This window comes from Lissotriton helveticus, chromosome 12, assembly GCF_964261635.1.
Source record: "Lissotriton helveticus chromosome 12, aLisHel1.1, whole genome shotgun sequence".
NCBI lineage: Eukaryota > Metazoa > Chordata > Amphibia > Caudata > Salamandridae > Lissotriton > Lissotriton helveticus.
In genome coordinates, this window is record NC_136073.1 from 103,581,727 (window position 1) to 103,870,084 (window position 288,358).

Consider the following 288,358-nt stretch of genomic DNA (forward strand, 5'->3'; position numbering starts at 1 on the left):
GAACTCCTGTATGGCCACCCTGTTAGAGGACCTCTCTCACTGGTGAAGGAGGGTTGGGAAAAGTCCCGTGGGAAAACCCCCCAGGATGTGTTCAGCTATGTGCTGGCCATCCGCAACCAGACACAACGCTTCAGGAAGCTCGCTCAGGCGAACCTGGAAGCAAGCCAGGAAGAAATGAAGAGATGGTATGACCAGAATACCACTCTGGTCGAATTTCAACCTGGGCAGGAAGTGTGGGTGATGGCACCAGTGGAGCCTTGTGCGCTCCAAGACAAGTGGACTGGGCCATATGAGGTGGTGGAAAGGAAGAGCGAGGTAACCTACCTGGTTGACATGAAGACTCCCAGGCAGCCCCTGAGAGTCTTGCACGTGAACCGCCTCAAACCCCACTTTAAGAGGTCTGAAGTAACCATGCTCCTGGCTACAGATGCAGGGATGGAAGAGGATAGTGATCCTCTCCCTGACCTCCTGGCAGTTAAGGAGCAAGATGGGTCAGTGGATGGTGTGGTCCTCTCGCCCACCCTGACCCCAGAACAGCAGAGTGACTGTCGCCAAGTGTTGGGTCAGTTCTCCTCCCTGTTCTCCCTGACCCCAGGAGTCACCAACTGGTGCGTCCATGATGTGGACACTGGAGATAGTCTGCCTGTGAAACAGAAATTTTACAGGGTAGCTGACAAGGTCAGGGCCAGCATCAAGGAAGAGGTTTCCAAGATGTTGGCGCTAGGGGTGATTGAGCCCTCCAGCAGCCCCTGGGCTAGCCCAGTGGTCTTGGTCCCCAAGAAAGCTGCTACCCCCGGTGGCCCCACAGAACTCCGGTTTTGCGTGGACTACCGTGGGCTCAATGCGGTCACGAAGACTGACGCACACCCCATCCCCAGAGCTGATGAGCTCGTGGATCGGTTAGGAGCTGCCCGCTACCTCAGTACATTTGATTTGACTTCGGGGTACTGGCAGATTGCCTTAACTGATGGGGCCAAAGAGAGGTCTGCATTTTCAACGCCAGAGGGGCACTTCCAGTTCCGTGTCATGCCCTTTGGGTTGAAGAATGCCCCTGCCACATTCCAGAGGCTGGTTAACCAGGTACTGACCGGGCTGGAGGAATTCAGCGCCGCATACCTGGATGACATTGCTGTGTTCAGCTCCACGTGGGAGGAACATCTGCAACACCTCTGCGAAGTGTTGAAGGCTCTGCAAAGGGCAGGCCTCACTATCAAGGCCAGCAAGTGCCAGATAGGGCAGGGATCTGTGGTGTATTTGGGACACCAGGTGGGGAGCGGCCAGGTGGCGCCCCTACAGGCCAAGATTGATACCATTCTGGCTTGGGAGCCCCCCAAGACCCAGACAGAGGTGAGAGCCTTTTTAGGACTCACCGGGTATTACAGGCGGTTTGTCAAGGGCTACGGCACCATTGTCGCCCCTTTGACATAACTCACTTCCAAGAAGTTGCCCAAAAGAGTTGACTGGACTGACGCCTGCCAAACTGCTTTTGAAACCCTGAAAACTGCTATGTGCACAGCGCCGGTGCTCAAGGCACCTGACTTTTCTCGTGAGTTCATAGTTCAGACAGACGCTTCAGAGCATGGTGTGGGAGCAGTACTCTCACAGATCACTGAGGAGGGAGGAGACCAGCCGGTAGCCTTCATTAGCAGGAGACTACTCCCCAGGGAACAGAGGTGGAGTGCGATTGAGAGAGAAGCATTTGCTGTGGTCTGGGCTCTGAAAAAGTTGAGGCCCTACCTGTTTGGGACTCACTTCCGTGTTCAGACCGACCACAGGCCCCTCAGATGGTTAATGCATATGAGGGGTGAGAACCCAAAGCTGTTGAGGTGGTCCATCTCCCTACAGGGAATGGACTTTACGGTGGAACACCGCCCTGGTACGGAACACGCCAACGCTGATGGTCTGTCCAGGTTTTTCCGCCTTAGTGAAGAGAACTCCCAAGAGGGTGGGTAGTTCTCCCCATTTTCAGCTGGAGGGGACACGTGTTAGACCTGGCATCTTTGGCGTGGTTTCCCCTATCTTTTTGCCTCTACCTCCTGTATTTTTGATGCTGTGCTGGATTTCGTTTTTGCTGGTTTAGATGCTTTGGACACTCTGCCACTGCTGACCAGTGCCAGAGTGTAAGTGCTCCCTGTGTAAGTTGTTATTCTGATTGAATATACATGTTTGGCATATTTGTATCACCATGAAGTCCCTAGTAAAGTGCACTGGGTGTGCCAGGGCTGGTGATGACAAATGCTACTAGTGGGCCTGCAGCACTGATTGTGCCACCTACATGAGTAGCTCTAAAATGGTGTCTCAGGCCTGCCACTGCAGTGCCTATGGGCAGTTTAGAACTGCCATGTCCTCCTGGTCAGTGTCCCCACTGACCAGGCCTAACCCTTCCCTTTTTGTGCACATCAGTCACCCCTATGGAAGGCCCAAGGTACCCCCCTGGGCAGGGTGCAGTGTATGTAAAAGGTAGAGCATGTACTGGTGCAGGTAACATGTTCTGGTAGTGAATTACAGCCATTTTCGTTTTTCACTATTGTAAGGCTATCTTGCTCCATAGATTAACATGGGGGATGCTGGCTACAGTGGTTAACAGCATTTCTTCCCATAGGAACAAGATAGGACATAAGTATCTAGTATCCCTGAACTCAGAATTTAATAACACATCTTTTAGGAAAGGTTGTTTTTAAATCCTGTGTTTGAGAACAGCACTTTTAGAAAGTTGCTGTTCTCTTGTCTGAACCTTCTGTGTGCCTGGGCCTGTTTGTGTATTGACTGTCTGGTTTGTGAGTGACAGGGGCTGGGGAACTCCCCGGCAGGATGGATGAGTCAGCACTAGGCTGAATGACTTGAGTGGTGGGAGGAGTTAGCACCTGGGCTGAATAGGGCTGTGCCTGCCTTCCACAATGCTGGCTCCACCCCCCTGCTGGGCGGCTGAGGACCCTGCCCCTCACTCTGAAAGGAAAGATGCAGCCACCAAAACAAAGTGCTCAGGATCCACCCAGAACTGGTTCAGACCGGGCACAGGGCCCACATGCACCAAGAGAACAAAGACTTTAGGGGTATAAGTACAGGACCCCTGACAACAGAAAATTAGATCATCCTGGAAATCAAGAAGGAACCTCTGCCAAGGAGAAAGCTGACTCTGAAGAAGGAAGATTGTCTTGCTGTTGCTCTGCTGGACTGACCTGCTGTTGCTTTGCTGCCAAGGAGAGGGGAAGGACTTTGCTGTGAGCTGTGTCCCCTGTCTTGAAAGGAATCTCCAAGGGCCTGAGAAGAGCTGGCTCCCTGTTTTGAAGTCCCAGGAACAAAAGGACTTCACCCCCAGCTTCCCTGAACTCTGCTGAGTGAGTTCTGTCCCTCCTAGAGTGCTTGATCCAGTTGTGGGGCCTCTGGAGGTTGGACCTGTGCTGGGAAGCTTGAGACTAAAGCTTGAGAGACTTTTGAAATTGAAAAGTGTCGCATCGCTCGCTTGCGGAGCGCATCCCCGACAGTGCGAGAAGTTTCCCGCCGCTACGGAGGTCGAGATCGTCGCAGCGCCTGACGCCGCTGCCAGAGACGTCGCATCCTCCGTTTGCGGGACGCACCAGACCGGTGCGGGAGAATCGAACATCGCTGCGAGTATCGTCGCAGAGCCTGTCGTCGCTGGGTGAGAACGCCGCACCGCTTGCTTGCGGACCGCATCACGTCGCTGCGAGTGTCGTCGCAGAATCATCGCATCGAGGAGCTGCGAGAGAAAGGATCGCCGCTGGACCGCGCATCGTCGCCCCGGAGATCGTCGCAGCACCTACGAGATCGTCGCATCGTGCCTTTGCGAGAACAGACTTCCTACGGAACCTACGCACCGGAATCCATACAAGTGGCCTTCCTCCCCATACAGACCGGATTCGTCGCAACACGCCCGCTGCTGCAGCGGGGCTGTCGCATCGCCTCCCCAGGGTCTCAGGAGCAACGCATCGCTTGTTTTCCACCGCACCAGCTTCTGCTTTTGGAACTTTGTTGCAACTAAAGGTACTGTGAGTAAACGTGACGCAACTGTGAACTTTTCACGCAACTGTGGTTTATTTTTACCGCAACTTGAAGAACTTTAACGCAACCTTAAGAACTCTTTGAAACCATATTCTTGAACCGTGTATGTTGGATTTTTATCGTTTTGGTCTTGTGTAGTTTTAGAATAAATACCTTTATTTTTCTAAACTGTTGTGGAATCAGTTTGTGGTGTTTTCACTGTGTTACTGTGAGTGTTGGTACAAATACTTTACGCATTGCCTCTGATTAGCCTAGACTGCTCAGGCCAAGCTACCTAGAGGGCGAGCAGGGGTTATCTCAGAGAGTTATCTCCTTGTCCTGACTAGAAGCAAGGGTCCCTATTTGGACAGTGGTACCTACCTCTGCCAACTAGAGACCCCCAGATCTAACAAAGAGTAACCCACAAGCATGCACAGGAGAAATGCAGCTATACCCAAATGTTATTACAAGCCCACTTAGAGGTGATTGTGGCTAACCTCAGACATTCACTGCATACAGGCTGCCATGATAGGTGAGATGAAATGTCCACTTGGAGTAGGTAAAGAGTAACGCACCTTCGACCAGGAATTCGTGACTACATTACATATGTGACTGCAAAAAACATTGTGGAAAATAATATCGAAGGTAAGTAACTTTTTTGTTTCTTAATAATATACATTTAAAAAATATATTTTACTGAAACGTGTTTTTTACAGTTATTGCATTCGTGTGATTTTTTTTGATTAATTTATATCTGTATTGAAATAATTGTTGCATTATGTGTTTTTGCTATTTTTTGGGGGTTTATTTTTCATAATTTTTAAGGGATGCAGGTTGTTTTGGGGCATGGTTGGTTAGTGCTTTATTTAAACATTTGAAAAGAAATATTTAAATTGTTGTAACATTTCGTTTTAATTTCAATTTAATTCAGGACATTTTGAAAAACAGGGCTTTACAGTGTAAGGAAAATTCAAAAATAATTTTAGTATTAAGGATTCTAGGGCTTATTGGGGCGTTGGCTGGATGGTGTTTTAGGGTCTTATTACCAGTTTGGCAGTCTTCCTGTAGGACCGCAACCACGGCGATCCCAGAAAGACTGCCAAGCCTGTGGTGAACCTGCTTGCCAGATTACGACTGGAATCCAAGGTGGGCAGGTGGTGCAGTGGCAGTCCCACGGCAGCAGCATGACTGCTGGCTGAGGATTACAGCCAGCAGTCATGCAGCTGCCGTGGGACCGCTGCCACGTCAGTTGCACTGTGTAGCATGCACCATATTGTGCATATCACACAGTGCATTCAGGAGTATGTACTTGTGGGAGGGCAAATTATGTGCCCCCAGCACCTACCACCATGGCAGGACTTCCCCAGGGGCCTTGTGGGGAGCCCCTTTCCCTACCTTTCCACCAAGCATTTCATGGCCGGTTCTCCACCATAAAATGCTTGGTGGAAATGCAGGCCGTAACTTGCTTAGCGCTTGCCAGCATCGGCACTGCCGCTAATCCAACCTGCTTTTCGCATTGCTGTTGGATACCTAATCCCAGCAGAGGTAGGGGTTTGTGGTGGTCCCACCACCACCATCATAATATGTATAATATGGCCGTCGGACCGCAAGGTGGTGGTGGTCAGACCGCTACTGCAAGTACAGGGGTCCCAGGACACCAGACTCGTAATACGCCCCTTAATGGTATTGTACTTGTTTAAGGTTCCATAGTAATTTTCCACCACCGTATTAAAAATTGACCGCCATGTATGCCGTGTAGCTGCAGTGGTCTTGTGGCAATAGTGACTAGATTTCCATTCATACCAATGCCTGTGTGAGCAATTCGACTGCATGTGTGTCGATTGCACACATATGAATGATACATGTGAAAAAATGCCACCTACCCATTACCCGAGTCTGACTCATATTTGGGCAGTTCGTACAATGGGTATATGGTAAAAAGAGCACATACCTGTGTATCACAGGGTCCTATTCTATGTGGTGAAGATGCTTCTGTGTAGGGGGATCTGGAGAAAGGGATCCCTGTCGAACTCTGATGGGAAGAACAGGGAAGGGATGAGTATGCACCCCAAATCCTTAATTTCTACTGACCTTTAGCCAGCAGTCCTACTGTTGTGGTCGGCTCATCGGAAAGCCAACTCGTAATCCGGACGGTGGTGGGACTCCTCTGTACCACCCTATGGCAGCTGAATTTCACTGGACGCAGTGGTCTTGGATTGCTGGCGGAGTTGGCGGATCAACTGCAGTCTAAGCAATCCGACAATCTCGTAATATGGCAGTTGGATCGCCAAGCTTGCGGCAGTCGGACTGCGGTCACAGTGATTCACAGCTGCCGAAATTGTAATAAGGCCCTAAATCTGTCCTTTTATTTTTGCACTTTACCAATGTTTCATGGATTGGAGTTTGAATAGTAAATGCCAAGTCCTTTGATTATACACTTTCCCCAAAGTTTGTGTGACTATATTTAGCATATTTAAAGTCATTACTCACCCCCCAAACTCCGTCCTTTCAGTTTATGCTTTTTCCACAATGTTTGTGAGACTGGGTTTAAATAGTAAATCTGAACAGCCCAAAATGTATGCATTTCTCCCAATGAGCAGAGGATTGGAATTAATATAGTAGTAAGTCAGCAGCCTTTAATTTATTTTTGTTTTCTCAAAGATGAGGTTGTGCTCTGTTTAATGTTTTAATTTTTTTTAAAATGGTTCTGAAATACAGCATATATCTTTGAATATATACATGTTTTTCAAACTATCGTAATCAACGTAAAATTATATGTTTTTACATTGCTTTTGTTTTTTTATTCTTAACAATTAAATTTAGTTTCATTTACGTGATTTTTTACTTAAATGTTCTAAATATCTATTGTTACAGTAAAACATTTAATGCAGGGTCCTATTCTATGTGGTGAAGATACTTCTGTGTAGGTGGATCTGGAGAAAGGGATCCCTGTCGAACTCTGATGGGAAGAACAGGGAAGGGATACGTATGCACCCCAAATCCTTAATTTCTACTGACCTTTAGCTGGCAGTCCTACTGTTGTGGTCGGCTCATCGGAAAGTCAACTCGTAATCCAGACGTGGTCGGACTCCTCTGTACCACCCTATGGAAGCTGAATTTCACTGGCCGCAGTGGTCTGCGGATTGCTGGCAGAGTTGGCGGTTCAACTGCAGTCTAAGCAATCCGACAATCTCATAATACGGCAGTTGGATTGCCAAGCTTGCGGCAGTTGGACTGCGGTCACAGTGATTCATGGCTGCCGAAATTGTAATAAGGCCCTAAATCTGTCCTTTTATTTTTGCACTTTACCACTGTTTCATGGATTGGAGTTTGAATAGTAAATGCCAAGTCCTTTGATTATACACTTTCCCCAAAGTTTGTGTGACTATAGTTAGCATATTTAAAGTCATTACTCACCCCCCCAAACTCTGTCCTTTCAGTTTATGCTTTTTCCACAATATTTGTGAGACTGGGGTTAAATAGTAAATCTGAACCCCCCAAAATGTATGCATTTCTCCCAATGAGCAGCGGATTGGAATTAGTATAGAAGTAATTCGGCAGCCTTTAATTTATTTTTGTTTTCTCAAAGATGAGGTTGTGCTCTGTTTAATGTTTTAATTATTTTAAAAATGGTTATGAAATACAGCATATATCTTTGAATATATACATGTTTTTCAAACTATCCTAATCACTGTGAAATTATATGTTTTTACATTGCTTTTGGTTTTATTCTTAACAATTAAATTTAGTTTCATGTATGTGATTTGTTACTTAAATGTTCTAAATATCTATAGTTACAGTAAAACATTTAATGCAAAGTATATAGTAATTACATATGGACATTATCTTGAAAAATTTCAACATTGTTTTAATTTAATATTGCATAAAAAATTGATCTACAACAAGATACCTAACTGAAAATTTTCATTGGATGTTTTGCACATTTAAATCCTAAAGATCATTTTGTTTTTTTTCATGAAAAAAAGGGCTATAATATTTTTTATTTAAAATAAAGTTCTTATATAGTTATATATTTTATATTTTGGAAAAGGCCCTATTGGCAGGGTCATCCCCAATTTTTTTGCCCTCCTTCTTCCCTTTTTTCTGAATTTGTTTTCGTTGGCTTTAACACTGTGCTCTTAGCCACTGCTAAAGAGTGCTTAAGTGCGTGTGCTCTTTCCTTAACGCATAGTAGAATTGGCTTATACCGAAATGGCATATTTAATTTATTTACACATCCCTAGTAAAGTGCACTACATGTGTCCTTACCTGTAAAGTAAATGCTATTAATGGGCCTGCAGCACTGATTGTGCCATCCACTAAAGTAGCCCTTTAAACATTTCTCAGGCCTGACATTGCAGAGCCTGCGTATGCAGTTTAAACTGCCATGCCGACCTTGCAGTGAGTTTGGCATTCACAATGAAACCGCGTGGTTTGGGCAGAGCATGTAATCAGGTGACTCTTACTTTTCGCAATGAAATAGCGTGGTTTGGGCTGAGCATGCACCAGGGGTTGCACGCATGACAGTGTTTACGAAAGAGCATAAAAATGGTTAAATTGTTAAAAAATACTTTTAGATTTTACCTGTCCTGGTAGTGGAAAATTCTTACATTTATTTTTCACTACTGCAAGGCCTATATCTCCCATTGGATAACATTGGGATTACCAGAGGAGCTACGCTAGCAATCAAGATGGCCGCGTAAGCTCCCGGCTCCCTCGACCTCCGCCAGCAGCTCGTATATCCTGCCATTAATCCTGAACTCGCACCAGATTCCCGTGTTCATGAAGTATTTCTACTTCTAAAGGTGCAATCCCGAGAATTGTATCTTATCGGATGAAGAAGATACGCTGTGTTTCCATTCTCGGCCTAACACCGTGTGGAAGCCGGGGCCTCGATTTCTAGCCTATCCGGGTTGGAGTTGATCAACATCGACCGCTGGACCTGGACTGAGCCCGGTCTCCCAAAGTGTGCCATAAACTGTTTGTTTTGGATGGCAACACTGTGAACGGTCTACACCAAGAAAACAGCAGCGTACCGCACCGGTTGCCGTGGTCGGGGGTCCGACGCCCAGAGACCCTGCTACCTGCTGCCGGGGCCCTCGCTAGCGGCGAAGGTGTCGATCTTGCAAGACGGAGAGCACCCACTGTTGTCATCGGATGCGCGTGGCCTGTTACCCCGGAGTAGCCGGCCTCCGGGGTTCGAGTCCTGCTCTATCGCTTCGTGAGAGGGGATGGGGCGGACGGAAGGCACGTCATCGCTGCAGGCCGTCATGGCCGCCATTGGGGCGCTCCATTCGCAACCCACCGCTGTAGTCCGGACACTGATTGTGAAAGTGGACGGTATCTTGGGACCGGATACCGACTCTTCGCTAAGTTCTCATCTAGCTGTGGTACCAGCGGTGCAATGTATGCCTGAGATCGAGGTCCCCGTGCGGAACCCGGATTTAATGTGCTTTGTCGGCTCCCAATTAACAGCCAGCGAGCCCGTGCTTATCGCCAGCGTTCCCTGCTCGATCCTGCTGCCGCCTAATACAGATATTGACAGTCTTATGTGCTGTAACAAGTTCCTCAGTGACTATTGGAGAGACTCGCTATTTTTTGACACTTTCTCTCGCTCGATTTGTGGACATCGTGAACTTTTATCCTGTTATCGATCCTGCAACGCTGACATGAACTTTAACAAACGTTCTGCTTTTTCCATTGAGATGGTGGTTCGAGTGCAAAAGACTCTCACGAAAGACCGTACTGGCCAGGGCTGAACTTGAATGCTTGGGTTTGATAAAATAGCTTGATTCAATGCCGGGATTGTAACCTATACTGTGATGGGAGTAGGGTGGTGCTTTGCTAAACTCCCCCGATTGGTCTGTATATTTTGCTGTATATTGGTTTGACTATATCTCGGGGTGGTCGCTTCTGGCGGGGGGTACGGGAGACCGGGGGTGTATTTGCTTTCTCCTCCTCCGCTTTATCTTCTTTCCTTCTTTTAGGGCAAGTTCTTGGGCGACAGGCACGCTGCTAGTGGGGTTGGGCCATAGCCATTGCATGGGTGCAGGGTGGGGGGTAAGGGTTTTTTATTTTTTTTATTTTGCCTTTGTTTTGTCTATGGCTCCTTTTTTCTTTCTTTTTTTCCTTTCACGAGAGGTGAGATGTTTATCCTTCACTGATTCTTTATTTGTCTGGGTGTCTACACTAGTTTTAATTATCCTGTACCTCTGAGGACTGGGTCCTGCGGATGGGATTGTTCTAGATCGTCTAATATACTGTTTGTTCCTCCTTTCAATATGCGTAATCGAGATGACGTCACATGTTCCTTTCGCATTTATTATTTGCATGAATATTTCCCCCGCCTATACCTGTTCTGTATTTTATAATCTGACACCTGATATTTGTATGGCCTCCTCTTGCTTCATTAATAAAATCTTTAAAAAAAAAAAAAACATTGGGATTACTCTATTACATTTTTAAGTGTAATTTCCAAATGGGACCATATAATTGGTTCATAATTGAAGTCTTAGGAATTTTAATAAAAAATCCTAACTTATGGTGAAAGCATATTTTAAATTACAATTCTGAACGTGGCACTTTTATAAAGTTGGCATTTGGTGCCTGCACTTTGTCTTTCGTCTTGAGATTGGGTGTAGTTGAAAGTTGGGCTTTGTGTATCCCACCTGGACAGCCACACATAATGGGAGCTTAGGTGTGAATGAATAGGCGATCACTGACAGGATGGGAGCGAGGAGCTAGAACAAGCCTCACTTTCACCTGAATAGGCTGAGTCCTATCCCCACACAAAGGGCTGAACACCCCTGTAGTCATTTGGAGCCAGGGCTGGCAGGGCATCTGTGCACTTCAAAAGGTTTGTCTCTAGAAGTTTCTCCTCACTTCAAAGACACCAGTCTGTATGAAAGAAGGACCTCAGACACCACCACTTCAATACAATTCTGGACCAAGGAGACTATGCCCAGAAGAAGGACTGCTGTGCTGCTGAAAAGGACTGCCTCTCTGATGAACTGCTCCTCCAATAGATTCCTGCTTTTATGTGCTGACCTGCTGCCTGCTGCTCTCTTTCCTGGGTGAGAAGGAGTGGACCTTCCCCTTTTGAACCCAGAACCCAAAGTGACTCCTAGGACTAGTTGGCTGGCCTCCTGATCTGAATCCTCAGGGACATTACAGGCTTCCAACAATCTTGCATCTGCACCTGGGCTCTGCCTTTTGTGAGTTTACCCTGCCAATTGGTGTCTCCCCAGTCCTGGGCCCTTGAAAGTGGACTAAGGTACTTACCAGCAGAACCGATACATCTTCTCTGTTGAGCAGTGCATTCCTGACCAGAACCTATGTATCTCCTTGGTTGAACAGTGCATCTTCAAGCAGAACCGATGCACCACCGCTGCTGCATGGATTGGACCCGGCGCAGAAGGCCTGCATCACCCCCTTACAGTCCTCAGAACCAATGCATCGCTGACAGCGCAGCACATCTCCTGCGCAGTTCCTCATATCTCTCATCAACAGCAACCTTTGCTGGCTGGAGGTGGCAAGATTTGGGCATCAACCTGGGGATCTGGGTTTGAGTCTTGGTAAACATCCTGTGATTCTGGGCAACGTAACGTAACTGGTGCTATGTAAGCAATCTGATACCTGATTCAGTTCGGGTCAAGTTTGCGCTATATAAAACTCTGCAAAAAAAAAAGAAAAGATCAGTTTGGCTACCCCTCACCCCCTTCCTGTCATCTGCTTTGCAGCTTGTACTTATGTGCCCACAGGAAACCCTTTCTCTCTCCAGCAGAACTTTTCACACCTGATTAGAGCAGACTGGCCAGCCTGGGCAGAGGTTGGCAAAACAGGAAAGAGCAGCTTGAATGCTGGATTTTGGCTCATATGAAAGAAAATGTAATACTTTTTTTCCGGTCATAGTTATTAAAAATCAGTAGCATGTTTTGGGATTTATCTAAACTTTTACTTTGATACCTTGAAGTATATTTTTCACATGGCTCCTATCAAGATTTATATTTAAATAAAATACTATAATGTTACACTATGGAGCCATTCACTACAATAGGAAAAAATAGAATTGACAGCTTTTCCCTCACCAAGCCTTGTAAAATATCTTTTTTTCCCCTGCTTATAGTTACAAATCACCCTATCCCTGGGGCCCATAGGGGAGACATTATATGTAAAAAATAAGGTAGATTAATACTTTGGAAGTGCCTTTAATCCCAAAGTCGTGTTTGCATATAATTACATTTAAAAGACAGTCTACAAATCAGGGCTGTCTTTAAAAGGACAGGAATCAACACAGCAGTGCACATGCGAAATCTACTGGGCTCTAAACCTCTCTGCACTATTTATACTAGAGACCTATAGATAGTTTGTTTCCTCCTTGCCTTATTACTAGGGACTTACAGGGGTCTGTCATTGCCAATTGTAATTAGACAATATTTTTTACAGCATAGCACTAGCCCTGGGTTTTGTAAGTAGAGCCCAGGGCACAGTCAGAGTCAGTTACCGCCAGTACCAAGCATAATATAGGGGTGATCAGGAGAAAAATGATGACTTTCTCACAATATACACCTGTTTTTGTGATTCATTCAACATCCTATTACCTCTAGAGTGTAACCAATTCAGTTATTATGTCACCCTAAGACATCCCAAAGTAATTTAAATACTTACATTTTTCTTTAGACGACAATAACATTGAAATTATACACCAGATGCTCTAAGTATGTTATGTTGAAACACTCCTATGATCTCTTCTAATGTTGCTAGACTTATCCAGTTATGTTATGTGTCTTGATAGCTGATTGTGGTGTTTTTCCAATGTATAGATCGTTTCTACTTTTCTCGCTGATGGTCTCTTGTTGAACTAAAAAACACTTCCTAGTGTTTTTCCCTTCTATAATGCTGTTCTTTGCAATCCTCTTGATGACTCCTTCCATTGTTGCCCATGTGGATGCCTTTGGCTGCACTCTGAGGAGCCAGGAAGAAAGTACCTACAGAAAAGAAGGAGACCTCCTGATTGGAGGGATATTTCCAGTCAACATTCAGTGGCAGGAACTCACTTCACCATTCCATGAGCAGGACCAGCCTATCACCTGCAGCACGTGAGTCCCCAACTATTTATAACCCAATTCATCTCAGTATAGACTGTGGGCGTTCCATTACCAGGTGACCAGCCGGACTTGCTCCGTAGCGGTCGCTCCCCCCACGCTCCTCTGCCTCACCTCCCTACCTCCTCTGCTGAATTGCATTGCCTGAGACATCGCCTGCAACCCGAGAGCGCTTCAACGATTACATAGCGCCTGGTATCGTTTTGTCGCTATTACATTAGAGCCCAATTGCGCTGCATTGCGGGGATTTAAATTAGCCTGTGTCGTTTTATTTTAATTATTTCAGAGCCCAGTTGCGCTGCATTGCTGTGATTTCAATTTAGCCTCATTATTACTGTTTTGCCGATATTGTGCCCCAGTTTCGCTTTATCTACTGCCATTTTGTTTATTGTCTTCACTCGTGGCCCGTGTCTCCTCCCCGCTCCCGCCTCCCGCCTCCCAGCTGCCCCTCCCACGCTCCGCCCCCCACTACCCACTTAAGTCAGACACACCTACGCGCAGCGTTCACGCGCAGCGATCACGCCCCATGCGCGCCGAAGGTGCGCCAAAGGTAAGCCTGTCTACGCCCGTCCGCGCCTGGACCGCGCCCAGCGCCAGACCCCCTGGTCCCCGCCTTACCCTGCCCACCCGCCTCACGTATGACGCCGCTACTCTCCTCGCCCTTAACCCCGGGCACTCACCACAATGCTACGTAGCTACCCCGGGACGCACCCACGGCCCCTTCGCCTGTCGATCCTGCACATTCACCAGTGACAAGACCCATACCACACCCACTAACCCAAAACACAGCTCCGACTTTAACCACCTGAAGTGCCTCCTGCTGAACACCCGCTCGGTCCACAGACACGCCACTGAACTCTAGGATCTACTCGACACCACATCACCGGACATCGCCTTTCTTACTGAAACATGGATGAACGCATCATCAACACCCGACATCGCCATTGCCATCCCGGAAAATTACAAGATCATCCGGAAAGACCGCTCCGTCCAAACAGGAGGAGGCATCGCCATCGTCCATAAGAACACCATCAAAATCACGACTAGCTTCGACGATAACCTTACAACCGCCGAACACCTCCACTTCCAGATCCACACCGACCCCAGAACCACACTTAGAGGCACCCTCATCTACAGACCACCAGGAACCCGTATACAATTCAGCGAAGACATCACTGACTTCATCAGTCCACATGCCCTCCCCTCCGAGAACTACATCCTACTAGGAGACCTCAACTTCCACCTGGAAAAGAAAAACGACAGCAACACCACCACCCTTCTTGACAACCTGGCCAATCTCGGCCTCAAACAACTTGTTAACACCCCCACCCATATAGCCGGACATACGCTCGACCCAATCTTCACCTCCAGCAAACACATCTCCTTCGATCAAACCACAGCTCTCCACTGGTCAGACCACTGTTGTGTTCACTTCAGCTACAAAACAACCTCGATCCACATCCCCCCACAACCTATCCCCCGGAGAAAATGGAACAAAATCACCTCCGACCAACTTCTCACATCGCTCAACCAAAACCCACCCGCCCTCCCTTCGGACCCAAACCAAGCTGCCATCAAATTCAAACAATGGATCACTCACAGCGCTGACGAATTAGCACCCTTGAAAAACCACCACACCAAACAAAACAACAAAAAGGCCCCCTGGTTCAACGATGACCTCAAGAAATCCAAGAAACTATGCCGTACTCTCGAGAAAACATGGAGAAAAAACCCAACCACCGACAACATGACCACCTTCAAGTCAGCCACCCGCAAACACCACCAGCTGATCCGATCCACCAAGAAATCAGCATTCAAGGATCGACTCGACAACAACACCCATAACAGCAAGGAACTCTTCAACATCGTCAAGGAATTCACCAACCCCACCGCAGCCTCAAATGACATCACTCCCTCCCAAGACCTCTGCGACTCGTTATCCTCCTTCTTCTACAACAAAATTGCCGACATACATAACAGCTTCGAAAACAATTCCTACGAACAATCCTCTCCTCCGCCCTCAGAGCCTAAACCGCCCTCCAACCACCTCAACGCCTGGAACGCAATCACCACTGAAGACACCATCCGCCTCATGAATTCCATCCACTCTGGCTCGCCAACCGACCCATGTCCCCACCACATCTACAACAAAGCAGACTCCATCATCGCACCCCATCTCCGTAACATCATCAATTGCTCCTTCAACTCTGCTACCTTCCCAGAAAGTTGGAAACATGCCGAAGTCAGCGCCCTCCTGAAGAAACCCACAGCAGACCCCTCCGAACTTAAAAACTACCGCCCCATATCCCTCCTCCCATTCCCGGCCAAAGTCATCGAAAAAGCCGTCAATAGCCAACTCGCCAACTTTCCTGGAATCCAACAACTCCCTCGACCCATCACAATCCGGTTTTCGAGCCAAACACAGCACCGAAACCGCCCTCATCGCAGCAACAGACGACATCCGAACACTTCTGGGCAACAAAGAAACAGTGGCCCTCATTCTACTCGACCTCTCCGCCGCCTTCGACACTGTCTGTCACAGCACCCTCACACAACGCCTCAGCAACATTGGCATAAAAGGCAAAGCCTTGGACTGGATCATCTCATTCCTCGCCGGAAGAACTCAGAGAGTACGCCTCCCCCCTTTCAAATCAGAGGCCACCGAGGTCATCTGCGGTGTACCACAAGGATCATCACTCAGTCCCACCCTCTTCAACGTCTACATGAGCCCACTCGCCTCCATCGCGCGCCAACACAACCTTAACATCATCTCCTACGCTGACGACACCCAGCTGATCCTTTCCCTCACCAGAGACCCCAACACCGCCAAAACCAATCTCCACGAGGGCATGAAAGAAGTAGCCATATGGATGAAAACAGCCGCCTGAAACTTAACTCAGACAAAACAGAAGTGCTCATCCTAGGATCTTCCCCCTCGGCCTCATGGTGGCCTACGGACCTAGGCTCCGCACCCATACCCACTGACCACGCACGCAACCTAGGCTTCATCCTGGACTCCTCCCTCTCGATGACCAGACAAGTCAACGCCGTCTCATCCTCCTGCTTCAACGTACTTCGTATGCTCAAAAAAATCTTCCATTGGATCCCCACCGAGACAAGAAAGACTGTCACCCACGCACTGGTTACGAGTCGTCTAGACTACGGAAACACCCTCTACGCCGGTATTACAGCCAAACTACAGAAAAAACTCCAACGCATCCAAAACGCATCGGCGAGACTCATTCTGGACATCCCTCGCCGTGATCACATTACCGGCCACCTGAAAGACCTCCACTGGCTTCCCGTCAACAAAAGAATAACTTTCCGTCTCCTCACCCACGTACACAAGGCCCTCTACAAACTAGGACCCGAATGCCTCAACACCCGACTTTCCTTCTACACACCCAACCGCCAACTAAGATCCTCCAATCAAGGCCTCGTCGCAGTCCCGCGTATCCAAAGACTCACCATGGGAGGTAGATCCTTCTCCTACCTAGCGGCCAAAACCTGGAACTCACTCCCCACTCATCTCCGCCTCACACAGAACCACATCTCCTCCAGAAAAGAACTTAAAACCTGGCTATTCGATAAATAATGAACCCCCTCCCCAAGCGCCTTGAGACCCTCTGGGTGAGTAGCGCGCTATACAAATTCTTGAACTTGAACTTGAACTATTATCTTTATGAGCTCTAGCTGCTTCCTAACGTCAGTCACAATCTAAGAAACCTTATTTAGAGATACTTTAATGAAAATTTGCCAATTTTGATAAAGTGAGGAAGGAAAGGAGAATTGACTGAAGAGGCCTTTGGTGCTAAGTGTTGCCTAAGGGAGCCTAGATGAGGCTTAATTTTTTTCTTCTTTTGGCATGAATTGTCTAATAGTGTTAACGAGGCCGGTGCTAATCTAGGTACGCTCTTGAGTGATTAAGATGACCATATACTTATTGTTATGTAGTAAAATTATGTACCTATGATTTGATATTATCTGAGCCTGTAAATGTTAATTAATGTTCCTCCTTTACAATATTAAGATTCATAGTCCTACTACTGACTTTAAACTGAGCCCAATATCATTACTTTGGAGTCACCAGGAACAACCAATGAAAGCCAACTCAGTAGGATCAACACTTTAAGGTTGAGGATATGTCTGCCAGGGACAATGAGTTGCACCTTTTCATGGAACTTCAAAGACATACTAACCTCAAACAAGATTCAACCATTCCTTAATCGTTGTCGTAAATGACCTGTTTGTCAATGTTTTTTTTTATATAAATATTTTATTGAACAAAAGCAGGTCAATGTAATTTTTGACTGGGATGTGTAACCTACACTCTAAGCATTACACTGGATTTCTAAAATCATGAGGTTGCCAATGCAAAAGAAAGTGTAGATGAAATATGTGTTTAATACCCTTCTGTTAGCTACAAACTATGCAGTTACTCATTAAACTACAATGTTCATAAAGCCTTTGCCAGAATGTCCTTACAACTTGAAACACGGCCTGATCAAAGTTTCATTTGTTCAGTTTTCTATTATCTTTTGTTCTGTATATGATCTGACACTAAACCAATTTCAAATAAAGAACTCTGCATTGCAACACACAGAGGAGAGGCAAGACATTAATCAACATGAAGTAGAACAATTCAATCAGTCCAAGAAATGCTCAAAAGGTTTTGAACTTGTTATAAAAGATGCATCTCTTTATTATTCATTACTTTCTTGTTATAACACAGTGATGAACAGCCAACTAGTTCCACTCCTAGACAAATAGGGCTTAATAAGGGTTTAATAAGGCTCTGTGGAAACACAAATGACATCCAAATACAAATGTTCTTATTAAGTACAGTCCTCACTTATCCTAAACTGTTGGCATGAAATTCATGTGCAGTGCACTTCAAAGTCATCCTGCAAGTCATCAGGCCCTAGTCTCAAAGTAGCTACATAGCAGGTGTGTGGAGGGGCAGTTCAGCCAACAAAGCAGCTCAGGAATGGCATTGCAGCATTGCAGTATCGCTGTATCATGCATCCTGCACCAAGTGCTATAACTGCATGATACCTGCATAGTAACCGGGCACCCTTGGCATTGTAATCATCCTGATGTGATATGGAGAAATAAGGGCTGCTGAGCCAGTAGAGAGCAGGAATAGAAAATCACAAGGAGTGGCTGAGCTGGTGCAAGTTGGTCAGCACACTTCCAGGATGTCCTGAAAACAGCATATGGGGATGCTGGCTCTGCCCGCGTATGATAACTGACTTTTTCAAGGAGTCCAATGACAACTGGGCAAACACTACAGTTGACACCGCCCTACCCCCTACAGGGGAAAACATGGATTGTAGCACAACTACAGGGGCATTAACATGGAGCATGATCCCCGCAACTAATAGATCCCCTGAAATTGCAATTAGCGGAAAGTACGACAATTTTAAGTCAGGTCACACTCAATCAGTTCCTTGTGCAAACTTCTGTGTTAATCCAATTCAGCATATTGCACCAGCCACCATTCTATTTTTTCCAGTTTAAACAAGATCTAATCACTCAGCTGCCTATAATGTGTAATGTTTCACTCTGTCATTAACATCTTCAGCAGCCCAATGTGCCCCATTCCCCATCCCAGGCAGCAGAAGTAGGCTCATTTGAGAGCCACGTTAATGAAAAAGCACATCTCAACCCTCCGGCAAGTGATGCCATTTCAAAAAGTAAAAATCCATGTCAAGGCCTCCTTGGTGAGTCTAGATATGAGTTCAATACTATGACTGAGAATTCAAGTAAAAACATAGGCTAAAAGTATTAAACCCCATAAGGATCAGTTGGGGCATCTTGGTACCACTACACCCTCTAATGCAGCATCTAACAATGTTTTCTTTTGACCCAGAGCAGAAAAACAACTCATTCAATAGTAAATAATCCCTACCAGGTGTTGCATCACTTTGCTGGACAGAGTACAAGCGACGGTCAAGGCCTTGACTTATCATTCCTCTAAACTAACCATACAAGTAGGCTTTAGTTTTTTTATCAATTGTTATAGGTTTAAACCTAAAACCAGATAGCCTAACCGTAGCCAAGACAGCCCAGGGACAACAACTATTCAAGGTACTTTCCTGCTCTGGAGCATAAATATGATGTTAAGTGGAGCCAACATAGTGAGTCAACTAGAAATAATTGTATTCCTCAAAAGAGTAAAATACGGTATGAGAAAAAGCGGAAGCTGAACGTTGGAGAGACATTATATTTAAGCAGTTTCACAGGAAAAATTGTTTAGGCATGAAGAACCTTATTACATTTTATACTATCCAAGTGCTAGAAATTGGGTTTCTGGTTGGCAAGGGTATGCTGCTAAGCCAGGCAGAACCCACCACTCTAGTCAGGGTAAGGGATTTGCACATCCAAGATGAACCCTGCCCACCCCCTTAGTAACTTGGCAGAGCAGTAAGGCTTATCCCAGAGGTAATGTGTAAAGTATTTTCACAATACACACACACCCCAGTGACACAATAAATTCACCACAAAAGAGACTCCACACCAGGTTATATAAAAATGTCTCTTAAATTGTATATAAATACATTGACCACAATAACATAAATCAGAATTCGCTTTGCCAACTTGGCATTTGTAATAATCATCAGTTAGAGCATTACAGTAAGTACTTATAGGTTGCACATCTCATAAAAATGCCATCACTGTACATGCAAATGCAACCCCTGACATGGTACTTGGTATCCTGTTATCACAAGGCATAAAGCGACATAGTCATTACATCAGGGCATGAAATGCAGCAACTAGGCCATACATAATTGATCAACTATCACCATGAACATATAGGGTGCAGCTTCCCTGCACTACTACAACACTTTATATGTTAATTCCACATGGACACCTAGGGCCCTGCAACTCCTGCTAGGGGGGATTACAGTAATTCCTTTCACTTAGGAAGCACTCATGTAAGTTTTAAATATGGCCCCTCAGGATCGGGCAGACAGTGAGAAATGCAGCCACTCACCCCCCCCCCCCAGGCATGTACCAACTAAGCATGGGCTGAAAATTCGTTCCGCTCGCGGAATTTGTGGATTTTCCGCGATTTCGCGATCCGCGAACTTGCGAAATCGCGGTAAAATCCACGAATCAGCGGGGACGAATTTTCAGCCAAGCACTTACAGGTTTACAGCAGCAGGTTCAAAAGTTGAAGCTAATTTTTTTTAACCTTTTACAAAAGGGTTACAAAGAAATTAACTTCAACTTGGGCACCTGCTGCTGTAAGCCTGCTTCCTGGCGCCTCGTTGCCTACTTGCAACTATTCTCTGACCCTGCTCTGACCCTTGAAGCAGGGTCAGAGAATAGTTACAAGTAGGCAATGAGGCGCCTGTCACGAAAATTAAACCTCAACAGAAGGCACTGACAGATATAAAAACAAGCATTTGCAATGCAATAGGTCTCGCATTAGGAAAGTTTGAGCTATTGGTCTTGTAAATGACAATTTTTGTATTTATGTGTTGGTTTTGAAAGTAGCTAAATTAATAGCTTTGTCATTTACAATGCCAATAGTTATAACTTTCGCAAATGTGACACCTATAGCATTTGTAATGCAACATGTTTTGTATTTACGCGACTTAGCTGTATTGATATTACAAATTACAATGGCTTTTAATTTTTATTCAATAATTAATACTTAAATAAAAGTGATTTTAATTTATAATGGCAATAGCTTAAACTTTTGTAAATAACTTTTGTGAAGATTATGTTCAGTGTATTTTATTGTGACGAAAATCCAAGAACAGAAGTGAAATATTAACATCTTTTTGTGACATTTGTAATAAAGTTTGAAACATTGAGAGAACATATTTGAACCAGTTGTTGTTGAATGGTTGCGCAGATTGATGCTGGGGTGGCGCTGAGTGGTGCTGTTGTGGTGCTGAGTGGTGATGTGGTGATGCTGAGTGGTGCTGTGTTGGTGCTGAGTGATACTGGGATGGTGCTGAGTGATACTGGGATGGTGCTGAGTGATGCTCGGGTGGTGCTGAGTGGTGCTGTGGTGGTGCTGAGTGACGCTGTGGTGGTGCTGAGTGATGCTGTGGTGGTGCTGAGTGGTGCTGTGGTGGTGCTGAGTGATAATGTGGTGGTGCTGAGTGATGCTGTGGTGGTGCTGACTGATGCTGTGGTGGTGCTGAGTGGTGCTGTGGTGGTGCTGATTGGTGCTGTGGTGGTGCTGAGTGATGCTGTGGTGGTGCTGAGTGATGCTGTGGTGGTGCTGAGGGGTTCTGTGGTGGTGCTGAGTGATAAAGTGGTGGCGCTGAGTGATGCTGTGGTGGCGCTGAGTGATGCTGTGGTGGTGCTGAGTAGTGCTGTGGTGATGCTGAGTGGTGCTGTGGTGGTGCTGAGTGATACTGGGATGGTGTTGAGTGATGCTGGGGTGGTGCTGAGTGGTGCTGTGGTGGTGCTGAGTGATAATGTGGTGGTGCTGAGTGATGCTGTGGTGGTGCTGAGTGATGCTGTGGTGGCGCTGAGTGGTGCTGTGGTGGTGCTGAGTGGTGCTGTGGTGGTGCTGAGTGATGCTGTGGTGGTGCTAAGTGATGCTGTGGTGGTGCTGTGGTGGTGCTGAGTGATAATGTGGTGGCGCTGAGTGATGCTGTGGTGGCGCTGAGTGGTGCTGTGGTGGTGCTGAGTGATAATGTGGTGGTGCTGAGTGATAATGTGGTGGTGCTGAGTGATGCTGGGGTAGCGCTGAGTGATGATGTGGTGATGCAGAGGGCAGAAAGGCAAAAAAGCAGTTTAACAAAGGGCAGAAGGGCAGAAAAACAAGGGAAAACGAGTCTAACAGAGGGCAGAAGGGCACAAAAAACCAGTCTAACAGAGGACAGAAGGTCAGAAAAACAAGGGAAAAACGAGTCTAACAGAGGGCAGAAGGGCACAAAAAACGAGTCTGACGGGCAGAAAGGCACAAAAACGAGTCTAACAGAGGGCAGAAGGGCACAAAAAACGAGTCTAACAGAGGGCAGAAGGGCACAAAAACAAGGGAATAACAGAGGGCAGAAGGGCACAAAAAACGAGTCTAACAGAGGGCAGAAGGGCAGAAAAACAAGGGAAAAATGAGTCTAACAGAGGGCAGAAGGGCACAAAAAACGAGTCTAACATGGGGCAGAAGGGCAGAAAAACAAGGGAAAAACGCGTCTAACAGAGGGCAGTAGGGCAGAGAAACAAGGGAAAAACGAGTCTAACAGAGGGCAGAAGGGCACAAAAAACGAGTCTAACAGGGGGCAGAATGAATCCCGCCCTGCGTGTTTGTCCACGAAGATGCCACCTTTTTGTGCAATACCTCTACTCAACTGGAGTACTTTCTACTGTCTAATCAGTAATTGCTTCCTCGTTGGCTAAATGTACTGGGGCAGATTTACAATAAATGGCGCATCCCCAGGGATGCGCCAGTTATTGTGCGCCGCAGCTCCGCCACCCATGGCGCACCATGTGTCAAAAACGGCACAGATGCGTCACGCATCTGTGCCGTAAAAGCAGCGCATTGCTGGAGCTGGGTCGCACTTGCAACGCAGCTCCAGCAATGCTCTGGGGGGCCCTATCTCCCCAATGCTGCATCAAGCCTTGCGCCTGCTTCAAGCAGGCACAAGGTTTTGACGCAGCATCGGCCTAAAAGTGACTGAGTGAACTCTTGTAGATTTCACTCAGCCACTTTTAGGAGGCGTTCCTGCGCAGGAACGCCCTCCCCTGTGCCAGAACGCCTCCTGATGGCGCAGGGCTTTGCAACATGACGCATCTCTCAGATGCGTCACGTTGTTAATACCCAGCACCATGGCGCATCTTTTGTTCTACCGCTGCGTCACAAAAGGTCTCGGTAGAGGGTGGCAGTGGTGAACCAGAGGGTGGCAGTGATGAACCAGAGGGTGACAGTGATGAACCAGAGGGTGGCAGGGGTGAACCAGAGGGTGACAGTGCTGAACCAGAGTGTGGCAGTGCTGAACCAGAGGGTGGCAGGGGTGAACCAGAGGGTGGCAGTGCTGAACCAGAGGGTGACAGTGGTTAACCAGAGGGTGGCAGTGGTGAACAAGAGGTGCTGAGATAAACCAGAGGGTGGCAGTCATGATCCAGAGGGTGGCAGTGGTGAACCAGAGGGTGACAGTGGTGAACCAGAGGGTGGCAGGGGTGAACCAGAGGGTAGCAGTGGTGAACCAGAGGGTGGCAGCGCTGAACCAGAGGGTGACAGTGGTTAACCAGAGGGTGGCAGCGGTGAACCAGAGGTGCTGTGATGAACCAGAGGGTGGCAGTCATGAACCGGAGGGTGGCAGTGGTGAACCAGAGGGTGACAGTGCTGTACCAGAGGGTGGCAGGGGTGAACCAGAGGGTGCTGTGATGAACCAAAGGGTGGCAGTGGTGAACCAAAGGGTGGCAGGGGTGAACCAGAGGGTGGCAGTGGTGAAATAGAGGGTGGCAGTGCTAAACCAGAAGGAAGGTGGCAGTGGTTAACCAGAGGATGGCAGTGGTGAACCAGAGGTGCTGTGATGAACCAGAGGGTGGCAGTCATGAACCGGAGGGTGGCAGTGGTGAACCAGAGGGTGACAGTGCTGTACCAGAGGGTGGCAGGGGTGAACCAGAGGTGCTGTGATGAACCAGAGGGTGGCAGCCGTGAACCAGAGGGTGGCAGTGGTGAACCAGAGGGTGACAGTGCTCTACCAGAGGGTGGCAGGGGTGAACCAGAGGGTGCTGTGATGAACCAGAGGGTGGCAGTGGTGAACCAGAGGGTCGCAGTGGTGAACCAGAGGGTGGCAGTGCTGAACCAGAGGGTGACAGTGGTGGTTAACCAGAGGGTGGCAGGGGTGAACCAGAGGTGCTGTGATGAACCAGAGGGTGGCAGTCATGAACCGGAGGGTCGCAGTAGTGAACCAGAGGGTGACAGTGCTGTTCCAGAGGGTGGCAGGGGTGAACCAGAGGTGCTGTGATGAACCAGAGGGTGGTAGTCGTGAACCAGAGGGTGGCAGTGGTGAACCAGAGGGTGACAGTGCGGTACCAGAGGGTGGCAGTGGTGAACCAGAGGTTGGCAGGGGTGAACCAGAGGGTGGCAGTGGTGAACTAGAGGGTGGCAGTGCTGAACCAGAGGGTGACAGTGGTTAACCAGAGGGTGGCAGTGGTGAACCAGAGGTGCTGTGATGCCAGATGGTGGCAGTCGTGAACCAGAGGGTGGCAGTCGTGAACCAGAGGGTGACAGTGCTGAACCAGAGGGTGGCAGGGGTGAACCAGAGAGTGGCAGTGCTGAACCAGAGGGTGGCAGTGGTGAATCAGAGGGTGGCAGGGGTGAACCAGAGGGTGGCAGGGGTGAACCAGAGGGTGGCAGTGATGAACCAGAGGGTGGCAGTGATGAACCAGAGTGTGGCAGTGGTGAACCAGAGGGTGCTGTGCCCATACATGACCGTATGGGTAACTTCGCCATGCAAGCGGCCCGCGAACACGCAAAAAGCCCCGCGAACACGCAAAAAACCCCGCAAACACGCAAAAAAACAAAAATTCTCACAAATTCGCGGATTTTGCGGAACGCGAATTCGCAAATTTCGCCCATACTTAGTACCAACATGGGGGGCACACATACACTAAAAACTAAGCGGATGGACCTCTTTTCCCTCCCGCCCTCCTGCAGTGGAATCCTCAAGGTCTGCTGCTCTTGATTGTGTAGTGCAGCTGCTGGAGAGGATATTCCCCGACCAGCGAGGAACGAAACATGCCCTGTTGAGACCACTCGGGTCAGGTTCAGTTCACAACAACAGGGTACTCAGGTCTGACCTCCAAACTCCTGAACTAATGGCATTAATCCGGACAATCAGGGAGAGATCTCGCTGGGTCCCCCATGCAGCTGACCGCGGTAGTGTGACTCACCCTACACCCGGGCGAGTCTGTAGTCCACTGGGTCACCTCGGACTCCCAGCTGGGTCAATAAGCATGGCCCCTTCAAAGCGCATATCTCCTCCTCTCCCTTCCTGGTGGGGGGCTGCACTGAGGGGGGCTCCAGAGGACCACTAAAATTACTGTCTACAAGAGGTGTCGTGGAATGGCCGCTCGCTCATGTGGACCCAGTCCGTCGCTTCCCCCTTGCTTGGGGGGAAAGTGCTGCACTCCCGGCAAGTTCAGCTGATGTTTGGAAGGGTGCCTCTTGATGCTCTTCCTGCCGGATCTCCTCACAGGAAGGCTGAGTTGTGGCATTCCTCTCTCTTGTGGCCAAGCCGCTGACGTCATGTGCATCACTTGGCAACCCCATGTTGTTGGAAGGGGGACACTGGTGAAGGATTTCCTCAGGGGCAACAGCAGAAACGACACAGGACCCTATGGAGCCTATAATCGGCAAGGGTTCCTCTCTGCGTTGCTTGTTGTACCTTCCTTGCAGACAGGTAATCACCACCAGCTGTAGTTGCAAACACCGGTGTATTCTTTTTTGGAAAGTTAAGTTGCACACACCCATGCTCCTTTTAAGTGCTTCCTCTTGAAAGCGGAAGCACTCTCCACACATTTGTGCTAAAATTGAAGCACTCAACACACACTTACTTGGTTAAAAGGGTGAAGAACAGTCCTGTCTTTGCCCTGGTTCAGGCAGGAGCAGTCCCTGCTGGCAGATCTACCCCCACACACATCAGGGTCAGCCCTCCTCACCCATCACTTCCAGTTCTTCTTCCAGGCAGGTCCCCTTTGATCCAGCAAGGATCTGTTGAAGTCTTTTATCTTCTTGAGACTTCCAACAGGAGGCAAGTACATACAAGCCCCTGGATATCTTTTCAAGCAGGATATCACAGCAGGGCTGTTCTTTTCCTCTGCCACAGATAGATGCAGAAACTTCAGGCCAATCCACCCCTCACACAGAAAAGGCAGTGCTCCTCCTGCAGCTATTCGGCTCTTCTTCTTAGCAAGGTCCTCTTGTTTCCAGAAGTTATCTAAAGTTCTGAGGTTTTAGTTCCAACACTTATACCCTGTTTTCTCATTGTAACGCTTGTTTCAGAGTACCTGAGCTCAGTGCAAACTAGTTCTGTCCTCCCTGGTCCAGCTTGACTGCAAGCGATGGAGATAGCATTGTGCAAAGGAGACACACCCTATTAAGGTGCTAGTGAAAACTCCTTCAACCACTCTAAATGTAAAAATGTCTATTCAGCCTGGCTATGAGTCAACCAGGACAATACATGCCTTGACCCCCCCCTTATGATTGTCTAGAGTGAATGGCCATCCCTAGATCCTTTCACTTCAAAACCAGACGGTGAATACACAAACATGCAGAGGCACACAGAATGGTAAAACAAGAAAATGACCATTTTCTAAAAGTGGCATTTTCAAACACAATTTAAAAATCACCTTTACCTAAAAGGTGTCTTATTAAATTCTGAGTTAAGAGAGCCTTAGCTCCATTTCTCTATCTTGTCCAAATGGAAAGTTACACTAGTAAGATGTTACACGGCAGCTCCCAAATTAACCTACGGAAGAGACATCCTCCCAACCGTGAAAAACAAAATGCACAGTTTTTCACTACCAGGACATAAAACACACATCAGTACATGACCTACCTATCACATGCACTGGACCCCACCAATGGGGGCACCTTGGCCCTACCTAAGAGGTGCCTTAGAAAAGGAAAGGTTAGGGCCTGGCAAGTGGGTGCACTTGCCAGGTTGACATGTTAGTTTAAAACTGCATGCACAGACACTGCATTGGCAGGTCTGAGATACATTTACAGGGCTAGTCATGTGGTTGGCACAACTAGTGCTTCAAGCCCACTAGTAGTGTTTGATTTACAGGTCCTAACACCCTCAGTGCACTTTACTTGGGGCTTACCAGTTAATCATCAAATATACCAATCATGGATAATCAGGCATAATCACAATTTACACAGGGAGCATATGCACTTTAGCACTTAATCAGCAGTGGTAAAATGCTTAGAGTGCTATAGCCAACAAAAACAGGTTCAGGAAAATAGGAGGCAAAAGGCAAAACGTTTGCGTATAAACCAGCAAAAAGGGCCAGGTCTAACACCCATAGAGAAGGTAATAACTAATACAAATTTGTGCAAACAGCAAGCTGTAAATAAACACCTCACCCAACAACTATACAGAGAATCACAAACAGAAAACATGCATTTTACAAGATAGATAATACTTTACTTCTTGAAGCTCTGTCTATGGAACCAAAACCATGAATTGTCTCATGCAAAGAAATGGATACATTACTGGCATCCAGTGCTTCATCTGATTCCTTAGCTTTCTTGAACATTTGCTTGTGGAACCTGGGAGGAATAAAGTCTAAACTAAATGACGATAACATCTCTATCTTTTAGTAACACTCTGAAGTGATCGCCCTCCAGGAAACCTGGACACTGACCTCGTTGTGTATGCCAGTGATTCTGGAACTTTAGAGCCCTGCGGACAGAGCTAACCCAAAAAGTTTGACGAGAGGAGGCTTAGCAAATTATGTAGGTGTGAAACTTGATATGACTATTGATCATTTGTTCAGTGAACATTACTGAAAAGCGGATAAAGGCAAGAAAATGAGTTGGATGGTCTCACTCACAAAACAGTCCAATAGTAATTGTGAATATTTGCATGCACCCAAGCAATCGAGAAAAGAGATCACAAGTTGCCAAACTGGAGTATATAATAACTAAATTAAAGATGGACCATCATGCTGTTCATCTGTTAATCCCAGCACATTTCATTTTAAATCTTCTACCAGAGGGAAATCATAATGAAAATATTGCGCTGCAAGACGCAGGGTGGAACATTCCCCCACAGGCATTTCTGAGGAGAAGGCACAGGGATGGTACAGGTGAAAACTGACTGTAACATGCATTTCACTTGGTTTAAGAGTGCTAAATGAATGCCTCAAGAACGACCAGCCTCCAGCATGGCCAAATCTTACTTTAACGTCAAACTCAGTCACTGGCTATACAATAGGAAGTATCTCCCTATTCAAATATATTGTCATCTACAGAATGGAACATCGAATGGAGAGTGACCGCTTACCCTAAGAAATTTGGGACAATCACAAAGGCTTGCAAAGCAGCTAACTTAATGATAGGAGATGCACAAACAGATGATCTAAAGAGGTTAACATGAATTGCCTGCATCTTCTTTGAGGTACTGGTAAAGAGTGGTTGTTGGAAAGTGGTTTATTATTAGTGATAAGTAGGTACTTACCACTAGTTATAAGGCCACAAACATAATAAAGAGTTCAGTCAAGGTCTCAATACATTATATGCTTGCTCTTATGAATTCAAGATGTACTCTCTTTGCAGTACTGAAATTATTCTAGTTACTAGTCATGTACCGAAGGAATGGCCTAGCCAGTAAAACTAGTACAGCTACAATATTCTCTGCACTATGCATGCAGACCTCAAGGTCTCAATAAATTATTCGCTCAACTATTGGTAGCTGGCTGTGAGGACACAGGCTTATCTTAGGAGAGCATTTAAAAACACCAATACATTAAAAAGGCAAGACACAACACACAATTAAAATCCAATGGCAAATTTAAAAAATGGATTATATTTTTATGAACGAATAGACACAAAAACAACATAAATCCAATGTCGGGAACCAGATATATGAATTTTTAAAGTTCCAAAGTTCAGGCCACCCACAATTTAACACTTTTACACTTAATCCCAGAAGTGGTTCTTGATGCAGGAAAGTGGCCCACAGCGCAAAATGCTCTGATTTGTGTCTTGGGGTCTAGAATTACATCTCACAGAATGCACCTGGTCAACTTATGAAGCTTTTTACGAAAGTTGCTCCAAACTTCTTCAAAATTTTGTAAGGTGTTCCAGAAGTTTCTCATGTGGGTTAAAAGTGTGCAAAGCACAAATCCAAGGGTATAGAAGCTCTGATATGGTCCTTAGGATGTTGATGTGACAATTCTCACAGTGCACCGGTCACATCCTTAAAAGTCCACTGAACACACTCCAGGATGAGGAATTCCTGGTGGAGATGAAGCAGGTGGGGTCTGTTAACCTGTAGCTTTCAGGGAATATGCTCCTTAATCCTTGTGAAGACAGAATAGTACCAAGGGCTATAGTACCAGGTTGTGCAGCAAATGTAGTCCTTCAGAGTGCAATCCTTTGTGTGCAGACCAGGGTTCCAGCAGGGCAGTCCTTCTTCTTCTTCTTCTTGTTTGAGGCAACACATATTAGTTGCTGGGGAACACTCCCATATTTATCCACAGTTCCTGGGTGTCAAGCAGGGGGGCACCCCTGACCGATGGGATGCACGGTGCCACTCAGCAGTATGATCACTTCTTCCAAAGTGTGGCATATGCTTGATCCAGAAACCACTATTCTTCCAAAATCCAAAATGCAGAAACTCTCTCTTGGAGGGTTAGCTCTGGCTAATCCAACCCACTGGTTTGGCTAAGTTTCCCTAATACTCACCTTCCAGCCCACCCACTAATTAAATACTGGGGCTCCTGTTTGTCAGGGGGTGCAGGATGTGCGCGGTGAGACTGTGTCCTGTCCAAACTGTCATCTCTCTCTCAAGATCAGTTTGACCTCTCCACCCCTTCCTAACTGTTGCTTTTGCAGCTGCACTCTCCACCCACAGGAAATTCTTTGTCTCTCTGGCAAGACATTTCACATCTCATTAAGAAAGGTTGGCTAAACTACGCTGAAATTGAGTCCTGCCTTTAAAATGACAGCAGACAACACCGAAATCTGCCGTTAGGTGCATTAAGTCTACTGGGCACCTAAACTTAGATGCTCTATTATATACTAGGGACTTACAGCTAGGCTGTCTGTACCAATTGTAATGAAACCTAATTACTATATACCTTATAATCAGAGCACTGGCCCTAGGTCTGGTAAGCTGAGACCAGGGCACAGTCAGAGTCAGTTACCACCAGTATCCATCAAATAAAAAGGGGTGATCGGGGCAAGAAGGAGTGGTAAACTGCTAGAGGAAATTAAACAGTCAGAGAATAACTGGATTATGTTTGACAACAATTTGTTAAAACATTACTGGCAACATACCCCAGTTCATTGAGATGCCAAAGATAGCTGGTCATGAATCCACCTGGATGAACAAACATCTTAAGGAAATGAAGAAGGCAATAAACAGGAAATTCCCCCTACTGAATAATATTGCCTTAATCAGTACATTTGTCCAAGGTATGCTGCTTTAGGAAAAACTAAGAAAAGGGGGCATGGCTGTCTAAGAGGTTATTCTAAGATCAGTATTGGTGTAATAGTCTGCATGGCAGCAAAAATAAATACTCATAAGTATTTTGGACGCTTCTACATGACATTGACTAAGGATCTGTCGAAGAGTTTAATTTCAACATAACTGAAGCTGCCTGGGCTAATTATTTGTGGGAACATTACTCGATGCCCCAAGGGTTATCCCAGGCTCAGTAACAGTAGAAAGCCCTGAGCTAGAAAAGATTGCCCAGGATGACTGTGTTCTGGTGTGTTCTGGGGCACACTGAAAACAACACATAGTGAAGGTGTTCAAGAAAGCCTGCACCAGAGGTGCTCCTGGCCTGAATGGCTTGTTGCAGGCTCTTTTCAAAGCCAACCCCCAGTTTTAGGCTCAATTTATACAACACAATTTTGCATGTTTCTGAAACCTGGACAGGCTCCATATAATTCATCCTATTTTTAAAGGGGGGCCAACAACAACCCAACAAATTACAGACGTATAGCTCTCTTAGGTACCAAGGATAAATATTATGTGAGCTTGCTCCTCCAGGACTTGGCCGACTGGGTAAAGTAGAAAATTGGGTTATTAGTTGTGCCTCCTACACAAGTAATAGGTCCGCAATGCTCCTTACTAGGAACCAAGCACTCCATTTTAGCAATTGCCTCTCTCAGAACAGCTAAGCAGGGCTCTCCTAGGCCTACTTTGGGAATGTAGTGTGGGAGTAATAGTCACTGTTCACTGGAACACAATAATGACACTCAACGAATAATTGCCCAGCAAGTACATTTTCTTTAGAAAAAAGAGAAGTATATTTGCTACGTACACACTAATACATACTTTGTATTACACGTACGAACATGTACATAGCCAGATGGAAAATGCCATAGATAACTTCGCATAATCACATCTGACCCCCTAAATGATCATGCAGACAAATAAGGTAAGTCTACTGGCTTGGTCAAAAGTTCAGGATCAACAAACCATATATTAAAGAGATCATTTTGTACATAACTGCCATCATCAATAACAATAATGCTGTGTAAATGAACTTATTACTATTAATAAAACATATACACTGCGAGCAATGGATATTTTATTAGCTGCTCTGCCACAGTGTTGTGGAGAGCCACTTAGCTGGTCCTTTGCTTTGTAGTAGTGTACGGCATCACCTTTCCTTTTTTGTTTGGGGTCCACCATCATTGGAGGAGTGTGATGGTGCTCCCCAAGTGCTCTCATTTCGGACACCGGGGTGATGGGGGCCCGGGGCAAAAGTTGAAACGGGGAGAAGGCTTTAAGCATGCCCCCTCCTGGGAGAAACTAATTAAATATATCCTGTGCCAATCCATGGGCCTGGTAAGCAATGGTGCTGAGCCCCATGCGCTTTATTAGAAAGAAGAGGTCATAGGTCGCCAAATTTTATAATGCCATAAATCGGGTCCTGTTGGGCCGATTCTGATGATCTAGGCCACATTTTACTCCTGGTGGCTCTAGCTACCTGGGATAGTTGTTGCAGACCTCCTCATCTTTAAAGTGGTGTAGTCGTTAGAGACCCTTTTCTCCTGACTGCTGTTACAGTCTTCCTCCTGGACTCTGTCTCTGGGCGCAAACGTCCAGAACTTTCCCCCAGCTGATCATCAGGTGGTGCAAGGCCTCACTGGCCCTTGGGGAGACCAACTGGTCCTGGGGTCAACTAAGCAGAGTCCCTATTCCTTTTTGGGTATCAGGGGGTTCTTTCTTCCAGTTGTCCGTGGCTGCCGCAGCGTCTAGGAGTAAAGAGCAGAGAAACACCAGGCAAGAGAGAATGTCCCCCTTGTGCAGGTTTTTAAAAAAAAGAAGTCAGGCACTGATGGCATCAGAGTCAAGGCCGTTCTCACTAGATTTCAAAGGAGAGCTTGTATAGTGGACTTGGGCAGGCCTATTACTGGCACGGTGTGACAGCTGATTGATTGTTGCTGATCCTTACACCGCACCCCTTTCCTCCTCAGGAGCTGAGTGAAGCATTGTTAATTGCTCACTTTGTGGGGGGCAACCTTTGTTCCTGCTGCTGCAGTGAAATGTAATTAACATCCAGCTAATATTAGGCTGGAAGCCAGCTTCACAAATTTCATTCAGATTGGTTAAGTGCCAACAGGGCAAAGTAAGCTCACTCTACCCAAAAAAAGAACATTTGCGACTCAGACTCTGATTGATCATATTTTATTGATATTGTTACATTATGTTTTTGTATTAGTTTTTAACATGTCTTTGTTCTTTTCATTTAAAATAACACAAGAGTGAACGTCTATAGGATTTTCAGTACTTTAGCATTGTTAACACTCAATGACCCAGCTATTGAAAGACTCTATGCAGAATCATGCTCCTGCACAAAGCACTTAAAAGAGCACAGACAGACTCTCTTCACAAACACACGTTAAAAACTCAAGCGAGAAAGTTTACAGTATCTTCTGTCACTTTAACATTTGAGATCCTTTGTTACTTACAGACTCTTAACCAAATATGTCCTAGATTTAAGTTCTTAAAGCGATAAAGAGAAAAGAATCATATGATTTTCCATATATAAACACTTTCAATATCAGCATTTTAATATAAGCATTTTAAAAAACACAATAGAGAAAGTCCACATGATCTTCCGTACTTGAGAAACTTTAGCATTCCATGACCTCTTGGCACTGACAGACCAGTGCTTAATTTTTTTTTTTTAAATATACTTTCAAGGGCCCTCGTCAGGAGGCCACTGCAGCTTGCACCATCCATTGCCCCTGACTGCGCTGCCAAAAATGGTCCCAACACAACAACTAACCCTCACACTCTTATAAGTGTGAACATTCTGACTATTTCAGGCCCCCAAAGCTGTAAGAATGGCTTGGACGGCATGTATTAGTCATTTTTATTGTATATTGAATTAATAAACTACTGTTCTACTGCTTACCTTTAAATTCGACAAACAGCATCACCATGTGTCACAAGTGGCAGTGTTTACAATTAATACCTAATGTTGATTACCGGGAACCACTGGCTCAACTTAAGCACTGTGACAGACTCTTGCAAAAATATGTCCCAGAACCAAGCACTTCTTTTTCAACAAATCAGTTATTCCTTTAATTATATATCAGTGACACTTTGTTTTGTTATCTTTTTCTTAATGCATGTAATCCCGACCAAAACAAGAAGAACGGTGACACGGGCCCTCGTCAGCAGCAGACTGGACTACGGCAACGCACTCTACGCAGGAATCCCAGCCAAACACCTACGATGACTACAACGCATCCAAAACGCCTCCGCCCGACGGATCGTCAACGTCCCCCGCCGCAGCCATTTCACCCATCACCTGAGAGACCTACACTGGCTCACCGTTGACAAGAGGGATACCTTCAAGCTCCTCACCCACGCACACAAGGCACTCCACAACGCCGGACCAGCCTACCTGAACAGTAGACTCAGCTTCCACACCCCCACCCGCCAGCTCCGCTCCACCAGCCTCACCCTCTCCGATGTCCCCCGCATCCAACGAACAACCTCGGGTGGCAGATCCTTCTCCTACCTCGCCACCAAGACCTGGAACACCCTCCCTACCCACAAACGGCAGACGCAAGACCTACTAGCCTTCAGAAGACTCCTCAAGACCTGGCTCTTCGAGCAGTAGCAGCACCCCCCCACCTCCCCTCAGCGCCTTGGGACCCTCACGGGTAAGTAGCATGCTTTGCAAGTACTCCGATTGATTGATTGATTGATTGATTGTAACAGTCTTTACTGACTCTGCATGGATAATTAATAAACTTGAACTTAAACTTGGGGAAAGATATTTGTTTTTCCAACAAGTTCAGAACCTATGGAGTATATCATCTTGCTTGATCTCAGTGCCGCTTTTGACACTGTTGATCATAACATCCTGCTTGACTGATTAAAAAACCTTGGAGTGACGCACATGGCTCTCACATGGCTCCAGTCCTTTCCAAAGGACCGATTCTTTCAGGTCACTGAGTGTACTGTCACCTCTAACCAATGGCCTCTTAGCTGTGGGGTCCCCCAGGGCTCTTCCATGAGCCCCACACTCTTTAATATCTATATGGCTCCATTGGCAGAGATAGTACTTCCTTTTGGCATAAAAATCATTACCTACGCCGATGATACCCAACTGGTGGTAGCACTGAACTACCCAGAGGGTTCATCCTGCACTCTGGGCACTTGCCTAGAGGTGGGAGCCGAATGGATGGAACTATCTCACCTCAAGCTAAACGGGGACAAGACCGAACTAATGTTTCTGGGCAAATCACAGTCACCATCCTCAGCACTATCCTGGCTGACCTGTCTAGGCACCATGCCTGCCCCAATAGCACCAGATTAAGAGATTTGGCATATGGCTTGACAGTTCCCTCTGTTTTAATAATCAAGCCACCAAGCTCTCAGCTACCTGTTTCGGCCCGCTGAGGATGCTAAGGAAAATTCTACCTCTAATCCCATTTCAGGCACATAGGATTATGGTGCAAGCCTTTATCTTGTCCCGCCTGGATTACGGGAATGCCCTGTATCTAGGCGCCCGTCAGGCCACTATAAAAAATTTTCAGGTGATCCAGAATTGCGCGGCCCGCTTACTCCTCCAGATTCCTCGGAGGCAGTCTGCAAGTCATGCACTGAGGAAACTTCACTGGCTTCCAATCCAGTCTAGAATACGATTTAAGGCCATGTGCCTGTCCCATCGAGCCATTTGGAAAATGGGACCTGCCATTACCCATCCTCCAGTGACCCCCTACCTACCTTCCAGGAGTCTTCGCTCCAGCAATGCCTTCCTTGCCACCACAAGGAAAGTACGAAGATCCAGATGTGGTTAACGTTCCTTCTCTCTGAATGCCTCTAACCTCTGGAATTCTCTTCCCCCATTCTTCGTAGGGAATCCAATTTACAGATTTTCCGTAAACTGCTTACAACTCATCTCTTTAGTGCCACTCACTAACTTGCTGTGCTTTCTGTCTGTCTGGCCATAAGCACTACGAGGCCTCTCAGGGTAGTTACGCGCTATAGTAATCCAACTTCATTCATTAATTCATCATGGGGTGAGTGAATTGGTCTATTTCATGTTGATTAATTTGTTGCCTCTCCCTTGGTTTTGCAATACCTCATTGAGTATTTGAGTCTTGGGCAGCCAACATATGGAGGTAGGCAACATGTATATGGATGAATGAGAGCGAGCAAGGTAGTGCGGCCCAAATGACCTTAGCTGTCTCCTCATTTCTGGATAAGAACTATACATGCATGTCACAGTTTCAGCTCAGATAGATTGAGTTTTACGGCTTCCTATAAAAAATGTTGCACAATCAAATAACAATATTCCATTTATTGAACAAAAGAAAAACACAGATGGCACAATACATCCCACTTGCCCTTCTTGCCTGTGAGAAATTGGGTTGTTGGATGACTGGGATGTAATCCCTGGTCCAGCAGCAACCACAATCCTTGTCAGGGTAAGGCAAAAGCAAACTCCAAATTAACCTGGAAATTGACCTACACTCCTGAGGCGGAAGCCGGGAGAGCAAGCAGCTCGTTTTTAAAAATTATCATTCACTGTAATCTGTGTTTTTAAAACTGAAACTCACCAGGGCACTTGAGCACCAGACTGTGCACAGGTAGCCGACCTTAACGCTACCAAACAGCCTTAGCCCTGACTGATCCTCCCGACGCCAGCAGCGCGAGGACTTAGGCCACGCCCCCTTTTTAGGCCACGCCCCCAGCGACGAGTACAGGACCCTGAATGCGAGCGCCCTGTACTGGAAATTGACCTACACTCCTGAGGCGGAAGCCGGGAGAGCAAGCAGCGCGTTTTTAAAAATTATCATTCACTGTAATCTGTGTTTTTAAAACTGAAACTCACCAGGGCACTTGAGCACCAGACTTTGCACAGGTAGCCGACCTTAACGCTACCAAACAGCCTTAGCCCTGACTGATCCTCCCGACGCCAGCAGCGCGAGGACTTAGGCCACGCCCCCGTTTTAGGCCACGCCCCCTGACCTCCTCCCCAGCAGCCATTTATCGTGTGCACTGGCCGGAAGCGCAGCGGACGAGCGCAGCGGGAGCGCCGTTTGCGTGCCGAAGGCGCGCCTAGGGCAAGCCCGTCTGCGCCCGTCCGCGCCAGACCGAGCCCAGAGCCCATAATCCCTGCCTCAACCACTCCATCGCCCCTCGGATACACCCAGAAAACACTGCTCGGGTTGAGGAACCTCAGAGCTGCCGCTGTATTATCGCTGTACCTGATCCTCCTGAGGCAAAGCAGCCGGGAGTTGTTTTTCTCTGTGTTTTTAAAATATTGTGTCACTAAATTCTCTTGTACCTTTTAAAGCACGCCGCCCTGGCACTAGCACCTTGCTGAGATTCATACTCACCGCACAGCCTATTGAAGCGCTGTCGGTCAAAACCATTTGCCCTCACTACTCGCGCCGCCATCAGCCGCGAGACGAGAGGCCACGCCCACTAGAGGCCACGCCCCCCCCCGTACTTAAGGCGCTGATCACGAGCGCTTCGAGGCAGTACCTGATCCTCCTGAGGCAAAGCAGCCGGGAGTTGTTTTTCTCTGTGTTTTTAAAATATTGTGTCACTAAATTCTCTTGTACCTTTTAAAGCACGCCGCCCTGGCACTAGCACCTTGCTGAGATTCATACTCACCGCACAGCCGATTGAAGCGCTGTCGGTCAAAACCATTTGCCCTCACTACTCGCGCCGCCATCAGCCGCGAGACGAGAGGCCACGCCCACTAGAGGCCACGCCCCCCCCGTACTTAAGGCGCTGATCACGAGCGCTTCGAGGCAGTACCTGATCCTCCTGAGGCAAAGCAGCCGGGAGTTGTTTTTCTCTGTGTTTTTAAAATATTGTGTCACTAAATTCTCTTGCACCTTTTAAAGCACGCCGCCCTGGCACTAGCACCTTGCTGAGATTCATACTCACCGCACAGCCGATTGAAGCGCTGTCGGTCAAAACCATTTGCCCTCACTAATCGCGCCGCCATCAGCCGCGAGACGAGAGGCCACGCCCACTAGAGGCCACGCCCCACCCCTGTACGTTCCCTTAATAAGATGTGCAACCACCGTACGCGCAGCGGACGGGCGCAGCGGGCGCGCCGTCAGCGCGCCGAAGGCGCGCCAAAGGCAAGCCCGTCTGGGCCCGTCCGGGCCCAGCCGGCCCTAGGCCCAGTTACTCTGTCCCTATCGGCCCGCAACGACCGGACCTACACCCGCGCGGATTTATTGTCCTTAAAACCGAACAAACAGCCCGCCTGCGCGCGCATCCTGAATGGAGAAACCTATTTTTCTGGCTGTGACACCTGCGACCCTGCCAACCAACACTCGGCACCTAAAGGTTTACACCTAGGCCTACTTAACTGCAGGTCGCTCGTTAAACACTCACACGAGGTGAACCTTTTAATCACAAATAACGCCATAGACATTCTGTTTCTAACAGAAACCTGGCTTACCTCCAGCAGCGGCCCAGATATCGTCCTAGCTCTACCCCCCGGGTACGTTATGTGCTCACAGAACAGACCGGAAGGGAGGGGAGGTGGACTGGCAATAATTCTTAAGGACACCCTCACCTGTAGAACATCTGATGGTAACATCAAGGGATACGAAAGCTGCCACTACACAATACAAATATCCCCAGTTACCTCGCTGTCAGGGACACTGATATACCGCCCACCAGGCAATCTAGGAGACTTCTCAAACAAAATTATTGATCAGACGTCCACCAAATGTACCTCCGCCACTAATTACCTACTATTAGGAGACCTGAATGTACATTTCTTGGACCCAGATGACAAGCAGGCCAGTGAACTACTCCAGGATTTCACCTCAATGGGCCTTGATCTCAAAAACCCACGGGCCACCCATGAAAGAGGACAACTGCTTGACCCTATCCTCTCTAATATCACCAATCTAAGAACGATCGACCATATCCCCCTTCCCTGGACGGACCACTTTTTGGTCTCCCTAGTATGGGATATCATCACTCCACCTCCCCCATCTTCCAAAACTAGAACGTATAGCAGACGTCGGCAGAAACTGAACCCAGACGTGTGGACAGCCAAACTCAGGGAGAACGCCCCGCCTCCCCCCCACGACACCCTAGCAGGGGACAAAGAACTGAGTACCTGGATTACTCAATCGCTCGACGCCATTCTGCCAAAAACCCACTCTCTGAAACACATCAAGAGAGTTAACCCCTCACCCTGGTACACCCCGGAACTCAACCTCCTTCGCAAGATCTGCAAAAAGAACGAGCGTATCTGGAGGAAGGAAAAAACTTTGGAACAAAAAAAATCATTCCGTATCTCTCTTAAAACTTACAAAAAAGAGCTCCGTAACACCAAAACTAGCTTCTACGAGAACAGAATCAAAAACGCTGCTTGCTCGCCCATGAAACCTATTCAGTTCTTAAAGAACTCCTCCACGCCCCTGACCCCCCTCTCAAACCCCTTGACCCCAAAGAAGCTGAAATTAAATGTAACAACTTAGCCACCTTCTTTGACGAGAAGATTCAAAAGATTCTTCTCACCATACCTCCCCCGATCAGGCCGACACGGAGCAGGATCCCACCTTCACCTCCACCCACCCCCCCCTGTTGCTAGATCACCCCCAACCCTCCCTGGATGCCTTCGGACCCGTAACTACGGAAGAAGTAGGAGTAACGCTTGCCTCAATTAAAAGTGGCTCACCCTTCGACCCCGCACCCCTCCGCCTCCTAAAAAAAGTGTCTAGCACCACCATCCCTCCCCTCACGGCTCTGATCAACTCCTCTTTCGCGGAGGGCATTGTCCCCCCCAGCTGGAAAGCGGCAGCTGTCAAAGGTCTACTAAAAAAACCCTCCCTAGACCCACAGGACCTCACCAACTACAGGCCCATATCCCTTCTTCCTGGAAACAGCAAGATCGCAGAGAAGTTGGTAAACAAACAACTATCGTCTTACCTAGAAAGCAACAACCTCTTAGCGGTCTCCCAGACAGGGTTCCGTCCAGGCCAGGGCACGGACATCGCCCTCCTGGCAGCAGTAGAGAAGGCCAGAAGCATTCTGGACACAGGAGGTTCAGTGGCAGTGATCCTCCTGGATCTCAGTGCGGCCTTCGATACTGTAGACCACCTAACCCTAATCCATCGTCTGGGAGAGATCGGACTAAAGGGTATGGCCCTGAAATGGCTAGAGTCCTTCTTATCAGGACGCACCTTTCAGGTACGGGAAAATGACAGTTGCTCTTCCACCTTCCCCCTCTGGTGTGGAGTGCCACAGGGCTCATCCCTGAGCCCCACGTTGTTTAACGTGTACATGGCCCCACTGGAGAAGAGGGTCAGCTCGTTCGGCGTGTCAATTATCAACTACGCCGACGACACTCAGCTGGTCGTAACCCTCTCACATCCTCACCACGCCCCATCGGATCTCCACGGCTGCCTCTCCGAAGTCCACCGATGGATGAACCTTTCCTCACTCAAACTGAATGGGTCCAAGACTGAGATCCTCCTGATGGGCCACAAGGGGCTCTCTTTACCATCTCACCTTTGGCCTAGTTGCCTAGGTGATCCTCCCACACCCAAGGAAGAGGTCAAGAGCCTGGGTGTGTGGATTGAGAGGGACATGAGCTTTAAAACCCAGGCTAAAAGAACGGCAGGGACATGTTTTGGGCTACTCAGAGCCTGCAGGAAGATCTTCCCCTTACTCCCTGAGACCGCAAGGAGGCTCCTCATTCAGGGTCTAATCTTGGCAAGATTAGATTACTGCAACGCCATATACCTAGGAGCCCCTGAAGCCACCCTGAACTCATTGCAAAAAGTTCAAAACGCCGCCGCCCGCCTACTCACGGGCACACCAGGAAGATCCTCCGCCAGGCCGGCTCTTAGATCTCTCCACTGGCTTCCAGTCAGAGAAAGGGTCGCCTTCAAGGCCCTGTGCCTGGCCCATAAAACCCTCAACAATAACGCCCCCCCCCTTCTCAAAGAACTCCTAGTCCCGTACAAAGCGAAAAGAGACCTCCGGTCCGATGCAGAAAATCTTATCGCAGTCCCGAGAGTCAGAAAAGCCAAGACCGGTGGCCGTCGCTTCTCGGTTCACACGGCTATACAGTGGAACCATCTGCCACGTAAACTCAGGTCAGAACCGAACTACCTCCAGTTTAGAAAAGCCCTAAAGACTCTCCTCTTCCCGCAAACATAATGTCATCAGACGGCTGAACCCCTTGGAGAACAGGTCAGCGCTGGGATGCTCCTCGAGTTACTACGCGCTTTACAAAACCTTTAAATAAATAAATAAATAATAAATAACCTGTGCTCTCCCCCTTGGCAGTGTGGCCCAGAGCAATCAGGGTTAACTTAGAGGCAATGTGTAAAGTATTTGTGAAACACTTCAAATTGTAAAACAGTGAACACAAACCACAAAAGGAGCCCACAACTGTTTTAGCAAACTAGAGTGATTTCAAATAAATAAAGCAAGATGAAAAGGATAAAAATCCAATCAGTAGAACTAGAGATTTTGAATTTGAGAGTTTTTAGTGAAAATAAAACCAAAAAGCACAAAGCGCCAATTGGGGGAGTCTAGTCGCACCATACCGGGACAATGTCACAAGTGCCGACTGACTGCGATGGAGCTGCAGGTATCCAGTTACCCCGCTGAACAGAGTACCTGAAATCCAGGTTCCGGAGCATTGCATGGTTACAGGTAAAAAATGCACCGTACAGATGAAGTGATGCTCGGGTCTGAGATGCGAGGTGGCTGCGTTGCGAGGTCCTGCTACATCATCGGCAAGGGTCCGGCTAACAGGGCTTGGAAAGCGAAGTCTGGTGTAGGGGATGTGGCGCGCCGCAGGCAAGGCGTCAGTTCCGACAAGCTAAAAAACTGTGAAGTAGAATCTGGCATAGTTATTGAGGCTTCCATCAATGAGAGATGCAAGGACCTGGGATAGGGATGCACCACTGGTGCGATGCACCGGTTCCAAGACTGCAGTGGGTAATGCTGGTCCTTGCGATGTTCCCAATTCACACAGCAGCGGCTACGTGTCGGTTCTGCTCCAGGTTGTGCCACTCAGCTGAGGAGATGCATTGGTTCTGTTTGGTGATGCGTCACCCAGCAGAGAAGATGCATCAGTTCAGCTGGCAGGCAACCTAGGCCCACTTCCAAAGGTCAATGACTGGTCAATGACTGGACTGACACGGCTAGTGGCAGTGTAGATTCAAAGATGGCAGAGTCCAGGTGCAGGTGCAAGTTTGTTGGAAGCCTGTTATGTCCCTGAGGCTTCAGATATGGAGGCCAGCTAATTATTCCTTGGAGTCACTCTAGGATCTGGGTTCAAGAGATGCAGTTCCAGTCCCTCTCCCTCAGGCAAAAGGCAGCAGGCAGTAGACCAGCACAGCAAAGCAGGAGTCAAGCAGAGGGAAGTGAAGAAGAATGACAGTCCATCAGCAGCATAGCAGTCTTTCTTCCTGTCAGAGTATCCACAGACCCAGACCTACATTGAAGTGGTGGTGGCTGAGGTCCTTCTTTTATTCACAGTTGTGCCTTGAAGTGTGGACACACTTCTTGAGGTAAGCATTTGAAGTGCACAGATGTCCTGTCCTGCCAGCCCTCGCTCCAGACTAACTAAAAGGTGTATGCCACCATTTGTGTGGGGACATTGCACAGCCTATTCAGGTGTAAGTGAGGCTGGGTTTAGCTCCTACCTCCCTCCTATCCTGTCAGTGATGGCCCATTTAGTCACACCTAAGCTCCCATTGTGGGTGGCTGTGCAGAGGGAATATAAAAAGCCCACCTGCCCACTAAACCCAGTCATATGACCAGAGACAGGCTGCAGGCTCCAAATTGCTAAAGCAAGCAAATGGCAACTATCTAAAAGTGGCATTTTCAGAACTGCAATTCAAAATCCAACTTCAACGTATAGGATTAAATGGTAATTCCAAAGACACCAAACTTGAAGGGGTCATCTCTTCCCATTTGGAAATTATACTTAAAAATTAAAGAAGACAATTCCAATGTTGTCTATGGGAGAGATGGGCCTTGCAGTAGTGAAAACTATTTTAAGCGTTTTCCACTATCAGGACACTTAAACGTTAAATGTACATGTACTGCTTTTTAGATATATTGCCCGCGGATCACTGACACAACATCGACAGATAAAATATTGAGAGGACAAAATATAAAAGTAAAAATATAGACTGCAAAAATATCGACTTCCTATCTTCAAACAGGTAAGTACAAAAATATCGACTCCAAAATATCGAGTGTAAAAAATATAGACTGTAAAAATATCGATTTTTTTAAATGTCTTAAAAGTAAATTAAAAGTAATATAATAATAAATAAAATTAATTTAAACATATTTAAAATACTTAAATAAATGTAAAATTGAGAAATAATTAATGTAACTAAAAAAAAGATATATATTTGAGATACATATTACCTACTGGCGGTCGCCAGTAGGTATATATAGTTAGGATTTTTTCTCTATGGGTTTTTTGAAAATTCTATGTCTAATAACTTTGGCGTTTGTGGACGGAATTGGCTGAAATTTTCAGGAAAATGGCACATTTTGTTTCTGAGCAGCCCCTGAAAATTGGGGGGGGTTTCGTCCAGGGGGGGTCGAGAAAAAAGGGGGGTCCCAAAACGTGTTTTTAACATTGAGTTTTCCATAGGGCGGTTGGCCTCACTTTTAGCCCGAACGGCTGAATGGATTTGCACGAAACTTGGCAAAATTGTAGGGACTGGTAGCCCGATGTGCCTTTTGTAGGTCTCAATATATGTGCTCCAGTGGATTTTGAGAAATTAACGTTTAAAAAAAGATATATATCTGTAACAGCGGACCGGGCAGCGTCCCAGGACGCGTACTTTTCGCGCAACGGAGCTTTGTGAAGCGAAGCTGATTGGTTCTCCGGCGTCTGTCAACATTCCAAACAGTCCGTAGCGGCCGCCATCTTGTCTCTCGGTAGGATCGAGAGACAAGAGGAGGCCAAAGCGAAGGGGCAAATGACCATAAGGGGGAATAGTAGATCCTCGCTGACCCCCTAGGTTTGATGTGGAGGTTTTAAAAGGGCCCCGCGGGGCAAAAAAAAAAAATAATAATAATAATCGAACGGCTGAATGGATTTGCACGAAACTTGGCAAAATTGTAGGGACTGGTAGCCCGATGTGCCTTTGCTAGGTCTCAATATATGTGCTTCAGTGGATTTTGAGAAATTAACGTTCAAAAAAAGATATATATCTGTAACAGCGCACCGCTTCGCGTACTTTTCGCGTTACGGAGCTTTGCGAAGCGAAGCTGATTGGCTCTCCGGTGTCTGTAAACATTCCAAACAGTACGTAGCGGCCGCCATCTTGTCTCTCGGTAGGATCGAGAGACAAGAGGAGGCCAAAGCGTAGGGGCAAATGACCATAAGGGGGCATAGTAGATCCTCGCTGACCCCCTAGGTTTGATGTGGAGGTTTTAAAAGGGCCCCGCGGGGCAAAAAAAAAGAAAATAATAATAATAATCGAACGGCTGAATGGATTTGCACGAAACTTGGTAAAATATTAGGGACTGGTAGCCCGATGTGCCTTTGCTAGGTCTCAATATATGTGCTTCAGTGCATTTTGAGAAATTAACGTTCAAAAACAAGATATATATCTGTAACAGCGCTCCGCTTCACGGAGATAAAATTATATCTGTATTACCTAGCCGTTGCTAACACCAGTTAGCGACGGCTAGTAGGAGATAGCGACCATCTTGGGCCCCACTTTGCATGTGAGTGATATTTATCACTAATGACATGCAAAGTGGGCATGCCAAGATGTTAGCGATTGGGAACAGTCGCTAACATCGCTATCTCCTATTATCAACTTTTGGAAATATTCGAGATAAGCGCGAATATCTCCAAAAGCTAGCACCTGCCCTGAGCAGTTCTTAGCCATGTTATCCAATGGGAGGTGGATAACATGGCTAAGAGCATTAGCTCGGTAATGCATGAATATCGCTGAGTTTTCAGCGATATTAATGCATTGCGGTCGTTTTTTATCGTATTTGCGATAAACCTTGATAATAGCAAGGTTTATGTGCGATAATTTCTGACGGTAAAAAAATCTTTGCAATGCATCGTTAGGGATAAATATCGCTTAACTTTGGTAATATGCCCCAACGTCTGTTAACGTTTGATTCGAAGGAAATCAGGAAGTGTTGAAAAACATTGTCTGCGCCATCTTGTCTTTTTTCAAATGCCACACTTTTGTCGTGCACGGCAGCCATTTTAGATGCCTTGACCAGACCCACTCTGTGCACGCTGTGGATCCTTAGCATGGCTCCCCACCCTCGCAAGCATCTCACCCAGGCAGTGGTCACCCCCGCTCTCTGTCTTATGCATGGGTAATAAACCTCCCCCCATCTGCGCTGCTCTTCCCTGAGAATCACACCCTGTGCCCGCCCGACACCTCCCTTTCGCCCTATTCACTACCGCACCCTCTGACACTCCTTTTCCTCTGTGTCCGATTGTCCAGGCCGGTCCTAGGCTATCAGCTAGCCCTGCAGATGTAGTTTATGGCCACAGCTGTAAAGAATCACCCCTCTTCAAAGGAGTTATAGTAGATCAAGGCCCCCACCCGATGAGATCCGTCACACCACACGCGTTCCTACTATCTGAAAACCATCCTGTATTGTGATTGGGGAGGGGACCGAGCCTGAAGCGGAAGATTCCAGGGATGACTCTTTGTACATCAAAGTTTTTACAATTATGTGTCACATTAAAAATGTATAGCACTCCGACAAAGTAGTGAGATTATAAAACTTTAATAATTTATAAATATATACAAGAAAACAAAAATAGTAATAACATATAAACATTTTTAGGGAAAAACAACGAAGTAGCGGTCGGCTGTGCGAATAGTCCCAACGCAGCACAACGTCCAGATTTCCGGCGGGGGGCGTCGCGGGGGGTGGGTCATCAGTAGCAAACTGTTGTGCGAATAGTTCCAAGGCAGCAGAACGCGCCGAAATCTAGATGACACGAAAGTGATGTCTAGTAAGTTGCCACCCAGCAAATAACGGCGTGGGGCGTCGCGGGGGGTGGGTCATCAGTAGCAAACTGTTGTGCGAATAGTTCCAAGGCAGCAGAACGATGGCACCAAGGTGATGTCCAGTAAGTTGCCGCACTGGTTTTGGTATCCTACAATGCTGCTCCGAATAACGGCGTGGGGCGCCCCGGGGGAGGCGGTGTGAACGGGCCTCTCCAGGTGGAGTGTCATCTGTTGTAGTGGGGCGCCCCTTTACCGTTTCAGTTGCCATTCCGTCCGTTTTTGGTCCACTGTGTCAAAAGCCGCAATTCAGCTGAGTTGCGCCCACTCTTGCAGTGCAGCGATAGGCGGCTGTCACAGGACTCTCAAAATGGCGGCAGGCTCTTTCCTTTTTGGGCCTGGTCCACTGAAATGGCCCTGGGACACCTTGGAAATCGGACGCTTGTCTGCTAGGTCTTGGACCCCATTCTCGAAAGCGTCCCCTCCGCATTGAGAATTCATCAAAAGTTTTGGGGGCCCCGACTCCTGCAGGCTTCTGGTGGGGAGCGGCTGCCATGATTGCTCGCGGAATGACCACGACGGAGCTACGAGATGGTGGTGCTCTCATGCTGACGCCAGCTTCAGTCTGAAACATCCAGAAACAAGGTGGGGCTTTCATCGTTTGGGAAAAAAAAAAGTTTTCATCCAATGAAAAGTGTTGTTTTTAGGTCATATGATCAAGCCTTCCATCATTAGGAAACCAAAAGTAAAATGAACCAATGAAAAGTTTTATAAACAAGTCACATGACCTGTTATGAGGCATAGGGTATAAAATGCGGAGAAAATACGTTGGCACGTGAGGCGGCGTCAGTAGCGGACCGATGTGCGAATAGGCCGAAGGCAACACAACGCGCCAAGATCCGGATGGCACCGAGGTGGTGTCCAGCAAGTTGCAGCACTGGTGTGGCCATCCTACAATGCTGAAAGTCGGCGTGGGGCGCCCCGTTGGCCTGTGAGTTTGCGTCAGTAGCGGACCGATGTGCGAATAGGCCGAAGGCAGCACAACGCGCCAAGATCCGGATGGCACCGAGGTGGTGTCTAGTAAGTTGCCGCACTGGTGTGGCCATCCTACAATGCTGAAAGTCGGCGTGGGGCGCCCCGTTGGCCTGTGAGATGGCGTCAGTAGCGGACCGATGTGCGAATGGGGCCAAAGGCAGCGCAACAATATATTCTGAATTGAAGACACCACAAGGCGCTGAGATGCCAAGTTCCAGATGGCACCGAGGTGGTGTCTAGCAAGTTGTGGCACTGGTGTGGCCATCCTACAATGCTGAAAGTCGGCGTGGGGCGCCCCGTTGGCCTGTGAGATGGCGTCAGTAGCGGACCGATGTGTGAATGGGGCCGAAGGCAGCGCAACAATATTTTCGGAATAGAAGACACCACTAGGCGCTGAGATGTCAAGATCCGGATGGCACCGAGGTGGTGTGTAGCAAGTTGCCGCACTGGTGTGGCCATCCTACAATGCTGAAAGTCGGCGTGGGGTGCCCCGTTGGCCTGTGAGTTTGCGTCAGTAGCGGACCGATGTGCGAATAGGCCGAAGGCAGCACAACGCGCCAAGATCCGGATGGCACCGAGGTGGTGTCTAGTAAGTTGTCGCACTTCTGTGGCCATCCTATAATGTTGAAAGTCGGCGTGGGGCGCCCCGTTGGCCTGTGAGATGGCGTCAGTAGCGGACCGATGTGCGAATGGGGCCAAAGGCAGCGCAAAAATATTTTCTGATTTGAAGACACCACAAGGCGCTGAGATGCCAAGATCCGGATGGCACCGAGGTGGTGTCTAGCAAGTTGTGGCACTGGTGTGGCCATCGTACAATGGTAAAAGTCGGCGTGGGGCGCCCTGTTGGCCTGTGAGATGGTCTCAGTAGCGGACTGATTTGCGAATGGGGCCAAAGGCAGCGCAACAATATTTTCTACAATATTTTCGGAGTAGAAGACACCACAAGGCGCTGAGATGCCAAGATCCGGATGGCACCGAGGTGATGTCTAAGTTGCGGACCGATGTGCGAATGGGGCCAAAGGCAGCGCAACAATATTTTCTGAAGAGAATACACCACATGGCGCTGAGATGCCAAGATCCGGATGGCACCGAGGTGATGTCTAAGTTGCGGACCGATGTGCGAATGGGGCCAAAGGCAGCGTAACAATATTTTCTGTATGGAAGATACCACTAGGCGTTGAGATGCCAAGATTCGGATGGCACCGAGGTGATGTCTAGCAAGTTGTGCCACTGGTGTGGCCATCGTACAATGGTAAAAGTCGGCGTGGGGCGCCCTGTTGGCCTGTGAGATGGTGTCAGTAGCGGACTGATGTGCGAATGGGGCCAAAGGCAGCGCAACAATATTTTCTGACTGACACCACAAGGCGCTGAGATGCCAAGATCCGGATGGCACCGAGGTGATGTCTAAGTTGCGGACTAATGTGCGAATGGGGCCAAAGGCAGCGTAACAAGATTTTCTGTATGGAAGATACCATTAGGCGTTGAGATGCCAAGATTCGGATGGCACCGAGGTGATGTCCAACAAGTTGCTGTACTGGTGTGGTCATCCTACAATGCTGAAACTCGGCGTGGGTCGCCCCATTAGCCTGTGAGATGGCGTCAGTAGCGGACCGATGTGCGAATAGGCCGAAGGCAGCACAACACGCCAAGATCCGGATGTCACCGTGGTGGTTTCATAGTTGAGAGGCACTTCATCTGCAGTGGGGCGCCGAGATCCGGATGGCACCGAGGTGATGTCTAGCAAGTTGCTGTACTGGTGTGGTCATCCTACAATGCTGAAATGTAGTGGGGCGCCCCTTTACCGTTTCAGTTGCCATTCAGCTGAGTTTTGGCTGCTCTTGATGCTACAGCGACAGGCGGCTGCAAGAGGACTCTCAAAATGGCGGCCTGTTCTTTGGATTTGGGCCTGGTCCACTAAAATGGCCCTGGGACACCTTAGAACTCGGACGCTCGATTTTTTTTTCCTTTCCTGTACATGCAAAAAAAGGTAAATGCCCGGTACGTTACACGCTTCATCTGCCACGATGAACTCTCCAGAGGAACCGAAAAAAAATATAGTTGTGGTAACTATACCATGCATCGTCATATGGCGAGGTGGCACCAATTAATTATAGTGCTGCATAAAAGAGAGATTTGGAGGAGAACCCCTGACCTGCTAGTACATTCATCAAAGAAGTGGCACTGAGAGCTTCAGAGGCAAGGGAAACGGTCCCAAATATTTAGAAGAACTTTGGAAAGATTAAAATGACATGTTTAGATTGTGGCAAATTAATTTCATGTGGACAGATGAGTGTTACTCTAATAAATACAGCATATGAACGTCATCATAGTCGATGGTTGGTAGAGACATTTTGACTATATCCTGGACCTGCCCGTCCTCGCCCAAAATGGCGCCGGAATAAATGGGACTCGTAACTCCTTGTTGTGTACTGGTTGCAGAACCTTGAAATCACGAGATACGTATGCAGTTTTGAAGCACATGGCGGGCGGGGACGAGAATTGATTGAATATTTCGACATCCCTATTGATATTAAGTTCTGATGTGTTATTGATTACTGTGCTGTTGAAAGTTCGAATTAACGTCACCCATGGTACTTGCCCGCAAATGTATATCTAGATAATTTTATTGTAACTGGCCCTGTCGTATTTTAATTATAAAATGTACGTCCACCGATTCCGTAACTGTTAGACACCTTAGTTCTTGCAACCTAATGGCCTGCCCGTTACGTTCCTCTACAGTGTAAATGTCTATTCATCATATACGATTACAGTTTGCTCTGTGGCAGGCCCACGTGGTTATAGGCTCGTATTTGTATAATGAAATTTTCACAATAAAGGTTTTTAAAAGAAAACATGGTAGTAGTATATACATTGGTAAAGTTTTTAATAATAGTCACTGTTTTAGAATCATTACAAGGCAAGTGAAATAAAGCAGACCAATTACATGAAGGGTAAAAGGTATAATACGAAGGAACGCAGTAAAGATAAATGGTCAAGGGCTGTTGTGTTTTCTATTCCTGCAACATAAAGTGATCGATAAGAATCTCATATTCAGGCGTATCGGCGACTAAGACAGCAGGTCGACCCTCTTTTGCTCAACGGCTCCGTCATGGGACGAAGAAATGCTCTTTTTCTCGAAAAAAGAATATATTTTACTTGCAGGACAGTTGTAAATTTTCCGGGAAAGTACATTAGCCTGGAACATTATAACATATATTTAAGAAAAAATAATGTTCGGAAGTAATAAAAAGCGTAATTTTTAGGTCATATGACCAAGCCTTTCATCATTAGAATAAGAAAAGTAAAATGAACCAATGAAAAGTTTTATTAACAAGTCACATGACTTGTTATGCTTACGTTACGCGCTGCGCGCCCCGGATGACTTCCGGATGCGCTAACGCGGCGCGTGATATGACGCATTACGCGACAACGCAGGTCCAGAATATAGTCAAAATGTGTCCACCAACCAGCGGTCGGAACACAACCCCTTTCAGCAGGCTAAATAGTTATGTTAAATGACAACAGAAGGGACAGGCAACAAGAACCATTAGTCAAAGAGGGGAGGGCTAGTTCTTCTCTACCGGGTTACATTGGGGCGCTACCAGAACTGATCGAATTGGTAGTCTACAGTGTTTCTGGATGTTTCAGACTGAAGCTGGGGTTAGCATGAGAGCAGCACCATTTCGTAGCTCCGTCGTGGCCATTCCGCAACCAATCATGGCAGCCGCTCTTTATCGTTATTTTGGGCGGGGTGGGTGGCGGAGCCGAGCTGTTTTGCAGCCATCATTGTGTGAAGTTCAGTTCATTTCACTAGTTTTGTATTTGTCATGAGGGGTTGTTCCTAATGTTTCTATTTTAGCGAGGTCAAAAAGAGATCCCATTAGTGGCCTACTGATTTTGCTCGATTCCTTTTCTTTTTTTTTTACACGATTTTTCGTTATCTGCAAAGACTAAACAGAGTATTGCGACTCTGTGTTTGTTTGTAAATAGAGAATGAACCAAAGAGAACCAATTCTAAAACAGTAAATACTTGGATAACAATCAATCAAATGGAGAGAGAAGCAGGCACGACGTATTACAACGGGGGCAAAGGCCTGCGTTAACTACCCTTCACTATGTGCAAAGAGAGAGTACTCCTAATAGAAATGAGGGGGGGGGCACCATTCAAAGCAGATCAGTGTGCATAAACACGAAAATGTTTTCACTTACCACGTACTTGACATTCGACAGCTTATGATATTTGCTATTAAAAAACCATTGAAATTCACTGAAAAAACCATAGGTTATAGACCATATATAGTTAGGAATTAGCATTTACAAAACCTTGAAAATTCACTGAAAAAACCATAGGTTATAGACCATATATAGTTAGGAATTAGCATTTAAAAAACCTTATTTTACTCACACAAAACCATTGAAATTCCATATATAGTTAGTTGCACTAACTATATATCGCGCACCCGCAATCCACTGCTGATGATGTCACATATTACATCATTCATGACATGGTCAGTGACATCACTGATGACATCACTGATGACATCTCAAATGACATCACTGATGACATCACTGATGACATCTCATTTGACATCAATGACCACATCACTGATGATATCATTCATGTGACAATACAATGCATCTCCTCACATTTTAATATAACCTCTGTTTCACCCAGTGTTAAAAACAGAGTATAATTTTTGAAACCATTGACACACCAATACTAGTTACTACATACGTACTCACTGATTCCTACGTCTACACACACATTCACTCATTCACCCATACAATCATTCATACATACAATCACTCATCTTTACAACACTATCATATGCACTCATACATCTATACAGACACTCACACTCTGCCACTCATCCATGGAGTTACTCACACACCTAGTCAGTCCTGTAAAGAATCAATCACACTTCCATTTTCTTGTCTATACAGTTAAACATAGAGCACCTTACATTTTCAAACATATACTAACACATACTTACTTTCTTATAGAATCATTGATACAAGTACACATTGATCTGCACAGAGTCACACACCTCCCAGCCAGCCACACACATACTCAGTCTCCCATACAAATACTTGGACAATCAATCAATAACCCATATAGTTAATCATATAGCTACTGATCAACACATGCAGCAGTTTACAGAACAACAGACATAATGATGCACAAATTAAGACAGTTTAGTCACTAACCCATGCACTCAGTGAGACACATTTAATCACTCACTCATACATTCAGTCATGCACCTACTAAATCCTTCATCCAGACAGTTATACATCTACTCATTCTTCAATATGTAAAACATATTTAAACTTTACAAAAACACACAGACACTAGATGATGTCATCAGTGATGTCATCAGTGATGTCATTTGAGATGTCATCAGTGATGTCATCAGTGATGTCACTGACCATGTCATGAATGATGTAATATGTGACATCATCAGCAGTGGATTGCGGGTGCGCGATATATAGTTAGTGTAACTAACTATATATGGAATTTCAATGGTTTTGTGTGAGTAAAATAAGGTTTTTTAAATGCTAATTCCTAACTATATATGGTCTATAACCTATGGTTTTTTCAGTGAATTTTCAAGGTTTTGTAAATGCTAATTCCTAACTATATATGGTCTATAACCTATGGTTTTTTCAGTGAATATATATATATATACATATTATTTACACAACGTATACAATATTTTTACCGTAGGATAGCGAAAGGGTTAAAATTACTATTCCAACTCCAGTGAGTGCAACAGTAGGGAAATCGTTGGATAGCGTTGGGGTAAAAATCACTATTCCAACTCCAGGGAATGCAACAGTAGGGAAAGTGTTGGATAGCGTAGGGGTAAAAATTACTATTCCTACTCCAGCGAGTGCAACAGAAGGGAAAACGTTGGATAGCGTAGGGGTTTAAATTACTATTCCAACTCCAGTGAGTGTAACAGTAGGGTAAGCGTTAGATAGCGTACGGATAAAAATTACTATTCCAACTCCAGAGAGTGCAACAGTAGGGAAAACATTGGATAGCGCAGGGGTAAAAATTACTATTACCACTCCAGAGAGTGCAACAGTAGGGAAAGCGTTGGATTGTGTAGGGGTAAAAATTACTTATCCCACTCCAGTGAGTGCAACAGTAGGGAAAGCGTTGGATAGCGTAGGGGTAAAAATTACTATTCCCACTCCAGCGAGTGCAACAGTAGGGAAAGCGTTGGATAGCGTAGGGGTAAACATTACTATTCCCACTCCAAAGAGTGCAACAGTAGGTAAAGCGTTGGATAGCATAGTGGTAAAGTAAAAATTACAATTCCCACTCCAGCGAGTGCAACAGTAGTGAAAGCATTGGATCCCATAGGGGTAAAAATTTATATTCCAAATCCAGCAAGTGCAACAGCAGGGAAAGTGTTGGATAGCGAAGGGGTAAAAATTACTATTCCCACTCCAGCGAGTGCAACAGTAGGGAAAGCGTTGGATAGCGTAGGGGTAAAAATCACTATTCCCACTCCAGAGAGTGCAACAGTAGGGAAAGCGTTGGATAGCGTAGGGCTAAAAATTACTATTCCCACTCCAGAGAGTGCAACAATAGGGAAAGCGTTGGAAAGCGTAGGGGTAAAAAATCACTATTCCCACTCCAGAGAGTGCAACAGTAGGGAAAGCGTTGGATAGCGTAAGTGTAAAAATTACTATTCCCACTCCAGAGAGTGCAACAATAGGGGAAGCGTTGGATAGCGTAGGGGTAAAAATTACTATTCCCACTCCAGCGAATGCAACAGTAGGGAAAGCGTTGGATAGCGTAAGTGTAAAAATTACTATTCCCACTCCAGTGAGTGCAACAGTAAGGAAAGCGTTGGATAGCGTAGGGGTAAAAATTACTATTCCCACTGCAGAGAGTGCAACAGTAGTGAAAGCGTTGGATAGCATAGGGGTAAATTTTAATATCCCCACTCTAGTGAAAATAAATTATTATAAATCACATAATTATAAATTAAACAATTAATACATTTTAATTACCACTTAATAATTAATTAATTACCAATTAAAAATTAATTAACTATTTATTCAAAATAAATACCAATTAATTAATTATCATGTTTAATTCATTATATTAAATTACTTCCCACCCTATTCCCCTATAAACCCACAACCCGCTAAAGAAAATAAAATATTATTCACATAAATGTGAATTAAACAATTAATTAAAATTAATTATCAATTAACAATTAATTAATTATCAATTAAAAATTAATTACCAATTAATTCAAAATAAATACCAAATAATTAATTAACATATTTAATTAATTATAATTAAATTACTTCCCACCCTATTCCCCTATAAACCCACAACCCGCTACAGAAAATAAATTACTAAAATTAAAATATTTAACAATTAATCAATTAAAATTAATTACTAATTACATTTTAATTAATTACCAATTAATAATTAATTAACAATTATTTCTAAATAAATAACAATAAATAAAATAACATATTTAATTAATTATAATTAAATTACTTCCCAGCCTATCACCCTATAAACCCACAACCCGCTACAGAATTATATTACAAAATAAAAATATAATATTAACTTACCCAAAATTCGATATTTTTGTTGTCTATATTATGTATAGTTGATATTAGGTCCATTCTATATTTTTGATTCGATATTATGTCCATTCTATTCGATATTTAAATTTTCTAGTCGATATTTTGGTAGTCTATATTATGTCTAGTCGATATTATGTCCATTCTATATTTTTTACTCGATATTATGTCTAGTTGAAATTAAAAACTCAATATTTTGACTCTACACCATTGCCCGCTGGCCCCTGGGCTTTCCTAAACTACGGTCTAACCTATGGTCTAACCTAAGGGTGACATATATCTATTAAAAAAGAAGGATTGGGCCTGGAAAAATATTTATCTTGCCAGGTCGTAATTGTAGTTCAAACTCCACACACAGGCTCTGCAGTGGCTGGCCTGAAACAAGTTTAACTGACTCATTTAAACAATTGGCACAATGCATGCTGCAGATCCACTCGTAGCATTCAATTTACAGGCCCTGGGCAGATGTAGTACACTTTACTAGGGACTTGAAAGTAAATCAAATATGCCAATTGGGAGTAAGCCAATTCTTCCGTGTTTTAAGGAGAGCACAAGCACCCTAGCACTGGTTAGCAGCAGTAAAGTGCATAGAGTCCTAAGGCCAACAAAAATAAATTCAGCAAAAAGTGGAGTTAAAGGCAAAGATATGGGCAATGACTTCCTGGATGTTTGATTTTCAACAAAGCTTTTGCTACAAGTTATACTATACCTATTAGGTTGTGGTTCTTTCTTGTATTTAACAGCACCATGTATTAATCATGATAAAAGTGTTTTCTGAAACATCTTATCTTTCTATTCCATTTAGATTAAGTATCCGAGCCTATGGTTGGGTCCTTGCCCTGATGTTCACTATCAACGAAATCAACCAAGAGCAATGGCTTCTCCCCAATATCACCCTGGGCTTCCTCATCTATGACACATGTCAGTCACTGATGAGAACTCTGCAGGGCACCATCCGGATGCTGACAGGCAAGGAGAAGCCAATCCTTAACTACCAGTGTGGGAAACAAACGCCCCTGACAGGCATCATTGGAGAATCACGTTCCACTGCATCTTTGTCGATAGCTAGACTCCTGGGGCTATACCGATATCCTCAGGTAATATATGGCTGAAAGTGGACTGTGTGGAAAGGCATCAAAGAACTGCAAACATTCTTTCAGCCAATTATGTTTTTAATATCTTTACCAATGTACTCATTATAAAAGATTGTATGTTACCAACATCTGACAAGATAGAATTACATTAAGCAATTAAACTAAGGTGGGAAATTGGAGTAAACAATGGCAATAAATCACCAGTACTGTTTCAATCTTCTTCAAAACTGTCCACACTCAACAGACAGTAGTGACCTGATTTAATCGGCTCTTCCTGTATTGTGTACCTAAAGTACAATCAGAAGGGTGCTTACTACCTAAGGCGGAATCATGTGACAATAGGGAAGTTCATGTGATCTCCCCACTTTGTTTGATATTATGAGCACTGCTGAGTTTCAAAGTAGTAGTTTGGAGTTAATTATTTCTACTGGGAAGTAGACATATGAATTTGATTAGAGCTGCATCCTCTTTTTGAAAATGCATGCATGGGCTCTACAAATAAAGACATCTACTTCTAGTAGGTAAAGGAGAGAAAGAAGAACATTCCCATCACATTTCTCTGTTAATTTCCCTGAAGCCACAAGAATGTGTGCAGATAGAGACCCCTTGTTACTATGTCTAGGGTAATCATTTACTTAGTGGCCTTTCTCTGGCAATGTATACATGCTTTTGGCAAAAAAAATATTTTGGGGTGTGCATGACTGATTTGCAAGTGATGTCATGCTTCTCTGAAGGTTTTCAAATATTAGCTCCAAACATTAGGTGGCATATTATAAAGTGTTTTGATATTGCCTTACATTTCCATGATGAGGTGAGGTAAACCATCTTTGGAGATGCCATGTGTTTTATAAGTATTCATATTTCACCAAAAGTACTCTTCTCTATTAGGTGAGTTACTTTTCATCGAGTCCTCTGCTAAGTGACAAGCTCCAGTTCCCATCCTTCTTCCGAACCATTCCCAGTGATATAGTCCAGGCCCTTGGACTTGCTCAGCTGGTAGCGCACTTTGGCTGGACCTGGGTAGGGATAGTGTCCAGTGAGGATGACTATGGAACACTGGGATCCCAACTGTTGAAAGAGGAGCTCCTTAAACTTGGAGTCTGCATTGCATTCCACAAAGCCTTCCCCATCATCCCTCTGACTATGAAAATGGGTTTCAGCCTAGATGTGGTCAAGAGTTCCTCTGCCAGCATCATTCTAGTCCTCTCCCCTGATCATTTTCTACTACCAGTAATGGAAGAACTCTCAAGACAGAATGTCACTGGTAAAGTGTGGATTGCTACTGAGGCATGGTCAACCTCCCCCAGTATTTCAAACAAAAAAGAACTTCAACAGATGTTGAGGGGCACCATTGGCTTGACTGTTAAGGAGGGAACTATGCCTGGGCTTAAAGAGTTTCTGCTTGGGCTTAATCCTTCTACAGCTACAGGTGACCATTTTGTAAAACTTTTTTGGGAGCAGGCCTTTGGTTGCCAATGGACCACCACTAAAGACAGCCTGACCCTGGGCCATGTGGAACTTAATGAATCTACAAACATCTGCACTGGATTAGAAAAACTTCAACAGTTCAAAAGTCAGAATTCTGATGAATATGACCCAAGAATAAGCTATAACATATACAATGCTGTTTATGCAGTGGCACATGCCTTACAAGACATGCGATCTTGCTTGCCTGGGAATGGACCATTCATCAGTAAGACATGTGGGGACATCACCAACATCAGACCTTGGCAGGTAATGTCTGAGGATTTAATTGAATTACATGCTGGTTTTAACTTTAATGGAATGATTACCAATTACTTCAGGTAATTGCAGGCATGATGCAGGAATTTGGAAGAAACTGGAAACTCTGAAGAAGGTGCTGTGCTGTGTGCTGTCTCTGTGGTGGTATAAAAGAAAAAGAATATTCATGGTGGGTGTACCCTAGGTGCAACATGTCTGCAAGTCTTTAGGCATTCACTGTTAGAGAGACCAAGAAGAAGTCTAAATAAGCTAACCGTGCAAGAGAAAGGATGAGTTAACCAGATATGCAGACGCCACATCCAAGGCATACATTATAGACTGCTCTACTGTGCTTCTGTTGCCTTATTTTAGATTTTCTGGTCTTCCAATTGAACTCTTGTCATTTTAACTATAGATTGTTTCATTTTAATTATGTGAATTACGGTTCTCTTTTCCCTATACCTTCTTTGTAACAAGCGGATGTTTTTTCTTTCCACAATTCCCAAAAAATATCCAAAGCGAGTATATTTCCCTACCTGAATGGGGTAGTTTGCTCTTTCAGGCAACCTTTCTGAAGGGGGTCGGAGTGTGAATTAATATGATGTAAGGCATGTAAAACATCTGGAGTCTAGATTTTGGGTACTGGAATATAAAATAATGTACTCACCCATAAAAAGGGGGATATGGGCAAGCCTGATCAATTTTGCTTGCTTGCAGCTTGCCAGCAGAAGGATTCTATTTGACTGTTCCGTTGTTGAATTATCTCCCTTAGTAAAGGACACTTGTGTTTTATAATTAGAAGTTAATCTAAATGTTGAAACGCATAAACCATCCAACATCATGCCAAACACACGTATGATCCACTGGGGCTTCTGCATGACCTAATAATTTACTGTATCTTCTCTAATATCTATTTACACACATGCCATGTGATTTGAGGAAAACAGTGTCTCTCCAAGTCTCAGTGTCTCAGATTAAACCTGGAAGTGCTTTTTTGCTTTCTTGAAGGTACTGTTAGACACCTTCAACGTATGTGCATTAACTGAGTGATCTATTAATACTCTTCTTTGTTTTCACAGCTTTTACATTACATGAAGAACGTGCATTTTAAAAACAAGGCTGGAGAGGAGATGTTCTTTGACAGTAATGGCAACCCCCCAGCTGTGTATGACATTGTCAACTGGCAACTGCAAACAAATGGAGAGATCATCTATGTCAAGGTTGGAAGCTTTGACTCCAGAGAATCCCCAGGGAAACAGCTGTCTATAAGTAGCAGTACCATGCAATGGAACCTACAGGAGAACAAGGTACGTACTGACTGAGAAATAGACTATAGAAACAACATACATGTTGAGTTTGGCTCTGGGCTAAGGAAAACTAGGGATCTGGGTGTTGATTCCTTTCCCATCTATTTGGGTTACATTGACCTCTGTGTAACTGTGACCCTAATTGATATTCTCTGGCGAGCTCATATATTTTCTTGTTTGGATTTCTACCTCTTTCAGTCAGGTGAATAATTCTGTTAAAAGACCACTGAGCCTGCTACAACGTCAACAGCCAACATCAGAGAAATCTAACAGAACTATAAACAGTATTGTTGGAGGAAAATGAAAACATGAGATCACTCTTAAGAATAATCTTAAGGTTAGGCATATTGGAATGAAATAGAAGGAAATGATATATCAACAGAAACAAAAAACATATAGTTTTTACTAGTTAGTATCAAATGGAGCACAAACAGTAGGAAATATATCATGCAGTCCATAATGAATGGGCAGAATTTAAAGACCAATGCAAGACAGGTATATGAGCTCCTTCAGTCAACAAACTATGCGGCACGTGCATCAATATCGCTTTTTGAGATTCCTTAATTGCGAAAAATAAGGAATCGCAATTAAGAAATTGCAACCTGCAATGCATCAACAAATCGCAAAAAAAATTGCGATTTTTTAAAATTGAGAATCGCAATTAAGGAATACCTCCCCATTCATTCCTATGGGCCTAGAGGCCCATTGGAATGAATGGGAAGACATTCTCAATTTGCGATTCTCCATTAGAGAATCGCAAATTGAGAATGCAATTTCAAGGGTGCAGGGGTGTCCAAAGGACACCCTGTTGCACCCCTGAAATCTGCCTATAAGTACATCTTGCACACACACATGCTCCAAGGGCATGTGTGTGTGTAAAATGGAACTTTGAAAAATGCACTTTAGTGCATTTTTCTAAGTTTTCTCAAATTACCATGAAGGTCAACTTCATGGTAATTTGCTCCCCTTATTAGCGAAATCGCTAATTTTTTAAGTTTGATGCATTGCATTTAAGGAATCTCAATTTGAGATTCCTTAAATGTATTCACAATTTAAGAAATCGCAATTTTGCTATTTCTTAAATTGCGAAAAGTACAAAAATGATGATGCATCCCAAAAGTTGAAATTGCATTCGCAAACGGCCGATTTTTGCGATTCGCACCATTTGCGAATGCAATTTACAATGATGCATGTGCCCCATGATGCCACTAAATAGAGGAAATATTTTCCCACATCAGGCACCATTGAAAGATGTTGAGAATCTCTCCTAGATATTCATTCTGTTTAGGGCAGTGCTGATTTATAGTGTGTGGTATATAAATAAATAATACCGGATCTAGGTTTGACTGGACATAGTAATAACAGATAGCTCAATAAATAAGAGTCAAGATTCGAGGTAGTAGGAGTTTGCAGGTTTTAATACAGCATAAAGGACAGGAACAGGACAACCTGCACAGGAATAGGATGGCAGCCCCTGGCAGCGCTGCCAGGGACAGGAATCAGGATCGGGAATCGGAATCGGCGTAACATTTAATAACAGTACACAAGCATATATACTAAAACAGTTGCATTACAATGAATACAGTAGGCGGAGCAGTGGGTGTGGTCAATAGCAGTCGCGAAAGATAAGGGTGAAAGTGGGTGTAACAAGAGGCGTGTACATAGACATGTGATGTAAACGTAACAGAATATGTCATAAATGGGGCGGAAACATGGAGGGGGCTACCTGAGGAGCCGGGACCTCTAACCTAATGGTGCGCGCAAACTGACAATGACGTGTTACTAGGAGAAGCTGGGGGCTATGAACTCTGTACTAGGAGCAGAGACTGAAGACTGGAGAGTCAGGGCAACATGTACCTACCACTATCTAGTATCTGATGTTTAGAGAACATGTTGATAGAATCCAAAAGTTATCGGGGTAAAGGCTAACAGACTCTAAGACTGGTGCATACATGATTCTACATGTAGTGCGTGATGAAGAATATTAAATGACCATAAATACAGTATTTCCCTTACATGGAGACGTAAAGGCTAGACGATGACGGAAACTATTGATGCGATTCAGTAGCTTAGGAATGCAGAGAAGGAGGGCTGGACTGATAACTAGAATCATAACATACTCTTGGCAGACTCGTAGGCAGAGCCAGGCTGAACCGGGCACTGTGAGGCAGGAAGTAAGTGAAGGGTCAGGGATACAGGTGGGGGCTGTATCGCTCCTCAGCGAGGGCTCAGGAGACAGGAGCTGAATCTGGTGTCCAGGCCCTTTTGAGGCCTAGAAACGGGGACTTTACAATGAAATAACGTGCACACTGAGAAACGTGGCAACGTAACTTTACTTAGGCCCAATATTCGTAGTATTCACGAGAACTGGAAACTGGCATACTAGAGATGGACACAACTGTAATTGCGTCTTTAATCGAACATGGGGAATACATATGCATATTAATCATGCACACATAACATAAGATGGGGAACACGTAGGGACACAGAACATGGCATAATTTACTTTTCCACATTCCCTCCTTGTCACTACGTTTCCATCAGGAAACATCAATATTCATGATACCATCTATCATTTCATACAGTATCATTTGCTCGTCTCGAATTTTCTTGGAACTGGATTTAGAAAGGGACTTGGGACTAGCAATACAAGAGGTAGCACATATGCCACAAATCGCAGGGCCACATTGTATACAGAGGCAGCAACTGAATATGATCGCTACTGCAATACCTAAAAAGGACAATACTTTCCATCCCCAGGCGGAAATTATATTCCAGAACCAACCGGACCATGTCCAGGTGCCTGGATCTTGGTGTAACATATGGGCAATTTTATGGAGTCTGGTTATAGCTGAATAAACAGACGGCGCGTTATTAGGAATGAAAATGCAGCAACTAGATCCGATGACTCTACAGGCCCCGCCCCTATCGGCCAGTATGACGTCAAGGACGAGACGATTTTGGAGCACGACAAATCTCATAGCAGATTGTTCTTCGGTTAAGTTACCTAGGGCAGAGGCAGTCTCATTCACTACTGCTTCGAGAGTTCTTGTTAATCTACGTAATAACTTACTATTCTGGACAGGTCCTATAAAGAAGAAGAAACCTTTATTGAAATCTGTATACTGTTCTAGAGCAGTTTCAGTATAATCGACAATCGGGGACTCGATCTCCCTTCTATGTCTAATGTGTACTAGATGTGTGTTTCTATGATAATCAGATGGGGCTAGGAAAACTGGTGGCAGTAGGAAGGCAATGTAACAGGTTCCCTCCCAATCGAGGGGCAGACGAACATATGCGGTCTGACCACAAACAAAATAGGAATGACGTGAAGCTTTGAAAATAGATTTCCTACTGTCACTATACTTGACAATAGTAGTACAATCACTATGTCCTACGTGTATGGAACCATTATTTCGGACACATAATTCGCCTTTAACTGGTAATACTGAAATAGCAGGTAAATCTGGAGTAGTATCAGACTGAACATTCAGGACCATAAAATTCGAAGAATAATTACCTAAGTTATAAACTTCATTTTCTAGATCTAACCCTGTTCTGTGGGGAAGACCTTGCTTGTCTGGAAAACATGTACTGTTAAGAAAAGACATATCTGTTGAGGATGTCGTTAACGTGGACCAGGCTCCACACGAACCATTATGTGAAAATGGATAAGGAAAGAGTGGCAGAACTCCCTTCGGTGTCTGGAAAGGGGGGAGTCGACCACACACCCAACAATTAGTGGCATTGCTGGTCTGGTGTGAATAATGTAACATGCGGATAAAGGAATTATTACGCATAGCAAGACGATAAGATAGTTCATGAGGAGGCAGATCACTAAACGTGTGCTCTACTGTAACAATAGAAGACTTATTTACATGAGAGACTGGAAAACACAAATAAAAAGCATAACTTGTGCAGGTAAACATAAGGCTGAAAAACAATATGAAACTTAGAAAAACGATACATCGGATTGAGTTTTGACTAACTCTCTCACTATGGGGGTCTATTTTATACATGTCAGAAACCGGTCTAACCGTTTCACCTAGGGGAGGACTTAGACAATCAAACTGGCTGACTTATTTTACTAGACCTTAGTTTTAGCTTATACTCCTGTTGCGGAGTTTTCTCTAACAGGGAGGAATCTGTATCATTGTCTTTTGCGGGACAGTCCTTAAGAATAGTACTTTGGCAGTCTTTTAAATCCTCGGAAATGTTCTTAGAAACAGGCTTTAATCCGTAAAACTTTTTCACATGAGACAAATGGACCCAGCCTTTCCTGCCTTCCAGCTTGACGGCAGTACGGGTGGCCAGGAGGACCTGTCTGGGTTCCTTCCAGCGAGGCTCCAGCGGACTTGAACGATCAAAGTTCCTCACAAGAACCATGCATCCGGGAACGATTTCATGCGGTGCCACCTCGGTATTGTCTGGAAATGCGGCAGCAACCTGTGAACGACAAGAGTTGAGGGCAGACATCAAGGAAGCTAGGTAATCTGTCAGCATATTACTTGAAAAATCGGTAATACTTCGGGGTCTAGGTGTACCCCACATATTAGGGGGGCGGCCGAATACGACCTCATACGGGGACAGACCTGATCTGGAATGCGCGACCATGCGCATATAAAATAAAGCGACTGGCAGAGCTACTATCCAGTCTACACCTTTCTCTTTGCATATTTTGGCGATGCGGATTTTCAGGGTCTGATTATGTCTCTCTACGAGACCAGCTGCTTCTGGATGGCGTACACAATGGAACTTCCACTGGTACCCTAACAAAAGGGAAACATGTTTCATCAACTCAGATGAGAATGGCTGGCCGTTATCAGAATATACGACTCTAGGGAGTCCATAACGGGGGAAGAACTCACGAACCAACTGCTTGGCAGTGGTCGCGGCTGTGTAATCTGGGACTGGATATGCCTCTGTCCACCTGGACAAAGCGCATACTACTACAAGGACGTACTTGAAACCTCGACATCGCTCCATCTGAATGTAATCCATCTGGAGGACTTCAAAAGGGTGGTCAGGGGGCTGGAATCCACCTTGTTCCACCGGGACACTTTTACCTGGATTAAACTGGCAACATATCATACAGGTACGGACTTTCTGCTTGGCTGCAGCTCGTAAATGCTTGTTGAACCAAATGTTCTGGATACTGTCTAACATAGCTTTTTCTCCTAAATGTGCTGGACTATGTGCAGTATTGATAATGACTTGAACCATAGAGTCGGGGAGAAACCATGTGGCTTTTCCCTTCGTTACCCATCCCTGATCTGTCTGGACCCCTCCTTGTTCGGACCATTTCTTGATTTCATCGGGAGTAGCATGTAACTGGATATCTATGACATCTTGAGTAGGGTCCTTAACTGTCATACATGTAGTCTGATCTGGAATACGTGTCTGTGTCGGATTAACTCGAGTGTCTGGAGTCTGTGCTGTAAGCTTGGCTGTGCGATCTGCTAGATCGTTACCTTGAGAAATAATGTCAGTAACTTTCGTATGTGCTTTGCACTTCATGATAGCAATAGATGTCGGTAAATGTATGGCATCTAACAGAGCTTGAATAAGGAGACCATGCTGAATCTTGGTTCCATGAGAAGTCATGAAACCTCTCTCCTGCCAGAGCACTCCGAAGTCGTGTACAACTCCGAATGCGTAACGTGAATCTGTGTAAACATTAACTTTCAGGTTCTTAGCGTGTATGCAGGCTTGTGTCAGAGCAACTAGCTCTGCTGCTTGAGCAGACAGGGTGTCAATACGGTGTGTTTCAATAACTTCAGTGTCAGTAGTCACTGCATACGCGGCTACTAGTTCTCCTGTACTCGTTCTCATACATGAACCATCCACATAAAGTGTCAGGTCAGGATCTGGTAATGGAATATCTGTCAGATCTTGTCTTGGCCTAGTCATAATGTTAACTACTTCCACACAGTCGTGTGTGGCAGGATTTGAATTAACTGATGGTAACAGGGTAGCAGGATTTAGAACGTTGCAGCGTCTGATTTCTATGTGTGGCTGGAACAGTGTCAATTCATAACCTGTTAAACGTGCAATTGTCAAGTGCTGAGTTTGTGTTCGGTTTAAAAGAACTTCCACGGAGTGTGGAACTTGTACTGTCAAGGAATGTCCTAATACTATGGAATCACTTTGTCTGATAGCTAGTGCTGTGGCTGCAACTGACTTGAGGCACGCAGGCAGAGCCTGGGCTACAGGATCTAATGTGCTCGAAAAATAAGCACAAGGCTTGTACTGTCCTGCTTGATCTTGTGTGAGAACAGATAATGCTGTACCTTCACGTTCAGTGACGAAAAGTGTAAAAGGCTTACTGTAGTTCGGTGTAGCTAGAACTGGAGCTTGGCATAAAGCTTTCTTTAACTCATTGAAACTAAGTGTATGTTCAGATGACCAAGGGAGGACAGTCGATACGGCTGCCTCCTGTGTCGTTAACTGTATCAGTGGTTTAGCTAGAAATGCATACTGAGGAATCCATTGTCTACAATAAGAAGTAAGGCCGATAAAAGCACGTACCTCCTTCTGTGTCTTGGGCTGAGGAAGACTCGCTATTAACTGGATACGGTCTGGTGTCAACTGCCTACCCCACTTGGACAGTAAGTGGCCTAAGTAGATCACTTGCTGTACACAGAATTGAAGCTTCGAAGGGGACACCTTGTGCCCCATCTCGGCAAGGAAATACAAGACTGTAAGTGATGCTCGCTCGCAAGCACGTTCAGAACGGGCTGTGATCAGTAGATCATCGACATACTGGAGCAGGGCAGTGTCAGTTGGCATGTGAATATTGTCTAGTTGTCTTTTAAGTGCTTGACTGTAAATACTAGGACTTTCTGTGAAACCTTGAGGAGCTCGTGTGAACATATAGCTTCTTCCATTTAAACAAAATCCGAAAAGAAACTGGCTGTCTGGATGAATGGGGACACTGAAAAACGCGTTCTTGAGATCTATGACTGTAAAAAATGAGGCTTCGGAATCAATGGCTGTCAATAGGGATGAAATATCTGGGACAACTGGGTACTGGGGAATAATACATTTATTGAGTTCTCGAAGGTCAATCACTAATCGATATACTGGAGGTGCATTTGGATCAGTACGTTTCATGACGGGAATGATCGGAGAATTACATACATTGGAGTCAGTTTCTACAACTACTCCTTGAGCCATGAGCTCGTCAATAATTTTGGATAAGGCTGCTACAGCCTCAGGTGGCAGTCTGTACTGTCTGATTCGTGGCAGGACTACACCTCGCTTGAGAGTCACACGATGGGGTGTGATTTGCATATAACCAACATCAGTTGGACCTTGTGCCCATAGATGCGGCGGGACATTAGACAATCTCGGATCAAAATCTCGTAATACATAGTGACCCTTGAAGTCACGTAGGAACAATCGTATTCCCTCTGGGGAGCAGCAAATAACTGCACCTAATTCTTTCAGTGTCTTAATGCCTAACAAATTTTCTGGACATGACTTTGTAAGTAACAGATCAGTGGTGCGGGACAATGGACCTACTTCTAGAGTAACTGGCTTTGAAATCTCATTTACAATAGGCTTTCCTGAAAATCCAAGGGAAACATTTCTAGAGCCTGAGAGCGGAGCCCCTGGAACTTCGGCGTGACTGATGGTGGTCCTACTTGCCCCTGTATCAATCAGAAACTTTCTGTCTTTCCCTCGTACTTGACTATGAACATAGGGACCTTCTTGATCTACAGGAATCTCGATGAGAGGCAAGCCTACCTCCCTCTCTAGGCTGTTTCATGAATACGGCTGATACTCTGGATACTCGGACTGTGCATACTGGTACATCTGCTGTGTAACATGCTGTGTTGCAGCAATAGGCTGCGGTGCTGTAACTGTCTGTTGTGCATTCTGTGGCTGAGAGGTCTGTGAAACCTGTTCTTGTCTAGGCGGACGTGGTCTTTCTTTAGTCTTACCAGTAGCTATATTATGTTTCAGAACTGCACACTCGTTTATAAAATGACCTGGCTGTTTACAATAATTGCATGTCCCTTTAACGGGAGCTGCAGGATGACTTGCTTGAATCGGACCCCTCTTCTGACTGTCTTGAGGAACAGATTGTGCAACTAGTACTTTCATTTTCGTGTCTTTCATACGTTTTCTCTCGTGTTCCTGCTCTTCTCTGATTCTATTCTGGTGGTACTGGAGCATCTGTAACATCTGGGACGGGGTACTAGCTTGCCACGTACTTTCGACTTTCAAAACTCGATTCTTAACTTGTGGACTTGAATTCTCGACTAGTTTAGTAACAAAAAGATGAGGGCATGACTCGCTACTCGTCTTCAAGCCACTGTTTATAATAAAGCATTTCTCAAATCTAGAATAAAAATCACTAGTGTCTTCATCTTGTTTCTGTTTACAGGCTGAGATTGCATCCCAGTCTTCCTTTTTAGTGGCTAATAATCTGGGCAAAACTTGTATTAACAGTTCTGGTAATTCTTTACATTTATCTCCAAGACCGGTACCTGGTACTCGTATCTTATCTTCAGCTTCTAGGACTGCCCAATCGATCTTTTTCTCTCCCACCTCCCAATCTTTTTCCTTGAGTTTCTCGTATACCCCTGCGGGCAACAGGACCTTTAACATTTTAATAATATCTGGATAAGTGTATTCTCCCATACGGAGCATGTCTTTTAATTCTCGGTGGAACCCTGCTGGATCTTTGTCGTGACAAGGAATTAATTTCTTCATTTCTAAGAGTTCCATCTTTGTAATCGGGGTGTAAACAAACACTCGTTGCATTTCACCATCTGTTGTCCTGACTGGGTGTACTTCTCGTAACGGGTTCTGTCTATCTATGTAAAACGGTTTACTTTCTGGGGGTGAGACATGAACAAAATGCGGGTTCAAGAACGTACTATATTTGTGACGCTGTTCTAAAATGACACTAATTAAATCGGTACCTAAACCTTTCCATCTATACTGGAGTAACTCGTTCAGGACATCGTGTAACGGACCTGGATCAGAATGTTGACCCTCATACAATGTAATGAGGTGCTGGATCATGTACATACCCACCAGTCGCTGCTCGGCTGGGGGCAATTTCAGGAACATTTGTGCCACTATTTCATCTGGAAAAGTGGTAGAATCAGTAATCCATCGGACTGCTGATCGGACTAGTTCTTGTTCATGCATAGTACTTAACTCACTATAACCGATTCGTGATTTCAGAATGTGATCGGTAGCTTGAAACACTTGTTCTAGAGAACCTTGTTCTGGTGCTGGATGATGAAAAACTGACTTGTGTTCTAGGCGTAAATGGCGGTCTGGAAATCTAGATTTTCCTACATACGCTATTCTGGCGGGATTCTCGTCCTCTACCTCTTCTGTAGGAGAGTCATTCTCTTTCTCGCTTACTTGTGCTGCTTTACGTTGTTCGTGTAACCTTATTATTTCCTTACGAATTTTCTTGTACATACTCTCTATACTACTGATAGTTCTGTGTTTACCCTCGGCTATATTATCACTCCACCTTGTCAGGATTCTCATTTCAGCCGGATCTTTGGTCGGATAATCTTGTTCCCTTATTAAACAATTAATCAGAAACTTTAATATCATGAGCTGGATTTCAGCTTTCCTTTGAGACATGGCTTCGCTAATACTTTCTGGATCATTCCCTGTACGGATGAAACGATATATTCTGTCTAGATCTTCTTTCATATCTGGTAGGGTGTCCAAATACCCGGTCACCCGTCTTACACGGATGGAATATATAACTGTACTATCATCACCTGCGACTGGATCATAGCGGCATTCAGTAAGAGCTCGTCGGATATCTGCAACGGACTTATATTTGGGCGTACGTTGTAACGCACATTCATGTAACTCGGCCAACGTTCTACGTTGGTGTGGTGGCGGGGTACCAGGAGGACCTCCTCCTGCGGCCCCTAAACTGGAATCGTCGACTGACACTCTTCGTATTGGCAGAGTGGCGGGAAATTGTAATGTAGGCTGGACCGGGGGTACCGTAACAGGTACTCCGGTGTCTGGAGGAGCAGGAATTACATGATTTACAGGGACTGGCGGAACAGGATTTGTATATTCCGGGACTGCGTCGTCCAAATAGGACGAGATGAAAATATCAGCTGCGGTCGGTTTGTGACGTAGCTTGGTCGGAACTAAGGGTGGCGGAAAATTACTGGATGCCTCCGGGGTTGCTTTTGGCAAGCCCTCGGCAAGAAGAGGATACATACCCTTAATAAGGGCATGCCTCTGTCTGTCTGACTGCTCGGTTTTGACTCGTTCACCTATCTCGATTAATTCCCTTTCTTGGGCTCGTTCTAAGGATTCTCTACTTAATTCTGACTTTCTGATTTCTTTTTCGGTTCTTTTATGAGATTCTTTGCGCCATAACTCGATGGCATCTTTCTGTGACTGTCTGGCTTTCTTTTTCCATAATGCTTCTTCTACTCGCATGATGCACTCGGCATCCCATGTACCCGATACGGGCCATCTATACTTTTCTTCTAACTGTTTGGTATACTCTACCCATAAATCTAGATATAATATGGCACTTATGCCATGCTTCTGATACATAAAGTGACCTGGACTGTCCCTAGGCGGGACAGGAACTGCTTCTTCTAACAGACCTTTTCTAGTTCTTAACTGACGTAGTCTGGAAAATAACGGCATGACTGAACTGTAATCTGGACACAATACAATACACAATGAACACGATAATTACTCCACATTCATACCACGACATTAAAATACATGAAGAACATTTAAAAATAACAGTTCAAACAGAATACTACCTGGAATACGGAAAACAGAATACATGAATTTTCTCTCGAGAACAGAACTGACTAGAACAGAAACTAGATGCACTGCTAAAACAGTACGAAACTTACCGGTCTCATAAAGAGACACGTCAGGACCCGCATCCACCGAAGTGGACACTTCGTTTTGGGATCTGTGTACCACCAAACCCCACGGACCAGAGACAATTAAATTGACCCTGTCTAGATACTCCCCAGCAACGGTACTCACCGGGCAGCAAGAACGGAAGGCCTCGGACTGGACTGGACTGCTTCGACGCCGGACGGACGAACTTCGGACTTCTGTTACGGGTGGGCCTCCGGATACCTCGGACCTTGGACTCTCGGCTTGGGCTCTGGTCGGGACTCGCCGCGTTCCTCCACCGCCTCGTCTGGATGCTGGACCGCAACCTCCGTCTCCTCCGTGGGCCTGAGGGATACTTGAAGCAGAAATATCTGCACGTGCACGGTATGGTTCCGTCACGGCTGCAGAGGATCAGGGGGCATACGTGGCTTCACCGGCGCGTGGGGAAAGGGCAAGTCCCTGTTCGGGCGCCATTATGTGGTATATAAATAAATAATACCGGATCTAGGTTTGACTGGACATAGTAATAACAGATAGCTCAATAAATAAGAGTCAAGATTCGAGGTAGTAGGAGTTTGCAGGTTTTAATACAGCATAAAGGACAGGAACAGGACAACCTGCACAGGAATAGGATGGCAGCCCCTGGCAGCGCTGCCAGGGACAGGAATCAGGATCGGGAATCGGAATCGGCGTAACATTTAATAACAGTACACAAGCATATATACTAAAACAGTTGCATTACAATGAATACAGTAGGCGGAGCAGTGGGTGTGGTCAATAGCAGTCGCGAAAGATAAGGGTGAAAGTGGGTGTAACAAGAGGCGTGTACATAGACATGTGATGTAAACGTAACAGAATATGTCATAAATGGGGCGGAAACATGGAGGGGGCTACCTGAGGAGCCGGGACCTCTAACCTAATGGTGCGCGCAAACTGACAATGACGTGTTACTAGGAGAAGCTGGGGGCTATGAACTCTGTACTAGGAGCAGAGACTGAAGTCTGGAGAGTCAGGGCAACATGTACCTACCACTATCTAGTATCTGATGTTTAGAGAACATGTTGATAGAATCCAAAAGTTATCGGGGTAAAGGCTAACAGACTCTAAGACTGGTGCTACATGATTCTACATGTAGTGCGTGATGAAGAATATTAAATGACCATAAATACAGTATTTCCCTTACATGGAGACGTAAAGGCTAGACGATGACGGAAACTATTGATGCGATTCAGTAGCTTAGGAATGCAGAGAAGGAGGGCTGGACTGATAACTAGAATCATAACATACTCTTGGCAGACTCGTAGGCAGAGCCAGGCTGAACCGGGCACTGTGAGGCAGGAAGTAAGTGAAGGGTCAGGGATACAGGTGGGGGCTGTATCGCTCCTCAGCGAGGGCTCAGGAGACAGGAGCTGAATCTGGTGTCCAGGCCCTTTTGAGGCCTAGAAACGGGGACTTTACAATGAAATAACGTGCACACTGAGAAACGTGGCAACGTAACTTTACTTAGGCCCAATATTCGTAGTATTCACGAGAACTGCAAACTGGCATACTAGAGATGGACACAACTGTAATTGCGTCTTTAATCGAACATGGGGAATACATATGCATATTAATCATGCACACATAACATAAGATGGGGAACACGTAGGGACACAGAACATGGCAAAATTTACTTTTCCACAAGTGCACTACCTTTTGAGCCAGACATAAATGTGAGACTACGAACACCAGGAGTGAACACCCTGTCCTAACATTCTGAATGTGGCTCATCCTCAGAATTGCCTGTATTTGACCTGAGTACCGCAAATGTCATCCAAAATAGTATTACACATTATTCAGAAAATCTAAACTCTGCGAATAGGCTACAGAATGTAAATGTAAGTAATCGGGGTCTTTTGAATGTATTATTTTAAAAATGTATGGCCTAATGGATGTTAACTTTGAAGGATACTTTAAAGTATCTATCCTAATGTTTAGATGTAATTTCAACTTGCTAGAAGTGAAACTGACAAGCTCAATAGTACTTACACTCAGATATTTGTGTGTTCTCAGTAGATCGAGCCCTAAGAAAATGAGATACAGTATAGTGACAGCCACAACAATAATGAACAGGTGTTTCATAAAGAAACTTCCCTTCTCTCTTCCAATCATAGATCGTCTACAGGACCATCTATCCAGCATTTCTATTTAGAGAGCTTAGAAGGTGTCAACATGATACAGACTTCTGTAGAAGTCTTAGAGAAGGAAATATGCGTTTGCCTAAAGCGCAACCTTTACAGGAAAAGTTAAGCAGAGAGGTCCATCCTTATCCAAGTCTAAAGGGAGTCTGGCTCTCTACCTATGGGAACACCAATTAAAATAACAGGCGATTCAGAAACATCCTTATCTCCTTTCACACGACAAGGTACCAACAATATTGGTACTCAAGAGCATCATCTGCAACCTCCCTTAAGTTTCCCAAAGCATTGAAACTTGTAATGTAAACTGCAATCTTGAACATTCCGCCATACATGGTGAATAGAAGGCATCTTCTAACCATTAGTTCTCCATTTTCACTGTCTTACTCCCTTCAGGCCTCATTATCAACAGTCTAATGCAAACAATTTGCCTTTCTCCAACTAAAGAGTAGCATGGTAATGCACCTTTCAAAAGAAGAACTGGCAAGGCTTAATGTATTTCAATTAAGGCCTGCAGTCAGGCTATATTAACTCAGCAGTCAATATAAACTTAGAATACATGCTTTCACATATGTAAGTATAAGTTTTGGAATACGTGCAAAACAAGACCAAACAAAAATTGATGAGTGAAAAGCCATGAATTAGTCTTAGCCAGAGTAATTTCTCTGGGTATCCTGCCTTGTATAATTGTGTGCTTGCCTGTACCTTTTCAGGAATGGACCAACCATATGCAAATAAATATTGATTATACTCTAAAAGAATGAGTCCAGACTAAACTGCTAGGTCACTGTGCCTTTAAGGGGGAAACAGAACTGACCTAATGTAGCCCCTTTCTCTGGTGCAACCTAATGTCTTAAGGCTCAGTAAACTAAATGTCCCCAACCCGGATTTGAAAATTTCTCACTTGCTTGGCCTTTTCAGGTACCCCATTCAGTGTGCAGTGAGAGCTGTGTCCCTGGGTACAGAAAAGCTCCTAGAAAAGGACAACCCTTCTGCTGCTTTGATTGTATTATTTGTTCTGAAGGAGAGATTTCCAATCAAACAGGTAAACATTTGAAACTTTAGCCATATGACCCCTGAACATTTACACAGGTACAACATATTTCTATTTGTGAATTGTTGCCAGAAACATAAACTTCTTTTTGCCAAATATTCACTCTCTACACTGCAAGTCTCATTCATATTTTGGGATTAAATTGCACTCCTTTCCATCCTCAAATATATCTGAGACTTTCATGGATTCTCATAAAAAGAGCCTTGTTTTGTCTTTCAAAAATATGATTTCATAGTGAAGAGACTTCAAATCTCACATGGCTATTGAGATCTTTTAAAACTTCCAGTTACACAAGGGAATTCTATAAAGAAAAGTTCAATCTGGATTCAGCCCTATACCAGGTATTGAACTCACTATGGCTAACACCGGGGAAGAGCTCTTACTGTCCTTGGAAGAGAAAAATATATCCCTTCACATTGGTCAATTTCTCAGCTAACTACAACACAGTCTACCATGACTGTTATTCCTGGCCCTTTTTGCTGGGTCATCCCAGATTTTTCCTTTGCTGAACCTGTTTCTGTTTACTTTTAGGATCTGCACACTTTACTCCTGCTAACCAGTGGTAACGGTTGTGTGCTCTCTCTCTTAAACACGATAACATTTGTATACACCTGGTTGGTGTACCTAATTTGAATATAAGTCCCTTGTAAATGACACTACATGACACTACATGTACCCAAAACCTGTATATTAAATGTAACTATTGGGCTGCAGAACTCATTGCGCCACAGACTAAAGTACAACATCTCTCAGCTCTACCAATGCAACCTGTAGTGCAGTTTTAAACTGTAATCAAGACCTTGGAAAATATTCTTTTTGCCAAGCCTACACCTTCGTTTTTAATTCTTATAAGTTACCCCTAAGGTTGGCCCTAAAGGGTCGTAGAACAGAGTGCGTGTTATTTAAAAAGTAGGACATGTGCACTAAAAGTTTACATGTCCAGGCAATGAAAAACTCCCAAAGTCATTTTTCATAGAACATGGCTAGCTCTCCCATGGACTAACACTGGGGTAACTTTTTAAAGGTAATACGTGAAAACTTTGGTTTGGTAGCAGATAGAGAAATACTTTTTCCACTTAGTTGAATTATAATTTACAATCATTTTCAATTGTAAAGTCAGAATTTAAATTACTCTTCTAAAAAGGCCATTTTTAGAAAGTGGCATTTTTCTGCCTAAACAAATGTGACTTTCTGCCAGTGTCCTGTGGTATGATGTGTTTTTCTTACAGACTGGGAACAAACGAGCAGTGTGTGGAAAGGTACTCCTCTCTTGAGCAGGATGGCATGGGGGTGGAACTCAGGCCTTCCTGAGCTACAAAGGTTAACCAGAGGGCTGTGCTCGCCCCCTTCCTGACTTCTGAAGCTGCCTGCTCTGTCACTGGCAAATGCAGCTCATGCCTGGACCTGCCCACCCTTTGTTACCCTATACAATTTGAAGCCAAACCCTGGAAAAGAGGCAGAACTGACCAGAACCAGTGTAGCGGTAGGCAAAGAAAGTAACCCACACATAGGCTGGCACTGGTCATTAAAGCCGCGCCCTCAGAACCTCTCAACACACATGGTCCTGTGGAAGATTAAGAAGAAGGACTGTCCTGCTGTCTGAAAAAAGAAGAATGGACCTGCTTGCCTTGAAGCCAAGAAGTGAATCTAAGGGTCAGTTGATTGAAATCCTGTTTGAACTTCAGGGACACAGCAAGCTGACCAGCACCAGCTTGATCTACTTGAGCCCTGCTGCTGGACTCTGCTAGTGTGAGTCCTGATCCCCAAGAGATGCCCACCATATCCTTTGCTCTTGGCTGGTATCAGAGTATACTCCTCCTCCTTCAAAACTGCAAACACTGACCTACAGGTAAAAGGTCAGATATTTTGAGGTCCTCCTAATAGCCAGTGGACTCCTTGACATCAGTAATAACCACTATGAACCCGCCAATGTGAAGTTCCGACAGCGAGATGCTCTTTGCACTAACATCAACCGCCTGCAACACCCACTAATGCAAAGATCCAGGGACAACGTGCTCTTTGCGCTGGCAACAATCTCCTTTTAGCTGTCCCGAAAGCAAAGCCCTGGCTGAGGCTTCTCGCATGGAATTGGGACTGGGTTAATGTACACACTTCACCGAGCTGAACTGGGCTCCTGTATCTGACCCAGGCTGCATCACAGATGGCCTGTACTTTTGACTTTGACCCGGTCCAGCATGATCAGATAATCGCGAGTGGCACTTTTTGGTGCTCTTTTTACTTGAAACTTTAAAAATTCATAACTCTGGTTCTATTTAATAGATTTATGTTACTTTTTCTTTTCATTTTAAATGTTACATTTCACTCTATTTCTCTAACTTAGGGGCTCATTAGGATGGCGGACGGAAGGACGACCGCCGTCCTGGAGTAGGCGGAAAAGCCTTTTTTCTGCCCGCCTTCCGCGGACACTCCGTCCGCCATATTAGGATGGGAAACACTGTCAAATATCCGTACGCGGCGGAAGAGCACGCACCGCCGCGGAAGTACACCCGACCCCGCGGCGGACGCAACCAATCCAGACACACCGCCGTACAGAATGACGTCTCCGACCGTCCTCCAAATCAAAATGGTGGTAAACACACATAAAATCGCTGCGGAAAAACAACCTGCCTGAACACGGCGGAATCACCACAGCGGAGGTACACACCACAAGCAGATCGCCGTCATGGACCCAGCGTTACACGCATTTCCGATACTCTTCATGCTCCACCACCAGCAAGTCATGGACCATCATCGCCGACGCGCAGGTACGCCAACTCACCAATTGCAGTCGGAAGGGGAGTAACTGCCATGGCTGTGACGTTGGAAGGGGGAGTGTCATGTCTGAGAAACTACATTGACGATCGCACAAATATATCCACAATTCAAGTACACAACCAGGAATGACAACAACAAATCAGAAATTATGATTTACTAGCTTTATTTAACATAAGCGGCGTATAATCTCAGAATATTCAAGAGCATGGGCACTGGGTACAACAGAGCAGGTACATCACTGGCAGCACATGGGAGGGGCTAAGTGCATCAACAGTCCATTGCACAGAACAGTTACATCAGAGGCACCACATGAGAGGGTAGAATGCAGTATCAGAACAGCAACAGGGCATTGTGGCCAACAGAGCAGGTACATCAGAGGCAGCACGTGAGAGGGGCTAAGTGCATCAACAGTCCATTGCACTGAACAGGTACATCTGAGGCAGTAAATGAGAGGGGCTAAGTGCATCAACAGTCAATTGCACTGAACAGGTACATCAGAGGCAGCACATGAGAGGGGCTAAGTGCATCAACAGTAGGCATGGGCGGATTTTGCGGATCCACGATCAGCGGATTTGCGGATTTACGGATCGTGGATCCGCAAAATTGGCGGATTTTGCAGATTTGCGGATCCGCGGATTTGGGGCGTGGCTTCCATGCGAGTGCACATGCCTCTTGTGTGTGTAAAAGGTCTGAGGTCGATCATAGCAGTAGATAAAGAGACAGAAGCTCCTGGTCACAGGAACAGCAAAGGGATTGCGCTCGTGAAAGTCAAGGATGCAAAGGCCTCTATCCAGCATCACAGCTGATTTTCGACTGTAGATTTGGGAAGAAGGCACACCTGCCCAGCCTCGATGACGAGCACGATTGTTTTTGGGCTGATGAATGAGTCACTGCATTTGAGCTTCAACTAGTTCCAGCGACCATGTGTGTGTTACTATGCAATCGCCCCAAAGGGCGCAGGGGTCCCTTGGGTGAGCTGTCCATCATAGTGGGTCAATGGTGGAAAGACGGTGCACACCGCGAGTGTGTGGACGGGGCTTCCATGCGAGTGCACATGCCTCTTGTGTGTGTAAAAGGTCTGAGGCCGATCAGAGCAGTAGATGAAGAGACAGACCCTCCTGGTCACAGGAACAGCAAAGGGATTGCGCTCGTGAAAGTCAAGGATGCAAAGGCCTCTATCCAGCATCACAGCTGATTTTCGACGGTAGATTTGGGAAGAAGGCACACCTGCCCAGCCTCGATGACGAGCACGATTGTTTTTGGGCTGATGAATGAGTCACTGCATTTGAGCTTCAACTAGTTCCAACGACCATGTGTGTGTTACTATGCAATCGCCCCGAGGGGCGCAGGGGTCCCTTGGGTGAGCCGTCCATCATAGTGGGTCAATGGAGGGAAGACAGTGCACACCGCGAGTGTGTGGGCGGGGCATCCATGCGAGTGCACATGCCTCTTGTGTGTGTAAAAGGTCTGAGGCCGATCAGAGCAGTAGATGAAGAGACAGACCCTCCTGGTCACAGGAACAGCAAAGGGATTGCGCTCGTGAAAGTCAAGGATGCAAAGGCCTCTATCCAGCATCACAGCTGATTTTCGACAGTAGATTTGGGAAAAGAAAGCACACCAGCCGGGCCTGTTGTAACTATTTTACGATGGCGCCGGCAAGCTGCCAGCGCCATCCTAAAATAGTTACTAAATTAGCTTCAACAGGAAGCTCTAATAGATAAAATCGAGCACCTGCTTTATTTTATCTATTAGAGCTTCCTGTTGAAGCTAACTTAGTAACTAATATAGGATGGCGCTGGCAGCTTGCCGGCGCCATCGTAAAATAGTTACAACAGGCCAGGCTTCAACTTTTGCCCCCGGATCCGCCGCTCGCGGATTTGCGAATTCTCTGTAAATTCGCGGGAGTTCGCGGATGGCGAATTTACCGAAAATTCGCAAAATCCACGAGCGGAACGGATTTTGCGCCCACCCTTAATCAACAGTCCATTGCACAGAACAGTTACATCAGAGGCAGCACATGAGAGGGCACAATGCAGTATCAGAACAGCAACAGGGCATTGTGGCCAACAGAGCAGGTACATCAGAGGCAGCACGTGAGAGGGGCTAAGTGCATCAACAGTCCATTGCACTGAACAGGTACATCAGAGGCAGCACATGAGAGGGGCTAAGTGCATCAACAGTCCATTGCTCTGAACAGGTACATCAGCGGCAGTAAATGAGAGGGGCTAAGTGCATCAACAGTCCATTGCACAGAAAAGTTACATCAGAGGCAGCACATGAGAAGGCACAATGCAGTATCAGAACAGCAACAGGGCATTGTGGCCAACAGAGCAGGTACATCAGAGGCAGCAAATGAGAGGGGCTAAGTGCATCAACAGTCCATTGCACAGAACAGTTACATCAAAGGCAGCACATGAGAGGGCAGAATGCAGTATCAGAACAGCAACAGGGCATTGTGGCCAACAGAGCAGGTACATCAGAGGCAGCACGTGAGAGGGGCTAAGTGCATCAACAGTCCATTGCACTGAACAGGTACATCAGAGGCAGCACATGAGAGGGGCTAAGTGCATCAACAGTCCATTGCTCTGAACAGGTACATCAGCGGCAGTAAATGAGAGGGGCTAAGTGCATCAACAGTCCATTACACAGAACAGTTACATCAGAGGCAGCACATGAGAGGGCACAATGCAGTATCAGAACAGCAACAGGGCATTGTGGCCAACAGAGCAGGTACATCACTGGCTACCCAAGTACGTGTGTCAAGCGACCCGTCACAAGGACAATAATAATGTCAGGGTGGTTACATTCGTCAATCTACACACAAAGTAAAATGACATGTGAGTGATGGCAACTAAACCTTACAACACAGAATCTGGTGGAGTGCCTGAACTACTCGCCTCGGACACACTTCCAGCACCAGAAACTGGAGTGTGAGACACAGCCACCGATCTACTGACTGACACATGAGCCATAGACCCAGACACACCGCCAGCACCAGCAACAGGAGTGTGAGACACAGCCACCGATCTACTGACTGACACATGAACCATAGACCCAGACACACCGCCAGCACCAGCAACAGGAGTGTGAGACACAGCCACCGATCTACTGACTGACACATGAGCCATAGACCCAGACACACTGCCTGCACCAGCAACAGGAGTGTGAGACACAGCCACCGATCTACTGACTGACACATGAGCCATAGACCCAGACACACTGCCAGCACCAGCAACAGGAGTCTGAGACACAGCCACCGATCTACTGACTGACACATGAGCCATAGACCCAGACACACCACCAGCACCAGCAACAGGAGTGTGAGACACAGCCACAGCTGTTGTCACTGACACATGAGCCATAGACCCAGACACACCGCCAGCACCAGAAACAGGAGTGTGAGACACAGCCACCGATCTACTGACTGACACATGAGCCATAGACCCAGACACACTGCCAGGACATGTCCCTATACACTTACCGACAAATACCATGCCTGCATCTGAAACATGAGAGTGGCGGACACACACAGTGCCAGTACCTGCAACAGGAGAGGGCACAACTGACACAGTGCTACTACATGATGCATGACAGCGTACAATAGACACAGTGCTACTATCTGACACATGAGAGTGAACTGCAGCTGACCCACTAGGACCACTGAAATGATGAGCCACAGGGCTGTATGGGCCAGGAGGCAGGGTGGCTCTGGGAGCTGGGGACAGCTGTACTGGAGCGACATTGGGGTGGTCAGGTCTCACTGTTGTGTGCCCCGTTTCTTTGTGAAATGTATGGGCACCCCGGACATGACTGGACTGGTAAGTGTAGTGGCATCATCAGACATCAAAGGTGGATCATGTGCTTGTGGTGGTCTGCTCTCTGGGGACGTGCTGGACCCTGCCTGCCATTTGCTGTGGGCCTGCCTTCTGCCCTCTGCATCATGTGTAATGGGGGATGCAACAACAGTGTACTCCTTCCTCTGCTTCTGCGGGCCTGGATGGGAGTAGAGGTATGGGGGGACTCCACCACTGACACATGTGTTGTACGTTCCTTAAACATCAGCCTCAGTGCAGCCAGGGGTGATATATGCCTGTCCTTGATGGTGCTCGTGTCCATGGGAGAACCCTTGGCCATGGGATGTGCCTTTGACGTAGGAGGTGTCCTGTCTCTGGATTGTCCATGATCCCTGGGTGATGCCCTGTCCCTGGGTGCAGACCTGTCCATTGCAGTGTCCCTCTCCTTTGAAGCTACCTTGCCCTTGGGAGTGTCCCTGCTCTTGGGAGGTGCCCTTTCCTTGGTAGTGTCCTTGTCCTTGGGAGTGTCCCTGCTCTTGGGAGGTGCCCTTTTCTTGGTAGTGTCCTTGTCCTTGGGAGTGTCCCTGCTCTTGGAAGGTGCCCTTTCCTTAGTAGTGTCCCTGTGCTTGGGAGTGTCCCTGCTCTTGGGAGGTGCCCTTTCCTTGGTAGTGTCCTTGTCCTTGGGAGCGTCCCTGCTCTTGGGAGGTGCCCTTTCCTTGGTAGTGTCCCTGTCCTTGGGAGTGTCCCTGCTCTTGGGAGGTGCCCTTTCCTTGGTAGTGTCCTTGTCCTTGGGAGTGTCCCTGCTGTTGGGAGGTGCCCTTTCCTTGGTAGTGTCCCTGTCCTTGGGAGTGTCCCTGCTCTTGGGAGGTGCCCTTTCCTTGGTAGTGTCCTTGTCCTTGGGAGTGTCCCTGCTCTTGGGAGGTGCCCTTGCCTTGGGAGTTACTTTTGTGGGGGATGTCTGTGTAGCATGTGAATCCATTTCCCCCAACACCCCTTAATGATCCTGTGTGTCAACTCCAGTGTAGCTCACGTTGTCTTCGGAGAAAGATATCCCAGTCCTAGGGGATGGTGTCTGTGCCCTCCGTGCCCTGCCTTGCTGCCTGTGTCTGCTCCTAGTGTAATAACCTGAATGAGTGGCCTGGTCTGATAAATCACTCTCCACTGAAACATCAAGTGGTGTGGATGGTGGTACTGAAGTAGCACCCTGTCTATGCGACTGTACAATGGCTGTAGACACAGTGTTTGCCAATGACTGAACTGTTCTGTGGAGACCAGCAACATCCCCATGCATCCCCTCCATGAATGCCACCACCTGCCCCAACTTCCTATTGTGGTCTTGGAATGCATTGATCATGTTGGTCTGCCCTACACACAGCTGTCGCAGCAGATCTACTGCCTCTGCACAAAGTGCACTTTGTGTCACAGGGGCAGGCTCCGCGGTGCCTGCACCGAAGGCAACTCTGCTCCCCCTCCTCTGGCGAGCACGAGCAGTACATGTTGCAGTGGGTGGCAGTGTGGGCCCTGTGTGCTGTGTCCTGACTGAAGGTGTCGATTGCCCAATCCCTGTCTGTGAGAACAGTGCTGCCTCACCAACACTTTCTGAGGATGAGGACCATAGTGTCTCCACATGTGAGTCCTCAGGGACGGTTCTGTCCCCCTCTCCGTGGCTGCCCTCTTCAGTGTCAGTGTGCGTGTGTGTCATCTCGGATCCGGATGCATTGCCACCACTATTCTCCATCATCTGTGTGCCAGTGCCCTCGGCCAAAGCTTGAAGAGAGAGGGAAGAGATGTTAACCTAAGTGCCACACTCACGTTCTGAAGGTTACAAAGTCACACCATTCCTTACAGTCGATTGAGATGTAGCACCCATCCTGTACACGAACCACCCCTACCACACATCCTCACATCATAGATCCGTGGGTGTCTGTGAAACATGTACATCATACAAACAGGACAAGTGCATGCAGACCACCACACATGTCATGCCATGGGACACCACACCTCAACGGCATGTCCTGGAACCCTCAAATACGTAGCAAGTGGTATGTCCACCTGGCGGACATGGGTGCTACCGCTGACTCCGCTAATGACACCAACATGCAATATATGCAAAAGATACGCACCACGGATGTCACTACTGTGTCTGAGCAGGAATACATGCATGCACTCACAACTTACAGACACATACATTCTGCTTCCCGCTAGTTTGCTGTTGATCCCCTCTCAGCCGGGTGGACAGGTCAGGATGCGTCACAGCAATTATGCGGTGCATTAGAGGTGTCATGGTGCGTCGGGCAAGGCGGACTGTTCTCGGAATGATCCCCAGTGTCATCTCCGCAACATTCATGCTGAGCCTGGATATGTCGTCCCAGCGCTTGTGACAGTGTGTGTGTCGTCTATTGCACACCCCCACTGCCCGTACATCACGTGCTATGGTCCTCCACACGGCCTTGTGAAGGTGCAGCTTCACCTACCAGGATGGGAGACAAGAGGGGAACGTCAGTGGACTGTTTGACATTCATAAACATTGCAGAAACACGTAACTACATGCAGCCATGCGCAGTGCAACACATGTGAAGGTCCCACAGCACACCCCCAAGCTTGCAGAGGCAAGGAGTCAGTGACCACCTCATGCCCACCAACATGTTACCCACTTCACTTACCACCTGTCCGGGGGCACCCTAGAGCCGTTCATAGTGGCTGAGCACACCGTCCACTGCGGTGAAGGGACGAGACCGGATCTCTCGCACTCTTGACATGGCAAGGTCCAGGACTGTGGCTCTACAGCAGCAGTTGTTGGATGGCTCTGGAGCAGCAGGTGGAGGTGACGGTCGCAGGCAGCAGTTGTTGGATAGCTCTGGAGCAGCAGGTGGAGGTGACGGTCGCAGGCAGCAGTTGTTTGATAGCTCTGGAGCAGCAGGTGGAAGTGACGGTCGCAGGCAGCAGTGGCTGGAAGCAGTGAATGTGTTCAGAAAATCTTGACACATATATAGGGCCCTGAGCTCATATCAGTGGCACTCGTCTGCAACAATTGGTTTTCCCTGGATGCATCATTCAAAAAGAGTCAATGACTCGCATTGGTGTGGTGGTGCACGTCTTCCGCAATTTTCAAATGCGCTTACGCGCAACGCGTAACCTGTTCCCATTGGCTATATGTGCACGGACCATCACGTACACACATCGGCAAGCGAATGTGCGCGCTACCGCGACGGTGCATCATTTGAAAATAATCACTCACTGGCACCGCTATGGCGGTGCACGCATTCCGCATGGGCGGTGCAGTGTGGTATATAAATAAATAATACCGGATCTATTTTTGACTGGATATAGTAATAACAGATAGCTCAATAAATAAGAGTCAAGATTCGAGGTAGTAGGAGTTTGCAGGTTTAATACAGCATAAGGACAGGAACAGGACAACCTGCACGGACAAGATCTGGGATGGCTAGCTAGCACGGGCAGGATCGGCGTAACATTTAATAACAGTGCACAAGTATATATACTAAAACAATTGCATTACAGTACATACGATAGGCAGAGCAGTGGGTGGGGTGCATAGCAGTCGCGAAAGATAAGGGTGAAAGTAGGTGTAACAGGAGGCGTGTACATAGACATGTGATGTAAACGTAACAGAAGATGTCATAAATGGGGCGGAAACATGGAGGGGGCTATCTGAAGAGCCGGGACCTCTAACCTAGTGGTGCGCGTAAACTGACAATGACGTGTTACTAGGAGAAGCTGGGGGCTATGACTTCTGCGCTAGGAGCAGAGACTGAAGTCTGGAGAGTCAGGGCGACATGTACCTAGACATTATCTAGTATCTGATGTTTAGAGAACACGTTGATATAAACTAAGAGTTATCGGGGTAAAGGCTAACAGACTCTAAGATTGGTGCATGCATTATTCTACATGTAGTGCGTGTTGAAGAATATTAGATGACCATTAATACAGTATTTCTCTTACATGGAGACGTAAAGGCTAGACGATGACTGAAACTATTGATGCGATTCAGTAGCTTAGGAATGCAGAGAAGGAGGGCTGGACTGATAACTAGAATCATAACATACTTTTGGCAGACTAGCAGGCAGAGAGCCAGGCCGAGCCGGGCACTGTGAGACAGGAAGTAAGTGAAGGGTCAGGAATACAGGTGGGGGCTGTATCGCTCCTCAGCGAGGGCTCAGGAGACAGGAGCTGAATCTGGTGTCCGGGCCCTTTTGAGGCCTAGAAACGGGGATTTTACAATGAAATAACGTGCACACTGAGAAACGTGGCAACGTAACTTTACATAGGCCTAATACTCGTAGCTTTCACGAGAACTGGAAACTGGCATACTAGAGATGGACACAACTGTAATTGCGTCTTTAATCGAACATGGGGATACATATGCATATTAATCATGCACATGCAACATAAGATGGGGAACACGTAGGGACACAGAACATGGCAAAATTTACTTTTCCACATTCCCTCCTTGTCACTACGTTTCCATCAGGAAACATCAATATTCATGATACCATCTATTATTTCATACAGTATCATTTGCTCGTCTCGAATTTTCTTGGAACTGGATTTAGAACGGGACTTGGGACTAGGAATACAAGAGGTAGCACAAATGCCGCAAATCGCAGGGCCACATTGTATACAGAGGCAGCAACTGAATAGGATCGCTACTGCAATACCTAGAAAGGACAACACTTTCCATCCCCAGGCGGAAATTATATTCCAGAACCAACCGGACCATGTCCAGGTGCCTGGATTTTGGTGTAACAGATGGGCAATTTTATGGAGTCTGGTTATAGCTGAATAAACAGACGGCGCGTTATTAGGAATGAAAATGCAGCAACTAGATCCGATGACTCTACATGCCCCGCCCCTATCGGCCAGTATGACGTCAAGGACGAGACGATTCTGGAGCACGACAATTCTCATAAAAGATTGCTCTTCGGTTAAGTTACCTAGAGCAGAGGTAGTCTCAATCACTACTGCTTCAAGTGTTCTGGTTAATCTACGTATCAGTTTACTATTCACGACAGTACCTAAGTAGAGAAAGACACCTTTATTGATATCTATGTATTGCTCTAGAGCAGTTTCAGTATAATCGACAATCGGGAGGTCTCTCTTGTGTCTAGTATGTACTAGGTGGGAGTTCCTATGATAGTCAGGTGGGGCTAGAAAAACTGGTGGCAGTAGGAATGCAATGTAACAGGTTCCCTCCCAATCGAGGGGCAGACGAACATATGCGGTCTGACCACAAACAAAATAAGAATGACGTGAAGCTTTGAAAATAGATTTCCCACTGTCACTGTGCTTGACAATAGTAGTACAATCACTATGTCCTACATGTACGGAACCATTCTTTCTGACACATAATTCGCCTTTGACTGGTAGTACTGACATAGCAGGTAAGTCTGGAGTAGTATCAGACTGAACATTCAGGACCATGAGATTCGAGGAATAATTACCCAAATTATAAACTTCATTTTCTAGATCTAACCCTGTTCTGTGGGGAAGACCTTGCTTGTCTGGAAAACATGTACTGTTAAGAAAAGACATATCTGTTAAGGATGACGTTAACGTGGACCATGCTCCACACGAACCAGTATGTGAAAATGGATAAGGAAAGAGTGGCAGAACTCCCTTCGGTGTCTGGAAAGGGGGGAGTCGACCACACACCCAACAATTAGTGGCATTGCTGGTCTGGTGTGAATAATGTAACATGCGGATAAAGGAATTATTTCGCATAGCAAGACGATAAGATAGTTCATGAGGAGGCAGATCACTAAAGGTATGCTCTACTGTAGTATTAGAAGACTTATTTACATGAGAAACTGGAAAACATAAATGCAATGCATAACTCGTGCAGGTAATCATAAGGCTAAGATATAACAGGAAACATAAAATAATAATGCAACTTTTAGAGTTCTCACTAACTTTCTCTCTATGGGGGTCTATTTTATACATGTCAGAAACCGGTCTAACCGTTTCACCTAGGGGAGGACTTAGACAATCAAACTGGCTGACTTATTTTACTAGACCTTAATTTCAACTTATACTCCTGCTGCGGAGTTTTCTCTAACAGGGAGGGTTTTGAATCAGTGTCTTTTGCGGGACAGTCCTTGAGAATAGTACTTTGGCAGTCTTTAAAATCCTCGGAAATGTTCTTGGAAACAGTCTTTAGTCCATAAAACGTCTTTACATGCGACAAATGCACCCAGCCCTTCCTGCCTTCCAGCTTGACGGCAGTACGGGTGGCCAGGAGGACTTGCTTGGGCTCCTTCCAGCGGGGCTCCAGCGGACTTGAACGATCAAAGTTCCTTACGAGAACCAGACTTCCGGGAACGATTTCATGCGGTGCCACCTTGGTATTGTCTGGAAATGCAGCGGCAACCTGTGAACGACAAGAGTGTAGGGCAGACATCAAGGAAGCTAGGTAATCTGTCAGCATATTACTTGAAACATCTGTAATACTTCGGGGTCTAGGTGTACCCCACATATTAGGGGGGTGGCCAAAAACGACCTCGTACGGGGACAGACCTGATCTGGAATGTGCGACCATGCGCATATAAAACAGAGCGACTGGCAGAGCTACTAGCCAGTCCACACCTTTCTCTTTACAAACTTTAGCAATGCGGATTTTCAGGGTCTGGTTATGTCTCTCTACTAGACCGGCTGCTTCAGGATGGCGTACACAATGGAACTTCCACTGGTATCCTAACAACAGGGAAACGTGTTTCATCAGTTCAGATGAGAATGGCTGGCCGTTATCAGAATATACGACCCTAGGGAGTCCATAGCGGGGGAAGAATTCACGAACCAACTGCTTGGCAGTGGTCGCGGCTGTGTAATCTGGGACTGGATATGCTTCTGTCCACCTGGACAAAGCGCATACAACTACAAGGACATACTTGAAACCTCGACATCGCTCCATCTGAATATAATCCATCTGGAGGGCTTCAAAAGGGTGGTCAGGGGGCTGGAATCCACCTTGTTCCACCGGGACACTTTTACCTGGATTAAACTGGCAACATATCATACAGGTACGGACTTTCTGCTTGGCTGCAGCTCGTAAATGCTTGTTAAACCAAATGTTCTGGATACTGTCTAACATGGCTTTTTCTCCTAAGTGTGCTGGACTATGTGCGGTATTGATAATGACTTGAACCATTGAGTCGGGGAGAAACCATGTGGCTTTTCCCTTCGTTACTCATCCCTGATCTGTCTGGACCCCTCCTTGTTCGGACCATTTCTTAATTTCTTCGGGAGTAGCATGTAACTGGATATCTATGACATCTTGAGTGGGGTCCTTAACTGTCATACTAGTAGTCGGATCTGGAGTATGTGTCTGTGTCGGATTAACTGACATGTCTGGAGTCTGTGCTGTAAGCTTGGCTGTGCGATCTGCTAGATCATTACCTTGGGAAACAATGTCTGTAACTTTCGTATGTGCTTTGCATTTCATGATAGCAATAGATGTTGGTAAATGTATGGCATCTAACAGAGCTTGAATAAGGAGACCATGCTGAATCTTGGTTCCATGAGAAGTCATGAAACCTCTCTCCTGCCAGAGCACTCCAAAGTCGTGTACGACTCCAAATGCGTAGCGTGAATCTGTGTAAACATTGACTTTCAGGTTCTTGGCGTGTATGCAGGCTTGTGTCAGAGCAACTAGCTCTGCTGCTTGAGCAGACAGGGTGTCAATACGGTGTGTTTCAATAACTTCAGTGTCAGTAGTCACTGCATACGCGGCTACTAGTTCTCCTGTACTTGTTCTCATACATGAACCATCCACATAAAGTGTCAGGTCAGGATCTGGTAAGGGAATATCTGTCAGATCTTGTCTTGGCTTAGTCATAGTGTTGACTACTTCCACACAGTCATGTGTGGCAGGATTTGAATTAACTGACGGTAACAGTGTAGCAGGATTTAGAACGTTGCAGCGTCTGATTTCTATGTGTGGCTGGAACAGTGTCAGTTCATAACCTGTCAAACGTGCAACTGTCAAGTGCTGGGTCTGTGTTCGGTTTAAAAGAACTTCCACAGAGTGTGGAACTTGTACTGTCAGGGAATGTCCTAATACTATGGAATCACTTTGTCTGATAGCTAGTGCTGTGGCTGCAACTGACTTGAGGCACGCAGGCAGAGCCTGGGCTACTGGATCTAATGTGCTCGAAAAATAAGCACAGGGCTTGTATTGTCCTGCTTGATCTTGTGTGAGAACAGATAATGCTGTACCATCACGTTCTGTAACAAAAAGTGTAAAAGGCTTACTGTAGTTCGGTGTAGCTAGGACAGGTGCTTGGCATAAGGCTTTCTTTAACTCATTGAAACTAAGTGTATGTTCAAATGTCCAAGGGAGGACAGTCGATACGGCTGCCTCCTGTGTCGTTAACTGTATCAGTGGCTTGGCTAGAAATGCATACTGAGGAATCCATTGTCTGCAATAAGAAGTAAGGCCGATAAAAGCACGTACCTCCTTCTGGGTCTTGGGCTGAGGAAGATTCGCTATTAACTGGATACGGTCTGGTGTCAACTGTCTACCCCACTTGGACAGTAAGTGGCCTAAGTAGATCACTTGCTGGACACAGAATTGAAGCTTCGAAGGGGACACCTTGTGCCCCATCTCGGCAAGGAAATACAAGACTGTAAGTGATGCTCGCTCGCAAGCACGTTCAGAACGGGCTGTGATCAGTAGATCATCGACATACTGGAGCAGGGCAGTGTCAGCTGGCATGTGAATGTTGTCTAGTTGTCTCTTAAGTGCTTGACTGTAAATACTAGGACTTTCTGTGAAACCTTGAGGAGCTCGTGTGAATTTATAGCTCCTTCCATTTAAACAAAAACCGAAAAGGTACTGGCTGTCTGGATGAATGGGGACACTGAAAAACGCGTTCTTGAGGTCAATGACTGTGAAAAATGAGGCTTCGGAATCAATGGCTGTCAATAGGGAAGAAATATCCGGGACAACTGGGTACTGGGGAATAATACATTTATTGAGTTCTCGAAGGTCAATCACTAATCGATATACTGGGGGTGCATTTGGATCAGTACGTTTCATGACTGGAATGATCGGAGAATTACATACATTGGAGTCAGTTTCTACAACTACTCCTTGAGCCATGAGCTCGTCAATTATTTTAGATAAGGCTGCTACAGCCTCAGGTGGTAATCTGTACTGTCTGATTCGTGGTAACACTACACCTTGCTTGAGAGTCACACGATGGGGTGTGATTTGCATGTAACCTACATCAGTTGGACCTTGCGCCCATAGATGCTGCGGGACATTAGACAATCTCGGATCAAAATCTCGTAATACATAGTGACCCTTGAAGTCACGTAAAAACAAACGTATTCCCTCCGGGGAACAGCAAATAACTGCTCCTAATTCTTTCAGTGTCTTAATGCCTAACAGATTTTCTGGACATGATTTCGTAAGTAATAGATCAGTAGTGCGGGACAATGGACCTACTTCTAGAATAACTGGCTTTGAAATCTCGTTTATAATAGGCTTTCCTGAAAATCCAAGGGAAACATTTCTAGAGCCTGAGAGCGGAGCCCCTGGAACCTCGTCGTGACTTATGGTAGTCCTACTTGCCCCTGTATCAATCAGAAACTTTCTGTCTTTCCCTAGTACTTGACTATGAACATAGGGACCTTCTTGATCTACAGGAATCTCGATGAGAGGCAAGCCTACCTCCCTCTCTAGGCTGTTTCATGAGTATTGTTGGTACTCTGGATACTCTGTCTGAGCATACTGGTACATCTGCTGTGTAACATGCTGTGTTGCAGCAATAGGCTGCGGTGCTGGAACTGTCTGTTGTGCATTCTGTGGCTGAGAAGTCTGTAAAACTTGTTCTTGTCTAGGCGGACGTGGTCTTTCTTTAGTCTTACCAGTGGCTATATTATACCAAACCCACGGACCAGAGTCAATTAGATTGACCCTGTCTAGATACTACCCCAGCAACGGTACTCACCGGGCAGCAAGAACGGAAGGCCTCGGACTGGACTGGACTGGACTGCTTCGACGCCGGACGGACACACTTAGGCCTTCTGTTACGGGTGGGCCTCCGGATACCTCGGACCTTGGACTCTCGGCTTGGGCTCTGGTCGGGACTCGCCGCGTTCCTCCACCGCCTCGTCTGGATGCTGGACCGCAACCTCCGTCTCCTCCGTGGGCCTGAGGGATACTTGAAGCAGAAATATCTGCACGTGCACGGTATGGTTCCGTCACGGCGGCAGAGGATCAGGGGGCTTACGTGGCTTCACCGGCGCGTGGGGAAAGGGCAAGTTCCTGTTCGGGCGCCATTATGTGGTATATAAATAAATAATACCGGATCTATTTTTGACTGGATATAGTAATAACAGATAGCTCAATAAATAAGAGTCAAGATTCGAGGTAGTAGGAGTTTGCAGGTTTAATACAGCATAAGGACAGGAACAGGACAACCTGCACGGACAAGATCTGGGATGGCTAGCTAGCACGGGCAGGATCGGCGTAACATTTAATAACAGTGCACAAGTATATATACTAAAACAATTGCATTACAGTACATACGATAGGCAGAGCAGTGGGTGGGGTGCATAGCAGTCGCGAAAGATAAGGGTGAAAGTAGGTGTAACAGGAGACGTGTACATAGACATGTGATGTAAACGTAACAGAAGATGTCATAAATGGGGCGGAAACATGGAGGGGGCTATCTGAAGAGCCGGGACCTCTAACCTAGTGGTGCGCGTAAACTGACAATGACGTGTTACTAGGAGAAGCTGGGGGCTATGACTTCTGCGCTAGGAGCAGAGACTGAAGTCTGGAGAGTCAGGGCGACATGTACCTAGACATTATCTAGTATCTGATATTTAGAGAACACGTTGATATAAACTAAGAGTTATCGGGGTAAAGGCTAACAGACTCTAAGATTGGTGCATGCATTATTCTACATGTAGTGCGTGTTGAAGAATATTAGATGACCATTAATACAGTATTTCTCTTACATGGAGACGTAAAGGCTAGACGATGACTGAAACTATTGATGCGATTCAGTAGCTTAGGAATGCAGAGAAGGAGGGCTGGACTGATAACTAGAATCATAACATACTTTTGGCAGACTAGCAGGCAGAGAGCCAGGCCGAGCCGGGCACTGTGAGACAGGAAGTAAGTGAAGGGTCAGGAATACAGGTGGGGGCTGTATCGCTCCTCAACGAGGGCTCAGGAGACAGGAGCTGAATCTGGTGTCCGGGCCCTTTTGAGGCCTAGAAACGGGGATTTTACAATGAAATAAAGTGCACACTGAGAAACGTGGCAACGTAACTTTACATAGGCCTAATACTCGTAGCTTTCACGAGAACTGGAAACTGGCATACTAGAGATGGACACAACTGTAATTGCGTCTTTAATCGAACATGGGGATACATATGCATATTAATCATGCACATGCAACATAAGATGGGGAACACGTAGGGACACAGAACATGGCAAAATTTACTTTTCCACAGCAGGCCAACACATACATTTGATGATGCAATCTGGAATGGCAGTTGAGAAAACCCCTTACCGTGTTATTGCGTCACCCACCGCCAGTCCCGGCCGGGCACCCACCGCCAGTCCCGTCTGGTCACCCACCGCCATTCTAGTCCGGTCACCCACTGCCAGTCCAGGCCGGGCACCCACCGCCAGGACTGGCGGTGGGTGCCCGGCCGGGACTGGCAGTGGGTGCCCAGCCTGGACTGGCGGTGGGTGCCTGGCCTGGCGGTGGGTGATTGGCCTGGAATGGCGGTGGGTGACCGGACGGGACTGGCGGTGGGTGCCCGGCCTGTACTGGCGGTGGGTGACCGGCCTGGAATGGCGGTGGGTGACCGGACGGGACTGGCAGTGGGTGCCCGGCCGGGACTGGCGGTGGGTGCCTGGCCAGGACTGGCGGTGGGTGCCCGTCCGGGTGTGGCGGTGGGTGTCCGGCCTGGACTGGCGGTGGGTGTCCGGCCTGGACTGGCGGTGGGTGATTGGCCTGGAATGGCGGTGGGTGACCGGACGGGACTGGCGGTGGGTGCCCGGCCTGGACTGGCGGTGGGTGACCGGCCTGGAATGGCGGTGGGTGACCGGACGGGACTGGCGGTGGGTGCCCGGCCGGGACTGGCGGTGGTTGCGCAGCCGGGACTGGCGGTGGGTGCCCCGCCGGGGCTGGCGGTGGGTGACCGGCCGGGACTGGCGGTGGGTGACCGGCCGGGACTGGCGGTGGGTGACCAGCCTGGACTGGCGGTGGGTGCCCGGCCTAGACTGGCGGTGGGTGACCGGCCTGGACTGGCGGTGGGTGCCCGGCCTGGACTGGCGGTGGGTGTCCGGCCTGGACTGGCGGTGGGTGACCGGCCTGGAATGGCGGTGGGTGACTGGACAGGACTGGCGGTGTGTGAGGCAATGACACTGTAAGGTGGATTCTCAACTGCCATTTCAGATTGCATCATGAAATGTATGTACTGGCCTGCACCGCCACCGTGGAATGCGTGCACCGCCATAGCGGCGCCAGTGAGTGATTGATTTCAAATGATGCACCGTCGCGGTAGTGCGCACATGCATTTTGCGGGGTGTAACCGGGATGGTCATTGACCATACAGCATATGTCATGCTTCATTGCTGTGTAATCGGTCATCGTCTGTGTTGGTGGAAGGCGTCCCCAGATGGCGTATGTACACACACTGCATGTCTCCACACACATGTAATCTTCTTAGTTGCACGTGTGTGTCAGGACAGGTCCGGAATGCTGGAAGAATATTGATGTGAAGTCTAGGGACCGTGTCCACGTGCGACATTCATGTCCATTTGTTGCATGTTTGCTCATACTGTTGACCTTGCCAGTGGTTAACAAAGGCTAGTGATGTGGGCCCAAGTTGCGTCAGATGTGCATGGCGACGTGTTGACGTCTTGGTCTTGGGGAAACACGTTTTCATTTCTACACATCTAAACAGTACCGCAAGGGTGTGTACACACATTCATTAGCTGTTGTGAGTGTGTGGTTTGTGTGCGCAAGTAACAATGATGTGTGTGTACATGCATTCTGTGTATGCGTGTCTGTTGTTGTGTGCCCATGGATGTCAGCTGAGGGGGCATTGTAGGTGTGTTCATGGGTGCATGAAGACAAGGAGGGTGTGTTCTAATTTCATGTTGTTTGTGCACGTACATGTGTGTCTGTGGGGATGCTTGTCCACATATGGGCCCTCAGTCATGTGTTGTTGCAAGATGTGTGAACTTGTGTGCACGTTACATTGTACATGTTAGCCCACAGGATGTTCTTTGTGGTTGTACATTGTGTGTGTAGTCAGCTCTATTGCCTCATATATTTGTCCGGTCACACATATCATCACTGTCTGCAACATGTATTATTAGCATTGTGTTGGTCAAGATGTGATAGTGTTGCACAGCTATGCGTTGTTGGTCATTTTACATCTGCTGCCATCTACTCCCACACAGGAGGGCTCCAAATGTGCATTGACCATACACTGTGCTGGAGGACATGGTTGACGAGGAGGTGATCCGAAAATACCGCCTTGACTGACTGAGATTGCAGGAGCTTGTCACACAATTGCCACCTCATCTGCAGCCACGCAGGACATATCCTGGAGCTTTCACACCCACAGCAAAGGTGATGGCGGCACTTCGTTTCTTTGCGACTGGCACTTTCCAGTACACAGTTGGTCATGCCGGAGGGATGTCACAATCCATGTTCAGCATGGTACTACGGAATGTTTTGATTGCCATGATGCTTTACAAGGATGATTACATCCATTTTTCACGTCCGGCACAGTTGGCAGCAGTCAAAGGGGACTTCTATGCCCTGGCACAGTTACCGCACATTGTGGGTTCCATTGATGGAACACATATTGGTCTCATACCACCCCAGGCACGTGAAGCTGTATATAGGAATTGGAAGCACTACCATTCGATCAACGTGCAAGTGGTGTGCCTGGCTGACAACATCATCTCCCATGTGTGTGTCAGATTTCCCGGTTCCGCCCATGACTCCCACATCATGCGGAGCAGCATTGTCCCCATCTGATGGCTAATCTGCGCCCTGAACGTGCGTGGCTTGTAGGTGAGTGTGCTGGAAGGACAATTGTGTTGTCAGTGTGTTGTGAGGACAATTGTGTTGTATGTGTGGCATGGTGTTCCCACAAATTCTGTTAATGAAACTTGTGTCTGTCATCACCCCACCTAGGCGACTCTGCGTACCCAAACAGGCCGTGGCTGCTGAGCCCCATCAGGAATCCTACTACCCCTGGTGAATTGCGTTGAGAAGTGTGGCTCAATGGCTAGAGCGGCAGACCCTGATGCAGAGGTCTGGCCCGGGACCAGGGTTCAATTCCTGCCTTGGCTGGTCTCGGCAGATCTTGGGCTCATAATTCCTCGGACCTGATTTCTCGCCTCGGTGCCTACTCTAAGCATGGGTCCCACGCTGCAACTCTGGGCAATAGCTTGCTTAGTCTCCACAACGGCCTCCTACAGTGCTAGGGATGCCTGGTTGCACCCATGGGATGCCCAGGAGTGGACATTTCACGGGAAAAAACCAGGAAGTGTTCCCTAGCGGTATGAGTACAGCGCCAGGACACTCAGGAGTATCAGTGCGCTTTACAAGTACGTCTACATTTACATTTACATTTACATTTACATAATGATGCCCATGGGAGGACACGTCGAGTGATAGAACGTACTTTTGGACTGCTGAAGTCTAGGTTTCGCTGCCTTGACAAAACCGGAGGGGCCCTGCCATACTCACCAGGCAAAGTATGCAAAATCGTGATTGCCTGCTGCATGCTCCACAACCTGGCCTTGCGCAATAACATTGAACTGCTCATGGGCCCTGAAGACCAACAGGTTGCTCGGCCTCCCATCCCACCCATGTCGACTGATGAGGATAGTGGTGAGGAAGAAGGTGTGGACCAGAGGCGTCAGCTCATTGATCGCTATTTCCCTTTAATGTGGGTAACTACCGCTTGTGCAGCCAGACAATGCGTGACGTATGTTTGGTGGTGGAGTGTGGATGTGATGTGTCTATGATGCCTGTTCTGGTATTTTATGTATGAACATGTGTGTGTTAGATGGTGTACATGCAATGCTCCCTGATGTGTGTCCTGTGATCCTCTTAATTGGTGATGAGTGTGGTTTGTGGGATGTTGCAGTACAGTGAGTTGTGATGTGTGTGAATCACTTTCCTGACCTGTGTTTGTTGTTCTCTCATTATCCCTAGGTCACTTCCACAGAGGCATGATTCTCAACAACATTGATCCCTGCACCTGGTAACGTTACATTCTAAGACAATCATGTGATTAAAACATGGAGCCCACACATCATTGAGTGTTTACGTGATGTTTAGTTACAGGTTGTGGATTGAGGTTGGGGCATATTTACAAAGAAGTGTTGGTGGGGGAGTGAGAGTTGAAGGTCATGGCCGATGAAAACACCGTGGGGACACCACAATGTGTGATGTCCAGCTAGTCCAACAGACGTGTGGCAATGATTGGCATTGTGGGACAGGATAGTTTGCAGGGTGAATGGCAGGCTCAGATAAGGGTGAAGTCATTGTTGCCCCTTCTTAGAGCGGGTAGATGGAGCATCACCACTGCTCTCACCGGGATCCAGCCTCGGACGGCCCCTCCGTCTTGGAGCCGGTGCGGAGGCAGCTGTGGGGGCAGGTTGGTCAGGGGCCACCTCCCTGTCCGTGGGCTCAGGTGTGGGTGACGGTGGTGTTGGTGACCAGTCCCGCTGGGCACTAGGGTGAGGGGGGGGTGTGGCGCGGGATAGCCAGTCCCTCCACAGAGCAGTTTGCTGGCCCATGAGGTCCACAATGTGTCCTATGCGGGTATCAATTGACCGCAACAGATTACTGTTCTCTTGTGAGTCTTGGTGGGCCCGATCAGACTGTGCCTGCAACCGCTCATAGGAGGCATTGACTCTGGTGATGGCTTCCAGGGTTTAGGCGCCAGGATGGGGTGGGTGTCCTTCCCCACCTCGCCGGACAACTGCACTCCTGGTTGTGAGCTGTGCCCTCACCTGTGTCCTCTCACGTCCACTCACCCTGCTTGCATGGGATGTTGATGGTCCATCATCGGCTGATGGGTCAGGCAGGGTGGCACAGGCAGGAGTGGTGGTGGTGGTGGTGGTGGTGGCTGCACAGCTCACAATGGCAGGTGTTGGTGTGGTGACACTGGCCGAGGTGGTGGAGGCAGTGATGTCCTGGGAGCCTGATGGCCCTGGAAGTCTGCTTGGCCCCGCATCGTCCTCTGCGCCTGTGCTGGGAATGGGATCGTCCCCAGAGAGTCCGTGCTATGAGGGGGGCGACTGGTGCTGGCGGTTGCTGGTTACGCCAGTCAAGTTGCGATCACCTGAGGGACAAGATTATCATGATCAATGTTGTGGACATTACATGTTTTTGATAACAACCTTACAAATCAATTACCTCTCTCACACCCCCCACCCACATCTCGCACACACCCCCACCCACCGCCACCCTCCCTGTGGACATGGGGGCCTGTTGGGAGTTGTAGTGCTGGTCTCTCACACCCCCCACCCACCACCACCCTCCCTGTGGACATGGGGGCCTGTTGGGAGTTGTAGTGCTGGTCTCTCACACCGCCCACCCACATCTCGCTCACACCCCCAAACCCACCACCACCCTCCCTGTGGACATGGGGGCCTGTTGGGAGTTGTAGTGCTGGTCTCTCACACACCCCACCCACATCTCGCTCACACCCCCCACCCACCGCCACCCTCCCTGTGGACATGGGGGCCTGTTGGGAGGTGTAGTGCTGGCTGCTTTGACAACATGCAAGGCTGGGAAGGTGGGAGGCAACATTTGTGTATGGTCACGGTGTATGCATTTGAGGCCAGGACTTCACATGTGGGTGACTGTGTGGTCCACATGCATGGATTGGGGCCAGGGTGATGTGTGTTGGCAGTTGTGCATGGCAGACCATGGCAGTGTGCTCGTGGTCATTGGTTTGTACTTACCAGCCTCTTCTCCCTCCTCGATTCCTTCCAGGCTCTCAGGGTGCAGTATGCCCAGCACCTTCTCCTCCCATTCAGCAAATGGTAGGGGCCGCCGCCAGTGTCGTGTGCCCGCGGGTGGTTCTTCGCCCTGATGCCTTTTACCCTTACCTTGAGGTCGTGCCACCGCCTCTGGATCTCGTGTTTGGTGCGTGGCACGGTCCCTGACCCATTCACTCTGGTCACTATCCTGTCCCACATGTGGTTTTTGGTAGCCAAGGTGGTCTGCTGGACTAGGTTGCCGAAGAGATGTGGTTCGACACGGATGATTTCATCCACCATGACCTTCAACTCACTGTCTGTGAATTTGGGATTTTTCTTTGGTGCCATGGTGTGTGATGTGCAAGGTGTTGGTGTGGTGGGGTGGGATGTGCAGGTGTGTGGTGTGTAGGGATGGTGTTGTGTTGGTTTGCGTGGTGTGTGTGTTTGTGTGCAGGTTGTATGTGTGTTTGTGTGTGTCTGCTGTTCGTGGTAATGTGGCTCTTGCTTGGAGCTATGCTGTGATGCAAAGGACGGTGGCAGTGGAAGGGATTCATTTTATACTCTGTGTGGTGGTGGTGGTGTCCCAATGGTTTTTGGAAATCAGGTGTTCTGTGGGTGTGGGGATTTAGGTGCATTTGTCGGTGCTGGGGGGGTGTCATTGGGGCGTGTAGTTGCTGGGGGTGGGTGTTTCAGGTGGTTGGGTGTTCTGTTTAGTGTGTTTTCTATTTACTTCCGTCTGCCATTTTGTAATCGGTTTGACGGCAGGGATGGTGTTTTGTGGTCCTTCCGCAGTCATGGTCCATTTTCCGAAGTATTGTTTCCGCGGCGGTGGAGGACTGCGGTGAGTTCCGTTGGAATGGCGGCATTATCCTAATCGCGCGGCCGGACCCTCCGCAGGTATGGCGGCGGTTGGGCCTGTTCCCGCGGTCATGTTCGTCCGCGGCAGTGGGTGTTCTTTTGGTTCCGTCCGCCGCAGATGGTGTTTGATGTGTTCCGTCTGCCGCGGACGGTGTTTGATGTGATCCGTCTGCCACGGTCGGAGTTTCTTGACATGATTATCCTAATCGCAACCGCGGATTCTCCGCGGTGCGGGCGGGAGTGATTTTGCCGCGACCATGGCGGACGGTACCCGTTTCCGTCCGCCATCATAATCGACCCCTTGGTTTGGAATCATTCTTGAGTTGTCACTTTATTACTGCTTGGGAGTTGCATAAATACTTCACACATTGCCTTTAAGTTAAGCATCACTCCTTTTGTACCAGTGTACGAAGATTACACACAGGTTTATTTAGTAACTAATTGCCCAATTTAATACAATGATATACTGCTGTGAAGGTTAAAAGAGGGAGTCAGTGCCAGTGTTGGCTCTGTAGTGAAACTGGTATGATTCATCCTCCTAAAATAGGACCATTAAGTTCAGACTGGTCAGTAGAATCACCTACTTTTTAGGTGTCATTTGGACTGCAACAGGAATCATCCCTCTTCTGCCTTCCATTCAACCCAATGTAACTAATTTAAGGCTCTTGCCAGAGCGGGATCCAGTGTGCCTCCAAACAGATGATGATGATGCCTAAAACCCCCTCCAACTGAAAAGCAGTTGAAATCCATTCAACATATGGTCTGAGGGCTCACACTAAAGTGCTGGAAGTGGGACCATGGAAGTCTGGCTCATCTCTGTTAGAATAAACCAAATCATGTTTACGTATTATTCAATATATGTTATCATTTGCGGCATCATTTTCTTTTGGGGGTGCTGTTTTGTGTTATAATCAAAACTTATACCTTGCTGTTTCTGAGAAAAGGCCGCCGTTAGGTTTCGCTTCTTGAAAGTTGGGCTTTGCTTCACTAATGAATAGACTGTTCTTATTAGTGCATACCTTTCTCACTAGTGCTGGGCACAAGCAGAACAACCTTGACTGGTAGATAGTGTGTGCTATCTAAAATCTAGAATCTAAACTATTTTATTTTTATTTCACTGTTTTTGCTGCATCAGCTTGGAAAATTCCAAGTGGGCGTGCCTTCACTAGTTCTGAAATGTACATGATGTATCCCTATGCTTGCTGATGTCAGCCCCTCTGCAGCACTCGTAAGCGACAGGGCAGACCGGGCTCCAGTCTAAGTGCACCTAAATAAATAGATATTGGTTTGTATTCTCTACTGTCTGACCGACTCTTCATTTGGTGTAGAGGCTGAGAGATGGTTGTGAGTGACCTGGGTGACCCTAATCGGGTCGATTCCTTCATCTCCCCATGCTGAAACAAATGGTGAAGATGTCCCTAAAGTCCAGCTTGCCTTGATACATTTCTGGTGGCTTAGTGTACTCATGCATTCACTGCAGGAATCTGTGTATTCACCATATGGCTTGCCTAGACTGCAGCAACATGATTGAAAGCCCAGTTTCCGCTGTCTTCTCTGCACTTTCAAGTATGCCAAGAAATGCAACGGGTCCGGTCTTTGGACATTGTCCTACTGGTGAGTCTGTTGGTTCTGAGTACACTCAACGAGCCCTCCCAGGATTCTTCTGCTTCTAGTGATATGGGTCTTGGCTCAGCTTCTGCAGATCCCGTATTGGCTGCTCCGCCATCAGCGTCTGCTGAGGGGGATGGATGGGAACATGTTTGTTCCATGGATCTGATCCAATAAGCACCTCTGGGAACATCATCTGTGGATGCTGGGAAGAGCAATTTTTTGTCAATCTCATGGAACACATAAACAATCTGGCAGTTTCGAGTTATGGTAAATGTTTTAATGTGGCTTTCTTTGAATGCTAAATTGCTTTAATTTTTTTTAATACAATTACATTATGCTCTTTGCTATTAAAGAAGCATGATGTTTTTTTGATTTTAGTAGGGCTTGTATATCTATTAACCCTTAAGTACTTATTGTGGGATTGCTTTCATCAAATCACGTCCAAAGAGTGGGTGTCACTTCGTCATGATTGGCCTGGTTAGAAGCACCACAGTTTACCTACTCCTTAAGTTACCTTCTCTTTTACACACAGTGAAGTTTGACATACATTTTCATGTGTGACCATGCAGGATTACATTCTCTGTATCTGCATTGCTTATATTTCCACTTTGTAAGCATTCTATCATGACACCTTGAATATTCAGTACAAGGGATAAAGTTCACTGTGCATATGTTATTTATGTTGTTGTCCGGTGGGCGACAATGCTATCCAAGAATAATAAACAATTGCGGCCTTACAGGGGTTGCTACATGGCCACATGGGTGCTATTTATTAAATATAAAGAACCACTTCCTTGTTTTGGCAGAGGAGCACTCAGCTGACACTGCAAGGTCACTACATGCTGGAATTCCAGCTCAGCTGATTCCTGCTTCCCAACAAGTGGGATCTCCAGCTCTATACCTAGGCGGACATCCTCATGACACTTACCCACAGGTAAACAGGAGTTAGACCACCAGGGCAGGGAATTGGCAGATTACCCACGCTAGACAAGACTAGGTTAGGGTGCGCTATGTAGGGGTACACTGTACACAATGTTTATGGGGCATATTATAAAGGGGGTTTAAAAGCCAAGAAAGCGGAGATAAAATTATCTCCCTATTACCTAGCTGTCGCTAACACCAGTTAGCGACAGCTAGTAGGAGATAGCGACCATCTTGGGCCCCGCTTTGCATGTCAGTGAAATTTATCACTAATGACATGCAAAGTGGGCGTGCCAAGATGTTAGCGACTGGAAACAGTCGCTAACATCGCTATCTCCTATTACCAACTTTTGGAGATATTCGCGCTGAGTGCGATTTTCTCCAAAAGCTAACACCTGCCCCTGAGCAGTTCTTAGCCATGTTATCCAATGGTAGGTGGATAACATGGCTAAGAGCATTAGCTCGGTAATGCATGAATATCGCTGACTTTTCAGCAATATTCAGGCATTTCGGCCGATTTTTATGGCTTAGGAGATAAACCTTGATAATAGCAAGGTTCCTAAGCGATAAAAATCGCCGCAGCTCGGCGATAAAAATATTGCCGCTAAGCCAACATAGCGATAATTATCGCTAGTTGTTGGTAATATGCCCCATATGCCTGCATATATTCTCTGTCTTAGAACAATGGCGAAAATGTTTATTTTCTTCACTATTCTTTTAGTACTAATTAAACTAATCTGTTTTATTCTATTGAATACCACAGCACACTATTTTATACAAGAATCACAATGCTTCACAACTCTTCAATGCTTCAATGAATATAAAAATGCTTTGTTGAGTATTTTTTTGTGTATGTCTTTGGGTATGCATGAGAGGCCAAGAGAAAGGGTTGTAGATCTGTTACCACGATTTCCTTGGGGGATTAGGGTTATAATGGTCTGAGGTTGCACACACATTTGCTACCCTGTAAGGTCAGGGGTGCAGGTGGTGCACTTTGAGCCAGCAGGGATGTAGGCCAAACATATCCAGAGGGTGTGCACCGAATCAGTCTGGCACAGTCCTGACATTTAGGTTCTCCAAAAAACACACAGTTTTACCGGAGAATGTATAAGCCGTATGACAGCAGACAATCTTATTTTGCCTGAATTTACAAAAGCGTGACCACGCTAAATCCGCACGCAAAATGCTGCACTGGCTGCCTGTGAGTGCAATAATTAAATCCTTAGCTTCTTTAATTCTCTTATGCATGGAGGCTATGTGAAAACCGGATATAAACCTGCTAAGGGCCATAAAAGAACCTTAAGAGGAGATGTGGCCTATGGCCAGAGCTACTGACCTTTAAACTGCAGAACCAGGGGGTCCGTTAGGATGGCGGACGGATCGCCACCGCCATGCAGGCAGTGGTGATCCGTCCGCCATCCTTGCCCGTCCGCCACTGTTTTTCCCCACGCCATATTACAATGGCGGGGGGGACCGTGGTGGGCGGGAAGACCGTCCGCCGCTTTTCCGCTGCGGTCGGCTTGCGACCGTGGCGGAAAAGCTCTAATATTGTGGCGGTGTCTATCAGACACCGCCAGTCATATTTGGATGGCCTGAGGGGAATGCCTTTCCGTGACGGCAATGCCGCCACAAAAAGGCATACGGTTCCTACTTTGGCGGCCCGTTGCGGGCCCCCAGGGTAAAGGGGGGTGGGGGTGCACATGGGGGGTACCTATGGTACCCCCCATGTACCCTGCATTTCACAGCACAACATGACAGGCACCGCGCGGTGCCTGTCATGTTGTGCTGTGAAACGCACAACATGCATTTTTCACATTGCGGCGGCCGTTGCTTTATGCACCGTCCGCCGCAATGTTAAAAATGTGGGATGCACCCACCACTGTGGCGGGTGCATCCTAATGGGGGGCACGGTTCCTCCGCACTTGTGGCGGACGGTACCTGCCCCAGACAAGATGGCGGATGGACTTTGTCCGTCGGCCATCCTAATCGACCTCCAGGTGTGGGCCCGCATTGGAGGATTGTCTTAATTCCACCCACTTCTAGGTTATTTTGCAAGCATTGTACTCACATGATTCATATTTGTCTATGTTTTCATCCCTCTTTTGATTTACTTTGCCCTTTTTTCCTTGTGTTCTTAATTGCTGGTGGAAGGAATACAATAAACGAGTAACATCCAACTCTGTGCTGCTATCAACAATGATATGGTATTAGGACACTTTTGTCCATATTTATCAATATTACATGCAACACAAAGCAGTAAACTCTGTGTGAAAGGGATAAGGCAGACATGCACCGTATTCAACATTATGCAGTGCAATCCTGCTCTCTGCTTATGCTGGTGCATAAACTGCTGCCTAAGGCCAATTCAGGCACCCTTGCACCAGGGTGCAAGGGTGTCTGAGCTGTAGACAATATTGTTTTGAACAAAAAGGGGCACCTTCCTCCCCAAAAATAATACTTAGTAGCATTTTCCTCTTTCTAAGTGTGCTGTGGAAAGAAGGAAACAAAAATGAGAAATTAAGATATTAGGAATGTGTCAGAATGCATGGGTGGAAGTGTGGGAACTCCCATGGACACCCATGGCATGCCTACCTGCCACAGAGTAATGCAAGGCAGTAATTGGTGATGCCTTGCACTACTTTAGATTTATCAAGCCACGCAGGCCCACACAAGGTGACTTTTTGTGGGTTTTAAAATTTTCATTTAGGTTTTGCATCACACTTGCATCCCCGTACATGGCACAAGGGTCATGCAAAACCTTGATAAATATGGGCCTTTGTGTGTAATGATGCAATTGCTTAAAAATGTTGAGCTTCAATATCAAGACGGTCAATGTAATTGTCTTGAGGATGCTTTGTTAATATTTGTGGACACAATCGGAAAAAGTTTTGCCCTATCATGGCTGCAAAATTAGACGAACAGAGGCTCACTGGAAGTACTAACAATTAAATATATGCAAATGATTGCCAGAGAGTTCTGCTCTTATTTTGAGTTTGGCAGATAGGCTACTCTACCACACACTTGGCAGAGTACCCTGTCCACCAAACCGATGGTCCTTCCACTTTCTTTAGAGTCAGGCAGACAACCATGTTTCTGCTGGGGTTGCCCCCTCACCCCAGTCTGCCTGTGGGAAGTTTACACTGACAGCCTGAAATACTTGGGTCCATTGGTGTAAGTGCACCACTTGTTAGTGCAGATGTATTTACACTGTGAGCCCTTTTCCAAGAAGCATTGGTTTGAAATACTCCATAACACAGAAATCTGGAGTTCAGTTGAAGGAACTTCCTCTGGGTCACAGTAAATACAGAAGCACTGGAGCAACTCAGGTGGCAAGAACAGTCAGCATTGGTCTGATCATAGTGTCTCATAACATGATAATAGGGAGCAAATGGAAGACCTCTTCCTGTTTCGAAACTAGGTTGTCTCAGGAGAGATCTTGGTACCGTCTTCTGCACTACCCCAGGCACTGTAGCTTCCAAAGCTGGTGAGGAATTCCATCATTGTGCAGTTGCTCTCAGCATCTAATTTTTGATGTCCGCCGCAGTTATGGCCTACTGACCAAACCCCAAATTCATGTGCTTCGCGCTATATCTTTTTTGCCATAACTGACAATTTGATCATTCATCCATCATTGTTTGTGAACCCCGAATTTTTGTGCAGTCAAACACATTCAGTCATTGGTTGTTGGAGTAAAGGGAATGTTTTTTCCTCTTGCATCTAGTAAAACATAGAATGCACCTAAATGTCAATTTCAAGCCCAGGCTACAAACTTCTTCTTTCAAAAGTGTTCATATTCCTGATTATCCTCCTGTTGGTCACACCTCATCTTCAATTTGCATGGCTAGCCTCCTCAGGTCTCAGAATTCCACAAGCCGGCTTCAAAGCAACACCAGGCAAAGGGTTTTATTTGATAAAGTCTTGGACATGGAGTTATTCTGTGACACGGCTGAGTTAAGGAAGTGTCAGCAACGATCCTGACTTGTTTTCTTCTGTGATGAAAAGGATCCTGGGATATTTTTAAGCAGAAGGAAAAACCCTGAAAGGGGAATGATGTCACTTTGTTGAAAACTATGCATGAAAATGTTACTTTGGTTCACTGGAGGTATTAATCAAATAAACAGTGTGTGAGAAATTGGGTTGTTGGTTGAAAGTGATGTGAACCCTGGTCAAGCAACAGCCACAATCCCTTGCAGGGTGAACCACAAACACGAAATTAACCTGTGCTTAACCCTGGGTGGCTTGTCACAAAAACAGTCAGGCTTATCTTAGAAGCAATGTGTTAATTATTTATGCAGCACACAAACAGTAATAAATGTGAAAACACATCACATGAAATATCCTGACCTAATTTAGAAAAATAGATAACATTTTAATAAAGTATTTGACAAGAAAACTACATAAATCCAATCAGAAGAACCGGAGTTGGGAATTGTTAATGATCAAGGTTCAAAATAGTGCCTAAAAGATCAAAGAGCGACTCGTGGACATCCGGTCAAAGTTAGAAGTTAGGACTGATTATGATGGAGCGTGGTTGGATACGGAAAGTGAACTGGGTCGGGTCAGACCTCACCTGAGAAGATAAAGCTCAGTGCAGTGAGCCTGCAGGAGGTGTCAGACGGAGCGCTTCGTCATTGGTTGGCCTTAGGTCTAAGCTGCTTTTAAGATTTCTAAAATGGAAATCAAACAACTCCAGCTGTACAAAGCTGAGGGCTTTAGCAAAAGACAGTTCCACAAGGTCTGCTATCCCTTTGGCGAAGACAAAGGACTGTTGGAACAGATTTGATGCTGCGGAGAAGAACATAACTAAAGCTGTGTAGTCAATCCGATTGGTGATGCACCTCGGGTGGATAGGCAAGCAGATTGGTCCCGAGCTCCTCCTAATTTTCAGGGCACATTTTGGCCTAATTTTGTCCAAGTCCTCAAGTTTGGAAATTGGCCATTTGGGCAGATGGTGGGAGCTTGTAATGTCCATGTGGATCTAAACAGAAGGCCAACAAACTAGCCCTTGAAGCCACTTCTGGAAGCCCTGGGTGCAGGTATAGATGCAGGGCTGGCATCTGAGGGTTCAAGGCAGGCTCCAGGCAGCAAAGCAATCCTTACAGGTACAACAGCAGTCTGGCAGAGTACACGACAGGACACAGCAGCAGGCAGTTCTCTGAGAGTCCTTCCACAGGTCCAGTAGTGAACTGAAGAGTGGGTCTGAAGAGCTCATTTTTATTTCCTGGTGCCCTTCTTCTGGAAAGTGAGAGAAGCTTCTGGAAAGGTTCTGTGTAGTGCATGGAATCTCCTGACTCCCCTGCCTGGCTCCAAGCTGGCTACAGTAACAATACAGGGTTGGTAGTAAGGTGGGCAAAGCTCACGGAGTCTTTCACTGCAGTATTCTGCGGAGTTACATCAAAGTCCATGAGATTCTGCCTAGGACCGCCCACCCCTACTATTTATCTATTTGATTGGCCTATGGTACTTCAGTGAAAGAAAAGTTGCTAAAAAAGGCTGGAAGATTCCAGGGGTGTAAATGATTAATTAATTTTCATCCCTGAAAGTAAACATACTCCAGAACTTTACTGAAAGAGGACAGGGGCATCAAACCACCTGCTTTAGAGAACCAATAACTTTATTCAAGAATGTACCTGTATAATTACTCAGAAAATTAAATGGTCATGATGAACAGCCTATTGAAATCTCGACATACAGCCATTTCTGCAAATGGAACCAACCCTCATATACATATCATAGCTTTTATTAGACAAATATAAAAAAATAAACTTGCAACTGGTTTCTAAATAAGAATGCGGAATGTGTTTGTTGATTTGACATTTTGCCAAATATTTTACATGCGCATATCAAACAAATATGTAATTGATGTTCCCATTTTACTGAGGTTTTATAATAACCCTTTCAATAAATGCAAAAATGATTTGAACAATTTAATTGAAAAATAGCATACTTTCGATATTCTGAGGGACCTCATGTTTAGCGTTTGCAGATATGACTATCAAAAACTTGCAAGCGGAACCAATTTATGTAATTATTTTCTAAATAATATTTTTCAGTTGTGGGGTTAAAGTTTTACATTTTACATTAATTGATTCCTTTGTAAACGGGAGCCATACTTATGTGTGAATCCAAACGCAATAGCCTAATTGTATACAAAAGATGAGATAATTATAGCTTTGTGTTGTACGAAGGCATTTTCTATCCTACACTCTAATGGTTTTCCACATTACAAAAAACGCCTATTTACTACTTAACCCTGGGTTAATTAAGGTGAGCCGCATGCTTGCTTTAGGCTGAAGGCTTCGGAAAGCCAGTCGCCTATTGTGTTGTGGGGTAATCCAGAGATGCAGTGTTTGCTTTGTGTAATAAATGCGAGTGACCTGGAATGCAGCTATAAATTAAAGAGTGCCGTTGTGAAAGAAGATATGATGCACAACATTTTTATTTAGTGGTTGCAAATGAGCTGCATTGTGTGCACGTGGAAATGGGTTACCATAGGAACAAAAATCTCTAAATATGTGCGAATATTGGCTAATTTTGAGTCCAAATGCTAGAAAAATAGTCCAAGTCTGTAACTTCCCATGCCTTTATTTGGGCAGTATCACTGTATCAAATCGTAGGGGTCATCCATGGGTTAGGAAAAAGAAAGCCATAAAATAAAGTTGCAGCTCGGACGGTACTCATACTTCCTCTTCTTGCCTTATGCATTGGCTGAGTCTCTGACAAAACCTTCCGAGTCATTACAGGGTTCCTCGAGCTCGGTTCTCCCCTTTCTGTGCAATGGCATCGTTGACTCCTCCAGCAGCTGACTGGGTACCACAGTGTAGATAGTGGGACGACATGACGATTCAAATTATTAGTGGAATAACCGTTAGCACTGTCTATTTCACGAATATGTTACAATCAGAAGACACGCCCACTTGCTTGCAGTCACTGCACGTCACATGCATATTTTTGGGCCCTGACCAAGTTCAAGTGATTTTCTTTTTGTTTAGGAAGGCTCAGTGAGAGCGAGATGAGTTGGACATATATGATAGTGCTGAATAATTCCGTTGGCTGAGCAGCAGAATATTATTAATAATTCTGTGTTACGCAGGTGGTCGGTGTGGGTTCCGAGAGGAAAGGAGCAAGACCCCTGACCTTCTGGTCAGGACTCTCCTATCTCAGCGGACAGCTCCAACATAAGTGCCCCGCTCAGCACCACCGCAGACCCTGGTTCAAGGCCCTGTGCCTCTGCCTTCTGTCTTTTCTATTTACTATTGCCTGTTATTTCCACTCTTGCATGTTATTTCAACTCCTGCCATATAAATCCACTTATTTTCACTTTTGCCTGTTATTTCCCTTTTTGCCTGTTATTTTTCTTTTTGCTCTTTGCCCTGTTTCCTTCTTTTTCTCACTTTTTGCTCTGTTTTTCCCACAGTCAGACCCCTCCACTGCTGCCCCCGTGGCCCCATCTGCATGATCCTGCTCCCCGCGCCCGCCTCCCAGCTGTCCCGCCCTCCCCGACCCTTACTCAATAGTGAATGCTAAGTGCCAGATTGAGCAAGACCTCTGATCTTCTGGTCAGGACTCTGCTCTCTCAGCGCACAGCTCCACTGTAAGTGCCCTGCTCAGCACCACTGCAGACCCTGGTTTGAGGCCCTTTGCCTCTCCCTTCTGGCTTCTCTTTTTACTGTTGCCTGTTATTTCCACATATTTTCCACTTTTCCCTGTTATTTCCCCCTTTTGCCTGTTATTTTTCTTTTTTGCTCTTTGCCCTGTTTGCTTCTTTCTCTCCCTCCCTGCTCTGTTTTTCCCGCATTCAGACCCTTCCGTTACAGCCCCCGCAGCCCCACCTGCTCCCACATGTTCACGCTTCCCGCGCCCACCTCCCAGCTGTCCCACCTTCCCCCGACCCCTCCTGAAAGGCGGACACTGCACACTGGATTGAGCAAGACCTCTGACCTTCTGGTGCACAGCTCCACCGTAAGTGCCCCGCTCAGCACCACCGCAGGCCCCAGTTCGAGGCCCTGTGCCTTCTGTCTTCTCTTTTTGCTGTTGCTTGTTATTTCCACTCTTGCCTGTTATTTCCCCTCTTGCCTGTTAGGTGTAAGTGGGGCTGTGCTCAGCCCCCCATCTGTCAGCAGATTGGCCGTTAAGCCATACCTAATCCCTCTACTGTGTGACTTTCTGGAAGGAATTCCAATGTCTAATTTTCATTTACACCCTGTCATGTGACCCAGGCCAGGCTACAGGCAAAAAAGAGCTAAGGATAGTAAAAGGCCAACTTTCTAAACGTGGAATTTTTAAAAATGTAATGAAAAAACAGACTTTATTATTAAAGACGGCTTATCTTTACAATTTCACAGGTACCAAACATGACATATCTACCTTCTCCCACTTAGGAATTACAGACTAGTGAAAAATGAAACTTTTTAATTACACATGGCCTTGCCTTATGTGCTATCGAGGGCCTACCTTAACGGTGACATATATGTAATGAAAGGGGAGTTTACGGCTTGCCATCAGGAGGTGTAATGCCTAGTCAACATGTCATATTAAAGATACAGTCACGCTGCAGTGGCATGCCTGGGACATGTTTTATTGGGCTACTTCATCGGGTGGCACAATAATTGGTGCAGACCCACTGGTAGCATTTATTTAACTGACCCTTGGTATATGGTATACCATTCTACAAAGGACTAACAAGTAATTTAAATATGCCAATTTGGTATAAGCCAATCTAACATGTGCAAGGAGAGAGAACAAGCACTTTAGCACTGGATCACAGTCCGGAGGCCAACTAAAACAAATTCAGCAAAAACAACTGGAGGGAAAAGGCAAAAAGTTTGGAGGTGGCCCCGAGGAGACGGCCAGGACCAACAAGACCCAATCCAACCTAAAGCTAGGAGATAACTTATCAATACCTTGATGGACTTCTCTGCTTAAGTGATAGAACATGGACACTGGCCCTATACTGCTGAGGCCTGTGACAGCTGTGTACGCCTCTGAATTCAGATGGATCCATCTGCCTATACTCTCCTAAGCCACTGAACTAACCCATGGAGAACTCTTCTAATCACTTGTGGGCCCAATCTGTGCAGCACCTAACTTTAACTTGTTCACAGGTGCATTTCAGTAGGCAGAGAGTATCACCATGGCCAACAAAGTGATCTGCCCATTGCTCTTTGATCAGATTTCTCTCTCCTCAACCCAAGGAAAACTCAGCCCATAGGACAACAACCAACAGAGGCCACTGATACCTGTCAGTGCCAAGAGCCAGGCTCCAGTCCTCCCTAGGGGTATCTGACCACTCAGGCTTCTCAGAGTGGTGGGTAACAGCACTAGGTGTTAAGAACTCTTTTTTCACTCTCCTTCCCACCAGTCTAAGGATGGTAGCCTGAGACTGGTAATTCATCCCAGGATCTGTACACTGAGGCTGAACAGAAGTAAGAGGTTAGTTCTCCCACCTGCGCCTCCTTCTGGGCCTCCATTCCCTATATTTGGGAGTGGTACATACACATATCGAGCTTTCAGGGTCCCCTGGACAGCTGTCCCTCCTAGCTCTTCTATCACCGAGGGCAACTTATTCCCCAGAATAGAGTCAATGGACATTTGGGGCCTAAATATGACACTTCTCTGGGCCACCTTCCCACCCCACTCCATGGATACTAGGGTAATGGTGCTGACAAAGACCTGCCTCTGTGCCTTACATACTTGACCGATGTACTGTTCTGGGGAAACTATGGTTTGGCAGGGTGTGGTATCCTTCTGAGCTGTGACAGGGGCCCCATTCACCCCAGCCTGGTGGAAGGGATGACTCCCACCCTCAGGGATTGCCAGCCTATCCTCTGAGTTCTCCCTCAACTAAGGGAGATTACTCCATGATCTCCCTCATGCCCCTGGGGACTATCTACCCCTAAGGCCAAATTGGCCACCCTTGTAGAGGTCCCACCAGTGGATGGTTTCTTTGGACAGACAGAGTCCCTCTGCTTGTGTCCTAGCTGGGCACAATCAAAGCAGTGGGCTTGGAAATGGGGCACCCTGAGCCTACTCCCACCAGAACCTCCCTCCCTCCTGTTTCTCGGATAGGTCATGAAAACCTTTTGCTCCCCCCGTAACAGGATGCTTGTGTGGGTCTCCTTTGACTTCCCCCTCACTCTGCTGTGGGGAACCTACACCACCCTTATTGGTGTCCCCCAGGTACCTTTTTGGGCACTCTGGTGCTGACCCAGAGGCCCACCTCTTCAAAAAGTCCCCTGGGGTCAGTCAGCTTGCTGTCCACCAGGTGTTGGCACAGCTCTATAAACAGGTATTGAGTAGTTGCTCCCTCAAAATCAGGTTGTACAGCCCAGTGAAATAATCTACCTTGCTGCCCCTCATCCAGCCCTTCAGTGCCTTGTTGTAATAGTTTAAGACGCCCACCCAGCACTGGTTGGGAAGTTTATGGCTGTCCTTGAACCTCTGACTGTATTTCACAGGCATCAGCCCAATATTTGATAGATGAATAGCCTTCATGGGGGCATACTTGGTTTGGTCCTCAACCTCAAGTATCAGGTGTGTTTCCGGCCCATATACCTTCACAAGCTACCCCCACACTCTTCTGGGACCTTGTATACCCTCAGAACTACCGCATAAGCTGTGATCCATTTATTTATATCATCCCTTTACCATATAACTGGACATCAGGTCCATGAGTATGCAGGCCCTTCCAGTAAGCACTGTTGGTACTCTGCCATTAATATTGCTGGACTTCATCTGCCTTGCTTTTAAGTATGGGCCATCCTCTTTTCCACCATGGCCAGCTTCTCCCTTGCCAAGTTTTACCTGGATTCCAGTTTTAGCTTGGATAAGTCCAGCTCTAGTTTGAGTTTCCTCTCCTCTCTCCTGTCTTCCAGCTCCTATAGGGCCAGGCCCCTGGCCGACACACTGCTCCATGCTCCATCCTGGGCATGCTGGTCATTTACCTGGATTGAGTTGAGCTCTCCCTGTTCTGGTTCCTGTCCCTCCTCATTGCCATTCAGGTGCACCCTTTTCCTCATTGCAATCCAAGTCGTCCTCTACTGAGGTGGACTGCTATCTTTCCACCTCCTCAAAGGCCCTGAGAGCTAACCGGAGGTCGAGTTTGTTAGCTCTTTTTCAAAACTCAGTCTCCTGTGCTTTCGGAGTTTCAGCAGCTCAGCCCTTCTGAGGGTATCAAAGTTGCACTGATCCATATCCATGGTTCAAAAAGGAAGGTAGAACTTTAAAAGGGGTCACTCTAATGTAAAATTATTTATCTGGGATTTTTGTGTAACACACATCACTGTGAGAATTTGGATTGTTGGTTGACTGGAATATGAGCCCTAGTTAGGCAACAGTCCCGTGCAGGGTGAACCATAAAAAGTCACCACATTATCCTGTGCTTAACCCTTTGGTAGCTTGCCCAAAATGCAGTCAGGCTTAACATAGAGGCAACGTATAAAGTATTTAAGCAGCACACAAACAGCAATAAAGTAAAAACACAACACAAGAAAAATTCCAAACCAATTTAGAAAAAATAGAATTAACTATGATAAATTATAGATAAAAAAATGACAGGTATTCACTCAGTAGAACCGGTGTTATGAATTTCCCTGTAGCTCTGAACTGGAGACCAGCAAACTAGCCCTTGAAGTCACTTCTGGTATTCCTGGGTGCAAATGTAGATGCAGGGCTCAGCGGTAGAGTTAACCTCTGATGGTTCAATGCAGGTTCCAGGCAGCAAACCAGTCATTCCAGGTTTAGCAGCAGTCTGACTGAGTGCACAGCAGGTCACACTAGACAACAGTCCTCTGAAAGTCCTTCTGCAGATCCAGTACTGACCTGAAGAGTGGGTCTGAAGATCCTACTTTTACACTCTGGTGCCCTTCTTCTGGAAGGTGGGAGAAGCTTCTGGAAAGGTTCTTTAAAGTGCACAGAATGTTGTGACTCCCCTGCTCTTGCTCCAAGCTGGTTGCAGTGACAGTACTGTTTAAGGTAATCAGGACTAGAGTCAGGCAGTGCCCTGAACTCAATATACAGAACCGTATAAATCAATCTGCTGTCTTATAGGGAGACAATGATGTTGGACAAGGGCTTGAGTGGCCTAATGATGTCTGGGAATCACCATGAAATGCCAGGCTGCAGCATTCTGTAAAATCTGCAGCGTACTAAGTAGTTCTTCTTGCAGGTTGATAAAGTGAGCAATATAGTAGTCCAATTTAGACAGTACAAGAGCTCCTACTACTGTTTTATATAGTTCATGAGGAATAAAGAGGAACACTTTCCCCTAAGAGTTAATAGTTTCAGGTTGAGGAAAGATGTGATAACATTGATCTGATTTTCAAATGACGGAGCATTATGGAATAAAATTCCTAGGTTCTTCACTTTTGTTACAGGTCAGGGTTGGGTACCCAAATCCTGTGGCTGCCAGTTGGGAGACCAGACGGACATGTTTTTGACAAAAAGGAGTAGTTTGGTTTTACCCAAGTGCAACCCCTGGGCTCTCCCTATGTATCCATGGACCAGACAGTACCTTGATCCCCTACCTAATGAACATGGCCTTTCACTTAAGGTTGAGACTAGGTAAACATGCACATTTAACCCCTTGGGGGCGGCCGCGATTCTGCGGCAGTTTTATTGAGTGGGCGGGTTATGACGGCCCCCAGCTGTCATCAGCACACGCCCACCGTGATGCATGACGGCCGGGGGCCATCATCAGCATGGAAGGGGTTAATGGAGGTCAACATCAATACCTCTAAACCGAGGAGTCTTACATGCCTGAAGGCAATAAATACACTCTCCAAACACTGAGACACTGTCCATTTCCATTGGCAAGTGAATTGCCAATTGTTTGCTATTTGTTTTTCTGTGCGTTAATGCATTTTACCTTGTTTCGAACATTAGTGTCACAAACAGTGAATATTACCATCTTATAACATTGTATCCATTTTGGTGGGAGTTTTTTTGAGAATCTTTACATTTGAAGTGTTTTATAGAAGTCAGCTAGTGACTGTAATCATTTTCAGCTTGTGAACATTGTTTAACACATTCAATTGTTGCATAATAATATTATTGTTTTACTGTTGTTTCAGTTACAGGTTTGTGCTGGCATTTGTGATCTATAGATTGCAAACATTATATACTCTTTATAGCTGGAGTCCCTATTTTTCAGCTTTCAGCTATATTTTTTATGCACTGTTTTATTATTTATTCAGTGTTTTATGTTGTATACCTTTTCTGATTTTGCATATTGTTCATATCTTAAGATTTATTTTTATATATCTTTTATATGTTTTTAAAGTGGTGTTTACTAACAAGTCTGACTCCTAACTGTATTACAACTATGATTATTTTGATTATCCCTACACCACATCTCTTGAAATGTTCTTTGGCTGCTAATGTACATCTACCCTGAGAGCCAAGGATGCTCACTAAAACAATGCTTCCAACACAGACATAGTGCCTGAAGCACTCTAGGCATATTTTTTTATGCGCAACTCAATGCTAATCATCAAGTAAAGCCGCTGCATTGCGTGAAACTGAGAGAGCTGAAATGTGCCATATGTACTAAAATAAGGAGTACTCCTGCTCCCTCCTAGCACTATTGCACTGTCTGCTGCCTAGCGCCATTGTTGGAATACTAGTGCCATGCTGCCAAGGTGCCTGCATTATGGGGAGGGTTGTTTTTGTGCAGGAGGAAATCTACCACTTGCCATACAAGACTGAAATTCACAATTCTGCCTCACTTCACAGCACCCAACAGCCCACCTTACACAGCATATCAAATTTGCACCACACCCCACAACACCAGCTCACACAATTAAACATCACTCCATGTCCTACGACTTACACCTCCCTTAACCACACCAAGCCATATCAAACCTCACTGTGCTTTAACACTCCTCAGTACACCAGACCACACCACACCACAGCACATTTTACCACATCACCCCAATTCACATTATGCTCCAACAAGGCATACAACGCCACGGTACAACAGTATCAGACCATACCATCCAGTATGTTATGACACTACACCACAACATATCATATAAATACTTCAAGACCTAAATACCCAAAACAAACATTCAATGTGTCCTAAACACTGACACGCATCAATATTTATGGACTGGTGCCGGTTGTTCACCAGTGGAGGACACACTCCAAGGTCCAATCCTCTACCAACCATCACTGTTACAATACCATGGTGAACAATATTTTTGACGAAAATATCAATTGTGTCAAAAATATTGTTTACCACAATATTGTGCTTCCATACTTATAATGGTAAATACAAAAGGATAAAAAAAATAGCATAACAAATATAAAACTATCTATTTCTTTTAATATTACTAGAGTTTAAAGTAGTAAATATTATTTATTTCAATATATAAATTTAATATATCATACATTCAATACTTTCTATTATATTTAATACTATACATATACTTTTATAAACACGGAAACACATAAATGTACGTTTGTGTTTATATATTTATATTTATATATATATATATATATCCAAGTGAGCTCCTTCAAAGAAAGAGATGAGACCACAGTAGGGGAAAACCATGAGGGCAGCTTTATTTCGTCACTGAACAACGGCAAATGCATTTCGGCACCATTTGCCTTCCTCAGCGCCAGCAGTGTTCGAGATGTGTGCAGGTCATCGACTTAAAAATACTTCGTAATCTCCGCCCCCAACAGCAGTTAGTACTGGAGCTCACCTGTTGCAAGTCACGTGGTCTATGTGAACTGCAACTCCCAACATCCATTTCGACAATCAGGTAGGTGTAGCATGGGGAAAGGAAAGTTCCAAATAATGCGGGATGTGAAGTAAGCGCGATGAAAATGAAGCACCAAGCCTGCTTGATGCCAATGTCCGATTTCCAGCACCCCCTTGGGTCCCCAGCCGCATCAACCCAGTGTTCAGGAATCTTGTCAGTGGGGGCTAAAATTGGCAGTCCAATAATGCCCAAAGTGAAGTCAAAGACCCCTGCACCACTTTCTCTCCTCCGGGACAGATGGGTGGGTTCTGGCTATTCCAATCCCTTGGAGCAAAAGAAAATTCCGGCGCAGCAGACACCAGCAGAGCCAGACCAATATATATATATATATATATATATATATATATATATATATATATATATTCACGCTCCAAGGTTGTCCACCTTTGAGTAGCACGCGAGCAGCAGCTTTATTTATGTGTAGGTTACACTTCTCACTGGAGCCTCCCATCGACGGGCGAGTTATATAATTGGAGAAGTGTAGCGGGTGCGCACACCGCTTCCGTTAAAGCCCCTGAAGAGAAGCAGATGGAGCTTCGAAACGCGCCGGGCAGATCCATTACGGAGCGGCGTCTACAAGCGGATCCCCGTCCTCACCTACACATAAATAAAGCTGCTGCTCACGTGCTACTCACATGGTGGACAACCTTGGAGCGTGAATCTATATGCGGCAGTCCAGCTGCAGAGTATGCACCACCCCGTTAACGTGGGGGTCACGGCATTGAAGTAGCAGCCGTACATGGAATCGAGGACGGGCCCACTTGTGGAGTCCATACAGGACTTGATTGTGTGCTTTCCGTACTACACTTCCCAGAAGTCTCACTGGAGCCTCCCATCGACGGGCGAGTTATATAATTGGAGAAGTGTAGCGGGTGCGCACACCGCTTCCGTTAAAGCCCCTGAAGAGAAGCAGATGGAGCTTCGAAACGCGTCGGGCAGATCCATTACGGAGCGGCGTCTACAAGCGGATCCCCGTCCTCACCTACACATAAATAAAGCTGCTGCTCGCGTGCTACTCACATGGTGGACAACCTTGGAGCGTGAATCTATATGCGGCAGTCCAGCCGCAGAGTATGCACCACCCCGTTAACGTGGGGGTCACGGCAGTGAAGTAGCAGCCGTACATGGAATCGAGGACGGGCCCACTTGTGGAGTCCATACAGGACTTGATTGTGTGCTTTCCGTACTACACTTCCCAGAAGTCTCACTGGAGCCTCCCATCGATGGGCGAGTTATATAATTGGAGAAGTGTAGCGGGTGCGCACACCGCTTCCGTTAAAGCCCCTGAAGAGAAGCAGATGGAGCTTCGAAACGCGTCGGGCAGATCCATTACGGAGCGGCGTCTACAAGCGGATCCCCGTCCTCACCTACACATAAATAAAGCTGCTGCTCGCGTGCTACTCACATGGTGGACAACCTTGGAGCGTGAATATATATATATATACATATATATATATATATATATATATATATATATATATATATATATATATATATATATATATATATATATATATATATATATATGTATATATATATATATATATATATATATATATATATATATATATATATGCAAAAAAGGAGAGAACTCTGGGTAGTTCTCCAGTTTAGGTGGAAAGCAGCTCCTGTTAGAGCACTCTCAACACATGGCAAAAGACTTTGTCCTTTTCTATCTTGGCATGGGTGGCACTGTGCAAATCCTATGCTTAAAAACTTTGATAGAAAAACAGACATTTGAGGTGAGCAGATCTAGAGTGTCGCTGGTGTTGAGAGTGCTCTAACAGGAGCTGCTTTCCACCTAAACTGGAGAACTACCTAGAGTTCTCTCCTTTTTTTTGCATAATTTATGCAGCACTCTATGCCTGAAAGGGTTTTGTTTTGTTTTATATATATACATACATACATACATACATACATACATACATATATATATATATATATATATATATATATCTATATATATATATAGATATATATATATAGATATATATATAGATATATATATAGATATATATTTTCTCCAAAAGTGCAACAGCAGATTGAGGCCGCACTCCATTGAAGGTAAGAATCCTATGCACGCTATTTATCCTGCTCACGGAGGCCTCTGAGGAAGATGGAAGAATCCATTGAAACGCTTCAGGCCAGGGACATAAATACGGGAGGGAAAGCAGTCTGTTTTGCCTTTAAACAAAGAGGATTCTTACCTTCAATGGAGTGCGGCCTCAATCTGCTGTTGCACTTTTGGAGAAAAAAAATAATATATATATATATATATATATATATATATATATATATATATATATATTCACATTCACTGAAAAAACCATAGGTTATAGACCATATATAGTTAGGAATTAGCATTTAAAAAAACCTTATTTTACTCACACAAAACCATTGAAATTCCATATATAGTTAGTTGCACTAACTATATATCGCGCACCCGCAATCCACTGCTGATGATGTCACATATTACATCATTCATGACATGGTCAGTGACATCACTGATGACATCACTGATGACATCTCAAATGACATCACTGATGACATCACTGATGACATCATCCAGTGACTGTGTGTTTCTGTAAAGTTTAAATATGTTTGATATATTGAAGAATGAGTGGATGTATAAGTGTCTGGATGAAGGATTTAGTAAGTGCGTGGCTGACTGTATGAGTGAGTGAATAAATGTGTCGTACTAAATGCATGGGTTAGTGACTAAACTGTCTGAATGTGTACATCAGTATGTCTGTTGTGATGTAAACTGCTGCATGTGTTGATCATTAGCTATACGAGAGGCTATATGTGTTATTGATTGGTTGCCCAAGTATTTGTATGGGAGATTGAGTTTGTGTGGGGATGGCTGGGAGGTGTGTGACTGTGCATAGATGTATGAGCAGTTTATTCACTAGGTGTATGAGTTCAAGAGTGCATGTGGAAAAAGCTACATGGGCGGTGACTGTGTGCATGAGTGTATTGATGAGTGAATGGATATCTCAATGCTACATGTCATAGTAAGTACATATGTAAAACACAGTACATGTGAGAGTTGGCATATATAAATAACTGTGCATGAGAGCCACTGAATGTGTGAGTGGCTGTATGGATCATTGTGAACTTGTATCAGGGATTGTATAAGAGAGTAAATATGTGTTAGTATATGTTTGAATAAGTAAGGTGTGTATAACTGTATAGTTGAGGAAATGGAGGTGAGATTGTTTCTTTGCATGACTAACTAGGTGTGTGAGTAACTCCATGGATGAGTGACAGTGTGTGAGTGTCTGTATACACTGAGTGTATCTAAGGTTATATTAGAGTCTGAAGAGGTTTATCGTATTAGCACAAGGATGATGTCAAATGAGATGTCATCAGTGATGTCATTTGAGATGTCATCAGTGATGTCATCAGTGATGTCACTGACCATGTCATGAATGATGTAATATGTGACATCATCAGCAGTGGATTGCGGGTGCGCGATATATAGTTAGTGCAACTAACTATATATGGAATTTCAATGGTTTTGTGTGAGTAAAATAAGTTTTTTTAAATGCTAATTCCTAACTATATATGGTCTATAACCTATGGTTTTTTCAGTGAATTTTCAAGGTTTTTTAAATGCTAATTCCTAACTATATATGGTCTCTAACCTATGGTTTTTTCAGTGAATTTCAATGGATTTTTAATAGCAAATATCATAAGCTTTCGAATGTCAAGTACGTGGTAAGTAAAAACATTTTCGTGTTTATGCACACTGATCTGCTTTGAATGCTGCCCCCCCCACCTCATTTCTATTAGGAGTACTCTTTCTTTGCAGATAGTGAAGGGTAGTTAACGCAGGCCTTTGCCCCCTTTGTAATCCGTCGTGCCTGCTTCTCTCTCCATTTGATTGATTGTTATCCAAGCATTTACTGTTTTAGAATTGGTTCTCTTTGGTTCATTCTCTATTTACAAACAAGCACAGAGTCGCAATACTCTGTTTAGTCTTTGCAGATAGCGAAAAATCGTGTAAAAAAACAAAAGGAATCGAGCAAAATCAGTAGGCCACTAATGGGATCTCTTTTTGACCTCGCTAAAATAGAAACATTAGGAACAACCCCTCATGAGAAATACGAAACTAGTGAGATGAACTGAACTCCACACCATGATGGCTGCAAGACAGCTCGGCTCCGCCACCCACCCCGCCCAAAATAACGATAAACTCTATGCAAATATTACAAATATATACAACACACCAGCAAAGTAACAGGGTAAAACATTTTATTAAATAACTATTTACATAACTATTTTATACTTTTTGTTGCCCGATCCGGCTAGCTCAATCGATCGAGCATGAAACTCATGCACTCTGATAGTTCAAAGTTTTGAGGAGTGCTTGTTACACTGTCTGAAGGTTATTTGCACCTGCTACAGCTTCACTATTCTCAATGTAAGTGGGGGCTGTTTGAGGACGTGACTGCATTTGAAAACAATGTGATGCGGTGCCTCCCTGAACCGCTTGACGGAGGCCCCCGAGGGATGGTGTGATGGAGCGGACTGGGAGGGGGCGCTTGGCTCCTGCCCCCTCCCCAAGTCTTGTTGCCCTGGTGTGGCCTGAGATCGCCCCCGACATAGGCGGCCGGCTCCCGGGGTCAAGCGGAACTTTTTGCCTTTTGGTGACTCTTCCATTCTTGACCTTGTCCCACAATCCGTTTGACCTGAAGACACGCTGTAGTGGGGCGCCCCTTTACCGTTTCAGTTGCCATTCCGCCCGCTTTTGCTACACTGTGCCTCTTCCGCTATTCAGCTGTTTACCGCCCGCTCTTGCGACTACAGCGTTTCGCTCACCATGTAGTTGAGTTGCTCCCGCTCTTGCGGTGCAGCGATAGGCGGCTGCCACAGGACTCTCAAAATGGCGGCCGGCTCTTCAGATTTGGGCGTGGTCCACTAAAATGGCCCTGCGACACCTTGGAACTCAGACGCTTGTCTGCTAGGGCTTGGGCTCCATTCTCGAAAGCGTCCCCTCAGCCTTGAAGATTCTACAAAAGTCTTGGGGGCCCCCGACTCCCGCAGGCTTCTGGTAGGGAGCGGCTGCCATGATTGCTCGTGGAATGGCCACGACGGAGCTACGAGATGATGGTGCTCTCATGCTGACGCCAGCTTCAGTCTGAAACATCCAGAAACACTGTAGACTACCAATTCGATCAGTTCCGGTAGCGCCCCAACGTGACCCGGTAGAGAAGAACTTGCCCTCCCCTCTTTGACTGATGGTTCTTGTTGCCTGTCCCTTCTGTTGTCATTTAACAGAACTATTTAGCCTGCTGAAAGGGGTTGTGTTCCGACCGCTGGTTGGTGGAGACATTTTGACTATATTCTGGACTTGCGTTGTCGCGTAATGCGTCATATGACGTGCCGCGTTAGCGCACCCGGCAGCGATCCGGGGCGCGGCGCGCAGCGCGTAACGTAAGCATAACAGGTCATGTGACTTGTTAATAAAACTTTTCATTGGTTTTCATTTTACTTTTCTTATTCTAATGATGAAAGGCTTGGCATATGACCTAAAAATTACGCTTTTTATTGCTTTCGAACATTATTTTTTCTTAAACATTATTATTATTAGAACATTATTTTTTCTTAAACATATATGTTATAATGTTCCAGGCTAACGTACTTTCCCGGAAACTTTACAACTGTCCTGCAAGCAAAATATATTCTTTTTTCGAGAAAAAGGGCGTTTCTTCGTCCCATGACGGAGCCGTTGAGCAAAAGAGGCTCCGCCTGCTGTCTTAGTCGCCGATACGCCTGAATATCAGATTCTTATCGATCACTTTATGTTGCAGAAGTAGAAAACACAACAGCCCTTGACCATTTATCTTTACTGCGTTCCTGCGTATTATACCTTTTACCCTTCATGTAATTGGACTGCTTTATTTCACTTGCCTTTTACTGATTCGAAAACAGTGACTATTATTAAAAACTTTACCAATGTAAATACTACTACCATGTTTTCTTTTAAAAACCTTTATTGTGAAAATGTCAGTATACAAATACGGGCCTATAACCACGTGGGCCGGCCGCGGAGCAAACTGTAATCGTATATGATGAGGAGACATTTACACTGTAGAGGAACGTAACGGGCGGGCCATTAGGTTGCAAGAACTAAGGTGTCTAACAGTTGCGGAATCGGTGGACGTACATTTTATAATTAAAATACGACAGGGCCAGTTACAATAAAATTATCTAGATATACATTTGCGGGCAAGTACCATGGGTGACGTTAATTCGAACTTTCAATAGTACAGTAATCAATAACACATCAGAACTTAATATCAATAGGGATGTCGAAATATTCAATCAATTCTCATCCCCGCCCGCCATGTGCTTCAAAACTGCATACGTATCTCGTGATATCAAGGTTGTGCAACCAGTACACAACAAGGAGTTACGAGTCCCATTTATTCCGGCGCCATTTTGGGCGAGGACGGGCAGGTCCAGGATATAGTCAAAATGTCTCCACCAACCATCGACTATGATGATGTTCATATGCTGTATTTATTAGAGTAACACTCATCTGTCCACATGAAATTAATTTGCCACAATCTAAACATGTCATTTTAATCTTTCCAAAGTTCTTCTGAATATTTGGGACCGTTTCCCTTGCCTCTGATGCTGTCAGTGCCACTTCTTTGGTGAATGTAATGGCAGGTTGTCCTCCAAATCTCTCTTTTGTGCACCACTATAATTAATCGGTGCCACCTCTCCATATGACGATGCATGGTATAATTACCATAACTATATTTTTTTTCGGTTCCTCTGGAGAGTACATCGTGGCAGATGAGGCAGGTAACGTACCAGGCATTTACCTTTTTTGCATGTAGAGGAAAGGAAAAAAAATTCGAGCGTCCGAGTTCTAAGGTGTCCCAGGGCCATTTTAGTAGACCAGGCCCAAATCCAAAGAACAGGCCGCCATTTTGAGAGTCCTGTTGCAGCCGCCTGTCGCTGTAGCAGCAATAGCGGGCGAAACTCAGCTAGACGGCGCTCCACTGCAGATGAAGTGCCTCAACCTGGAGAGGCGGGAGAGGCTCGTTTGCGCCGCCTCCCCCCCCCCCTTCGGGCACCCCACGCCGACTTTCGGCGCAGCATTGTAGGATGGCCACATCAGTGCGGCAACTTGCTAGACACCACCTCGGTGCCATCCGGATCTCGGCGCCCCACTGCAGATGAAGTGCCTCCACATGGAGGGAGAGACTCGTTTGCGCCGCCTCCCCCCCGCTTCTCAGAACTCTCAACTATGACACCACCTCGGTGCCATCCGGATCTTGGCGCCTTGTGCTGGTTCCGGCCTATTCACACATCGGTCCGCTACTGACGCCACCTCACAGGCCAACGGGGCGCCCCACGCCAACTTTCGGCGCAGCATTGTAGGATGGCCACACCAGTGCGGCAACTTGCTGGACACCACCTCGGTGCCATCCGGATCTTGGCGCGTTGCGCTGCCTTTGGCCCTATTCGCACATTGGTCCGCTACTAACGCCACCTCACAGGCCAACGGGGCGCCCCACGCCGACTTTCGGCGCAGCATTGTAGGATGGCCACACCAGTGCGGCAACTTGCTGGACACCACCTCGGTGCCATCCGGATCTTGGCACGTTGTGCTGCCTTCGGCCTATTCGCACATCGGTCCGCTACTGACGCCACCTCACAGGCCAACGTGGTACCCCACGCCGACTTTCGGCGCAGCATTGTAGGATGGCCACACCAGTGCGGCAACTTGCTGGACACCACCTCGGTGCCATCCGGATCTTGGCGCCTTGTGCTGCCTTCGGCCTATTCGCACATCGGTCCGCTACTGACGCCACCTCAGAGGCCAACGTGGTACCCCACGCCGACTTTCGGCGCAGCATTGTAGGATGGCCACACCAGTGCGGCAACTTGCTGGACACCACCTCGGTGCCATCCGGATCTTGGCGCGTTGTGCTGCCTTCGGCCTATTCGCACATCGGTCCGCTACTGACGCCACCTCACAGGCCAACGGGGCACCCCACGCCGACTTTCGGCGCAGCATTGTAGGATGGCCACACCAGTGCGGCAACTTGCTGGACACCACCTCGGTGCCATCCGGATCTTGGCGCGTTGTGCTGCCTTCGGCCTATTCGCCGCAAGTGCGCACGCAACTCAGCTGCATAGCGAGTGAAACACCAAGGGTCGCCCCACTGCAGCCGAGGAACCTCCATCTTGGGGGCGACGCACAGCATCACATTGCTTTCCAATGCAATCAGATCCTCAAACAGCCCCCACTGACTGACGCGAACTCACAGGCCAACGGGGCGCCCCACGCCGACTTTCGGCGCAGCATTGTAGGATGGCCACACCAGTGCGGCAACTTGCTGGACACCACCTCGGTGCCATCCGGATCTTGGCGCGTTGTGCTGCCTTCGGCCTATTCGCACATCGGTCCGCCACTGACGCCGCCTCACGTGCCAACGGATTTTCTACGCTTTTTATAACCCTATGCCGCATAACAGGTCATGTGACTTGTTTATAAAACTTTTCATTGGTTCATTTTACTTTTGGTTTCCTAATGAGGAAGGCTTGATCATATGACCTAAAATAACACTTTTCATTGGATTAAAACATTTTTTTTTCCCAAACGATGAAAGCCCCACCTTGTTTCTGGATGTTTCAGACTGAAGCTGGCGTCAGCATGAAAGCACCACCATCTCGTGGCTCCGTCGTGGTCATTCCGCGAGCAATCATGGCAGCCGCTCCCCACCGGAAACGTGCAGGAGTCGGGGGCCCCCAAGACTTTTGTAGAATCTTCAAGGCTGAGGGGACGCTTTCGAGAATGGGGTCCAAGACCTAGCAGACAAGCGTCCGAGTTCCAAGGTGTCCCAGGGCCATTTCAGTGGACCAGGCCCAAAAAGGAAAGAGCCTGCCGCCATTTTGAGAGTCCTGTGGCAGCCGCCTATCGCTGCACCGCAAGAGTGGGCGCAACTCAGCTGAATGGCGGATTTTGGCACAGTGTACCAAAAGCGGGCGGAATGGCAACTGAAACGGTAAAGGGGCGCCCCACTACAGCAGACGAGCCTCCACCTGGGGAGGCCCGTTCACGCCGCCTCACCCCCCCCCCCCCCGGGGCGCCCCACGCCGTTATTCGGAGCAGCATTGTAGGATACCAAAACCAGTGCGGCAACTTACTGGACATCACCTGGGTGCCATCCACATCTCAGCGCGTTCTGCTGCCTTGGGACTATTCGCACAACAGACCGCTACTGACAATGCCTCCCCCGGGACGCCCCACGCCGTTTTTCGGAGCTGCATTGTACGATACCAAAACCAGTGCGGCAACTTACTGGACATCACCTGGGTGCCATCCACATCTCAGCGCGTTCTGCTGCCTTGGGACTATTCGCACAACAGACCGCTACTGACAAGGCCTCCCCCCGCACCCCCCAGGACGCCCCACGCCGTTTTTCGGAGCTGCATTGTAGGATACCCAAAACCAGTGCGGCACCCAGGTAACATCACCTGGGTGCCGTCCAGAACTCAGCACGTTGTGCTGCCTTGGGACTATTCGCACAAAACACAGCTACTGACCATTGTTGCTTCTTTTTTCCATAAAATGTTTAAATGTATTTACTGTTTTTGTTGCGTTGTATATATTTATAAGTTATTAAAGTTTTATAATCCCACTACTTTGTTGGAGTGCTATATATTTTTAATGTGACACATAATTGTAAAAACTTTGATGTACAAAGAGGCATCCCTGGAATCTTCCGATTCAGGCTGGGTCCCCTCCCCAATCACAATACAGGATGGTTTTCAGATAGTAGGAACGCGTGTGGTGTGACGGATCTCATCGGGTGGGGGCCGTGATCTACTGTAACTGCTTTGAAGAGGGGTGATTCTTTACAGCTGGAGCCATTAGCTACATCTGCAGGGCTAGGTGATAGCCTGGGACCGGCCTGGACAATCGGACATATAGGAAGAGGAGTGTCAGAGGGTGCGATAGTGAATAGGGCGAAAGGGAGGTGTCGAGCGGGCACAGGGTGTGATTCTCAGGGAACAACAGCGCAGATGGGGGGAGGTTTATTGCCCATGCATAAGACAGAGAGCGGGGGTGACCAGTGCCTGGGGGAGATGCTTGCGAGGGTGGGGAGCCATGCTAAGGATCGACAGCGTGCAGAGAGTGGGTCTGGTCAAGGCATCTAAAATGGCTGCTGTGCACGACAAAAGTGTGGCATTTGAAAAAAGGCAAGATGGCGCAGACAATGTTTATCAACACTTCCTGATTTCCTTCGAATCGAACGTTAACAGACGTTATCTCTCCCACACTACCGGTCCCCCTGGGCTTAAACGCCGAGATGGTAGGGACTGCATCCCGTGGAGGTAGGCCGAGACGTCACTCGGCAGAAAAAAAAAAATCAAAAAAAGTCTATAAACATACAATAAGTTAAAAGTCAATCATTCTTGTTTCCTTGTAGTACGCTCCCCAGACCGATTCCCGGTTCGCGAACCGGGCGCACCCCACGAAAAAAACCGATTTATTTTTTTTTGCCCCGCGGGGCCCTTTTAAAGCCTCCACATCAAACCTAGGGGGTCAGGGAGGATCTACTATGCCCCCTTATGGTCATTTGCCCTTTCGCTTTGGCCTCCTCTTGTCTCTCGATCCTACCGAGAGACAAGATGGCGGCCGCTACGGACTGTTTGGAATGTTTACAGACACCGGAGAGCCAATCAGCTTCGCTTCGCAAAGCTCCGTAACGCGAAAAGTACGCGAAACGGAGCGCTACCCGGGACGCTGTCACAGATATATATCTTTTTTTGAACGTTAATTTCTCAAAATCCACTGGAGCACATATATTGAGACCTAGCAAAGGCACATCGGGCTACCAGTCCCTACAATTTTGCCAAGTTTCGTGCAAATCCATTCAGCCGTTCGGGCTAAAAGTGAGGCCAACCGCCCTATGGAAATTAACATGGGAAAAACGCGTTTTGGGACCCCCCTTTTTTCTCGGCCCCCCCTTGACGAACCTCCCCCCCAAATTTTCAGGGGTTGCTCAGAAACAAAATGTTCCATTTTCCTGAAAATTTCAGCCAATTCCGTCCACAAACGCCAAAGTTATTAGACATAGAATTTTCAAAAATCCCATAGAGAAAAAATCCTAACTATATATACCTACTGGCGACCGCCAGTAGGTAATATATATAAATATATATAGATATATGTGTGTGTGTGTGTGTGTGTTCGCTCACCGTGTTCATCCAAGCACACATGCACTCCTTCCGTCAATTAGCACGAGTCAAAGAGCTTGGAAAGTATTTATTTTAGAAAGCACCAAGCCAGAACAAACCCTTCGCGTTTCGGCGAAGCCGCCTTGATCACGGCTGAATTCATTACTTAAATTTAAACATATATACATACACTTTGACATTACCTACAACGTGAAAAAAGCAAGTGACATAGAAAGTGGACTTTTAGTCGGAAAGCTGTCAGCCATCTCATAATGGAGTTGCGGGTATATATTATCAATCCATGTATATACCCACACACTGATATGCGAACCCTCAGGATTAAAGAGGATTTAATTCCCCAAATTAAAAAGTGCTACAGGCTGTGTTTGCATACATATCACCTCAGGCCCTGCCCCCTTCCTTCACCATTGTGCAAAAGCGCCCCCCTGGCCAGATATAAGTTGGGGAATTAATTCTCCTTCAATACTGAGGGTCCCTGAGGGCCAACTAGCCCATCAGGTATCCCCAGTATGCGCCAGGGAGCTGCGTTGCAGACAGGTGTTCAGAGGCCATGCCCCTTTATACAGCTCTCTGCAACGCAGCTCTGTGATGCTTACTGGAGGTACCTAGTGGGCTAGTTCGACCCAAGATACCCTTAGGATTCAAGGGGACTTAATCACCCAACTTAAAACGGCCACAGGGCGCGTTTACAAAGTGGTGAAGGGAGGGGACGGGCCCTGAGGTGACGTGTGCAAACACCCCCTGTGGTGCATTTTAAGATGGGGAATTAATTTCCCTTCAATCCTAAGGGCCCCTGTGGGCCAACTAGCCCACCAGGTGCTTCCAGTAAGCGACACTGTGCTGCAATGCAGAGAGGTTGTCCAGGCTGTGTCCCTTTTTACATCTCTGAAACAGCGCTTACTGCAGGTACCTAGTGGGCTAGTTTGACCCTAGGGACCCTCAAGATTCAAGGGGACTTTATTTCCCAACTTAAAATGGCCAATGGGCGTGTTTACACAGTGGGGAAGGGAGGGGACGGACCTGAGGTGACGTGTGCAAAACACCTTGTGGTGCATTTTAAGTTGGGGAAATAATTCCCCTTCAATCCTGAGGGCCCATGGGGACTAACTAGCCCACCAGGTGCTTCCAGTAAGCGCCACTGTGCTGCGTTGCAGAGAGATGGTCCAGGCCGTGCTCATTTTTTACACCTCTCTGCAACGCAGCTCTGTGGCGCTTACGGGAGGTACCTAGTGGGCTAGTTGGACCTTAGGGACCCTCAGGATTCTAGGGGACTTAATCTCCCAACTTAAAACGGCCATAGGGCATGTTTACACAGTTGTGAAGGGAGGGGACGGGGCCTGAGGTGATGTGTGCAAACATGTCCTGTGGCGCGTTTTCAGTTGGGGAAATAATTCACCTTCAATCCTGAGGGGCCCTGGAGGCCAACTAGCCCATCAGGTGCTTCCAGTAAGCGTCACTGTGCTGCGTTGCAGAGAGGTGGTCCATCCCGTGCCCCTTTTTACACCTCTCTGCAACGCAGCTCTGTTGCGCTTACTGGAGATACCTAGTTGGCTAGTTGGACCCAAGGGACCCTCAGAATTCAAGGGAACTTAATCTCCCAACTTAAAATGGCCACTAGGCGCCTTTACGCAGTGGTCAAGGGAGGGGCTGGGGCCTGAGGTGACGTGTGAAAACACGCCCTGTGGTGTGTTTTAAGTTGGGGAAATAATTTCCCTTCAATCCTGAGGGCCCCTGGGGGCCAACTAGCCCACCAGGTGCTTCCAGTAAGCGCCACTGTGCTGCGTTGCAGAGAGGTGGTCCAGGCTGTACCCCTTTTTACACCTCTCTGCAACGCAGCTCTGTTGCGCTTACTGGAGATACCTAGTGGGCTAGTGGACCAAAGGGACCCTCAGGATTCAAGGGAACTTAATCTCCCAACTTAAAATGGCCAGAGGGCGCGTTTACGCAGTGGTCAAGGGAGGGGATGGGGCCTGAGGTGACGTGTGTAAACACGCCCTGTGGCGCATTTTAAGTTGGTGGAATAATTCCCCTTCAATCCTGAGGCCCCCTGGGCGCCAACTAGCCCACCAGGTGGTTCCAGTAAGCGCCACTGTGCTGAATTGCAGCGAGGTGGTCTAGGCCGTGCCCCTTTTACACCTCTCTGCAATGCAGCTCTTTGGCGCTTACTGGAGGTACCTAGTGGGCTAATTGGACCCTAGGGACCCTAAGTATTCAAGGGGACTTAATCTCATCACTTAAAACGGCCATAGGGCATGTTTACACAGTCGTGAAGGAAGGGGACGGGGCCTGAGGTGACATGTGCAAACACGTCCTTTGGCGCGTTTTCAGTTGGGAAAATAATTCACTTTCAATCCTGAGGGTCCCTGGGGGCCAACTAGCCCACCAGGTGCTTCCATTAACTGCCGCTGCGCTGCTTTGCAGAGAGGTGGTCCAGGCCGTGCCCCTTTTTACACCTCTCTGCAATGCAGCTCTGTGGCGCTTACTGGAGATACCTAGTGGGCTAGTTGGACCCAGGGGACCCTCATGATCCAAGGGAACTTAATCTCCCAACTTAAAACGGCCACAGGGCGTGTTTGCACAGTGGAGAAGAAAGGGGACCGGGCCTGAAGTGACGTGTTCAAACACACCCGGTGGCGTGTTTCAGGTTTGGGAAATAATTCCCCTTCAAACCTGAGGGCCCCTGGGAGCCAACTAGCCCGCCGGGTGCTTCCTGTAAGTGCCACTGTGCTGCGTTGCAAAAAAGTGGTCCAGGCCATGCCTCTTTTTACACCACTCTGCAACACAGCTCTGTGGCACTTACTGGAGGTACCTAGTGGGCTAGTTGGACCCTAGGGACCCCAAGATTCAAGGGGACCTAAGCTCCCAACTTAAAACGGCCACAGGGCATGTTTACACAGTGGTGAAGGGAGGGGACGGGCCTAAGGTGACCTGTGCAAACACGCCCTGTGGCGCGTTTTATGTTAGGGAATTAAGCCCCCTTTAATCTTGAGAGTCCCTGGATCCAACTATCCCACCACGTACCTCCAGTAAGCACCACAAGCGCCACGTTTTACACCTCTCTGCAATGCAACTCTGTGGCACTTACTGGACATACCTGGTGGGTTAGTTGGCCCCCAGGGACCCTCAGGATTCAAGTGGACTTTTTCCCCCACGTTAAAACACCCACAGGGCGTGTTTCCTTCTCCTCTTTTGTAACTGTCTTTTTTCTTTTCTTTTCTTGCTCTTTCCCCATCACTCTCTTTTTCCATCCCCTTTTTCTCCTCTTGTCGCCCCTTTTTTCTTCTCCCTTTCAATCCGCCCTTTTCCTCTCCCCTTTTTTCCCCCTCAACTTTCTCTTCTTCCCTGTTCCACCCGCCCTTCTCCCCGCCCCTCCGTTTTTTCCCTTTTTGTTTCTCCGTTATATAGAGCTATTGTTAAAAAACATATGTATGTTATTACTCTCCTTACTATATAAGCCAAATATGTTTCTCTGGTTAAGGACACTAGTTCATTTAGAGTTAATGTGAGACATTACCTTACGGTTTTTAATCCATGATAGGCTGCAGTTGTTTTTTAATCTTCATCTTGGATATGCATTAACTGTTTTTAGTAACAAATTAGTGACACTGTTTATTGTATATATTTAAGATTATAATTTCTTTCCATACAGCACAACATCTATGATCTGAAAACTCCTGATGAAGACTATGTTTCAATCGAAACGCGCGTCGAGTTAGACTTGTATACGTTTCCCCCAAAAAAGTTCATCAATCCATCTATATAGATTGTATATCATTAAGTTTTTCACATTTTGTCATATTTTTGTCATTAACTATGTATGAATTGAGTTTTATGTGGGATAGTATGAATGTAGTATGTATGTTGTGCGCTTGTAAAAGTCTCTATTATTATTGTGATTGTCTTTGCATGTAAATTCATTGTGTTTTACAAATTTATAATCATAATATCATATCAATAATGTAAATATATTTTTCTAAAATGTTAGCATTTTTGTAGAGTGTCACTTTAATGTTTTCCTGTAAATAATTGTTAAGGTGTGTTTTGAGTTGAAGTAGCCCTAGAAAGTTTACATTACCGTGTTTGCACACATATCACCTCAGGCCCCCCTCCCTTCACCAGTGTTTAAACGTGCCCCATGGCGCGTTTTAAGAGGTAGTTTTATTCCCCCTGCCCTAATATGTACTAGGGGCTTACAAAGGAGGTCATACTAATCACAGGGGTACCCCAACGCATAGTCTTCCCTAGTGTATGTAGGTGTTTTCACTGTATTCTAAGTGTCTTTTAGCATACCACTGGCTCTAGGCCTGGTTATTCAGAGTCAGTTAACACCAGTACACGTCTGAAAAAGTTGTGGGCACAGGATGATTTTGTAACGACCTCTTTCTGCTCTTGTGTTGGTTCTTTTTGCACATGTCTTGTTTCTTCCTGCACTTTTCTTCGTCTTTGAGGACTTCTGTTGCTTCTTTCTGTATTTCTTTTGCTTCTTTCTGTGCATTTTTCTTCTTTCTTCACATTTCCTACCTCTGTAGTCATAGTTAGAAGCTAACTTTTAAAAAACCTTGGAAATTCACTGAAAAAACCATAGATGTCAAGGGCGTTATAGTTAGTTGGACATTTCACTCGTACAAAACCATAGAAATTCCCCTGTTATAGTTAGTACATTTAACTATAACTCGCGCACCCGCAATGCACTGCTGATGATGTCACAACAAATTACATCACTAATGACATGCTCAGTGACATCACTCACGGCATCACAGATGACATCTCAAATGACATCACTGATGACATCATCCAGTGAATGTGTGTTTTTCTGAAAATAAATATGTTTAATATATGTATATATCAAGGTAGATGGACGAATAAATGGGTATATAAGTGTCTAAATGGATGATTTTTTTTGTAAAATTGATTGTATAACTGAGTGATTAAGTATATCTTAGTGAAAACATGCGATAGCAAGTAATGTTTAAATATGTACATATCTGTATCAGTCTCTCACTTTGTGTATAAGTTGCTGCATGGGCTGGTGAGTAGCTACATGACTGTCTAGATGGGTTATTAGTTGTTTTTTGAGTATCAGTATGAGTGTCTGTATGGTTCGGTGGTGGGTATTACTTAGCGCATAGATGCATGAATGAGTGACTCACTGTTATATGTGTTGAAGACAGCATATGTGCAGGACTGTATGGGTGGATGAGTGTGTGTATGGGTGTGTTAGTGAGTGAATGACTGTCTCAATAGTGTCTTTATTAGTAACTACATATGTTTTAAACTAGTATATGTGAGTATTGGTGTATATAAGTGAGTATATGTGAGAGTGAGAGAATGGAAGAGTTTCTGTACAAATAAATATGTATTTTACAAGTGATTGTTTAAGAGAGTAAGTTTGTGTAAGTTTCTGTAGAAGTAAGTGTGGTGGTGTGTGTATAACTGTATATGCAAGTAAATGGATGTTTATTTGCATGTGTGATTATGTGTGTGAGTAACTCTATGGATGAGTGGCGGTGTGTAACAGGATGTATAGGTGTATGAGTACATATGATGAGTGAGTACATGTATGAGTAACTATATAGGACTGTTGCTGAATGAGTGGATGTGTGCGTAGATCTTGGAATTACTGAATAGGTGTGTTGTAACTGGTATTGGTATGTCCATTGTTTTGAAAATGTTAGTTTCTATGTTTTAGTGTGTGTTTCAAAGTTTATATTAGTCTTCCGCTCTATCACAAGGATGATGTCATCAGTGATGTCACAGTTAGATAGATAGATATACACAGTAAACCGATAGAAATGCAAACAATTAAATAAGAAATATTCTAAAATGTCTTTTTTACACTATTTATGCTATAAAATCTTTTTCAGCAATATTATGAAAACTGCTGGATTCTAAGAATATTAAATATACTTTTCCCATTCTACTTTCAGTAGAGAAAGTGTTGGACATCGGAGGGGTAAGATTTACTATTCCTTATTGAAACAGTCCAACAGTAGGGAAAGCGTTGGACTTTGGAGGGGTAAAATTTACTTTTCCCACACTAAACAGTGCAACAGTAGGGAAAGATTTGGACTTTGGAGGGGTAAAATCTACTCTTCTTCCTTCGAACAACACAACAGTAGGGAAAGTGTTGGACTTCAGAGGGGTTAAAGTTACTATCCGCACACTAAACTATGCAACAGTAGGGAAACTTCGAAGAGGCTAATTTTACTATTCCTACTGCAGTCTAAACAAAAGTAGGGCAAGTACTTCACTTCAAGCATCTTGCATATATAAATAACATCATGAATGTAAAAAATAAAAGTAACTCTTAATATAAACAATTATTAATTACAAGTACAGTGTCTTTATATGCAATTAAAATTGCTATTCAATAAAATAATTAAATATCAATGAATAAACATTTTTAACAGTTGACAGCCTGAGCAAAAACACTAAAGTGAAAGCACATATAAACATTCGACTCTTAGTCCATAATTGTTTCTTCTTGTTTCATTCCATGGTTATATATCCATTTCTCATTCTTCTTAATATATGTTGTCCAAGCCACAAATCATGCCAACACATGTTTCTTCTATGCGGCATTAACCCATAGACTTCATCAGGGCTAAACCAAACACAAAGCAATCACATTACAACATGTAACACCCAACATTAGTAAGTATCATACAGCAAATCCCTCAGCCATATTGTCTTAAACATAGGTGAACACACATTCAATTAAACAGCACAGAACTGTCATAAATTCAACCAAAAGAGAGGCACATTTCTTATTAAATACCAATCTTAAGGGGGGGCAAGGTTCTTACTAATATTGGGTGTTACATGTTGTAATGTGATTGCTTTGTGTTTGTTTTAGCCCTGTTTTAGACACGGTCTGCCACCGCACCCTAGTGCAGCGCCTCAACAACATCGGAATCCAGGAGAAGGCACTGGAATGGATCATCTCCTTCCTCACCTGAAGGACACAGAGAGTCCGCCTCCCCCCGTTCAGATCAGTAGCCACCGAAGTCATCTGCGGCGTACCACAAGGATCATCACTCAGCCCCACGCTGTTCAACATCTACATGAGCCCCCTCGCGGCCATCGCACGCTAACACAACCTCAACATCATCTCCTACGCCAACGACACCCAGCTGATCCTCTCCCTCACCAACGACCCCGCCACCGCCAGAACCAACCTACACGAAGGGATGAAAGACGTTGCCAAGTGGATGATGAACAGCCGCCTGAAACTGAACTCAGATAAGACGGAAGTCCTCATCCTGGGATCGTCACCCTCCGCCTGGGACGATTCCTGGTGGCCCCCTGCCCTGGGCAACGCACCCAAACCTACAGACCACGCACGCAACCTGGGCTTCATCCTGGACTCCTCCCTCTCGATGACCAAACAAGTCAACGCCGTCTCCTCGTCATGCTTCAACATCCTATGCATGCTACGTAAGATCTTCCGTTGGATCCCCACCGAGACCAGGAAGACGGTCACCCAGGCCCTCGTCACCAGCCGACTGGACTACGGCAACTCGCTCTACGCCGGAACCACTGCAAAACTCCAGAAAAAACTCCAGCGCATTCAGAACGCCTCACCACGACTCATCCTGGACATCCCCCGACACAGCCACATCTCCGCACACCTGAGAAACCTACACTGGCTCCCCGTCAGCAAGAGAATCACGTTCCGACTCCTCGCCCACGCACACAAAGCTCTCCACAACCAAGGCCCAAGATAGCTCAACGACCGCCTGAACTTCTACACACCCACCCGCCAGCTACGATCGACCACCCACGCCCTCGCAGCCGTCCCCCGCATCCGAAGAGCCACAACTGGAGGAAGATCCTTCTCCTACCTGGCCGCCAAGACGTGGAACTCCCTCCCAACCCACCTCCGCCTGACCCAAGACCACCTCGCCTTCAGGAAGCAACTCAAGACCTGGCTGTTCGAGCAGTAGCTGACCCCCCTCCCCAAGCGCCTTGAGACCCTCCGGGTGAGTAGCGCGCTATACAAATGTTTTGATTGATTGATTGATTGATTGCTGAAGTCTATGGCTTAATGCTGCATAGATGAAACACGTGTTGGCGTAAAACAAGAAGAAATAATTATGGACTAAGAGTCAAGTGTTTATATGTGCTTTCACTATAGTGTTTTTGCTCAGCCTGTCAACTGTTAAATGTGTTTTATATGTGGACTTTGTTCTACATCTTTACAACGTGAGGTGGTCGTTGTATGTTAGCCTTGAAGCATTCACACTTGTTGGAATATTTGGTCCGTAGAAATTTGTCCATTACCTGCGCAGGATATCCCCTACTACCTATCTTTGGGAAGTACAATGAATAAACAATTGGTGTTCAATCATTAACTAATTTAACCTGTTTTCAATTTTTGTGATTTTTAACCACTTTCATGCTGATAACGAGCTCATGAAGAGCTGAGCTCGTCATGTAATGCGGTAATTTTTAAAATGCCGCATACAGCGGGAAAAGCCGCTGCACGCATGCGGTTAACATGAATTTTCCACTTATAACATGATGTAATCTTGGTTCTATGACTATTTTACATTTGTGCAAACTTTTTAATGTGACCATGATGTGATGGCCCCTGTGTCTGTAATTGGAACCCTGGTTTTTTAATAAGGGCACATTATTATGCAGTTTGCTTACTTGAAATGATATTGTAAGGCACGTGAGCTTTTCATCATAAACCACAATAGAGGGCCAGAGGGCTTGAGCTTGTGCCTATGTGGATCACTTTGTGCTTTTCACTTGTTGTTAGTGCTATTGTATTGCATATGTATTATACACACACTTTAATGAGCCTTGTATTGGCAGGCCAATCCGAGGTCATTGGACTTGGGCATGTGTCATTATAGACTGCTTTAATGGAATATTAATGTGACGCACATGCACTTTTGTAAGCAATTCTGGCTGTGTCCTCATGGACTGATTTCTCTTTTTATTATTCTTTCTTTTAATGAAATGTATTGCACATGCACTTTTAGGGTCAAAACGACCGAAATTAAGTTTTCTTGATGATGATATTAGAAATGTAATTTAAAAATGTTGAAATCACTTAAAATTAAAAAACTCTATTTTGAAAAAATATTAACATTCATATAAACAATAGTAACTTCTAAAATTAATATATCAACTAAAACACATTGAAATAATTAAAAAATAATATTATTAACCTCCACCTCATTAAAAAATTATAATAAATGTATTAGTATTATTTAAAACTATATCACTTATATCAACAAATGATATTCTTTTCAAAGATATTCGTGCATCAGGATATTTGTGTCTCATAATATTGACTCTCGGATATTTCTCTCTCCTGATATTTTTAACTCTACATTTTATCCAAACACCTCTACAACGGAGGACCCCGACAGCAAAAAAAGCCCTTTCCTACAGATCATAATAGCACAATTCTACCCAAGCAAGCTAAATTAAGAACTCAATAACTCAAGCTTGCGGGTAAAAAAAATATCTATAAATTGCAGACCTTAGTTTGCCCAGGAAACTAACAGTACCATTTGATCATGAAATTGGAGAATGTTGCTCTATACAAAAACATCTAACATTACACAGCATAGCATAACGGATGTATGACGGTACAACGCGTGCTTTCACAACGCGTACCACGCAGGTTTTACAACGCAAGTCGTTACAACTACTTGTGTTGGGGGGCGCTGGATAGTGAATAGTTTAATTTACTATTCCAACTCCAGTCCCCGTGGATAGTAGGGAAGGTGTTGGATAGTAAATTAAACTATTCCCTATCCTACAGCGCCCTCCAGCGCAAGTCGTTGTAACGACTTGCGTTGTAAAACCTGCGTGGTAATGGTACCGCGTTGTGAAAGTTTCGTTATAAAGGATGTTTCCCTAGCATAACATTACATAACAAAACATAATATGGATTCGATGTTTCGGTTTATAACATTGCCAAAACTCTGAACTCTAATACTGCAATACAGGTCAAAAGCCTTCTCCAATATGGAAGTCTCATAGATTTTTCTCCTCTACGGCCCTCATTATGAAAAGTTTGGAGTTTCCCAAACCTTGTGCAAATCTTTTTTTGTACAGCAGTTGGAATTCTAATTTACGCAGTATTTACCACCCCCTGTGAACTACTGGGTGCAATAAAAACCTCCCCTTTATAACTTAATAAACTTTCAGCAGGTCAAACACACCAGAATTTAAAAAGGTGGAAGTGTACTATAATTACTGTAACAAGCAGATTTTGGTGCAGTATCACTGAAATATGCATCTTATTCCCCAAAAACTAGGAACACCTTGATGTCAGACTTTTATCGGATGAAATAATTATCGCACCTAACTTGGGCCACTTGTAATCAGGCCCTGCTTCTGTAGAACTTTCATATTATGGAAACATTCAGCATATTCTAGCAGAGTATTATCCATGCATAAACTCTAATTTCTTTTTCAGATTCTTTCAGCTGTTGGCCATGTCCTCCTAACTTTTGGCCCAGTGCAAGCAGAAATGAGTGTGTTCCGAAAAGAATAGAATTTCTGTCCTATCGAGAGGTCTTGGGAGGGCTTCTGGCTGCTTCTGGAATGCTTTGTTTCCTTTTGACTCTGCTAATCTTACACGTATTCTACAAGTACCGGGATTCTGCAATTGTCAAGGCAAATAACCGTGAACTTACCTATCTTCTTCTAGGGACTCTTGCACTGAGCTTTCTCTGCCCTCTGCTCTTCATTGGTGAACCTCAGAAAGTACCCTGCCTACTTCGCCAGCCTGCCTTTGGCATCACCTTTGTTCTCTGCATCTCTTGTGTTTTAGCCAAAACCATCATGGTGGTCATCGCCTTCAGTGCCACGAAGCCCGGCAGTAATATGAGGCGGTGGCTGGGTCCACGAGTACCTATGGTTATAGTCTTTACCTCCACCTTTCTTCAAGTCCTCATTTGTGCTGCCTGGCTCATGTCTTGCCCTCCATTCCCAGAAAGGGACATGAAACTGAAGACTGGGACTATCTCTTTGGTGTGCAATGAATGTTCAGAGACTGCACTCTGGTGCATGCTGGGATACATGGGGCTCTTGGCTGGTGTTAGCTTCCTGGTTGCCTTCCTAGCACGGAAGTTGCCTGACAGTTTCAACGAGGCCAAGTGGATCACATTCAGCATGCTTGTGTTTATTAGTGTGTGGACGTCCTTTGTTCCAGGCTATCTGAGCACACAAGGGAAATACATGGTGGCTGTGGAGGCCCTAAGTATTATCTCTTCCAGTGCAGGAATTGTTGTTTGTATTTTTATCCCTAAGTGTTACATCATCTTACTGAGACCAGACCTAAACACAAGAGAACATCTGTTGGCAAAAAAGACTAACAATAACATAAAATAATGGTTGTCATAACCCATTCAAGAAACATCAATGACAAATACAGTGGTTTGCTTAATTTGCCTTGTTGGTCTCAGGCTATCATGAATTGCCTTATAATTATTTCTGCGGGTTCTATCTAAATATATAGAGCTATTGACTGCTCCAAATGCATAGGTCCGACAAGTGTGGATTGGCGGATCAGAGGTTCACTTAATTAAAGTTTATACTTGTAGAAATTATGAAGGGGTCTGGCTTTACCACTGTTAGCAGCTCCTGCCCTCAGCAGTATCTTCCTGCAGATTTTACCAAGTGTGGTTTCCAAAATAGGTAACTAGAAATGTGACAACTCTTAAAAGGTTGTTTTTACTTTAACTAAGCAGAATTAATATTGAATTGATGATGATATCTCTATAGTATCCTTCTTCTTTTATCATGTTTCAGGAATATATTTCCACAGCAAACCCCAAATTGTCCATGTTCTTGCGACATTAGTCAATCATGTTTTCACAACTAAGTCATCCCTAACATAAATGCATTTTCCTGCATGAATGGCTATAGCGATTACTTATCCTTCCCACCATAAGGGGCTCCGACCCCATGCAAGGGCCCAGAATGAGAGGAGGGTAATTAACAGACATTGTTGCCCTGCAGGTGTGAATTCAGTTCAGCTTAGGTCAGGGATGAAACAGCTTCTCTGTACCACTGCAACAGCAGGGCTGTACCACTGCAACAGTGCGGGCCTAGCTCTCATTAATTAGAAACTCCTCTCTCTGCTCCGCTGTGCGGGTTTATTGTTTACTTTTTTAAAGTTGAATATATGCTGAAATGCCTAGTAGGCAGCTACCTAATGAAACTTGAGGGAGCCCCCTGCAAAGTACACGAAGGAGCCCCCCTCCCCTGCTCACCACCTATCACTTTTGCCGAGGGTGGCTTTCTGGAACTAGGGCCCCCCACCACCGTAGGTGCTGTGGGGGCTCATGTTACAGCACTTCTAGTAGAAAATAATAAAGTAACATATCAGTTTGTTTATTTTTTTTCTACTGTCAATGGTTGTAAGGGCCTACATTCCACTGATGTAAAAGTAGTGGTGATATGCCAGCAGAGGGCAACAAAGAGAGTAGCTCTGATAAAAAGAGAGTTGGGATGCTGCAGTGGTGACGCGGATCCAAGTGTCCCCTCTACTAAGGCAGATTTCTAAAAAGTAACTTAGCAGAGTGTGGTTATGAAAAATCTTGGCAGGTGGAAAGTTAGCTGAGGTGAAATTTACCAGGCCGGCAAGGGGTAGCTATAGCCATACAGAAAACAATCTGATTAGTTGAAAAGCTCCAAACATTACATTTCAAGTGCTAATATGTATTATTGTTCATTTGACTATCTTTAGTTTTTTTTTGCTGATGTAAATTCACTGAAAATGTTGCTCCAATATTCTTTTAGCTCCATACATTCCGCCATCCTAGGCACTCAGGGTCATATTTACAAAAAAGGTTGGAGCACTGTATTACTCCAAAATTAGTACCGCCACGCTCCAAAATGTTTTAAATGCAGTGATACGCCGTATTTACAAAAATACGGCACACCCCTGTGTTCCCCAAGCGCTGGTGCTAATTAAGCTGCCTAGCGTCAGCACAGGCACCCTTAAACCATGTTGCAGGTGTGCCTGCACTGCATGGGCGATTATTTATGTGTTGGAGGGAGCACCTTCCTGCTCTTCAAAGGTGATTGCAACACACATGGAAAGAGCAAAATACGAGGAGAAATTAGTTCTTGATGCTGCCTGATAAATCTGGGGCAGCGTAAAAAAGCAATGGATGTTGCGGCAGAATACCCACTGCAACACTCATAAGTGAAGCATGAAAGGGGCCTTATTTACAAGGTAGTGTTAAGCCACATTAAGGCTAAAGGGATATCGGCACCAGAACATCACTAAAAGTAACTTTCTGGTGGTGATATCCCCTTGTAGTGCTAGTAAAAATATCTTTATTCAATTTTATGAAAATCATAAAAGTACATCAAATCGTACAAGTACAGGTCAGCGTATTCCAAATTCCCGTTCTAAAAATAGAATTAATAATACAATTCTCAAACACAAATGCATCCACATACAGTTCAATTAAAAAATGTAACTGTCCCTTGAGACTATAGGTCTATGTCCAGGATTAGATCACAGCTGTTATAAGTGTCAACTGTATATTACATACACTGAAATGCTGAATAAAGTGCCATGTACAGTATTTTATCATTGTGATTACTGTGTAAAAATGTCATTACAAGATGGATATGATTTGACCGATGATTCAAATCTTGCCCAATTTACAGGTAGTATTAATGAAATTTAAAAAAACATAGATAGTTCCACATACAACTCAGTTAAAAAGAATAATGCACCTGCCCCCTAAAGCAATACTCATTGAGAGCTATGTTAAAACTTCATGTCACAGCTATATTAATGTCAACAATGTGCTTAGTGCAATGATTCATCGTTCTAAATACTGCATGGTAATGCTTCAGAGTTAATTTAGTTGCTGCTTAAAGATTTATACATCCTAGTTCTTAGTCTCCAAGAATATGACAGGTATCTAGACACAGAGAAAGTTAAGTACTCTGTGTAATCGCTTAAATTATCTCTATCAATCGATTTGCGGCAAGAATCCGACAAATCAGTATTAAGCATGATCTTCTAATGCGTGTGTACTTGGAACAAAAGAATAAGACATGTTTTTCAGTTTTGAGTTCACCCTTGCATGCAGGACAGCCAGAAGAGATGTTGGCACCCCTCCTGCTACTGCAAAAACTGTTAACAGGTAGGATGTTATAGCTGAATTTCAGGTTTAGCTAACGGGGGTTCTATGTGATCTAGAAATGCATGTTGTCTTTGAAACTAAAACTCCTGCTTGTTAACTCCCCTGCAGTTCCTTTATTAAGCCATGTATCATTAACATAGAGCCAGTATTTCTTTTTGAGGATGGGCAATATCCTTTTATGAATGGTGCTGGGATTAGAACAGAGATCACTCATACCCAGTCTATCCAACGAGCCTTTAAGGAAGTTAAGCCATTGTATGCTCCCTCTAGTGTCAAGTGAGAGTACATCGAGTAGAGATTTGTTCATGGTTAGTGGTGTATTGTTTGACCAGATACGGATCCAGTAAACAAGGGGCCTAAAAGCAATTGTGTGAGCGTCGTTCTTTACTCCCAGGTCCAGACTCATCGATGTCAATGGGGCCTTCTAAGGAAGCTCCAGAACTGATCTCATAAATGAGTTTTCAGTTTTTTCTATGGCACCAAGATTATTGGGACCTCAAAGCTCTGCCCCATAAAGTGCGGCTTCGATGCCCTGAGCTTGATACACTTGGGTTGCTGGTTCCAATGGTCTGTAAATTGACTTTCATAACTTTTTTACTAGGGTAGTTCCTACATGTTGAAGTGAGGGCTGTTTTTTACAATTTGGGGGGCCCGTGATAGTTTACTGGTCAGCCGTACCCACAGGTAGTCAAATTGATTCACTTCCTCTAATAAGGTGGAGCCCACCTTTATACCCCCTTGTAAATATGCTCCTTAGTCTAGCTCCCTGTGCCCGGATCATGGATAATTTTGGTCTTAAGGTTCTTATTCGGCCTTTTGCAATTCTAACGAGTGAGATGATGTAGGATTCAAATAGGGCACTTTAATGTTGTAGTCAATATTTTACTACAGAATATTACTGCTACATCATTGGGAGGAATAGCACCACAAATACCAAAACCATTTGTGGCTTAACAACGCAGTATATACCATGACTGTGTCATTACCACGTGTTCTAGTACAACGCAAATCGTTACAACAACTTGCTAAAGGGAAGCACTGGACTTCGGAATAGTTTAAAGTGCTATTCCAAATTGAGTGGGTGTATCAGTTGGAAAGGTGTGGACTTAAAACCCAACACCAGTCCAACTGTGGAAAAGTCAGCCCATAACGCACCGGATGCCCAGGCTGCTGGCGCAAGGCGCCTCTTAGTTCCCATCGTAAATAATTACCAAATGAAGAGACGGGCACTGGAGACAGGAAGACAAGGAAAGAGGTTTATTTCTCATGAGGAGAGCCTGTCATTTCGGACACTCACATAGTGTCTTCGGGAGGTGCTCTAACTAGCCTCTCTGAGGCCTGGTCTTTTATACACTGGTTTAAGACATGTGAACGCTCTTTATTACAATAAAGACATTGTGAAGTATGAAGATGACATCCCCGGCACCCCCCCAGTTCCGGCTCATTCCAACACGTGGCTACAGTAGAGGCCCTTACCCTCCATACAATAGGAGGGGGCTGTCACGCAGCTGAGTGTTCTGCTGATTCTATTGGAATGTGTGCGCCTGATTGAATCTCAGGGGGTGGGGTGGTCATGATCAATAGTGGCTCCTTTCAAGAGAGGCAAGTGCATACAGTAGTGGGCAATAAACTGTATCCTCAGGCTAAGGGATGACCAGCGGTCCATGTGGACAATTAGGTTCAGAGGAAGAGGTCATCAAAGGAGAGATATTCATGAAAGAAAGGGTCAGTGTGGAAAATCGAGCGTAGAGAAAAGGGTTTATCAGAAGAGGGGTATTCATGGACGGAAAGGAGGTGTTGGTCAGGCGCGGGGTGTGATTCCTAGAGACAGAGTCATGCGGGAAGGGAGGGCTCATTACTTGTGCATGTGAGAGTGGGGGCGGTCAGGGTGCATGGGGGAAGCTTGCAGGGTCAGGGAAGGGCGCTGATGATCGATCGTGAACAGGGAGACCATGGTACCTAAAATGGCTGTTGTATATATGTGTGTATGGGTCTATGCTGGCAGGATAACACAGTCAGTGTTTTGCAATATCCATTCTGCTTACGACAAGAGGTACAGTGAACACAAATGAATGCCGCTTATGTACACATACATTGCCATTTTCAACACAACATGGCATTCCCTAAGCAAGTTGTTGTATTGACTTGCATTGTAATGGAACTTGTGGTAACGTCACAGTCATGGTACTCACTGAGTTATAAAAGCTTCTTTGAAATGCTTATGTTGTAATAGATGTTTTCCCATCATGACTGATTCTCTATTTAAAGTATTAATGATAGTTGAACCTTTTCATTATGACCATCTCTCAAACCTTCAGCATAAACAGTTAGGTGAAGTGGCCAACAAATGATGAAAACCTCCAATATTTACAATATGCCAACCCAACTGTAAGGAATGCAGTGATGATAAGACTATTGACACTGACATTAGTGAAGTAATCCATTAATTGCAGACATCTGCAGACTAATTGCATGGGTTTTAAATGTTCTTCCTGAAAACCTATAAACAGTTTTACTCTAGGATCATCATGCAGTTGATGCAGAGATATTCCAGGTGTCCCTAGATTTAACCTAAGAAAGGAGCAGTTGGTCAGGGTTAACCCAGCTCACCTACCCCAATGCAATTTCAGTATAAATTATAATGTAACTATACTGCTTAGTTTCCTAGTTAAAACCATGAAAGCCTTGCACCCGATGTACAAAATACTTTCAAGTTGCAAAAGCTGTAATCCACAATGTCACAGGGCTTGTTACTGCAAAAAATCGTATTTAGCGATGTACTAAATCACTTTTGCAAGTCAGAAAGAACATTCAAATTTGGTAATGGGATTTTACAACTCACAGATGCGTGAAAGTGTTGTCCTCTTACTGGGGAGTTGCAAAGAAATGTTTTGACGCTTTGTGAATGGAAGTGGGGTGGTGCTTAATTCTCAAAGGGGAATCTATCAAATTGCTTCCTGCCTCATTAACATTAATGAAACAGGATGTTTTGCAGCCTCTTGCGAACGGTCATTTTGTGAATCTGATGAGTAGTACACATGAGCGGTCAATACAGGTAAGAGCGATGGGGCAATGGGGGTGGGGGATTCGACAGACGACCACAAGGGGAAATTAAATAAATAATACGTTTTTCCTCATTGTCGTCTGTCGAATCCCTCACTCACCCGGCCCCCCTCCCCACCGCTCTTACGTGCATGGGCCACGGCTGGTAGTACATCAGTCACTTCAGATAATGCTCAACTAGTTTACGATCAGTGATTGAGACCTGAGGGCAGATTTACTAAATGTTTATGCAACACACAGGCAGCATGCAAAGTTGCTGCGCTGCATTACATATAATGGAGACATCAGAAATTTGCCATATCAACTAATATGGGGTGCATTTATACAGCCTCCAAGCGTGTGGACACTGTGTGCTACTGAGCGCCAACCCAGGTACCTTTGAACCTTGGGGCAATGGTGCCTGTATTACAAGTAGGATTGTGTTAGTGCCAAAAGGAATACCTTCCTGCACTTTTCATCATCTGATTTTGTGTGATTTGTTGTTCATATCAACATTGAGGTATTATATACTGCTAAAATCCACAACTATATTCAGAGGATGAATGATATTATCCAAAGTCATATCAGCTTCTTAGACATGCCTGGTTCATCCTGAAAAAGTAGAGAATCAACCACTTAATCTTCTCTTCCTTCATTAAATTGAAAAGAAGCAAAGTTTGAAGTGAAGCAGCAGAAGATACACAAGCAATGTAAGAGTGAAATTCTTGCATTGCTGCCTCAGATTGTGTTGACTGTTCAGAAACTGGACAGCCTCCAGGAAAAAGGGCGGAAAATAGTTGGCATCAAAACTAAGCTGGGTGAAATGGAGCAATGTAATATTTTTCCATTCAATTTACCAGGATTGCAACAAATATTGAGCAGTTGAAAGGAAACTGTCAGTCCCCAAATTTTATTTTATTCATTTTTCATTTTATAAGTTTTATATAGCGCTAGCTTGACCCATGGGTATCCGAACGCTTTACATAGACAAAGGAAAGAAAAATTGCATCGCAGGACATAAGGATACATAAATATATAAGCAAAACATAATACTTAGGCATACAGTGAAGGGGAGAAAACACTGGTGGTTGAAACAGTCAGATAACCACCCATCCTTGATGGTCAAGTGAGGGGAGAGTCCACTAGGTTATTGAAGTCCAGGTGAAGTGACTTGGGGCCAAATGTAGGTAATCCCAATTTACCTATTCTTAAATACCGAATTTTACTGATTCGGTATTTAAGAATAGGTAAATGGGATGTAGATACATTTTCGGTAAAAATTACCGAATCGGTAAGATTAGGTAAATACAGATTCGGTCGGTATTCCCCATTCATTCCTATAGGAATGAATGAGAATTGCCGATTCGGTAAATACCGAATCGGTAATAGGGGGTAGACCTACAAGGGTGGCAGGGTGTCACATTGACACCCTGTTGCACCCCTGTATAGTGCATGGGTGCACATGTGGCAGACATACATGCCCTAAGGGCATGTATGTCTGCCTAAGGGCATGTATGTCTGCCACATGGCACTGAATAAAATGCACAAAATTGCTTTTTAAAAGGTATTCAGAATTTACCACCAACTTATAGTTGGTGGTAAGTAACAAATTCTTAAATGTAAAAAGCACTCACTAGAGTGCTCTCTACTTAAGGATTCAGTAATTTACCAAATCGGTATGTTAAGAATTCGGTAATTTACCGATTCCTTAAGTTACCGATTCGGTAAATTACCGAATCCTACAATTTGGCCACCTACATCTGAAAAGCCTAATTCCGGTCGGTAACAGACAAAATTCGGTAACTTCGGCCGTTACCGGCCGGAATTAGGCTTCCTACATCTGGCCCTTGCTCTGTAAAGTATTTGTTGAGGAGAAGGAGTTTCAGGTCCCTTTTAAAGCAGGAGAAGGAGGGGTTGCATCTCAGGTCGTTAGGGAGTGCGTTCCACATCCTGGATACGTTACCAGAAAAGGATCGGCAGTGAGTCGTTTTCCTTTTCAATTTCGGAGGGATGAGAAGAAGTGAGTTGGTGCTTCGCAGAGTTCTGGATTTTCCTGCTTTTACCAGTTTGCTGTTTAGGTAGTTGGGGGAATGTGCGTGAAGGGTCTTGTGTGTGATGCAGGCCAATTTGTAAATACATGGGAAGCCAGTTGAAGCCATAAAACGAATTTCCTTGCGTGCACTGCATCCCTAAATGCGATGCAGTGCGCGCAACGGAATTTGTTTTATTTATTTATATGTTTACTTACCTGTAAACCTCCATAATCCATAGATTACTACCCTCCCCCTGCCTCTCCCCCTCCCCCTAGCCCACATCATTGCCCGGCAGGTACTCCCACTACCGTCTGCGGCTGCTTGGAAGACGGGTACTCCTCAGCACTCATAGAGACAATAAATGCCCTGAGTCTTTGAAATTAATAACTTTCAAACAACTCTATCTAATATAATTCACAGGGATGAAACAAACTATTATGTTTGGTGTAAAATAGATAGCAAGCATCTAACTCAACAGCTTACATCCTCACAACCTACATCGGAGTGCACAAATTGGCTGAATACTGCGTTCTCTGGGGTAGGTCCTTTAGATCAGCCACAGCTAGCATAAAAAACACTCAGCCCCTTGGTTTTCTGAGGCTCGCTCTTCGGAAAGAAAAGCAAAACTGAAGAAAACTCGAAAGGAAATGGAGGTCACAATATAATGAGTATGACTAAGATGTATACAAGAGCTCTCTAACTAACTTTAAAACTATTCTCAGGAAGGAAATGACCTACTATACCCAACAGATTGACACTGCCAAACATTCCACCAAAGAATTATTTCAGGTAATTAGCAAACTCCTTGGTAATAATATAGCAAACAGTAGCCAAGCCTTTTGTGGTTCACTCGCCCATTGCTTCAGGGAGAAGGTCAACAATATATATGTGGAGTTTGCTGCAACTAAAAGCTTTGACTCCAGGAATAACAACATAAATTCAAACATTGCGGGGAGCAAAGAAATTATCAAAATGACTCCAAACAGTTTACTATTCTTGAGTTTGCTGCAGTATCTCCAGATCAGATGGTGGAGATAATCCACATCCCTATGTCAGAATCACCAACAGATCCATTTCCACCATTAGTGGTAAAATTGATCCCAGAACCTTAGAGCTAACAATCTTACAGATATTTGTTCACTGTTTGTTTTGTATTGAACATTTTCCTTCACAGTGGAAAAATGCCTCTCTCCTTCCACTTCTTAAAAAACATATCCTTAACCCTGAGGACCCAACCAACTATCGACCAATCTCCTGTTTTCTGTTTCCTGCAAAAATAGTAGAATTTATCCAGGAAAATCATCTTCTGGACCCAATAAAGTTTGGGTTCAAACCAGGCCACAGCACAGAGTGCAAGGCCATAGAGGAGATAACTGCTGCGTTGTATAGTGGATGAACTACTGCTTTTATTCTACGTGAAATGTCAGCAGCTTTTGACACGGTCAATCATACTGTTTTGATCGGCCATTTGGAGACCATCAGTGTAAGGAAGGTGGCACTGGCCCTATTGAAATCAATCTTCGAAGGAAGAGGACAAACTGTGGCTTTTGACTCTTTTACTTCAAAACCTTTTTTCCTTCCTTTACTGGTCTTGCAAGGGTCCTCACTCAGTCCCACTTCATTCAATCATTTACATTACAGAATTAGCATTGTTGATTATCTCCTTAGGATTTTTTGTTATCTCCTATTATAATAGCACATAATTTGTGCTATCAGCATTTAACAATACCTGTACAATTGGTGCTAACTTTCCCGACTAAATGCACACAACCAACGGCTAGATGGGCAGTCATTGCTTAAACGTGAACTCAGGCAAGAGTGAGGTGATTATCTTTGGGAATAATCCTCATTTTTTGGTACCTTCCGGCTGTCCGCAGGACATGGGAGCTCTCCCAGTATAAGTAGAAAAGGCAAGAAACCAAGAAGTCATGTTTGATGACAAGCTGAACCATTACAACCAAATTAATTCAGTGATCTCATCTTTATTTAATACTTTGCAGCTGATTAGGAAAGTTCTTCCTTTTATCACTCAAAATATGAAAAAAATACAGTGATTATCTCTTTAGTTTAAGTCAAAATCTCTGCAGGGCTGCTAGAAGTTCCTGGACCTGGTTGTTGTCTGGCCCGGTGTGCGCCATTCCGGGCTTTTCGTACCCTGTGTAGTGCCTCCGCTGTTCTGGTTCTCCTTGTGCTGTGTTTTTCTGGTGGAATGGTTGCTTCGGCCCCTCTGGGGCTTCATCTTTATTCGTGGCATCTCTGTGTTTTGCCTCCTTTCTGGCTTTGGCTTGTTTGTCTTTGCCTAGTCCCTTCGGGCTGGTTCCCTTCCGCTTAGTGGTTTTGAGGGTTGGAGTCAGTAGGGACTGGGTGCCCTGCTTCTCCTTTTTTCTGTGGTTGGCTGCCTCGCTGGTGCCGCTGATGACTTGTGCTTCCGGGGTGCTGGTTTGTCCGCTCCTTGGCTGTGTTCCTGTTGGTCTGGTCCTGGCTTGCTAGTGTGTCTGGTCACCTTGGATCTTCTTCTGTGTGTGGCCTCTTCGCTGTCCTTCTGTTGAGTGGGGTGTTTGTTGCTTTCTTGATGGGAGCTCCTCCTCTGTGTTTGGTTCGGGTGTGTTCCTGGAGTGGGCTGGCTCTCCTCTGGGGGGGAGCGCTGGGGGTTGGCTATTGTTTTTCCTCATCTTGGTTGTCTCCTGCTTGTTCTGGAGGGTGCAGCCCTGTTGTTTAGTTGGGAGCATTGCGGGGTGGGTGCTCCTGCCTGTGTTTTCCTGTGGTTCTCCCATTTGATTCACTTTGAATGCTGCTTTTTTGTGGCCTGTCCTGAGTGTTCTTGGGAGTTCGGAAGGCCGGGTCTCTGGCTTTGGCGTGCTCCATCAGTAAGGAATGGGACGAGGACTATTACTTACCAGTAATCTTCATTACTCCTAAACCCGTTGTCCTCATCCCATTCCTTTTACCCCTCCTTCCCCGACGGACGGCCTTCCTTTTGGTCGCCTGGTAGTTCAGGCAGAATGCTGGGTAGGTACTGGCTATGTACTCCCAGTGGGAGGGGTGGGGTTGGAGGTCCCAGCATTCCCCTGATCTTTTTTCTGTCAGGTAGATGGTCATGTCCATAAGTAAGGAATGGGACGAGGACAACGGGCCCAGGAGTAATGAAGATTACCGGTAAGTAACTGGGCATTACTGCAAATAATCTTTGTAACAACTCCCATTTCTCATATGTGAGCTCCTGTTTTGATCTAAAATTAAAAAAAATATGGATGTTGCATGAAACATAAACACAGCATGTGTCTGCAAAATGTCTAAAATAGACTCTCACACATCACCCACATTAAAAATAAATGAAAGTAAAACGCTATTAAAAACAATCTGTTTAAGAATTATTCAAGGTCATTAGGGCGAAACTCTCTGCAGAACAGAGCTGACTCTATCAGAGGGTCCCTGAAAGGCTGGGGCCCTCGGCCAAAGCCCACTTTGCCCATGCCTGAAAACGTCTCTGACTTCATGGGAAAGACAGGAAATATTCTCGCTATCATGAGGATGTTGGTTCTGTAAATTCAATGCTTTGAGTATCAGGGAAAGAGGTGTTTCTAAAAAATGTAAAACAATAGCAGTACCTCTGGGCGAAGGGGCCAGGCAGGGATCCCTGTTAGACGCAGAAGATGAATGCTCCCACGCTGACACAGAAGATGAGGTGGGGCAGAAAATAGGCTCGGACCAAAATAAAAGTGCCCCCCGTCAGCGAGTTAACCACATGCTTGCGGCCGTTTTTCCCGCTGTGCGCTGGATTTTCATAAATACCATGTTACGTGACGAGTTCACCTTGTCATCCGCACAGGGTAGGTAATGCTGATGACGAGCTGAGCTCGTCATCTGCATGGAAGGGGTTAAACAGCTATAATATTTGTACATGCATGCTTTATAAGTGTTTTCCAAAATATGGAAGAATGCAGGAGGGGGTTGTGCTTGTCACAGGCAATGTTTGTTTTAAAATCAGGGCGATAAATGGCCAAAAGTGGCCCAACCGACCAAAAAAGAGGGCCACAAACAAACAGGCAGTTCTGGTACCTGAGCAGGGTTGAAATAATGTGCATACGCACATTGGTTTGTGGGTAACAGAGGGACTGGAGCTCGAATATTGGGGTTTATGAAGACACTTTCTGTCCCAGTCACGGAAATCTGGGAGCTGGTGCAGGGCAGGTCTGAGGTGCTTTAGCGAAGCTCTCTGTGGATCACTATGGGCCATATGTATCAAGCAAAATTGCATTCGCAAACGCCGAAATTCACAGAATTTCGGCGTTTGCGAATGCAATTTTGCCAAATGGTATGTATTAAGGCAAAATACGGAATTTCAAAATCTGCGATTCCTTACTTTGTGATTGCATTTAAGGAATAGCAAATTTTGTGATTCCTTAAATGCAATGTAAGAAGCACCAAAAAGTGCAATTTGGCCTTAAGGAATCGCAAATTACCACCAACTTCAAGTTGGTGATAATTTGTGATTTCTTTGAAAAATGCACTTTTTTGCATTTATCAAAGTGCAATGTGAAGCACATACATGCCCTGCACATTTGCACCCATGCTTATTTCAGGGGTGCAGCAGTGTGTCCTTTTGACACCCCTGCACCCTTGATATTGCATTCTCAATTTGCGATTCGCTAATTGCTAATCGCTAATCGCCAATTGAGAATGTCTTCCCAGTCATTCCTATGGGCCTCTAGGTCCATAGGAATGAATGGGGAGGTATTCCTTAATTGCAAATCGCAATTTGTGATTCGCAATTAAGGAATATGTAGGATTCACGAAATTTATTGCAAATCCCCCATATATAGCATTTTGCAATTCTCAAATAGCGATTCACAAAAAATCGCTATTTGAGAATCGCAAAATGACTTCTTGATACATATGGCCCATATGTTACTGATGGACAGCGGTCCAGCCTGAGGGGCTTTGGTTATATGGGAGTCTCTGTAACGGAGAAGCGAGGCCTGGGATGGTCCAGGAGTGATGTCATTGCTTAAAATGTGTGTGGCTTTCATTACTGGCCCAGCAAGGCCTCCAGTGATGCGCATTGCTAGAGCTTTGTGGGGTGGACTTCTCAAGGAACGCTATGGGGGCTGCAGGCTAGAATTCAGGTGCATCCAAAATACCACATTTGTGTCTCGACTCTGAAATAGCACACATTGCTTCCGATAGGACAGACATGAGCTGGCGGAGCTGTGAGAGCACACCCAGAGTCCCCCATCACACCAGCCTTCCCAGGTCTCAACACAAATTACACCAATTAGAAAAAATACCCACAAGGAACAATTACCTGCCACATTCCCACTCACCACCGGAGGTGCGTCTTGTAGGTAATCCCTGCAGGTGCCAAGGAGGGTATAAATGCTGCCCTGAGCTGGAAGCGGCGGGCACAGTGAGCACCGTGCACAGGCGCTTTTAGAAGCTGGGCTTCAAGCCACTTTAACAGGACTTGAGGTGAGTGGGTGCTGTTTCAGCCGAGGTATTTGCTCTAGTTCATTCGATGCTATCAGGTGTCCTAGAATCGGCTGGGGGGGGGGGGGGGGTGGAGGTGCATTCTTATGCACCGAATTTATATCGAAAATAGAGAAGGAACGGTGGTGTGCCTGTGACTTGCAGAGGACATGGTGCCGGCTGGTGTGGTCTGTGTTTGTTACATCATAGACCTCTCCCAGGAACTCAGCGAGGCAGTCTCTTTTACAGATGTTTCACCAAAAACACATGAACGTTAGAGAGATGCTGAGCATTCGTCCAGTTTCAGAAAGTGCCATTTCCTCTACTTCCTAAAACAAAATATGCAAAAAAAAAAATTTTTAAGTAATGTGAAGCTCAAGAGGGAGTGAGATATCGCCTTTGAATAGACCTCCGTCGCTGATGCTATCTCCACATCCTTCAATATACTAGTAGCACCTCTGTGACTACTTGTACTACAGCTCCTGATTGCACTAGTACTGGAAGTAGCAATCACACTACTACTTTCACACTACACTAGTCCCTCATCACTGATACAGGCAGTGCATCCTCCAATAATACTAGTAATTCCGTTATGACTATTTCTACTTCATACTACCACTGACACTTGGGAAGTGCCACTCTTCACACTACTCCGTTTACCTCCATCACTGTCGGTGCTTCCTCTAATAATATTACTGCCACCTTTATGACTACTGCAACTACACCTAATGCATTCCATTGATACTAGAAGTCGCACCCATTAACTACCACTTTTTCCTCACATTAGTACTCCATCACTAATTCTGTTAGTGCTTCCTCTAATAATAGTCTATAACCTTTATGACTACTCCTACTGCGTCCAGTGGATTCCACTAATACTAGAAGTATCACTCTTCACACTGCGACTTTTACCTTAGACTAGTCCTCCATCATAGTGCCACCTCTAAAAATACCCTGGTGCCTTTAAAACTACTTGTACTGCATCTAATAGATCCCACTGATGATTGAAGGACCCATCTTCACACCTCTTATTTTACCTAACACTGGTCCTCCATCACTGACACTGTCAGCGCTTCCTCTAATGATACTACCAGCGCCTTTATGAGTACTTCTACTGCATCCAATGGACCACACTGATACAAGAAGCACCCCTCTTCACACTACTACTTTTACCTCACACTAGTCCTCTGTCACTAATACTGGCAGTGCTTCATCTAATAGTATTCTAGCGCCTCTATGACTACTACTACAACCTCTACAAGATCCCACTGATCTCAGAAGTACCACCCTTCACACTACTATTTTCACCCTACGCTTGTCCTCAATCACTAACACTCTCAGTGCTTCCTCTAATAAGACTACTAGCACCTTTATGAATACTTCTGCTACCTCAAAAGGATCCCACCGATATTAGAAATACCACCCTTCACAATACAACTCTTACCTTACATTAGTCCTCCATCACCAATACTTGCAGTGCCTCCTCAAATCATACTACCAGAATCTCCAAGACTAGTTCTACTACAGTTCCACTACATCGAATGAATCTCACTGATACTACAAGTACTGCCCCTCTCTCTCCTACTTTCACCTTACACTAGTCCTCCATCACTAACACTAGCCGTGCTTTGCTTATTGATATTACAAGCAGCACTATGACTACTTTTACTATATCTAAAGGATCCCATTAATGGATGAGTGTAAGTTCATTAGAAGGTTCACTTTATTTCGAGTGGATGATCTGATGCACTTTCTTTCTGTTCAGGACCACTAAGAAAAGCCCGATGGTCCTAATAAAAAAAATGACCCTCACACACTGGGAGAAAAGTGCCAGTGTATCAAGGTCATTAGTATTTTGTTTTACAACAGCAAACTCCCACTTTGGGAGTTTGTTTTGTGAAACAAAAAAGTTTGCTATGCAGCAACATGAGACGTGGCAGACACTCAACACATTTTAGTGGCTTCTGAAGACTGGCTGCGGTGACTCCTAAGACATCACAGAGATTTCTAAAAGGCGGAGGGAGATCTTTAAATATGTGGGTGTAGCTGGCCAGGTTGGCAGAGGTACTAACAGCATTCACCCCTTCAGATGACAAGCTTCTCACCAATCTCCAAATGAGCCCTAAAGACAGATTCTTATATTTTTCCGGATGTTTTTAGGAAACATCTAAACACTTATTTGTTTGAGTAATTTCCCTCATAACAATGTTGGTTTCTATTTTACTCAGGAGTAATTATTATTCATGGTTCCCTCAGACTATGTCAGGAGTCATGCTATATAAGAATCAAAATAAAAATCAATAAACCAGGGGGGAGAGGAGTTGGCCTAATGGTTAGGACGCTCGACCTCGGAGCTGGGGATCTGGGTTCGAGTCTCGGTAACGACGCCAAAACCTCCTGTGATTCTGGGCAAATCACTTAATCTCCCCGTGCCTAAAAAATTAAAGTGTGTCCTCATGTTTCGCGCTTCATGGTTCCCTCAGACTATGTCAAGAGTCATATAAGAATCAAAATAAAAATCAATAAATCAGGGGGAAGAGGAGTTGGCCTAATGGTTAGGGCGCTCGACCTCGGACCTGGAGATCTGGGTTCGACGCCAAAACCTCCTGTGATTCTGGGCAAATCATTTAATCTCCCCGTGCCTAAAAAATTCAAGTGTGTCCTCATGTTTCGCGCTATATAAAACTCTGCAAAAAAAAAATCAATAATGGCTCAATAACTCTATGACTAATGTCTAGTTTACCCTACTGTTATTCTTTTTTTATTTTTTTATTCAAGACAGTAAATAGCAGCTATACAAAACATTCTGCAAGGAACAAGAAAGAGTGCACTAGCATATCACTTGTAATTTTGCCATAATCTCCTATATTAACCACACATTTAAGAAATTGATACCCAAGTATACTGCTTCCTTGCTGATCCTTGTATCATCAAAAAGGGCTAGATTAGTGCAAATGATTTGGGTTTTGGCTATATTTAATTTATACCCGGAACATTGCCCGAATTGATGGGTCAGCCACTCGATTTCTGAGATTGCCTCTGCCGGTTCTGAGATGACAACAGCCACATCGTCGGCACAGGCAAACACCTGATACATTTCCTGTCCATGCTGAACAGATTTAATAATATTGCTGCGTTCAAGCATAGTTAAAAATAGATTAATATATCAAATAAATGTCTTGTCACCCTGAAAAAAGGTACTACCTATGATTCTAGTCCTATAGCACAATAAAACCAGGCCCAAAGCCTTGCCGGCTCGTGATTGTCCACAAAAAATCCCAGGAGATAGGTCAAATGCCTTTTCGGCATCAAGTAACACCAATCCCAGCAGAGCTTGAGGTGTATTAGCCAGATCGAACAAGGTAACCACCCTGCTTATATGATTAACCGTGCCTCTTCCCAGGATGAAGCCATGTTGCTGGTGTGAGACAAAGGGGTAATAACCCTAGCTAAGTGCACAGTCAGAATCTTTGCGTAAATTTTGTCAGTTCAATAGGGAAATAGGTCTATATGACCCCCGTAGAGTAAATGGTTTATCCCTTTTTTTTGTGAATGCCAATATTCACCAAATCCCAAGATGATGGACCCTGCCCCTTCTGTGTCTCCTGAAAAGCTATCAGCATGTCTTTAATACTTAAAAGAAAGTTTTGTGAAATTCTAGAGGCAACTTGCCAGGACCAGCAGCCTTGCCTAATGCTAATGAGTTGAGTGCTTCCGAGAGCTCCTCTAGTGTAAATGGAGAATCAAAATGGTCACGGTCCTCGCTACTATGTCTCTTTATTCACAAATCTTGAAACAGTAAATCATAATCCTGTTCCTGTTTGCTACTCCCTTCGTAAAAAGTCCTGAACACCGTGGGGTCGATTCCGATCCGGTAAAAAGCGCTCGAATAGCCGTTCGGAGTGTTTTTCCCGTACGAATCGTACCCTGCAACGTCCCCCGTATGTACGATGACGTACGATTCGTACCAGGAGCTGGACTCCGTACGAATCGTACAGAGACCGTACGACTTAAATCCCCGTACGAGTCTCCGTCGGAACCCGCTGTACACGACATCTGTATGGCTCGCGGCTTGTTTTTACGACCCAGCAAGTACGATACGTGTCGGGTACGCACCGTACAACCCTTTTTTTACGGGAGCTGAAAACAGCCGTAAAAGCGGAGTTCGCACCAAAACAGGTACGGAATGGCCCCCCCGGATATGGTGCGTACCCCCCATGATTGCAGGGGTACGGTGCATACCCCTGCGAGCATGGGGTTTACGCATCGTGCCCCATGTACGCTGGGTGTACGCACCATACCCCATGTACGCTGGGTGTACGCACCGTACCCCATGTTCGCTGGGTGTACGGTGCGTACACACTGCGATTACAGGGGGACCGTACCCCGCGATCATGGGGTGTACGGACCGTACGGTGTGTATGTGATTGTGTGCTTTTCCGTACAAATCGCCCTTACCCGACGTGGACCATATGAATCTCGTCCTGATACCCCGGTCCGGATCGTACTTGTCGGGTCGTACGGCGTGTGTACGAGTTGTACGGAGTGGGCTCCGGATGCGAATCGTACGGTCGGTAATTTTACCGGATCGGAATTGACCCCCATATCTCAGAAGGTGTCTCAACTAGTCTACAGGAAGAGTCTTGAATACAGGCTATGTCACACTCAATCTTCTTGCACCTGATCCAGATTAGCAAACATTTGCCTGTAGCCTCGCCATATTCATAACATTGCCTTTTGTACAAATAATATTTACAAACATTCTCCTTAGACCAATGTAAATGAATTCTGGCCCTACAGCGGGGAACCTCTTTTTGTATCAAAGTGATTTCCACATTCCTCTGCAGACATTGTACTAGTTTATACTGAGCCTTCCTAAACTCCTCAGGTAATCCCTGTATCAGGAGTTTATGCTGTCTCTTTATATGAAGACCGAAACTAAGGACTTCCCCCCCGAGACCAGTCTTTATGGCATCCCATACCACCGCACAAGCAGCTGCATTATGTTTAATTTACAGGAATTTTACTATCAATTGCCCGATATGATTAACAAATGAAGCGTCTACCAAGTGTTTCCTATCAAAAGAAAAAGATATCTAACATCAGTGGATTACGATCAGATGGAACTCAAGGAAAAAACTGTATTTTTCCCTCAGCCGCATGAGTCATAGATATATAAAAAAATAAATCTAGTTTGAGATGTTTATTATGTGGGCAGGAATAGTAAGTGAAACCGGGGTCAGGATTTCTACCTTTTGTCCAGAGATCTATTAAACCATGACCCAATTAAAGTCACTGCAAAGCCCTGAATACCTTAGGTTTCCTCCCCATGTACCTGCTCCCGCCTGTTCATGCATGTGACCCATTTAGAAGGAGATTAAAATCCACACCTACGACCAGAGGTGTTTGCCCAGATGCAAGTTCCATGATTAGGAAATCCAGGATCTGTGCTTCATCAATATTGGAGGCATAAATCAACCATACAACACATTTAGTTGAGTTGAGCCAGCAGCACATTCCACAATAGCCCAACGCCGATATTAATCCACTAGTGTCCTGCCAGCAATACGTATAGCTTGCTTTGTGAGGATAGCCACACCTCAGGTTGAGCACCCCTGCTGTGTGCAAATTAGTAAAGTATAACCTAATTCCAAGATTGTTCTTCGCTACCCCATGGGATGTGAGTCACTAGAATACACGCCACTTAAGGCTGCATTAGTTTTAACTCTGAGCGACTCTGTCTTTTGTCACTATTATTAAGACCACAAATATTGATGGAGCATATGTGGAGCCTAATATATGCCTTCCCTCTCCAGCTTAACAAAACAAAGACCCTCCCAGATGATAATAAACTTAGCATAATTAATTAAGAACCCAGATAAAACTGTCTTGCTCTAACCTTACCACAACATGGCTTTTTCCGATTGAACTCCCACTACCATCTATACCTGTGTCCCCAACACCCACCCTGGCCCCACCACTACCTCCTCCCTTCTGTGAGGCCACCCACCCTCAACCCAACCCTTGAGGCAATAGGACCACAAAGGTGCATTGTAATGGATAGCCCCCCTAACACCACCCTCCCGGTCAAACCCCTGTCCTATGAAACTTGCCATACAGAGCTATTAAGGAAAATAAATAAATACAATTCTTAGCGTTAACCATTTATTGACTGCAGAAATTCCTTGACCTTTGCTTTAGAGGTAAAAAAACTGGGCTTTGTTTTCATCTAAAACCTTCAGTTTTGCAGGATTGAGAGGAAAAACCTGGGCCCCTTTACTCTCTAACATTGGAATCAATTTCTGGAGTTGCCAGCGGTTTTCAACTGTAAGTTGGCAATAATCAAGATGGTGGCAAAACAGTCTGCTGTGTAAGCTCTCCACTTGGTCAACCCTCCTGTCGTTTCTCAGCTCATTGCTGGATGTCCCGCTTTATGGCTGAAGAATAATGTTTTTGCTCAACACCGTCTGTCTGTATTCTCCCGACTCACCTGGTGCCTCCACCGCAGCTCTACTTGTGCGTCCAACACATCCAGGTGCCGGGGCTGGGGTACCTCCCACAAAGCTCTCATGCTGACAAAGACTGTGGTAAATAAATAATTAATTACCTGTACTATTTTTGAATACATTAATAAAACAGATAGCTCAATAAATAAGAGGCAAGATCCGATGTATCTGAGTCTAACAGGCTTTAATCAGGCATAAGGGAAGGGACAGGATTGGAACAGCCTGAAATAGAATGGCACGAGTGGCAGCTGCCACGTCTCATTAACAGTACATGGTATATATAGTAAAACATTAGAATTACATTGCATACAGTAGGCGTAACAAGTGACAAGCGTAAGATAAGAACACATGGGCGTGAAAAGAAGGCGTGTACAAAGACATGTGATGAGAACGTCACAGAAGTGTCATGAAGTGGGTGGATACATGGAGGGGGCTATCTGGGCAGCTGGAACCTTTTACCTAGTGGTGCGCGCAAACGGACAATGACGTGTTACCGGGGAGAACTGGGGGCTATGACTTCTGCACTAGAAGAGGAGACGAAAGTCTGCGATGTCAGGACGACATGTACCTATAGCATATCTGGTATCTGGTGTTTTGGAGTACATGTTGATAGAATCTAAAAGTTATCAGGGCAAAAGCTACTTGACACTAAGGCTGGTGCATGCATATATTCTACATGTATTGTGTGTGCTATGAATCTTCCATGAATATTAATACAGTAATTCTCTTGCATGGAGACAGAAAGACTAGACTATAGCTGAAGCTGTTTATGCGGTTCGTTAGCTTAGGAATGTGAAGACGGAGAGCTGAACTGATAACTAGAGGCATAACATATTCTTGGCAGACAGGCAGGCAGAGCCAAGCCGGGCACCGCGCTGCGCGGCAGGAAGTAAGTGAAGGGTCAGGGATGCAGGTGGGGGCTGCATCGCTCCTCGGAGTGGGTTCAGGAGACTGGAGCTTGAATCTGGTGTTCAGGCCCTTTGAGGCCTAGAAACGGGGACAATTCAATAAATTAACGTGCATTAATGTAAAACGTGGCAACATAGTCCTAATACTTGTTGCTTTCACTAGAGCTGGAGACTGGCATACTAGAAGTTGGACACAACTATAATTGCGTCTTTAATCGATCATAGGGGGATATATGCATATCGATCATGTACATATATCCTAGGATGGGGAACACGTAGGCACATATAACAAGGCAAAATTCAATTTTCCTCATTCCCTCCTTGTGCCCTACGTTTCCATCAGGAAACATCAATATTCATGATACCATCTATCTGTTCATATAACATCATTTGCTCGTCTCGAATTTTCTTGGAACGGGACTTAGGACTAGGAATACAAGAGGTAGCACACAAGCCGCAAATCGCAGGGCCACATTGTAAACAGAGACAGCAACTGAATATGATCATTACTGCTATACCTAGGAATGACAATACTTTCCATCCCCAGGCAGATATTATACTCCAGAGCCAACCGGACCATGTCCAGGTGCCTGGATTCTGGTGTAACTGATGGGCAATTTTATGGTCTGGTTATAGCTGAATAAACAGACGGTGCGTTATTAGGAATGAAAATGCAGCAACTAGATCCGATGACTCTACAAGCTCCTCCCCTATCGGTCAGTATGACGTCAAGGACGAGACGATTTTGGAGCACGACAAATCTCATAGCAGATTGCTCTTCAGTTAAGTTACCTAGAGCGGAAGTAGTCTCATTCACTACTGCTTCAAGGGTTCTGGTTAGCCTACGTATCAGTTTACTATTCTGGACAGGACCTATGAAGAAAAAGAAACTTTATTGAAGTCTTGATATTGTTCTAGAGCAGTTTCAGTTTGATCGACAATCGGGGACTCAGTCTCCCTTCTATGTCTAACGTGTACTAGATGTGTATTTCTGTGATAATCGGATGGGGCTAGAAAAACTGGTGGCAGTAGGAAGGCAATGTAACATGTTCCATCCCAATCGAGGGGCAGACGTACATATGCGGTCTGGCCACATACAAAATAAGAATGACGTGAGGCTTTGAAAGTAGATTTCCCACTGTCACTATACTCGACCACAGTAGTACAATCACTATGACCTACATGTGCGGAACCATTCTTTCTGACACAGAATTCACCTTTCACTGGTAGAACTGAAATAGCAGGCAAATCTGGAGTAGTTTCGGACTGAACATTCAAAACCATGAAATTCGAGGAATAATTACCTAGATCATATACTTCATTTTCTAGATCTAACCCTGTTCTATGGGAAAGACCTTCCTTGTCTGGGAAACATGTTCTATTCAGAAGGGACATATCATTTGAGGATGACGTTAACGTGGACCATGCTCCACACGAACCATTGTGTGAAAACGGGTAGGGAAAGAGTGGCAGAACTCCCTTCGGTGTCTGGAAAGGGGGGAGTCGACCACACACCCAACAATTAGTGGCATTGCTGGTCTGATGTGAATAGTGTAACATTCGGATAAACGTATTATTGCGCATGGCAAGACGATAGGATAACTCGTGAGGAGGCAGGTCGCTAAAAGTGTGCTCTACTGTAACATTAGAGGAAAAATGTACATGTGAATTAATAGGAAAACATAAATGTAAGGCATAACTTATGCAGGTAACCATAAGACTCAGAAATAACAAAAGTAATAAAGTAATAATACATCGACTTCGAAGATTCTTACAGTATCGTATTCTCTTAGAGTTTTGACTAACTCTCTCACTGTGTGGGTCTATCTCATACATGTCAGGAACCTGTCTAACCGTTTCACCCGAGAGGGACTTAGACAATTAAACTGGCTGACTTACTAGACCTTAACTTTTCTTTATACTCCTGCTGTGGAGTTTTCTCTAACAGGGGAAGTTTAGAGTCAGTATCTGGGCAGTCCTTGAGAACGGGGCAGTCCTTGAAAAAAGTCTTTGGAGAGAGTCCATGAAATCGCTTCACATGACTGGAGTGCAACCACCCTTTTCTTCCTTCAATCTTGACGGCTGTCCTTGTTGTCATCAATACAAGTCTTGGTTGTTTCCACCAGGGCTCCAGCGGACTTGAACGATCAAAATTCCTCACGAGGACTAGGTCGCCTGGTATGACCTCGTGCGGTTTTACTTGAGTGTTGTCTGGAAAAGCAGCGGCAACCTGTGAACGACAAGAGTGTAGTGCAGACATCAAGGAAGCCAGGTAATCTGTCAGCATATTACTGTCAACATCTGTAATTGTACGTGGTCTAGGTGTACCCCACATGTTTGGGGGACGACCGAACACTACCTCATAAGGAGACAGACCTGAACGGGAGTGAGCGACCATTCTCATATAAAAAAGAGCGACTGGCAGGGCTATCATCCAATCTACGCCTTTTTCTGCGCATACTTTGGCCATGCGGATTTTCAGAGTCTGATTATGTCTCTCTACGAGACCAGCTGCTTCGGGATGTCGTACACAGTGGAACTTCCACTGGTACCCTAACAGAAGGGATACTTGTTTCATGAGTTCGGATGAGAATGGCTGGCCGTTATCTGAATACACGACCCTAGGTAATCCATAGCGTGGGAAAAACTCACGAACCAACTGCCTGGCAGTGGTCGCAGCAGTGTAATCTGGGACTGGATAGGCTTCTGTCCACCTGGACAAAGCGCATACAACTACGAGGACATACTTGAAACCTCGACATCGATCCATCTGAATATAATCCATCTGGAGGACTTCGAAAGGGTGGTCAGGAGGATGGAATCCACCTTGTTCCACCGGGACAGCTTTACCTGGATTGAACTGACAACAGATCATGCAGGTACGTACTTTCTGCTTGGCTGCTGCTCGTAAATGCTTGTTAAACCAGAGGTTCTGAATACTGTCTAACATGGCCTTTTCTCCTAAGTGTGCTGGACTATGTGCGGTGTTAATAATGACTTGAACCATAGAGTCGGGGAGAAACCATGTGGCTTTTCCCTTCGTCAACCATCCTTGATCTGTCTGGACCCCTCCTTGTTCAGACCATTTCTTGATTTCCTCTGGAGTAGCATGTAACTGTATGTCTAGTACATCTTGTGTAGGGTCCTTAACTGTCATACAAGTAGTCTGATCTGGAATGTCTGTCTGTGTCATGTTAACTGGAATATCTGGAGTCTGAGCTGTAAGCTTGGCTGTTCGATCTGCCAGGTCGTTACCCTGGGAAATGATGTCAGTGACTTTCGTATGTGCCTTGCACTTCATGATAGCGATAGCTGTCGGTAAATGTATTGCATCTAACAGACCTTGAATGAGGGGGCCATGCTGAATCTTGGTTCCATGAGAAGTCATAAAACCTCTTTCTTGCCAGAGCACTCCAAAGTCGTGTACGACTCCGAATGCATAACGTGAATCCGTGTATATGTTTACTTTCAGGTTCTTCGCTCGTATGCAGGCTTGGGTCAGAGCGACGAGCTCTGCTGCTTGAGCAGACAGGGTGTTATTACGATGTGTTTCTATAACTTCAGCTTCAGTAGTCACTGCATACGCGGCTACTAGTTCTCCTGTACTTGTTCTCATACATGAACCATCCACATAAAGTGTCAGGTCGGGATCAGGTAATGCAATGTCTGTCAAGTCTTGTCGTGGCTTCATCATGGTGTTAACAACTTCCACACAGTCATGTGTGGCAGGATTTGAAGTAACTGAAGGTAACAGTGTAGCTGGATTTAAAATGTTGCAGCGTCTGATTTCTATGTGTGGCTGAAACAGTGTCAGTTCATAACCTGTTAAACGTGCAATAGTCAAGTGCTGAGTCTGTGTTCGGTTTAAAAGAACTTCCACAGAGTGTGGAACTTGTACTGTCAGGGAATGTCCTAACACTATGGAATCACTTTGTCTGATAGCTAGAGCTGTGGCTGCAACTGACTTGAGGCACGCAGGCAGAGCCTGGGCCACCGGATCTAATGTGCTAGAGAAATAAGCACAGGGCTTGTATTGTCCTGCTTGATCTTGTGTGAGAACAGATAATGCAGTACCATCACGTTCAGTGACAAAAAGTGTAAAAGGCTTACTGTAGTTTGGTGTTGCTAGAACAGGTGCTTGGCATAAAGCTTTCTTTAACTCATTGAAAACAAGGGTATGTTCCTGGGTCCAAGGGAGGACAGTCGATACGGCTGCCTCCTGTGTCGTTAACTGTATCAGTGGCTTGGCTAGATATGCGTACTGAGGAATCCATTGTCTGCAGTAAGAAGTGAGGCCGATAAAAGCTCGTACCTCCTTCTGAGTCTTGGGCTGTGGAAGATGTGCTATTAACTGGATACGGTCAGGTGTCAACTGCCTACCCCTCTTGGACAGTAAGTGTCCAAGGTACACCACTTGCTGGACACAAAATTGCAGTTTCGAAGGGGACACCTTGTGCCCCATCTCGGCCAGAAAATACAAGACTGTAAGTGACGCACGTTCGCAGTCACGTTCAGAACGGGCTGTGATCAATAGATCATCGACATACTGGAGCAGGGCAGTGTCAGTTGGCATGTGAATATTGTCTAGTTGTCTTTTAAGTGCTTGACTATAAATGCTAGGACTTTCTGTGAAACCTTGAGGAGCTCGTGTGAATTTATAGCTCCTACCATTTAAACAGAATCCGAAAAGGAATTGGCTGTCTGGATGAATGGGGACACTAAAGAATGCGTTCTTGAGATCAATAACAGTGAAGAACGTAGCTTCGGAATCAATGACAGTCAATAGGGAAGAAATATCTGGAACCACTGGGTACTGGGGTATGATACATTTATTAAGTTCTCGAAGGTCAATCACTAGTCGATAAACTGGAGGTGCATTGGGATCAGTACGTTTCAGAATCGGAATGATAGGAGAATTACATACATTGGAGTCAGTTTCTACAACTACTCCTTGAGCAATAAGCTCGTCAATAATTTTGGATAAGGCTGCTACAGCCTCAGGTGGCAATTTGTACTGTCGGATTCGTGGTAATACAACACCTTGCTTCAGAGTGACACGATAGGGTGTAATGTGCATACAACCTACATCAGTTGGACCTTGCGCCCATAAATGCTGTGGTACATTCAATAATCGTGGATCAAAATCACGTAATACATAATGACCTTTAAAATTGCGCAAAAACAATCGTACTCCTTCTGGGGAACAGCATATAACTGCTCCTAATTCTTTCAGTGTCTTGATGCCCAGTAAATTTTCTGGACATGATTTCGTAAGTAACAAGTCTGTAGTTCGGGACAATGGACCAACTTCTAGAGTAACTGGTTTCGATATTTCATTAACAATAGGCTTTCCTGAAAATCCAAGGGAAACATTTCTAGAGCCTGAGAGCGGAGCCCCTGGAACCTCGTCATGACTGATGGTAGTCCTACTTGCCCCTGTATCAATCAGAAACTTTCTGTCTTTCCCTAATACTTGACTATGCACATAGGGACCCTCTTGATCTACAGGAATCTCGATGAGAGGCAAGCCAACCTCCCTCTCTAGGCTGTTTCATGAATACGGCTGATAATCTGGATACTCTGACTGTGCATACTGGTACATCTGCTGTGTAACATGTTGTGTGGCAGCTATAGGCTGCGGTACTGTAACTGTCTGTTGTGCGTTCTGCGGTAGCTGAGAATTCTGCGGAACCTGTTCTTGTCTAGGCGGACGTGGTCTCTCTTTCGTTTTACCAGTAGCTATGTTGTGTTTCAGAACTGCGCACTCGTTTATGTAATGACCTGGCTGTTTACAGTAATTGCATGTCCCTTTAACGGGAGCTGCAGGATGACTAGTTTGATTCGGACCCCTCTTCTGACTGTCTTGTGGAACAGACTGTGCAACTAGTACTTTCATTTTCGTGTCTTTCATACGTCTCCTTTCATGTTCCTGCTCCTCCCTGATTCTGTTCTGGTGATACTGGAGCATCTGGAGCATTTGTGACGGAGTATTAGCTTGCCAGGTACTTTCGACTTTCAGTACACGATTTTTAACTTGTGGTAAAGAATTCTCGACTAGTTTGGTAACAAAAAGATGTGGATACGATTCACTACTTGTTTTCAGACCACTATTAATAATGAAACATTTCTCAAATCATGAATAAAAATCACTAGTGTCTTCGTCTTGTTTCTGTTTACAGGCTGAGATGGCATCCCAGTCTTCCTTTCTCGTGGCTAGTAATCTTGGCAAGACTTGTATCAGTAACTCGGGCAATGCTTTAGCTTTTTCCCCAAGACCGGTACCTGGAATTCGTGTATTATCTTCAGTCTCTAATGCGGTCCAATCTATCTTTTTCTCTCCCACCTCCCATTCTTTTTCTTTGAGTTTCTCATATATGCCCGCAAGCAACAGGACCTTTAACATTTTAATGATATCAGGATACGTGTATTCTCCCATACGGAGCATGTATTCTGTCTGTCTATGTAGAATGATTTTCTTTCTGGGGGTGGAACGGAAACAAAATGTGGATTCAGGAACGTTCTGTATTTGTGGCGCTGTTCTAATATGACACTAATTAAATCGGTACCTAGACCTTTCCATCTGTTTAAGAGTAACTCGTTCAGCACATCATGTAAAGGACCTGGATCAGAATGCTGACCCTCATACAATGTAATGAGGTGTTGGATCATATACGTACCCACCAGACGCTGCTCGGCTGGGGGCAGTTTCAGAAACATTTGGGCCACTATTTCATCTGGAAACGTGGTAGAATCACTAGTCCAACGGACTGCTGATCGGGCTAGTTCTTGTTCATGCATGGTACTAAGCTCGCTATAACCTATTCGTGATTTCAGAATTTTATCAGTAGCCTGGAATACTTGTTCAAGAGAACACTGTTCTGGTACTGGAGGAGGAAAAACTTTCTTGTAATCTAGACGTGAATGTCGGTCGGAAAGTCTAGTTCTACCTACATACGCTATTCTAGAAGGATTCTCGCTGTCTACCTCTTCACTGGAAGAGTCATTCTCTTTCTCGGTTGCTCTTTTTGCTTCCTCCTTTTGGTGTATACTTATGATTTCCCTACGTATTTTCTTGTACATACTTTCTATACTACCTAGTGTCTTGTGTTTTCCCTCGGCTATATTGTCACTCCACCTAGTCAGGCCTTTCATCTCGTCTTTGTCTTTATCAGGATAATCTTGCTCTCTTATTAAACAGTTAATCAAGAACTGTAAAATCATATGTTGAATCTCGGCTTTTCTGTGTGCCATAGCTTCGTGAATACTTCCTGGATTCTCCCCTGTACGGACAAAATGATATATTCTATCTAGATGTTCTTTCATGTCAGGCAGGGTGGCCAAAAAGTTGGCAACCCGTCTTAAACGTACTGAATATAATACCATGTGATCTTCGCCTGGAACTGGATCATATATACAGTCATTAAGAAGTCGCTTGAGGTCTGCGTATGTAGCCACTTTTGGGGTACGCTGTAACGCTGCTTCTCGCGGCGTCAGTCGTCTTACTTGAGGCGGGGTGATAGGAGCACCTCCCCCCGCTGCTCCTGAACTGGAATCGTCAGTTAATACTGTACGTGCTGGTAAAGTGACTGGCAAAACGGGTACATTTAATGTGGGCTGGTCCGGGGGTACTGGCACATTAACTTGGTCCCCGGGACCAGTGGCTGGAGGAGCAGGAATTACATTATTGACAGGGTGCTGCGGATGAGCAGGCGGAATAGGATTTGCATTTTCTGGGACTGTATCGTCCAAGTAGGACGAAAGAAAAATTTCAGCTGCAGTCGGTTTATGACGTAGCTTAATCGGGACCAATGGTGGCGGTAAATTACAGGGTGCTTCCGGGGTTGCTTTCGGCAAGCCCTCGGCAAGAAGAGGATACATACCTTTAATAAGGGCATTTCTCTGTCTGTCTGACTGTTCTGCTCTAACTCGTTCACCTTCTTCGATTAATTCCCTCTCTTGGGCTTTTTCTGCGGATTCCCTACTTAACTCTGCTTTTCTGAATTCTTTTTCGGTTCTTTTATGAGATTCTTTGCGCCATAACTCGATGGCATCTTTCTGAGACTGTCTAGCTTTCTTTTTCCATAATGCTTCTTCTACTCGCATGATGCACTCGGCATCCCATGTACCTGATACAGGCCATCTATATTTCTCTTCAAGATGTTTGGTGTAATCCACCCATAAGTCTAGATATAATATGGCATCTAAGCCATGCTTGTGATACATAAAATGTCCAGGACTGTCCCTAGGAGGGACAGGAACTGATTCTTCGAGTAACCCTTTTCTGGTTTTGATCTGACGTAACTTCGAAAACAGAGGCATGATCGGGTTGTACTTGAACTAAACACAATACACAATAATCACAGTAATGAAATGGCAAACAAAACACTCATACCATGACATAAAAATACATTAATAACAGTTCGAACAGAATACTACCTGATACACTGAAAATATAACACTTGAATTTCTCGAGAACGGACTTACTAGAATTACTGGATGCACTGCTAAAACAGTACAGAACATACCGGTCTCGTAAAGAGACACGTCATACCGTATCCACCTAGGTGGACACGTCGGACTGGATCTGTGTACCCAAACCCATCGGACCAGGAACAAACTAATGAACCTGTCTAGATACTTCCCCCGCAACGGTACTCACCGGGAAGCAGAAACTGAAGGCCTCGGACTAGACTGGACTGCTACTGGACTGCTACGACGTCGGACTACGAACTTCGGACTTCAGAAACAGGTGGGCCTCCGGATACCTCGGACCTTGCTCTCTCGGCTTGGGCTCTGGTCGGGACAAACCGCATTCCTCACCGCCTCGTCTGGATGCCGGACCGCAGTCTCCGTCTCCTCTGTGGGCCTGAGGGAGACTTGATGAAGCAGAAATATCTGCACGTGCACGGGAGAGTTCCGTCACGGCTGTAGAAGGGTCAGGGGGCCTGCGTTACATCGCCGGCGCGTGGGGAAGGGGCTCGTACCTATTCGGGCGCCATTATGTGGTAAATAAATAATTAATTACCTGTACTATTTTTGAATACATTAATAAAACAGATAGCTCAATAAATAAGAGGCAAGATCCGATGTATCTGAGTCTAACAGGCTTTAATCAGGCATAAGGGAAGGGACAGGATCGGAACAGCCTGAAATAGAATGGCACGAGTGGCAGCTGCCACGTCTCATTAACAGTACATGGTATATATAGTAAAACATTAGAATTACATTGCATACAGTAGGCGTAACAAGTGACAAGGGTAAGATAAGAACACATGGGCGTGAAAAGAAGGCGTGTACAAAGACATGTGATGAGAACGTCACAGAAGTGTCATGAAGTGGGTGGATACATGGAGGGGGCTATCTGGGCAGCTGGAACCTTTTACCTAGTGGTGCGCGCAAACGGACAATGACGTGTTACCGGGGAGAACTGGGGACTATGACTTCTGCACTAGAAGAGGAGACGAAAGTCTGCGATGTCAGGACGACATGTACCTATAGCATATCTGGTATCTGGTGTTTTGGAGTACATGTTGATAGAATCTAAAAGTTATCAGGGCAAAAGCTACTTGACACTAAGGCTGGTGCATGCATATATTCTACATGTATTGTGTGTGCTATGAATCTTCCATGAATATTAATACAGTAATTCTCTTGCATGGAGACAGAAAGACTAGACTATAGCTGAAGCTGTTTATGCGGTTCGTTAGCTTAGGAATGTGAAGACGGAGAGCTGAACTGATAACTAGAGGCATAACATATTCTTGGCAGACAGGCAGGCAGAGCCAGGCCGGGCACCGCGCTGCGCGGCAGGAAGTAAGTGAAGGGTCAGGGATGCAGGTGGGGGCTGCATCGCTCCTCGGAGTGGGTTCAGGAGACTGGAGCTTGAATCTGGTGTTCAGGCCCTTTGAGGCCTAGAAACGGGGACAATTCAATAAATTAATGTGCATTAATGTAAAACGTGGCAACATAGGCCTAATACTTGTTGCTTTCACGAGAGCTGGAGACTGGCATACTAGAAGTTTGACACAACTATAATTGCGTCTTTAATCGATCATAGGGGGATATATGCATATCGATCATGTACATATATCCTAGGATGGGGAACACGTAGGCACATATGACAAGGCAAAATTAAATTTTCCTCAAGACCACAAGCTCAGTCAATGTTTCCGGTCCCGGGAAGACATGGCTTGGCAGCTCGGGCTGCACTGTTCCCATGAGGCACAGGGTTAGACCTATTTGCATATGGCCATGTCTGAACTGGGGTGGCAGAGTGAGCTAAAGAATGATGAAGGTTTAAACCCAGATCAGTTGACTGGGGGTGAGTGCTTGCAATGATTAACACTCCGTCCATCATCCCCTTTGGTTTTGCTTTGAACTCTTTACAGAAGCTTTCCTGAGCTTAGTCAATGATCCTGGGATATTGAAGTTCAGAGAGCTCATTGGTTTCCATTCACAATATAGAATCGCCCAGAACAAGCAATACTTAAACCCAGGGTTTGTTTGAATAACTGTTTGGCTTAGCAAGCTTTGTATGATTTAGCTCGTCCAGGTAGGAAAAGGGCTGGAAAGGGTAATTAGTTCTTCGTCAGGTCATAATATTGTCAACTGTTATAATTATTTTTAGTGTAATTTGACCCTTAAACAGTGCATAATCAGCCATAAGTGTGGCATTGCATCACATCCTGTAGCCTCAGATTAGCTGAATCTGAAATCGAGTCAATGAGTTTGTACTTAATGAGTTGACCACATATCAGCTGGTGGCAATGCTGAAGTCATTAGGAGCACATTGCCTGCTGGTAATGGGGCTTTGCCCCCTTTCTAATATGTAATTCCATAAAAGTGGTTTGTGACAGAATTGGTGGCACATCAAAAGGTCAGAGAAAATAGTCTGTATTTGTTTTGGTTGTGTAGATTTTCACTGCAGTTCCTGTAGGAATATTTTCAATAAACTGTTTTTCATTTTCCATTGCATGAATTGTCTGGAATAAACCACTTTCCTGTTTCCAGCTGGCCGAGTTGTCATCCTATGCTGAAAGCAGCTGAATGGCAATTCCTTGTAACCTTGTTAGACCCAGGGCACAGATATCAATCCTGCATGCCCCCTGATTTTTGTGGCCTTTGAACATTTTCATTGGCTGCTGTTGTTACGACTAAGGTAATAATGTATTATTTGGCAGATGGCACATCCTTCCTCTAGAGTGGCAGAGTAAATTACTCCATTCCCATGGTGGAGGGATCATCCGCCAAATTTATAAATGACCAGGCATGCCGTCATTTATGATGCATTGACAAGCACAGCTGTCACAGCGGTTCCTGTCAGTGCATTTTACTGTTTGGTGCAGGGCTGCATCATCATGCCGCACCCCGTACCCAAGGAGTTTTGTCTATTTCTCCAAAAAGATATTGCTGAACAGGATTTTCTTAGTGAAAATAAAACAACTAAAGTCGTCTACACCTATTGAGTCCTCTCCCAATATGGGATGGGCGTTGTTTGCATTTTACAATCCCTCACCACCAGGGTTTGCCTGGGGGTGACGGACCGTCAAGAAATGGCTGTACATCCACCGATCCTGAATAGGTGGACAGACATTTGCCATTTCTCCAATGGGCCTTACTCCAACAGGCCATCAGAGAGCTTTGGTTATGGCAGAGATGGAGTAGTCAGCGCAATAGCCAAACCTATGGTCTAACTGCATCTAAATGAGGCGGGAGGACCATTATGTTGGAATTATTATATTATGTCACTGTAGCAGCTACACATGTAGATAGCAGAAATTCTGCATAAAGCTATTTTTTAAATCAAGGTTCTATTATCGTTGTTTGCACACTGTTCATGTTAGTAGTATATCTGAATAACTTATGTTGTGCGTCCCTGCAAGTACTGAGGCATCTCTCTAGCAGACTAATTACTCTCAGTGAGCTATAAAGTTAAAAATGGAATACGCCCATTAATATACCTAAAAGTAAGGGATATTTTTGCAAAAAGTTCTCAGACTGGAGCACTTTTAGTAAAAATCCTGTGTTTTTTGTATTTTATGGAACAAGCCCCAAAAAGGGAGTTTGTGTCTGAAAATCCAAAAAACGCAATGATGTTGAAGTCTGTGAGCTTTCTCCCAGTGGTGAGGGGAGTTTTTCTTCCTCTTCAAAATCACAGTGGTCAACATGGTTGGTGTGAGAAGGAATAAAAGGTGTGTCAAGGCACCTCCTAAGTGGGGCAGGACTTCTGTCACTATAAATTTACATCCGGTGGCGGATCACTGACTAAATATCGACAGACAAAATATAGACTACCCAAAATATCGATCCTGAAATATCGACAGACAAAATATTGAATTCCTATCTACAAACAGGTAAGTACCAAAATATCGAATTCAAAATATTGTTTAAAAATATATATATTAAAATATCGAATTTCTTAAAAATAATGTAAAATTAAAAAAATATTAAAAATAAATAGTTAAAATATACTTAAAAATACTTAAATTACCTTAAAATTATTCAATAATTAATTTAACTTATAAAAAAATACCTGTTAAAACATATATATTAAATCCAAGATTGCTTCAAAGCAATAAATTGCGCACTCAGGAATCCGTTTCAAAAGGTGGTTTTATTGTTCACAGTTCACACGCTACGCGTTTCGACACAATGAGTGTCTTGGTCACACGTGAATCACCCAGGAAAGTATGGCAGATATAAGCACAACAAAAGTAAACAAAGAAGAGGTAACTAAGTAGTAAACCAAACATTGGTGCGTAAATGCGAGTGCCATTTTGTAAGGGTGTACTTATAAGGGGAAAACCACAAATTATTATCACCAAGGGCCAATTAATTCAAAGGCCATATGTAATTCACATATTTTATACAATTATCCCTATTCCTAAGTAAAACTCAGAAAAACAGTACGGGGAAATTGTGAATGGCTGCATGTGCATCCTAGACTCTGGTGCCATGTGCATAAAATGAAAACAAACATTATTATGACTATATGCTTGCAGAAATCATGACTGCAGCCTTATGTATTGTATTCCATTCGGTCTAGTGTCTTTTAATGTTGAACCACACATATGTACACCGTTGTACTCAGTATATTCATTCGTCTCCTCTTTCTCAAGATAATATGCTGATAACCAGCCATACTGCCCCAGGTCAGAGTGCACATCTACTAAATTATATTGCAACTTGCATACCAGTGAAAGTGTCTTTCATCCCAATGAAGAAATATTGAGGTCAAGGGACCGCAAAATGAAGGTGACGGAACCAACTTCTCTCCTCAAATATATCCTACAAAAACAAATAAACATACAATTAAAATCTCTTCATAAAATCTTACTTATAAAAGAGTTTCACATTTTGAAGTTCATTAACACATGAGAGCACATTAGTAACTATTATGGCATGACTCTGTCTAGATAAAGCTATTACTCTTCATAAAGATGCGTAATAAGTTCCTCATCGAGGTTGTGTCCCCCCGGGAACTTTGTTTCTAGCTCCATTATCCACTTTGACTCCTTCTTTCTCAGGGCCAGTTCACGATTCCCGCCCCTTCTTCCTATGTTAACTTGTTCCACAACAAAGTAACGTAATAGGGAGTTATTGGATTTGTGGTACTTCTGAAAATGTCGTGCAATAGGGTATTTGTCATCCACGTGAGTGATGGCTCTGAGGTGCTCTTGCACCCGTTTTTTGGCCATGCAAATAGTGCTCCCTACATACCGAAGTTTGCAGGGGCACTCGAGAACGTAGACGACAAAATTAGTATTGCAGGTCAGAAATTGTTTGATGACTCTTGGTTCACTTCTCCCAGGGATATCAATGGTTTTAACCATTGTACTGGCTTTACAGGCTTTACAATGGCCGCATGGGTAAAAACCCTTGAGGCCTTGTACATGTGTTCTCTTTTCTGTGATATCAGCTTTAACAAGGATATCCCGCAGATTTCTACCTTTTCTATAAGTGATTTGGGGTCTGTCGCCCAGAAGAGGACCTACTGTGGTATCTGCTTTCAAAATGTTCCAGTTGTCAACAAGTATAAAACATATATATATATATTAACAATTAACATAATATTAATAAAAAATACACAATATTATTACCGTAGGATAACGGGAGTGTAAAAATGACTATTCCCATTCCAGGAAGTGCAACAGTAGGGAAAGCGTTGGATAGCGTAGGGGTAAAAATTACTTTTCCCACTCCAAAGAGTGCAACAGTAGGGAAAGCGTTGGATAGCGTAGGGGTAAAAATTACTATTCCCACTCCAGAGAGTGCAACAGTAGGGAAAACGTTGGAAAGCATTGGATAGCGTAGAGGTGCAAATTACTAGTCCCACTCCAGAGAGTGCAACAGTAGGGAAAGGGTTGGATAGCGTAGGGGTAAAAATGACTATTCCCACTCCAAAGAGTGCAACAGTAGGGAAAACGTTGGATAGTGTAGGGGTAAAAATTACTATTCCCACCCCAGTGAATGCAACAGTAGGGAAAGCGTTGGATAGCGTAGAAGTAAAAATTACTATTCCCACTCCAGAGAGTGCAACAATAGGAAGGCGTTGGATAGCGTAGGGGTAAAAATTACTATTCCCACTCCAGAGAGTGCAACAGTAAGGAAGGCGTTGGATAGCCTTTCTCCTGGCTGGTCATCAGTTTGGTGGCCGACATCGTTTGGAACGCCTCCTAGTCCAGCTCTCAAAGTTAGGAATTTGGGCGTTACCTTTGATGTGGGCCTTAATTTCATGGCGCATGCTAACAAGATGGCTGCCACGGCTCACATGAAACTTAAGATGATCAGGAAAATTCTACCTTTTTTACCGGATTCAGCCGGGAAAACTCTGGTCAGTTCATTGGTGTTGTCCGCCTTGGATTATTGTAACGCCCTCTTCCTACATGCCCAAACTCGAGTGACAAACAAGATGCAGTCGATTCAAAACGCAGCAGCCCGGCTGCTTTCGGGACTTCCCAAGTTTTCACCTGTTTCCAACACCATCAGGAAACTTCATTGGCTCCCGATACGCAGTTGAATTAAGTTTAAATCGCTGTGTATTGTCTACAAGGCACTCAACAATCAAGGCCCCCACTTCCTCAAACATAACCTTCTCCGTTACATACCAACTCGTTCTCTCCGTTCCACCCATCACAATCATCTAGTAGTACCACGTACTAGAACAGTCACCTGGGGCGATAGGCGTTTTTTGGTTGCCGCCCCAAAACTCTGGAATTCCCTACCTTCTTACATCAGGACCAGTCCATCCCTGCTTATATTTTGTAAACAACTTAAGACTTGGTTGTTTGATCAATAGTTAGGAAGGTTCCGTTGGTTCTCCTGGATGTTTACCCATGCCCTTTAGCCAGCGCCGAGACGCCTACGGGTATTCGCCGCGCTTTAAAAATGACAATAAATAAAAATAAAATAAATAGCGTAGGGGTAAAAATTACTATTCCCACTCCAGAGAGTGCAACAGTAGGGAAAGCGTGGGATAGCGTAGGGGTAAAAATTACTATTCCCACTCCAGAGAGTGCAACAGTAGGGAAAACGTTGGATAGCGTAGGGGTAAAAATGTACTATTCCCACTCCAGAGAGTGCAACAGTAGGGAAAGCGTTGGATAGCGTAGGGGTAAAAATTACTATTCCCACTCCAGAGAGAGCAACAGTAGGGAAGGCGTTAGATAGCGTAGGGGTGAAAATTACTATTCCCACTCCAGAGAGTGCAACAGTAGGGAAAGCGTTGGATAGCGTAGGGGTAACCATTTACTATTCCCACTCCAGAGAGTACAACAGTAGGGAAAGCGTTGGATAGCATAGGGGTAAATTTTACTATTCCCACTCTAGTGAAAATAAATTAATATAATTCACATAATTATCAATTATTCAATAAATAAAAATTCATTTCCAATTAAGAATTAATTATTTACCAATTAAAATTTAATTAACAATTTATTCAAAATAAATACCAATAAATAAATTAACATATTTAATTAATTATAATTAAATTGCTTCCCACCCTATTCCCCTATAAACCCACAACCCGCTACAGAAAATAAATTAATAGTATTCACATAATTATCAAATAATCAATTAATAAAAATGTATTATCAATTAAGAATTAATGAATTCCCAATTAAAAATTAATTAACAATGTATTCAAAATAAATACCAATAAATTAATTAACATATTTAATTAATTATAATTAAATTACTTCCCACTCTATTCCCTTATAAACCCACAAACCGCTACAGAAAATAAATTAATATTATTCACATAATTATCAATTAATCAATTAATAAAAATGTATTATCAATTAAGAGTTAATTAATTACCAATTAAAAATTATTTGACAAGTTATTCAAAATAAATACCAATAAATTAATTAACATATTTAATTAATTATAATTAAATTACTTCCCACCCTATTCCCCTATAAACCCACAACCCGCTACAGAATTAAATTACGCAAAAATTAAATAACATAAAATTAATTACTTAAAATAAATTACAAAAAATATAAACTTTTCACACATATACTAACATACAAAACACTTAAAAAAATTAGATATTATAAAAAATTCGATATTTTTAATAACCTATATTATGTACTTCGATATTTTGACTGTCTTTGTTTTTTAAATCGATATTACATTACTTACCTTCAAAACGATATTTTTGATCTCTATATTCTGTCCATTCGATATTTTGTCCATTCTATATTTTGGAGTCAATATTTGTGTTCCTCGATATTTTGGACTCGATATTTAAATCATATACCTCCGGTGGCATATGGACTGTACTAGGAGTTACAGCTGCTGCTAGGGTTCAGAATGCAGTCAGTGAATAATGGTGCATGGTTATATTCACATACAGTTTATACATTATGTAATTTTTGATTTGTTTTTTGCATCTTGTTTTAGATGTGCTTATGCATCCACTGACATGGAGGATTAGAAAATCACAGGTTTTATTTGTTCCAACCTTTATCTATTTGGTTATATTTATTATTTACACCATTTATATAGCAGTAGCAATACACTAAGAGCAGAGGCCCTGATGAAAGCCAAGGGGACTTCTTTGCCCTGATAGGCAGAAACATGTTGGCCTTGTTTAACAACAGATATTTGTTTCCAGTATCGCCTGCACTGTTCTGTTTTTAATTAGGGGGCATTAACTTTGCCTAATAAAGATTTTTTAGGACGTTCTACTCTATTTTATAAACACCACTTTATCGTTTTGCACAGAAATTTCACTATAATTTTCGACCATCATTGATCGACTGTCGCATGGTGGTCCATAAGTGCTAATGGACTCGAACCTGCTCCACTATCCATATCGTGGTCAAATGGTCTCGATGATCAAGGGACCTACCACGTGGTACTGGTGAACCATATGATAGGACTGATCACTATGTTCATTTTGATGGTTATCCACCTTTGAGTTTTCTGGGATTCGAGTAAATTGGCACTCTTTGTACATAAATCCATGCACACAGACCCATTACAACATTGCATTGTTACATTATAGGCTATCCAGGGTGACAAGGGCACCAAACTCACAAGTTTGTTTGGAGTTTAGGATAGCTAGCCACACGCTGTGTTGCTTTAGACCCCTTGTGTTCCTTGAGTGGACCGTCAGTGCAGTGGCACCAGGGACCAGTGATGTTAGGGGTCTAATTCACCCAAAATATGTTTTTCACTATCCAAACAGTGGAAGGGATTGTCTATTTTCTTTGCCTGTGGGCCCATGGAACCTTTCCTAAGCCACTGATCTCTGGAGTCAGAAGGACTTCTTTGGTAGTAAACTTAGTATTTCTCTTAACTGTCCTACCTCTGTATGCAACTGAAACCTATAAGTGTGACAGTGCATGGCATCTGCAGATGTCCCCTATCCCACATCTGTCACACAGAAAATGTGGCCTAAGTCTATAATTTCACTAGACTGGTCACGGAGAGTATGTCTATCTGTATGTATGTATGTATGCATGTATGTATGTTTGTATGAATGTGTATGGTTAATAAGGGATAGAAGAGGCAGCTAGGATCTGGGGAGCTGAAGTGTACGTTTACTGTATTATGATGAAGTGTTCTGTAAAAAGCTTTGTTAAATTGGATTAGCATTGGCGCAGTCCTGGTGGATATGGGGACAATGTTCCAGATCCTGGGTGCATGGATAGATAAGGCCTGCTGTCCTTTTTTTCTTTCTTACACTTCTTAATCTCCAGTCTAATGGTGATCTGGATGTGGGTGTACAAAGAACCAATAGAGGTGGTGAGCTTGTTTGCAAGATAAGCAGTGGTGCTGATCGTGAAGGTTTTGTAAATGATGCCGCTTGTGTTGAATATGGTGCAGGCTGGCAAGGAGAGCTAATGAAGTTCATGAGGATGTGTTTGATGTCCAATGCTAAATGAGGTAATACTACCTTGTGGAAGATATTCTTATGATAGTGTGGTAAGGTTAGAGCCAGGATTACTGAACAGTTCTGAATTACATGCTGTTGGGTGGTGATGAGGGAGCATTATTGCATTAAGAAAAGCATTTATTGCTGTACCTCCCCAGAGATGCACTGAATTACAACAACAGAGGATTTGTAAATCTCGCTATGTGGGAGTACTTTATTGGAAGTGGTTCATTGCAGTGTGGCTTATGTGGAAGTTGTGGTGTCATGCATGAATCTTAAAAGTATTCAGGTTGCAGTGACTAGGCATGTCCTGGTAAGAAGATCAGCCATGTTTAGAAAACATGACCTTTACATTCATTTATAGCTGAGTCAGATTGAAAGAGTGTTGAATGTAAGTGTGATATATGTGGGAAGAATTTGGTGTTATGGGTGATGAGTAGTGAATGCACATATCATCATGCTGAAGTTGTGTAGCTGTGCTTATTTTTGTAAGTGAAAGAAGTAGTTTGAGAGAGAGCTGTGAGAAAAAGAACTTACCTGTCATTCTAGACCAGCAAGGGCTATGTTTCTTGGTGTGATCTGACCTGCAAGGGAGCAAACTGCAGGAATGCACAAGGTTACAGACAACCAAGAGAGGCGTGCAACATTCAGGCATTGATTAAAACGACTGATGACAAATGACTTTAGAAGTTCACTGAAAAACTACAGAGGAGCTGCCCACAGGCATGCACTGGATATCAGACTGCCATGGCAAGTGATCTACATAGTACAGTAATAGATCATGGAGGAGTAATCCACCAACATACACCTGAGAAACGCAGCTATGCCACATTTTATTTAGAACCCCCATAGAGGTGATAGAGTGAAATCTAAGACATATACTGCATAGTGGCAGCCATGGCAAGTAACGTAAAGAGTCCAGCAGTCCACATGCATACACTGGATAGGTTATGGGACCTGAATATTGAGATAGAAATGTAATGGACAAAAATATTGTTGAACATTTTTTTGACAACAAAAGTATTGTGGGGCACGATATTGACGATACAAGTATTTTTTGTGTATCTTAATGATATTGATTTAAAAAAGTAGCATTTACTGAATAATTTTGTTTTTAATATATTTAGGTTTAATTATTTATTGTGATTGTTTACTGATGTATCGTTTCTATTTGAAGAATTTTTGCATTATGATTTTTTGGGTTGTTATCGCTTACTAGTTTTGTAGCCTATGGATTATTTTCGGGATTTGAAAGGGTAGTGCTTTATTTAAAAATTAAAAAAGAATTTTTGTATTTATTTTTTGTTTTTTAATTTTAGTTCAATTAGGGATTTTTTTTAGAAGAGCAGGGTTCATTTATTTTGTTGGGAATTTTCATTGGGGACTGGGTAGGTTGTATTTTAATGATATTTTAGTTTTTTTGTAATTTTTGTATTTTGAGGTCCCATTTGTTTATTACTGTTTAATAAGACCTGAGTACATTTTATTGGGTGAATATTTGGTTAGTGATTTATTTATAAGATAGTGATTTTTTAAAAGTGTTATAATATAACTATTTGATGTGATATGTCTAGCATTGTTGTGATGAATCAATTTTTGCCTGTATGATTTTGATTTCATGTTAATATTATAGGTCTTGGGGATTGGTGGGGTGTTTGGCAGTTAGTGTTGGATTAGCTTTAACTATTTTTAGTGAGCCTTTTTAAATATTGTGTTTGTTATTAAAATGTACTTTAAAAATAGGGGAACAATTTTGGGCTGTTAACATTTTGAAAATATTTTGAAAATATGTTCAAAATTAATGTTTTCTACTACTTTATTGCATAATGTACATACATATTTTTTTAATTAACCACTCTTATATCTGAATCACAAATTTTAAATTCTTAAAAAATATATTTTTCTTTTTGACGTAATTGTTTTTTTCCCACCCCTCCAACCAAAACATACTCTTTTAACACCAAAATTAATGTTGGTTAGTCTGGAGTTAGAATTATAAATTTGAACCTCCACAAATATAGGCATTTTCTATGAGTTTGTCATTAAAAATAAGATCCCCTCTAAATTAATGCATTTTCCACATTGTTTGTGGCACCAGATTTTGGGGCCCATTAGGATGGCGGGCGGATCACCCATGCCAGGCCACCCCCATCCTTGCTCTGAAAACCCCCTGCCATATTAGGATGGCAGGGGGGACCGCGGCGGACAGTAACATATGGTGTCTATGAGACACCGCCAGCCATATTATGATGGTCCAATTTGAATGCCTTTCCGTGGCGGCAATGCCGCCGCGGAAAGGAATGCAGAGGCATGCAGAGAATCCCTGCGGGAGCCTGTTATGGGGGCCTGCAGGGGCCTGTTGCGCGCCCCGAGGGACTCCGGGGGTGGGGGTGCACATGGGGGATACCTATGGTACCCCCCGCATTTCAAAGTGCAACATGGCAGGCACCGCGCGGTGCCTGTCATGTTGTGCTTTGAAATGCACAACGCACATTTTTACCATTGTGGCGGGCGGCGCTTTCAGTACCGCCCGCCTCAATGTTAAAAATATAGGATGCGCCTGCCACTGTGGCGGGCGCATCCTAATGCCACATTAGGACCCCCGCCCTTATTCCCTTTTTCCGATGAGATAGCGGGTGGACAAAGTCCGCCCATCATCCTAATGGGGGCCCAAGTATTGTAAATACTGGCTGCTTGAGCTATGCATTTTCCTCAATGTTAGTGGGACTGGAGTAAGAATAGTAAATGTGACCCCCTTTGTTTATCTACTTTCCTCAATGTTTCTGTGACTAGAGTTAGAAAATTAAGTCCCTGTTTTATCACGTCTTTGCACTGTCATGCAAGGTGATGCATGGATATGCAAAGGCTTATGTAATATTTACAAAGCCATACAAGGGGCGATCCCATACATTCACTCCTGGATTTTGGTGAAACCCCAGAATTATGAAAGCTAGTAAACCTGGCAATGTGTCAAAATGCTATGCCTTCTCTAGGGAGACTTAAAAAGGAGAAATATATTTATTACGCTTTATTGCTTCCTCTTTCTATGCGGGATGCATGTCACAAAATAATATGCCTCTAAGGATTGTTTTTGTGCAGGAGGGTGTCCATTCCTGCACAAAAACAATCATGCCATAACGCAGACTCATTTGAGGTACAGTGCAAGGGTGCATGTGTTGGCGCTAGGCATCAATCAGTGGGGCATATAGACAAGCCCCTATCACCACGGGAATGTCACTTTTTGTGATGTTTCAATGGCGATAGGGGTTTCACCTTATTTACAAGGCAGTGTTAAGCCACTTACAGTGGCTTTACGCTGCCTTGTAAATAAAGCCCCATTTCATGCTATGCTTAGCGTAAAAGGGTTGGGCCGTGGGTGTTTCGGTGGGCGTTCCACCGCAACGCTCATTGATTTTGACGCTGACCCCTATTTACAAGGGCAGCGTGAATAGGAGGCAGCGCAAAAATTAAGACCAGGGAAAACCTGGTCTTAAGTTGACGAAACGAGGAGAAATGCTATTTTTTGTCTTGTTTTTGCTGTTCCATGTGTGCTGCATTAAGCAACACACATAGAAGCGACAAAATGGCATTTCAAGATTATGTATGTACAGGAAGGGATGTTTATGTACATAAATATTGTTTCCCCTGCACGCAGACACCCTTGCACTATGGTGCAAGGGTGCCTGCATTGGTGCTACACTGCTACATGTAGCACCAGCGCAGGGGGAAACACAAGGCTTCACCATATTGTTGCAAATATGGTGCAGCCTTGCGTTTCTGAAGTGACCGAGAGAGCGGTTAATCCATGACGGCTAACGCCTCACTCAACCACTTCTGTTCTACATATCCCCCTGTGCGTCACCGCAACGTGAGAGGAAAAATACTCTAGATCTTTGTAACTATGGAGCATTGCTGCTCTCCCTTTTCACACGCAGAAAGCAACAACTTTACTTGCTGCTCTGCATTGTGTGAGAGATTAGTAAATATGCCCCTTGATCTTACTGCTCCTCTCCCTCCCCCTTCAATGTATGCTTTTTCCACAATGTTAGCCGAAATCGAACTAGAATAATAAACTTGAAACCCCCAAAATGTATGCATTTTGTCCAATGTTCATTGGACTGGGATTAACATAGTAAGTCAACAAGAATTATTGGTTTTCTTGTCCTTTCTGTAATGTTTAAATTATTCTACAAATGTTTACGAAATGTGTGAAATTGTTTTATAATGTGATGAGTATCAATATATTAATATATTAATTTGTAATGTTTTAATCAATACTGCATATATTCTTAATACATACATACGTTATTCAATGTAAAAGATGTATTGCAAAATGAACTAATGCACACTGTTTCTGGTTATTTTTTATGACAAATAAATACAGTTTCATTAGGTAGATTATTTTTTATTTATATGTTCTATATAGCGATAATTATGGAAAACCCTTACTACAAATTATATTGTAATAAAAAATATACATTGCTTTGAAAATTTCAAACATTCTTTGCATTTCATAATGATATAGAAAAAGATATCTAAAACAAAATACATAAATGTTAGTTGTTTTGGATACTTAACATTTAAAGATCGTTATTATATTTTGCAGTTACACTTTGCATATCTTATTAAATAATGCTTTCTAAACTAAATGTATATTGCTTATATGGAAACATTTGTTATTTTTATAATGTTATAATATCTTAGACATGTTTATATAATATAATGGCTCAAAATAATGTTGTTTGATACTGTATTTTTGTAATCTCTATTTTGTAGTGAAATAATTTGTGAATTTACTATATCTTTATTGTCCATAGTTTTATTTTGAGACTATATTTGTGTGACACAATAGTTTTATTGTTAATATTGTGGTATCCAATCCTTGATACAAAAAGTCATGAGAGATTAATGTTATAGACCACCAAGGGCTATGAGGTCAGCAGTTCTTTGGCTTGCAATTCATACAGATTCAAATTCAATAACTTTATTCAGGTGCAGATAGCATCCATAAAAGCACACCCTCAACAAGTAAGACACCACAATAAAAAATACATAGGGATCAGTGAAAAATGCAGTAGCAAAAACTCTCGTAATAAAGGCACATTGCATTTTATTAAATGCACTGGCACACAGTTAAAAAAGTGAAGCATTACTCAAAGTATATTGTGCTTTATGACCTCATAGTGGCTCTCAAAAAGGTCCCCATATAGTAGCATACCTCATCATCAGTCAATTATCTGAGAACATTAAATGCTGATGTAATCAACAGGAGAGAAAGGGTCAAAAGGCCACTCTTATACCCCTTTGAAATACTAAATCCAAATCAACAGAAGAGTGACTGAAAAGACAAAAATACAGAAAAAAGGGGCAGTGAAGCAATTCAGTTACTACCACCAAGGTAAGAATACTGAACAGAGAAGACAGCAATACGGTAGGTTTTGCATGCACAGTGCAAAAAAAGAACCCTCAGGCACCAACTGAAAGTCGGTTGCCAGTTGTCTTCATTGGGTTCTTGTTCGGAATACGTGAAATAGTATCCAACAGTGATAGAAAAGTGAATTAAAAGGAGTGTGGACTACTCCCCAGACTAGAAAGGCTCTTTTAATAAAGGGGTAGCTCTAACTCCATTAAAAACATTAGTGAAAGGCGGACATGCAAATGGTTGTGTTAGTTTGAACCAAGAAGTCCTATGCATAAAAGGGTCGACATGTTTCTGCTATAAGGAGCCACTAATCAGCTCAGCATTCGTCAGGACCAAACCAATCCTCGCCTTGTGGGCGACGCACGCTAAGGCGCCGCTACCACCTGGGGCGAGACAAACAAAAGGATTACAAACTTGAATGTAACCGGTGCACTGGTACTTCCTCGTGCGTCCCCTCCAAAGCGTGAGGGATGGAAAATCTATAATGAATCAATAAACATAAAAAAGAGAGGGGTAAACTACTAAACATTTCCCAATTTGATAGTCTTTGACAGAAGTACAATTATTGTCAAAAGTGCAGGAAGCAGAACCCACCGGATAGTCAGTAAAAAGTGGAAACATTGTGGTATTCAGTGTGTCCCACCAAGTAATATTAATTGGCTAGTTGAACCCAATAACATTAACACAAATCATGTACCTACAATAACCACTGAATCAACTTAACAGCGTTTCTGGCGATATATCCACCTACAGGATATCTACCTCATCAAGGCACACATAATCTATTATGATTAATAAGCCGTGAGGGATTCCCATGATCATAGTTGAACAAGTGCCCGTTTGTAAAATAAATACATAAAAATACACCTTCAGACAGAGAAGACGGTAGAGAAAAGCCTTAGGGTATAACACTCACTTGTGCGTATCGGGAGCGGTGCCCCTTAGGCTCGTGGCAGGGGGAATTCTTCACGCCCGGAACATCTATAAAATAGAAACCGGGTCAAAATACAACGTGGTTTTTCTGATTAGAGGTTCTCTCAGAGGCAGGAATGCCCGGAACAAGCAAGCAGCAACAGTGTAAGCAAAAGACAATTCACACCACCGTCTAACTTACTATCCTCCCGGCGACTGCCCTCCGGGGAACCTAACGTGTCCACATCCACGGCCCGAATACACGGGAGACGAGGAAAAACGCTGGTTTTAGTGAATGCGCGATGGACGCTGGTCGCGATCACGTGATCGTTAGTCAGTTCCTATTTTTTAAAGGGGCCAACTTTTTTTACAGACTAGCTTACTGCATGTATGCAGCATCTGTCTTCGTTGAAGCAAAACTTTATTGATTCGACAGTGTGTAGGAATGAGGCTGCAGAAATGGCAGGCAGATCGTTCTAGCCTATTGCGTTCACAAGATATACCACAACCTTGGGCGCTTAGGGACACAAATTACTCTCGTCATTTATTAATGGGCATGTTGTATTTTGACAGACACAATCAAGCAGCCAAAGGGTATTTTTTTTGGGTGACAAAATCAAGAAAAACCATTGATGTATAGTGCCTACAGCGATTGCCGGTTCAAATCATTGGTATTAGATAACATTCAAGGGGCCCCCAATATTATATACAGCTGGAGGCTCTTAATTTACCTTTGCAAGGACTTATAGATGTCTGTACAAATCACACGTACAGTGAGCAATCTGGGACAAAGGAACATAACATTCAGGAATCTCATGAACCTAGGGTTAGGAAGTATCTAATAATTACAGCTATCGTTCAACTAGGGTGAGAACGGATGCTAGACAAAACCACTAGAGAAGAAACCTTGAAAGAAAACGAAAAAGAAAAAGAAAAAGGCAGATATTCGCAGCATTTAGAAACCAGGTAGTTACATCAATAGTATCGATGGGGAATTCACCGCCGCATTACTGAACCCCAAGGTATAGCATCATTCAGTCCCTGTGTATGCGTGGAAAGACGGTAAATCCATCTTTGTTCCTTCTCAAAGATGCTACTTTCACTGCTCTGACTGAGTTGCTCTATTACTGTCCATCTGATGTCGTTCGGACAGTGGCCACATTCCAGGAAGTGAGCAGTTAGTTTTTCAGTGCTCTTGCGGCACCTCACATTGCTACGATGTTCACCGATACGCATTTTTATTTTCCTCGTAGTCATCCCCACATATTTAAGATTGCAGGGACAACTGACAAGGTAAATAACGTTACTCGAGTTGCAATTCGTATGCCCTCTGAGATGCCAGAGTTTGCCATCCTCTAAGTTGAGTGTCTTCGTTGCTGTGGTAAGGTGGCAAACGCTGCACCCTCCGCATGGGAAATGGCCATTCACGGGGGGCAAGCCCCATGTAGGGAGTACATTATTGTCCTGAGTTGTGTGGTTAGTTCTAGGGTGGGTATGAACGAGAGCATCTTGCCGACTCCTTTCGCGTTTGTAGGAAAACAGCGGTTTTTGCCAATTACGCCCAATGCTGGTTAGAATTCGCCAATGTTTGCCTATGCAGCGACTCACAGCATTAGATATATTGCTGTAGGTCGTCACACAGGTCAAAGGGGTCTCGGCTTCGCTGTCTTTACTGTAGTCTACCAAAAGGGTCTCTCTATTTTGATTCTTAGCTCTCTTATGGCTTTTTTTTAGAATTCTTTTGTGGTAACCTCTTGTAAGTAGCTTGTTAGTAAGATCTTCTGACTGTGTATTAAAATCGGTCAGGTTGCTACAATTTCTACGAATACGTAGATATTGACCAAAAGGTAAATTCTGGTGCAATGGACGCGGGTGAAAGCTCGAAAAGTGGAGCAGATTGTTTTTGCTAGTGGGCTTATAGTAGGTTTTGGTGGTTAGATGGTTGCATTCCCTGGTTATTGTAACGTCCAGAAAGACAATGGAGTTTGGATGATACTGATGGGTGAATTTTAGATGGGGGTCACATGTGTTCACCCAATCGTAAAATGCCAAAACGCTTTCTTCAGAGCCATGCCAGATTAAAAGCACATCATCAATGTACCTCTGCCACAGGATAATATTGAGAGTGTAAGGGTTGGTGGCAGCCAAGATATGTGTCTGTTCAAAATTGTACACGTACAATCCTGCAATGCTAGGGGCAAAAGTACTGCCCATCGAAGTTCCCGTCTTTTGCAAGTAGATAGTGTCCTCATATTGAAAAAAGTTACGTTTGAGGGCTAATGTAGCACACTCAATGATGAAAGTCTGGGAGGTGGTATAGTCCCAAGTAGTCTGTTCTAAGACATCTGCCAGGACTTTTAAAGTTGCATCCTGCGGGATGCAGGTATACAAACTTTCTATGTCTAAAGAGACTAGAAAGCATGGCTCTTCAGGCATCTGGACGGTTAGGAGCATCGATAGCAGACTTTTAGTGTCCTTTATATAGGTACTGGTGGACTGTACCAATGGCTTAAAGAAAAAATCGAAGTACTTAGAGAGTGGTTTCAATAAAGAGCCAATACCCGAAATTATCGGTCTTCCCGGAGGGGGAAGACGATTTTTATGAGTTTTCGGTAGGGTGTAAAAGTACGGGATTTTGCCTTCTGAGTTAGTTAAAAAATCTGCTTCATGTTTACTTATGTAGCCGTCCCTTTCTGCTGTCATGAACAATTCCATTATTTCGTCTTTCAGGAAAGGGGAAGGGTCCTGGTGGAGAACAGAATAGTTTCTCGTATCACCAAGGAGGTGTCTGCAGTCTTGGTCATAGGCGGTGGCATCCTGGATGACGATGCCACCCCCCTTGTCGGCACTCTTGAAATGACGATTTCTCGGTTTTTCTGAAGTGATTGGATGGCTTTGTATTCACCAGCTGTCAAGTTTTTAAAAGGTGTAGGTTCTGCTGGTGACTCCACTTCATCGAACACCGCCTGCTCAAATTAAATTATGTCAGCAGGTATTAAATGCGACGGTGGTGTGAAAGAGGACTTTTTCCTAAAATTAGTGTCACTGGCTATGGCCTGACTCTCTGTTGGAGTTTTGATAGATTTGTAATCAGGGTTTTGCATTGCTGGGCCCGCCCTCTGCTCCTGGGTTTTGCTCCGTGTGTTGTCGCCCACGGAGTCTGTTGGTCCCCAATGCACTTGGTTCACTCCTCTCCTCCTGCCCCTGCCCCTGCGGCCAAACTCTAAAAAAGGTTGGGGATACGTATTCTGTTGGAAATGTTGGGGTGGAGGAGCAAAATGTGAATTCCAAACCATATGAGATGGATAAGGTGGTTGATTGTAAGGGTTAGGATGAAAACCCCCGTTCTCCTGTTGTTGGTATGGGGACCACTGAGGGAAATTTTGAGCTCTCCTTCCTCGGCCCCTACCAGTGAACCAAGTGCATTGGGGACCAACAGACTCCGTGGGCGACAACACACGGAGCAGAATTCCCCCTGCCACGAGCCGCTCCCGATACGCACGAGTGAGTGTTATACCCTAAGGCTTTTCTCTACCGGTCTTCTCTGTCTGAAGGTTTATTTTAATGTATTTATTTTACAAACGGGCACTTGTTCAACTGTGATCATGGGAATCCCTCATGGCTTATTAATCATAATAGATTATGTGTGCCTTGATGAGGTAGATATCCTGTAGGTGGATATATCGCCAGAAACGCTGTTAAGTTGATGCAGTGGTTATTGTAAGTACATGATTTGTGTTAATGTTATTGGGTTCAACTAGCCAATTAATATTACTTGGTGGGACACACTGAATACCACGATGTTTCCACTTTTTACTGACTATCCGGTGGGTTCTGCTTCCTGCACTTTTGACAATAATTGTACTTCTCTCAAAGACTGTCATATTGGGAAATGTTTAGTAGTTTACCTCTCTATTTTTTATGTTTATTGATTCATTACAGATTTTCTATCCCTCACGCTTTGGAGGGGACGCACAAGGAAGTACCAGTGCACCGGTTACATTCAAGTTTGTAATCCTTTTGTTTGTCCCGCCCCAGGTGGTAGCGGCGCCTTAGCGTGCGTCACCCACGAGGCGAGGATTGGTTTGGTCCTGATGAATGCTGAGCTGATTAGTGGCTCCTTATAGCAGAAACATGTCGACCCTTTTATGCATAGGACTTCTTGGTTCAAACTAACACAACCATTTGCATGTCCGCCTTTCACTAATGTTTTTAATGGAGTTAGAGCTACCCCTTTATTAAAAGAGTCTTTCTAGTCTGGGGAGTAGTCCACACTCCTTTTAATTCACTTTTCTATCAATGTTGGATACTATTTCACGTATTCCAAACAAGAACCCAATGAAGACAACTGGCAACCGAATTTCAGTTGGTGCCTGAGGGTTCTTTTTTTGCACTGTGCATGCAAAACCTATCGTATTGCTGTCTTCTCTGTTCAGTATTCTTACCTTGGTGGTAGTAACTGAATTGCTTCACTGTCCCTTTTTTCTGTATTTCTGTCTTTTCAGTCACTCTTCTGTTGATTTGGATTGAACATTACATGGTGGCCTGGTTTGCCTAAATTGCTGCAGTTTCATAAGAGGGATTACAAATTGTTTAGTGTACTTTGAATACAATTTACAGGAAAGAGTCTAATGAAACATAGTTGGACCAAATCTGCCATCACGCTCGCAGGGAATAGTTCCCAGAGATTTCCGATAGCCCAACGGAAAACACAGTAAATACTTAACTGTATCTGCCCAAAAGCGAAATAACAAGCAATGTTCCCAGCGCCCCGTGCACTAAGGTGATAATTTGTCAATGGGCTATCTGTGTTCGAGCTCAAGTAAGCTGCAACAGTGAGCTTTATCATTACCCCCTCATGGGTCCTCTCCGTCCCAGTTCTTACTACGGGAGGCAGTCCTGCCTCCACCCAGCCAATCAAAACGCCAGAAATCAAAAGGTCAAAGGTTACATAAGCCCCTCCCACCCACCGCCATGCCTGTTATTTTTTTTTCTGCTCCGACTGCTGTCGGAACGCTGGTGCTCCCGGTTCCTGCCTCTGTTCCTGCTTGCTTCTGGGTGGTTTGGCGGTGCCATGAGTGTTTCTTTTCCATTTTTGTAATGCTTCTGATGTGGTCTTTTCACATTTTTCCAGCCGCGGCCGCTCCGGTCCTCCGGTCGGTCTCGCTCCTGTTCTGGGGTAAGGATGCTCCCCGTTCATGTGCTGGGCTGGGTCGGGGAGCCCTCCTGGTGTTCTAGCCCCAGGTCGTTCCGGCTCTGGTGCTTTAGTGCAGTGTCCGGCACCTGCTGCCATGTTCTTATGTGGTTTGGGTGGAGACTGCAGGGCTGCCTTTTTTGTTTCTTCTTCAGTCTCGCATGCAAGATTGTTGTTTGGGGGCAGTGTTTCCTGGAGGTTGCTGGGCACTTCCTTTATTGGTTTGTTGGGAGTTTTCCTGTGGGGTTTACACCTTTGCTCGCCTTGTTTGAGGGGACTTCCTCTCCGGTGCATCCACAGAGCTGTTGCTCAATGGTATGTCATATGACTCTGGTGTCACAGGCTATCATAAGACGAGGGTTGAAGTCCTGCCAATGCTGTCTAAGTGACTTGTGATGTTCATTTTCATGCTGTGCTTTGGAAATTTGCATTCTCTTTGTCCACGTAGCATGATGTCCTCTAGCTGCAAGGGGGTGTTCTTTTGCAGTTTTTCTTGGACTATTTTGCGCTGTCTGTGCTGCTGGTGCATGCGGCTATGCCATTGTCTACTGTTGGTGGGGTCGTGGACGTTTTCCCCTGTTGGGGTATACATTCAGGGATGGTAGTGCTGGGTCTTTCTCCCTGATTCATTTGCTCCTGCGGGGTTTATTCCCGTTTTTTACCCGCCCACCATTTCGTGCTGTCCTGTTGGCTGTACTGGCGGTGGTGTGGCCTGGCATTGCCATGCAGGGTGTTCCTCTCTTTCTGGGGACACGATTTTGACTGGCGGTCTTTGTCACCCAGTATCCTCCATTTTCTTCTTTTTGCGCCTTCTCCCTCTGTCTTCAGAGGCTTCTTCCCTGGAGGTCAAGAGTTCGTATGCTGCTTCTCCTTTTGGGGTGTGTGCTTGCTCTTTTTCGGTCTGTGCTTCGCAGGTTCTTTTCTTGGGGGTCCCTCCTTCCAGTCCCGGATGGTTGGGCCTTGTCCTCGGCTACCGGGGAGGCGGGGGCTTGTGAGATTTCTGTCTGGCCTGCGTTTTGGTGCTTTGCCATCCCCCTGGCGCCTTGGTCCGCTGCCTGCATTTTTTGCACTCCGTTTGGTTCCCTGCCTCTGCGGTGCCTGCTGCTGCCCCTGGGTGTCAGTCGGATATGTTGTGCCCAGGAGGAGTCTCCGTGGCCTGGTGGTTGCATCTCTTCCTCTTCAGGTTATGTGTTCCGCTCCTGGTGTTGACCTGCTTGTGGGTCATCTTTCTCCTTTGTTGACATGTTTTGCGATTTGGGGGCTCGGCTTCGTTGTTCCTGGCTCGTTGGTCCGGTTTGCTTTCCGAATGGTGAGTCCTGTTGGTCATCATTCTTGGTTGCCGGTTTCCATTCAGGGGCCGTCCCCCTTTTAGGTTGTTTTCACGGTTGCTTTGTTGTCCGTTGGCACTGTGATGCATTCTGCTGTCTTCTTTGGCGTCGGCCTATTTTTTGTCGCTACACTCTGCGGTGCTGGTTTCGGTGACGGAGTGGGGCCGGGGGTCCTCTTTCTTTCTGTTCCTGGTCCTGGCTCCCGTTGGTCTTTCTGTTCGGTTCTGCCTCCCGGGGCTTTGGTCAGGTTGGTGCGGCTGTGTCCCTTTCGGTTGTGCCCCTTGCAGTCCGGTTTTCCCCACTTCTTGGTGGGTGATTTTGGCTTCCTTTTTCTCATTCCCATCCATCCGGCTGCTCAGAGGTTTGCGGTGGTTGAGTTCCGTTTCCTGTTTTCAGGTGTTTCCTTTCGGCCTCTCTCCTGCTCCTCTGGTTTTTTCCACGGCGCTGGCTCCTGCTGTGGGGGTTTGCTGGCCTGGTTCCGGTTTCTGGGGTCATATTGGGCCAGGCCGTTCCTCGTCTGGTTCCTGTTCGGGGACTTCAGTACCTCGGGACCGGTTTGACGCTTTGCTGGGAGCCGTTTTCTCAGTGCTCGCTTCGGCGGCTCGTATGCATTTATGTTGAGCATTACTGGAGGGGGTTGGCATGGCCCCTGCGCTCGGATGACATGCATTTCATGAGGCGTTCCATATATCTTGATCTGTTCTCTGTGCTGTTGAATTTTCTACGGGTCCTACTGGGTCTCCCACCGACCCCGGCTCGGGGTTGGTTGTGTGTCCGGTGGATGGTGGATGCCTCCTTGGCTGTGGTTCCTTGGGCTCTCATGCACCTCGTGTCCTTGGTGTTTCTTCTGTTGACTCATTGGGTCCTTTTTCATGCTGATTTCGGGGCTCTGGTTCCTCTTTCCCCTAGTCTGGTGGCTTTGCTCTCCCGACCTGGTGTGGGGGGTGCATTTCTGCTTCCCTCTCCCCTCTTGTTGTCCTCGGATGCCTGTCCTTGGGTTGGGGGCTCTGTTGGGGTCCTTGGTGGCCGGCTTGTCCGTTGTTTGGGCTGGCGTTCCGGTGGCTCGTTGTTGTTTGGGCCTTCTTGGGGGGTCCCGGTCCATGTCTCTGTTCCTGCTGGCTTCCCTGTTTTTGTGTCTGGGCGGCGACTTCTCTGTTGGCTTTCAGAGGGTCTTGAGGAACACCCCTGTTACGGTGGTTGGTTTCTTTAAAGGAATTGTACTCTGCTTGTGTATTCTTAATAATAATAATAATACTGTGTTTTATAGAGCGCGAACAGCTACCTCGCGAGGAGGTGTCCCGGCGCTATTCTTTTGGTGGCTTGGGCCGCTTCCTCCCGTCCTCCCGTCCTCCCGTCCTCTGTTTGGTGCTGTCTGGTGCTCGTTCCGTCGGGATATGCCCTTATAATGGGACAATGCGCAGGTGCTTGGGGACTGTGCGCTGGTGCTTGGAATGGCCCTGCGCTGGGATGTCTTGCTGATTCGTGTAGCATTCCCTCTGTCTGTTCCTCTGTTCCTGGTCCTTTTGTCTTTTGCTTGGGACTCTTGGTTGGGTCTTGTTTGCTTCCCCTCCCGTTGCTCTTCCCCCCTGGTTTTTGTTCCGGGGTGGTCTGTCCTCGGGGGTTGCTCTCTCGTTTCCTTGGCCTTTGGGTTTTCTGTATGCCTTCCCTCCCGTTTCTCCTCCCGGTGGTTCTGCGGAGTTTGGGGGGGTGTCGGTGTTGTTGGGTTGTAATTAGAGGAGAGCCCCGGCGGAGCGGTTGCTTGTTGGAAACCCTTATGTGGGGGCATATATTTCCTTGCTGCTGCCCATTCCGTTCCGCTGTTTGTCCCGCTGTTGGTCTCCCGGTCCCCCTCCCACCGCTGCAGCTCCACACCAACACTGCACGGTTGTACAGGAGAGGGGGGACTAAAAGCCACGTGAGCCCTTGCGGCGGAAGCCGCCACCGCCCAGACCGCACCCGGAAATGCATTAATTGGAGGAGAGCCCCCGCGTCGTGGGATCATGCGCGGGTCGCACCGGGTTAAGCCCGGGACAAGGGCGGGACCGTCTTCAGCCATCAGAGGCCAGAGGAGGCTGGGCCACCCCTCTAACCTCTAAACCTGGACATAAAGTAAGTGGAATGTATTTACTGTGACATTGAACTAAAAACTTTGCTGACCGCTTTCTAGCGGCGAGGGGGTTACACTTGGAATTATTAGTGGACATATCATAGCTGCATTGTGAATGTTAGTGTCCCTGTCAGTTATAGCCTCTTTAATCGCAGGTTAAAATCTTTTTAAAGCGCCTAGCGAATCCAAAAGTCTTTAAAGAGCGCATTATTAAACCGGGGCTATAACTTCCAAACATAACGGAATGGGGCAGAAGGGCAGGGTAGGGGTAGTGAGGTTAGAGCTGGTTCTTTGCTCCAACATGAGATTATGCACTCAGAAAAAAGGCTTTCGTTAGGACTCTACGCAGCTCAAAAAAAGATCTTCAATGGGTAACATTCAATCGGTCAAATCACCTGTGATAGCGGTCCAACCTATAAGCCTTCTAAACGCTGACCCCGCAGATCATGCACAGGGGGATATAGGGGACATAGTTCTAAGTCCAATTTTGGATTCGAGATTTGGGCATAACTCACGGTCACAGGAGTGTATCACTCCCCAGGATGGCATTGAGTTTGAGGCTACAGAAGATAGGAGTGTGGTTCCTTCTACCCTGCATATTCTGGCCTGTCCTCCTGATCTAACCGTGGCAAATGCTAAAACTTTTCCCGCCTAAGATAAAGGGGAAATTTGCGACACCCGATCAACCAGGCCGAAAAGGTCGGCCAGGGAATGTAACGGGGTAAGTGGTGGCTTGGGGGAGCCTTTGGCAAAACGGACAAGGGGTGGTTTAGCAACACGGTCACAAAATAATGCCACAGGGAAAAGTAAAACTCAGAAGGGGAAAACATCAGGTACCCCTGATGTTGGGGAGGACCAGGACTAGGTTGTACACTCTGATGTAAATGACCCATGTGACTCAGGGGGTAGCCAGGTTTTCTGGGAGCGTATGGAGTCATTAATATCATCCATTCTTGCACCCTTTTGGACCAAGCTTGAGGTCATTGAGGATACAGTCACTAGCTTGGTAAAAGACATTGAAGTAAGAAATAGCACTAACCAACAGAATGTAGGGGGAGGTAATGCACCCATTATTAATCCAGGAAGCATAGCGTCAGGTGAGATTCTGGGTAAGCAAAAGCCCATTACGGCTACTGACCACCCGAATCCCAGAAAATCTATTCCCAATTATTTAGTGGCGGGTGGGGGTTTGCATTCTGGCAGACAGACATTGTTAGTCGGTAACTCACAGCAAGATCTAGCCCAGCAAATTCACCAACACCCTCCAGTTGTACAACATCTGCAACCCTTAAACAATCTGCCTGGAACGGTGAATGTCCCCACAGTAGGGCAAGGTAGCGGGCAGGATAGACAAGCCCTTATCATCACGATGAAACCAGCCCAAGATATCATTGATTTACCATCAGCCGCGGGCCCCTTGGTTGTATTCCTGGCTGGTGTTCCTCCATTGAGATCAGACCAAGTTGAAACCTGGTCCCCGTTAAAAAACTAAAACTGTGGATTGGCTCACTAGACACAAAGGCTTTAGACCATTTTAATCGAACAACATCCTGATGGTGCGTAGAGTGGCATGGCTCGGCAATTCACAGAAAAGAATAAGGGGGGATTGTGTTATTGTCAATTTTAGAAGACCGGAATTTGCCCAAACAACCCTTGCTGCACAAGATTACTCCACAACCGCTACCTGTATTGCGGATCTCCCATTGGGCTATTTTTATAGGCCCTCTGTGAGTTCACTAGGGGGGATTATTCTGTTTATCCCAGTCTCAAATAGTTTTGAGGCCCTGTCTAATTTAGATGACCAAGGTTGACTGCAGGACAGGGATGTGCTTGTTATACGTCGGCCAGCAGTGGGGTTGTTGGCAGAGGGGAAGTCCCCGGCTCTGGCGCCTGACCTTGAAGAAGAGGTCGCACGCCAGTTTTTACACCCAAATCCGGTTAATATAGCGCTCTTGAACACAAAACACACAGGGCAGACTGTATCCGAGTATAAAGTGGAATATTGCCGGGCTACGGTCGAAAAGAGGGGACATAAACTGGGAGGCCTTTCTGAAAGCTCATCACATTATTGCTCTGCAGGAAACTTGGGAGGCTAGAGATCCCTACCATTTGGATGGGTATTATTCTTTTAGTAAATACGCTGAACCATCTGTAATTGGGAGATCGAGGGGGGGTCTCTTGTTATTATTCAGCCTCAAATTATTGTACAGGATGGAGTTGGTAGCAACAAGTTACCCAAACATTTTAGCTGTTAAACTTGTAGGGGATAACCTCCCAGCAACGCTGGTGGTACATTTTTTATAATTCCTTTACTAGGACTGATGAATTGGACCATTTAAGAGCATTGTCTATTTTTTTGGATGCTTATGATGTAAATAATGATATGCCCTACCATCTTTCAATTCTTGGCGATTTTAATATTCATGTCTGTCATCTAAACTGTTTACAAGGTATTGAGTATGAATACGGCCCGCAGGGGGTTACCCATTTTGAGCATACAAAGAGCGGGACGTATCTGGAGAGTCTTTTATCTACCCACTACCTGTTCTGCCCTTCACAAGCAGAAACCCTGTACCCTGTCCCTACCTATATAGCTCAAGGTCACTGTAGTATTATTGATTACATTTTTGTTTCATCCCCTTTGATGGACCTAATAGGCTTTTTTTGTGTCACACAGAATGGTCTGAGTGACCATAATCCCCTTACTATTGACATTAAAATTAAGGCCCTTGAAAGTGAGATACCATGGGCCCTTACTTCAAATTCTAGGATAGCTACCACATGTCAGGGCCGAAGGTTGAGATGGAGGCAATTACCCTAGCTGACTTCCTTTCGCAATTTGTATATTAGTAATTCTGAGGATCTGAGTTTATGTCTAAATACGGACTCTGAGCCAAGGGGAATCCTTGGGGCCTTTGACCGTATTACAAAACAAGTAGCGGGTAAATCTGGCTCAGTGTGGTAAACCAAGGCCTAAGAAATTTTAAATTTGGTTTGACCAAGCTTGTATTACTGCACATACGGCTCTTTTGGAAGTGTTGAAAGAGTCTGTTAGGGACACTAATAAGATTGCAGAGGCCAGAAGGGCCTATAAATACGCAATTAAAGTAAGGAAACTCAACTAAAATAGATGGCCTGGGATGAACTGACCCAAGTGAGTGGTCTGACAAATAGTACCCATTTCTGGAAAGTAATTAATAGCCCATTATTTGATGAGACAGATAATACAATTAAAGATTGTCTCATCCCCCCAGAAAGAACGTGACTGATCCTGCCTGGATTTTAAATAAACTTTGACGCTCAATGAAATGTTTCTGTCCTGATGATGACCGCAAACCTCTGACTGCGGTTGAAACGCCGTCGACGCACCTGTGGCTTATAAATTTTAGTGGACACATAAGTTCTGTATATGTTGTACCCTTTCCCCTATAACATAATTATGGTTTGCCACATGTTTGGTTTCTTTTATATGTCTTGTACTTTTGTATAAACCAACAATTATATTTTTTGAGCGCACTATTTATAATACATTTGTGATAATTTTTTAATCTTTTGTTGATAGTGTTGATTTATGTCTCCCTTCCCTCTCTTTATTCTCTTTCCCTTTTTCCGGTTTTTCTTTTTCCTGTTGTAAAGTGAAATTTGTTTGCAATTGAATAATCGCATAATTGTGATTTGTTATTGGTCTCCTGAACTATTGTTTGGAATACTAATTGTCTGCCCCTGGTTCAGGTTGGTGGGTTGCCTCTGTGGTTGTTGATGACTAATTTACATCTTGTTATAGGGAAGTACACGGTCGCAAAGCAGGGGGACATACATCTAGCTTTTATGGATTTGTCCACTGCTTTCGACCTTGTAAACAGGCAAAAGTTATGGGCTTCACATGACCTGCACATGTTTCGGCAGTGTCCCCGGCTCGACGAATTCTGGAAGGAAGTGGATAAGACTCTAGACACAGTACTGAGAAGAGCAACAGATGTAAGTATGGATCTTATTATCTTTGGGGTGACTAATAACATGGGTCCAAATAGCCTATCAAAAAAAGAGGAGAACCTGTTATTTATGTTAATCCTGCTAGCACGAAGACACATATGTATTAACTGGATAAGCTCAGCTCCCACGCTACATCGGGATTGGGTAACCTCCGTAAATAAAATAAATAAGATGGACAGGAAGGGGAGTTCCAAAAGGAAGTACAACTTTTGGGAAATATGGGAGGTCTCCCAATCTGCCCCCTAAAAGAATGACCTACACTTTATATCGGAAAAGAGCAAAGTCCAATGATTATGCAATGGCAATAAATAAACAGGCAAAGTGATTGTATGAGTGGCCTGGTTGGTCATCTCCCCCAGGATGGATACATTTATTGAAGGTAGAATGGAAATAAGGGGACCCCCCCTCTGAAATAAAGAACAGAGAGACTCCCCGATACCAACGTTCAGAACACAAAAAGGGGCAGCGAAGGAACAGAAAACAGAGAAGCGGGTCCCTGAAAACTCCGTATACTTACTATTGCAGAATGAGGATAAAAAAAATTAAAAAAAAGTTATGGGCTTCCCTCTATGGTATGGGGCTGGACCCTGCATTGATATCTTTCCTGGCTGATATCCATGAGAATACCACGGCAGCTGTCCGTTATAATGAGAATGGGAGTTTACCAGAAGCTTGGCCAGTTAAGCGAGGGGTAAGGCAGGGATGTATCCTTGCACCCTTGCTGTTTACGCTTTATATTAACAATTTGGGAGATGCATTAATTTCATCTTGTAAGGATATCCCAAGAGCTGGCTCAAAAATGATCCCTGCACTATTATATGCAGACGATGCAGTTTTAGTGGCAAGAACGGCAAGAGGGCTACAATCCCTTTTAGATTGTTTTATTAATTTTATGGACTCTCTAAATTTAATTACCAATTTTAAAAAGTCACACTCTATGTCAATAGGTGGGGGATGGGCAAAGAAGGCTACATTTATCTGTAAAGGGATGGAGCTCATCAAAGTCCCAGCCTTTCCATATTTAGGGATACTTTTTGACGATAGAAGGTCTTGGGTCACGCAGCGTGCTCATAAAAAGAATACCCTTGCCAGGGCATCTGGGGCACTGTTAGGGTTTGCAAAACGGTTAGGTTCTAAACCACTCCCGGCTCTCATGAAAATTTATAACGCTAAGTGTGTCCCAATAGTGCTATATGGGAGCGAGGTATGGGGTTACACAGATGTTAGCGAAATTCAAACAGCAGAAAGTGTCTTTTTACGAAAGTTGTTGTCGCTCCAAGCTTCTGCTGTAACTTTTAATATTCATGAGGACCTCGGTGTTGGTTATATTTCAGACCAGATTGCTGTGGCCCCATTATTAGGTTGGTTGAGAATCTGGGCCCAGCAGCCATCTAACCTAAACCAATTGCTAATCCAAGACTGTTTGTCTTTAGACAGAGCCCTTGATATCCCGTGGATCCGTTATATTAAAACCCAAATGGACTCACTGGGTAGCCCTGATTTGTTTACGAACCCTAGTGTGTTAGGAAAAATGGCTATTAAAGCCGTAAAGTCTCGGTTCCTGAACAGGGCAATGTTAATGAGGGAAGAAGGGGAATTAGTAAAACATTCAGTCAGGAGTTTTGTAATGCTGAGTATAGGGAGAGAAATTCAGCTGTACTTGACCTATATAAACAAGCCATATCATCTGTTTGTTTTATTAAGGTTCAAGTATAACATGCTCCCATGGCTATTATCATTCCCAAAAGCAGAATACCTTACATATGGTTTTCTTCTGCGATTTTTATGTTTCATTACGTAAGAAGTTTATCTTGCCATTGTTAAGGGGCTGTAACTTTGAGCAAGTTAGACCGGCATTGGCCTCCCTGCAAATGCTTGGGACCTCAGTGGTGTGTTTCGGGGTAGCTAGTTACATCACAGGGGCCATCAGGCGAAGAAACAAGGTACAGCTACAGCAGTAATTGCCCTTTACCTCTTTACCTATAGTAGTTTTTAAACAGAAAATTTGTGGTGTGATGATTTAGCTGATGAATTTTTGGATTTTAAATGGTGAACTCAATGGGTGACAAACTATTTCATTTATATATTTGTACGCCAAGCGTTCTTTCTTTGTTGGTGCTATGTAATATATTTGGTTCATGCATTATTTATAGTATTTGATTATTTGTAATATGTTATCGATATTATCTGTTTGTTTGTAATGTGATTGTTTACATCATGAAATATTGTCCTGTGCTTTGATGGTTTTAAATTTTAACCGAATAAAGCAAATCTTTGACTTTGACTTTGAAAAGTGCTTTAATAATATTTCCTGGAGTAGAGTGGATGTAGGTTGTGTGTAGTGGAATTATGGGGTATGTTGTGCAGTGTAATTATGTAGATAGAAAGTATGTGGTATTAAGTGTGTAGGAATTATGTAGAGTAGGATTATGTATTATGGGGATTAATTGTGTGATATGATAGTCTGTGTTGTGAAGTTGTAACCTCAGGTTTAGCCTTCATCATTTCCATAGAAGCCAAACTATGAACTCAATGAGACAAAAACAAGAAGGAACCACTGAGGAGCACTTCTGGACCTAGTCAGAGTTATGAGTAGGGCCACTGGAATTATTGACTGTTTAGCTGCACCGACTTTTGCACAATTATACACTTACCGCATTTGCCACATAATCCCTCATCTGCTGCATAATCTGCATATTTGTACAAAAAAAACATTATTTCTAGCTCAAACGGCTCAAACGTTACCAAAACTTCAGCAACAAATGTTACAGCTTGGTGGAAGGCCCTGAGCAAACCTAGAATGGTCACCTGTTACTTATTGCTAAATATGGGTATTAAATTGGTACTAATGGTGTGTAAACCACTCTTGCTTCATTCTGCGCCTCTCTTGACTCTTTCTGCATTTCTGCTGGTATTTTCTGCAACCCTCATGCCTCTTTCACACCACTATTTCCTCTTTCTGCACCCCTCTTCCCTCTTTCTGCACCTCTCTTGTTTCTTTCTGTATCCCTCTTGCCTCTTTCTCTACTCCACTTCCCCCTTATTACATCTCGGTTGCTTCTTTATACACTTCTCTCACTTGTTTCTGTACCTCTCTTGTGTCTTACTACATCTCTTTTGTTTCTTTGTGCACTTCTGTTGGTTCTTTCCGCACTTTTCTTGCTTTTTCTGCACCCCTCCTGCCTCTTTCTGTACCTCTCTCGCCTCTTTGTGCACCTCTTCCACCTTTTTCTGTACCGCTCCTGCCCCCCGCCATCCCAGGTGGGAATCATGTCTGCCTCCATTACGTATTCTAGAGAGGAGTTGGTGGGGTTATAGAGTGCTAATATTATTACAGCTACCTCAACACAAGTTATTTGCCCTACGCTTCATTAGTTGAAGGACCTTTCTCCTGTTATACATGCAAATTTCAATGCGGGTATACTCATACTCATGCTGAAGGTAACATATCCAATTTAAAGCAGAATCGCCATCTGAAAGAATTCAAACAATATACTAGAGCGGATGTCGATAACCGGAACTGCTTCCTGGCCAATGTAAGGTCATTGCCTAAACATGTCACCAACATATGGGACCTTTTGACTTCTAATAATCCCCTTTTAGGATTTCTCGCAGAAACATGGATTAAACCCCATTCTAACCCGGATAGTGCAGTGGCAAGCCCCGATAATTATCATATCCTAAAACTCGACAGAGAACACAGGAATGGGGGAGGGATAGCCAGAGTTTATAAAAACTCGGTGAATATTTCCATTGTAGATCGAATGAGTAATGACCAATTAGAAGTAATGGTCTTTAGTTTTAATCTACAGGACAATTTCAACATGAAAGGAGCATTCGTATACCGCCCTCCAGGACCCCTTACCAACATCTCCTCGCAGCTCATTGAATTCATTGCCCCTCACGTCATCGCATCCAAAAATGTTTTGCTTCTTGGCGACTTCAATATTCATAGTGAGTTCTTAGATAACCAAGAAACTTCATCTTTTCTTGCGGAGCTGGCAGCTCTTAACCTTATTGCCATAAACAATGATCTCACTCACCAGGCAGGGCATACTCTAGATATCATCTTAACAAATTCCCCTGATATATCTTAAATGGCCACGACCCCTCTGATTTTGTCTGATCACTCGATGGTAGTATTTCAAATGAACAACAACAAGGCTCCTCCCTGCCCTAAATACTTACTTAGTAAAGAGTATAGGAAATGGAATCTGATCTCTCCTGAGCGTTTTCAGATACTTTCTGTCCACCTGATCACAAGGATTCTGATAACTTGAAGGACCACATGGCCTCATTCAACGTTAATTTATTGGCTACATTAGATAGTTTAGCCCCCCTAAAAAAATGGCCTTCTATAGCTAAGCGACATCAGGCACCATGGGGTTCTGTCGCCCTGCAACTGGAAAAAGGTGTGTGTAAAAGATTAGAGCGCCTTTGGGGTCATTCCCAACACTCTGTCGATAAAAAAAATAGAGAGAGGCTCTCAAGCAGTATCATTGCAATCTTAAAAATGCCAAGATAACCCGTATAGCAGACACTCTCCTACAAGCTGGAAGTTCGCAGAAATGCCTTTACCAAACCCTAAAATCCTTCACCAGTCCATCAGCCTGTGTTACATTCTCTATACCCTCACACAGTGTGATAGCATTGCTAGTTACTTCGTTGAGAAAATTGACTTGATCAATAACAACATCATTCTGACTGGTAATCTCCATTCTACAGTGGACATGGAGCTTGAATCAACCTCTTTAGCAAATAACACACTTGACAATTTTCCTTTTCTTACGATAGAAGAGATAGAATTGCACCTCAAAAATGCCAAGTCTGGATCCCCGTTAGACCTGATCCCGGCCAAAGTAACATGCACTTTGACAAAACAGCTTGCCAACCCCACCTGCAATATTCTTAACCGCTCTCTGACAGAAGGAGTCCTTCCTCCAGCCTGGAAAGCTGCACAGATTCTGCAGATTAAAAAGAACCCAAAACTTCCCTCTGAAGACATAACAAACTATCGTCCTATCTCTCTGCTTCCTCTTCACACTAAAATCCTTGAAAAGCATGTTAACACACACCTCTCTAATTACATTGAAACCACTAATAGTTGGGATCCCTCTCAATCTGGCTTTAGACACAGATATAGTACAGAGTCATCTCTAGTGGCAGTTACAGATACTATCAGAATGCTTCTGGATAAGGGTCAGGCGGTACTGTTGGTACTGCTTGACATTTCAGCAGTATTGGCACCATATCACATCAAATCTTGCTGAGGAGACTGAGTGATATAGGTATCACTGGTCTTGCTCTGGAATGGCTAACCGACTTTCTTACAAATAGAACTCAGAGCGTTAACTTGGGTTTTTACCATTCCAAAACCTCAACAGTCACCAAGGGCATCCCCCAGGGCTCATGCCTGAGCCCTACTTTGTTCAACATTTAAGTGGCGCCCCTGGCTAGACTATTGAGAAAACTGGGATTCATCCCCATAACTTATGCGGATGGTACCCAGATACTCCTGCCTCTAGACAAATCTGACCCTAACTTCCAAACCATCTTTGGCAATGGTATGAAATCTGTAGCACAGTGGATGAAAAAAAATTATCTGCAGCTGAATGCCACCAGCCTCTCTCCCTTTGCTTGAGAAGCTACATTGGCTGCCCATACGTAAGAAGATACATTTTAAAATCTGTTGTATGGCCTTTAAAGCTGTCTACAAACTAGGTCCTAGCTACCTGAGTGAGAAATGTGTAAACTATGTGCCCAATAATTCGCTTCGATCTGGAGATAAAGCCCTAATAAAGGTTCCTCGTTTTAGAAAATCACAAAAAGAAGGCAATGCCTTTTCCATCTTGGCCCTTGGCTTTGGAACAGTCTCCCTATTTGCTTGCGACAGTGCCCTGACCTCCTGACTTTCAGAAGACAATTGAAATCTATGCCTTTCTTATCTGTCTGACGGAGTGCCATGGAGTCTTAGCGCAGAGATACCCTTATGGGGTGATTGATGCGCTCTATAAATTTTAAAATTCAAATCAATTCAAATTGACTTCTTTTTGCACCTTGGTTGGTTCTTTCTGCACTGCTCTTACTTCTTTCTGCACCTCACTAGCTTCTTTCTGCACCCTTCTTCCCTTTTTTAATCCATCTTGCCTCTTTCTGCTGTTCTCTTGCCATTTTCTGCACCTCGCTTGCCTCTTTCTGCACTTCACTTGCCTCTTTCCACACTTCTCTTGCTTCTTTCCACACCTCTGTTGCTTCTTTCAGTAATCCTCTTGCCCCTTTCTGCACTTCTTTTGCTTGTTTCTGCACCTCTCTTACATCTTTATGCACCTCTGTTGCCTCTGTACACCTCACTGGCTTCTTTCTGCTCCCCTCTTGCCTCTTTCTGCACGTCTCTTGCCTCCTTCTGTACCTTTCCTACCAGTTTCTGCACGTCTCTTGCCTCTTTCTGTATCTCTGTTGGTTCTTTCTGCACTTTATTTGCTCTTTCTGCACCCTTTGCGCCTCTTTCAGCACCTCTCTTGCTTCTTTCTGCACTTCTCTTCCTTTTTTCTGTACCTCTCTTGTCTCTTTGTGCACCTCACCTAACTTTTTTCTGCACCCCTCTTGCCTCTTTTTCCACCTCTATTGGTTCTTTCTGCACTTCTCTTGCTTCTTTCTGTACCTCACTTACCTCTTTCTGTACTTCTATTGCTTCTTTCTCACACCTCTGTTGCTTCTTTCAGCAATTCTCTTGCCTCTTTCTGTACTTCTCTTCCTTCTTTATGCACCGCTCCTGCCTCTTTCTGTGCCTCTGTTGCCTCTTTGTGCACCTCTCCTACCTCTTTCTGCACCCCTGTTGCCTCTTTTTGCACCTCTGTTGGTTCTTTCTGCACTGCTCTTGCTTCTTTCTGTACCTCATGTGCCTCTTTCTGCACTTCTCTTGGTTCTTTCGACACCTCTGTTGCTTCTTTCAGCAATTCTCTTGCCTCTTTCTGCACTTCTCTTGCTTGTGTCTGCAGCTCTCTTGCCACTTTCTGCTCCTCTCTTGCCTCTTTGTGCATTTCTCTTGCCTGTTTCTGCACCTCACTTGCCTCTTTCTGTACTTTTATTGCTTCTTTGTACACCTCTGTTGCTTCTTTCAGCAATTCTCTTGCCTCTTTCTGCACTTCTCTTCCTTCTTTCTGCACCCCACCAGCCTCTTTCTGTACCTCTCTTGCCTATTTGTGCACCTCTCCCACCTCTTTCTGCAGCCCTCCTGCCTCTTTTTGCACCTCTGTTGGTTTTTTATGCACTGCTCTTGCTTCTTTCTGCACCTCAAGTGCCTCGTTCTGCACTTCTCTTTGTTCTTTCTACACCTCTGTTGCATGAGAAACCAAAATACAGAATGCCGGATAGAGAACCTAGCCCGTAGAGCAGATTACTATCAGTGATAGATGTAATCTTAAAAGGAACAAATATCCTTTTTCTTGAGTCCCCTCACTCACCGGAGTTTCCTCACGGTGACATACTTCATTATTGGGGTCATCCCAACCCGCTGCGGGTTGAGGCGTGCTACGACTTGCGAAATACGTAGGAGCACTTAAAGTGAGGAACTATGTGTGGTGCGGTGATGAGTGTGGGTGGAGTGTTGTGGATTAAAAATACCTAACTAGTGGGCGGAATTGATTTATTCTTGCTCCTAGTTGATATATTAAAAGCGGGGTGGGTCTCTAGGTATTCCTGGTATTTCAATGAGTCAAGAGCCCTAGTAGAGTGCCAATATGTTTCGAGCTGTACCCCTAAGCTCTTCTTCAGGACAACACAGGGACCAGCCCTGTGGGTACCACTCGATAGTGTAGCGTGAAAAATTGTCTATCAATGAGCAATTAGATTAAATAAGATCCTATACATACGACATAACAGTATCAGTCATTATTTTTTGTTAGGCTGTGCTGAGCCTCATGGGCAGATCGGGGTATAGGAGACCCGCGATATTATTTGCCACGATTCTCTCCCTGCTGGTTTACCTACTCGGCGTCCCTCGAGACCGGATGAGACCAGATGTTCCTGGTCTAGTGGCACAGGCTTAGTCACCAGGGAAGAGGACATGGACAATGCATTTGCCTGGTTGAGGTGGAAATCAAATGCAAGACAACCATGGTTGTTATAGGGGTGAGAAAGAAGCAACGTGCTTAAAGTATTTTGGACAATGATCTGATTGTCCCTGGTTTGTAACAGGACCAGTACTAAATATGATTTGGACAGTATCAGCTTTGCTGACAAGGCCACAGGCTGCTCATCCTCTGTGCTGCTGATCTTTGAATCCCATGGTTCATGACGAGCTCAGCTCGTCATGAGCACACAAGCCGTGTACTGCATGACGTCATGAGCATGGAAGGGGATAACAATCTCAGGATGAGACTGGAGTCCCCCCCTCTGATTGGAAGAGGCCAGGACAAAGAAGTCAGCATGTATGAGAAGGCACTGACCATAGCATCTACTGCCACTGCTCAAAATGGAGAAGAGAGTGAGATACCTGAGCAGATTAGGTTTTGGAATCTGGCCACTGCCAGAGTTGCAAGAGCTATTATATGCTGAAAGCCCTACCTGGAAATAAATATACTAGGTACATTTAGAGTGCCCTACATTTGTGGGTCTTCGTAAGGAAGCGCAGGAGCAGGTTACGAAAGGAGTCGTTGAAAGAAGGTATACTGGCTAGGAGAATGGCCATCTGAATAGTGAGCTGTTGGATTCTAGGCCAAGTGCTAGCAAAAGGTTAGAGGTTCCAGTAGTGCACAGGAACATCATGCTGTCACTGGCCCATGAGGTGCCCTTGGTTGGAGCCTCGGACATTAGAAAAACCCCGGAAAAAATAGATATAACTAACCAGGGATATACAGAGACAGACAGAGATTATGTAAGAACTCTACTACTTGCCAGTAGAGTGATAAATCTAGAGGTAAGACCAATGCACCATTAGTGCCTCAACCAGTTGTAGGTGATGCATTGGAGTGCATTGACATAGACATGATTAGTCAATTCAACTCATCTATGTATCAGGCAACTTGTATATCTTTGTTTTGGTGGACCATACCACCAGGTATCCCGAGTCAGTACTTCTGAGGAGCACAACTTCAAAAGTGATAGCTACGGCTCTCCTAGGAATCTTTTCTAAGGTAGAATTTCCAAAGACAGTGATTGAAATTGATTTAATCTTGCCTTAAATGTAATAAATTAGGTAGCGAACTGCTGTGACATACCACTTCTCCAAAGTGTACCAGCCATAATCTCATTTAGAGGCTTAACGAAACACTTAAGACCATGATGTAAACCTAACCTGAGAATCTCAGGAGGAAGTGGGCTTGCTTTTCCATATCTTGTATTTTCTAAGGGTGTGGGGTTTAGCCAATGTGAGTTTCTGTTTAGATATCAACAGCCACATGCATCAAGCTAAAAAACGGTCGCAAACGGGCAGATTCTCAGAATTTGCGACCGGTATTTTTGCATTTGGGATGCATCATCCCAAATGCAAAAATCGCAATTTAAGGAATCTCTAAATTGAGATTCCTTAAATTGCGATTGCATTTAAGGAATCCCAAATTAAGATTCCTTAAATGCAATGCATCAAAGTAAAAAATGTAGCGATTTCGCTAATAGGAGTAGCAAATTACCGAGAAGTTGAACTTCATGGAAATTTGCAAAAACTTTGAAATATGCACTTTTGTGCATTTTTCAAAGTTTCATGTCGCGCACACACATGCCCTTAGGGCATGTGTGTGCGCAACATATGTGCACAGATCAATTTCAGGGGTGCAACTGGGTGTCCTTTTGACAACCTGGCACCCTTGAAATTGCAATCTCAATTTGCGATTCTCTAATTGAGAATCGCAATTTGAGAATGTCTTCCCATTCATTTCTATGGGCAAATGAATGGGGAGGTATTCCTTAATTGCGATTCGCAAATTGCGAAGTCGCAATTAAGGAATGTGTAGGAATCGCTATTTTTATAGCGATTCCTACATGCATAGGCTTTTGCGATTCCTAAATAGCGATTCCTCAAAAATTGGTATTTAGGAATCGTAATTCCATCTGTTGATGCATTTGGCTGCAAGTGTAGGGGCCACTCACTTTGATCAGCAAAGTGTGGGTGAGAACTCCTGAGCCCCCTCAGATAGATATGGTGGACTATGCGATTGGCCTTAGGAAATTTACAACACAATACACGAGTCGGGTGAAGCAAAACCTTCTAAGGCACTTACAATAGGTCCTGGTTAAATACAGGGAATGGCACTGGTCATAAAGATAACCATGTGCCATATGAGTCATTTTGTTGTCACCTAGCTTGGGCATTAAATGATTAACAGAAAGATTTGCCAACTGGATGCTAAGATTCAGTCCGTGCTGAAGTGGAGGTGTATACTACCCAGACTCAAGTGAAGGCATTTTTACAACTCACTGGTTACTGCAGGAATTAAGTACCTAACTATGAGACCATAGTTGTCCCTTTGACAGATTTGACATTGAAGAAGCACCCAGCGAAGGTGAACTGAACTGAAGAATGTTAGAACATTTTTGAGGAATTGAAGGGAGCACTAATCAATCACCTCTGCTGAACTCTTCATTGAACAAAAGGAATCCTCAGACAAAGGAATAGTACTTGAGATGATCTGACTCACTACTAGGCCTGAATTTCATAGTACACCATAAAGCTGGTATGAGCCATGGAAATAAAGATGGGCTTCTCCACTGAAAACCCAATACAGGGACTTCCCCAATGTTAGAGTTAGGTTCCCGGTAGTCTGAACTGGGAGGGCGTTTGTTGGTATGGGAATCTCCCTTGCATGGTTTAGTCATGTCTTCTGCCCTGTGCACTCAACTGTGAAAATATGTGTGAAACATTTGGTTGTTGGCTGTGTGAGGAAACACCCATAGTCCCTTAAAGGGTGAACCACAAAAAGTCACTAAAATAACCTGTGCTTAACCCTGGGTAGGTTGGCACAAAAAGCAGTCAAGCTTAACTTAGAGGAAATGTATAAAGTATTTATGCAGCACACAAATAGTAATAAAGAGAAAACACAACACAAGAAAACTCCCAAACCAATTTATAAAAATGATGTACATTGTAATAAATGATATGACACCAAAAATGTGAAAATCCAAAAAGGAGAACTGGAGTTATTTATTTTTAAAGTTTTAAGTAAAAATAGCACCAAAAAGTACAGAGCATCAGGAGTGATATCTGGTTGCACCGGACAAGGACAACGTAAAAAAATTAAGGTCAACTGTGAATGAGTTTAGGCCGGCAACAGGGACCAAAACTGAACAAAAGTACCTTAAATCCTGGTTATGGACTGTTGCATGGATCCACACTGGAGAAGCATTGTTCAGTCTAGGCGATGCATCGGTTCCGAGATGCGGAAAAACTGCGACTTGAGACCCTGATGCATCATAGTCGAGGATCCTGTCGACGGGTTGCTGATGCAAAGTCAATATGTAAAGGATGTGGTGTGCTGTCGAAGTGATGGGTTGGCCCTGAAGTGCTGAGAGGCTGCGTTGCAAAGTCTGCCATCCTCGTGGAGATGCTATCATCAAGTGATGCAAAAATCTATGTTTGAGATGTGCTGCGCTGTCAGCGATGCATCAGTTCGGAAGATGCGAGGGTGATGTGGACCTCCTTTGCCAAGTCCAATACACACAACTGCGACAATGCGTTTGTTCTGCTCGAGGATGCGCTGCTCAGCCAAGGAGATACATCAGTTTGTCTAGAGGATGCATCGCTCAGGCAAGAATGTGCATTGATTCTGTTGTTAAGCACCTTTGGCCCACTTCCAAAGGCCCAGGACTGTGATGGCACCACTTGGCATGGCCGACACATAGGTGGCAGAGTCTAGAAGTAGATGCAAGGTTTCTGGAAGCCTGTTATGTCCCTGAGGCTTCAGTTCAGGAGTACAACCAACTAGCCCTTGGAGTCACTCTTGGTTCTGGGTTTAAGTGATGCAGGTCCAGTCCTTCTCATCAAGGCAAGAAGGTAGTAGGCCGTAGGGTCAGTACAGCAGTGCAGCAATTCTTACAGAGCAGCAGTCCAGCAGAGCGGCAGTCCTTCAGCAGCAAGGCAGTCCTTCTTTCTGGTAGGGTATCCTCAAGTTCAGACATGCACTGAGGTGGTGGGTGTGAGGTCCAGTTGTTATATCCAATGGTGTCTTTTGAAGTGGGTAAGACTTTGAAGACAGGCAATTGAAGTGCACAGGGGTCCTCCCTTCCTGCCCTGGCTCGAGACTCAATGTATATGTTGACAGGGCACAGCCTATTCAGATATAAGTGCAGCTCTGCCCAGCTCCTCCCTCCCATCCTGCCAGCGATGGCCCATTGAGACACACCTAAGCTACCATTGTGTCTGGCTGTCTAGGAGGAATACACAAAGGCTACTGTCAGCTATGCCCAGGCACATGACCCAAGACAGGCTGCAGGCATAAAGGGCCAAGGACAGGAAAATGCTAACATTCTGAAAGCGTTTTTTTCAAAACTGCAATGAAAAATCCGGCCTTTCCTTTATCATTGCAATTCTACAGGTACCAAACAAGACAGATTCACCTCCTCTCAATTAGGAATTATAGCTTATTAAATGTAATTCGGAATTCCCAATGTTATCCTATGGGAGAGTTAGGCCTCACAGGAGTGAGAAACAAATTTGGGAGTTTTTCACTACTAAGCCACGTACAATTTAAAGGTACAAGTCCTACCTTTTAATTACAGAGCACCCTGCCCTAGGGGCTACCTGGGGTCTATCTTAGGGGTGACTTATGTGCAATAAAAGTTTAAGGATTTGCAAAGGGGGATTCAAACTTTAAATGCGAGTCAACAAGGCAGTGTGAAACTTCATTCAGGCATCAATGTCAGGCCTGGTACAAGTTTTACAGTGCTACTTAGGTACGTAGCACAATAAGTGCTGCAGACCCTCTGGTAGCATTTAATTTAAAGGCCCTTGGAATATGTATACCACTCTACAAGGGGCTTACAAGTAAGTTCAAGATGTCAATTAAGTAGATGTCAGTCAATCCCTGTTTAGGGGTGTGAGCAGAAGCACTTTAGCACTGCTTAGCAGTGTTAATATTCACAGAGTGCTAAGGCCAACAGAAACAAAAATCCTGCAAAATAGGAGGAAAGCAGGCAGAACATTTGGGGAAAGACCACCTTAAGGCTGACAGCTTTAACAAGCTGGTATCCCAGTTTTTAAATTTGGATCTCAGCTTCACTCTAATCTAGCAAGTAAGTGAAGGTCTATGCCTTCCTTTTCACATGAATCCTGTCTTGTATCCATCCTGGAATTGAAGGGGTGCTCTAAGTTCCTGTCCATAGTGGCAAAGGACTGCTCTCTTTTATGCAGGTTTATGTATGTCTCACAGGGGTGGCAGTAAACTGTTTTCTGGAAACCCTAGTGTGACCAGACGTGTTACCCATTGGACAGGAGTGGCGGTCTAGTGTCCCACTTGTATAAAGTCCCGCTGCTAAAATTAAGCCAGGAGCCTTATACTAAATTCTCGAGCATATGGGTGCATGTATGCTGTGTGTTACATACGTGAGATTTTGAGTGAATCAGTGTGACACAGGTCTGCAGATTCCATTTTAGAAACCAATGGCCCCATTTATGTGCACCAGATGAAGATGATATTTCTTTACCAGCAATTGAAGTGTATTACGCACATTTCTGAGACTAGAGGGGCAACCTAAACACTGAATTGGAGAAAGAGGAGACAGAATTCCCTTTAGAAATTCAATTAGGTCCTTATGATTCAGAAGGCTATTAGCTGTGAATGGTTCTTTAGAAGAGAGTAAGTGTTTTGTCTGTATTTCTGATCACTGGCTGGTGTGCCTATTGATGGTCAGGTGCATATTTCTCACATTGCCCTGTATCACTGTTGTGCTTTATCCAGTCTGGATATGGCCCTACTGGCAGGAGAATCCTCTAGACTAGGGCATAGCCTGGGAGAGAGCTTGGGAAGGACAGGAGAACCAACTCAAACCAGTTCTGAAAGTTCAAAAAGAGAATATGCTTTCCTGTTTGTCAACGCTAGCTAAATTTTTGAGATTTTGAGCAAGCAATTCTAAGTTCTTTTTGACTAAGAAGGTGGTGCACTTCAGAGTACAACAAGACTACCTCACAATCAGATGTTCTGTCTGCCTGACAGCCAGCTTCCCAGAGCTATAGGGATATCGCCTGTACAATGACAAGCAGAAAGAGCTGTTGCTTTGTCCTGGAATGTCAGGAGAGTCCTGGCTCAGAACATGGGGTGAATTGCTCTGCAGGAGGAGCTGACTACTGGTGTGGATAGGAACAGTTGACACTGCTGGGCTGTGGTCCATCTAATAGACACTTGAGGAGTGTGACTGGCATGTTCCTGGCTCAAATTGTCCAAGCAGTTCTGTAGCACTGCCAGTTCCAAAGTGTTCCCAATTGGATCTTTTCATCGACACTTCTTTCACAGACTTAGCGCTTGCATGAAGAAAACATCTGTGAAACCATTACACTTGCCCCAAGCGCAGCAGAATGGACTGATAGTATGGCTAGCCACATCACTTGCCAGTCATGTCCCGTCTGTGGGCTACACTGCTGGATGTAAAGCTGCTCCTTAGAGGGATTTATCAATTTGTAATGAGCAACTGAGTGGCTGCCAGCCCACCAGACTGTGGCCTAGGAGGGCCCTTATGTAGTCTGGCTGGCTGCTTTATAAGAGAGATGTGTTTCCTTTTTAAACTGGTGTTTGTTCCCCAGCATTTGAAGAGCAGTTAGAGCTGTGCAGCTGGACTGGGCCGTAGTACATCAGCAGATCAGAGTTTGAGTCACAGAACCAAAGGAATGAGATCAATTGACAAAAGAATTGAAGAAGTTTGACAAGAGAGTTGTGTGTCTTTCTGAGTAGTGATAAGAAAAGAAGTGAGTCGGATTGGACTTGAGGTGCATTCAATCAATCAATCAATCAATCAAACAGCATTTGTAAAGCGCAACACCATCACCCCTAGGGTTATTTAGGCGCTATGTCTCAGTTGAAGATCCAGGTCTTGAGTCTCTTCCTGAAGTCTGCCAGCGATGGGTCGTTCCAGGTCTTGGCCGTGATGTAGGAGAAGGAGCGGCCACCACTGCGGCTTTGACGGATGAGGGGAGTGTGTGCATTCGTAGAACTCTGTGTACACCTGGTTTTGTGAGAGAGCAGAAATAATTTGCATGCACAATGCAGTTTGTGAGTAACAGTCCCAACTGCGGATCCGAAACTTAGTTGTATTAACCCAGCGTCGAGCGCAGTGACCGGCAGGACGCAAGTGGTGCAGGGCAGGTTTGAGGAGCATCAACAAAGTGCTTTGGTCATGTTTGGGTTTCAGAAATGGGAAAGCAAGGGATGTTTGTGGGCCAGGAGTGATGTCATAGGTAGAAATGTGTGCAGTTTTCATTACTGGTCCAGCAAGGACTGCACTAATGCCCATTGTTAGAGCTGTGTGGGGGGTGGGGGGGCACTACTACTGGAACACTGGGGGGCTGCAGGCTAGAATGCAGGTGTATCTGAAATACCACATTTGGGTCTTGGTACTGATCCAGCGCCTCTGTAGAAAATGTGCCTCAACAACGCTACCCAACATCCAATACTCACCATTAATCATAAAACACTCACAAGGCCCATAAACTAACGGGACATATTTTTTGGCGACTGAATCATGTGACCTAATTAATCAGAACTATTCATAAACTGTTTATACATTTATATACAACTGCAGTATAACGTTTTTATCACGTTTAATATAACTCATATCATTTAATTAAGTCACTAAGGTAAATGGATCAACTGATGGTAACAAGACCATGAATAAACAAGACCAGCTTGTCGATTCAAAAATCTTATTTATTAACTATTTAGTCAAAGAAAGTGCATTTTATTAGATTCTCTTTATTAGCATAAAATTAGCAGCATTTATTTGAGGAATAGCAAATTAGACTGACAGTTTCAAGCAAGATCAATTAGCATGATTAAAGATGAATAAACAGTTTTCATCACCTAGATTCTATTTCCCTGTCTAAAACTCACTTCACCTAAAGAAATAGTCATTAGCCCTATTAATCCTTACGTGCTCCAACAAGTCCTTCAGCACGACACGCCCATCAGGAATCGGAAAGCGGGAAGCGTCCTCCTGCCAAAGGGGACAGTTTTTATACCTTTTCTGACTAGCTAAAGTATCTTTATCACACATTCTTTCTGAAAATCCAAACTTCCAATTGGCTGAGCCATGTCAGTCCACCATTAGGTCATATTCTCCTGACCAAGTCCCGGGCCTCATCATAGCCCTTATTGTTCTTAGTTTCTCCATCCTTTTTGCTTCCTCAAGAAAGATACTTTCTCCGAGCACAAAACTTTTCACTTCCTAATCTTGGCAGGGCATACTGCTTCCTGTCCTTGGATATGACTCCAAGAACACATTCAACTCGACCACAATTGCTTCTGCATTAAACTTTGATTGTTTAGCAAAAAACTCTTTCGTCTGCGCATGAGTAAAGGCTTCACTCTGGTCAAGTTTTATATTCTGCAGCACTGCCAACCATTTTCTTAGGCCCATTCGAAAACTAATGTATAAACAAACACATGACATCTATTAATGAAAGAATTTGCAAATTATTAACCCATTAATAAATGTTACCTAGCCAAAGCATTTTTAGCAGTAAACAGAATTCTTCCTCAAACTTGTGCCACATAAAGACAAAAAGACATAACACAAGCACACACAAATAAGCACATGCCATTAATTATACAGCCGCATTTAATACTGACAAAAACAATAGACATGGTTAGTTCATTATTTTTCACATACTTGCAGTTGCAACACAGAGCACATGTATTAGTCCCTTGTGTCGTGTATGCATTTTAAACTAGGTTGGTTAATACATTTCACTTCATGCTGATTAATATGATTACTTTATTATGGAAGTTTAACTTTGCGAGTCGAAACAAAATATATTTCTGAAACTCGCTCCATCAACTTCCTCATCTGGTGATTTCAAAATCACCAAACTACACCCAAAAACTTAGCAAAATCTTATCCCTTGAAGAACATATTTTGATTTTCACTGTGTTAGTATTTCTAAAGTCTTGTCTCAGCTGTTCGTCTGCAACTCTCATATTGAGTTCTACGAAATTCTTCCTATTCTATCTCTCTCTCCTGTTCCTTTCTGAGCTTGTAAATCCTCTTCTTTTCCCTTAGGTAACATGCAACTGATCTTCAACAACAGTATCACAAAGACTATAACTAATAAAGGTGTCAGTGTTTTGCCTAGAATTGAACTACCAATCTCTTGAAACCAGGTTTTGATTGCTGCAAATCTTTTGCTCAAACGTTCTGAGAAGTCTCTTCTAAGGGTACAATTTCTGATTAAATCTCTGAAATGTTTCTGATGTACATCTCTATACTCTGACTCTGTCAGGGATATAGGTGCAGCAGTGTTGGACATGCAAAATGCCACAAACTCCTCCCTCTTTTGCTAGCAGAATGTCTAAAGCAAGACGGTTCTGCATTACCATGGACCTCACAGCAATAAGTTCAGTATCCACTAATTGGAAGCCACTAGCTGTATCAGTTGACAATCTGTCAACAATTGTGGACAATTTTCTGATTTTAACTGCATTCAGGGTTCTACCCACTAAAGGTATTACTGCCTCAAAAATGTCTCCCAAAATTTCTGAGAAACTTTCTCTTTTAAATCTGCTCAGATGATTGCTGATTTCAAATGAACCTTCTGTATTTCTGTCAACATGGAAAATTTTGGGAAAAACTAATCCGACAAAGCAAGTCCCATACAAGTGGTCTGGGAGGTTGTAATACGCTTTGTCCCCACACACAAAATAAATACTAGGAAAAATTGGATCCTTGCCACCTTTGAATCCCCAACCCCCCATGATTTGATAAGTGTCTTCACATTGACTGGCACCCACAAAATAATCAGCGTATTATCTCTCCTAATACAAAATTTTCCAGTAACAGGTTTATCTATGTGAATAGCAACATTTTCAAAAGATTTACTATTAAGCTTTTCATCCTCTAACTGCCAAAACTTTGATTTGGTTTGTTTGAGCATTTCATTTCTCTTATAAATTGCTCTTCTCTCTTCAACTAAATTCAGGAAAGACTTCTCCTCAGTTCTCAATTTACATGTTAGATTGTTCTTAAAAGCATACTCATAGGTGAGTGCATTAGTTACAATGAAAAATTCCCTCATCTGATTAGCTTGTTTATGCTTATTCAAGCTTTTGTCAATTTTCAAGTTTGCTTGATGGATTCAGATGCTCCGTCCATCACCAAACCCATTTGTACCGCTTTTGGCCACCATAAGTGTGGCAGGGTATGCTCAGACGTGAGTCCCTTGCTCACTTTGCCACTGGATTCAAGCAAGCCGGGCTGAAGACGTCTGGATTGCCAGAAACCGGTCCTCGGAAGCTTGTTTCCGGTCCAGGGAAGACATGGCTTGGCAGTTCGGGCTGGACTGTTCCCATGAGGCACAGGGTCAGACTGATTTACATATAGCCATGTCTGAACTGGGGTGGCAGAGTGGGCTAAAGAACGGTGATGGATTAAACCCAGATCTTTTGACTGGGTGTGAGTGTTTGATTGATTCAAATGCCCCGTCCATCACCACCCCCTTTTGTACCGCTTTTGGCCACCATAAGTGTGGCAGGGTATGTGGCAGTTCGGGCTGGACTGTTCCCATGAGGCACAGGGTCAGACTGATTTGCATATAGCCATGTCTGAACTGGGGTGGCAGAGTGGGCTAAAGAACGGGGATGGATTAAACCCAGATCTTTTGACTGGGTGTGAGTGTTTATTTATTTATTTATTTATTAATGACACTTATAGAGCGCGTATAATTACCCGTGGGCGTCTCGGCGCTAATATGCGATGATGTCTCTCCCTGATCAGAATGTTTAGAAGCTGGATTTACTGATTAAATAACCATGTTTTCAGTTTTTTCCTAAACTGCAACAGTGAGGAGCATGTTTTTATATGTTTGGTAGGGTGTTCCAGAGCCTAGGGGCCGCGATTGAAAAGCGGCGGTCGCCCCAAGAAACTGTTCTGCTGCGTTGGACCACTAGTTGGTTAAGTGAGGTAGAACGAAGTGTTCTGGACGGATTGTAGGGAATTAATTGCTCTTTGAGAAAACGCGGGCCTTGATCCTGCAGGGTTTTGTAAACTATGCACAATGATTTGAATTTTGCCCTATTTTGGATAGTTAACCAGTGGTAACTTTTCAGAGTATTTGAAATGGGTGCAAATTTAGGTTTTTTGGACAGCACGCGTGCCGCTGCGTTCTGCACGGTCTGTAATTTTTTGGTAACTCTGTTTTGTCCATTAAGCAGAAGACCATTGCAGTAATCTAGCGATGAAAGGACAAGGGAGGTGACTAACGTCTTGGCTGCTGAGTCTGGTAGGAACGGTGTGATTTTTTTTATCATTTTAAGCTTAAAATGGGCATTAGCAGCCACCTTATTTGCGTGGGCCATGAAGTTGAGCTGGTCATCGAATGTCACTCCTAAGTTTCTGACCTTAACGGTGGGGCAGGGAGGAGTTCCTAGAGCCGTTGGCCACCAGGCTGCAGACCAAGCTGGCATAAGGTTACCATAGATAACTACCTCCGTTTTATCGGAGTTGAGCTTCAGGCAATTTTTTGCCATCCACTCACTGATGGCATTCATCCCGTTTTGGAATCTCACTGCCACCTCCTGTCCATCGCCCTTGATGGCCAGCACTAGTTGAGTGTCATCAGCGTATGAGGTTAGGCCCATCCCGTATGCTTTGATGACACTAGCAAGGTCCGACACATATATATTAAATAGTGTCGGACTTAGGGATGAGCCTTGGGGGACCCCACACGGTAATGACAAGTCAGCTGATTGAAAAAGGCCCAGTGTAACCGCCTGGGTTCTGTTGGCCAAGAAGGAGGCAAGTAGGTCCCTAGCAGTACGCTGAATAAGCAACCTTTCGACACGATCGACCAAGATCTTATGGTCGACCGTGTCGAAAGCTGCTGAGAGATCCAGAAGGACAAGCAGAGCTGTTCCTCCTTGATCGCGGATGACTCTTATGTCATCAGCTGCTTTGATAAGAGCGGTTTCCGTACCATGATGTTTACGGAAACCAAACTGAGTGTCATCCAGCAGGTTATGACTTTCTATATATTCCGACAGCTGCTGATTCATAGCTTTTTCGGTAACCTTAGCTAGAAAAGGGAGACTCGCTATAGGGCGGTAATTTTTTAGTTCACCTTTATCTAGACCAGGTTTTTTCAGCAGGGGTTTAATCAGCGTGTTTTTTAATGAGTCAGGGTAGGTTCCGGAAGTCAGTATAGTGTTACAGACATGAGTAATAATAGGGATGACTGTGTCTGGTACAGTTGCGATCACAGAAGTTGGGCATGGATCCAGAGCTGATCCAGCTTTGATCGATTTTACTATGCCCTCAACTTGGTCAGTGGTGAGGGGTTTAAAACTGGTCATGGTGTTCTTAGGGGTAATCATGGGGGTGATAGCATTACTGATGCTCAGGTCTGATTTGAAGGCTTGGTAAATGTCATTTACCTTCACGAAGAAGAATTTGGATAAGGCATCACATAATGCTTCTGATGGCGGTGGATTAAGATCCGGTGCATTTCCCGAGAGAGTTTTGGCGATGTCATATAGCTGTTTGCTGGAGTTTTTCGCAGTCTCTATATGGAGTGTGAAAAAATGTTTCTTAGCCGCAATTATCATTGCTTTATAAGAGGCAAGAGCTTTTTTGTACTTTTCCTTATTTTCGCTGTCATAAGTTCTTCACCAATGCCTTTCCCTGTTCCTAGTTAATTGTTTTTGGATTTTTAGCTCTTGTGTATACCACTGAGCTCTAGGCAGATTTCTGTTTCTTGAGAGGGTTTTGGTAGGGGCCAGCTGAGACGTGGCATCGCCCAGCCATTTCTGGAATTGGTTGGTTGCGATATTGGGATCGGTGGATAGATCTGGGCTGGTGTTGTTTAAAAGCAACGTTAGGTCGTTGGAATTAATGTCCTTCCATGCTTTGAAAGTGCCAGTTTTCGAGTGAACAGCCTTTTTCTTCAGCGAGCCTTTGATAGTAAGGCTGCTGAGAAAGACTGAGTGGTCTGTCCATGTCATGGGGAGAACTGAGGTTATACAGAGACCCTCCGCATTTGTAAAAATTCCATCCAACGTGTGGCCTGCCTGATGGGTGGGGGTCATGACCAATTGTTTGAGGCCCATTGTTTCTAATCGGATATAAAGGAATTAGAGTCCCTGTCACCGCTTTGCTCCAGATAGAAGTTGAAGTCACCCATAATTGTGGTGGACTCTTCTGTGGCTATGGACTCAGTGATGTTACTTAAATTATTTAGGAACGCCGATCTGGTCCTCTTTGATTGATTCAAATGCCCCGTCCATCACCACCCCCTTTTGTACCGCTTTTGGCCACCATAAGTGTGGCAGGGTATGCTCAGACGTGAGTCCCTTGCTCACTTTGCCACTGGATTCAAGCAAGCCGGGCTGAAGACGGCTGGAATGCCAGAAACCAGTCCTCGGAAGCTTGTTTCCGGTCCAGGGAAGACATGGCTTGGCATTTCGGGCTGGACTCTTCCCATGAGGCACAGGGTCAGACTGAATTGCATATAGCCATGTCTGAACTGGGGTGGCAGAGTGGGCTAAAGAACGGTGATGGATTAAACCCAGATCTTTTGACTGGGTGTGAGTGTTTGATTGATTCAAATGCCCCGTCCATCACCACCCCCTTTTGTACCGCTTTTGGCCACCATAAGTGTGGCAGGGTATGCTCAGACGTGAGTCCCTTGCTCACTTTGCCACTGGATTCAAGCAAGCCGGGCTGAAGACGGCTGGAATGCCAGAAACCGGTCCTCGGAAGCTTGTTTCTGGTCCAGGGAAGACATGGCTTGGCAGTTCGGGCTGGACTGTTCCCATGAGGCACAGGGTCAGACTGATTTGCATATAGCCATGTCTGAACTGGGGTGGCAGAGTGGGCTAAAGAACGGTGATGGATTAAACCCAGATCTTTTGACTGGGTGTGAGTGTTTGATTGATTCAAATGCCCCGTCCATCACCACCCCCTTTTGTACCGCTTTTAGCCACCATAAGTGTGGCAGGGTATGCTCAGACGTGAGTCCCTTGCTCACTTTGCCACTGGATTCAAGCAAGCCGGGCTAAAGATGGCTGGAATGCCAGAAACCGGTCCTCGGAAGCTTGTTTCCAGTCCAGGGAAGACATGGCTTGGCAGTTCGGGCTGGACTGTTCCCATGAGGCACAGGGTAAGACTGATTTGCATATAGCCATGTCTGAACTGGGGTGGCAGAGTGGGCCAAAGAACGGTGATGGATTAAACCCAGATCTTTTGACTGGGTGTGAGTGTTTGATTGATTCAAATGCCCTGTCCATCACCACCCCCTTTTGTACCGCTTTTGGCCACCATAAGTGTGGCAGGGTATGCTCAGACGTGAGTCCCTTGCTCACTTTGCCACTGGATTCAAGCAAGCCGGGCTGAAGATGGCTGGAATGCCAGAAACCAGTCCTCGGAAGCTTGTTTCCGGTCCAGGGAAGACATGGCTTGGCAGTTCGGGCTGGACTGTTCCCATGAGGCACAGGGTCAGACTGATTTGCATATAGCCATGTCTGAACTGGGGTGGCAGAGTGGGCTAAAGAACGGTGATGGATTAAACCCAGATCTTTTGACTGGGTGTGAGTGTTTGATTGATTCAAATGCCCCGTCCATCACCACCCCCTTTTGTACCGCTTTTGGCCACCATAAGTGTGGCAGGGTATGCTCAGACGTGAGTCCCTTGCTCACTTTGCCACTGGATTCAAGCAAGCCGGGCTGAAGACGGCTGGAATGCCAGAAACCGGTCCTCGGAAGCTTGTTTCTGGTCCAGGGAAGACATGGCTTGGCAGTTCGGGCTGGACTGTTCCCATGAGGCACAGGGTCAGACTGATTTGCATATAGCCATGTCTGAACTGGGGTGGCAGAGTGGGCTAAAGAACGGTGATGGATTAAACCCAGATATTTTGACTGGGTGTGAGTGTTTGATTGATTCAAATGCCCCGTCCATCACCACCCCCTTTTGTACCGCTTTTGGACATCATAAGTGAGGCAGGGTATGCTCAGACGTGAGTCCCTTGCTCACTTTGCCACTGGATTCAAGCAAGCCGGGCTGAAGACGGCTGGAATTTCAGAAACCGGTCCTCGGAAGCTTGTTTCCAGTCCAGGGAAGATATGGCTTGGCAGTTCGGGCTGGACTGTTCCCATGAGGCACAGGGTCAGACTGATTTGCATATAGCAATGTCTGAACTGGGGTGGCAGAGTGGGCTAAAGAACGGTGATGGATGAAACCCAGATCTTTTGACTGGGTGTGAGTGTTTGATTGATTCAAATGCCCCGTCCATCACCACCCCCTTTTGTACCGCTTTTGGCCACCATAAGTGTGGCAGGGTATGCTCAGACGTGAGTCCCTTGCTCACTTTGCCACTGGATTCAAGCAAGCCGGGCTGAAGACGGCTGGAATGCCAGAAACCGGTCCTCGGAAGCTTGTTTCTGGTCCATGCAAGACATGGCTTGGCAGTTCGGGCTGGACTGTTCCGATGCGGCACAGGGTCAGACTGATTTGCATATAGCCATGTCTGAACTGGGGTGGCAGAGTGGGCTAAAGAACGGTTATGGATTAAACCCAGATCTTTTGACTGGGTGTGAGTATTTGATTGATTCAAATGCCCCGTCCATCACCACCCCCTTTTGTACCGCTTTTGGCCACCATCAGTGTGGCAGGGAATGCTCAGACGTGAGTCCCTTGCTCACTTTGCCACTGGATTCAATCAAGCCGGGCTGAAGACGGCTGGAATGCCAGAAACCGTTCCTCGGAAGCTTGTTTCCGGTCAAGGGAAGACATGGCTTGGCAGTTCGGGCTGGACTGTTACCATGAGGCACAGGGTCAGACTGATTTGCATATAGCCATGTCTGAACTGGGGTGGCAGAGTGGGCTAAAGAACGGTGATGGATTAAACCCAGATCTTTTGACTGGGTGTGAGTGTTTGATTGATTCAAATGCCCCGTCCATCACCACCCCCTTTTGTACCGCTTTTGGCCACCATAAGTGTGGCAGGGTATGCTCAGAGGTGAGTCCCTTGCTCACTTTGCCACTGGATTCAAGCAAGCCGGGCTGAAGACGGCTGGAATGCCAGAAACCGGTCCTCGGAAGCTTGTTTCCGGTCCAGGGAAGACATGGCTTGGCAGTTCGGGCTGGACTGTTCCCATGAGGGACAGGGTCAGACTGATTTGCATATAGCCATGTCTGAACTGGGGTGGCAGAGTGGGCTAAAGAACGGTGATGGATTAAACCCAGATCTTTTGACTGGGTGTGAGTGTTTGATTGATGCAAATGCCCCGTCCATCACCACCCCCTTTTGTACCTCTTTTTCTAGCAGATCATTATCATTTTCAGAGTCTAGTATCACAATCTCTAAATCTTTTTCATTCAATGCCTCATTCGCAGTTGAATTTTTCCAGATGTCGACTTTCCTGTCGATCTTCAGGATCTGGATTTCTCTCTGGTTCTTCTTCAGAATCTGAATCAGTTGTCGTGTCATCTTCGTCAGGATTTTCAGGTGGTGGTACACGAATGGTGTGACTTGCATGAATCCACCTTTTCAAACCCCTGCACTTCACTGCATTTGTTGTGACAAGAATCACCTGCCTTGCTTTCTGCCACCTGGGCACTAGACAATTTCTTCTTCGGTGAACTTTTGTCCATACCCAGTCTCCTGGTAACAGATCATGAGCTTGCTCCATTTCTCTTGTTAGCACTTCGGTTCCCACCTGATGGAACACAGAAGTCACGATGTCAGAAAGGTTCCTGCAGTATTCCAAAATGACGCTATCATTTATACTCATCAATTTCCCTACTGGTACAAATGCTTGTCTCATGACTCTGCCCATGACAATATCATGTGGGCTTAAAACTGTCTTTTTATCAGGAGTACTTCTTAAAGACATCAAAACAAGAGGAAGTGCATCTGTCCACTTCATTCCTGTAGCTAGACACATTTTGCTTATTCTATTTTTGATTGTTCCATTCACTTGCTCTACAACACCTGATGCCTCTGGTCTGTAGGCACTGTGTAGCTTCTGTTTTATGTTCAATGCTTCACAAATCATTTGTAATAGTCTGTTTTCAAAATGTGTTCCACAATCACTTTCCACAGCACCGGAAAACCATACCTTGGTATGATTTCCCTTAAAAGCAATTTTGCAACAGTAACTGAATAATTGTGACGTGTTGGGAACGCTTCAACCCAGCTTAAAAACAAACAGATTATCACAAGGACATATCTCAGCTTATTATGGGGTGGCATGTCAATGAAATCCATTTGCAACCTGGTGAAAGGACCACCCTCCCGTCCTATGGTTCCCATGCTCACAACTGTTTTTCTGTTTGGGTTCATCTGTTGACAAATTAAGCAGCTCTGGCAGAAAGATTCTGCAATTATTCTGAACTTTGGGTTAAACCAAGTCTGTCTGAATAGCCTTATCATGGAATCTCTTCCTATATGTCCTGGACCTTGGTACATCCTAGCCATATCAGCAATCATGCTATTTGGTAAAACTGGTCTGTCATCTTTGTACACCCAAATCTCATCTTCTTCTCGCTGTCTGCAACCTGCTTTTAACCATGTGTACTTTTCCTCATCATCTGCCTCATCTTGTAAATCTTTTACTCCTTGTCATGTCTCAACTACAGATGTTAGCATGAGTGAGCTCAAAACATGTTCATCATTCTTTTCCCGATTGATTGAAAAATTGTTTTTCGTGCAATGCCTAGCAATCTCCTCGGCATAGGCATTTCCTTTTGTAATGTAATCCTTGCCCTTTTTATGTGCTGCACATTTCACAACAGCAATTTTCTCTGGTAACTGAATGCCATCAATCAATCTCTTGATCAATTTTGCATTTCTGATCGGTGTTCCTGCAGAAGTTAAGTAACCTCTTTGAGACCAGAGCTGACCATAGTCATGGACAACACCGTATCCATATTGGCTGTCAGTCACTATGGTGATTTTTAACTCTTTTGCTCTCTCACAAGCACGAATCAAAGCAATCAATTCTGCTACTTGAGCTGAATGAATTCCTTCAAGACATAATGCTTCAATCACATTTGCAACTGTGCAGACGGAGTATGCTGCTCTCAGAAAACCCTCATCCGTTCTCAGGCAAGAGCCATCAACAAAATAAACAAAATCTGACTCAGGCAAAGGAACATCTTTAATGTCCTGCCTAGGCTTGGAGCAATATTCTAAAACATCCAAGCACTCATTGTCAATGTCATTTTCGTTTCTGATTTCTGTCACAGTACCATCAGGCAATAATGTGGAAGGATTTAAATTCACACACCTTGCTATCGAAACGTTATCTGATCCCAGAATAACCTTCTCGTATTTGGTAAGCCTGTTACTTGTCAAATGCTGTGTTTTGCTTCTGGTACGGAGAATTTCAATAGAATGGGGTACATAAACTTTTACAGGAAATCCCATTATGATTCCTTCACTCTGCTCAAGGCTCACACTAGTTGCAGCTACTGCTTTTAAGCAGCCTGGTAATGCTTTTGCAACAGGATCAAGAACTGCTGAGAAATAGGCAATTGGCTTTCTCAGTTTGCCATGTCTTTGAATCAAAACTGACAATGCACACCCTTCTCTTTCACTGCAATACAGCTCAAAATCATTTTCATAATCTGGCATGCCTAAAGCTGGAGCTTCACACAAACTTCTTTTTAACTTTTCAAAAGCTTCCATCTCAATTTCTGTTAGAACAATTGGGTCTTTTACGTCTGCTTTTGTTAGTCTCTGCAGTGGTTTTGCAATTACTGAAAATCCACGAATCCATTGGCGACAATAGCCAACCATTCCTAGAAAAATTCTGACCTGTCTCTGTGTTTTGGAGGTTGCATTCCTTGAATCATTTGTATTCTCTCAATTGTCACTTGTCTGATTCCTTTTGCAATTCTGTGACCAAGATATTTTACTTCTTGTTTGCAAAACTGTAATTTTGCAGGTGACACTTTAGCAACTGATTAAAGATAGATGGACTTTCTGTATACCCTTGAGGGATACGACACCATGAGCAGGATGCGATCCTGGAACCTGAACGCAAAAATGTGCTGGCTGTCTGGATGCAATGGAACAGTAAAGAATGCATTGCAAAGATCAATAACTGTATACCATTCTGCATCATGCGGAATCTGGTAAAGAATTACCGCTGGGTTTGGAACGACTGGACAACATGGAACAACTATTTGATTAACCTTTCTCAGGTCTTGAACTATCCTGTAAGTTCCGTTTGGCTTTTTGATCCCCATAATCGGAGAATTACAAGGACTGCTCCCAATTTCTTTCAGTACACCTTGTTTTATGAATTTGTCAATTACAGGAATGACAACCTCAATGATCCATTTTTTAAATTTCTGGGCGGATTTTTACACTCACGCTTCCAGTGTCCAATTTCGCCGCAATTAAAACAAGGGAGTTTTTGTTTCAACTCTTCAATATTAACATTGAATTTTGGCTTACCCTTAAATTTGCCTTGATTCTGATTAACATTGACATTTGTATTTTCCAAATTTGCAATTTGCTGTTCAGCTACCTTCACCCGTGCCCACATTGCCTTTTCTTTCAGCTTCTTCTGCTTCGCATCTATCTCATCACTGCAGTATTTTGCTTTTCTCAAAATGTCTTCCAACCTACTATTCCATTTCTAATCATCTCGCCAATTTCAGGTCTCAGGCCATAAACAAATCTGTATATGAAGTGCCTCATGTTTTTTTCACTTAATTTTTCATAGCCACTGTATTGTTTAAATACCAGCAGTAATCTTTCATAAAATGAATGTACTGACTCTTTTGGTTCCTGATTTGTTCTGTCAATTTTAACCCAATTCACTTCTTTCGGGGGAATCTTGTTTTTCAACCAGTAAATTACTTTATCATACAGGCCCATTACCTCTGATGATGGAGCACCTGTTACAGCATCTCGAGCAGGTTCTACTTTTGGCCAACTTACAGAGACTTTACATTCTGTCCTATGATCTGATGGGACAACAATGTCAAAGAATCCATCAAGATCAATCCACAGAACTTTTGAGACCTTAATGAATCTATCCACCTGTCGATACCATTCCACTGGTTTTTCTCTCAGCCGAGGAAAATCATTTCTGAACAATAAGATGTCCTGTCTTGACCAGGGAACGTGCACATATCCACCTCCTGCTATTTCTCTCATTGGGTACTGATTAGCCACCATACCCCTTTCTCACTTTCTTCCTCTCTTTTCTTTGTCCATTTCACTCTCCATTTGCTTAAATCTCCCAATCTTTTTAGGTACACAATAAAATCTTTTATATGTAATATTCTTCCCATTGAATTGAAATTCTCAATGTCTTTTTCAGTGAGTTCTAATCTGTAGTGTTTTCCCAAATTCTTCTGTTTGCTCAAATCAATCTCTAATTCAACAGCCAATTCCTCTAATTGATCATATTTCTTTTTCGTTTTCCACTGAATGCTTTTGCAAATAAATAATAATTCATCATCTTGATAATGCTTCAAATTGTCAGGTCCAATTGTGGCAATGATTAATTCCTCCAAATCTGCTTTTAGTCTCGCGACATCGTTTTGGGGTTGTTAAATTTGTTTTATCAACACTCTTTTCTGGAGTTTCAGTATCAGATTCTGCACCTGCTGGAGTTCTGCATGCTGAACTTTGATTAAACGTTAAATCAGGCATCATTGTTTTCTCTCGGTGCATTTCAGTTAAATCTGAGTAAAATTTTTCAGCCACTTTCTGAATTTCTGCATTTAATGGAATAGTTAAACCTGGATGTCTAATTTCTTTTGGATCAAATACTGGTTGAACAGGACCAATCGTTACTGGTACCGTTACTGCTTCCATGCCTTTAGTTAACTGTCGTATTAATTCTACCTTTGATCGTAAATATTCTGAAGCATTTGGAGGTTCCTCACATCTTTCTGTTCTCATCAGATTTCTGAAAGTCTCATTTCTCTAAACTGGGGTTTCAGGAAAATTTCTATTTTCACCAAATATGCTAGAGTTAGTTCTCGTTTCTACTCTTTCTGGAGTTTCTGAATTATTTGGGTATAATCTGGGTGATTCCTCATTCAGTGGTGGTGCACTTGGAATGGTTCCTGGAGAAACCATCGGGGAAAACCATGTACAAGCTGGTTTAAAAGGAGTCTGTTTCTGATTTGTAATATACATTTCTTCTAAAACTGGATCTTCTGATTCACTTTCTTCAATATTATTTTTCTTTTGGGTATTCTTTTGACCTGGTATTTCAGTAACCATCACTCTTACTGGGTTCAAACCATCACACATGTCTGCACGTCTCCATCGACGCATTCTATCTTCATGAGTTTCTCTATTAATATCTAATTTTGGACCTCTTGTTACACCTTTGGTTTCTCGTTCAAGTTCAAACATCTCATCCTCCCATTCAACTAAAGTCTCAAATTGTGTAGGTCTAGGCTTCGGCACAAGAGCCATAATTTTTTCTCTCAAATTTTTCAAAACCCTCATATTAAATGATCCATCTTCCGGCCATGCTAATACACCATCATTTTTGGTATATTCCATCCAATTATCAAACCAAAGGCAAGTATGATAACCATATTCACCTTCCATATAGGCTGCAGGTGTTTTGTACTTATGAAGTAATTTTCCACCTCGCGTTTCAATTTTCTTATCAGGAGTAAATATATTTTTCAATTTCTGAAGCCATGTAAGCTTCTTCTCCTCTTTTTTATAATAATAACTCATGTTTTTAAACAAATTCGCTTAATTCTAAATGATCGTAAATGTTTCCTGGTTATTCCGCAAAACCAACCAATCCGTGCGCGAAACTCACCAACAAGCCAATCAGGTTAAGCTACGTCACCACCTTGCTCAACCAATAGAATTGCTGCTTTTAGGTTAAGCCAATCAGCTGACAGCTTGACTTAGTCACGTGAACCAATCAGCGCGCTAGCTGTAACATATATTAGACAATCACAGCGCGGACCCTGTGACGTATACTGCCGCTGCAGCTTCTCGTCTCTCGCTCCTAGAGCTCACCCCTCCTTCACAAAATATTTTCACAGCGCCATTTTAAAGAAATTTTTTCAATGAATTTCAATTAATAACAACAGAGAAACAAACCATTTGTCTGTTTCGCTAAAATAAAGTGATAGCTTTTACTGTCATTCAAGTATTCTTTTTGCATGGAATAGACGACGCTATTCTCACAGAATATTCAGTCATTGATAAACTTTACTCTACCCTTCTAACAGGTAATACAAACTAGTTTCCCTCTGAATGCACATTAAGTAATAATTCAAAGTTTGACTCGAACATAATTACAGAATCATTTAGCACTTTCAAACAGAGAGTTTCTTTAACCATACATACATGAAATCCTGGTAGGACTTTAACCAACCATAGAAATCCACATTCGCCAGTAAAGATAAACGACGTTACCTTACCCTTCACTCAAGTTTAGATAAATTCTACTACTCTTTTCGCAGTGAGTTTTAGAACAGGCTCTTAGTCCCTATACTCGAAAGCTACAATTTCATAGACAATCCTCACTATACATACTACCTAGCACACCTAAGATCCCTAAACTTGTGCTGTACAACACTAGTGATATGTGACAATACCACTATTTTGAAACAGAACAAATGCACTGTGCAACTTCACCTGTTACACTACTCTTTTGCCGGCAAGCCAGGAATTTTCACACTGCTGGAAAAAACCTTTCGACAACATATACCAAGTTGACAAACTTAACATGTTTTAGTCATATATCCTATGTAATTACCATGTAACATGTCAGTTACCATAGTAACCGAACTCTGCTACCAAAGATTTGATCAAGCGCCTCTATAGAAAATATGCCTCAATAACGCTACCCAACATCCAATACTCACCATTAATCATAAAACACTCACAAGGACCATAAACTAACGGGACATATTTTTAGGCGACTGAATCATGTGACCTAATTAATCATAACTATTCATAAACTGTTTATACATTTATATACAACTGCAGTATATCATTTTTATCATGTTTGATATAACTCATATCATTTAATTAAGTCACTAAGGTAAATGGATCAACTGGTAACAAGACCATGAATAAACAAGACCAGCTTGTCGTTTCAAAAATCTTATTTATTAACTATTTATTCAAAGAAAGTGCATTTTATTAGATTCTCTTTATTAGCACAAAATTAGCAGCATTTATTTGAGGAATAGCAAATTAGACTGACAGTTTCAAGCAAGATCAATTAGCATGATTAAATATGAATAAACAGTTTTCATCACCTAAATTCTGTTTCCCTGTCTAAAACTCACTTCACCTAAAGAAATAGTCATTAGCCCTATTAATCCTGACGTGCTCCAACAAGTCCTTCAGCACGACACGCCCATCAGGAATCGGAAAGCGAGAAGCACCCTCCTGCCAAAGGGGACAGTTTTTATACCTTTTCTGACTAGCTAAAGTATCTTTATCACACATTCTTTCTGTAAATCCAAACTTCCAATTGGCTGAGCCATGTCAGTCCACCATTAGGTCATATTCCCCTGACCAAGTCCGAGGCCTCATCATAGCCCTTATTGTTCTTAGTTCCTACATCCTTTTTGCTTCCTCAAGAAAGATACTTTCTCCGAGCACAAAACTTTTCACTTCCTAATCTTGACAGGGCATACTGCTTCCTGTCCTTGGATATGACTCCAAGAACACGTTCAACTTGACCACAATTGCTTCTGCATTAAACTTTGATTGTTCAGCAAAAAACTCTTTCGTCTGCGCATGAGTGAAGGCTTCACTCTGGTCAAGTTTCATATTCTGCAGCACTGCCAACCATTTTCTTAGGCCCATTTGAAAACTAATGTATAAACAAACACAAGACATCTATTAATGAAAGAATTAGAATTCGTTCTGTTACCCACCCCCCTTTGCTAATTATTAACCCATTAATAAATGTTACCTAGCCAAAGCATTTTTAGCAGTAAACAGAATTCTTCCTCGAACTTGTGCCACATAAAGACAAAAAGACATAACATAAGCACACACAAATAAGCACATGCCATTAATTATACAGCCGCATTTAATACTGACAAAAACAATAGACATGGTTAGTTCATTATTTTTCACATACTTGCAGTTGCAACACAGAGCACATGTATTAGTCCCTTGTGTCGTGTATGCATTTTAAACTAGGTTGGTTAATACATTTCACTTCATGCTGATTAATATGATTACTTTATTATGGAAGTTTAACTTTGCGAGTCGAAACAAAATATATTTCTGAAACTCGCTCCATCAGTACTGTAATATCACACGTTGCTTCGGGTAGGACAGACATGAGCTGGCGGAGCTGTGAGAGCACATCCAGAGTCCCCCATCACCCCATCCTTCCCAGGTCTCAACACAAATTACAACAATTAGAAAAAAAATACCCACAAGGAACAATTACCTGCCACATTCCCACTCACCAGCGGAGGTGCGTCTTGTAGGTAATCCCTGCAGGTGCCAAGGAGGGTATAAATGCTGCCCTAAGCTTGAAGCGGCGGGCACAGTGAGCACCGTGCACAGGCGCTGTTAGAAGCTGGGCTTCAAGCCACTGTAGCCGGACACCGCTTCAGGTGAGTGGGTGCTGTTTCAACGGAGGTATTTGCACTAGTTCATTCGACCAGGTGTCCTAGAATCGGGCGGTGAGTGAGTCTTATGCACTAAGATTTTATATCGATAATTGAGAAGAAACTTTTCTGTGTATGTAACCTGGGGAGGACTGTGGGCTGGCTGGTGTAGTCTGTCATTATGTTGTTCAAAGTTATCTCACAGGACCTCACCGAGGCAACCTCCTTTTCTTGCTTTTCTTTCGTCTGGTTAAGTAACTTCCTTCTGTCATGTTATTTTTGCTATCCTCAAGAGTAACTCAGACTAGGGCAAGTTTCATGCAATATAAGATTTTTTTTAAAAAGCAATCTATATTTACTAGGTAAATCAATAAATAAGCACATCGATGTCCATGTTAGTCCTATTTCTATTGTTACTGTTGGTGTAATTAGTCTCTTATACAGTGCACAATCGACCATCATTGTGCCATTGCATCATATCCTGTGGGATGGGGCTGGCTCACTCTGAAATGGAGTCCATGTGTGCCCCATATCAGCTGGTTGCAATACTGAAGTCAGGGGCACGTTGCCTGCTGGTAATCCAGCCTCGCACAATATTTAAAATGTAACACCATAAAAGTGGATCGTGACAGGACACTGATCTATGAAAGGGACAGAAAAAATAGTCAGTATTTGTTTTGGCTGTGTGGAGTTTCATATCAGCTTCTTTCCGGGAATATTTTCAGCAAGTTGTGTTTTTTCTTTCCCACGCATGCAGTGACTGGAATAGCGTTCTCCAGTGCCATAGCTGGACAAGTGGACAATCTGTCCTGCTAGCAGCTGAACATAAGTTCATTTTCACCTGGTCAGGGTCAGTGCACAGCTATTACTGCATGAGCCCTGCTTTTTGTGACTAAAAAGGTGCTTTACAACTTAGGGTATGATTTAGATTTCGGCAGACGTGATTCTCCGTCACATAATACAAGTGTATTATAACCTATGGTACCTGTAATATGGAGGATGAAATGTCCATGACCTTTGTGACAGAGTATCCAGTCCCCTGAGATATCTAAATCAGACCCGAAGTCCCTAATTACGAGTTTCCCGGCGGGATAGGTGCTATTTATTAAACCCAATAAATCAGAGTTTGAAATTACATTCCTATAGCGCTTATTGATGTTTGAAATGTATCCAGTGCTATAAACAGGCACCTACTCTGGTTTTTTAAGGATTACATGCAGGTTTTGGTACTGCAGAAATGTAACCAAGAGTGTGGACTTGTCCACCCCCAGTAATTACTTGGTGCACTAAATTCTGCACAGCCCAGAGTTCTCCTTTCATTTTCAACCTTTACATCGAGCCATTTGGTGCACTACTTAGAGAGCAGCATCAAGATTTAGCAGTGTGGCAACATCAACCCATCCAAGACAGAATTCCTGTTATTTGCTAAGAACAATAAACAAGATGCACAAGTACCTGGCTCAATGACATGAGCCTTCATGGCTTTGAACCCCGACTCTGCTCCATCACAGTGTTGCTTTTTTGGACGCTGTGATGTCATGCATGAGTGCCCAGACAAGAGGCTCTTAAACTGATTTAGATTGCTCGGCCTAAGCATGTATAGAAAGAAGAATAACAATTCATGGAAAACAGTTTCTTTGCATTCATTTATAGCTGTGTCTCAGTAAAAGAGTGTGGACTATGAGGGAAGAATTTGGTGTTTTGCATGATGAGTTTTCAAAGCACATATTGTGCTGCCTCAGTTGTGTAACTGGGCTGATTCATGAAGAGCATAAAGTAGTGTGAGAGAAAACTGGGCAAGAGGACTTCCCTGTCGTCCTAGACTGGCAAGGTTTGTGGGGGCATATTTACAAGGGCTTTATCCCTGCTTTTTTGGCTTACAAAGCCAAAAAAGTGGAGATAAAACTAGCACCCCATTTACAAGAGGGTGCTAACATGCATAATCACATATTAGCACCCTTTTTCCCAACGCCTCCCTTTGCATCTCCAATGAGATGCTAAGTGGGCGTTACTGGGCGTACCCCGGATGGACTACCTTGCAAACATCGCTGATGTTTACATCGTGATATTTAAAAGGCAGCCAACATGATTTTAGCACACATTTGATTTTGGCGAAAATGGCCGTTTTCGCCAAAATCTAACGTCTGCTAAAATCCTGACTTAGCCATCCCTAACATGGGGGTGGATTGTGCTGATACGACCTTGTGGGTCGTATCAGCAAGGTTATCGCTGTTTTGCAGGGAACATCGCTGGAAAACCAGCGACGTTCCCTGAAAAAGGGCGATAACCTCGCTATCTCTGAAATTTTTATCGCCCTGGAGAAACGCTTTGTTAATAACGCGCTACCAGGGCGATAAATTCCAGAGATAGCCTGCGATAATGTTATTATCGCTAAGCACGGCCAGCGATAATTATCGCTGGCCGTTGATAATATGCCCCCAGGTTCTTTGTGGTGTTCTGAGCCACAAGTGAGCAGCCCACAGACATGCACTGGATTACAGAAAGCTATCCTAAATGATCTTCGGAGTTCTCCAAGAAGAGGGAGTGTACAACCTCGAGGTACGGACTGGATGAATGCAGCCCTGACAAATGACCTCAGGAGTCTACTTAAGAGTGACAGAGGAGCAACCCACAGCCACACACTAGGGGCCTTATTATCAGGAAAGGGCGATATATTATCGCCGCTTTTCTCAGCAGGAACTGCAACTAAAGCAGCGATAATGGGGTTAATAACATGCCCTTGTGAATTCCCATTGAAGCCCCATTATTGCAGCTTTAGCGGCAGTTTCCTGCCAATAAAAGCGGCGATAATGTATTGCCCTTCCTTGATAATATGTCCCTAGATTCCTGGCAGCCATTGCGAGAGTTCTATATAGTACACCAAGTGGTCATGAAGGAGTAACCCACAAGCATGCACAGGAGAAATACAGCTATACCAAATGTTATTACAAGCCCACTTAGAGGTGATTGTGGGTAACCTCAGACATTCACTGCATACAGTGATAAGTAAGATGAAATGTCCACTTGGAGTAGCAGAAGAGTAACCCATATTGGACCAGGAATTTGTGACTACATTACATATGTGACTACAAAAAACATTGTGGAGCATAATATCGATTTTGTGTTTCTTAATAATATACATTTAAAAAAATATAATTTACTGAAATGTATTTTTTGAAGTTATTAGGTGTATTGCATTCATGTGATTTTTTTGATTAATTTATATTTGTATTGCAATAATTGTAGCATTAATTGTTTTTGTTATTTTTGGGGTTTTTATCTTTTATCATTTTTAAATTCAATTTAATTCAGGATATTTTGAAAAACAGGACTTTAAAGTGTAAGGAAAATTCAAAAGTAATTTTAATGTTAAGGATTCTAGGGTGATTGGGGCGTGGCTGGATGGTGTTTTAGGGTCTTATTACAAGTTTGACGGTCTTCATGTAGGACCGCCACAACAGCGATCCCAGGAAGATTGTCAAGCCTGTGGTGAACCTGCTTGCCAGATTACTAATGGAATCTAGGGTGGGCAAGTGGTGCAGTGGCAGTCCCACCGCGGCAGCATGACTGCTGGCTGAGGATTACAGCTAGCAGTCAAGCCGCTGCCGTGGGACCGCTGCCACGTCAGTTGCACTGTGTGGCATGCACCATGTCGTGCATGTCACACAGTACATACAGGAGCATGCACTTGTGGGAGGGCACATTTTGTGCCCCCAGCACCCACCACCATGGCCAGACTTCCCATGGGGCCCTGTGGGTAGCCCGCTTCCCTACCTTTCCACCAAACATTTCATGGTGGGGTCTCCACCATAAAATGCTTGGTGGAAAGGCAGGTCGTAATTCGCTCAGCGTTGCCAGCATCAGCACTGCCGCAAATATGAGCTGCTTTTCGCATTGCTGTTGGATACTGGATACCAGCAAAGGTAGGGGTTTTGTGGCGGTCCCACCGCCACCATCATAATATGGCAGTCGGACCGCGGGATGGTGGTGGTCAGACCACCACTGCAAGTACAGGGATCCCAGGACACCACACTCATAATACGCCCCTTAATGTTATTGTACTTGTTTGAGGGTCCATAGTAATTTCCCACCGCCGTATTATGAATTGACCGCCGTGTCCACGGTGTAGCTGCGGCAAACTTGTGGCAATGGTGACAAGATTTCCATTCATATCAATGCCTGTTTGAGCAATTCGACTGCATATGTGTCAATTGCACACATATGCATGATACATGTGGAAAAATACCACCTACCCATTGCCAGAGCCTGACTCATAGGTGGGCAGTCCGTACAATGGGTATATGGTAAAAAGAGCACATACATGTGTATCACACAGACAGGGTCCTATTCTATGTGTTTAAGATGCTCCTGTGAAGGGGGATCTGGAGAAAGGGATCCATGTCGAACTCTGATGGGAAGAACAGGGAAGGGATGAGTATGCACCCCAAATCCTTAATTTCTGCTGACCTTTAGAGGGCGGTCCTACTGCCGTGGTCGGCTCATCGGAAAGCCAACTCATAATCCGGATGGTGGTGAGACTCCTCTGTACCACCCTATGGCAGCTGAATTTCACTGGCCATAGCGGTCTGCGGATTGCTGGCGGAGTTGGCGGTTCGACTGCAGTCTAAGCAATCTGACAATCTCGTAATATGTCAGTTCGCGGCAGTCGTACTGCGGTCACCGTGGTTCACGGCTGCCAAAGTTGTAATAAGGCCCTAAATCTGTCCTTTTATTTTTGTACATTACCACTGTTTCTAGAATTGGAGTTTGATAGTAAATGACAAGTCCTTTGATTATACACTTTACCCAAAGTTTGTGTGACTATAGTTAGCATATTTAAAGTCATTACTCACCCCCAAATTCCTCCTTTCAGTTTATGCTTTTTCCACAATGTTTGTGAGACTGGGGTTAAATAGTAAATCTGGATCCCCTAAAATGTTTGTATTTCTCCCAATAAACAGAGGATTGAAATTAATATAGTAGTAATTCAGCACCCTTTAATTTATTTTTATTTTCTTAAAGATGACGTTGTGCTCTGTTTAATGTTTTAATTATTTTAAAAATGGTTATGAAATACAGCATATATCTTTGAATATATACATGTATTTCAAACTATCATAACCACCGTAAAATTATATGTTTTTACATTTCTTTTGGTTTTATTTTTAACATTTAAATATAGTTTCATTTAGGCAATTTTTAACTTAAATGTTGTAAATATCTAAAGTTACAGTAAAACATTTAATGCAAAGTATATAGTAATTACATATAGACATTATCTTGAAAAATGTCAACATTGTTTTAATTTAATATTTGCATTAAAAAAATGAATCTACAACAAGATACATAAATGCAAATTTTCATTGGATGTTTTGCACATTTAAATCCTAAAGACCATTTTGTTTTTTTTATGAAAAAAATGGGTATAATATTTTTTATCTAAAATAAAGTTCTCATTTAATATTATATTGTATATTTTAGAAGTGGCTGTTTTGCAGGGTCATCCCCAAACTTTTTGCCTTCCTTCTTCACTTTTTTCTGAATTTGTTTTCGTTGGCTTTCAGACTGTGAACTTAGTCACTGCTAAAGAGTGCTAAGGTGCGTGTGCTCTCTCCTTAAAGCGTAGTAGAATTGGCTTATACCGAACTGGCATATTTAATTTACTTACACATCACTAGTAAAGTGCACTACATGTGCCCGGGGCCTGTAAATTAAATGCTATTAGTGGGCCTGCAGCACTGATTGTGCCATCCACTAAAGTAGCCCTTTAAACATGTCTCAGGCCTGACATTGCAGAGCCTGCGTATGCGGTTTAAACTGCCATGCCGACCTTGCAGTCAGTTTGGTATTCACAATGAACCCGCATGGTTTGGGCAGAGCATGTAATCAGGTGCATTTTGGTATTCACAATGAAACAGCATGGTTTGGGCTGCGAATGCACCAGGGGTTGCACGCATGACAGTATTTGCGAAAGAGCATAACAATGGTTAAATTGTTAAAAAATAGGGTGTGCATTATGTTATACATTTAATGAAGATAAACCCTTTGCCAGGCCCAAACCTTCCTTTTTTATTATACATGAGTCACCTCTGGACAGCCCCAAGGGCAGTATGCTGTGTATTTAAAAAGCAGGCCATGAACTTTTAGATTTTACCAGTCCTGGTAGTGGAAAATTCTTAAATTCATTTTTCACTACTGCAAGGCCTATATCTCCCATTACATTTGTAAGTGTCATTTCCAAATTGGACCATATAATTGGATCATAATTGATATCTTAGGAACTATAATTAAAAATCCTAACTTATGGTGAAAGCGGATTTTAAATTACAATTCTGAAAGTGGCACTTTTATAAAGTTGGAATTTTCTTGCCTTGGCGATTTGGTGCCTGCAGCTTGTCTTTCGTCAGAAGATTGGGTGTAGTTGGCAGTTGGGCTTTGTGTATCCCACCCGGACAGCCACACATAATGGGAGCTTAGGTGTGACTGAATAGCTCATCACTGACAGGATGGGAGGGAGGAGCTAGAACATGCCTCAATTTCTCCTGAATAGGCTGAGTCCTGTCCCCACACAACGGGTTGAACACCACTGTAGTCATCGGGAGCCAGTGCTGGCAGGGCATCTGTGCACTTCAAAAGGTTTGTCTCTAGAAGTTTCTCCCCACTTCAAAGGCACAAGTCTGAATAAAAGAAGGACCTCAGACACCGCTGATTCAATACAATTCTGGACCTAGGGAGACTATGCCCAGAAGAAGGACTGCTGTGCTGCTGAAAAGGACTGCCTCTCTGCTGGACTGCACCTCCAATAGATTCCTGCTTTTCTGTGCTGATCTGCTGCCTGCTGCCCTCTTTCCTGGGTGAGAAGGAGTGGACCTTCCCCTTTTGAACCCAGAACCCAAAGTGACTCCTAGGACTAGTTGGCTGGCCTCCTGATCTGAATCCTCAGGGACATTACAGGCTTCCAACAATCTTGCATCTGCACATAGGCTCTGCCATTTGTGAGTCTACCCTGCCAATTGGTGACTCCCCAGTCCTGGACCCTTGGAAGTGGACTAAGGTGCTTACCAGCAGAACCGATGCATCTTCTCTGCTGAGTAGCGCATTCCTGACCAGAACTTATGCATCTCCTTAGGTGAGCTGCGCATCCTCAAGCAAAACCGTTGCACCTCTGCTGCTGCATAGATTGGACCCGGCGCAGAAGATCCGCTTTGCCCCATTGCAGTCCTCATAACCAATGCATCGCTGATGGCGTGGCACATCTCCTGCCCAGGTCCTCGTATCACTCATCGACAGCAACCTCGACGATGAAATGATGACAGTCTTCTCATCACAGCCTCGCAACTCATTGGAATGCCTCATTGCCAGCTGCTTGGTGCATCCTCAATGCCCAGACTTTGGATCGCAAGCCCTGTCGATGAGATCCTCGATCATGATGCAACAGGACCTCACACCGCAGCTTTGCCACCTTTCAGAACCAATGATTCATGTTGGCTGCGCATCGCTTCTCCAACGTGCATCCCATGCAACGCTATGCAACCAGAATTTAAGGTATGTTTGTTCAGCGTGTCTAACTGAATACCTGTAGCAGGCCTGCGCTTCATTGCAGTCGGGCTGAACTTGTGACTTTGTCCCGGTCTGGCATGGCCAAAAATCCTTTGTTAGCACTTTGTGCTTTTTGGCGCAATTTCAGCTTAAAACATTAAAATCATTATCTCTGGCTCTATTGATTAGATTTTTGTTGTGTTGGTCTTGTTTTATATATATATATATATACATATATATAGATATATATATATATATATATATATATATATATATATATATATATATATATATATATATATAGATATATATATATATGTATATATATATAGATATATATAGATATATATTTATTAACATTTACTCTGTCATTCTCAACCTGGTGTGGATTTATTTGTTTGTTTTTTCCCATCGTTTTACTGTTTGAAGTGTTGCACAAATACTTTGCACATTGTCTTCAAGTTAAGCCTAACTGCTCGGTGCGATGCTACCAGAGGGTGAGCCAGGTCAATTTAGAATTTGTTTGTGCCTTACCCTGACTAGGATTGTGGTTGCTGCTGGACCAGGGCTCATACCCCAGCCATCGAATAACCCAATTTCTAACAGTATATTCATGAAAACATTTTTTGATGTAGCATTAAACTATACGTTTGTATATGATAATTTCACCCAATGTATTGTTTTTTCTTAAATGCTGTATTTTTGTATCCATATATTTTGGTACTCAACATTTTTTTATTTAATATATTTTTAATGTGCATATTTTTGTTGTCGAGATTATTGTAATTTGCATTGCATGCATATAAAGGCTATATGACTTTTTACAATATTTTTACAATGATATATGCATGCCACAATATTTTTATTTTCGATATTGTAACATAGAATCCTGGAAACAGGAAACCAAGACAGATGACCAATGTAAACCGATGTAGGTATACTGCTAGGTGTTTCCACTGACGAATGTGTAACACATGGCTCCACCTGCCTGCACTTTCCCATGGATTTTAACGGGAGCTCTTTTAATAAAACAGACTATACAGGTAGTCTCCGGGCAACCAAAATCTGGTACTATTTGTGGCTGAGTGCCCAATATGACTGTGGCAATCTAAATACAGAAAATCTATGGATAAAAATAAAGAGGCCAGGTCGGTCCTGATAATTAAAGCTGAATGACTCTTCTAGCAGCTGAAACTTGTCTGGAGGCATAGATATTCCATGGATATCCCTTTATGATTTTAAACTGTCCAAGGATGCTCATAGAATAATAATTTGCCCTTGAAAATATTAGGCATCGTCCTAAGACATTTTAATATTTTGCTTTCCCTGGTTTCAATAGCATAATCTTTCAAAACATAAAATTGCTCCTCCAAAAATGGGCTTTAGCCTGCCTGGAATTTCAAAGGAAAGGTGGGCTGTACGTCGATGTTTCGGTCTCATACAGTATGTAACCACAAGACACTCTTTAGGGCCATAATATTTTGGGAAGATGCAAAAGAAACCTCACTATAAACAATAACATAGAATCAAAAGATGGCAAATCAAACAGTAATGCCTGTCTGACACACTATACACCTGTTGTGATTTTGAAGGTAGAGACGTGAGAGAAATAAACCATCAAGTGAATTCAAAACAGATCAAATCATGCTGCCTGGGAATGGCTTCCACGAAAGGGACAAGGTTGTACCCAGCCAAGAAGTCAAGGAATAGTCAAACTTTTCCAAGTGAAAGTGTCTCACGCGTGTTTTTATCCGCAGTCTAATGGTAGTAAATATACTTGTTGTGTAATGGTAGAAAAAAACTCACATCTAAAGAAGAGGCCACTTCAAGAGGAGAACTAATCATACGAAACATGAGAAACCAATTGTTAGAATGGCCTTTAAAATACAATTCAGAGTTTTATATAGCACAAACTTGACCTGAAGGTATCAGGGCACTTTACATGAGCATCAGTTATATTACCGACAGACACATTCATTTTGTTAGGCATGGGGAGATTAAGTGATTTGTCCAGAATCACATGATGTTGAGCCTCCCTGCCGAGACTTGAGCCTGGCCGCCAGGCTACATCCTCTCCCCTGCATCTCTAATGCTAGCTCAGAAAGCCATAAGGGAGGAACATGGGGGCATAATATCAAGGGCCTTATTGCCGCTTTAGCTGGACTTTTTTCCAGCTAAAGCGGCAATAATTTTATCGCCCTATTAGCAAGCTGTCGCTAACAGCAGTTAGCCACAGTTTGTAGGCGATAGCGAGCGGTTTGGGGCCCGTTTTGCATGTCAGCGATATTTATCGCTAATGACATGAAAAGTGGGCGTACCCAACCTGTTAGAGACTGAAAGCAGTCGCTAACATCGCTATTGCCTATTATCAACGCAGGCGTAGCGATAAAAAAATTCACGCTAAGCGCGAATATCGCTGAAAACTGACGCCTGCTCAGACCACTTCTTAACCTATATATCCAATGGGAGTTGGATATTCAGGTTAAGACCCTATTGGCGTAAATCCCTAAATATCGCTGGATTTCCAGCGATATTCACGCATTAAGCCGCTATCAATGGATATTTTATCGCATTTGAGATAAACGTTGCTAATAGCACGTTATCTCTGCGATCAAATCTGGCCATGCACAGCGATAGAAAAAATTTCGCTAAGCTTATTTAGCGATAAATATCGCTAGTTGTTGATAATATGCCCCATGAGCTTAATTACTGAGATATACAGAATTGCATATAACTGCATATAACTGAATGTTGATACCAGTTTTCCCTTGCTCCACAAAATTGCCTATTGATTTAACATTACACATCGGGCCATGTTTCACGATTGAGTAAGTAAGTGTTCCTAAACTTTCATTTTCCTCCCAGCACGTTACATACATTATCACTTCGTCTGCGTGTATCTGAATATTTATACCAGTTTTTACTCATTCCACGGAATCGCCTATTGAATTAAAGATAAATCCCATGGCTTGATTGCCCAGCTGATACATATACACCTGAAAATGCTGCAATTAATTGTGTATAGTTATGCACTTCTGGCAGTCCATATGTTCCAAGAGCACATGATCTGAACAGACTCAGTAAGTGCTTTGATGCCCCTCCACTATATAAACATCACTCCTCACATGAATGAGGACGCTTAATTTAGTTCTCTTCTTTGCCCCATAGAACCTTTGGATTGTTCTATTTGTTGATGCACACCATTAGCTATCCCACCGTTGAGTAGAACACATGTTCCATCATGCCAAGTACTACACTTTTTTATCTCAGCAAGTAAGTTTCATATACCTCACTTATGGCTTTCTGAGTTGGCATTACAGATGCCATACTAACGATTGGGTTCTCATGTTTTGTACAATTATTTCAGCTCTTGAAGTGGACTTTCCTTTATAGGGGAGTTTTTCTACCTCTACATCATAGTCTATTGACTACCATTGACTACCATTAGTCTCTGGCTAAGAACATATGTGAGTCTTTTAACTTTCACTTGGAAAGGTTTGACTTTTCTTTGATACTTCTTGGCTGGGGACAACCTTGTCCCTTCCCTGGAAGGCATTTCTAGGTAGCATGAAGTTTTAACCGGTTTTTAAGTCATGGGATAGTTTCTTTCACTCAGTGCTCTACCTTCAAAATCACAACAGGTGTATAAGGCTTCAGACAAGCATTATTGTTTGTTTTGTCATTGTACTGATCCTCTTGTATTGTTTACAGTTGAGTCTCTTTTGCATCTTCTAAAAATATCACAGCCATGAAGATGGCCTCTAGGTTACATACTGTATGAGACCAAAACATCGACATACAGACCATCTCTCCTTTGGACCATTCATACATTTTGCCTTAATGCTAAGATAGACATTCTAGTGTTTCTATGAGAAAGTGGGATATTAGTACATGGACAAATGTTAAAGGGCAAAAATACGAAGGTTTTCCTTTTTGGACTACACATTGTTGATGTCCTATATGGTATCATTTACTTTGACCCCTTTATTTTTCCTTTGTTTGATTCTAATATCATTTGTGACAGCATGTATGTTGGAAAGTGAATTATTAGCAGTGATAAGCAGTGACTTACCACTAGTAATAAGGCCGCATACACAATACAAGGTTCAGTTTGGATCTCAATAAATTAATCCCCTGTTCAACCCATGGTAGCTGGCAACGAGCAGGCAGGCTTAACTTAGGAGACACATGTGTAAAGCATTTGAAAAACATTAATACATTAAATGAGTACAAACAACAAACAATAAAAATCCAACTTCAATGGTAAAATATAGACTATATTTTTATGAAGACATAGACACCAAAATGACAAAACCTTAAGTAGGAAAATGGAGATATTAATTGTTAAAGAATAAACACTTTGTAGCGCTTAAAAACACATAGCACCATATTGGGACATCTGGTTGCGCTTGACTGGGACAAAGTAAAAGTTTGAGGCTGACTGCAATGGAGCCCTGGTCGGATACACTAAGCAGGAGGCCTCAGTCAAAATTTTGCACTCACACTTAGTCATTTTACTGAAGATTTTCCGCTCAACGTTGAGCAAAGCACTTTTTCAGGCCAAATTCAATACAGATTTGCCAACTTGAGTTTCTGCGAGGTCCCGGTAAAATCCTGGAAATCTGGAGCTCCGGAACTTTCGGTGGGACGAAATTGAAATCCAAGCCGGGTCAAAGTTGAAGTTATCTGACTTGAGTATCGACATTGGGTCGGTCACCTTATGGAGCTTTTTCCAAAAGTTGCTCCAAACTTCTGGATCTTCTTCCTGATGTTCCCCTTGAGGGTTCACAGCATCCAAAACATAAATCCAAGGGTCTGGAATCTTCTAGATGGTCCTTGTGATCTCTGGACTACAATTCCCACAATCCACCTGGTCAAATCCTTAAAAATCCAGGAAGGGTTTGGTTTAGATGATGCAGGTGGGCCGTGTTAACCTGTAGCTTGCAGAGAGTCCACTCCTTAATATTTCTGAAACCAAGGCAAAGTCTTTAGGACTGTAGTATCAGATTATTAAGCAGGTGCCCTCCTTAAAATTGCAGACATTTGGCAGCAGATCCAGATTCCAGCAGGACAGTCCTTCTTCTTGTAGTTTCAGGCAGCAGATCTCAGGAACTATGCAGCTCTTCCATATTTATCCAGTACCACCCAGGTGTATGGCCACTTCCTCCAAAGTATGGCATATTCTTGTCCCAGAAAGCACCATTCTCTCAAAATCCAACATGGAGAAATTCTCTCCCAAGGAGCTGGATCAGGCTAACCCAACCTACTGGTGTGGCTCATTTTCCTAAACAATCCCCTTCCAACCCTCTTCCTAACCTAATTACAGGGGCTCCTGTGTGGCTGGAGGTGGCAGGATATGGGGGTCAGCCTGTGCTGTTATAAATTGTCATTCTCCCTTTGAAGATCAGTGTGGCTACCCCTCACCCCCTTCCTGACATCTGCTTTGGAGCTTTTCCTTATGTGCCCTCAGGAAACCCTTTAACTCTCCAGCAGAGCTTTTCACGCCTGATTAGAGCAGACTGGCCAGCCTAAGCAGAGATTGGCAAAACAGGAGAGAGCAGCTGGAAGGCTGGATTTTGGCTCATTGAAAGAAAATGTAACAACTTTTTTCTGTCATAGCTATTAAAAATCAGTGGCAAGTTTTGGGATTTATCTAAACAATTTTAATTTGATACCTTGCAGTATATTTTTCACATAGCTCCTATCAATTTATATTTAAATAAAATACTATAATGTTACACTATGGAGCCTTTCACTACAATAGGAAAACATTGAATTGACAGTTGTTCCCTCACCAGGGCTTGTAAAATATCTTTTTCCCCCCTGCTTATAGTTACAAGGCACCCTATCCCTGGGGCCCATAGGGGAGACGTTAGATGTGAATTATATGTAAAAATAAGGTAGATTAATACTTTGGAAGTGCCTTTAATTCCAAAGTCGAGTTTGCATATAACTAAATTGTAGCCTGCAAATCACCCAAATGCAAGAAATCTACTGGGCCTCTAAACCTCCCTGTTCTATTTATACCAGGGACTTATAGGTAGTTTGTTTCCTCCTTGCCTCATTATCTACTAGGGACTTACAGGGGTCTGTACTTGCCAATTGTAATTAGACCATATATTTTTACAGCATATCTCTGGCACTGGGTCTGGTAAGCAGAGCCCAGGGCACAGTCAGAGTCAGTTACCACCAGTACCAAGCATAATATGGTGGTGATCAGGATAAAAAGGATAACTTTCTCACAATATACAACTGATTTTGTGGTGATTCATTCAACATCCTATTACCTCTAAGACTATAACCAATTCAGTTATGATGTCACCCTAGGACATCCCAAAGTAATTTAAATACTTAAATGTTTCTTTTGACAAAGATAACATTGAAATTATCCACCATATGGTCTAAGTATGCTATGCTGAAATACTCTTGCCTATGATCTCTTCTAATGTTGCTAGACTTATCCTGATTGCGGTGTTTTTCCAATGTATAGATCATTTCTTTTCTTGCTGTTGGTCTCTTGTTGGACTAAAAAGCACTTCCTAGTGTTTTTCTCTTCTATGATGCTGTTCTTTGCCGTCCTCTTGATAACTCCTTCCATTGTTGCCCATGTGGATGCCTTTGGCTGCACTCTGAGGAGCCAGGAAGAAAGTACCTACAGAAAAGAAGGAGACCTCCTTATTGGAGGGATATTTCCAGTCAACCTTCAGTGGCAGGAACCCACTTCTCCATTCCATGAGCAGGACCAGCCTATCTCCTGCAGCACGTGAGTCCCCTACTATTTATAAACCCATATTCATCTCAGTATAGACTGTGGGCTTTCCATTATCTTTATGAGCTCTAGCTGCTTCCTAACGTCAGCCACAATCTATGATACCTTATTTAGAGATCCTTTAATACAAATTTGCCAATTTTGATTAAGTGAGGAAGGAGAATTGCCTGAAGTGGCCTTTGGTGCCTAATTGTGGACTAAGTGAGCCCAGATGAGGCTTCATTTTTTTCTTCATTTGGCATGAATTGTCTAATAGTGTCAACGAGGCCTGCGCTAATCTAGTTACGCACTTGAGTGATTAAGATGACCATATCTTTATTGTTATGTAGTAAAATGATGTGCCTATGATTTGATATTATTTAATCCTGTAAAATGTTAATTAATGTTCCTCCTTTATAATATTAAGATGTATAGTCCTACTATTGACTTTTAACAGAGCCCAATATCATTGCTTTAGAGTCGCCAGGAACAACCAATGAAAGCCAACTCAGTAGGCTCAACACTTTAAGGTTGAGGATATGTCTGCCAGGGACAATGAGTTTCACCTTTTCATAGAACTTCAAAGACATATTAACCTCAAACAAGATTCAACCATTCCTTAATCATTGCGTAAATGACCTGTTTGTCAATGTAATCTTTGACTGGGATGTGTAACCTACACTCTAAGCATTACACTGGATTTCTGACATCATGAGGTTGCCAATGCAATGGAAAGTGTGGATGAAATATGTGTTTAAAAACCTTCTGTTAGCTTTAAACAATGCAGTTACTCGTTAAACTACAATATTCATAAAACCTATGCCAGAATGTCCATACTACTTGAAATACTGGCTTATCAAAGTTTCATTTGATCAGTTTTCTATTATCTTTTGTTCTGCATATGATCTGACACTGAACCAATTTCAAATAAAGAACTATCATTGCAACACCAAGGGAGTGGCAACAAATTAATCAACATAAAGTAGAACAATTCACTCAGTCCAAGAAATGCTCAATAGGTTTTGAACTTGTATTAAAAGACAAATCTCTCTATTATTTATTACTTTCTTGGTATAACACAATGATGACCAGCCAACTATTTTCACTACTAGTCAAATAGAGCTTAATAAGGGCTCTGTGGAAACACAAATGACATCCAAATAAAAATGTTCTTATTATGTACAGTCCTCACTTATCCTAAACTGTTGGCATGAAATTAATGTTCAGTACACTTCAAGGTCATCCTGCAAGTCATCAGGCCCTAGTCTCGAAGGAGCTGCAGAGCAGGTGCGTGGAGGGGCAGTTCAGCCACCAAAGCAGCTTAGGGATGGGATTGCAGCATTGCAGTATAGCTGTATCATGCATCAAGTGCTATACTGCATGATACCTGGATAGTAACCGGCCTCCCTTTGCATTGTAATCATCCTGATGTGATCTGGAAAAATTCTCACATACTGTGATTCCTGATGGCTGCTGAGTAGGGAGCTCGAGGAAAGAGCTCCTGGTTCGGGATAACCAAAACGGTTTAAATCCCCGGTTAACCCTACATTCCTTCCACCAGACTACAAGTGGAGAATTCAAGGAATTCAAGGAAATCAAAAGACTGAAATCTACTTACCCCAACGATAGTCGTTACTACTCAACACAACTTCGGCTCCCCAGACCCACCACACCAGGGTCTGCGACGCTCGTTGGATCAGGCGAGTTGCTGCTGGTCGCTCAGCATCACCCTTCCTGGACCGTGCCCCCAGAGATTCTCCGGCCGCTACTCAAGTTTGGCTTGCCCGAGGTCAACACAGGATGCGGTGTCTGGGTCCTGTCCACTGGAACCTCTGCCCGCGCTACCATTGGGCGCTCGGAGCACCCGGGCAGACCGCTACTCGAGTTTGGCTTGCCCGTGGCCAACACAGGACGTGGTGTCTGGGTCCTGTCCACTGGAGCCTCTGCCCGCGGTACCATTGGGCGCTCGGAGAACCCGGGGTCTGCGCAGCCCAGCCCCCACGAGTCGTGCAACGGAGACTTGCATGACAGAGGTGTCGGGTCTGACGCACTGGAATGAGAACGCTAGATCTACAGTTCCCATCGAGAGACCACAGGTCTCCCACCGCTGAGATCCGCTGGGGTCTCTTCAGCAACTGAGAGCATTTTCCCCCGTGGTCTTCGCAGCCCCCCCGTCGGTCACCAATGGGAGAAAGCTCTAACGAGCGGAGGCGTCTCGGCCGGCACTCTGGAGTGTGATATTATAATGCCTGGATGTCGAATGGAGACCCCCCTGCCTCTCCCTCCAGCCATCAGAGAAACATCGAGTGATGAGCCCTTGCTGGCGCCGGGGAAAGCGATCCTCCCCGACATGGTCTGAGGGACTGCAGGCTGCACCGATTGATGGTAACAGAGTCATTTTCGCATTCTTCTGTTTCCTTTTTCTTTTGTTTTTGATGTGAGGCACCGACGACAGGACTTTGTCATTCGCCGCAAAGTCTATGTGAGCCTCTCGAGGGCGATTCTGCAGCTGCTCGCCTGGTAGCGGATTCTCCATTTTCGTGACCCGTCCGGAGTTGACCCCTGGTTTTTACTCGGCTGGCCTGAGCGCCCCCGCTCTTTTCACGAATCTGGAGCGACGAGCTCTGACAATTCTCCAGCACCATTTAGCAACGTTGATGGCACCAGCTGCTATTGATTCGTCTACAGCGTCTCCACTACCCCCGATAGATTGTCCCATTAAGTCAAGTGATAATATGACCCCTCGACGCCCTGGCGTTTCTTTTAAACTTGATTTCTGTAAATGTTCTTTACAACTGTAGGTCCATGGCACTCTAGCTTTTTTTTATTGCCCCCAGCCATTTTGATCACTCAATTGCTCCTCCACTATGCCTCCAGCATACTCCCCTCAAAAATGGCAGCAACTGGTAATGGTAACAGAAACAGGACTTCACCATAGAAACAAACAAGGGTCTACATCAGCTCCCTGAGCCTGGATTGATTTGGTGGTGGCCATCATGGATTGGCTCTGACCTTTTGGATTTTGAAATAGCAGTTGATCACTTTTTATAGACTAATATATGTTTTCATGCATATCTTTTCTAAAGACAACCGCTCTGCACTCTCTATGAGGTCTTACTTCACTGCAGGACGCACAATTGGCATATGTTTAGTAGCACAAATTCAGTCATGCACTAGGGACCTCACTAACCTTACACCTGATCAATGATATAAGTACCACGTCTGAATGTTTATTCTCTCTAGCCCAGTCACATACTTCTTTTTCTAGACGTATTATATTATATTATTGCTATTTTTTATTATTATTATGCTTTCTCTTGTTGTTGTTTATTCGATGTGATTTTGTTGTCTCCCAATTTGGTTGTTTTCCTACCCTGCCCTCCACCATTTCCTTGTAATTTTTGCTTTGGTTCAATGTATCTCTTCCTTAACTCCGCCTTCTACTCCCCTTGCCTGTTCTGATTAATTATATTGTTTAATCTTTATTCTTCCTTCCTCGCTCTCTACATTCTCTCCCATCATGCCTCCCCTGTCTCTCTCCCCTTCTTCCTCTGTTTCACCTATATCGAAAATTGGCCCTAACTCCTGGTCTATCCTCTATCCTTCCCACCTCTCCAAACATGGCAAAAAAAAACTCAAACACAAACTCCTCTGTCTCCACTCTGAAACCCTTTTTGCTGATTACCATAATACACTTAACTCCTCCTTAATCACCAACTACATCTTCTTCTCCAAACGTCCCTCTAAATGGAAAAGAATATTTCTTCAAAACCTCCCTATCACTAACTCTCGCACCATTCCATACGGTATAAAACTCTCTACCAGCCCCTCCTCTTCCTTTCCTGGAGAAATTGATATTTCCATCTTCAATCTGGTAATATCCTCATTCAAGCGTCTGAAAATCACCTCTACGTCTTTGAACTCCACTTTAGCACCTTATCCCAATCCCTCAATCAGTCCCTCAACTCCTCCCTCCCACCCCCCATCCCCTAGTTCCATCATCTCCCCCCTTGTCTCCCACACCCTTAACTCCCCTACCTGATCTACCCACATCCGTTCCCAACAGTGTTGTCTACTCCCTTCCTACACTATCTACTCGAACTCTTAATACTGGTACCAGCATCGACACCCTACTCCGCACAGACCCTTGCCCCCGACTCCCCTCAGAACCATGCTCCCTCCACTCTGATTCCCCCATTCTCCTACCTAGCCCGATTGACCTCACCCAACTACAGCTGTCCCCCATAGTTGACTGCATTATCTCCAGCTCTGACTCATTTCACCCACGTTCCCCTCTTTCTCTAGTAACTATCTCCCCCACATCTTCCACTATCCTGGATGCTCTCCCTCAATCACTACTTATCTCCCCTTCCCCTACTTGTATAAACATTACTGACACCAATATCTCTCAATCACCCAGTTTTTCCGCCTCTCTCACATCCTCCTTTACCAAGAATTCCCCCTGCCCTTACCATCCAATGTCCCTTCCCCACCCTCGTCCATCCTTAACTCCCAATCCTAATTCCCTGCTCCCCCACTCCTCCTCAATACCCCGACACCCCCTCTTCCTTCCTTGCCCCTCTCCCCTACGATAAGTGCTACTGAACACTCCTCTCCTTGCGATCTCCCCTGAACAAACCTCCTCCATCCTCCGCTTCTTTCCACTCTCCCTCGTCCCCTCCAGCCCCTCTCTTAGACCCCCCTATGCCCCCTCTTTTCAACAATACACCGTCGTCCATTCACCTCTCTACTTCTGTCTCCTGTAATAACCACCCCATTGATGCTCCATATCCTCCCCCCTAGTTTAATCGCACCCCATACTCCCCCAGCAACTCTTACATCTCCTCCGCTGACCACTCCCTCTCACGCGCCCTTGATCTCTCCTGCAACTCTTACATCACCTCCACTGACCACCCCCTCTCACGAGCCCTTGATCTCTCCTGCAACCCTCAATTCACATACATCTACATCCTGGACTACCCCTCCCCCTCATTTAACTAACGTTTTTATTAAATCTAATCCCCCCAACCTCACCCATCTCCTTGACCCCTCCCCTACCCAATGCAAAACCCCCCACCCATTATAACTCCACTCTCCTTCCCCCCCTGGTTACCCCCTTACCTCTCCCTAATCCCTATCCCTACTCTTCACTCCTCCCAATAACTTCTGACCCACTCAATTCCTCACTTTTTTCTCTTTCACTCCTTAATGTAGAACTTCTCCTTTCATCCCTTGTTTTAGAATTCTCCTCCCTAAAAGCCAATGTCTCACTCCTTGCTGAAGCCCACTCCTCTAACCATGTACACACACCTCCACACATCACCCCACCTCTCTCCTCCTCCACTAACAGCTCCCCTTGCACTGGTATCATCGATTACTCTTCTCACGGATCCCTCCTCCCCACAAACTCCCTGACCCCCCCAATCCCACTGACCCTTCCATTTCACCCCAACCTCACACAGCATCTATGATCTCTACCTCTCATCTTGTTGCATACTCAAATCCTGTGCAGGTTAACTTATCCATGAGCCCCACCGTCTTCCCCCTGCCCTCTTCGTCCTCTAATACCCCTGTCCGCTGTCTACTATCCCTGTTCACTTAGGAACGAGTAATCTCCCCTGTTTACCGACCTCTCCTAGACCCCCTCAACAACTATCCTCCATCCTCCCTGATCCCTCCTATCAACACCCTGACCTCTCACCACTTTACTGCATGTTGATTAACTGCCGATCCGCATCCTGCCATGCGACTGATATTGCAGAAACCATTCTACATGAAAACATAGATATTGCTTTCCTTACGGAAACCTGGCTCAACCCTCACTCGACTCCTATCCTCGACTTGCTCATTCCTCCTGGATATTCCATCTTTAGGAAAGACAGAAAAAAGCAAATAGGAGGTGGCCTTGCCCTCATTTTGAAAAAGGAACTCAATCTCACACTTGTTCATCTCCAGGACCCTTCTACCTTTGAATACCTTTGTGTTGATCTTATTGCTCCTGACTCCCCCACCATTCGTCTTCATACTATCTACCACCCCCCCGGCAATCCCATCCCCTTCACTGAAGAGCTATCTGACCTCATCACTCAATCTCTGCTCACTCACACCAAGAATCTCCTTCTTGGCAACTTTAACATCCACTGGACGACCCGTCTGTCATCCTCCTTAAAGATATCATGGACATGACTAACTTGACACAACTCTGCTCCGACACACTAAAGGCGCCACCCTGGACGCTATTATGACTAGCAAGGATCTGGCCTCTCTCTCAATGATTCTTCCAGTCGACTGTTCGGATCATTACCTTATCCTCTTCACCTTGAACTGCTCTATTACTATCCCCACAACCAACGGCACCTTTCCCGTGAAACATACCCATAATCTTCACCTTATCCCCCCTGGCGAGTTAGAAGCGTCTATCAAAACCCGCTTACTCCCCCCCCTCACAGCACCACTGACCTTACTGATCACTACAATAGCTCTATCCTTCAAGTGCTTGACCAAATTGCCCCAATCAAACTTAAACATCAAAAAAATATACCGCCGAAAACCTGGTTTAACTCTGACCTTAATAATGAAAGACGGGCCCTCAGACAATCTGAACGCTCATGGAGGAATCACCCCTCCCCGGATAACTTGATACTCCTTAGAAATTCCAGAGCCTAATACAAGAAGCACATCTTCACTAAAAAAGCATCCTTCCTCCGTTCACAACTTGACCAGGCCAAAAACCTTCCCAGAGAACTCTTTAGCATCGTTAAAAAACAAACTTCCTCTGGTCCCCCTAAAATACTAGCCACTGTTGAAAGATGTGAAGAAATCGCCAGTTTCTTTTCGAATAAAGTCAACTCGATTGAACTATCCTTCTCTTCTCTCCCTCTCCCATACCAAGCTACCCCTAGCCAACACATCCTCCTTAACATTCCTACATCACTCTGCCCCTCTGTCCCTTCTTGCCATGGCCCCTCTCTACCCCTCTCTTCCCCACCCCATCTTGACTCTATCTCTAAAGACACCCCTACCAAAAACAATGCCGCCTGGAATGAATTCTGTCCAGTATCTGAATCTACTGTCCTCAACATTATCTCTAATATTAAACCTTCGTCTCACACCAATGATCCTCTTTCAGCCCAGCTGGTTAAAGAACTCAAACACATTATTGCACCCATCTGGACCAATATCATCAATTCCTCCCTTGCCACTGGCTGTGTCCCAGCACCCTTTCAACTAGGTCAAATCTTTCCCATCCTCAAAAACCCCTCTGCAGACCCTAACGACCTGAACAATCTACGCCCTGTCTCTAATCTCCCCTTTCTCTCCAAAGTCCTTGAAAAATGTGTACTCTCCCAGTTAGACAAACATATCATGTCATTCAATCTCCTCAACGTTTTCCAATCCGGTTTCAAAAAAGGATGCAGTACGGAAACCGCCATGATCAGTATCAAAGATGATATCCATCGCTCTCTTGACAAAGGCGAATCCTCCCTCCTTATCCTCCTTGACCTCTCTGTTGCATTTGATACTGTCGACCATCCCACCCTTCTTAATACTCTCAAAGACCATTTTGGGCTTGAGGGCATTGTTCACCAATGGTTCACCTCCTATCTCCATAACCGATCCCAACAAATTAAACTCAATCACTTCCTCTCCAAACCTCAACCTGTCTCACTGGGGGTCCCTCAAGGCTCTATCCTTTCCCGTACCCTCTTTAATCTATTCATGGAACCACTCACCCTTATCCTTAAACAAGCTAATATCAACTACCACCTCTATGCCGACGACACTCAACTTTATTACAAGATCAAATCCCACCATACCATTCTTCTCCTCAATGATACCCTGAACAAAGTAAGCCTGGTTCCATCGTAATCATCTCAAACTAAATCCCCAAAAAACTGAAATCATCATCTTCACTCCCAAAAATAGCTCCCTGCCTATTCAACTCTGGATCAATGATATAAATGCACTCAACTGCACGCTCTCCACCTCTAACTCTGTCAAATCCTTGGGCATCAGCATTGATAAGAATCTCACTCTCATCCCTCACATTAAAAATGCTGCAAAAGGTGCTCTCTTCTCCCTTCTCCACCTTAAAAAAATCAAACCTTTCATTCCAGCGGATGACTTCAAAATTGTTGTCCAGTCTCTTGTACTTTCTAGAATTTACTATGGCTATGCCACCCTTGTTGGCACCCCTAAAATCCACCTTGCCCCTATTAAATCTGTCCTCATCAGACTGATCAGACTGATCTCTGATTGTAAACGTTTTGACCACATTTCTCTTATCCTCAAAAACCTTAACTGGCTCCCTATCGAAGGTAGATCCACCTTCAAGATGGCTTGTATTACTCACAAAGCCCTTCACCAAAACACCCCCTCTTACCTCTCTAAAAAACTACAAAAAGCTGGTTGCTCCAGGTCCCTGAAAAGCACAGGTCCCTGAGAAGCACCAATGCCCTGGTCCTCATCCCCCCGAGACTCAAATGTAAAAAAACACAATCACCTGCTTTCTCTGGGAATGCCCTTATGATCTGGAACTCCCTCCCCAAAGATCTTCGCTGCAACCCATCCTTCCCTCTCTTCAAAAAAAGACTCAAGCTGCTTCTTCTCAACAAATATTGGGGTACATAACTTCTCTATAATGATGTAGTCCTCTGTTTTTACTCTCCTCAACCCACCCCTTTTCTCCCACTTTCCCTTTTCTCCCCCCTCTCTCTCCTATCTTTCACCCTTTCCTCTTCTCCCTCAATCCATATCTAATTACTCTCTATCCTAAATTTGCTCCTCTAACTGAAAAACAGTTTCCCATTCAAGTTACTTTTACTTCATGATGTTTATCTGTCTATAAAGCGCTCTGATACTCCCGGGTCCAGTAGCGCTATATAAAACCTTTGAAATAAATAAAATAAATAAATAAATAAAAATAAGGGCTGCAGAGGCAGTAGAGAGCAGGAATAGAAAATCACAAGGACTGACTGGGCTGGTGAAAGTTGGTCAGCACACTTCCAGGATGTCTTGAACACAGCATGTGGGGCTGCTGGCTCTGCCCACATATTGTAACTGATTTTTTCAAGAAGTCCAGTGACAGCTGGCAAACACTATAGTTGACACAGCCCTACCCCCTACATGGGGAATCATGGATTGTAACACAACTACAGGGGCATTAACATGGAACATGATCCCCACAACTAATAGATCCCCTGAACTTCCAATTAGCGGAAAGTGTGCCAATTTTAAGTCAGGTCAAACTCAACCAGTTCCCTGTGCAAACTTCTGTTTTAATCCAATTCAAAGAGAAAAAACAGTAGTGTCAGATTCAGCAAATGGCACTTCAAACAATTTAGAAATATATAACCCTATCGCACCATCCCCCATTCTATTGTTTCCAGTTTAAACAAGATCTAATGACTCAGCTGCCTATATAATGTGTTATGTTTCACTGTGTCATTAACATCTTCAGCAGACCAATGCGCCCCATTCCCCATCCCAGGCAGTAGAAGTAGGCTCATTTGAGAGCCACATTAATGAAGAAGCACATCTCAACCCTCTTGCAAGTTATGCCATTTCAAAAAGTAAAAATCCATGTCAATGCCTCCTTGGTAAGACTAGATATTAGTTCAAGACTATGACTGAGAATTCAAGGAAACACATAGGCTAAAAGTATTAAACGCCATAAGGATCAGTTGGGGCATCTTGGGACCACTACACCCGCCAATACAGCATCTACCAATGGTATTTTTTGACGCAGAGCAGAAAAACAACTCATACAATAGTAAATATCCCTACCAGGTGCTGCATCACTTTGCTGGGCACAGTACAAGCGACAGTCAAGGCCTTGACTTATCATTTCTCTAAACTAACCATACAAGTAGACTTTATTTTTATTTATCAGTTACTATAGGTTTAAACCTAAAACCTAAAACCAGATAGCCTGAACGTAGCCGACGTAGCCCAGGGACAACAACTATCCAAGGCACTTTCCTGCTCTAGAGCATAAATATGATGTTAAGCAGAGCCAACATAGTGAGTCAGTGTCAACTAGAAATAATTGTATTCCTACAAAAGAGTATCATATCGTATGAGGAAAAGTGGAAACTGAACAATGGGGAGACCTTATATTTAAGCAGTTTCACAGGAAACATTGTTTAGGCATGAAAAACCATAATCAACTTTATACTATCCAGTTTCTAGAAATTGGGTTTCTGGTTGGCTAGGGTATGCTTTTAAGCCCACCACTCTAGTCAGGGTAAGGGATTTACACACCCAAGAAAAACTCTACCCACCCCCTTGGTAACTTGGCAGAACAGAAAGGCTTATTGCAGAGGCAATGTGTAAAGCATTTTCACAACACTCGCACACCCCAGTGACACAATAAATTTACTGCAAAAGAGACACCGCACCAGGTTGTATAAAAATATCTCTTAAATTGTATATAAACACATAGATCACAATCACATAAATCAGAGATCGCTTTGCCAACTTGGCATTTGTCATAATCATCACAGTTAGAGCATTACAGTAAATATGTGTAGGTAGCACATGTCATAAAAATGCCATCACTGTACATGCAAATGCAACCCCTGACATGGTACTTGGTATCCTGTCATCACAAGGCACAAAGCAACATAGTCATAACATCAGGGCATGAAATGCAGCAGTTAGGTCATATGTAAATTATCAACTATCACCATAAACATATAGGGTGCAGCTTCCCTGCACTACTACAACACTTTATATGGTAATTCTACATGGACACCTAGGGCACTGGAACTCCTGCTTGCCTTTTAGGTGGGATTACAGTAATTCCTTTCACTTAGAAAGCGCTCATGTTATATTTAAATATGGCCCCTCAGGACCGGGTAGACAGTGAGAAATGCAGCCACTCGGCACCCTCCAGGCATGTACCAACATGGGGGGCACACATGCCCTAACAACTAAGCGGATGGTCCTCTTTTCCCTTCTGCCCTCCTGCAGTGGAATCCTCAAGGTCTGCTGCTCTTGATTGTGCAGTGCAGCTGCTGGAGAGGATATTCCCCCAGGAGCTGAGTGAAGCATTGTTAATTGCTCCCTTTGTGGGGGGCAAACTTTGTTCCTGCTGCTACAGTGAAATGTAATTAACATCCGGCTAATATTAGGCTGTACGCCAGCTTCACAAATATCATTCAGTCTGGTTAGGTGCCAACAAGGCACCTAAAACCCCCCAAAAAAGGAACATTTGCAACTCGGACTCTGATTGATCATATTTTAATGATATTGTTACATTATGTTTTTGTATTAGTTTTTAACATGCCCATGCCCTTTTCCTTTAAAAAACACAAGAGTGAACGTCTATGGGATGTTCAGTACTTCAGCATTTTTAACACTCAATGACCCAGCTATTGACAGACTCTGCAAAATCATGGTCCGGCACTAAGCACATGAGTACAGACAAAGTCTCTTCGCAAACAAACTTTAAAAACTCAAGCAAAAAAGTCTTCAGGATCTTCTGTTGCCTTAACATTTGAGATACTTTGTTACCGACAGAATCTTAACCAAATATGTCGTAGATTCAAGCACTTAAAGAGATAAGAGAAAAGAGTCATATGATTTGCCACATTTAAGCACTTTCAACATCAGCATTAAGCATTTTAAAAAACACAACAGAGAAAGTCCACATGATCTTCGGTACTTGAGCAACTTTATCATTCCATGACCTCTTGGCAGTGGCGGACTAGTGCTTACTTTATTTTAAAAAAACATACATCCCAGGGCCCTCATCAGCAGGCCACTGCAGCTTGCACCACCCATTGCCCCTGACAACGCTGCCAAAGACGGTCCCAACACAACCGCTAACCCTCACACTCTTACAATTGTGAACATTCTGACTATTTCAGGCCCCCAAAGCTATAAGAATGGCTTGGGCGGCATGTATTAGTCATTTTTAATGTATATTGAATTAATGAACTACTGTTGTATTGCTTACCTCTAAATTAGACAAACAGCACCGCCATGTGTCACAAGTGACAGTGTTTACAATTAATTGCTGATGCTGATTACTGGGAACCACTGGCTCAACTTAAGCACTTTGACATTGACTCATTGCAAAAATATGTCCAGAACCAAGCACTTCTTTTTCTACAAATCAGTCATTCCTTTAATTATATATCAGTGACACTTTGTTTGAACTTAAACTGGGGGAAACCTATTTGTTTTTCCAACAAGTTCGGAACCTACGGAGTATATCATGGGGTGAGTGAATTGGTCTATTTCATGTTGATTCATTTGTTGCCTCTCCCTTGGTTTTGCAATACATCATTGAGTATTTGAGTCTTAGGCAGCTAACCTATGGAGGTAGGCAACATGTATATGGATAAATGAGAGCGAGCAAGGTAGCGTGGCCCAAATTACCTTAGCTGTCTCCTCATTTCGAAACCGCCCTCATCGCAGCAACAGACGACATTCGAACTCTACTGGACAATGGAGACACAGTCGCCCTCATCCTCCTCGACCTCTCCGCAGCCTTTGACACGGTCTGCCATAGCACCCTTCTACAGCGCCTCAAAAACATCGGAATCCAAGGAAAAGCACTGGAATGGATCACCTCGTTCCTCTCCGGAAGAACGCAGAGAGTCCGCCTTCCACCATTCAAATCAGAGGCCACTGAAGTCATCTGCGGCGTACCCCAAGGGTCCTCACTCAGTCCCACCCTCTTCAACGTTTACATGAGCCCCCTCGCGGCCATCGCACGCCAACATAACCTCAACATCATCTCCTATGCCGACGACACTCAACTGATCCTATCACTCACCAGAGACCCCAACACGGCCAAAACCAACCTGCACGAAGGAATGAAAGAAGTAGCCGAATGGATGAAGCACAGCCGTCTGAAACTGAACTCAGACAAAACAGAAGTCCTCATCTTAGGTACCTCCCCCTCCGCCTGGGACGACTCTTGGTGGCCAGAGGCCCTTGGAAAAAAAAACATCCCGACGGACCACGCACGGAACCTGGGCGTCATCCTGGATGCCTCACTCTCGATGAACAGACAAGTCAACGCCGTTTCATCATCTTGCTTCAACATTCTTCGCATGCTCAAAAAAACATTTCGCTGGATCCCTACCGAAACTAGAAAAACAGTCACCCACGCTCTGGTCACGAGCCGACTGGACTACGGAAACACCCTCTACGCCGGCATCACCGCTAAACTCCAGAAAAAACTACAACGCATCCAGAACGCCTCAGCCAGGCTCATATTAGACATCCCGCGTAAAGAACACATCTCTGATCACCTGAAAAACCACCACTCGCTCCCCGTCATCAAGAGGATTACCTTCCGGCTCCTAACCCACGCACACAAAGCACTCTACGAAATAGGACCCGAATGCCTCAACACAAGACTATCCTTCTACACCCCCTCCCGCCAGCTACGATCCTCCACCCAAGCCCTCGCCACTGTTCCTCGCATCAACAAAACCACCATGAGAGGTAGATCCTTCTCCTACCTAGCAGCTAAAACTTGGAACTCACTCCCCACTCACCTTCGCCTTACTCAGAACCACCTAGCATTCAGAAAGCAACTCAAAACATGGATATTTGACAAGTAACTCCCCACCCTTCTTCTAGCGCCTTGAGACCCTATGGGTATGTAGCGCGCTATATAAATCTATTGACTTGACTTGACATTTCTGGATGAGAACTATACATGCATGTCACAGTTTCAGCTGAGATAGATTGAGTTTTATGGCTGTCCTATAAAAAAATGTGCACATTCAAGTAACAATATTCCATTTATTGAACAAAACAAAACACAGATGGCAAAATACATCCTACTTGCCCTTCTTGCCTGTGAGAAATTGGGTTGTTGGATGACTGGGATGTAATCCCTTGTCAAGCAGCAACCACAATCCTTGTCAGGGTAAGGCATAAGCAAACTCCAAATTAACGCGTGCTCTCCCCCTTGGTATTTTGGCCCAGAGCAGTCAGGGTTACCTTAGAGGCAATATGTAAAGTACTTGTGCAACACTTCAAACTGTAAAACAGTGAACACATACCACAAAAGGAGCCCACAACTGTTTTAGCAAATTAGAGTGATTTAAAATAAATAAAGCAAGACTAAAAGGACATACATCCAATCAGTAGAACCAGAGATTTTGACTTTTAGAGTTTTTAGTGAAATTAGCACCAAAAAGCACAAAGCACCAATTGGGGGTGCCTAGTCGCACCAGACTGGGACAAAGTCACAAGTGCCAGCTGACTGCGAAGGAGCTGCAGGTATCCAGTTAGCCCGCTAAACAGAGTACCTTAAATCCAGGTTCCGAAGCACTGCATGGATCCAGGTAAAAAATGCACCGTACAGATGAAGTGATGCCTCGGGTCTGAGATGCGATGAGGCTGCGTTGCAATGTCCTGTTACATCATCGGTAAGTGTCCAGCTAACAGGGCTTGCAAAGCGAAGTCTGGTGTAGGGGAGGTGGCGCGCAGCAGGCAAGGCGTCAGTTCTGACAAGCTGAAAAACTTTGATGCGGAATCCGGCATAGTTATTGAGGCTTCCGTCAATGAGAGATGCAAGGCCCTGGGATAGGGATGCACCACTGGTGCGATGCACCGGCTCCAAGACTGCGGTCGGAAATGCTGGTCTTTGCGATGTTCCCAATCCAAAGAGCAGCGGCGATGTGTTGGTTCTGCTCCGGATTGTACTACTCAGCTGAGGAGATGCATTGGTTCTGTTTGGTGATGCAGCACCCAGCTGAGAAGATACATCAGTTCAGCTGGCAGGCAACCTAGGCCTACTTCCAAAGGTCAATGACTGGAGCCTTGGAAGTGAGTCTACACAGCCAGTGGCAGGGTAGATTCAACGATGGCAGAGTCCAGGTTCAGGTGCAAATTTGTTGGAAGCCTGTTATGTCCCTGAGGCTTCAGATAAGGAGGCCAGCTAATTATTCCTTCGAGTCACTCTAGGATTGGGTTCAAGAGATGCAGTTCCAGTCCCCCTCACTCAGGTAAAAGGCAGCAGGCAGTAGGCAGTAGGCCAGCCCAGCAAAGCAGGAGTCAAGCAGAGGGAAGTTCAGAAGAATGGCAGTCCATCAGCAGCATAGCAGTCCTTCTTCCTGGCAGAGTATCCAGAGGCCCAGGCCTACACTGAAGTGGTGGCGGCTGAGGTCCTTCTTTTATTCACAGTTGTGCATTAAAGTGTGGACAAACTTCTTGAGGTAAGCGTTTGAAGTGCACAGATGTCCTGTCCTGCCAGCACTTGCTCCAGACTAACTACAAGGGGTATGCAACCATTTGTCTGGGGACATGACACAGCCTTTTCAGGTGTTAGTGAGGCTGGGTTCAGCTCCTACCTCCCTCCCATCCTGTCAGTGATGGCCCATTTAGTCACACCTAAGCTCCCATTGTGGGTGGCTGTGCAGAGGGAATATACAAAGCCCACCTGCCAACTACACCCATTCATATGACCAGAGACAGGCTGCAGGCACCAAATCGCTAAGGCAAGCAAATGGCAACTATCTAAAAGTGGAATTTTCAGAATTGCAATTCAAAATCCAACATCAACATAAGTTAGGATTAAATGGTAATTCCAGAGACACCAAACTTGAAGGGGTCATCGCTTCCCATTTGGAAATTATACTTAAAAATGAATGAAGACAATTCCAATGTAGTCCTATGGGAGAGATGGGCCTTGCAGTAGTGAAAACGATTTTAAGAGTTTTTCACTATCAGGACACTTAAAGGTTAAATGTACATGTCCTGCTTTTTAGATATATTGCCCCCTGCCCCCTGGGCTTTCCTAACCTAAGGTCTAACATATGGTCTATGCCCCCTGCCCCCTGGGCTTTCCTAACCTAAGGTCTAACATATGGTCTAACCTAAGGGTGACATATATCTATTAAAAAATAAGGATTGGGCCTGGAAAAATGTTTATCTTGCCAGGTCGAAATTGTAGTTCAAACTCCACACACGGGCTCTGCAATGGCTGGCCTGAAACAAGTTTAACTGACTACTTTAAACAATTGGCACAATGCATGCAGCAGGTCCACTGGTAGCATTCAATTTACAGGCCCTGGGCAGATGTAGTGCACTTTACTAGGGACTTAAAAGTAAATCAAATATGCCAATTGGGAATACGCCAAATCGTCAATGTTTTAAGGAGAGCACAAGCACCTTAGCACTGGTTAGCAGCAGTAAAGTGCATAGAGTCCTAGGCCAACAAAAACAAATTCAGCAAAAAGTGGAGGGTAAAGGCAAATATTAGGGGAATGACTTCCTGAAAGTTTGATTTTCAACAAAGCTCTTGCTACAAGTTATACTATACATATCAAGTTGTGGTTGTTTCTTGTATTTACCAGCACCATTTATTAATCATGATGAAAGTGTTTTCTGAAACATCTTATCTTTCTATTCCATTCAGATTAAGTGTCCGAGCCTATGGTTGGGTCCTTGCCCTGATGTTCACTATCAACGAAATCAACCAAGAGCAATGGCTTCTCCCCAATATCACCCTGGGCTTCCTCATCTATGACACATGTCACTCACTGATGAGAACTCTGCAGGGCACCATCCAGATGCTGACAGGCAAGGAGAAGCCAATCCTAAACTACCAGTGTGGGAAACAATCGCCCCTGATAGGCATCATTGGAGAATCACGTTCCACTGCATCTTTGTCGATAGCTAGACTCCTGGGGCTATACCGATATCCTCAGGTAATATATGGCTGAATGTGGACTGTGTGGAAAGGCATCAAAGAACTTCAAACCTTCTTTCAGCCAATTATATTTTTAATATCATTACCAATGTACTCATTACAAAAGATTGTATGTTACAAACATCTGACAAGATAGAATTACATTAAGCTATTAAACAAAGGTGGTAAATTGGAGTAAATAAGGGCAATACATCACCAGTACTGGTTCAATCTTCCTCCGAACTGTCCACACTCAACAGACAGTAGTGACCTGAGTTAATCGGCTCTTCCTGTATTGTGTACCTAAAATACAATCAGAAGGGTGCTTACTGCTTGAGGCTGAATCATGTGACAATAGGGATGTTCAAATAAACTCCCCACTTTGTTTGATAATATGAGAACTGCTGAGTTTCAGAGTAGAAGTTTGGAGTTAATTATTTCTACTGGGGAGTATTCAGATGATTTTGATTAGAGCTGCATCCTCTTTTTGAAAATGCATGCATGGGCTATAAAAATAAAGAATTCTACTTCTAGTAGGTGAAGGAGAGAAAGAAGAACATTGCTATCACATTTCTCTGTTCATTTCCCTGAAGCCACAATAATTTGAGCAGATAGGGACCCCTTATTTGACTGTGTCTAGAGTCATAATTTACTTAGTGGCCTTTGTCTGGCAATGTATACCTGCTTTTGGCAAGAATTTTTTTTTGGGGTGTGGATGACAGATTTGCAAGTGATGGCATGCTTCTCTGAAGGTTTTCAAATATTAGCCCCAAACATTAGGTAGCATAGTATGAAGTATTTTGATATTGCTCTACATTTCAATGATGACGTGAGGTAAACCATCTTTGGAGATGCCATGTGTTTTATAAGTATTCATATTTCATCTCACCAAAAGTTCTCTTCTCTATTAGGTGAGTTACTTTTCATCAAGTCCTCTGTTAAGTGACAAGCTCCAGTTCCCATCCTTCTTCCGAACCATTCCCAGTGATATAGTCCAGGCCCTTGGACTTGCTCAACTTGTAGCGCACTTTGGCTGGACCTGGGTAGGGATAGTGTCCAGTGAGGATGATTATGGAACACTGGGATCCCAACTGTTGAAAGAGGAGCTCCTTAAACTTGGAGTCTGCATTGCATTCCACAAAGCTTTCCCCATCATCCCTCTGACCATGAAAATGGCTTTCAGCCTAGATGTAGTCAAGAGTTCCTCTGCCAGCATCATTCTCGTCCTCTCTCCTGATCCTTTTCTACTACCAGTAATGGAAGAGCTCTCAAGACAGAATGTCACCGGTAAAGTGTGGATTGCTACTGAAGCATGGTCGACCTCCCCTAGTATTTCAAACAAAAAGGAACTTCAACAGATGTTGAGGGGCACCATTGGCTTGACTGTTAAGGAGGGAACTATGCCTGGTCTTAAAGAGTTCCTGCTTGGGCTTAATCCTTCTACATCTCCTGGCGACAATTTTGTAAAACCTTTTTGGGAGCAGGCCTTTGGTTGCCAATGGGCCACCACTAAAGACAGCCTGACCCTGGGCCATGTGGAACTTAATGAATCTACAAACATCTGCTCTGGATTAGAAAAACTTCAACAGTTCAAAAGTCAGAATTCTGATGAATATGACCCGAGAATAAGCTATAACATATACAATGCTGTTTATGCAGTGGCACATGCCTTACAAGACATGCGATCTTGCTTGCCTGGGAATGGACCATTCATCAGTAAGACATGTGGGGACATCACCAACATCAGACCTTGGCAGGTAATGTCACAGCATTTCATTGAATTACATGTTGGTTTTAACGTTAATTGAATGATTACCAATTACTTCAGGTAATTGCAGGCATGATGCAGGAATTTGGAAGAAGCTGGAAACTCTGAAGAATATGCTGTGCAGTGTGCTGTCTCTGTGGTGGTATAAAAGAATAAGAATATTCATGGTGGGTTTACCCTAGGTGCAACATGTCTGCAAGTCTTTAGGCATTCACTGTTAGAGAGACCAAGAAGAAGTCTAAATAAGCAAACCATGCAAGAGCATGGATGAGTTAACCAGATATGCAGACGCCACATCCAAGGCATACATTATAGACTGCTCTATTGTGCTTCTGCTGCCTTATTTTAGATTTTTTGGTATTCCCATTGAACTCTTGTCGTTTTAACTATAGATTGTTTCATTTTAATTATGTGAGTTACAGTTCTCTTTTCCCTATACCTTCTTTGTAACAAGCGGATGTTTTTTCTTTCCACAATTCCCCAAAAATTTAGTATATTTCCCTACCTGAATGGGGTAGTTTGCTCTTTCAGGCAACCTTTCTGAAGGGGGTCCGAGTGTTTAGTAACTGCTGAAACTGGTCTTTAGGTTTCCTCTTGTTTCCAATATTGAGGCTCTCTTGGGAGTTGATTGCCATTCTTACTCTGGCTTCTTGGCCTGCAACTGATTGCCCCATCAACTGGGTAACTGAAAAATAGGGGTGGGGATAACTGATATAATTCTCTTTTGTTATTACTCATAATTATACTTTATTACATGAGAGGCAAAACTCAGCATTTAGCGCTATTTTTCTTAGTGCAAAATTCCCCCTTGTTTCCAAGGGCCAGAGGATGCATTTTGAGAAAATAGCACTAAATGCTACAGGACAAGAACAGCAGTAGCCTGCAGTCGCTTTCTCTCGCTTAGTTCATTGTTCCTGTGCTCCTGCAGTACGATGAAATGAAATGAAATGAAAAAGGAACTTACTAAAGCGCACTGTGGCCAAGCGGTTTCCTGGCACTGAGAACTAGTGCCTGACTCTACAGAGCATCCGAAAGGACTAACAAGGGAAGGCCTGGGCAAAAAGAAAAGTTTTCAGGGCTTTACGAAAAAAGGGGTAGGTGGGAATAGAACGAATAGAGAGAGGAAGACTGTTCCAGAACTGGGGGGCAAGAACCGAGAAACGGGTGCCCCTCTGTCCTGGATTTGTGGAAACGGGGGATATGGAGAAGGGAGAGAGATGAAGAGCGGAAAGTGCGAGCAGGAGTGTAGGGAGTGATCAATGAAACAATAAAAAGGGGGGCGGAGTGACCATACGCCCGAAAAGCTAAACAGGCCAGCTTAAAGAAAGATCTAAAGTGCATAGGGAGCCAATGAAGGGCCTTAAGTACAGGCGTGATGTGGGAGGATTTGGGAAGGTGGAAAATAAGACGGGCTGCCTGGTTTTGAATGGCCTGTAACCGACACATTTCGAAGAAGGGTATGCCCACGTGTAGGCCATTCCCATAGTCAAGGCGAGAGGTGATAAGGGCCATGACTATGGATTTAAGGGCGTCCGTGGAGAAATACCGGGATACTTTCCGGATAAGACGGAGGGATAGAAAACAGGAGGATACAACGGAGCTAACTTGGCCATGCATGGTGAGGTCATTACTGACCATGATGCCCAAAGTACGAACAGAGGAAACCGGAGAGGGGGGGGACCGAAGGAAAGGGGCCAGTGAATTGGGGACCAAGGATTAGAGGGACCACCCGTGAGGACAAGCTCCGTCTTATCCGGGTTGAGCTTGAGGTGGTTAGTGCTCATCCATTCAGAGATAAAGACTAAAGTGGAGCTTAGAAAAAGAAGGGAATCCGAAGAGGTAGAGAGATCAAAGACGAGCTGGAGGTCGTCCGCGTAGATGTACATGGAGACCCCCTGCTCGCGGGGAGAAAGAATAAGAGGATAGATGTAGAGATTGAAAAGAAGGGGGAAAGGGAAGAGCCTTTGGGCACCCCGCACACGACTGGGCGGGGGGAAGCGGAGAAGCCTGAAAGATGGACGGCTTGTGACCTGCCTTGAAGGAAGGACACTAGCCAGGAGAGTGCTGTTCCCCTGATGCCCGCTGTGCTGACACGGTCGAGAAGAATGGCATGGTCGACCGTGTCAAACGCAGCTGACAAGTCGAGAAGCACCAGGGCTTGGGGAAGGTTGATGTCCGCTTTCCCCTTAAGTTCGTCCAGAACAGCAGTAATCACTGTCTCCGTAGAATGGCCCGGACGGAAGCCTGCCTGATGGGGGGCCAAAAGGCAGTTTTCCTCGATATACGAGGACAGGCAAGATGTTACGTGACTTTCCAATATCTTCCCTAAGTAGGGGAGGAGAGAGATGGGCCTGAAATTAGTAGGGAGGGAAGGGTCCAGGCCAGGTTTTTTAATGATAGGAAAAACTATAGTGGTTTTCAAAGATACAGGGACAGAGCCGAGAGCCAAGGAAGTGTTAAGCAAAGTAAGGGGGGGGGACAGGGCAGCTAGTAAAGAGAACTTTAAGAATTCGGGCCGGAGCACAGTCAGCCGGAGAACCGGACTTGACTTTAGAAAGCAAATGAAGGAATCTGTCAGTGGAAATAGGAGGAAAATGGTCCAGAGAAGAGGAAGGCAAAGGAAGGGGAGCAATGAGGCGAGGTTGACAGACTACGGGGATGTTGGCTTTAATATTGGCAATTTTATCGATGAAGTAATTGTTAAGTGCAACACAGAGGGATTGAGTGGGGGCAGGGCTAGTGCTAGTGCGGTCGGAGGTGGCAAGTTGCTGAACGAGGGAGAAAATTTCGCGAGATTTATTTGCTGAGAGAGCAACTCTCTCCGTGAAGTAATTTGTTTTGGCCAACAGGATTGCCTTTTTGTAGCTGTTGAGCAGGAGTTTGTATTTAGCACGAAGTAGAGGGCAATAGTTTCGTCTCCAGTGTCGTTCCGAGCGCCTGAGATTAAGTTTAAGGTCTTTAAGTTCACTCGTAAACCATCTATGTGCGTCATGTGGGCGGACAGATTTGACTTTCTTGAGAGGGGCGACCTGATCACAAGATGAAGCGAGCCAGGTGCTGATGGCATTAGTTTGAGATTCGAGGGAAAGGTCCATCAAGTCAGGCGCTGAGGAGGACAAAGAAGACGAAAGAAGAGTGAGGTCCGTCTGATTCCAACTACGGGCTAACACGTTCTTAGATAGGGGGGGTTTAACAGAGGAGGCAGAAAAAATACTAAAGGATATAGTGAAATGATCAGACCAAATACACGGCGAAATAGATGGAGGGGAGACCTTGCGGCGCAATGACCAAATTTGGTCCAAAATGTGACCCTTGACATGGGTGGGGGCTGCGATATGAGGCATGAAATTTAAGGACTGAAGAGTGGCAGAAAAATCTTTCGATGTGGAATTTTCCCATGGGTCGTCAGGCCAATAATTAAAATCTCCGATTAGGATGACTGACGAATTATTGACCGCAAGGGTGGCCAGAAGATCCTGCAAGGAGGCTACAAATTGGGGCATGGGTAGGGGGGGGCGATACATAAGGACAAGAGTAAGAGGATCTGAAAGGTTGAGGGACCGAGCCACAAGGTAATCCACATTGGGTATGGGTGGGTGGTCGAGAAGCTGGAATTTTAGGGTGGAACGAAGAATCATCGCCACACCACCCCCGGTCTTTCCGGCCGGGCGGTCCGCTCGAAGAGCATAATAGGTGTCAGGAAGGATAGCCAGGAGATCCGGAAGCGAATCGATGGTGAACCAGGTTTCGGTAAGGAATAAGTAATCAGGAGAATCTGAATTTAAGAGATTAAAAAGTTCAATTTGGTGCTTGACTGCCGAATGAGTGTTGAGCAGGCAGGCTGAAGCTGCAAGGGGGGAAGATGGGGGTGAGGAGACTACTGGGGGGGCGGAAGGGGTAGAAGTGAAACTGTGAGAAGCGGAAGGTGGCCAGGGAAGGTGGGGCGCGAAAATACCTAGAGTGTCGAGGCGTTGCACCAGTGGAGGCGAAAGCGGACTGGGGACCATAAGTGCAGAGAGTTGAACAGATGAATAGGCTGAGGGACGAGCAGGGTCTGTGGCCCCTGGTCCCGGCCGGTCGCGGACGGGCGCAGACGGGCTTGCCTTAGACGCGCCCGCTGCGCCTGTCCGCTGCCCGTACGGGGGAGACACATGATTTGTAGTGGCGTTCAGGGCGTGGCCTGGTGGAGGTGGGCGTGGCTAGAGGGGCGGCTCGCTGGTGGCAGCGAGCGAGGGAAACCTGACCCGCTGCAGCGTTGATCTCGGCTGCGCGGGGGGCCACGAGGCGAGAGAGAGGTCCCTGAAAAGGATACTGGTAAGTTTTAAAAAATGAGGGCAAAGTAAGCACAAAAAGTTTAAAAACACAGGGCTTCGTTAAGCTAGGCTCCCGCGGAAGGCAGGGGAGAGTCAGGTGTGAAATGAAATGAAATGAAAAATTGCATTTGTATAGCGCATAACTGCCCTGAGGCCTCGCAGCGCTTGAAGATTAAATGGTTTAGCGCAGGCTCAGGGCAGATCAGCAGGATTTTGCAAACAAATGCGTTTTCAAGGCCTTTCTAATAGACAGGAGGTTGCTGTTTCCTCGGATGGTGTGGGGAAGGGCGTTCCAGAGTCTGGCCGCCGAGTGGGAAAAAGAGCGGCCACCCCACCGGGCTTTATTGATTTTAGAGGAGGTAGCCAGCTGCAGGGTACCAGAACGAAGGGAGCGGGCTGGAACATAGGGCGTAACCAGGGGGTGCAGAATCGCTGGGCCTACACGATGGAAGGATTTGTGCAGGATGCACAAAGCCTTGAACTGCACTCTGGCAGCCATTGGGAGCCAATGGAGGTCTTTCAGAGCCTTCCTCGCCGACTGCCGACGGGGCAGATTAAACAGTAGGCGGGCCGCACTATTTTGTGTGACCTGAAGCTTCTGAAGTACCGAGGCCGGTGCTCCCAGATAGAGAGCATTCCCGTAGTCCAGGCGGTCCAGGCGGGCCTGGACCATGATCCTCCTCGCCTGGAGAGGGAGCAAAGGGAGCACCCGCCGGAGCATCCTCATTAGTCCAAAGCAAGTGGCGGCGGTCTTAGTAGCCTGGACCGAGAAATCAAGGGCGGTGTCGAGCCAGATTCCGAGGCTCTTTATCTGGGACCTAGGGGCGGGGAGAGCGCCAAGACATGGTGGCCAGACGGGTGCAAGAACAGGGGAGGAATTTCCGAGGAGAATGATGTCTGTCTTCTCCCCGTTAAGTTTCAGACAGGAGGCTTGCATCCATCTGGCAACAGCCTCTAGACAGGGGCCTAAGGTGTTGGCTGATCCATCTGCGTGGTCTAGCGAGACCACCAGCTGCGTATCATCGGCGTAGGTGTGTCGAGCTAGTAGTCAGCTCCTCCCTATAAAATAAAGTGGGCGTGGCCTGGTGGAGGTGGGCGTGGCTAGAGGGGCGGCTCGCTGGTGGCGGCGAGCGAGGGAAGCCTGACCCGCTGCAGCGTTGATCTCGGCTGCGCGGGGGGCCACGAGGCGAGAGAGAGGTCCCTGAAAAGGATACTGGTAAGTTTTAAAAAATGAGGGCAAAGTAAGCACAAAAAGTTTAAAAACACAGGGCTTCGTTAAGCTAGGCTCCCGCGGAAGGCAGGGGAGAGTCAGGTGTGTCGAGCTAGTAGTCAGCTCCTCCCTATAAAATAAAGTGGGCGTGGCCTGGTGGAGGTGGGCGTGGCTAGAGGGGCGGCTCGCTGGTGGTGGCGAGCGAGGGAAGCCTGACCCGCTGCAGCGTTGATCTCGGCTGCGCGGGGGGCCACGAGGCGAGAGAGAGGTCCCTGAAAAGGATACTGGTAAGTTTTAAAAAATTAGGGCAAAGTAAGCACAAAAAGTTTAAAAACACAGGGCTTCGTTAAGCTAGGCTCCCGCGGAAGGCAGGGGAGAGGATCAGTGCCTCAAATTACTCTTACTTATTCATGCAAGTGTAATCATCTAACTTCTATACTTTTGCATCAGAAGAGTAATGTGTATTTACTAAAATTACTTCAATTACTTCAGCATAATTAAAATTTTGCCCACGCCTACTGAAGAATGAATATGATGTAAGGCATGTAAAATATCTGGAGTCTACTTTTTGAATGCTGGCATATAAAATAATGTACTCTCCCATAAAAAAGGGGATATGGACAATCCTGATCAATTTTTATTGCTTGCAGAGGGATTCTATTTGAGTGTTCCGTTGTTGAATTATCTCCCTTAGTATAGGACACTTGTGTTTTATAATTAGAAGTTAATCTAAATGTTGAAACGCATAAACCATCCAACATCATGCCAAATACACATATGATCCACTGGGGCTTTTCCATGACCTAATAATTTACTGTATGTTCTCTATCATCTATATGCACACATACCGTGTGATTTGAGGAAAACAGTGGCTCTCCAAGTCTCAGTGTCTCAGATTAAACCTGGAAGTACTTTTTTGCTTCCTTGAAGGTACTGTTAGACACCTTCTACATATGCGCATTAACTGTGTGATCTAATAATACTCTTCTTTGTTTTCACAGCTTTTACATTACATGAAGAACCTGCATTTTAAAAACAAGGCTGGAGAGGAGATGTTCTTTGACAGTAATGGCAACCCCCCAGCTGTGTATGACATTGTCAACTGGCAACTGCAAACAAATGGAGAGATCATCTATGTCAAGGTTGGAAGCTTTGATTCCCGGGAATCCCCAGGGAAACAGCTGTCTATAAATAGCAGTAGCATGCAATGGAACCTGCAGGAGAACAAGGTACTGACATTGAAATAGACAATAGAAACAACATACATGTTGAGTTTAGCTCTAGGCTAAGGAAAACTAGGGATCTGGGTGTTGATTCTTTTCCCACCTGTTTGGGTTACATTGACCTCTGTGTAACTGTGACTCAAATTGATAATCTCTGGGGAGTTCATATATTTCCTTGTTTGGATTTCTACCTCTTTCAGTCAGGTGAATAATTCTGTTAAAAGACCACTGAGCCTGCTACAATGTTAACAGCCAACATCAGAGAAATCTAACAGAACTATAAACAGTATTGTTGGAGGAAAATGAAAACATGAGATCACTCTTAAGAATAATCTTAAGGTTAGGCATATTGGAATGAAAAATAAGGAAATGATATATCAACAGAAACAAAAAACATATATTTTGGTTTTATATCACTATAGTTTTTACTAGTTAGTATCAAATGGAGCACAAACAGTAGGAAATATATCATGCAGTCCATAATGAATGGGCAGAATTTAAAGACCAATGCAAGACAGGTATATGAGCTCCATCAGTCAATAAACTATATGCCACTAAATAGAGGAAATATGTTCCCGCATCAGGCACCATTGAAAGATGTTGAGAATCTCTCCTAGATATCCATTCTGTTTAGGGCAGTGCTGCTTTATAGTGCACTACCTTTTGAGCCAGACATAAATGTGAGACTACGAACACCGTGAGTGAACATTCTGCCCTAACCTTCTGAATGTGGCTCATCCTCAGAATTGCCTGTATTTGACCTGCATATGAGTACTGCAAATGTCATCCAAAATTGTATTACACATTATTCAGAAAATCTAAACTCTGCGAATGGGCTACAGAATGTCAATGTAAGTAATCGGGGCCTATTGAATGTATTATTTTAAAAATGTATGGCCTAATGGATGTTAACTTTGAAGGATGCTTTAAAGAAGCTATCCTAATGTTTAGATGTAATTTCAACTTGCTAGAAGTGAAACTGACAGCTCAATAGTACTCACACTCAGATATTTGTGTGTTCTCAGTAGATTGAGCCCTAAGAAAATGAGATACAGTATAGTGACAGCCACAACAATAATGAACAGGTGTTTCATAAAGAAACGTCCCTTCTCTCTTCCAATCATAGATCGTCTAAGGACCATCATTTCTATTTAGAGGTCCATCCTTCTCCAAGTCTAAAGGGAGTCTGGCTCTCTACCTATGGGAACACCAATTAAAATAACAGGCGATTCAGAAACATCCTTATCTCCTTTCACACCAGAAGGTACCAACAAAATTGTTACTCAAGAGCATCATCTGCAACCTCCCTTAAGTTTCCCAAAGCATTGAAACTTGGAATGTAAACTGCAATCTTGAACATTCCGCTATACATGGTGAACAAAAGGCATCTTCTAACCATTAGTTCTCCATGTTCACTGCCTTACTCCCTTCAGACCTCATTATCAACAGTCTAATGCAAACAATTTGCCTTTCTCCAACTAAAGATAATGCACCTTCCAAAAGAAGAACTGGCAAGGCTTAATGTATTTCAATTAAGGCCTACAGTCAGGCTATATTAACTCAGCAGTCAATATAAACTTAGAATACATGCTTTCACATATGTAAGTATAAGTTTTGGAATAAGTGCAAAACATGAACAAAAGAAGGTATGATTACATGTTTCAACTGAACATTAGTGCACTCGTGAATAAATCTCTAATTGCTACAATGATTACATTTCATTAATTAATTTATTTGTTTCACACATGTTAAAGAAGTTAAGACATGCAGTAAATACAATGTCATAATTGCAATTTGTGACAAGTAAAGGATGGAGCCTATATCAGGCTGTTCCAAGGCCAAACAAAAATAGATGAGTGAAAAGCCATGAATTAGTCTTAGCCAGAGTAATTTCTCTGGGTATCCTTCCTTGTATAATTGTGTGCTTGCCTGTACCTTTTCAGGAATGGACCAACCATATGCAAATAAATATTGATTATACTCTAAAAGAATGAATCCAGACTAAACTGCTAGGTCACTGTGCCTTTAAGGGGAAACAGAACTGACCTAATCTAGCCTCTTTCTCTGGTGCAACCTAATGTCTTAAGGCTCAGTAAACTAAATGTCGCCAACCCGGATTTGAACATTTCTCACTTGCTTGGCCTTTTCAGGTACCCCATTCAGTGTGCAGTGAGAGCTGTGTCCCTGGGTACAGAAAAGCCCCTAGAAAAGGACAACCCTTCTGCTGCTTTGATTGTATTATTTGTTCTGAAGGAGAGATTTCCAATCAAACAGGTAAATATTTGAAACTTTAGCCATATGACCCCTGAACATTTACACAGGTACAACATATTTCTATTTGTGATTGTTGCCAGAAACATAATGTTCTTTTTGCCAAATATTCATTCTCTACACTTCAAGTCTCATTCATATTTTGGGATTAAATTGCACTCCCTTCCATCCTCAAATATATCTGAGACTTTGATTGATTCTCAGAAAAAGAGCCATGTTTTGTCTTTCAAAAATATGATTTCATAGTGAAGAGACTTCAAATCTCACATGGCTATTGAGATCTTTTAAAACTTCCAGTTCCACAAGGGAATTCTATAAAGAAAAGTTCAATCTGGATTCAGCCCTATACCAGGTATTGAACTCACTATGGCTAACACCAGGGAAGAGCTCTTACTGTCCTTGGAAGAGAAAAAGATATCCCTTCACATTGGTCAATTTCTCAGCTAACTACAATACAGTCTACCATGAATGTTATTCCTGGCCCTTTCTGCTGAGTCATCCCAGATGTTTCCTTTGCTGAACCTGTTTTTGTTTACTTTTAGTACTCTGCACACTTTACTCCTGCTAACAGGTGGTAAAGGTTGTGTGCTCTCTCCCTTAAACAAGATTACATTTGTATTCACCTGGTTGGAGTACCTAATTTGATTATAAGTCTCTAGTATATGACACTAAATGACACTACATGTACCCAAAACCTGTATATTAAATGTAACTAGTGGGCTGCGGGACTCATTGCGCCACAGACTAAAGTACAACATCTCTCAGCTCTACCAATGCAACCTGTAGTGCAGTTTTAAACTGTAATCACAGCCTTGGAAAATATACTTTTTGCCAAGCCTACACCTTTATTTTTAATTCTTATAAGTTACCCCTAAGGTTGGCTCTAAAGGGTCATAGAACAGAGTGTGTGTTATTTAAAAAGTAGGACATGTGCACTAAAAGTTTACATGTCCAGGCAGTGAAAAATTCCCAAAATCATTTTTCATAGTACATGGCTAGCTCTCCCATGGACTAACACTGAGCTAACTTTTTAAAGGTAATAAGTGATTACTTTGGTTTGGTAGCAGATAGAGAAATACTTTTCCCACTTAGTTGAGTTATAATTTACAATCATTTTCAATGGTAAAGTCAGAATTTAAATTACTCTTCTAAAAAGGCCATTTTTAGAGAGTGGAATATTTCTGCCTAAACAAATGTGCCTTTCTCCCAGTGTCCAGAGGCACAAGACTGAAATAGCACTCCTGTGGTATGATGTGTATTTCTTAAAGACTGGGAACAAAAGAGTAGTGTGTGGAAAGGAAATCCTCTCTTGAGCAGGATGGCCTGGGGGTGGAACTCAGGCCTTCCTGAGCTTCAAAGGTTAACCAGAGGGCTGTGCTCACCCCCTTCCTCACTTCTGAAGCTGCCTGCTCCGTCACCGGCAAATGCAGCTCATGCCTGGACCTGCCCACCCTTTGTTACCCTAGATAATTTGGAGCCAAACCCTGGGAAAGAGGCAGAACTGACCATAACCAGTGTAGTGGTAGGCAAAGAAAGTAACCCACACATAGCCTGGCACTGGTCATAAAAGTCGTGCCCTCAGAACCTCTCAACACTCATGGTCCTGTGGAAGATAAAGAAGAAGGACTGTCCTGCTGTCTGAAAAAGGAAGACTGGACCTGCTTGTCTTGAAGCCAAGAAGTGAATCCAAGGGTCAGTTGACTGAAATTCTGTTTGAACTTCAGGGACACAGCAAGCTGACCAGCACCAGCTTGATCTACTTGAGCCCTGCTTCTGGACTCTGCTAGTGTGAGTCCTGATCCCCAAGAGATGCCCACCCTATCCTTGGCTCTTGCTGGTATCAGAGTATACTCCTCCTTCTTCAAAACTGCAAACACTGCCCTACAGGTAAAAGGTCAGATGTTTTGAGGTCCTCCTAATAGCCAGTGGACTCCTTGACATCAGTAATAACCACTATGAACCCGCCAATGTGAAGTTCCGACAGCGAGATGCTCTTTGCACTAACATCAACCGCCTGCAACACCCACTAATGCAAAGATCCAGCGACAACGTGCTATTTGCGCTGACAACAATCTCCTTTTAGCTGTCCCGAAAGCAAAGCTCTGGCTGAGGCTTCTCGCATGTAATTGGGACTGGGTTAAAGTAGACACTTCACCGAGCTGAACATGGCTCCTGTATCTGACCCAGGCTGCATCACAGATGGCCTGTACTTGTGACTTTGACCCGGTCCAGCGTGATCAGATAATCGCAAGTGGCACTTGTTGGTGCTATTTTTACTTGAAACTTTAAAAATTCATAACTCTGGTTCTATTTACTAGATTTGTGTTATTTTTTCTTTTCATTTTAAATGTTACATTTTACTCTATTTCTCTAACTTGGTTTGGAATCATTCGTGTGTTGTCACTTTATTACTGCTTGGGAGTTGCATAAATACTTCACACATTGCCTTTAAGTTAAGCATCACTCCTCTTGTACCAGTCTACGAGGATTACGCACAGGTTTGTTTAGTGACTAATTGCCCAATTTAATACAATGATATACTGCTGTGAAGGTTAAAAGAGGGAGTCAGTGCCAGAGTTGGCTCTGTAGTGAAACTGATATGATTCATCCTCCTAAAATAGGACCATTAAGTTCAGACTGGTCAGTAGAATCACTTACTTTTTAGGTGTCATTTGGACTGCAACAGCAGTCATCCCTCTTCTGCCTTCCATTCAACCCAATGTAACTAATTTAATGCACTTGCCAGCGCGGGATCCAGTGTGCCTCCAAACAGATGATGATGATGCCTAAAACCCCCTCCAACTGAAAAGCAGTTGAAATCCATTCAACATATGGTCTGAGGGCTCACACTAAAGTGCTGGAAGTGGGACCATGGAAGTCTGGCTCATCTCTGTTAGAATAAACAAAATCATGTTTACATATTATTCAATATATTTTGTGTTATAATCAATACTTATACCTTGCTGTTCCTGAGAAAAGGCCACCGTTAGGTTTCGCTTCTTCAAAGTTGGGCTTTGCTTCACTAATGAATAGACTGTTCTTATTAGCGCATACCTTTCTCACTAGTGCTGGGTACAGGCAGAACAACCTTGACTGGTAGATAGTGTGTGCCCGGCCTCAGAATCTAAACTAAAAAACATTTTATTTCACTGTTTTTGCTGCATCTGCTTGGAAAATTCCAAGTGGGCGTGCCTTCATTAGTTCTGAAATGTACATAATGTTTTCCTATGCTTGCTGATGTCAGCCTCTCTACAGCACTCGTAAGCGACAGGGCACACCGGGATCCACTCTGAGTGCACCTAAATAAATAGATATTTGTTTGTATTCTCTACTGTCTGACCGACTCTTCATTTGGTGTGGAGGCTGAGAGGTGGTTGTGAGTGACCTGGGTGACCCTAATCGGGTCAATTCCTTCATCTCCCCATGCTGAAACAAATGGTGAAGATGTCCCTAAAGTCCAGCTTGCCTTAATACATTTCTGGGAGCTTAGTGTACGCATGCATTCACTGCAGGAATCTGTGTATTCACCATATGGCTTGCCTAGACTACAGCAACATGATTGAATGCCCAGTTTCCGCTGTCTTCTCTGCACTTTCAAGTGTGTCCGGGACATATGCCAAGAAATGCAACGGGTCCGGTCTTTGGACATTGTCCTACTGGTGAGTCTGTTGGTTCTGAATACACTCAAAGAGCCCTCCCAGGATTCTTCTGCTTCTAGTGATATGGGTCTTGGCTCAGCTTCTGGAGATCCCGTATTGGCTTCTCCGCCATCAGCGTCTGCTGAGGGGGGGATGGATGGGAACATGTTTGTTCCATGGATTTGATCCAATGGGCACCTCTGGGAACATCATCTGTGGATGCTGGGAAGAGCATTTTTTTGTCAATCTCATGGAACACATAAACAATCTGGCCGTTTCAAGTTATGGTAAATGTTTTAATGTGGCTTTCTTTGAATGCTAAATTGCTTTAATTTTTTTTAATACAATTACACTATGCTCTTTGCTATTAAAGAAACATGGTGTTTTTTTGATTTTAGTAGGGCTTGTATATCTATTAACCCTTAAGTACTTATCTTGGGATTGCTTTCATCAAATCACGTCCAAAGAGTGGGTGTCACTTCGCCAGGATTGGCCTGGTTAGAAGCACCACAGTTTACCTACTCCTTAAGTTACCTTCTCTTTTACACACAGTGACGTTTGACATACATTTTCATGTGTGACCATGCAGGATTACATTCTCTGAATCTGCATTGCTTATATTTCCACTTCGTAAGCACTCTATCATGACACCTTGAACATTCAGTACAAGGGATAAAGTCCACTGTGCATATGGTATTTATGTTGTTGTCCGGTGGGCGACAATGCTATCCAATATTAATAAGCAATTGCGGCCTTACAGGGGTTGCTACATGGCCACATGGGTGCTATTTATTAAATATAAAAAAACACTTCCTTGTTTTGGCAGAGGAGCACTCAGCTGACACTGCAAGGTCACTACATGCTGGAATTCCAGCTCAGCTGATTCCTGCTCCCCAACATGAAGGATGTCCAGCTCTATACCAAGGCATACAACCTCATCACACTTACCCACAGGTAAACAGGAGTTAGACAACCCGGGCAGGGAATTGGCAGATTACCCACGCTAGACAAGACTAGGTTAGGGTGCGCTATGTAGGGGTACACTATACACAATGTTTATATGCTTGCATATATTCACTGTCTTAGCACAATGGTGAAAATGTTTAATTTTCTTCACCATTCTTTTAGTACTAATTACACTAATCTGTTTCATTCTATTGAATACCACAGCACATTATTTTATACAAGAATCACAATGCTTGAATGAATAGAAAAATGCTTTGTTGAGTATTTTTTTGTGTATGTCTTTGGGTATGCATGAGAGGCCAGGAGAAAGGGTTCTAGATCTGTTACCACGATTTCCTTGGGGGATTAGGGTTGTAATGGTCTGAGGTTGCACACCCATTTGCTACCCTGTAAGGTTAGGGGTGCAGGTGGTGGACTTTGAGCTAGCAGGGATATAGGCCAAACATATCCTGAGGGTGTCCTTGGAATCAGTCTAGCACAGTCCTGACATTTATGTTCTCCAAAAAAACACAGTTTTACCGGAGAATGTATAAGCCGTATGACAGCAGACAATCTTATTTTACCTGAACTAACAAAAGCGTGACCACGCTAAATCAGCACTCAAAATGCTGCACTGGCTGCCTGTGAGTGCAAGAATTAAATCCTTAGCTCTCTTTAATTCTCTCATGCATTGGAGGCTATGTGAAAACTGGATATAAACCTGCTAAGGGCCATAAAAGAACCTTAAGAGGAGATGTGGCATATGGCCAGAGCTACAGACCTTTAAACTGCAGAACCAGGTTTGGGCCCAACATTGGAGGATTGTCTTAATTCCACCCACTTCTAGGTTATTTTACAAGCATTGTACTTGCATGATTCATATTTGTCTATGTTCTCATCCCTCTTTTCATTTACTTTGCCCTTATTTCCTTGTGTTCTTAATTGCTGGTGGAAGGAATACAAAAAACGAGTAACATACAACTCTGTGCTGCTATCAACAATGATATGGTATTAGGACACTTTTGTCCATATTTATCAATATTACATGCAACACAAAGCAGTAAACTCTGCGTGAAAGGGATAAGGCAGAAATGCACCGTATTCAACATTATGCAGTGCATTCCTGCTCTCTGCTTATGCTGGTGCATAAACTGCTGCCTAAAGCCAATTCAGGCACCCTTGCACCAGGGTGCAAGGGTGTCTGAGCTGTAGGCAATATTGTTTTGAACAAAAAGGGGCATCTTCCTCCCCAAAAATAATACTTAGAAGCATTTTCCTCTTTCTAAGTGTGCTTTGGAAAGAAGGAAACACAAAGGAGAAATTAAGATATTTCACCTTGTTGCATCTCTGGTGGGGAGGCATACACTTCTGATGCATTCACAGGTCTACAAGTGTTGGAAAGTCTAGGAAAGTGTCAGAATGCATCGGTGGAAGTGTGGGAACACCCATGGATACCCATGGCATGCCTACCTGCCACAGAGTAATGCAAGGCAGTAATTTGTGATGCCTTGCACTACTTTAGATTTATCAAGCCACGCCGGCCCACACAAGGTGACCTTATGTGGTTTTAAAATTTTCATTTAGGTTTTGCAGAGAGAAGTGTGGCTCAGTGGTTAGAGGCGGCAGACCCGGAATCTGAGATTGACCGTGGACCAAGGTTCGATTCCCCGCCTCGGCGGGTCTAGGGCTCATAAATTCCACGGTCTCGACAATTCTCGCTCCGGTGCCTACTCGACTCACGGGGTCACACTCTGCGACTCTGGGCAATAGCTTGCTTAATCTCCACATCGGCCCCTCGCGGCGGGATGCCTGGCTTTCACCTTGTGGATACCCTGCCGGGGTTTCTCACAGGGGAATACCAGGACGGGTTCCCTAAGCAAGTGCGGAGATGCCCCAGGGTAAGTCCTGCGCTATATAAGTTTCATACATTTACATTTACATCACACTTGCATCCACATGCATGGCACAAGGGTCATGCAAAACCTTGATAAATATGGGCCTTTGTGTGTAATGATACAATTGCTTAAACATTTTGAACTTCAATATCAAGACAGTCAATGTAATTGTCTTGAGGATGCTTTGGTAATATTTATGGACACAATCGGAAATAGTTTTACCCTATCATGGCTGCAAAATGAGATGAACAGAGGCTCACTGGAAGTACTGACAATGAAATATATGCAAATGATTGCTAGAGAGTTCGTCTCTTATTTTGAGTTTGGCAGATAGGCTACTCTATCACACACTTGGCAGAGTACCCTGTCCACCAAACCGATGGTCCTTCCACCTTCTTTAGAGTCAGGCAGACAACCATGTTTCTGCTGGGGTTGCCCCCTCACCCCTGTCTGCCTGTGGGAAGTTTACACTGACAACCTGACAGACTTGGGTCCATTGGTGTACACCACTTTTAGTGCAGATATATTTACACTGTGAGCCCCTTTCCAAGAAGCATTGGTTTGAAATACTCCATCACACAGAAATCTGGAGTCCCGGTTGAAGGAAATTCCCCCGGGTCACAGTAAATACAGAAGCACTGGAGCAACTCAGGTGGCAAGAACAGTCATCATTGGTCTGATCATAGTGTCTGATAACATGATAATAGGGAGCACATGGAAGACTTCTTCCTGTTTCGAAACTAGGTTGTCTCAGGAGAGATCTTGGTACCATCTTCTGCACTACCCCAGGCACTGTAGCTTCCAAAGCTGGTGAGGAATTCCATCATTGTGCAGTTGCTCTCAGCATCTAATTTTTGATGTCTGCCGCAGTTATGGCCTACTGACCAAACCCCAAATTCATGTGCTTCGCGCTATATCTTTTTTGCCATAACTGATAATTTGATCAATCATATATCATTGTTTGTGAACTCCGAATGTTTGTGCAGTCAAACACATTTCAGTTATTGGTTGTTAGAGTAAAGGGAATGTTTTTTCCTCTTGCATCTAGTAAAAAATAGAATGCACCTAAATGTCAATTTCAAGCCCTGGCTACAAACTTCTTCCTTCAAAGTGTTCATATTCCTGATCATCCTCCTGTTGGTCACACCTCATCTTCAGTTTCCATGGCTAGCCTCCTCAGGTCTCAGAATTCCACCAGCCGGCTTCAAAGCAACACTAGGCAAAGGGTTCACGGTGGTAGAGAAAGGATGTAAAACACCCCAACCACATAACCCAGTGAAAATAAACAAATAACAGCAGGATCTATTGAAATGGGTGATCTTTCTCAGAACAGAAGAGGCCCCAACAGTAGAGGAGGGAGATTTGATAAAGTCTTGGACATGAGTTATTCTTTGACCCGGGGTGGGACTAACTGTGCCAGTCCAGAGAGACTGAGTTGAGGAAGTGTCAGCAACGATCCTGACTTGTTTTCTTCTGTGATGAAAAGGATCCTGGGATATTTTTAGGCAGAAAGCGTATCCCTGAAAGGGGTATTATGTCACTTTGTTGAAAAAATTTGACTTTGGTTCACTGGGGGTTTTAATCAAATAAACAGTGTGTGAGAAATTGGGTTGTTGGTTGTAAGTGATGTGAACCTTGGTCAAGCAACAGCCACAATCCCTTGCAGGGTGAACCACAAAAACTAACTTACCTGTGCTTAACCCTGGGTGGCTTGTCACAAAAACAGTCAGGCTTATCTTAGAAGCAATGTGTTAATTATTTATGCAGCACACAAACAGTAATAAATGTGAAAACACATCACATGAAATATCCTGACCTAATTTAGAAAAATGGATAACATTTTAATAAAGTATTTGACAAGAAAACTACATAAATCCAATCAGTAGATCCGGAGTTAGGAATTGTTAATGATCAAGGTTCAAAATAGTGCCTAAAAGATCAAACAGCCACTCGCAGACATCCGGTCAAAGTTAGAAGTTAGGACTGATTGTGATGGAGCGTGGTTGGATACGGAAAGTGACTGGGTCGGGTCAGACCTCACCTGAGAAGATAAAGCTCAGCGCAGTGAGCCTGCAGGAGGTGTCAGACGGAGCGCTTCGTCATTGGTTGGCCTTAGGTCTAAGCTGCTTTTAAGATTTCTAAAATGGAAATCAAACGACTCCAGCTGTACAAAGCTGAGGGCTGTAGCAAAAGACAGTTCCACAAGGTCTGCCATCCCTTTGGTGGAGACAAAGGACTGTTGAAACAGATTTGCTGCTGCAGAGAAGAACATAACCAAAGCTGTGTAGTCAATCCGATTGGTGATGCACCTCGGGTGGATAGGCAAGCAGATTGGTCCCGAGCTCCTCCTAATTTTCAGAGCACATTTTGGCCTAATTTTGTCCAAGTCCTCAAATTTGGAACTTGGCCATTTGGGCAGATGGAGGGAGCCTGTAATGTTCATGTGGATCTAAACAGAAGTCCAACAAACTAGCACTTGAAGTCACTTCTGGAAGTCCTGGGTGCAGGTATAGATGCAGGGCTGGCATCTGAGGGTTCAAGGCAGGCTCCAGTCAGCAAAGCAATCCGTACAGGTACAGCAGCAGTCTGGCAGAGCACATGGCAGGTCACAGCAGCAGGCAGTCCTCTGAGAGTCCTTCCACAGGTCCAGTAATGAACTGAAGAGTGGGTCTGAAGAGCCTATTTTTATAACCTGGTGCTTTTCTTCTGGAAGGTGAGCGAAGCTTCTGGAAAGGTTCTGTGTAGTGCATGGAATTTCCTGACTCCCCTGCCTGGCTCCAAGCTGGCTGCAGTAACAATACAGGGTTGGTAGTAAGGTGGGCAAAGCTCACGGAGTGTTACTCTGCGGTATTCTGCGGAGTTACATCAAAGTCCATGAGATTCTGTGTAGTTCCGCCCACCCCTACTATTTATCTCTTTGATTGGCCTATGGTACTTCAGTGAAAGAAAAGTTGCTAAAAAATACTGGAAGATTCCAGGGGTGCAAATGATTAATTAATGTTCATCCTTGAATGGAAACATACTCCAGATCTTTACTGAAAGAGGGCAGGGGCATCTAACTACCTGCTTTAGAGAACCAAAAACTTTATTCAAGAATTTAACTGTGTTATTACTCAGAAAAGTGAATGGTCATGATGAACAGCCTATTGAAATCTCAACATACAGTCATTTCTGCAAATGGAACCAACCCTGATATACATATCATAGCTTGTATTAGACAAGGACCATTTTTTTTACTTGCAACTGGTTTCTAAATAAGAATGCGGAATGTGTTTGTTGATTTGACATTTTGCCAAATATTTTACATGCGCATATGCACAAAAAATAAATATGTAACTGATGTTCACATTTTACTGAGGTTTTATAAAAACCCCTTTCAATAAATGTAAAAATGATTTGAACAATTTAATGGAAAAATAGCATACTTTCGATATTCTGAGGTACCTCATGTTTAGCGTTTGCAGAAATGACTAGCAAAAACTTGCAAGCGGAACCAATGTATGTAATTATTTTCTAAATAATATTTTTCAGTTGTGGGGTTAACGTTTTAAATTTTACATTAATAGATTCCTTTGTAAACGCGAGCCATACTTATGTGTGAATCCAAACGCAATAGCCTAATTTTATACAAAAGATGAGATAATTATAGCTTTGTGTTGTGCGAAGGCATTTTCTATCCTACACTCTAATGGTTTTCCACATTACAAAAAACGCCTATTTACTACTGAACCCTGGGTTAATTAAGGTGAGCCGCATGCTTGCTTTAGGCTGAAGGCTTCGGAAAGCCCAGTCGCCTATTGTGTTGTGGGGTAATCCAGAGATGCAGTGTTTGCTTTGTGTAATAAATGCGAGTGGTCTGGAATGCAGCTGAGCTATACATTAAACAGAGCAGTTGTGAAAGAGGATATGATGCACAACATTTTTATTTAGTGGTTGCAAATGAGCTGCATTATTTGCACGTGGAATTGGGTTACCATAGAAGCAAAAATCTCTAAATATGTCCGAATATTGACTCATTTTTAGTCCAAATGCTAGAAAAATAGTCCAAGTCTGTAACTTCCCATGCCTTTATTTGGGCAGTATCACTGTATCAAATGGTAGGGGTCATCCATGGGTTAGGAAAAAGAAAGCCATAAAGTAAAGTTGCAGCTCGGACTTATACTTCCTCTTCTTGCCTTATGCATTGGCTGTGTCGCTGACAAAACATTCCGAGGGATGTATGTCATCATAACGCATGCTTTTACTACAGATGCCTTTACAGCGTAGGTTTTACAACGCAAGTCGTTACAACGACTTGCGGTGGGGGGCGCTGGATAGTGGAATAGTTTAATTTACTATTCCAACCCCAGTCCCCGTGGATAGTAGGGAAGATTTTGGATAGTAAATTAAACTATTCCCTAACCTGCCGCGCCCCCAGTGCAATTCGTTGTAATGGCTTTCGTTGTAAAACCTGTGTTGTAAAGGTACTGCGTAGTAAAAGTTGCATCGTAAAGGATGTTTCCCCTTTCCGAGTCATCACAGGGTTCCTCGAGCTCGGTTCTCCCCTTTCCGTGCAATGGCATCTTTGACTCCTCCAGCAGCTGACTGGGTACCACAGTGTAGACAGTGGAACATGACGATTCAAATTGTTGGTGGAATAACCGTTAGCACTGTCTATTTCATGAATATATGTTACAATCAGAAGACACGCCCACTTCCTCGAAGTCACTGCACGTCACATGCATATTTTGAGTGGTGACCAAGTTCAAGTGATTTTTTTTTATTAGAAATGCTCAGTGAGAGCGAGATGAGTTGGATGTATATGATAGTGCTGAATAATTCCATTGGTTGAGCTGCAGAATATTATTAATAATTCTGTGTTACAAGAGTAATGAGGAAATACTAAATGTGGAATTAAAAATTCTGCCCACATCTAGTCGTTATGCCCTTTGTGTGATTGTTGTGCTATTCAGATCAATCAGGCATTTATAGAGCACAACTACTCACCCAGAAGAGTTTCAAGGCACTGAGGGGGGCGGGAATGGAGGTGTGTAGCTCCTGGAAGTTTACAGAGCTCCATCAGAAAGCTAGGTCTTGAGGGCCTTCAAGATCTTGGGGTATGAAGTCATCTGTCGGAGGTGGAGAGGGAGGGAGTGCCATGCCTTGGCTGCAAGGAGCATCCTCCTGATCTGGTCTTCTTGATGTGAGGTACCGTTGGAAGGGAGAGCTGGGTTGAGAGAAGGTAATGTTGGGATGCTTGGAGCATTTAGTGGTGGTTCATGTAGGCGGGTCCGGTGTTGTGCAGGGCCTTGTGAGCACCCGTCAGAAGCTTGAAGGTGATTCTCCTCTCTATGGAGAGCCACTGTAGTGTCCGCAGCTGTTGGCTGATGTGGCAGTAGCGTGGTAGGTTGAGGACTAGTTAGGCGGCTGCATTCTGGATGTTCTGGAGTATGCGAGCAAGGTTCTTGTTGATCCCGGTAGAGTGCATTGCTGTAATTCAGCCTGCTCCTGATAAGGGTGTGGGTAACGGTTTTCTTGTATTTGGGGAGATTCCAATTGAAGGTCTTTCGGAGAAGGCGGAGGGCGTGGTAGCAGGAAGAGGTGATGGCATAGATCTGACGGGCCATTTTGAGTTCGGATTCCAGGATGATTCCAAGGTTGTGTGCATGGTCTGTGGGGGAGGGAGGGTTCCCGAGGGTGGAGGGGCCACCAGAGGTCATGTGAGGTGGCGGAGTGTGGGCCCATGGTGAGCACCTTGGTTTTGTCCGTGTTGAGTTGTAGGCAGTTGCTGTTCATCAACCTGGCGACTGCTTCCATTCTGTCTTGAAAGTTGTTTTTAGTGATGTTGGGTTCGTTGGATATGGAGAGGATGAGTTGGGTGTCGTCTATGTATGATACGATATTGAGTCTGTGTGATCCGACGATGGATGCGAGCCGGGCCATATAGACGCTGAACAGGGTCGGGCTGATGGAGGATCCTTTTGGGACTCCGCAGGTGGTCGGTATGGGACAGCTCCACCGTAAGTGCCACGCTCAGCACCACCGCAGACCCTGGTTCAAGGCCCTGTGCCTCTGCCTTCTATCTTTTCTATTTACTGTTGCCTATTATTTCCACTCTTGCCTGTTATTTCAACTCCTGCCTGTTAATCCACTTATTTTCAATTTTGCCTGTTATTTCCCTTTTTGCCTGTTATTTTTCTTTTTGCTCTTTGCCCTGTTTCCTTCTTTTTCTCGCATTTTGCTCTGTTTTTCCCATGTTCAGACCCCTCCAGTGCTGCCCCCGTGGCCCCATCCGCATGTTCCTGCTCCATGCGCCCGCCTCCCAGCTGTCCCGCCCTCCCCTAACCCTTACTCAATGGCGAATTCTAAGTGCCAGATTGAGCAAGATCTCTGATCTCCTCGTCAGGACTCTGCTCTCTCAGCGCACAGCTCCACTGTAAGTGCCCCGCTCAGCACCACCGCAGACCCTGGTTAGAGGCCCTTTGCCTCTGCCATCTGTCTTCTCTTTTTACTGTTGCCTGTTATTTCACATATTTTCCACTTTTCCGTTATGTCCCCTTTCTGCCTGTTATTTTTCTTTTTTGCTCTTTGCCCTGTTTGCTTCTTTCTCTTGCTCCCTGCTCTGTTTTTCCCACATGCAGACCCAGCCGTTACAGCCCCCGCAGCCCCACCCGCTCCCACATGTTCACGCTTCCTGCGGCCGCCTCCCAGCTGTTCAGCTTTTCCCCGACCCCTCGTGAAAGGTGGACGCTGCACGCTGAAATGAGCAAGATCTTTGACCTTCTTGGCAGGAGTTGCTCTCTCAGTGCACAGCTCCATCGTAAGTGCCCTGCTCAGCACAACGCAGACCCTAGTTCGAGGCCCTTTGTGTCTGCCTTCTGTCTTCTCTTTTTGCTGTTGCCTGTTATTTCCACTCTTGCCTGTTATTTCCCCTCTTGCCTGTTATGTGTAAGTAGGGCTGTGCTCAGCCCCCCCATCTGTTAGCAGATGGGCCGTTGAGCCATACCTAATCCCTCTACTGTGTGACTTTCTGGGAGGAATTACCAAAGTCTAATTTTCATTTACACCCTGTCATGTGACCCAGGCCAGGCTACAGGCAAAAAAGGGCTAAGGATAGGAAAATGCCAACTTTCTAAACGTGGAATTTTCAAAAATGTAATGAAAAATCAGACTTTACTATTAAGGGCGGCTTATCTTTACAATTTCACAGGTACCAAACATAACATATCCACCTTCTCCCACTTAGGAATTACAGCGTATTAAATGTAATAAGAAATCCCCTATCTCATCCTATAGGATAGCTAGGCTTCAGACTAGTGAAAAATGAATTTAGTTGCTGTTCACTACCAGGACATGTAAAACTTAAAAGTTCATGTCCAACTTTTTAATTACACAATGCCTTGCCTTATGGGCTATCTAGGGCCTACCTTAACGGTGACATATAGGTAATGAAAGGGGAGTTTAAGGCTTGACATCAGGGGGTGTAATGCCTAGTCAACATGTCATATTAAAGATACATTCACGATGCAGTGGCATGTCTGGGTCATGTTTTAATGGGCTACTTCAGTGGGTGGCACAATAATTGGTGCAGACCCACTGGTAGCATTTAATTTACAGTCCCTTGGTATATGGTATACAAGGACTGGCAAGTAATTTAAATATGCCAATTTGGTATGGGCCAATCTAACATGTGCAAGGAGAGAGAACAAGCACTTTAGCACTGGATAACAGTCCGGATGCCAATAAAAACAAATTCAGGAAAAACAACTGGAGGGAAAAGCCAAAAGGTTGGGAGGTGGCCCTAAGGAGACAGCAAGGTCAAACACAACCCAATCCAACCTAAAGCTAGGAGATAACTTATCAATACCTTGATGGACTTCTCTGCTTAAGTGATAGAACATGGACACTGGCCCTACACTGCTGAGGCCTGTGACAGCTGTGTACGCCTCTGAATTCAGTTGGATCCATCTGCCTACACTCTCCTAAGCCACTGAACTAACCCATGGAGAACTCTTCTACTCACTTGTGGATCCAAACTTCAACTTGCTCACAGGTGCATTTCAGTAGGCGGAGAGTATCACAGTGGTGAAGGGAGGGGACGGCCCTGAGGTGACGTGTAAAAACACGGCCTGTGGAGCATATTAAGTTGGGGAAATAATTCCCCTTCAATCCAGAGGGCCTCCGGGAGGCCAACTAGCCCACCAGGTGCTTCCAGTAAGCGCCACTGTGCTGAATTACAGCGAGGTGGTCCAGGCCGTGCCCCTTTTTTCACCTCTCTGCAATGCAGCTCTGTGGCACTTACTGGGCTAGTGGGCTAATTGGACCCTAGGGACACTCAGGACTCAAGGGGACTTAATCTCACCACTTAATACGGCCATAGGGCAAGTTTACATAGTGGTGAAGGGAGGGGACGGGGCCTAAGGTGACGTGTGCAAACACGCCCTGTGGCCCATTTTATGATAGGGAATTAAGTCCCCTTTAATCCTGAGAGTCCCTGGGTCCAACTAGACCACCATGTACCTCCAGTAAGCACCACAGAGCTGCGTTGCAGAGAGGTGTTCCGAGGCCATGCCACATTTTACACTTCTCTGCAATGCAACTCTGTGGCACTTACTGGACATACCTGGTGGGTTAGTTGGCCGCCAGGGACCCTCAGGATTCAAGGGGATGTTTTCCCCCCACCTTAAAACACCCACAAGGCGTGTTTGCACACATATCACCTCAGGCCCGCCCCCTCCCTTTACCAGTGTGCAAACGTGCCCCATGGCGCGTTTTAAGAGGTAGTTTTAATCCCCCTTCCTTGTTATCTACTAGGGTCTTACAGAGGAGGTCATGCTAATCACAGGGGTACCCCAACGCATAGTGTTCCCTAGTGTATGTAGGTGTTTTCACTGTATTCTAAGTGTCTTTTAGCATACCACTGGCTCTAGGCCTGATTATTCAAAGGCAGTTAACACCAGTACCCATCTGAAAAAGTTTTGGGCACAGGATGATTTTGTAACAAGCCCTCTTTCTGCTCTTCTGTTGGTTTTTTCTGCACATGTCTTGCTTCTTCCTGCACTTTTCTTTGTCTTTGAGGACTTTGTTGCTTCTTTCTGTATTTCTTTGGCTTCTTTCTGTGCGTTTTTTCTTCTTTCTTCACATGTCCTACCTCTGTAGGCATAGTGAAAAACTAGCATTTAAAAAACCTTGGAAATTCACTGAAAAAAACATAGGTTTCAGGGGCGTTATAGTTAGTTGGACATTTCACTCGTACAAAACCATAGAAATTCCCCAATTATAGTTAGTACATCTAACTATAACTTGTGCGCCCGCAATGCACTGCTGATGACGTCACATATTACATCACTCATGACATGGTCAGTGACATCACTCACGACATCACTGATGACATCTCAAATGACATCACTGATGATATCACTGATGACAATAACCTGTTATTAACCCATAGACTTCATCAGGGCTAAACCAAACACAAAGCACTTTACAACATGTAACACCCAACATTAGTAAGTATCATACAGCAAATCCCTCAGCCATATTGTCTTAACCATAAGCAAACATACATTTGATTAAACAGCAGAGAACTGTCATAAATTCAACCAAAAGAGAGGCACATGTCTTATTAAATACCAATCTTAAGGGGGGCAAGGTTCTTACTAATATTGGGTGTTACATGTTGTAATGTAATTGCTTTGTGTTTGTTTTAGCCCTGCTAAAGTCTATGGCTTAATGCCGCATAGACGAAACACGTGTTGGCATATTTTGTGGCTTGGACAACATATATTAAGAAGAATGACAAATGGATATAGAATCATGGAATATAACAAGAAGAAAGAAATAAGTACTAAGAGTCAAATGTTTATATGTGCTTTCACTTTAGTGTTTTTGCTCAGGCTGTCAACTGTTAAATGTGTATTATATGTGGACTTTGCTCTACATCTTTACAACGTGAGGTGGTTGTTGTATGTTAGAATTGAAGCATTCACACTTGTTGGAATATTTGGTCCGTAGAAATGTGTCCATTACCTGCACAGGATATCCCCTACCACCTATCTTTGTGAAGTTGAATGAATAAACAATTGGTGTTCAATCATGATCTAATTTAACCTGTTTTCAATTTTTGTGATTTTTAACTTTTATTTTCTACTTATAATATGATGTAATCTTGGTTCTATGAATATTTTACATTGGTGCAAACTTTTTAATCTGACCATGATGTGATGGCCCCTGTGTCAGTAATTGGAACCCTGGTTTTTGGATAAGGGCACATTATTATGCAGCTTGCTTACATGAAATGATATTGTAAGGCACGTGCACTTTTCATCATACACCACAATAGAGGGCCAGAGGGCTTGAGCTCGTGCCTATGTGGAACACTTTGTGCTTTTTACTTGTTGTTACTGCTATTGTAATGCATATGTATTATACACGCACTTTATTGAGCCTTGTATTGGCAGGCCAATCCCAGGTCATTGGATTTGGGCATGTGTCAATATAGACTGGTTTAATGGAATATTAATGAGACGCACATGCACTTTTGTGAGCAATTCTGGCTGTGTCCTCATGGACTGATTTCTCTTTTTATTATTCTTTCTTTTAATTAAATGTATTGCACATGCACTTTTATGGTCAAAACGACTGAAATAAAGTTTTCTTGATGAAGATATTAGAAATGTAATTTAAAAATGGTTACATCACTTAAAATTAGAAACTCTATTTTGAAAAATTAACATTCATATAAACAATAGTAACATCTAAAATTAATATATCATCTAAAACCCATTGAAATAATTAAAAAATATTATTATTAACCTCCACATTATTAAAAATGATATTAAATATATTAGTATTATTTAAAACTATATCACTTATATCAACAAATGATTTTCTTTCAAAGATATTTGTGCATCAGGATATTTGTGTCTCATAATATTGACTCTCGGATATTTCTCTCTCCTGATATTTTTAACTCTACATTTTGTCCAAACACCTCTACAACGGAGGACCCTGACAGCAAAAAAGCCCTTACCTACAGATCATAATAGCTCAATTTGCCCAAGCAAGCTAAATTAAAAACTCAATAACTCAAATTGCAGACCTTAGTTAAGCCCAGGAAACTAACAGTACCATTTAGTCAAGAAATTGGAAAATGTTGCTCTATACAAAAACACCTAACATTGCAATGCATTGCATAAGATAACATAACAAAACATAATATGGATTCGATGTTCCGGTTTATAACATAGCCAAAATTCTGAACTCTAAAACTGCAATACAGGTCAAAAGCCTTCTCCAATATGGAAGTCTCATAGATTTTTCTCCTCTACGGCCCTCATTATGAAAAGTTTGGAGTTTCCCGAACCTTGTGCAAATCTTTTTTTGTGCAGCAGTTGGAATTCTAAATCGTGCAGTATTTACCACCCCCTGTAACTACTGGGTGCAATAAAAACCTCCCCTTTATAACTTAATAAACTTTCAGCAGGTCAAACACACCAGAATTTAAAAAGGTGGAAGTGTACTATAATTACTGTAACAAGCAGATTTTGGTGCAGTATCACCGAAATACGCATCTTGATGTCAGACTTTTATCGGATGAAATAATTATCGCACCTCACTTGGGCCACTTGTAATCAGGCCCTGCTTCTGTAGAACTTTCATAATATGGAAACATTCAGCATATTCTAACACAGTATTGTCGATGCATAAACTCTAATTTCTTTTTCAGATTCTTCCAACTGTTGGCCGTGTCCACCCAACTTTTGGCCCAGTGCGAGAAGAAATGAGTGTGTTCCGAAGAGAATAGAATTTCTGTCCTATCGAGAGGTCTTGGGAGGGCTTCTGGCTGCTTTTGGAATGCTTTGTTTCTTTTTGACTCTGCTAATCCTATACTTATTCTACAAATACCGGGATTCTGCAATTGTCAAGGCAAATAACCGTGAACTCACCTATCTTCTTCTAGGGACTCTTGCACTGAGCTTTCTCTGCCCTTTGCTTTTTATCGGTGAACCTCAGAAAGTACCCTGCCTACTTCGCCAACCTGCCTTTGGCATCACCTTTGTTCTCTGCATCTCTTGTGTTTTAGCCAAAACCATCATGGTAGTCATTGCCTTCAGTGCCACAAAGCCCGGCAGTAATATGAGGCGGTGGCTGGGTCCACGAGTTCCTATGGTTATAGTCTTTACCTCCACATTTCTTCAAGTGCTCATTTGTGCTGCCTGGCTCATGTCTTGCCCTCCATTCCCAGAAAGGGACATGAAACTGAAGACTGGGACTATCTCTTTGGTGTGCAATGAATGTTCAGAGACTGCACTCTGGTGCATGCTGGGATACATGGGGCTCTTGGCTGGTGTTAGCTTCCTGGTTGCCTTCCTAGCACGGAAGCTGCCTGACAGTTTCAACGAGGCCAAGTGGATCACATTTAGCATGCTGGTGTTTATTAGTGTGTGGACGTCCTTTGTTCCAGGCTATCTGAGCACACAAGGGAAATACATGGTGGCTGTGGAGGCCCTTAGTATTATCTCTTCCAGTGCAGGAATCGGTGTGTGTATTTTTATCCCAAAGTGTTACATCATCTTACTGAGACCAGACCTAAACACAAGAGAACATCTGTTGTCCAAAAAGAGTAACAATAACATAAAGTGATGGCTGTCTTAGCACATTGTTAAACATTCAAGAAACAGCAATGACAAACTCAATGTTTAGATACAGTAGATAGTTTAATTTGGCTTGTTGATTTTAGCTTTAAAACATTTTAGTGCAATTCATACCATGAGCTCTGTCGAAATATATTGAACTACTGACTGCAATAAATCTCAAAAGTAATAGATGTGTTGAACGGCAGATAAGATTCATCCTAATCTATGTTCATTCACAGAAAAGAGATGCAGATGATTGAAAGGGTCAGGTGAGTAAAATGTCAGCCTCC

At 44.5% G+C, this 288,358-nt stretch overlaps 2 protein-coding genes across 2 annotated transcripts; both read left to right on the top strand.

Moving 5' to 3' along the window:
• The first annotated feature begins 12,894 nt into the window (after window positions 1–12,894).
• On the top strand, window positions 12,895–136,449 carry LOC144797962 (extracellular calcium-sensing receptor-like). The gene is made up of 6 exons (XM_078668768.1): window positions 12,895–13,097; window positions 54,707–54,998; window positions 55,884–56,729; window positions 57,797–58,024; window positions 71,995–72,118; window positions 135,533–136,449. Exons 1-6 carry the CDS (start codon window positions 12,895–12,897, stop codon window positions 136,447–136,449), a joined length of 2,610 nt encoding a protein of 869 aa, XP_078524894.1.
• A 62,644-nt stretch (window positions 136,450–199,093) lies between these two features.
• Window positions 199,094–288,075, top strand: LOC144797963 (vomeronasal type-2 receptor 1-like). The gene is made up of 7 exons (XM_078668769.1): window positions 199,094–199,741; window positions 243,087–243,565; window positions 257,916–258,207; window positions 259,100–259,945; window positions 266,481–266,708; window positions 268,853–268,976; window positions 287,159–288,075. The coding sequence occupies exons 1-7, from the start codon at window positions 199,094–199,096 to the stop codon at window positions 288,073–288,075; spliced, it is 3,534 nt and encodes a 1,177-aa protein (XP_078524895.1).
• The last annotated feature ends 283 nt before the right edge of the window (window positions 288,076–288,358 follow it).

Bases quoted from the DNA above. Each gene is read 5' to 3' on its own strand.
- LOC144797963 (XM_078668769.1), top strand. From the start codon at position 199,094: ATGCCTTTACCAAACCCTAAAATCCTTCACCAGTCCATCAGCCTGTGT. The intron at 199,742-243,086 runs GTACTGCTTGAC...TCCTTCCACCAG, and splicing joins AGGGTCAGGCGGTACTGTTG to ACTACAAGTGGAGAATTCAA. The intron at 259,946-266,480 runs GTAATGTCACAG...TTGTTTTCACAG, and splicing joins CCAACATCAGACCTTGGCAG to CTTTTACATTACATGAAGAA.
- LOC144797962 (XM_078668768.1), top strand. From the start codon at position 12,895: ATGCTGTTCTTTGCAATCCTCTTGATGACTCCTTCCATTGTTGCCCAT. The intron at 56,730-57,796 runs GTAATGTCTGAG...TTGTTTTCACAG, and splicing joins CCAACATCAGACCTTGGCAG to CTTTTACATTACATGAAGAA. The intron at 58,025-71,994 runs GTACGTACTGAC...TGGCCTTTTCAG, and splicing joins GGAACCTACAGGAGAACAAG to GTACCCCATTCAGTGTGCAG.